The sequence below is a fragment of the Apteryx mantelli genome, chromosome 5 (genome assembly GCF_036417845.1).
Source record: "Apteryx mantelli isolate bAptMan1 chromosome 5, bAptMan1.hap1, whole genome shotgun sequence".
NCBI classification, from domain to species: Eukaryota; Metazoa; Chordata; class Aves; order Apterygiformes; family Apterygidae; genus Apteryx; species Apteryx mantelli.
This window is the reverse complement of record NC_089982.1, coordinates 62,158,536-62,408,615: the sequence shown is the minus strand read 5'-3', so window position 1 is coordinate 62,408,615 and position 250,080 is coordinate 62,158,536. Positions and strand designations below refer to the sequence as shown.

Sequence of the window (250,080 nt, the reverse complement as noted above, 5' to 3'; positions counted from 1 at the left end):
CTGTTTCTGTGTTCAAAGGGTTGTAACACTTCCAGTGGATAATTAATAGAAAACCTATCTATGGTGGACAATTCTGTGAACAACTGCCATATTTACACTTGGATTTTATTTCATGCAGTCCTTCTGTCTTCCTTCCCACTACCTCTTCCATTTTCTGATGTTGGTATGTTTATATTAGTCTGTCTGGGCAAATGGATATACCTGTGAGTACCCCAAATAATGATGGTGGTGGGGGGGGTGTTTTTGCTATGGTCAATGCATCTTCCGTTCTTTGACAATTAAAATTTTACCACATGTTTAACAGTGATGTTGACATTGCATTAGCCAAGCAGTCTAAGCTTCCAGTTTTGGTGCCTCGGCGCTGGCTGACGTGGCAGGAGCCTGTGAGCCATCCAACAGCCAACAGTCCAGAAGGATTCTAAACAGTTTGTAAGTCTTACATGAAATGAGAAATGGAAATTATGGCTTATTGTTTTTCTGGGGAGCTTCTGTCAGCTGAAAAGAAGTCATTATGTTAGATTTTAGCTGATTACCTTTAGGTCTTCAAAGTATAGGCAACATAGGCAAAACTCAATCTCTGCTGAGTCACTTCCAAGTCACAGAGGAAAAGAGGCATTTTGTATTTGAAAGACTCTCTTCTGTCCACCACCACCCTGCAAACTTAGTTAATTTCCAGTACGATTCCCACAGCATTCTGCATACACATGCCGTAAGATGTTTGCATATGTGTTTGTATGTAAGCCCATTCTTACCAGCCGTATGTATGTTGATACTTGGTTTTACTATCAGCTTCAACATGGGCATCAGGTTCATGTAAGAATAAGCTTTGGACTAAAAGAATTATAGGGGCTGCGTGAAATTAGCTTGTCTAGGGTCCGATAAACTAGATTTTACTATAATGAATAGACAATAAAATGAAGATATTTCAGGTATCTTCAGAAGTGTGATGGCTGTCAGTTAACACTAGACAGAATTTTAACTTCAACATAAATTATTTCCTTACTGAGAAATGGGAACAACACAGAAAAAGGCTCCATCTTTATGGCAGAAATCAAAGGTGATCCAAAAATGTTACACTGGTCCTTTTTTTAGTATGCAAAATTGTTAATGGGAGATGTGGGACAGCTGATATGCTTCATAGTGTTCCATTAATTTTTTTATATAAGATGTTTTTCATTTTTGAGAGTGGAGAGAGATAAAATTTTTCAGTGGTGTAGAAAATAAATCTGAGTAACTGTGTTAGTTTTAATGGATTTTTTTTTTTTCAGTGGTTGCTGGCCTATTCTCTACAGTTATAAGTTTATTTTTCATAAAATAGACAATAATTTAAGAAACTCTCCTAAATCATGCTGTGATAGAGTAGCACTTTCATAAACTAGTGCTCAGAATTAGGTGAACTTTCTTTATGAAATACTTGGGGAGGAGAGAGGGGCTTTACCTTTTTTAAGAATTTTGGTGACTTGTGCAAATTTTTCCTAAAGATTTGTTCCCACAGAAATATGCTGTTTGCCCTATTTATATTTCTGCAGTGATGCTACTGATATTATTTTTATGACTGGTTATGGAAGGATTTTATAACAGCTATGGTGATATAAGTTTTATGAAATAAGAGATATGACAACCTGCAATATTATACTAAAACTTAAAATTGCTCAGAAGCCCTGGAACTCAAAACACTAATTCAGAAGTAGTCATGATGTGGAGTATTGTAGATGTGACTAAACTCTAAGTAGTGATGACTCTCTATAATCTGTCTAGGTTATTATAGAAAAAGTAAGCTGTGCTGCAAACATACTATGCTGCTTTATGCTCCTTGTCTGGCCTGTCCTACAGCATGTTGTGGCAAAGCACTGCATCTTTGCCCCTGTCAGTGGGTTACATGGTTACATCTTACCTCTTTGGAGCTGTGATGTTCTCTCTATAACCCCATGCTGTATTATCTTTATTATTTGTAACAGAGTAGCACCTTTAGATTACAACTGTAGGAGAGTGCCCTTCTTGGGAAAGGGAAGAAGCAGGGCTCAATTTGCTTTTTAAATAAAATAACATGAAAAATTGAAAAAAGTGAAGAAATATGAATACTATTAATCATGAAATGCTTTTGTGGGAACATTTAAAAACAATTATACCAACTTCCATCAGCTTTTCAAATTTCAGAATTTCTCATGACCGGAGATTTGTTTTCCTGATAACAGATTACATAGTTCTTATCTACAAAACCACTTTTTCCACTGAAATGTATGCTTTCCTGAGATCATTTTAAAAAATAACTCTAAATGTAATGACAAGGTTTAAACTTGATGCTAAGATTCTTCTATTGACTCATTTAAAATATGAAATGAAATAAAGTTTTACTCAGCGAAGGTAAATAGTTCTGAGGCCAAGCCCCATTCTAGTCTGGTATGCATTTTGGCTCTAAACTATCTTTTTTGGTATAGATTTCCCCCCAAGCTTTTGTTCTGTGACCAAACTTGTGACATGCTAAAACTGTGCCCTAAAGAATGCACAGATGTAAACATATGCTCTTGGCTGAGTAGAATAGAGGAAGTCCTCAGTGAAAAGCATCCTGAGACACAATAAACAGAAATGAGTACATCAGATCTACTAATATTTAAACTCCTAGATGAAAATGAAATATCAGAGGGAAAGCCTCGCCTCAGTATCAGGATCTGCTTTGAGGTACTGTATTTCACATAGCAACTATTTTTTAAATATATTGACTTCAAGAGATAACTGGCAGCAGAATAGATTGGAGGAAGCAGATCTCTAAGGAAGAAGTGGCTGATGAGAAGAAAAACTGTGGCTTAGTCATGCTGTATTTAGAACAGCTGCTACTATCCAGTGTGTAATTATCTGTTAATACGTATTTTTGAGGAACTTTGATTGTACAAGAATAAACAAGGTTTGCCCTTAAATGCATTTCTAGCTACTTGATGATTCAGAACTGAGGCCCAAAAGTATTTAGCCAGACTGAATAGCCTATAGAACAAGGACTCTTCCCATCTCTTTGGGCCTTTGGAAAGGCACATGTATCTCAAAAGATAGGCATCCTTTTCTGTCTAGGTGGCTGGCAAATACTTTTTCTGTTTTTCAAAGAAGCATGTTAATCCAACTGTTCTGCTTCTAAAGAAACAATCATCTAAGCCATTCTTCCTCCTTCCAAGGAAATTATTAATCTTTCTTTTTTCCTCTACCTGTGACCATAGCCCATTTTCTTTCTCTTCTACCCCACAAGACTGTGGAAATCTGTAGGGCAGTGCATGGGACATCTCCTACTGTAATATCATTTCCTTCGCCAGGAAAAGTTTTAGTTTTTTGTTTGTTTGTTTGTTTTGTTTTGTTTTGTTTTCTGAGTAACCTACTGGCAATAGAAGCAAAATACCACTTTTAACAGACCCAATACACAGGATTCTCTCTTCTGTCTTCAGGGAACAACGCTGTCCTTCAGTAGGAAATCTTTTGTCCTTTATTGTCTCCTCATTAAAGTAAAATTTAATTCAGAGCTCTAGACAAGCTAGTTTCAGACAGTCCCTATAATTCTCTTAACTGGATAAAAGAGACTGGAAGCACTAACTAACTGAAACCTGCATACGTAAAAGTAATGTGGCACTAGCAGCATAAATTCCTCAGCAGTTAAGAGAGGTATCCAGCTTTCACCAAACCAACCTGGACCCAAACAGTGGAATCATATTTTTATCACTTTCAAGTAGAAAATGCTATTTTATTATGGCATATTGCTTAGAAATCAGACTTCAATTGAAAATTGTTGATGGTTAACACACTAGATAATTAATGGCAGAAGAGAAAATTAGTAGACCACAAATCATCTAAAAACAGTTATCCAGGTCTCAAACTCAAGTGAGCAGCAGGTGGTTTCAGGTTTTATTTCAAGCTGCTGTACCTTGATGCTTCTCCTCCCTCAGCTCCCTCTCTTTTCCAAGAAGGGAGTTCCTATCTCATGAGGTCAAAATAGATATACTTTTTCCTCTATAATAAAGATTTTTGGCTTGTGGTGTCTTTTGAATGCTAATGAATATTGAATATGCAGGTAGAATGAAAAACTTCTTCCTCTATTCACTTTCATGATGAGCCTAAAAGCCACTTAGAAATGAGTTTAAAACACAGCAGAACAAGTGAAAGGAATAGCATAGTGTGGACAAGAGTAAAGAGAACATAGCAGGCTTGAAAACACATTCTCTGTATATAGCAATATATTATTTTACAGAAGTTATTCATTTTATGGAACACCTAAAGCTGCCTGAGTGGGTGTTTGCCCCAAACAGCTTTGGGGCAACTAAGGAGTAGCACTAAGAAGGAACGCTAACTCTAAGGAGGAATATGACTATCAGCCAGATTAAATAGTAACTAGAGATTTACCAAGAGTCTTTACCAAGAGTCTTTTCTATTAGACCTAAACTAGGTCTAATAGAAATTGATTGTAGGAGTTTCCCTGTTCTTCCTCTTAATTTCCAGTCTCAACTAATTGTTTCAACTATTTTTGAGCTGTTTAAATTAGTTATTTTACCATGTGCTGAAGAGAGCAGAAGGTGTGATTTCAGGGAACCTAACTAAACTGAGTACTTCTAGAAATGCAATCAAGCAACTGATTTTGTAAATGAGACAAAGGAAAGCATCCCACATAAAAAAAAAAAAAATACAATGCAGATGAAGAGACCTGTGCCTGTTATAGGAAGAAAGCACAACTGGAATGAATGGAAGCTACAAAATGGGTGGCCACAAGCAGATGCTTAGGGTAGAAGATAAGAGAAGCAAAAGCATACTCCTGCTGACTACTCACACAGCCACAAAAAATTTGCACCCTTATACACCCCCTGCAGTAACCCTCCACCAACATCAAACACCTGTGTGCAAATGTATGCAGTAATACACCGTTTACTATCCGGTGTATGGATGAAAAGGCACTTCTCTAAAAAGTGAGGAATGGCAATGCTTATTCATTTTTACATATATCTTTATTGATCTGAAGAGAATATGTAATAGTAAATCAATTTTTCTTATGACTCAAAAAGATAAAGTTTGAGAGAAATACTTTAACTTCCTTCCCTTTCTTTGCTTTTCCTTTTTCACCATCCCATTCTCCACACTCTGCATTTTATTCTCATCTTTAAGTGAAAATAATTGAAAATTAAGAAGCAAATAGTTGAATCAATATTTTCTAAATTATCTCTGTAATATCTAAAACCTAAAACATTATTTACAGAGAGATGTCTGCATAAATCTCCTTTGCCAATCTTTTTTTTTTGGTTGTCTGTAAAATAAGTATCAACAAAAATCCCTTTCAGTACCAATTACATGAAAAGTATTTTTCCACTAGACAGTGAGGCTTATCTAAAAGCATGCTAAATTAGCAAAGGTATGTAAAAGCCTCTTTCCTTTACCATGACTTCTTACTCCTTCCATTGAACTAGTTCTGGCACTTGCTCAATCAGTCAGTGAGCTAACTCAGCTCGTTAAACCAGTGGAAAACTTCAGTTCTTTCTCTTTTGTCTGTTCTTCCTCCTGGCTTCTTGAGCAGGTCATCAAGGGTTCAGATGCTGGTCAGAGCTGGTAAGTGGAGAGAGCTGTACCTGGGAGCAGCAGTGGGCTTGGCGGGAAAGAAGCTGCACATCCCCTTGCACAGATGGAGAACGCTCACCTTCTGAAGTGCAGAAAGCAAAGTATTTTGGCTTGGAAAAAAATGGAAAAAAATTCTTATGATTTTTATTTCTCACTTTTGCCACAAATATTAATCAGCTTTCCTGTTAAGATACCAAGGCTGAAACTTTTTTTTTTTTTGAATACTTACAAAAAAGACCAGTGATTTGTAATACTTGAAAGTTTAAAAAGAAAGTTAAGAAAATACTTTGAAAAGACACATCTCTATTTAAAAAGATTGCAAAGCTAGTTTTGTAAGATCTGAAATATCCCAATTTTTTAATGTTAGATTGCTGTTTGTAAAACTTCTAACGCTGTTTAAATTTGCTTCAATATTTGCTAAAATTAGTAGAAGTTCCTCACACAATGTAGGGAGAGGAGAGGAAGTAGAGGATATATGTTTTTAAAAAAACACCAGAAATTTGTGAGCCATATATTTTGAGATGTGCTAAGAAAATTGCAGCTACTGTATGATTTAAAATTTGTAGAGTGGAGAACTGAGTGCCTTGTATCTGTGCGCATATTTATTTGCTTTGTTTTTAAAGCATGAGTTGAATGTTGTGCTTAATCATTTTAAGTAAGAATTTAGAATAGTGTATTCAGAAAATCTTTTTGCTGGCAGTTTATCTGGCATGTGACTGAGTTCACATCCTGCTGCTTCATCAAGAAAAAGTTGTGAGTGACTGTCTGCACCTGCACGGCATACTTGCCAGCTTCGCTGGTTTGAGTAGATATGTATCTGTTATATATGACATTCAATCTTCCAGCTCACTTCATACTTACCTATCTTTTATAAGACAAATGATTACTTTAAAGCATGTTTTTAATTAGAAAAACATTATCTCATCTTATTGACACTGAATTGCTTGAGAATTCTTTAATGGTGGTTTTGTTTGTTCCAGCAAATATTTACATCCATAAAGGAAATGGTACAGTTTCCTCCACAATAATATTGTATTACAACACAAAGGCAATACGTACAGTAAAATAACAAACTGTAGAGTGCTATAATAACAGGTTTCAGAATGTAGTGTTAAAACTTCATCATTTAATATAGTCCTTTCATCAGCTGGCACCTACGTGGTCATCTACATGGTCACTACATCGGGCCCTTTCATATCGAGGGACTGAATGTGCTGTAGAGCCACCAAGCCATCATGGACAGTACCCTGACAACCTCTCACTGTCCTTACAGTGAGGTGTGTCCATCTCTGCTGACCACAGCAGTGGCAATAAAAGCCTCCTCAGGTACTCCAGGCCTGGGTTATCTGAGGCTTGTTTAAAGCAGAGGCTTTAAATTTGTGTTCATAAGAGTAAACTATGTATTACTTAACTTATTTTTAGTGTTATTTAATGCTGTGATTCTGTCTGAACTACTCTCTACCCTAGTAACTGCCTTCTCACTTTGATAAAACTTGCCCATTTTTTCAGATACATCCACTAAATGAAAAGTTAATGCTGCTTAAGACCCAGGTAGCTTTTCGAAGGATAAATCTGCTCGTAACAGTACTAGACATGGAAATACACTGTTGCAGAATTGATGACACTGCAAATCAGAAGGCCAATCTCCAAATAATTTCTAAAACAGTGAAGACATCAAGCCAAATAACTAATGAGATATTTGCACTTACTGACCAAGCACATGACACCAGTAAAATCTATTAATACAGGAATGGTTACAGAAGCAAACTGTTTTAAGAGGTTGCAATATTAATTCCTTTCAACAATTTGGTCACAGAAGGTAGAATACAAAACAAAAACCCTAGGCCCATATTAAGTTTCAAAATGTTTATTAAAGCCTATTACTATATAATATTTTACTTACCAGTTTTCCGTATATTAATACTAGGACTTCAAAAAATAAAATTTAGTTGAATACAACTTTAACTCAAAAATTTACACAAAAAGATAAGGGAAAGACAGTAGTTTTCCAGATGAATGAAGCTCCCATTATGCTCTCAGTATTCTTTTCCATTCCTTGATAACAGAACATGGAAACAGGAATATTGCAGCAAAGCAAGGAACAGTGCTGCTATTTTTATTTAAAACTAGTCAGTGACATCTGCTTTTGGTTGCACAGTCCTAGAGACAAGCGAGGAAACTGCTGCATGAAAAGTACAGGAAGAGTAGCACTAAATTATCAACCAATTACTATCTGACAGAAATGCTTTTCTTTGACAAAGCTGGACACTCTTAATGCAGTTGTATCTCAATCATTATAGCAATAGAAATTATTTCAGTAGTTATTTCTGCTATGGCCAAGAGAGGGCATCCTTTCCTATGAAATCATGACATAAAGGCTAAAATAAAAAAGCTTTTGAAGAACCTAGTTAAATTTTGTAACGTTTCTGTTGTATTTTAACAAAACCTTTTTGAAATGTAAAAATCAAACTTGCTGTATATGCAAATTTATCCCAACTGGCATCTGCTAAGTGTGTGCAATGAGGATACTGAATGTTCTTGCAACATGCTCCTTTGTGATGTATGTTCAAGGTAAATAAAAAGATCTTTATAAATGTTAAATTACAATTACTTGTGGAACAACACAAATAAAACTAAGCAATTCAGAGAAATTAAACCAAAACCAAAACACTCATTATCTTCATAGTTTGTGTTTTCTCCAAAAAGTTGCTCCCAAACACTACCATTGGAACAGAATGACTAACACTCTAGCCAGTATGTTTTCTTTGCTCCAAATTAACCTTCTTTTTACCATTCTATTCACAATCTGCATTTCTTACTCATGGCACCATCTTGAGTCTCCAGCCACAACAGATAATGCACATACTTCCTTCACCACATTTCTTGTGTGCCTATAACTAAATATATTGAATGACCTAGCTCTTATAATACTGGTATGAAAGTAGCAGAAGCAGTATTTTTGTGTAACTGGAGTTCAATCTCCCAGTTCTTGGAGTTTTTGTTCATTTTAAGACCTGCCATTCAAATTTCTCAGTATACCCTTTTATTTAGTGCTTTTATGGTTTCAATAAGATATACCATTATATCCTCCGCTAAGCATAAATGATTTGCATTAGTAACAGTCTACCACTTTTAAGTCAGTTACTTAACTGTAGATTTATTGTTAAAAAGCAAGGTAAGAAGGGCATTTGGTGTTATCTTCTTCTTAGAGCAGCTTTCTCTGTCCCAAATGCAAAGCTACTATCTTTCCATAGTTTAGATACTGTTTCCTCCATCAATGGGACATCAGTGTATTTTTTTGGATGTGAGCTTGCTTTTGCTGGATGTAAAACAAATATTTCAACTTTAGTGGTGTTAACTATGGAGTAGCTGTATATTATTAAAGCACACTATGCCATTTTCTTAAAGCAGCCACCCTTCCCCCTTGATATGGCTGTGGTGTCTCTCAGTCATGTATTTACAAGCCTGAGCATTCAATGGGAACTGCTGCAGGTTCAGCACTTTTGAAAAACAGCTTTTCTAGAAGTCTAAAGTTGGATTTAGAAACTTAACATTTTGTGAAACTTGTCTATAATCCCCAGAACATATAGTTGTTTAGTCAGATAAATATCCAGCGTATTTATGCTGCAAGTTTAGCTTTTTTCATTTTCACTCTGCATAACTAATACTAGTTAAGGAGACCTTTCTATAACATAGGGAAAGAGAATCATCAGAATCACTCTCAACCCCATTTCTGTAAAACATAGCACAGTGTTGCTCAAATCAAGTTACAGGCTTAGAATGTGTACTTAGGAGTCCAGGAAGTCTCCCAACTAGGGAACGATGTTTAATTGCAATTACAGCATAACTGGAGGACATATATAAAAATATTGTACACTACTCTTCTTTCACAAAGGAATTGGGTCAAAATAATCTGTGAGTATAGTAAATAATTCTGTGAAACTGTAACATCCAGTATTTCTTTTTTGTCACAATAGAATTTGAATCATTTGCTTAGAGAACGAGTTCAAGATCATGTATATATTAGTGTAACTGACTAATTTTATTTTTCACTTTAACTTGCATTCCTGGGCTTTAAAAGTGAAGCAACCTCTAGGGCAAGGGCAGAAGTCCAAAATACACTTGAAAAGAACTGGCATTAGTTCTAACTCTGTACTATCTGTTGGACAAACACAACCAAGTTCGTCCTTGAACTTGGAAACTGGGTGCTGTCTAGAACGTGCCACAAAAGCACATTTTAGTAATTCAGCTGCCACAGGATCCCAAATCTGCCTGCCTGCCAGAGGTCAGGAGTTTATGCCAAACTGTGGAAATTAGAAAAGACTTTCAATTATGAACAAGAGGCTTACAATAAACAATGGTGAAAAAATTTCCAAGAAGAAACATAAAAGAACCTGAGACACATCCTTGGGTTAGCTGGTAGACTGCAGAAGTGGAGAACAATGCTAAAAATCAAGCCAGGAATGCAGTCTGCACTACATCCTCCTTCTCTTCGCCTGCTTCCCCCTCCCCTCCATGGAGTCAGGAGAACACTGCTTTTTTTAAGACCACCTTTTATTGAGAGGGTTAGATGCAGTCTTTGAAACCTGCAGTGTATGCCACAGCTTCCCAAGCAATCACTGACACAGAATCCAAGATTTCTTCTTCCCTTACCCCCCACTGGTATTTCCAGCTAGCAAATAAAATGAAAACTTTAAATACCTTTAAATTGTTTAGACTGCACAAAGTAGTAAAGCTGAGACATTTGGACACTGTAAGCTCTAAGAACCTATAGACAAGTTTAAATTGTTAGCAGCAATATCCTATAATAGTTAGCACTTTTCTTTATTTCTTTGGGTGCCACAAATATTAAATTGCTCTGTCCCAGCTGGGAATAAATGGAGAATGGTTATGCACTCAAAGCACATTGAAAATAGGGCAACCGGGTAGAAGAGTATCAGTGTAATATCTGCATATATAACATAAAATTATCACTGATTGTGATATCCACTTTATGTTAATGTTCTACAAATTTTCTGCTCAGCTATACCACAGTAATGCAAAGTCACCAATGAAAAAAATAGATTCCTTGCGAGAACATACAACATCTCACCTATGCTTGGAGACAATTAGATTTTTTATTCTTTATTGATAACAGATAACTGGTAATCTCTCATGTTGTTTCAGTCTGTGCCAGAGAGTATCCTATGTCAAAAGGTTCTCTGTGAAGTGTCTTTTTACTATGCCTATGAAACTTGTAGTATAACATAGTTAAGGAATGGCCAGATAGGCAACATCTTGAACAGTTTCAGATTTTTGTTAGCTTGGTCAGATACTCATCAGCTTACACCAACTTCCTTAATAAATATGCCTTTTCTGTCACAGTGCAGCCTCTTCTATTACCTGCAGAATGAGAAGTGATATTTATTTACTTGTGCTAATAATTAGTGCTAAATTATGTGATGCATTGAAAATATAAGATGTTGCTGGCACTTGCAACTTGCCAATGCTGTCTGTATCTCACATGTTAACTGAAAAACTGGATCTGACAAATTGGTGTGTGGGCACTGACAAAAAGGGAGAAAATATGTTTCCATCTAACCATGCTGTGTTTGCAATACCGTTATTCCTATGTCTGTCTGGCTGTGTGTGACAGCAAGTGCAAAGCTTTATTTAAACCTTGCTAAGCACCCACTAGCAAAAGACAAAACAACTATCTACCAATGTTCCATGCTTGTTTCTCTTCTTCCTATTTTCTTCCTCACATTTCCTTCCAAGTGGTGGCATGATGTTCAGTGTGAAGCTATGCCTAAGAAACACCTCATGAAGTTCAAAGAATAACCTCCCTTACAGCTTACAGCAAAATGATAACCAAAAAATATATTGCATATCTATATTGGATGAACCTCTTTCATCAGCCAGAAAAATAGCATCAATAGTATTGTTTATCAAAATCACATGTTTATTGACAATTGCAGAAATCACACGCTGTTTTGACTTGGGAATGATCTCGTCTGTGACCTTGGCCTGAGTTTAAATTTAAACTTTTCAAATTTCTTCCAGGATTTCTCTTTTGTTGTAGTTATATTGCTCTCACAGAGCAATCTGTAGTAGTTACATCTGCTGTACCTGCAAAAGACCTGGGGGCTTAAAAGTTTCCCAAAAGGTTGCAAACTGATTTCTCATCTTCTGACCAATAAATAAGACTGTCTCTACAGACTGCTTTGCTATTACAGTTTGCTGTTTTGCACTTTTCTTTGTCTTCTAAAAAAACCCCAAAACACTGTTATGAAGAGCAAATGTCATTCAGTGTCACAGAACCTGGGCAGTATGACATGATCCATAGTTGTCCTGCATCGTGGCTGACTTGGGGTCATGGGTGATTTTGGAGCTTTACAGCTATTCCGTGTTTTTCTGAGTTTCAGAAAGCAGGCATGTTCATGGACTGCCATTCTCTGAGAAGAAGTTACATGTTATTGAAACACCATGCAGGACAGATTGGTTCACCTGTCTGGCTCTCTAAAAGTTGGACCAAGTCTTTAAAAAAGTGGTAAAGGAACACTATATAAAATTCTAAACTTGCCCCAAAATACTGATCATCACCACTCTGATCACTTTACTCATTTTTCTTCATGATAGAATCTGTCTTCCTACCTACAATTTAAATGAAGTAGTCTACTTCTGTGGTGTTATGGATAAAGAAAAAAACAGTTAACAATTAAGCGAGTGCCATTTAGTTCATAAGTGTGCAGCTGCAATCATAGCGAGTCTGAGTTAAAATTTCATTACTCATTTGAAGTTTTTGGCTTCAGTAAGTGTAAGCAAAGAGGTATGCTTTGCTCTAAGTATTCCATAAAGTATTCCACTCTGAAACTCTGGCATTAATTTGAATTTAGTAACAGTTCCACGGTTCTGAAAATGGTTCATGTAAAATTAGCTACAGTATTTGAAGTTCCCCAAAAGAGTATAAAGTCAGTAAATTGACTGGGGTCTTTTGTTCTTTCATTTTGCTAACTTCGATTGGTTTAGGTAGCAATTGGAGAAGATAAAGGAAAAAAGACACCATCCATTTTTCCATCAGTGGTTAAAGAAATATAACTTTTCTGCAATAACCTAATAACTCAGTGTTCATGTGAAATGCTGTAGGGTTTCTAATTCTTTCTTGGAAATTTTCTTTCAGGGAAAAGTCACTAAAACGGATGTAATTCTAAGATTATCTGATATTTTGAAATTATTTGGATTGCATTAATTGCATGAAAATAGCGTTAATCACAGGAGCAACTGCAGACAGCAGTTGGCTCTTGCTCTTACTTTTTCAGCATCTTTTAGTTCCATTAGATCATAAAATTGTTAGAACTGTGACACTTTGCAAGTTGAGTAGTTTTGGGCACTCTGTTCAAAGCAATCCCAGAAGATATTACAGGATTTCCTCAGTGATGAAGCTGAATCTACCCTGTGTGATGAATCCTACTGGCCTTTTTCCTCCATGTTCCAGAAGAAAATCTGATTTATAGTCAATCTGAGGCAATTAGGAGGAAGAGGAGCTGTTCTGAGGATCTGCTGAAGTCTGCCACTGCTTTTTCAGTTAAAGTCGATTGCGATACTTTGTCAGAGAGGTTTGCAAAGTCAAAGTCAAAGGTTATTATCTTTCTGCACTTACGCAAATGCTGTTTTTATCTGTGGTTAGTTCTCTTCTACCTTTTGAGAAGCACAGCAGAAATTCAGTGACATTTCCACATGGACAGCCACTTCCTCATTTGCCTCATCCTTTAAACATGGGACAAAGGGGATGCTCAAAGCATTCCCATCAAAACACTGGTGGAAAGTGGCTGAATAGCTGTATCCCTAGTGAGAGTTCAAACCCAGCACTTCACAGTATTGGCAAGCTACTCTGGTAGCTCCACAGTGCCTGCTGCTCCTCCTACATACTTTGACAATGACTGTGCCTTGCTCAGGACCTTCCGTGCATCTGTGATACATCCTCTGCACATGTACCGTGCCCTTCTGCCTGCCCTGGGATTTTCCCCTTATGTTGACCTGTACTGCAGAATGTCCTCTTGAGCCAGAGGCAGGGAAACCCTGATCACTCCTTACAGCTCTCCCTGGAATTATTTGGTACCTGGTCTAGCTCTGATCCAGACAGAGGTTGAGAAAATCTAGGGAAAAGCTCCTGAACAGTGAGTGCCCTGCCCCCAAAACTCCAGACAGATCATACTGCTATCTCTCTTAGTACTTTGGGAAGCTGATGCCAGCTACCTCGTTATGCAAGAAAGAGTTCAGTGTACTCTGGGCTATACTTCTGCGCAAAAAGTTGGAAGAAATCAAACTGACCAAATGGGTTTACCACAGCACCTTCAGAGGATTCCAGCCATGACTCAAATTAAATTATAGGAACTGTTTATTCGCAGCAATTGCAAAGACTCTATGCTATAACCTATAGTTGTTCAATTAATGCATTAATAGCTATTCTTTATTACCGGCAAGAAGAACACTGCCAGTTTTCCTGAGTGAAAATCAGTTAACAACTTTCTATTTTTTCAGTTGAGGGTGGGTCTGGGTCCAGGCAAAATAGGTTACTCTGGGTTGAAGAATACTTGCAAAGGATGATAGGAATATCCAGGACTTGTGAACCAGTATCAGCACCAAGAGAAGGGCCAGAAAGATACAAAGACCTGCAGAGTCGCTGCTGAAGCATTATTAATAAACTGCTAGAGGAGAGAAAAATGATTCCTAAAGCAGCCAAACAAAGTATTTTGCGGCTTTCCTTACTTCTGGGTTCCACCGGTCTTTCAGCTCAGAATTTTTCCAAAAGGGCATTTTAACTCTGTTACTTTCATTGATCAATAGTGCAGAAGGATATTCATTAATGCCTTTGCAAATAAAATGTGGCAATTCTCTTGTTCACAAGCATTCTGGTAACATATTAATGAACTTTGAAAGGTTGCAAATATCTGTGCAACTCATTATTTCAATGAAAATTTACCCAAGTAGTCTTCATTATTTTCCTAATCAGCCATCCATTCCAGTGATACCTAATTTAGTGTATACACAATAATACACAGAAGTAATACATGTTTTAGCTGACAAACAATGAGCCAGACCAAACAACTGTAAACTGTGGTTTGCTCACTCATTGTTTGGCAAAACTTGAAAGGATGCTGTTTATAGAAAACTTATTCACAAATAAACAAAAAGCATGCTTTAACATGAATAACATTCACAGTAATGAACAAGCTCTCTTCCTGAATGTGATTTTAATCCTCCTATAGGGGGAATGGAGTTAGCAGGCTTCTCCCAGCACCGAACAGGAATTATCGAGGAAGGCTCGGAAGGGGGTTTGATGTGAAATACTGCTGCTTGTTCTCTCAGAATTAATCCAAATAGAGCACTGCAACTGCGACTTTCATTAAGAACTTCCTGTGGTTGACTGGTTAGCCAAAAAAAGAGAAATAGAAGGCATATTAAGTTCCAAAGTTGGAGATTAAACAGTAAAAGAAATCAGTTAACTGTTGATTCACTGAAATATTCACCCTTGCACTCCTCTGTGCTTACACAGGATGCCAGCTTGTTCCACAGTGTATGGGATGGGGCAATGGAGGAGAAAAGCCAGAAACAGAATTTCTGCAGGCTCTTTCCCTGTTTGCTTCCAGGTGAATGTGACATTATTTGCTCACGTTTTTATTTAAGGGAAGATTTGGCCACATTGGTGTTAAGATATCAAAAAATACTTTGGACACGGATAGTAATTTTCCTTGCGTCCTTGATTGGGTCCTTTCAGTGCTATCACATTAAAGAAATATTAAATAAGAATACCACGTATGCATTTAATGCTTAAAGTGTAAGTAGGTGCCTTTGCGTCTATATTTTGCCTACAATCTTTATCCCCGATCGGGGTTACTCAGAGATCATCGCTCATTTCCATTGACTCTGCAAAGACGCCTCGGCAGCCCTACTGAAACGCCCGTGAGAGGCTGCACGTTCAAGAGCGGCACTGCTTTTCCCGCTCAGACGGCGGTGCTGAGAAGAAGGCGGTCGGCTGGCAGGCGGCGCCCCAGCGCCCAGCGCCCCGCGGCTCCCCCGCCCGCCGGGGCGGAGGCGGAGGCGGAGGCGGGGCGCCCGGGCCGGCCCCGGCCGCGGCGGGCGGGGCGGCGCGCTGCGGAAGAGGGAAGGAGCGGGGCGGCGGCGGCGGGAAGTGGCCGGGCGCCGGCATGGCAGCGCGCAGCTCGGCGGGGGACGCGGCGCTAAGCCGCGCGGCCGCCCAGTGGCTACTTTGGGACAAGGTGAGGCGCGGCGGCCGGCGGCGGCGCGCTGGGGGGCGGCCGGGCCCGGGGCGCCCTCGCGCCCTGCCGCGCCCAGGGGCGGCGGCCGGAGCCCTGAAGCGCGGGCGCGGCGGGTGCCGGCGCTCCCCGGCGGGAAGGCGCCGCTCGGCCCCGTGCCGGTCGCTGAGGGTGGCACGGGGTGGGGGTGGGGCAAGGTGGGGCCCCTGTCAGCCTGCGGCGAGACGGGTGCGCGGCGCCGGGCGGCGCGGCCGTTGCGGCCGTTGGCGCGCTCTGCTCGGAGCCCTCCGCCGGGGAGGTGCCGCTGCCATCACCCCAAGCCCTGCCTCCTTCGTGCGCTCGCTGCCTGTGCCCTGCCTCATGCCCCTTCCCTCTGCTATTTCTTCTACTTTGGCCTCGGGGTTCAGCGGCAGCAGCCCCCTCTTTAATTTAGGAAACATTCTAGATGGCTTCTGTGGATCGTGACTGGTTCTTTGTATCTAGTTTTCAGATGTATTGAATTAAAACAAAAAGGAGGTTGTATTGTTCCAAACCTCTTCTGTTGCAGGAGAAATTCATAAAATATTTAAGGCAGCGCAGTGCCGTGTTGTGCATCTCTGAGGAGTATTACAAACCTCTGGCTACCACCATGTTTTTGTTAGCGAAAATGCGTTTCTGGAAAGACCTGTGGGTCTTTCATCTCATCTTACACCAGCCAGCTTCGATATTGGTCTCATTAATGTGTATGCAGAAGTAAAAACACCTTCTTATTTCTATATTCCATGTTTCTAAAGGTCCTTTTTGCCACAGTGCTGTTCTGGAAATGCCTATGCAAGTGCTTCCCACTGCAGCTCCCGTATCTTTAGTAAGATGCAGGCCTGTGTGCTCTGTAGGTGGTTTGCGTTTTTGTCCCTATGCATGAAACGGCTTAGTTTGCCACCGTTAGAATGCATTTTGGACAAGTGGTCACAATCAGATCACTTTAAATGGCTGCCCTGTGTTCATCATTGTACACATCTGAGTGTTGTGCCACATGCGTATTTGGGAAGTGGTCTTCCACTTGTGTTTTTTTTTTTTCCTATTAATTACACATTCTAAAGGATGTAATCAGAAATATCTCAAATTTGTTGTGATTCCTCGTGAAAGACCAGTTGACTGGTTATCTGATCAGTTAGTCAGTTTTGTTTTAATTATCATGCAATGCCAAACCAGCTTCTCTTTCAGAAATGCTAGCATATTACATCAAATCGCGGTAAGCTTTTGTGTAAACTTTTTCAATTAAATTACAATTTTGAGAAAACAAGGTCTGGTTTGAAAGGGCCCATTATTTCCATAAAATAACTTTCTTTGATTAATGTTAATTATATTCTTATCTTCTGTTTAATCATTTCATTTTTTAATTGTTTATTCCAATTATTTTGTGAGAACCTCTTGAAAGCTAATGCAGCATCCCTTTTTATTTTTTTAAGGTTAGCTCTTTACTAACAATTGCATCTTTGCAGTAATATTTGACTGGTGTGCAATACCTCATTGCTGATTGTGCAAAATAGTGATGCATTTTCATTTCTCAGGAAACTCCTGCAGTGTTTGCCTTGAGTAACCTCCTAAGCCCATATAACCCTTGTCCATTTACTCTGATTTAAAAAAAAAAAAAGTTGCTTTTTAATATGAAGAGATAGGTTAATATTTAATGATGATAAGTTGCATGTTCCTTACAAAATAAAAGTTTGCAAGAGCAAGCCCTTATGCATGAAAACAGTCATACTGACTTCACTGGAATTTGTAATGTAGACAACAATTACTGTGCGTTTTACCAAGCTGTTTCTGTCACTGTATTCGTTACATAAGTGTCATATTTTTCATTCTTTCGGTTATCAAACATAAAAGTAGGGATAGAAGGTAGATTCTGCTTTTATTAAAAATAAAACCTGTTTAGCCAATAGCTATTCCTCTACTTTAAAACTTTGTGGGGACTTTTGCACTGATGAAACATTAACAATAATTCTGGAAACAATAATTCAACAATAATTCTGGAACAATAATTCTGGAAAAATCCTTCTGCTAGATTAAACAGACTTGGGCCTGACTTTAACCATTATTTTTTATAGTGTTGTGGGTATTTAATTGTACTATTTTTATTGTATGAACTTTCATAGTACTCCTATTAAAATCAACTTTGATAACTTATTAGTGAGATTCTGACATTATTGTAATGCAAATTTTTAAAAAAAAGCACTTTTTTTTTCTTTAGCAAATGGGCAGAATTAAATTAAGCCTTTTACAAGGAAGTGTCAGTTGCAACAACTCTTACACTGTTCAATTGGAATTAAACTGGAAATCAGTAATTCAGAGTTATGTAATCACAGTACCCAGAATTTTTTTTTTTTTTTAGGAGAAAAAGAAATATGGGCAATATATGTATCTTTTTCCCTGTTGTGAGTCCAGCTTATTCACAGAGTAATGTTGACTTCCTAATTACTGTGTTATATAGTTTGCTCATTAGCAAAGGCTCTTTAGCTTTCTGAGTATTTTTTTAAACATGCCTGTTATTCAGTGACGGGTGCACAGGCCAATAATAGGGTAGGTGCCTACAAATTATGAATGCAGTGTGATGTTCAAGAAAAACATATTCTGTTGGTAGGTAATCCAAACTACGTGGTCCCAGTTTGATGCGCAGAACACTTGTATCTTTGTATGCAGATTTGCTCCCATGACTACTATTAGGCAAATTCTTCAGCATTTTCTGGAGCTGCAGAAAATCTTTTTACCTAGGATTATATGCCTTCCTTTGTTGTAAGCATACTTCCGTTGTCCAAGAAATAAAGGCTGTGATTTTTATGAAGTCATTTGGTTGACCAGAAATCAAAGCTTATAGCCATTTGAAAATAATAATCTTTGTATTCCGGTGTGAAGTATGTGCAATTATGACATGATTAACCTGTGGAATATGTTACTTCATTGCATAACACTGTTGCCTAGTGACTTGAGTGTGCCACCTGCCCTTTTGGCTCAGCAAGTTACAAGGAATCACACGAATGTAAAAACTTCAAATCCCGTATTATTAAAACTGAGATATTGGGGCATACAGGGCTTTATTAATTCCTAAGTTTGGAAAGAGTTAATAACAGTTGTATTATGTGAGTCATATTCCAAGGAAAGGAGAACAACTTAGAAAAGAACACCCTCATCAATCATAAGCATCCTGATGAGACCCTTTACATCACTCCTCTGCAAAGTCATTTTATTTAAGAATTTAGCTGTAGTTGTTAAGCTTTCATCCTGAAAGCCTTTATCCTGATTAAATATTTTTACAACAAGTATTACTTGCAAATATACCACAAACTGTCGTCATCTTTATCTTCTGACTAGTCTGGTTTTGCTTAGGCTTGCATTAGCCAGCCTTTAAGTTCTTGGGACAAGAGTGTGTGTGTGTGTGTGTGTGTGTATGTATATATATGTATTTTTTAAGATCTACTGACATTACTAGAGAAGTAATAAACAGTTCATAATAATCTGCCTAAATTGCTTTCTGATATGTTTTCTGTAGTTCTTGTGTTCTGATGACAAACATTCTCTGAACGTCTGGGTATGGGTGGTTGTTGTTGTTGTTAACAAAAAAATTAGAATCCAAATTTTAGAAATCTTGTCACTTGCCAAACTCTGGTATATATACTGCTGTCAAGGCAGCATGTTCACTTAAGGTGATAAATCTGAAATAAGTAATAGTTGAAATTTCACATCTTTCACAAGTCAGGGCAGAGACAGCAAAAAGTTCTAGAGTTCTTGAAGTGATATGCTATGTTTTTATCCTGAACTAATCCAGGAGAAGAAATGGGGAAGAATGTCAGTTCTATTAAGAAGCTTAAAGGTATTTAAAAAAAAAAAAATCAGATTCTCTAGAAAAAGCTTTTCATCTACAGAATCCAAAAACTTCTGCAATAGTGAAGCAGCTGGTTGCTGAAGGAAATGCAGGAGTACTACAGAAATATTTTGGCTCGCGGATGGAGTTTGGCACAGCAGGGCTCAGAGCTGCCATGGGAGCAGGAATTTCTCACATGAATGACCTGACCATTATCCAGACAACCCAGGTATTGTGTTCATCTTTTTATCTCATTTAACTGGTCCCTTCTATGACTGGAAAGGACTAACTTATGACAAGTAAATGGGCATTCAATGGAAGATTAAATGTTTAGCTATTTATCCAATTTTGGTTTTCAGAAATCACTTAAATAATAGTAGAGTTAGCAGAGTACTGATCACTGGAAATGTGCAGAGAAAAGCTCTAAAGCCAATAAATTATCTTCCATATCTGATATGCAATTGGACTTGTACACAGCTACAGTTAAGCTCAAGTGGATCAGTTAGTCCTGTTGTAACAACTACAAAAAATGAAAGGTAGACAGTGTTAGGCTAAACTTTACATGTTCTAAGCTTCAGTTTGCATAAATGCAATGAATATATTTATACACATATATATGTGTTAAAGTAGATCTACTTTGTTAAAAAAAAAAAAAAAATCACTGCAGCCTGGACTACTGATGTGTCTTGTCCTAAACAGGTGTTATGATTAAAGATCACAAGAGCCAATATTTCAGTTTTTGAATGTTATTACTTTTTCAGTTCTCATATGAGGAAGCAAACAACTGAATCATTTCTCAAAATCTGCAATTCAGACTAATCGTATTAACTCTTTCTTTCTGGAGTTGGTTCTGATTTTTGGAAAAGTATGTAAATACTGTCAGACTTCACTAAATTGATTTGAAGGTTTTTGCTATTTCTTGGTGTTTATTGGCCCTAGACAAGTTGAACCCAAATCCGGGTCAGTGCTTTGTGTACTTGTTTCGCTGAGAAATCATCTTACTGCAAGGATATGTTAAATATTGAGATTGGGTTAATGAAGTTGCTTTGTTATTTTCTTCAGGGATTTTGCAGATACCTTGAAAAGAATTTCAGTGACCTGAAAAAGAGAGGAGTTGTGATTGGTTTTGATGCTCGTGCCCATCCTTCAAGTGGAGGTAGTAGTAAAAGGTACTTTTCAGGTATTACATATTTTGTAGATGTCTTACATAATTCATCAGTTTTAAAAGTTGCTTCAGCAGGACTTTGCCTTTCTGTAGAGCATATTAAGATAAGGGATTTACAGTATTTTTATATTCTGTCAGTGCCAAAGTAGTTCTTATAGTTGTGCTTTGTCTGTTGGGAATAGGAAGGGAACATGTTTAAATTGAGTCCGTATAATAATTTGGACTGGGGTTTTTTTTGTGTTTTTTGTTTTTTGTTTTTGTTTCCTCCGAGTGAGGAACAAATAAGCTGTGAGTTCTAGGCAACTAATTAGTGAGAAAATGAATATATTTCCAAAGAATATTTTCTTGTTGTTTAGGTTTGCAAGACTTGCTGCTAATACTTTCATCAGTCAGGGAGTTCCAGTTTACCTGTTCTCTGATATAACACCAACTCCTTTTGTGGTAGGTTTCTATTATATCTTTTTTTATATATGCACAAATGCTGTCAGATATTAAAAATTAATACTTCTACTAAGAAAAACTAAGTAAACCACTTCTGATGTTTAAGCTCTAACTGCAGTTATTTATGCTTATTTAGCTATATTTATCTTACAACATCTACAGCACTAAAAGGAAGAAGCCTATTACAATGTCTGTGACAGTGGGGCGTGTTTCCATGTTTCATTCATGCTTTCAGGCTTATTTCTTGTATATGGCATCTCATAGTTTTCTGATTGTTGTGGAGAAGTGATGGGAGCTCTTTTGGGACTTTTTGAAGCCCTTGTATTAACTTGTTCACTTCAGCTGTGTTCCTGTAGCTTGAACTCAGCTTAGTCCTTGATGCTTTACCATGTAAAGAACCAGTGTGCATTTAACCTCCAATTTTAGATAAGTTTTAGTTAAAACATACTTTGAACTGAATTGGTCATACAGAAGATGTTCAAGCATAAAAATGAGCGAGTCTGAAACTTATATTTTTTGTTCTTGTGCTTTTTATTTTTTGGGTGGGAGGGGAAGTATTCATTCAAAGCAGTCTTTTCAAAAAAACAGGTTGTTAAAAGTGCGGTGGCAGTTAACACTGTTATAGAATGTGTCTGCATTTACACCGTCAGATCACTAGATGTCAGTGTGCTGGAGCAGTAAAGAAAAAAAGTTTACCCTCAAAGCAAGTTTGTCCTCTGTGATTCTAGTTACTCCAGTGACTGCTGTAGACATGGAACTTAATGGAATGGATAGCCTTCTTGTACTGATACAAATTTTGGTAGATTTAGGATCAAACACTTCATAGGGCAGCTCAAAACAGTGTTGCAAGAACTACAGTTGATTGTCTTCACTTTAAATAGCCGGGCCAAAACTCAAGAACTGGACCTCTGGTCACCAATAATGCTTAGTTTTTAACTTACTCCTGTTTTGGACTAATTTATAATAGCTGTCTCCAAAACAATACTCCATCATGGTTCAGAAGAGAGTTTGCTGCAAGGACTGCTCTTAAAAGACAGCATAGATGACACTGCTCCAGTTTTAATTCTCTCTGCCCTGTGCAGACTTCTTTCAGTTCCTTTAACAGTCTTTACCACCATAAAAACCTGAAGTATCTCAAGACATTCTGCAGTATGCAAGACATTTTCAGTTTCGTTCTATAAAAGCACTAGTGGTCCACGAAGCATCTGAAACAACACTAAGAATATTTAAACTAGAAGAATGCACAAAAATAACAGCTACGTGTGCGCCACATGGGTGCCACTTGCTCCTAGAGAAGCAAGTACTATTTAGTTTCTGCTTTAGGGAGTCAGTCTGTAGGAATGATTTCCTCGCCTTCTTTTTATTTAGCAGTGTATAACTATTGCATGTGAATGAGAATAAAGCTTCTTATCATATTTTGCACAATTCAGATAACTTTCTGTCGTTACAGCCATACACAGTAACTCATCTGAAGCTTTGTGCTGGAATTATGGTTACTGCTTCCCATAACCCAAAACAAGATAATGGTTACAAGGTATTCCTATATGATATATTTTCTATTTATATGTATTTTTTTTTTTCATGTAGAGACATTATCACATACTATTGTATATAGTTCCAATCATGTTACAGAACAAAAGAATTGTTAGTTTATTCTTGAGATCTCTTTTTAGGCATATATATTTAGAACCTGGTAGCTTGTTATACTGGTAATAACATTGATTAATATCTTAGATCCAAAAAGGAGGAAGATAATTAATACCAGTGCATGTTTTGGAACACTTTAACATATTAACTCATCTGTTTTCAAAAAGCTATTAATAGTTAGATTCATTTTTTTTAAAAAAATCTCTTTACAGTTGCAAACGCAGAAAATTAAAAAATGTGTGGAACCTAATGACTTGCTTGTACAAAACACTTTGAATAAATTCCATTAAATTCCTGGAATCTCCTTTCCTTTTTCTAAATGATGCTATTGATCAGTGTGACTTTTTTCCTATGTTGCAAGAAACAAATGGCACAGAAAGCCATAGTTTGGGGTGCTTCAGGGTTTTTTTTTTTTTTTCTGTTTTTGTTGGGGGGGGGGGTGTTTTTAATGGAAAGCAGATGAGCTGCCAGCCTGCCAATCAACATAGCTGGGCTATTCATATAGAGACTGTTTCCAAAATACAAAAATGGAGATTAGGAGATTTTTCTTAATAGAAAAGAAAGGTATTCACAGGGATCATTTTTTGCTCTCTCTACCTTCAGAACTTTTTGTCTTACTGTTTAAAAAAGTAATTGTTAAAACATCCAAGTGTGTGGAAAAGCTATCAAGATCAATACATGAAAAAATAAAAAATAAAACAATTTAATCAACTTCAGTTTTTGTTTAATTTATTGATCTGTTATTTGGTTACATATTGTTTATTTGAACTTAGATGCTGTTAGGAGGCTTTTTTAAATTTGTGGTCTGTAGATTTGTGTTTTGTACATCAGTAGGAGAAAGCATGCGAGCAGCTGTCAAAATTTAAAACATACTAAATACACCTATTCCCAGAGATAAAAGCAATCAATATAAAGCAGAATAGCACAGTAATGAATACCTTAAAACTTAGTTGAATTTGTGCTTGCTGTTGTGGCAACATTGCTGCTTTACACAACTGCAAGCTTTTTGTACCTTTCTCCTTAAGGATTTTTTGTGGTAAGCGGGTTTTATTCTTACTAAAAACAATCTTAAAAGGCAAAAAGTATATATAATATTGTATCTGAAAATCTAGAGAAGCATTTGTCATATATCATGGGAAACATCAATTCTAAGGCTATCAGGCAGACTGATACTTGTCTCTCAGTAAATGAGCTGAGTCTTGTTTTGTTTTTCATTATGGACTTTGATTATGGGTGCGAGAAGAAACACTGAGAATACTAACAGAGGAATACTGTGGGTATATTTTAGCTATATTTACTACAATCCACCATCAAATTTAATAGATCTTAGCCAACAAAAAATAACAAAGCTATCTGTATAATACTGATGACCAAAATAATCTCTTATCCTGTATATCACTTAGGTTTACTGGGAGAATGGTGCTCAGATTATTTCCCCTCATGACAAAGGAATTTCTGAGGCCATTGAGGAGAATCAAGAGCCATGGCCTCAAGCTTGGGATGACAAACTTGACAGCAGCCTGCTACTTCATGATCCATATGCCACTATCAGTAAGGACTATTTCAAAGACATACAGAAACACTGCTTTCACAGGTAACTGGTGCTAACTCTGTTAAGAATATGGGGATTTCCATTTAGTTCTAGATATGTTTAGAATATGTCATGGTGGCTTAAATTGATGCAAGTCAGGGCAGCCATGTTCCTGCCATATTTTCCAATTCTGTCTGTGCCCTGTTGTCACCTTTTGTGGTAGTACTGGCAGCTATGTGACCATGCAGTAAGTCAGTTCATAAAGCTAGTCCAGAAGAAATCTAACCCAGCAAAATAAAATCATTTTTTTGTTAAATCATCTCCCTGTATTAGCGTGACCATGCATCAATCAGTTGCCACAGCAAGACTGGGTGTATCTTGTGCAGCTGGGGGTGAGCTGTGAATGTGACTTTCCCAAATTAATGTTGTAGAATCATATCTTTAAAATGAGTTTTAAAATGATAAGATGAGCTAGGCTGTTAAGCCAATCCTGAAAAGAGGAGCTCTTGCTCTGTCATTCTGGTTTTGGGTGTCTGCCTGGTACTCTTGGCAGCCTTGCACAAGCTGATTCCTATCACTTACTCAGCAAAATCTTACTCAACAAATTAAAGTGGATGTTTCTCTTCACAATTAGCAAGTAGAGTCAGCTCATGGATTAGATGAGCAGCAACCTGTTGGATCTGCTCATTTAACCCAAAATTTTAACCACCAGTAACCATGTTCTTACTATTTTGCTAAAAACTTTGAAGTCAATATTACTAGAAGGCCAGGATTATGAGAGAAATGATGCTGCTTTTCCAGAATATGAGTTTAAAGTCTTTTTAGGAGTCTGAATGCCTTTATGTCTCTATTTTTACATTTTTCTAATAATGTCTCTCACAAAAATGAATATATTTAAGGCTTGGTGTTGTAGCTTCACTGTGTTCCATCTTTGAGTTGGTTTAAATGCCAAAGTCAGGGATGAAGAGTCTTACCAGTCAGTTGCATGTTTCTCCACTTACCTTCTTTGGAGTCTATAGAGTGGAGTCTTTAGAGATCTGTCTTATCTAACATCCAAATGTAAACCATTTGAATATATAGAGTGATTTATAGAGCTAAGAGATGAGGCTAAAACCTATTTTTAAGCTACTAGTTTTAAAACCTGTCTTCCTTATTTTCATAGCTTTAACAATATGGTAGAATACTGAGTCATATCTGTTTCTGAAAGAGTGAAATTGTATATAGAATATTCTGCAAAATTAAATTTCCTATTAATCTGCTTGATTTCAGGAATATAAACAAGGAAACAAAGCTGAAATTTGTTCATACTTCTGTGCATGGCGTAGGTCATAAATTTGTGCAGTTGGCCTTCAAGGCATTTGACCTTTGCCCTCCTTTTGCTGTTCTGGAGCAGAAGGATCCTGATCCAGAATTTCCCACAGTGAAGTATCCAAATCCTGAAGAAGGCAAGGGTGTTCTGGTAAATAAATAAAAAAATATATTTTTAATAGTTGTAATCTCTGTCAAAGTGTTTCCATTCTGCTAACAGTCATGGCTATAAATATTGATCAGGAGTGTATTTTATTTCTCTTTTCATGCCCTTATAATTATTGAAGAGTTAGCTGTTATTCTTTCATTAAAATTTATAACTCTCTATGAACCAGTCAGGTAATAATTAGCTATAATTTAAAACTGTACTTTGTTCTGCTCTCTAATAGAACGCGCAGCATCTGTTCATAGAATGAAGTGGGTTTGGGGAGGGGGTTCTTGTTTTTATTTTAAGATAGTACATCTTCGCAGTCATTTCTGAAACGTTTTAACAAATTACATCTAAAATATGGGGACTAAATTGTTTTGAAACAACAAGGAAAAAAACCCTAACAAGTACAATCACTTATTGTTGAAGGATCCTCTTGAATCTAACTAGCTTTTAAATCAGGCTGCAAAAATAGAATGATGTAGGTAAAATTAAATATCCTGAGTCTGTGTACTCTGCTGCCAGGTTTATATCCTGTGAATTGCTTAAATATAAATGAAGTTATATTTAGAGAGACATAATGATTTTGTGTATTCAAGATGAAATAGAGAAAGTTATTTGAAGTCTATAAGGAAAATAAAAACATTATTTAGGTGAATTAATGCTCTTCTGGTGTTGATTACCATGTTTGCAGACACTATCTTTTGCTTTGGCTGAGAAGGATGGGGCAAAAATCATTTTGGCAAATGATCCCGATGCTGATCGACTTGCAGTGGCAGAGAAACAAGAAGGGTATGATAACAACAAACTAAAACCCATGAATATTGGACTTGAAGGCCAGACTAATTTGGGGAAACTCTTGTTACCTATGTTGCATAGGAAGATAAAACAAGCAGTCACAGTAGGGTTTTGGGGGGTGTTTTTTGTTTTTTTTAGGGGGAGGGGACTAAAAGTACATAGACATGTGAGAGGACAGTACAAAGCACGCCATGGGAGGCAGTAATTTTAAAAACTAATTAATTTTATACAACGCACAGAAGCCTGAATAAGTATTTGACATTTGCTGCACTTAAGGTATGCACAGAAATATGTGAATTGTTATGATTGTGCTATAGCTTTCTAAAGGTAGATTTTCAGACAGAATTTTTCCACAGAAGACTGAAAAACATTCTTTCATACTGTGTTTATTAAAGAATAACTTATGAATATTCTACAGAGCCTTTATAGTTTCATGATGACTTCAGGATCAGGGAAAATCACTGTTCGTTAATATCAACCCCTTATTTCTCAAATACTGTTACAGACTAAATACTGTACTAAAGGAGGCAGGATAATTATTAGCTGATTTAGGCCTATCTCTCTCCTTCTCTTGCCAACTTCTATACAGAGTATTATGTACCTGCAGTTCATGTTGAATTTTGTCAGTGTTCACTACTTCTCAGTATAGCCATTTCCAGTTCTCTGCTTTTAAGTAAAAAGTGCATAGCTGATCCTTTTTAATTATGTATACCCTATCAAAGAATGGGATAATAGAAGGTAAACTTTCTGGAACAGGGACTTTTCATATTTGTCATATGCTTATACATGGAATGTGTGACCTGTAGGTCTGACTCAGTATTGTCATCCCCTTACTTCATGCTCCCTAATATCATGCGCCTTTACAAATCACTTGTATTTCTGGATAGTGTTATATTTGACTGAAAATAAGCTGAAGTACTGCACTTGACACCACTATTTGCAGATATGATGCTTCCTTTTCATCTAGCTTGAAAAAACAGAAACTAATCTGAACAGTTGTAAGCTATAAATCTTTAATAAAAGTAAACTTTAGGCTTTCAGTTCACACAGCAGAATAAATATTTGCTGCTGAGCCATGAGCAGAAATAGTGTAAATGAATTTTCTCATCATGAGAGCCAACAGAGAGATACAAAATTATGGCAACTGTCCTTGGTACCCATACCATGAAACGGGCACTTGCTACATGTCCTCAGTCGTTGCTGATATTTGAGTCTAAATCAGCTGTGCAAATTCTAAAACCCCAGTAAAAACAAGACAGCACAAGTCTCCTTTTTGCTCACCAAAGAACCTGATTTGGTCTTGTAGGAGCTTCAAAGATAATGGGGTGGGGCGGGGGGGGGATCTTTTAACTCTTTATCCTCATTGCCTGAACTAAGGAGGCTTTTCTGCCTGTAGAAGAGGAATGGTCTAATTGTCCCTCTCTCTGCTCTGCCTTTGAAGACTGACAGTATTAGCTGGAATATCCTTGTCTGAATATTTTGGCGTGTGCCAACCTGAGCCACAGTTATTTTAGCAAAACCTTATGTTCTGAAGATCTAAACCAGATAACTTTAATCAAGATCAGAATTTATTGTCTACTAGCACACCAACAAATAGAAAAGCATAAGAAAATACAGTCCTGCATTAATTAGAAATGTGATGTTAGCCGATCAGAAAAATGTTCCATATGGCAAAAAGATTGGCATAGAGGCAAAATGGTGTTCGTATTCTTCTATCTAATTGTTTAGCCAGCCTTAGTCCTCCCCTAGCTTTAGGTTCTATGTCCTCCTCTGTAACTTCTGCTGAAGCTATTTGTATACTAATCAGAATATTAATATAGGCTTCTACAGTATCTGTACTTCTTCTTTGACAGAAACTCCTGCTAGAGCACACTCTCTCAGCTAAATTGTTGCTGTGCATTACTTTGTGCCTGTTGGCATCAATAAATGCAGGAGACTGAGTCTGCTTCCCTTTCACAACAGGTACTGTTTCTGTAGGTCTTGATTTTTGTCAGTTTAGCAGTGTCTTTGTTCCCTTTCACGACTGGGTTTTTGAGCAATTTTGACATCACTTTCCCCTCAGTTTTCCTTGTTCTATCAATAGATTGGAACTTCAGTCAATTTTTATATTTCTCTCTGAGACTTTTCCTATCTTCCTCAATGACCCATTGATGTATTTGTGATTAGATAGAAAGTATTTGTCTCAACCAAGTAAAAAAAAATTCATCATTGAGAATTGTATTTCCTTATCTCAGTGTTCATCTTAAACATTTGTTTTATAATTTGTAGCTGCTGTGTGGGTGTGTTTTTTTTGTTTTTTGGTTTTTTTTTTAATATGTTGGAAATACTACTGTTCCGTCTTCAGATAAACTCATAAGTTGGTAAGTATGATGGAGGAGGAGGGTAACCACTTCAAAATTCTTTGGGTGAGGGAATTCTTTGTTCATAATAAAACACGTGATATCTTGTTACTCTTATTTGTAATTCAAATACATTGGCTTTATTTGTTAGCTTTCTTGTATGTAAGATTAATTGAATTTTTTTTTCAGTATTATCGTTTGAATTTGTATATATATACAATTTTTTTTCTTACCAGTGGTGAATGGAAAGTGTTTTCTGGAAATGAGCTGGGAGCTCTTTTAGGCTGGTGGATCTTCACTTGTTGGAAAAATCAAAATCAGAATGCTTGTGCCATTAAAGATGTCTACATGTTATCCAGTACTGTTTCTTCCAAAATCCTGAGAGCAATTGCATTGAAGGAGGGTTTTCACTTTGAAGTAAGTTGCATGTTATTCCATGTTCATTTCTTTGCTTCTCTGTACAGTGTCTTACATGTTTCTAAAATATTTGCTCCCCTCCCCCTCTTCTTTCTCCTCCCACACATTGCTTTAGGAAACATTGACAGGTTTTAAGTGGATGGGGAACCGTGCCAAACAGCTTATGGATCAGGGGAAGGCTGTTCTATTTGCATTTGAAGAGGCTATAGGTAAGAAGAAAAAATATTTTTTTTTTTTCTGGTATCCTATAAAATAATGAAAGTAGGACAACTGCAGAAAGGGTCCCTTCCAACACAGTAGATGCATTTGTAATTCATATAATACATTTGGCCGATTGATATTACTAGCTTTCTTTAATCCTGTGTATCTGTTTAGCACTAAGTATGGTGATGTGAGCTTAGTGTATATATATCTTCAACAGCATTGTCAAATAGACAGGCTGCAGATTCTGCACACACTGAGGTTTTTTATTTGTTTGCTTTTTTAACAAAAAGTACTTTTAGATTTTGAGTTGAGTATGTGTAGCTGACACTTTTAAACTAAGCTTAAAAGTGAATTAAAAAGAAAACTCTTCCCCCAAACAAACCATACTTGTAAACTGAAAAGATGCGCGTAAAAGCTACGAATAAGTGAGAAGGAAATTGTAAAGCTATGGTGCTACTTCCTGAGTATCTCAGTACTTGAAAAAACAGTGGAAAAAATGACTGTTTCATGGATCGTTATCAGTGCTGCCATGTGTTGTCATGTGATGGTAATCACATTTGAGACAAAGTGCTGTATTTAGGTTTTCCTATCTTTCATGACCGTTCCAGAAGTACTCAGGAATGTGTCCCTGAGATGACATAAATCTGTATCTATGCTGTAAATCCATTAAATATGTTGTTTCTTAAAGTATTGAAATTAACAATATTGATCAGAAGATAATATTTTTCCAAATCCCAAACTATATTGAAAATATTTTTGGTTTAATTCTAAAATGTCTGTGGTATGAAAATACATATTTCCCCTTCTAGAGATGTTAGCTTGGTTAGCTTTTTTCCTGTGTATTGTCTAGTTTCCTCAAACAAACTTCTGCTCGTATACTTTTGTTTGTTTAGGGTATATGTGCTGTCCTGCTGTTCTGGACAAAGATGGTGTCAGTGCTGCTGTCATAACTGCAGAGATGGCTAGCTTTCTGGCAACCAGGAATTTGTCTTTGTCTCAGCAGCTGAAAGCTGTCTATGATGAGTGAGTTTGATTGTAATTGTCTGATTGTTAGATTTTCTTCATTCCACATACTGTGGTTAATAAGACTCAGTAGCAACCTATAGTATATGAAGAAATAAAGTGGGGGAGTCTGTTAATAGGAATCTTCTAGAAAGCTGAGGTGTCTCATGGGCATGAATATATCTGAGCTGATTTTGTGTAATTTTAAGGTATTTTCCAAAAATAAATATTTGTTACTGCTTTCCTGTCAATTAATGAGATTTCAAGCCATTTTTGTTGTTGATCTGGAGGGGGTTTTTTCCCCCTTACTGAGAAGTTGTACTCTTGACCTCAACTCTGTCTGCCTCTTGCACAGAAGATTGTTATTTTGGCCAGCAGTATCCCTGAACCCTAGTTATCATAGTGCCTCTTGCTGCATAAACATACTGGACATGCAAAAACATAATGGCAGAATAGCCCCAAGTAACTGACATATTTATGCTACCCATAAAAGCAAGCTTGCTTCTGTCCTGCATGTTGGGCTACTTCTCATTAATTTAATTTTAGCTGTCTCTAAAGTCAGACTTTTTACTGTATTATTCTGTCTTTCTTTTTTTGATGGATAGTATATGTTGGCTGGTTTCTCTTTCTGCTCTTGAATATCAAGATTTGAGCTGATGGAGCAGAACTGATGTGACTGGGCATAACTATTGGCTGCATACAGCTGGGTGTCCTCATGAGAGTTTTTTAATATGAGGCACTACTATTTTTTTTCCCCCTTGTCTGAGAGATGTTTAATGTCTTCACAGACCTGAAGAAATCAATAGCCAAAATGGCTACTGGGTTTCATGTTGGGGGGGAAGGCAAGGTTGTTTGGTTTGGTGGGTTTTTTCTTTGTTTTGAAGAAGCAGGCAGCACAATCTGGTAGATGTTCTCCCTCCACCTTTCCTGTCTGGTAGAGTCACTAACAAGGGAATGGCAGAACCTGCAAAAGACTTGTGGAAAACTCTTCCAGCCTTGGTGTTTACCTCCTGTTTAACCAATCCTCACATGTCTTATTTGCATGCAGCAACTTGCTTGTTCCTTCAATTGTTTAAGAAGGAATCAAGCAGCAAAGGTGTGCTAAAACATAATGCATAAACAAATTGTGGAATTTATTGCCACAGACTGTCGTATGTGGCAGAAGTTCGCATGGGTTCAGGACACAGGAAGACAAATGTGTTGCCCTCCAATCAGACATCTTATGTTCTCTTCCTATGGTGGTTAAATTCCTTAAACGTATTAATGACATGCACACACACGTTTTAAAAATAAACTTTTTTAATCCTTGAAAAATAAAAATCTCTACAGACACTTCAGGGTGTATAAAATAGAGCAGTTAAGGTGCTGAGGCCTTTTAAAACATAAGGGAGAAAATTTATGCTACAGTTGGGTGATCATGAGTATACATTCTTGCTCTTAAAGATGTATATTGCGTTTGGTGTACACCTGTAATAAGAAGATTGCTGCTGCTTCTTCATTATTATTGTGTCTTGACAGATACGGCTTCCATATTACCAAAGCTTCATATTTCATCTGCCATGATCCTAAAATTATTGAACAGCTTTTTGAGAACCTTAGAAACTATGATGGAAAAAACACTTACCCAAAATTCTGTGGCAGATTTAAGATTTCTGGAATAAGGGATCTAACTACTGGATATGACAGCAGCCAGCCAGATCGAAAGGCTGTAAGTAGGTTTTTTTTATAATGTATGCAATCATAATGTATGCATGTGCACATATCTATAAAAATACAGAGAAACACTGTAAAACACATTACATCCAATGCAGGGTCTTAAAATGAGTGAGATTTGGGATGCTTGTTTTGTCTTGGTGGGGAGAATCAAGGTTGATTTGTTCAAGATGGCAGCCTGTAAAGAGAGGTAAGGATGATTGTGCAGTTTACTACAGTTTCCACAGATTTTTCTATCTTGTTTTGGCAAAGCAATCTTGCATTATTTTGTTGTAAGTGTAAAGCTAAGCTGTCCGCTGAGATGTGGCTTTGGATTCTTTAGTCTGTGTTTCTTTTTCTTCATGGGGAGGCCTATCACAGAGCTTTTTCTGTTTGCAATCAAAATGTTGACTAGACTTGATGAGCTATTTAGTAGTAATGAACAACCAGATTCCAGACTGAGGGTAAGACTGTCATTTGCCTTATTGTGGTCGGAAGACCACAGTGATGAAGAAAAGAGAAAAAAAACTTACTTTTAACTGATGTATCAGTTATGTGATGTCACATCATGGGTTGCATCTCAAATCATTACATGTAGTCTCTTTTCAAACTTCTTAAAAGTTATTCTTTCTGTTTCTAGATACTTCCCACTAGTAAAAGTAGCCAAATGATAACATTTACTTTTGCTAATGGAGGAGTGGCCACTATGAGAACCAGTGGGACAGAACCAAAAATCAAATACTACTCTGAACTTTGTGCACCTCCTGGAAACAGGTATTGTCACTTGGATTGAGGGTTGTCTAATATGGTTGTGTTGTGTTTTTTATTATTATTATTATTAATAATATTATTGTTTCCGTGAGTCAGAGAGCTCTCCGTCATCAAATAATTTTAGTATAACCATTTTATTCTTTTGCAAATGAATAAGTATCAAGCTTAACTTTGCAAAATTTATTGAATCATTCTTATTGGCACTGAAATGTCTCTAAATTTGTTTTTACCTTCAGTGAGAACAGAATGCCTTTTTTGATAGTGCCTTAAATGCAAGTGGATATTTTCCATTATATTTATAATATAGTTGCTTCAAACTTATAGTACTATATGTAAGGTGTTCTAATATATTATATACCCTTACTACATTTAGTCATTGTATCCTTGATTGATAGCCTTGGAAATAATTTAGTCTGGAAGATGAGCAACTATTAATTGCTGTAATGGTTATAATGCTTTCTTATAGATGTAAATTAACCTGAAAATACATTACAAGTGTAAAAGTTACTAATTTATTATACTGATTATTAATGCAATAGAGCTTCTGAATTCAAACTGGCTATTCATGTATTTTAAATTATATTGTGGAGGTATGTTTGTCCATGGTCTTAAGTGCCTCCATGCACATCAGTGGAAAGTAAACATCAATGCATTATCACAAGAGGTTTTAAGAAATCAAGCATATTACTTTTGGCATTAATAGAAAATGTTTGCCTAAAACTAGACATCAGATTTAGAACTGCCCTTAGACTGAAAATGTACATTTTTAGCTTCTCCATTGTGACACTTTTTTCATATTTATGTGGATTTTGTTTCTTAGTGATGTTGAGCAGCTGAAGAAGGAATTAGATGAATTGATCAACGCTCTTGAAAAACAATTCTTTCAACCAGAAAAAAACAATCTTCAAAGAAAGACAGAGTAAAATAACAAAATGGCTAGCTTAACTGCATTTGTTTTTGCAGCATTAGAAGTGCATTATTTAAGTTGTAAGGGTTTTTAGGACCAAACATCTGAGAATTCAGACTAAAAAGTACTTACGCTTTTATTAAAATGTATTCTGCATACTCTTGGGTCCAGTATCTTATTTTGGAAGGGAAGTACCTTTATTCTTAAAGGAACAACAACAACAAAAAAATCAATCTATGAACTAAAAGTTGTCTGCAAATGTATTTCAGTCAACACTTGCTTTAATTAAATACTGTAAGTAATATCCTATTTTTTGAAATGCAGCCTGTTTTTTATGCAGTCTGATAAGATTATGAAATTTTATCTAGGTTTAGGGGGTTTTTTTAAGGCAAGAACTTCTGTTAACAAGGAGCACTGGAAGCCTATGATGAAACTTTGCCAAACTTGAGGTAAATGTTTCAATATAGTGATTTTTTTTTTTTATTGGGGATTCTAGTCCAAGTAAGCAAGAAATTCACAATGAATTTGCTGGGGAGCTTCTGTTTGCCTTGGGAATATGCATCATATTGCGTGTTGGAGATGGTAAGTGTACTAAACAGCTTTTCCTTAGAAGTTCTAAGCACACTTTAATACCATGAACATCTTAAGACAGAATGTGTATGTACAGCCCTTTTCTGTTACTTCATTGAACTAAGCATAATTAGGTCAATGTATACCTCAAAATCTCAGAGCCTATCTTACTGTATGCTACCGTGACTTGGTGTGTAACTGCATGTCTAATTTAGAGTAGAAGTTTACATTTCATTGCATGCTGTCATCTGCACTTGTAGAGCAGGTATGGGTTATCTGGAAGTTACTAGTTGACTTTAAATACAGGTTTTTCTGTGTCTTCAGTAGTTGTTTTGGATATTAGTGTAGCTCTAACAGCCCCAGTGCTTCTTGGGTAAAGAAACACCTTTGCCAGAATTACTTATAGTATCCCATGGAAGATGACTTGTTGTCAGGCCAAGCATAGATCAAACTTAGTAAATTTTTCATAAGGGAACAAATTTGCCATTCAACATCCACTAAATACTGTCTCACCTTTTTAGTTAAGACAGTCAGCAAAGACTATCTGATACCAGTTTTTACCTTATGGACTTCAGAGTTGTTATCAGAGGATTCAAGGGAAGGAATAGTCCACATACTCTTTAGCTGTCACTTCAGTTTCTCCCTGCACTAGAGTCAAAGGCAGCATCTGAATCATTTGTCTTGAGGTTTGTCTGTGTGGCATAGAAAACTAACTTCAAAAGAAGATAGTTAGAAGGGTATTGAGGAAATTGAGTATGCTATTAGTCAAATCCTGGTCCTTTGAAATAGAAGGTCAGGGAGATGGTAAGATTATTAGTCTATGCAGAAAGTGCTTGTTCTCTTATTCCATTTTTTCTGTTTCTTTTATACTAAACTAAAGATGGGACACATTTTCATTGGTATGTTTCTTTGGCGCCTTGTGTAATGCGGTCCATATTCCTGAATAGGACCCTAGGTACTACTGAATGTAGTAATAGCTGTAAAGGAAATCTTGATACTGATTTCAGTGCAATCAGCTTTATCACATTGCATGAAATTTTCTGCACATATCAACTATCACTGTCCCTTCCTTCCAAAAATAAAATCTAAGCACAAATCTTACAAAAACAAATTGAAAAAAACTGCCAGAACCCCTCCTCTCAAAAACACATGGGAGCTGATGCTGTGTTTTCAAAAGATAAATATACTTCTGATGCCATGTAGTATATATGGCACCATATATACTATACGTACCATATAGTATATATTTTACAATGAGTAATCTACACTGAAGGTGGATGTGATTTTTGATGTTGGACATAAGACAGGTATTTCAGACTCTTTTTGTGCGTGTTAAGTATGCTAAAACAAAGCATATTTGGCATGTTATAAGTCTGAACTGATTCTTGAAAACAAAGGAATACTTTTAAAACTTCAGGCCTGAATTCAGCATGTTCAAGATGCTGGATCACCAGTCCACTTCCACCTGAGCTTGAGGCAGAGCAGTCTATTAGCTTTTCTACTTGTTTTGTTAATGAAATACGAAGGCAGCGTTAGTAGTCTTACAAAATGATTTTGGTTTTTGTCATCTTATTTTGTCCCTGGGAGTACATTGAGAATGTTCCAGTCCAGCACAAGGCTCATCATCTAGGACTGAAATCACTCCTGATTTCAAGGCAGTCCATAAGAAGGAGGCATGAGAAATAGGATATCTTTTGTTAAGAAATTAAAATAACAATACAACTAAGTGCCCTTCCCTGGAATTTGATGTAGTCCAAACCTGAATTACTTATCAATAGTGATGTTCCATTTCCTTTGCTTTATCAGCATTTGTGATGCTGGGTTTCCTGCTGCCTGAGATCTAGAGTAATAGATGTGAGGTACAGGCCTGAGACCATAGTAGGAAATGGAGCTGACAAATTGTAGAAAATGCATGCAGTCAAGTCTCTAAAGTTTCTGTGAGAAGATTCTATATGGCAAGAGCTGAGAAGAGAAATAAAGCAGGAACCTGAGCTACTGCTCCCTAACCCTGCTATTATATAGATTCCTCTCTTCTTTCCCTGACCCTCAACACATGAGGTCCTACTTTCCTTTGTTTATGAGGATGGAAGATGGAGGCCTGAAGGGAATGAGATAAGGGGGAAGAAGATCAAAGAAGATTATGGAGATTGCACCATATATTACTCCTGTACACAAGCTGGAAAACAAGGCAGGAGGGAAATTGCTCCCATGTGCTACTGCTCCATCTTTCTTTACACATGGGTTTAAAAGAAAAGGGCAGAAGGATGAAGAACAAAATGTAAGATCAGGACACCAGATTCTCCTAATTTGTCCTTAACTTGTTCCCCTTGCCTTTCCAGGTAAGAGCCTTTTTATGTTGAGCATCCTCTGTAGAAGAAATGCCTTTTTTTTTTTTTTTTTTTTTTCATAAAGCTTGGAGGGAAGTGGAATCTGGTTTGATAATTGTAAGTTATGACTTGCATTCACAGCCATAGTTAACATACTTTTTATAAATGCAAAACTTCAAATCTGTCTGTATTATATTCTTAAATGTCAGGCGCTCTGTCCTCAGTTTTTTTCAGTGCACCTCGAAGACAGCACTAGGTATGCAGCTGGGTACTGGGAAAGCAACTACTACTTTTCTCATGAAAAGAGCAAGACATTTCTCAACACCATGATGGGAGAGTGTAACATTCATGTTCAGCTATGAATTGTTTCAGCCTGCAACCAAATGTGATTGCCTCTTTAAGGAGTACAGCTTCTTATGTGGTGATCCTAGGATTTTTGGCTTCCAGGTAGCCATCCACCACTTTCTGGTACTAGCCTGTCACTCCTGTCTGGGACATTGTCTACTGAATGTCAGTGACTTTCTCTGGCCCAATTTCAGGTTAAAGGAGAGGAGGAGGAGACACAGGTGCATAGCCCCTGGAACAGAATAGAGTCCTATTTCAAGATCCTGGCTATACAAGAAGAGGAAGGATGAAGGCTGGGCCTACACTTGTTTTTCAGTCTTGTTTTAGAATCTAACATGTGTCTCATGACTTAACCACAGAATACCCTTGCAAAACAAGGTTTCCTGCACTGCATTGCACCCTGGGCTCCTAAGCAAAATGACTTAGCACAAGCTACCAACCCAAACTGCTTGCTGCCTGATAAGATCACATCAGTCAGTGCTCCCAAGACTGACTTGTTTGTGGTTTCCAGCCTCTGCATGACCATCATGAATTGAGGATCAGGATTAAGACAGACTATCCAGCAGCAGCACCTTTGTCAGAAGACAGGTTTTGAGGGGACATACCGTGTGTGTGAGCTGTGCCTAATCTTCCAGCGTGCTGAAGACAGAAGCTTCTTGAAAATATAATGCTGAAGCAGGAGCTGTAGTACACATGATAAACGCTAAAATACTCAGCAGCATAAATAGGCAGAGAACAAGTGGTGCTACAAAGTTGTGATGTACGGTGTATGTGAATGCATCCTCTAGCTGTGTGTCAGTCCTGCCCCAGTTGTACTTGATCTAAACTGCTGTGTGGACGGATGCACTGCAGTTGGCCCAGCCAGCCATGCTGATCGGCTGGTGGGATCCCCAGGTTCGTGGGGCCCTGAGCTGGAGAGTGCAGACAGAGGGGCAGTTCAACAGGAGGCAGACTGGGGCAATGCCTTCAGTCTGGGCAGTAGTGAGCTCTCCCCAAGGCAGGGGAGGATTTGTGGACTGTAGGAACCTGTGGCTCTAGGCTTCTTTTTGTTTTCATTTGTAGGGTGGGAAGTTTTGCATTCCTTTTGTTGTGGAGTGTGGTAATGGACACTGTACTGAATTCACGGGCAAGGTTTGAAGTTGGTAGGGTTACAGTTTCTGATTTTTGTTTTCTGCATATATCTGAACATCTCCACAGCCTAGAGAGGCACACTTACTGTACAACTGTCTGTACATGCCAAGCCTGGATCTGGATTTTGCTAATGTTTCGAGAAGAGCCATCTGTATTCAACCTTGGCCAGAGTCTGTCAAGGTGCCTCTCTTGAGGGATGCTAAGGAAGTCCAGATGACCTGGTCTGTCTCTCAGCTTTCTGTGACAGACTGGGCTTCTACTGAGCTGACCCCATTACTTATTGGTGATCTACATGACAAGATTCCAGCTAACTACATTAATTACTATTCTGTTTGCTTCTGTCCTGCCCGGAAATCTTCTAGGGATTTCATCTACCATAGAAGCAAATAGTCCCTTGTAGTGCTGGGATGCTTAGGACGGATGGATGGCTGCCTGGCTGGTTCTGCTTCTGGACAAACGTTTTCATATACAAGGATAAAAATGTTTGTATGCACTTTGCAGTAGGTAAATATTTGTACTGAGTAGCAGTAGATCTTCTTTATAAAGAACACTTTCTGTTGAAAAATGCATTAATCTAGCATTTCTCCCATTCCTATTTCTAAATCAAGGTGCAAACAGCCAAGCCAGGTGCCAGATGCAACAAACTTGCAGTCTCCTACAGATAACTGTGTGGTTGAAATACAATGCAAGATAGGTGAGGTGCCCGTTGTGGTGGCTTATCTATAGCAGTAGACACAGAAGAAAAACAAATCAGCAGTATGAGTATGCTGCGTTATTGCACACCTACTTTGTGATGGTAGAGGTTGCCATGGTCTGTCTGCTTTGCCACCAGGTTACACAAGCCTGGCATGACCAGTTTTGAGGACAGCAGTCACCTACTTTCTGGGCTGATGTAAGGGTTTGGAAACAGATTCTTTGCAGCTGGAGCCATCTGCTGCCACTGTGACAGGCTGGGTGCTGCTGAGTACTCTGTGCTTAGAAAACAGCAAGTTCCCACTAGCTTGTAATGCTGGTGAGGAAAAAAAACGTCTAAACCAGGGTAGGCCTGATCTCATTGGCGTCCAGGATTCAGCAACATGACTGCACTGGCCTGTTACACAGATGTTATACTGGAATTACATGACAGGGAACCTGGAACATGTCTGGTCAATTGTACCAGTTATGGGTTCTGCTACCATGCTGATAATGGAGCTGTGATGCTGTTGCAGCGATCCTGCCCCCTTTGTCACTGTCTCCATCGTTCTTCTTCAGGGAACATCCTCCTCCCTCTCTCATCCTCCCTGTAACTGATCCCCCAAACTGGTTACCTCTATGTACCAGCACTATGAGACTATGACTGATTTTTCACCAGGATGTAGAACCCCATTTTTAGGTTATGTTGAAGGTTTTATGGAGTAGGTGAATACAGTCAAGGGCAAGTTAAGAAGGGCTTTTACAGACATGCCAGAAAGGCCTGTGAGGTATTGTATGGTGCAGGCAGAGGGGATGCACCTGGAGAGCTCTGTAAGTGTGTTTAAAAACTGGCAGCAGGGCCAGCAAAGAGCTTACTGAGAAGACCTCAAGATGGCTTGGATACCATCAGAAACAGTGTAGATATGGTCAAGAAAGTGGTTGAATAGGAGAGAACTCATCATTCTGTCTTCCTAAGGACAAGGAATCTGCTTACTCCATTCCTTGCTGTCTTCCAAACAGAAATTCCCAATGTTACAGAGGGAGAAAACAAAAACTGGTTTACCAAGTTGATTTAACAAGTAGGACAAGCTACAGCATTACTAGTTGAAACTTACTGTTTCCCGTGTCTTTGCTAACTATGTCTTGCATCAGAGAAAGGGGATCTAGAATTAAAATGAAGAACTGAAACACGAGTACTAAAAGTGTACCAAAGAGAGGGGTTAGCACACAGTCCAACTGATCTTATGAAGCCAGAACTCTTTTGCAGCTTCCTCCATCAAAATGTTAAGTAAGAGAACAAAGCCAAATTCAGGTAATACTGAGATTATTAGTTTCAGGACAAACATAAAAACAGACAAATGCAATTTGCGAGTAACCAACCTTGAACTTGAAGCAGAGGCCCTTAGGTTTTCTCCAGAAATGGCAACTGCCAAGACTAAAATAAAGAATGTTTGCAGTCTGGACTGAAGCCGATTCTGAGGAAATTCCTGGCTACTTTTAGAGAAAGCAGCATCCCTAAGTTACCAAAACTCATGTAAAATGAGTCTAGTTTTTACAACAGATGAACACTCATAATTCAAATGGAAGTTGTAAACATCTGGTTCCCCCAGGAAATCATACCCACAGAGGCTGGGGGGAAAATGCCTTTAGACTGAGGAGAAATCAGCATAGTTTTAAAACTTTCCCATAAAAATGAAAGCCTAGAAATGTGTTAAGACTAGACTAATGGACATCACTTTAAGATTATTAGTTTGTTTACTAATTGTGAGTAAAATCCACTCCTAGTTATTTCATTAAATTTTATGAAACAGTTTGGCTGGAAGAAAGCAACTATATTTCACCTTTCTTACAAACTGTGTGCTTAGTACACAGCATGTATGAAAAATACAATACTTGTATTTGAGTTGTGGAGGGATTTATCTGAGACTTTTGCTGTATAACAAATTATACAGGAACAACTGAAATTCACTATAAAACAATATGAAAATCATTGCTTATATTATATTTTAAATATTCTACAAGTATGTGTTCACCAACAAAATTGTTCCCTGCCCCTTAATCTGCCCATAAGTATAAAAGTAAGTGGAAGGTAATCTTCATTAAATAAACTAAATTGCTTTCTGTGCTTTCCTTCACAGTTTCTTTACACTATAAAAGCACACAGATTCACCCAGGAAAGTATTTCTGCTCAACTTCCAAACGGAAGCAAACATTTTTACTTTGTATAGTGATTGCCAGATAACTGAAATTAGATCATGCACCATCAGAACACTGTGCCTAACAGGATGAGTCTATTAAACTATCCAACCACATCCTAACATCCATTTAAATAAAATGTAATATAAATGATGGCATAGCAACAGCAGCTTCCAAACAAAAGGAAAAGCTTAAAAATACACGATCACTAGTATGTCATTTTCAAATGTATTTACGGGAATGAAGGGGAGGGAGACACAATCGTGAGATCTGAAATGTGCAAAAATGCAGAGGCAGCAGGCAGGTTCCATAATAGGAGCTTAGCTCTTTTCTAATTCTTTACCCCTATCAGCAATAACAGAAAGCCTCTTGTCTATGAAGATAATCACTAACTACTTTTGCTGTCATACATTCTTACAGAATATGAAATAGGCAAACATATGCTATGATAACAGCATTGTTCAAGTTTTGTTTATGGAATGCCTGGAACTATATATGAATAGCATGTGGAGATGCAATGTCATTGGATAAGAATGTAGCACTTTACCCAGAGCTCATTTAAGTCAAAGGACTTCAAAACAGTTTGCATCATGCCCTTAAGTACTGAACAGATTTACGCGAAACAAATCACAAATAAACATTTAGACTGTTTTATTTAATATCAGTAAAAATCGATCATTATGAGCAGCCTAGAGGGAAAGTGTAGATGCCTATAATGAAATTTAAACAAAATTTAGGTGCCCATGTTCAAAATCATAATCCAAAATACTAGTACTTGACTGCTACCTAACTATGGAGGAACTTCAACTCTGAAAGTAACTTGGGTGAAAACTTAAAACTTCCCATTTGGTTAGCGATGCTTTTCAAAGAATGAGTCTACAGTCACAGCTGCCCAAAATTCCCCTCCTGCCCCTGGCCAAATGCACTTAGCTGAAATTTCACTGAACTGCCTGGTTCCAGTGTACAACCCTACACTGACTGACAGCTCGTGAGTAGGTGTTTCTCCTCCTTGGCTTACAAGAGGGACTCCATTACTTAGATGTTCTCAGAGCATGCCTCATGCAAGCCTGTATGTTCAAGTTCTGTACAAAACACAGTGGGGTTTTTGTTTGTTTGTTTTAAGTGCATCTGGACAAAGAGATAATGGTGAAACTGGTGTTCTGGCATAGATCATTGTTGCTAGATGTGGGAAGACCTGCTTCAAATTCCTCCTCAATCTGAAGAAGTTCATGGTGATATGAACCTGGTAATATTGTGGTGATATGTTCTAGTACTAGCTACCCCTTCATCTCTCCATTTTAAAGCCGTGTTTCTGTGAAGAAAAAAAACCCAGGGATTTACTGTTCCAGAAAACTGAACAGAATTAGTAAGTCTGGTGTTCAGGGCTTTTACTTAAATGAAGATATGGGGATTCTGCTTTTGTACATTACATAAACACTTCTTAGGGACTGGACCATACTACTCCCTCATTGTTTTCTTCCTGTTTTCACACATGAAACTTGGATTTATTTTTTTCCTACATAAGGAACAGTTTCAGCAGGAAATACGGAGAAGGAATGCTGTCCAATGTACTCTCAAGGCTGATGATTAGGGAACTGGGAGGTAGGTTGAACATGCTCGAGTAGAAAGCAAACTGGTCTTTCTGCATCCTGGATAAATAAATGTATCACACTTAAACAAGAGAGTGATCCTTTTTCTTTAAATACAATATGCGAGTACCTCACTTCAGGAAAGAAATGTGGAACAATGACTTGTGAGGATGGAGGACCACATCATGCAGCCCTGGGAAAGGTGCTGAACCCCCAAAGAGAAGTGTGGCTTTATACACAACCATATTTTCTACATTTCCATGTCAGAAGCTGTGTCATGAGCTTTTGTCTGTTTTAACCCCCTTCAGAGGCCCCCCCTCTTGCATCACATTACCATCTTTACCATGTAGATAAATCATACTGCAAACTGAGAAGATGGAAATGACAAAATATAAATAAACATTAAAATATCTTTTTACTGCAAGGACAGAACATGAAGCTATCTACTGCATGGGTATTCAGAAGCACTCCTTTGTCCCATATTAACTTTTTTTTTTCATGTTATCACTGGTAACACCAAAGTATACATACAGTTACATATACAAGTTAGTTCTTCTCACATCTAAACACGATCTCACCTGATACAGCTTTAAACTCTTTCTTGTGCATAGATTCTAACCCCCTTTGCCAGCAATTTGCTTTCTGTAGTAGCAGTGCTTAATACCACTAAAATCAACGGTCAGTTAGATGTACACTGCTGAACATGGTGGAATTTGGTTCAGATGCTTACTGTGACCTCTGCATTTCTCCACTTTATCTTGTTAGTAATACATTGTTTTTATTACAACATTTTCATCTGTTGTTGAGCTGGTGACAGAATCAAACTAATACCTTTTAAATTCATTGGCAGATCTGGTATTTTTATTACTTGGACTTTTTAATTAGTTTTAATAAAAATACAAAATATTCTAAAATAAAATTATCACAAAAAGTTGCAAACATTATACTAAATTTTCTTTTTTTTTTTTTTTGCTGAGACACTCAGATGCTGTATTTTTACTACAATTTACCAATAAACGTTATAGGAGATTGGCTGGATTAAACCGATAATGAGTCCCTGTTCCTGAATAGATTTTCAAGCTGTTTGCTAAATATAAATACTTCAGTTTTGTTTTGTCTCCTATTAACTGTAAGAAAGTATTTTAGGCCTACTTGAATGAAAGAGGGGAAGTTGTTCAAAATCAAAACAAATGGAACTATTAAACCGATGTAAGAGTAGTTCTTATCCAAGACATTTCACTTTATTTATAAAATATTGTATCAGAACACGATTAACTTGACAAAAACTCTGCTAGTCAAAGAACTAAAACATATAAATTAGAGATAATAGGAAAAATAACAGAAGGCCCCATTGATGAGTTTAAGTACAGTCCAATTCCTTTTCCCAGCCATCCAAGAGGAGAGGGAAAAGAGGATGTGTAGGTGTGATGCTCCAGTATTGACTTCTGGTGTTGTCCAGTGGTGGTGATTTTCCAAGCAACAAGAAATAGTCTTGTAGGATCTTTATCAGTCTCACTGTCACATTTTGAAAAAAAAAAACAGTGAAGCTGTAAAAAAATCTTCCTAAAATCAACGTTCAGTAATTTGGGAATGCACGAGCCTCAGCCAAAGTGCTGGAGCTGCCAGATTGGGAATAACAGTTCACTGTTTTTCATAACATGATTACTAGAGGCAGCACATAAAATGCTCAGGCATCAGGCTTAAAACAAACAAAATGAGCTGCTGGTCTCGTATTATAAGGTTGGGTGATATCTGGAGTGAGAGTGTTGTCATTAGCCATGATAGTTTGGAGAAGTAAGAAAGGCAAGGTTTGCAGAGAGGTGGGATTTCTTTTACTGCAGCAAAGGATGCTATTGAAGAATGAAAGGCGCTCAATGCCTACTCTCATGTTTGAAGGAAAAGCAGCAAACTAATAAGTACAGATTAGGAACAATTGCTCTGAGGGAACTACTGATCTTTCATCCTTATCATTTTACATGTCAACAATCCTATAAAAATACACTTAGCAAGCAAAGAGTCATGTAGATACAACCACCATACACTTTGTGAGTGTGGTTATGTGCTTAGACACCAAAGTTTGTTTGTTTTTTTTCCATTTGGGGAAGCATACTTGTATTTGACAGTCTACTAGATTATTTTCCTCACAGCATAGTGCACGTGCAGCAGCAGAACAAATTTATTTGGAAAAGCTTTGATTCTACAAATGTGCATAGATTAAAAGTAAGTAAATCAGTGGTATCACTGCCAAGACTTGAAATGAATGGTGTGCAAAAGCAGTTTGCAGAACTGGGATGTAGGCTGCCTTGATCATCTGGAAAGAGCACTTGCAGAGGAGTATAACTAATTCTCCAGATCCATGCATTTCTTGGCCTCTCTGCCAATACAATGACCAGCTAGCGCCAAATCTTACAGTTGTTTTACATATATGCAGGTATGAATGAACGATGTGGCTTCTTGCACAGGGAATAAGTGGAATGCAGGCACTAAATTTTTTGGAGAAGAACGCGAGCCTTCGGAAGACTCTGCCCCAACCTCGGCGCAGGCCCAAACCCCACCAGGGGCTCGCCCGCTTCCACATTGCTGGCGTAGGGCTAGTTCAAGCTTTGTGAGCAAGTTTCCCCTTAAAATGCTGCTTTTCCTACTTTCCGTGCTCACAGCTTCTGCCGTCGTCTGCCTGTCATTATGACATGACGTTATTAGAGCAACGCGATGGCAATGAAATGACACCTCTTCTCTTTCGAGAAACGAGCCGCTGGGCAGGCGCACCGCTGCGTGCCACGGCAACGCTCCTCAGGAGGGGCGAGCCGCTCCGCAGGCGCCCTCGGTCGCGACATGGGGGCCGCCTGTCGCCGCGGGCCGCTGGGCCCGGGCGGCCGCACGGACACACAGACAGACACCCCCCCCCCCCGGTAGACCCGCACTGCGGCCCCGCCACTCGGCGCTTGCCCGTTTCGGCCGCCTCTGCCGCCTGCCCCCCCTCCCCCCCCCGGCCCGCCCGGGGCCGCCGCGGCCGCCGCCTGTTGCTATTTTTACGGCGCAGGCGGCGGCGCTGGGTACGGTGCCCGCGGCGCCGCGGGAGGGGTGCTGCGGCGGGCGGCAGCCCCTCGGCGCGGGGCTGGGCCGGGCCGAGCCGGGCCGGGCCTTCCCGCCCCTCCCGCGGCGCCGACCGGACCGGACCGGACCGGACCGGAGCGGCGGCAAGTAGGGGCGGGCGGGGGCCGCAGTCCCCGCGCCCCTCTGGTGCCGGGCGGCGCGGGCAGCCCGCCCCGCCCGCGCGGACAGCAGCAGGGCGGAGGGAGCCCATCCGCCCGCCCCCGCGGCGCGGCGCGGCGCCCGTCAGAGGGCTCCCGCCCGCCGCCCTCAGCGGGCGCTCGGCAGCGACGCCCGCCGCCCCGCCCCGCCGCCCGGCCCCGGGCGCTTCCTCGCAGCCGGCGTCCCGCGTGGTGAGTCGCCCGCGGCGCGGGGCGGCCGGGAGGCGCCGGGCCGGGCCGCTGCGGCCGGCGCGGAGCGGCGCGGCGGGAGCGGCGCGGCGCAGCGCTGCGCTGCGCTGCGGCGGCGCCGCTTTTTTGGAGGGGGTGGGAGGAGGAAGGAGGAAGCGCGGTTTTCGCTGCGAGGAAGTGGAGCCGCTCGGAGGGGTAACTAGCCGCCCCGCCGCCGCGCCGCGAGTGACAGATGCGGGCCGAGCTGCCGGGCCGCGCTGCCTGCCGGGGCCGCCGGCGCAGCAGCCCCCGCCCGCTCCGCGGGGCGGCTCCGCTCGCGCGCAGCCCGCGCGGGCGCAGGTAGGCGCCTCGGGGGACCGCGGGCGCGCGGGCAGCGGCGTCCCCCTGAGGTTGCGCGCTTGTCCCGGGCGCTCGCTGCGCGCTGTACCGTGGCCGTGCGGGGGCCGGCGGCGGCGGCGGCGGCAGCGCCCCGGTGGCGGCAGCGGCGCTGCCGGCGCCCGCGGTCCTGAGGTCGGGCGCGCTGTGTGGGTGGCCCGCAGCCTTCCCCGTCCCTGCGAAAGACTTGCTGAACTGAATCGAGCATGGACGCGCCACAGTCTCTTTATTCCGTAATTTTCTCATTCTTTCCTGCATCTCCCTCATCCGTCAATGTAACGTCACCAGGTGTAACCCTTCCAGGACCGCCACCTCCTCCTCCTCCGAGCAGCACACTAACTTTTCCCATAAAGGTAAAACCAGCCTTTCCTAACGCAGCGCACGCTTGGAATTAATTTTAAAATCCCCCCAGGTCAGCACAATATTTTCATGGCCCCTTGAATGCACATATTAAACTAAAAAGGGGGTGATCTCTTGAAAATGTGTTCCGGAGAGGTATGACACAAATGTAGTTATTTATAGGGCGGTTTTACAAAGATTGAGACCTTGTGTGCCGTGTTGTGTTTGGGAGCGAGGCTAATATGGCAGATCTACCCTAGGAGCCTTCAGTAGTGCAGATGGCAGGATTTGTGTCTGCAGTTAAGCCTGGAGATTGAATGGAACATTATGGGTCAAAATTAATAAAATGTACATCTCCTGAATCACAAATGCCTCTGATCTGATGGACATGCTTATGCCATTAACACTTGTAAATGATGAAGTAGAAAATCACCACTGCTTGATTTATAGAAATGCTGAAAGTCATAAGTAATATACAAAAATACTGTTGTGAGAAATACTTGCAGGTGAGAAAAATGACAAGTCAGAAGGAATATGCGACGCATTCAGTGATTTGTTGGTGACTTGGCATTTTTTTTCACTTTATAATTTGGTTAACTGAAAAGTTGGATGCAAGTATTTTGGCTGTGGATATGTAATTGATAAAATGGAATTACATTCAGGATGTAATTTGCCTAGCAAGCTTGCTTTTATGAACTTTTCTTATTATTTTTATTGTGCTGCACTGGTAGGGCAGCCTAATATTTTGTTTGCATAAGTATAAGGCTGACCCAGAAGTATCAATGCTCTATCCTCAATCATCAGATTATTAATTTCTGTGGACTGTAGGAAGAAAATAGGAACAGATGTCCAGGGCAGGAATAGTGAACTATTTTCTTCATTTGCTAGTTGTTTATGAACTTGTTGTTGTGTATAACACAGCCAAGAATATATTGCCATGTTGCTGGCATCTTTTTTTATTAATACTACATTATTTTTAATCTATTTGAGGAGTAAAATGGATGCTGTCTGTACTGGTAAATATTTTAAGTGTGATTACTACCACAAAACTAAAGGATTTGCTCAAAGTACAAGGTCGAACATTATTCAGGGTCAAGTCCAAAGCTTCTGAAGGTACTGAAAAGACTCCATGAAAAGTCAGGATTTAATGAAAGTGCAGGAAAAAAGAGAGGAAAGTAATAGTAATTTCTGAGGAGTGTGGACTTCTGCACTTTCACATGGTGCTACCCACAACAGCCATAGTTTCAGAAGGAAGCAACAGATAATAAGTTGCTATGAGATAAAAAGAACAACCTTGCAACAAAAGAGCACCTCATGATTCCAAGTGCCAGATGGAACTGAGTTAGAACTATTTGAAAATTTAAAGCATCCGGTAGCATGATATCTAAATAGTCTTATTTAGTTACACAAAACATTGTTTGAAGCCTGCAAGCAAAAAGATAAAGCTTGCAACTAGCTGCCCTACAGAACAGCCTAATGGATGCTGTGTTGTGATACCAGAGAAGAGAGTGATTTTATGTGTATTTTGGAAACATGAAAGGACCTCTTCACAGCAGCGACCATATCATGACATATCTCATACATATTCTCATTTGTGTTCTGTATATCCTGTAAGGTGAATAAAGAAATCTGTCGGCATGGGTGAAGACAATTTAAATCTCAGTCGGGGATCAGACTGAGAGGGAGAGGAGTGGTATTTAGTTCTGGCCTGCATTCTGAATTCTGGCTGCAGGCCAGGGCTCTCCTCGTAATCTTCCGGTACTGTGATATTTCTGCTAAAATAATCAGCAGTGAAGTGCAGTCGGTACCAATGCCTGTGCTCCATTTGTCAGGAAGGCTCAGTGCTAATGCCGTGTGGAGAAGATCTAAACAAATTTGCACTCTTTAAGACCAGCTGTTCTTCACAGGACCTTGCTATACTGTTGGAAGTTTTGCTTACTTTCTTGGAGGAGAAAAAGAAAACAGACTTGCGAATAAAAGAACTGTGTCAGCAGCCTGACATGGAGTAACTGTGTAATTGTCTCCCAGATGAACTGCTAAGGTTTAGGAAGTTGGGGTCTCTCTGTCCAACAACTCACAGGCCAAACTCCTTATTTAATCTTTGAGGTGCTGAAGCTCTGACTGCTTCGTTGCTTGACACATCTCCTAACCTCATCAGTTTTCCCAGCACTCCAACTCCAATGTTTCCCCACCAGGGGAAGAGCTGGAGGAGAGTGAAAGGTTGCTTTTATCAATTAGCAATGGTTAGGATCACAAAAAATTATGTTTTGAACAAGAGTCTGAGACTTCTGGATGCATCTTTGGATTGAATTTAGTCCAGTCCAGAAGAAACGGGGGATAAAGACTCTTCCCCACTGTTGCAGCTGCTGCTTTTTTTGAATCATATGGGTTCTGTTGCTTTAGAACAGTCTCTCCTCTGTCTTGGTCTTTTTTTCTGTATTGGCCTGAGTCCATCCCAAATCTCTCTGGCCTTCCCCCAGCTGCCAGAACCTAATTTCCAGTACCCCACCCTCCCAAGGTAATCATACAGTCTATTCTCCGTACCCCAAAAGAATCTCCTGCCTAAACGCAAAGCTGACCTGGCTCCATCTGACCGAACTACAGCCCAGACCCGATGCTTTGTCCTTGTAATGAAGTCTTTGCTCTCTTGCAAGGAGGTGAGTTTTGAGAAATGTTGTCTTATGTTATCCACAGCTACTTGGACAAGCACCTGTGTCCTTCCTGCCATCACACTAACTTCTCTCCGAAAGCATCCCTTTTAGTTTCCAGTGTCATAAAAAGATGAGGCTACAACCTAATTTGGGTGAATGAGAGCCTGATATTTTTCTTTTAAACACAGTATCAGATTTTGCTAGACCAGGACTACCAGCGTTGTGTTTGCATGCTGACTAAACCTGCTCCCATTTTGTGAGAAGTGGTTGGGTTGGTCATGGTGAAGGAGAAGCTGAGAACAAAGAGCACGTGTGTTCCCATGTGTATATTTCACATTAGCAAGTAAGTCTGGTGTCTCCTAGGATAGAAGGTGGGCTTAGATTTATTAATATGGCTTTGTAGGGTTTATTAAGCATAATCCTGTGATACCTGGCTTGTGATAGCCTAGAAGTGTTGCTGGGCAGGCAGTTTTGAGTCAAGCATACGGTATACAAAATCTGTTCCATTATTCTGCTCTTCTTATTCATGTCAATTTACTGCAATGTCAGTGAAATAAGAATCAGATCATTGTCCTTGTTTAGAAACATTTATAATTAAGATCTAAATCTCATGAACAGTGACAAGTGTGGAGACTAGGGAAGATATATGCGTTATTTTGTGTAAATATCATATGTGCCACAGTTTGCCTGGCTGTTGTTATGCTGATGAAGCAAATACAGCTAAATCAAAGCAAGCTAAACAATGGCAACATTAAGATAGAGTTAGGAGAATATTAAGATTTCTCACAGAGACAACAGTCAGGCTGCTAGCTGGGGAGTGCTGCTGTATGCATACACCATATGCTCTTCTCAGCCCTCAGTGTGAGGGGAAAGGAGATACTAAACTTTAGAAGATGCCGATGGAGGAGAAAAAAAGGAGGCTATCCCAGTAATGTCGTTGAGCGCTGCGAGAGACGCGAGAAGAAACAGAGACGTTCGGTGTGTGTGTGCTGAGCAAAGCCTGGCAGTCTTCTCCCAGCCCGGAGTAGCTGGGCTGAATGGCACTTCTTACAGCTGTCAGGGGAGGACTGCGGGGTAGCTGGAGGGAAATGAGTGGAGAGCTTTGTTTTATACCTTTGCTATTTTCTTTGGGATTAAAGGTCAAATAAGCATTCACTTAGAAGAAGCTGCTTGTGAGTTAATCAGAGACGTGGGAGAAGAGGAAACTTTCCTGAGCCTATTGTATTAATATGGCTGGTAAACAGGGGTGCTGCACCTGCAGCTCCAGGTCTCACAGGGATGAACTGTGTGGTAGCAACCAGAGATGGGTGAAGGTGCCGCAACTCCATGTGGCAGTCAGGGCAGACTGAGAGGGGCCCAAAGCACAGCTGCTCTTTAATCGTAATGTGCACTTGATTTTATGTGTAGGAATAGGCCTCTTCATCTTAACAGAACTATTCTTAGATCTAAATTAAGCATGCATATAAATACTTAATGGTCTTGAAGTAAAACTTAGTCTTTGGTGTAAACTTAAAGCACATCAACTTCAGTAATACAAAATTGGTATAATTTGGGGGGAGTTGCATGAAAATTAAGGTAAGGACAATATTTGGAGGAAATAATGAATGCCTGGGGAAGAAGAGACAGAAAAGTAGTAACGTGGATTAGATGTGGAAATGTTCTGATACTGCTAAACTTGTGCTCTGAGAATCTGCACTTCTAGTCCCTGATATTGTTAGAAAAAAACAGCATTCTAACTTCTAGTTAACTGTTTTGATTTGGTATTACAAACTGTTATTCTTTAGAAATAACAAATGCAGACACCGGAGCATTTATGTTGTTGACTTTGCAAGGTGTTTATTTTTTAAAAAGAGATGAATGCCGAGAAGCTTTGCATTTATATTAAATACATTCCAGCAGTACAGTGTTTGCTGAAATATGACAGAGCATTACCCTTTTTTTTTTCTTTTTTTTAAATACTGTTTAGTTCTTAGAGTTAGCACTCAGAATAATGTATTATATTCTGTTGTGATATTTATTCATATTTGAGGCTGCAAGTGCTTTGTAGGTCTGGGATAAAAGTGTGGTGGATGAACATTGATACTCCAAATGAAATTTTTCTCTTCCTTGACAAGTTGACTTAAATGAGGACAACTCTGTTGCATGTTCACATGCATTTTATTTAATCACATTTAAAAAACAATTCTGAAAAAACAAAACTGAAAACTGTGGTTTGAACAAAGAGTATGTGGCTCATAGGTCATAATCTGTCTAGTGGCATAGTCCTGATTTCAACTGAGAATGGAGTTTTCTTACGCTTGTTATCCTGAGACTGTGATGTTTGCTACTAAATAATGAGAACACTGTAACATATTACCTCAATTTTCATGCTTTTTGGACCACACACCGTTATAGTCATGAATGAATCCAATCTTTCCTGCAAGTTGCTGAGCTATATTTCCTTGTTATGGTTGAGGAGAAAAAAATCATAATAGTGTGTCAAAGAGGAAGAGACAATTTTGGTTCCTGATGGAAGCAAAACTATAATCATGTTACAGCATTCTGTTTGATAAGGTGTGAAAATGCTTCGTGAGCCTGCTATCCCATACTATGCAATGTATTTGTAGTCATTGTATGAAAGGAGATGCTTGTTTTCTTGCTTGTTTGTGAAACAAAAAGACAGATTTTAAAAACATTTTAGTATAATTAAACTGAGGCATAAAAATTCTGTGTTTACATGACTCTCCCTCCCACCCCCCCACAGACACATGCACATGGATTTACAAAAAGGCTAGAACACTGTGAACACTTTTTAAAAAGTTGTCCTACGTATCTAGACTGTTACTTATTTTATGATACTTTCTTCAAAACCTGCACTATCGGATTCTCTGACTAAATTCGGCATCTGTGGAACCAGTAATGTAGCCACAGAGTTCATCTGTCATAAGACGCAAAAAACTCCACGAAAGTAAATCTACCCAAACGTCTGGTTCCTAGAGCTCTCAAGTTCTTACAGTTTACAAAACTACTGCAGAACCATTTTTTCCCATTTGGTTATTTGCAGATTAGTTGCAGTTTAAACATTTGTTTAGTTTAAAATATATCTCCAGCTTGAAATTTTCTCCAAAAAGTTTTTTTATCCTAAATTTTAAAAATTTGCATTCATTTTCAACATAGTGCAGCACCATTAGAAACTCAGCTTGAAAATATTTTTAGAAGGACAAATGAAGGACAAAGTTTAATGAAAACTCATGAGAAAAATACTGCTACTTTTTGATCAGTTTTGTAGATGAAAAAAGTCAAGAAATACTGTTGTCACAGTAAACCTGCCATTTACTAAACTGTTTGTTCAAATATAATTAAAATTCATATAACTAAAATGTATACAATTAAAAGGAGTTTTTGAGACTGCACATGTTGTTTTTAATAGGTCTTTCATGGGAAAGTTTCATAAGGTTGAGGGTAAACTAGTGTCATGATACTAAAAGTAGGCAATTATAGGCCTGTCAGCTTCTCTTCAGTCTTGCACAAAATAATGCAACAGCTGAAACCAGACTCAATTAATGAAGAAGTAAAACACAATAATATAACAAATGCCCGTCTGTATGTTTTTATAGACTCTAGGTTTTGCAGAACTAAATTGATAGATAAATGCAGCTGTTTGATTTTGTCACTAAAATTATTAATATGTAATAATAGTAGTAGTACATGCTGGGTATAACAGGGTATTATTAGGTATTTAACTTGGTTCCATATGATATTTTAAGAAAAGAAAATGATACAGTATCAACATGGCAAACATTAAATATTCCTGGCTGGCTGACAGGCCTCAGAATACAATCATAAATAATGAATCATCATCTGTTTGTTTTTTTTTTAGTGGGATCTTGTAAGGATTGTTGCTTATCTGTGCTGACAGGTTTATCAGTGATTAGTTAGTTCCCTGTTGTTAGCTTTTTCAGATGACATAAAGATCTCTGAGGTGTAATTTAATGAAAAAGTTTGATTGGTAACAGCAGATGATTGCTTGGCAAACTATACACAACTCAATGACTCCGTATTAGTGGCCAAATTTAAAATCATCCACCCTATGAACACGAAAGGTAAGCCATTTTTTCTGAATGTGGAACTGTTTCAGCAAGCACTGACTTCAAATGTCCTGGAGGTTATAATAGCTAACCTGAGTTTTTTCTGTGGTAATAAGATTGAAGTAGCTACATGCGTGCAAACAGGAACAGACTAGAAAGAAGGTGCATTTTTGAGTGTAATTAATCATTAGATGATTAAACAAGGGTTGTAAGAGCAACTTTTAAATCTGGACTGACATTTTTCCAAGCAATGTGTTTTAGTGCTATTATGATCATCGGACCTGAAATAGTAAGATCCAGTGTAGGGAAAACATGTATTTAGGTAGATTATGGTAGATGATCAGAATCTTCTGATCTTCTGATATTAATCTATTAAATATTTTTATTGTTGACCATTCATTTTTAATAGGAAATCTAAGCAGTTGTTGCAGCCCTTACATAACTATTTTTTTTCCTTTCAGAATTCCTCCATTCCTTAATTAAAGGAACTGGCCAAATATCATCATTCCATGGACCTGAAATATCGGTGAATTATTCTAGCTTCCCTTCAGGGTTGTAAAATGGAGCCAATAACATTCAAAGTTAAAAAATATCCCGCATCTAGTGATCTCTCAGTGAATTTCAGTCTGCAGCTTGTTGGTTCTCTGCCAGTGCATTCTCTAACCACCATGTCAATGCTGCCTTGGGTTGTGGCAGAGATCCGGCGGCTCAGTGTGGAGTCTGCCAAAGAAGAACCCAGTGCCAGCCAAATCCGGCTTTATGTTTCACCAGCAAGTCTGCGCTGTGAACCAGACACAGGGAAAAACCAGCAATGGGATCCTTTGATTTGTTCAAGTTTGTTTGAGTACAAGCCACAGCATGTCCACAAGTTGATTCACAACAGCCATGATCCAAGCTACTTTGCTTGTCTGATAAAGGATGGAGCAGCAGATCAGCAAAGTGTCTGCTATGTTTTCAAAGCTGATGATCAGACAAAAGTAAGTAAAAAGAAAAACCACAAGCAACCAACCCTCAGAATTATACTTACGAATTTGTTCTTCTTTTATTATCAAGTTTTTTACAGCGTGTGATGGGAATGTGGAGAAGTCAGCATTAGCTCTTTTAAAATGGAGTTACTTCTGTGCTGTTTGAAACTTCAGTGTAAGATCGTAAGGTGGTATTTACAGTTAAAGACTGGATCTCTCTAAAACTCACCAAAAGGTTTCACTTCACTTAATGTCAACAGGTGTATTGAATTTGAACTACTCAATATGTGAAGTGAAAGGTGTGTAAATCTCTTGCAGGATCAGAGCCTGCATTTCAATGGGTTAGAAAATACTTTAGTTAGGGTTACGGGCTGAAATCTTGGCCCTCTTTAAGTCAGTGAGGGTTTTTCTGTTGATGTCACTAGGGCTAGGATTTCACCCTTTAGTCACTGTGAACTTTATCTAATCCTAAAGTCAGACCTCTCAAATTTCTGTTTTCCTGAGCGGAGACCTATGTGACTGGGAAAAAGAGGTGCCTTCTTCCTCAGGAGGTGGAGGGATGAGGTGGAGTCTTGCTGTGCAGTGCACCTCTGGCCCCCAGAAACTGGGGAAACCTCATCCTGCCTCTTCAGTCCACAGAGCCTGGCACATGGTGTCAGAGAGCAGACGAGAGGTGACAGCACAGAGCTGCAAACCCGATGTGCAGGCTGGCCGCTGGGGGTTGTGAGACAGGGCTCGGCTGGGCGAGTCTCACGCTGTGGGTGACATTTGGCTCAGTCTGCGTTTCGCACGAGTAACTTTTGGCCTTGGTGGAAAGGTTGCAGCATTAAAAATAGTCTGTTTCTTCTTCTCTTGTCTGAGAGCAATGTGAGACAAGGAGTCTGATGAGTGAGTAAGGTGAGCAAAATTTGGCACAAGGCTGAATGATAGGTTGATAATCTGCTGTGGGCAGAGCAGTGGCATGTCCTGCACCACGTGAGTGTAGACTCTAGTTATGTCAGAAAAGAGCATGTTGCTAGATGCTTCTTGCTCGACTCATAGGAGAAGTCCTGCTGAGGCACCTTGGAGGTATTACGTAGTGCATGTGGGATTTATGCCTTCCCACCCAATAGCAAAACATTGTACAGTTCCAGATCTGTGGTCTCTGGCTTAGAGCTCAAAACATATGGAAAAAGCTTTAGTTAAATCCCCCTAGATAAAAAGGCAGTTCAGTAAATAGAAGGCAAATATGTTGTAAATCATAAGCATTCAAGTAAGAGATCCTGTCAAGTTAAAATGTAGAATACCAAATTTATGTATGTAAGGAAGTAGAAATAAGGAATAGATGTTTTAGGACTTGGCATTGAATAGAAGCTGTTAAATGCATTTTGCATTTCACTTATGTGCTTCATTTTGTGGCTTGTGATTTTACAGGATTATGGTTAGTAAGCAACACTGATCACCTGCAATACATTTTCTTTTGCTACAGCAGATTGAGAAGCAAGTACTTTTTCCACGTTTGATCACATTTTAGACCTGTTTGAAATGAAAGAGAGCAAAATAAGTGTCTAGTTAAATTTTCAGCTGTGTCTACATGTTTTTGTATAGAACACAATTTCTGGGTGCCTATTTTAACTGTCTAGCCCCAGATCCACACAGCTATCTGTCCTTTCGAAAACTACTCTCCCCCTCAACAGGAAATTGAATTCTAGTAATTTAACTTGCCTTGATTGCAAGGCTGTTTCTCTTGACTGTTCTGCAAGCTAGGTTCCTAAGTAGGAGGGAGACATCTAACCAGCATTTGTGGACCTGTATTCTAACAGCAGGATGCTGGAAATGCCAAAATCTCCAAAAGTCAAGCCTGGGGCAATTTACTGAAATTTGGTGTCATTTCTGAATAATCTACCTTTTAAGTAAGTTACTTATGCTTTACAGGGTTTTGTTATTCTGCCCTGAGTACTTTTATGTAAATCCAATTAGCTAATTAGTGTTTGTGAATTTATGAAGGGGAGAGAACCGGTTACATGTCTTGCAGATACCCAGCTTGGAAGCTTAGGAGTGTACTGGATTTTTTTTGTTATAAACTGAGGGAACTGTTTGTTAAAAGTGACTGAGTTGGGATGAAGAATTTAGCACCAGGTTGCTGCAGCTTATATTCACCTTCAGAAGAAACAAATCTTAGAAATCAGACTTTTGCAGCCTGTGTGACTCAGCAGACTGTGCTGTCCTTCTTGCTCCTAAGGACTTCTTTTCAGGGTCTGCAACATCTGTTCTGAAGAATCAAGAGCAGTCTTCCAGACTGAACTGCATTGTCAGGGTTACTTTCCCCTCTGTTGAGCTCCTGGTAGACAAAAAATGTTTATCATATTTTTTTCCATTAGCTTTGGCTATGTAAAAGAGCCACTGTAGTCCAGGTAGGTTTAGTCACAGAGTTTAGGTGCTGATAACAACTCTTTACCCAGTGATCTTCAACTGTCCTACTTTTGTGATAATTGCACTTCATTTATTTTTATTAAAAAAAAGCAGGTTACTGTTTATAATATATTGCAAACTACAAGAGCTGCAGTTCTTTGTGTTTTCATAGCTAAATCTGTGGTAGGGCTATATTTGATACAGAGTTCTCAGATTAGCTCAGATCTAACTGAGGATTTGAAGTAGAAGAAGGTAATTTTGCTTTTGAAAGTAAGTTCTGAGTGTATCTCCACATTAGGATAAGTAGAATGAAAGAGAGCAGAAGGATGTCTATGGGAGAAGTAGGCTAGGAAGATTAATATATTAAGAGGAAATCAGGTAAGTGGAAAACTGGACACTGAAGGCCTTTGAGGAGGATAACAAGAAACTTGAACTTGTTGCAGACAGAGAAATAGCAGTGGAGGTGGTAGAAGGTACAGAAAACCATGAAATAGTCAAACTTCTAGCATCAGCATTGTAGAGAGACTGGAGTTCATTAACTGTAGTTGTATTCCTTTATATACACATACTGAGCCTGAACATATACTCGATTACTGAGAGATTCTCTGTATAGTAAGAAAGCATTTTGTTAATGGGAGACAATTTTTTTGCTGGGTAATTTTTAGCTAAAATCTAGGATTGGTGGGTGTGGGGGGATGTATGTGATGTTTTTTCTGGATAGGAACACAGGATTGTCAGGTTCATTGTTATTCCGTTACCAACGTGTCCTCTTTAGAGAAGACATCAGTAGGCAACTAATCAATGCTAAAAAATGTCAGGATTCTTTGCTAGGAATTCTTTGTGCTGCTCCTTTAGAAGTGAAAGAACGGGCAGTGCCCTGTTATGATATTTGTCTTCACTCTGTAGGATCTTGTATAATTATTTCCATTGCATCATCATGGCAGTATATGGCTCACTTTCCCTGCTGGGCTGTATCAGTAAGTAGGGAAGGATGGAGGAAGCATTCCTGGCAAACTGCTGCTTGGCCCCGTACTTGAAGACAAGCACATGCACATAGAGATCATTCCACTCCAGTTAGTACTAGAAGGAATTTTGAGGGGTTTGCACTGCCTAGGGACAGCATCTCTCATGGATTAGAGTTCTCCTTTCTAAGCAGATCCGTCATCTATGGGACTTGGAGCCTTCCTTCCTTCCTTATCGATAATCCCAGTAAGTTTCCACTTGTCAGAGATAGTGCAGTTTCTTATCCCTTCTCTCCCATTCTGTGGGGATTCTGATGTGGTTTCATGATTGAGAAATTTCTGCCTGATGATGGAGCTGAAGTGTTAATGCATATTCTTTGTGGGTGCTCAAGAGTGGAGCTGGATTAAAATATATTGCCTGGGGGAGCTGGCAAAGACTACTAGCAGGTCATAGATAGGGACTGTGCATGCCATGTTGAGTGGTAGGAAGCTGCAGCCTTGCTGAACAGCTTGGCTGGAGCACTCGGGTGCTATACAAGTGTAATGGCTTGAACGCAAACATACTCATTACCAGCCTGTGTTATGGAAAATCAGGCTCGCCGGCCTCCATAACAGGGTCCGACCCTAGGTTCCTGCTGAGGCAGAAGTTCGAAGTCAGATTGAAGAAAAATAAAATTTAATGACATACGTGTGGTAATTACAGCTCGAGCTGGGTGCCTCCGAAGAGGGACCCCGAACAAAGAAATCCCTGGGCAATTATACCCTTACAATCTAAATTCCCCACCCCTTAAGCGATAGTTTGGACCAATAGTAATAGTTAGGTCTCGGTTCTTCCCCTTCTTCCTTGGGCCCCTTTATTGTCTCTAGGCAGGCCGCTGCTTATCTTCAAGGTTGGCTACTCCTGCTGTCCGTGTAACTTCTTTATCCCTCCAGCTTGAACCGGCTCTGGGGCCCCCTTTTACTTATCTAAGTAAAAGTTCACAGCAAGTTCACAGCCTGAGGCCTAAGGCTTCAGCAAATTTAGCTACTAATGCTAAGCAAGTTATGCTAAGCAATTAATTCTAGACAGCTTCAGTTCAATATTCTCTAACAGCCTGCATGTCTTCCCAGTAACCTCCGGTGTGAAATTTAAGTTTGACAGACATGTGATGATGTTGGCATCATGGCTGTTGAAAACTATTTACATTAAAAAACTTTTGTGCTTTTTATTGTCCTACTCTTTGAATGTGGTGGTTTGAAAGATACAGTGTTTGGAACTGTGGGTGAAGCGTGCGATTCCCTTAGTAAACTCATTCTCCACAAACACAGCTCCACTTTCTTGCTATATGACCCCTTGCTTAATTGACTCTGAGGAATGAAAGAGAAAGATAAGGAGAAGCTAACAGAATATTGTGGCAGGATACCAGTCTCCCAAAAGTTACAAAGTTAGCCAAAGCATTCCTGAAATTCAGTTAGAAAAGTAATTCTGTGCCCCATTATGTTGATCCTTCTTTGGTGCATCAAATGATTTGTTTTACTTAGCTATGTTTATTCCTATCTGATGGTTGGTTGGGCTGGCAAATGGAGTACTGGTGACTGTAATTTATCTGATAATACCCTGGGCCAGTTTAGATGTAAGGCAAGCTAGGCTTGTTCTGTCCTTTCTTACATTTTTATATTTATTTTAAATAAAGAATAACAGCTCTAACATTAATGGTTTCATAGAAATCTGAGAGATGACTCAAGAAGTGAAGGGCTAACCTATATTACAAATATGTACTCTGGTTTGAATTTACTGACAAGGCTGACGTCACGAATTGCAGTTGATAATACAGGGTGAAAGTTGGCAGATGACACTGTCACCTTTATCTAGTGAAGCAGATGCTCAAAACGTTTGGAAGTTTTTCTTTTTCCTTCTGTGATACGAACTGGAGGTTTATAAGATTTGAGAGAGATTATTAAAACTTGAGCCAGATGTCTTGTAAGAAGTATTTATGTAAGATTATCAGTGACTTATGCAGAGCTAGGATATGAAGAAATATAAGATGTTCAGTTTGGATTTTAAAAGGGTTAAGGTCAGTTCTTATTTTTTTCAGAAGTTTGGACACGAATTATCATAACAACCTGTAATATATACTTGTGTTTATCAGAATTGTTAACACTATAATGGGAAAACATTGGACAGAACTATTCCTTCCTATTTTGTAGAGAAATACTGCTCCTGATTTGAGCAGGATCATAGATGCACAAGACATGCACAAGTCTGCTTGATTCTTCCAAATCTTCACTCTGAAGGGTCAGACAGCAGGGACAGCCCTTGGCCCAGGAGTTGGGCTTACATCAACTGCAGGAATGTCAGCGTGAGAGGGGCAATGTCTGTGCAGTAGTGGCCGACAGAGACTCCTGCCTGGGACCTGAGACTGCTCTTTAAGTGCGTGGCACTCATCCCATCAGTTTCAGTGGTGCCAAATCTATCCCATAGTAGGTGCAGATAGGCCACATCTCCTTATACTGAGGCACTTTTAAAAATGTAACATTTGCCCTATTGTTGTGTTATTTGGTTACACAAGTGATCTCTCCTTTTGTCAGAGGTCTTTATTTTTTGTCACACCAATTGCATTAGCAGTCACTTTACCAAACTACCTTTTAAATAACCTTCACCTACTTTTATGAGTTACAATAGTTTATGCACTTAAGTAGATCATGCTGTATTACCTGGAATGCAGTACACTTTGTTATGTGGTTTGTGATCTGATTATGTACTGCAGAAGCTGGTTTCAGATAATTGAGACTTATGTTCTCTGTGAGGCTGCACAGAGCTGAAGTTGTGAGTGAACTTCACATTATTCATCTATAAAAGGAATAGCAAAAGCCCAGTGAACTCCAAAGCAGTTGTTGTGAGGCTTAGCTTCATGACTGAGTATTCTTACACAACTTATTTTTGTACTGGACTCTAAAGTATGGCCTCACTAAGTATCCTTTTGTTAAAAGGACCACTTCCCTTTATTAAAGGAATTCAGGGAAGGTAACTGTAAAAATAGAGGTGATCTTTTTCTACTTTGAGTTATTGCTTGATGAGCCTAGGAAGATTAAAACTTGACTTTTTTTCTTTAAGCATAAAACTCCACAGAAGCAAAATGGAGTAGCTGGATTTACTTCAGTGCAGCTGAGAGCTGCATTTGACTGTATTTGCTCCCTCCTGTTCAGATGTGTCTGTTTTTTTGATGAAATTTTCTTAATTGCAAACCACTACTGCTGTTTTTTTGATTTAGGAAGCATCTCCCCATCTCCCCAATGCTAACTGGAGAAATTCATGTAAGAAAAAAGGGAGAAGGCAAAAAAAAACCCAAACAGATGAAGGATCAAATACATATTTGTGCGCATATATAGTACAGTATATAAAGTAGATCAAACTTTATCTCTGTAAGTCTTAATAGAGTATCCTATGTAATGCAAACAGCCAGCTATGCTTTAGCCACTGTCACAGAGTAAACAGGGTCTACACTGATCCTGAGCCTGCAGCATAACTGTGACTGCACCAGCTCTGTGCTTGAAATCTGTTCTGAGGATTTGTGTATGTCAGTTCCCTTTTGTTTTAGGAGGCTTTGGCAGCCAATGACCCTGTTCCTAGCAGCATTTATCCCAAGCCTTTATGAGGTTCTTGTAGCTACTTCTGCTACAGAATGACTATTAAGAACTCTTAACATTACCTCCAGAGTATAATATTCTGTATCCAGTGACATTGTTTTAGGACTTTTCAATTTAAATAATATTGACAGTAACTGTATGTTACTTAATCTGTTATGCACACCTCATTTTAGAGCCAAAGGTCATGCCAAGATTATTCATTTTTCATTTACTTTTTTTGTTGTGGATTATAGCAGAAATACAGAATAGTGGAACTGAAGTTAAAAAATAATTAACAGATTTGTGATGACTTCTCTTTTGACTACTAACCATTACTTTAGTCTTACAAGGTCTGATGCTGGTGGTTTATGAAGTTCAGTACAAGTAATGGGATTGATAGGCCTTAATATTCAAGCATCTTCCAGTGTTGCAGTATAGTTTTCTTCAGAAATTTCTGTTTCACATATAGAGAAACTATTGTCTCCATCTTACAGACTGGGAAATGGAGTACAAAGAGATTGAGACCACAAAAGAATTTAGGTACCAGTGTCTGACAGTGCAGCATTCAGAACCCATGCCTAATCTCGCAGGACATCTCACGCTTGCACTTACATTTTTCATCAGTAAAAGTCCCTAGATGTGTGCAATTAATGTGCATGCCCAGAACTAATTCTGTCTTGGAAGGATCAAGTGGTTCTATGCCTATCTTCCCTCTGCTGGGCAAAGACTCCTAAATCTCCTGTGACTGATCTGATGACACTGAGCACAGAATAGCCATGTAACCTAGTGACTGGAGCATTTGTGTGGGAAGAGGCAGATCTAGCCTGCCCAGGGAAGCTAAAACTCTCCTGCTACCTTGTCAGAGGAGACTGCCCTGACTTCCATGCTTGGATTGTGCTGAGGGGCATCACATGTCCTTCCTGTTTAGAGGCAAAACCCAATAGTGTTGGAGATTGAAAACATGTACCTAGAATAGTCACTCAGAAGAAGGGAGTCTTATATTCTAGCCTGTTCTCCTCAGGAGCACGTATGAAAATTACAGTAGCACTGAGAATTTGAGCTTGATTTTCTGAATTGCAGACAATGTCCTAAAGATTCCTTTTTTATCTCTCTTTGGAAGGCAATAGTGAGCTACTGCAACACGAGCAGAATGTTCCCAGCCAGCTCTGCTTTTGTTGCTTTTTTCCCCATTATTAGAATTGTCTACAGGCTTTGGGGGACTTCCCTGCAGAATTTTTCCCCTTAGGTGCACAGGTTTCTGTGCCGTTCCCCATACCTCTGGGCATGAAAATGTTTGTGTTGCTTGTGCTGAAAATCTCAGTGAGGCTTTCCACACACTCCAGCATGTTCAGTGTACTTGGGCCATAACATTATAGGCAGAGTGGCTGAAAAAAGCCTTTGTCTTAAGAACTATAGTGTTTAAGAAGATATTTATGAGTTCTTAAGTGTTGAAATGATAATTGCACTGTTGGGCAGTGAAATGCAATCATGTATGGCATTGGAATATGGAAGCAAATGACTACAGGAGGAGACCGAGTATATGTTCCATATGCTTTGCTAAAGCTCTTCCATACTGTTTGAAGATTTCTTGTTCTATGAATTCTGTGTGCAATGATTAAGGTGGAACAGGAGGGAAGATGATGATAGGAAGGGAGAGAGCAAGGGAGTATATCAGACCAGATGTATCTTGCCTTTTTTCAAGCTCTCATAAGTCTTAATTTAAGCATAGGGATATAGAATTGGTGCATAGGATTCAAAGAGGCCACTTGTGTCATCAGATTAAGTGCCTGCTTTTGCGGGCAACCATGTTAAAACAGTTTATTTGGAATAACTCTATGAATTACAGTGAGTATTTGGGCAGTGGGCCAGATTCTTCCTCTGCCTTGAATCATTTGCTCCATTCCATGTATGCAAAGACCATAAGCCTTTATGCACGGAATATGCATGCTTGACAGGTAAATTAAGTGGTGTACAATATATACCATATGCGTAACATGTCACTTCTGTGTTGCCTTCTTGAAACCTCTACCTTGTGATTCTACTCCTGTGGAAAGATCCTTAGGGCCTGTCAATATGTGCTCACATTTTAAAGTCCTGAGGTATAAATTACCTTTTTTTCCCTTAGATCTTCTATGAAGCACAGCTTAACTGGTCTGATTCTCTACATATCTCCAAAGAGAAGCTTGGTCTCTCAGTTGCAGTTCCATAACCTCTTAACCTAGTCTGAGTCCAGGTTTTGGTGGTCCTGTACTCCCCTGGTTGCTGACTCGCACATTCCCACCTTCTCCCTTACCCTTGTCTTATGCTGTGGTATCACTCAGTGAGCCAGTTCAGGGAAATGTAAATATTCCAAAAGGAAAACATGATATGCTTTCAATCAATTTAACATCCTGAACCCGACCACAGTACAATTGAGAGCACCTGTCAGTGTCAGGGAGAAGCAAGGCCACACTGCTTGGAGTAGGGAGAAGATGGGACTTCAAACCCCTAATATGGTCAGTCTTAAACTGCAATGGAGTTACAGTTCAAGAGTAAAGTCTAATGACACAGTGAGGAAATCCAATAGCTATCCTCTGTCAAAAGAGGCAGTTCTGTTATTCTTTCTTTTCTCTTCTGATCTATCCCTTGACATATATTCTCAGTGTTCCTCACGTGCTGGCACTGAGGTTTGTCCAGCTCTGTGCTGAGCTGCTTTAGGGGCTAAACTAGCTGAAAAAAACAACACTGTAAAAAAAGTTTCTTTCTGCTCTGAACCAGCTCAGTGGTTGATCACCTTAGGTGCTTTGTCAAATTCAAAGTTGACGCAAACTTGGAATCTAAAATGAAGAAAGTAAATGCATAAAGTAAGTTATTTGGGACAGTTTGTTCTTGATACTTCCACAGGCAGATGGCTGGAAATAGAGCAGAGCACCTACTCCAAAGGGGTTGGGCTGTGTAGCAGGAACCCTGATGCTGTTTATTTGTATAGTGAAATGGATCTACAAAGTAGGACTGTGCGTGTGGAGGTGTACTGGTAGACTTGCAGACTTACTTGGTCTCTGTACAGGTAACCTAAAGCCACTTATGCCTTGGAAGAGTCACAGGCTTTAAATCTACCTTCCTGGCATGTGTGGGAGGAAATCACTGTGTAGCTGCCCAGTGAGTCCAACGATGGAGTAGCCTTGCTCTGAAAAGGCATAAACAGCATGGGGAGAATCTGGCTGCTGGTAAACATCTTCTCGCAGCCTTTTCTCCGCTGCTGTTACAGGTGTGATGATCGGAATGCAGACCTTTTAGTCCATTTCCATAATTTACACATCATTGCCTTAAAGTTACTAGTAAACCTGTCTCTGAAGGGTTGAATGTGTTGTGAAAGACTCGTATGACAACCTCTTTGTTTTTGTGGCTTTAATCTCACTAATTTTCTGGTACTAATCCTGTTTATTGCCTTTTCTCAGCTGGACTCAGTTTTTTTGCTTTGCTGAACAGTGCCCTCACCAGGAAGTAAGTTAACCCTCTGTGACCAACTTCTAAAACCTTGCCAGAGTTTTGGTGATGTTGCTGTCTTCAAATTTGATTGAAATGCTTAAAGTAGCTTAGTGTGGAAGATGAATGTGGAAAATTTTACAGTTTTTTGGGATCCACACAGTTCTCAAAAAGTGAAATATAGGTCTCCAGGAGAGAGGCTATATCTATCTGTGTTTTACCTCAGCACTAAGCATGTTAGGTTCCCCAGCTTCACAACGGTACCACTAACAGCATACGTCAGCAGCAGAGTTACTCAGCTCCCCTTACTGTAGGGTAGCAAGTCTGACTTCTGCAAAGACATTGGATGCAGTATGGGTGAAAGGAAGTGCATGTAGCTGTCTCCTAGTCTCCTTGCAGCCTCAGCCAGCGGAAAATTCTGGGCAAACAAAAAAAGAAGAGAGAGGAGGGAAAAAAAAGTATGAGTTGTGTCTGGGCAAAAGTTCTGAGTGACAAAGAGTATGTCTCCAGAAACCTAGGTTGCATCTGCACAAATACAGAATTAGCAGTTCATAAAATACTGTTTGATTGACTTCAACACTTCTTATTAAGCTGAATGTATAATACTGTTAAAGAGGAATAATTAATGTTAAAGGAAGTCCATTGTGTTTTCTGCAGTTACCCTTTGCTGTGGCTTAGTAAAGTTAATTTAAGACTAGAGGACATTTGGAAGAATGCTGCCCTATTGAACTCCAAACACAAGTCATAAAATCTAATCTGGTTTTAGTAAACAGTTTTTATTTTTCATTTAATTGATGATCTTAAGGATGTTAAAGTATGTACAGCTGTGATGTTTTAAAATTATTTTTGTGGATATAGTGCAGTGATAGTTATATGTAATTTAAAGTAGAAAGGAGTATATTTTAGAGGGAAAAAATAACTGCCTTGGCTAAGGACAGTTTTCATAAAAATCAGTCTCATGTCTAATACAGTGTTAGTTTTCATAGCACATAGTACAGTAACATATTAAGAACAATGCAATTTAGTTGGTGAAAAATAGCATTTAAAGCATTTACAATCTGTTTTAAACATGTGGGAAGATAGTATTGATCAAATATATGAAAAAGCAAAGGCCGTATCAGTCATGTAGGTCAGTAAAAACAATCTGTCCAGACAGACTCAAGAGTGGTTCTTGCATGAATCAGATTGTAGGACTGGGTCCTATATCAGTAATTTTTTTCCCCTCAAGTCTAGTAAAAATAAAACCTTTCTATTTTCTCAGTTACACTAATTTCTCTGAAAAACTTGAGTTTTTAGCTCTCTTGGAGATACTTTAACATATACATAGAATTAATGTTCAGGCAATTATATTTTCTTTTCTTCAGATTTAAAATGGCCTTAATGGGCAAATTAGAGCCTTACACATTAAAACATGAAGATACCAATTAATAAATAATAATAATGTGTAAATCACTTTCCTGAAATAGCTCCTATGTTCCATGCAATTGGCTTTTCATTTAGTTTTGCCTGCATCGGGCTGATATTTATGCTGTGCCCTCAAGGTCGTCAGATGGGGACTCTCTGATTGTACTGGAACAGAAACCCAAAGCAGAGGAGACATATATAATTGCTGTATTTACTTTAGCAGCACAATCTCCCATCCTGTTATATGTCAAAGTGAATAACAGTAACAAATCACTATCGTAAAGTCAGTGCTTTCCCTTGCCTGTTGTAGCTGTGGTTGTTCTATATTGCTGTTTTTTTACCCTCTCTGTGGACATCAAGTTATGGAAAGGGCTGTGGGAAATATTTTCCTAAAGAATGATTTGTGTGACTGGACAAATATGGGCTTAAATGGATATGTGTAGCTGCCCTAAAGGTTGACTATCAAGGATCTGATATAAGGATTGAGTGGATAGTGCCAGTTTATACTTGGTTTGTCCTTTGTATGAAACTACTGATTGATGTGTGTTGCTCTTTTCTTTCCCACCCTCCCCCCTGCTTTTCCCAGTGTGACAGTTACTGAGATTTATAGCTGGTCATGCTGACTTTTACTAAACACCGTCTCTGCATGTAACTGAATGCTCTCAGTTTCCAAATTTCTTGTTTCAGCCTTTAAAAAAAACCCCCGCTAGTTTCACACATGCATAATGAGCAGAATGTGGTTAAAAATTGTATTCCTCTTAATCATGATGTACTACAATTTGTTAAGCTGCTTTGTTGCTTATATGCTGTGTTCATAATTGTAATGTAATGAACTTTCACAGGAAGATAGAATAAAAGATGAAATTCATAATTTGGTTAATATGAAATTTCTGTAGTTCTGTCACATTCAGCACAACAGTAAAAAATAAGCTTGTAGCTAATATCTGGTGGTGTATTTTGCATCTAAACCTGAGGCTGATTAAAACAGACATGTTTCTCTGAGAGCCTAAAAAGTAAACTGTTTATAAATCTTACTTCTGAGGCTTTGATCCTGAGAACATATATGCGCTTTTAAGTTCAGGCTAGTTCCATTAAAGGCATCAGAAATACTTGCAAAAGTGAAGTTGAGCATACTTGTAGACACTTGCTTGGTTAGCATTTAAAATATCAAATATATTACTCTGCTTGTAGTTTTTATCTTCAGATATGTTTCCAGTGAAGCCTTTGACTTCCAAAGCTAAGTTTTTCATAGAGGGTAAAAGGTATCCAATTTCTGTAACTAATTCCTTCAGAATGATTTTTTTTTTTTTTAATGAAACAGAAGCCCTTTTAAAATGAGATAAAAAGAAAAAGAATAACTATAATGTGTTAGCATATTCAGGATGATTAACATGGTTGATTCAACACTGTTACTAGGAAAAACAGCTCAGATTTATTTCTTTAATTGAAAATGCAAGTGAAAGTACAACATATGCCTAAGAAGCAATAATATACTAAAATCTTAAGAAGAGCAAAGCTCTATTCATCGCTTTTATTTCACTGCTGACTGCTGAAATCCAGTTCTAATGTGCTTCTGCCAGTGCAAATAGCATTGGTCCCTGCAGAGATCTCTAACTGAAACTGAACTCAGAGGCATTTCTAGAAGCTGTGTCAAGAAGTCAGGGTCTCTTTAGTTTGCCCTTCAGTCCAACTGCTATGACACTTGCAATTTTCTGGTCTAGCGCATATTTCGAAATGGCCCAATAGCGGGTAATGATCTACTCAAATGCGGCGCTCTGATTTCCAGAGCAGGACTGAGATTTAAGAGAGGAAGCAATTGATTCTGTGGACCACTGTACAGCATTTCTGCTAGTAAAATTTCCTTATGTAACCAGCTCCATAGAACTTCTCTAACTGCAGGAAGTAAACTTTGCTGTTCTTGAGAGGTATTAGACATTGAACTGGGTAATGCTTTTTTTCCCCACCTTCTTCACAACAGTTTGCAGATTCAGCATGGCCTAAGATGAAGTGTTTAAGTGCCACTTAGTGGCTGTCCAGAGCAAATGTAAGATACTGCGATATCTGTGACAGTTTTCGCCTGGACTTCTATTGCTTTCCACCAACAGGGGAATTCCTTGCCTTAGAGTTACCAAAGGCTTGATCTAAGACTGTCTGGTATCAATCCAAATGCTCTGGTGGGCTTTAGATAAGAATTTCAGTACCATGAATCCCAATTTACTTTTTTTTCAAAATTGTCCTTTTGAAGTTCTGTTTGGGTTCTGCTCATGTTCTGTTTGGCAATAAATACTTGTAAAACGATTGTAATAAGTCGATATTTTGCTTTGTGGTGAACTCGCACAGGAAGCCAAAAGTAGGTAAGCGCTATCTCTAGAACCAAAATGCTAGTGTTCCTGGAGTTGCTAAGGAAATATAGTTTATTCTTGAGCATTAACATGGACAAAACAAGATGGGCTTAACTGGGATGTTTGGCATCAGATGGCATTCTGGGATGTCTCAGTTCCCCTCAGCAGGATATCTGATAGGTGTGAGAACGTATTAGCTCTCAGTCATGATACAATATGCTTGTATCTGGATACCTGGTTCTAAGCACCAAAGTTTCTTTTCTCGAAATTTGCAGGGCTTCAGAGTATTATTTACATGTATGTTTATTAACTGTCCATAGTGAACTAGTTACACCCAGAGGAGAACAAACATCGGAGTGAGTGCACTGCACTCACGGATTGCGTGCAGCCTGCCTTCCAGCTGGAAGGCGCCCTTCAGTGGGACCTCTACGGGTAGTTTTTGTACTGCAGAAGATGTATTTGAAGTTCTTATTTAAAATGAAGGGGGTGTTTTTTGTTTTCTTTTTTTTTCCTCTCTGTAGAAGCTTTTCAGTTTTGTTGTTTTACTAGAATATCCATATGTGGTGGATTGCAAGCCAGGGTTGCAAGAGTCAGAAAAGTTCCCAGGATCCTCAAGTAAACAAAACATAGGTTTCTGATTTATAGGTACATTTCTTGTTTAAGTTACAGAATACAGACCAGAAAGGTCTCAAGATAAATCCCTTCACACAACTTGAGTCTGTGGACATCCAACAAGCCATGTAAAAACTGCAAATATGACAGATTTTCCTTATCCAAATACCCTCCTTGTTCTGACTTTCATGCATGCATGCACGAGCATCTCAGTCTATTCAAAAAGTCTTGATCCCAGCTTGAAACAGCTCTGCTGCACCTGAATTTGGTTTCCAGGAGGCAATCTCAGCTGGAGTTCAGTCCACAATGAGAGAATGTAATTTTCTCTCTCTCTTTTTTTTTCTTTTTTTTTTTCAAGCTCTTGCTGTTTGGTTGTACGTTACAGCTTTTTGCATGTTAAAAACAAACTGGGGAAATTATTAAAGCTAGTGTACATTTTACTCATAAACCTATTCTGACTGAAACCAACAAGGGTCCAAGGATTTATGACATTCCGAGGTATAATACCCTTCTCGGCTAACTTCTGAGATTCACTTATACTAATTTGAGTCTTTGTGCCTGTGAGCACATTAAAATGTGTGTTCAAACTCATGAGGTTTCAGTGGTATCTGAACTTCTCCGTGTTCCAAATTAAGTTGTGTTGCTTTCCTGCTCCAGTGCCTCCATGGCAGGCAGATGTGGGTCTTGTTTTAAATGTAGGATATGATTGTTTGAGTGAAGAGTTTTGTTGTGTGCAGGTTTTTCTGGAATGCCAGAATTCCCTGTTGGTACTGAGAAATACCCAGGTGGGAAGAAATGGCGGAATCAGCCCTTAATTATTTGATTGTAACTTGATGTATGTATTTATTTCAGTAGTGTGGCACATGGGAAATAATATTCTAGGCTTTCTTCATGAAAGCATGTGTTCAGGAAGACATTTCTTGAATTTTACCTATTCCGGAAGTCTTGTAACACTCATGTATGTGAAATGACACATCTATCCTGGCATTCTCAGTCCTAAGAAATGGTTAAAGAAACCTGTGCTGAATGAATCCGTGTTGTCTGTGTGGCTTCATGGCTGCAGGACCGCTGATTCAGCTTGTTAAGCGTTCCATTGTTTTAGCGAGGAGCGGAAGTGCAGTCAGCACATGTGGCAGAAACATGCCCTGTGTCTTACAGTAATATATCCTGAGCCCTTTGAAGTGATTCAGCTCTATCAAAACCACAAAAGATCAAGAGGACAAATCCTGTTGCTATATTTTAAAAGTCTCTGTATTGTGTGTTATATTTCACAAGTATTTTCCAGTGTATTTTTAGAAGTCAGACAGAATTTGTTTAAAATAACAAGATGTATGTAGAGTATTGTCTGCTCTGAAGCCAGGAACTGCAAACTTCTGAAAGAAAAACTAACTGAGATGTGGGAAAACGGTGTTGTCAGATTGGTAGAGCAGCTCTTGGTTTTAAAGATGTTTTGCTGCAGTCTTTTGTTATCAAAAGACAGTATGTCTTAGCCAAAGACATACAAAAGCACAAGAAAAAAGAGTCCATGCTGTTGCCTAAGATACACTTCTGATGTATCTTAACCTCTGAGTAGAGCAGAGGAAGGAGAGAGATGAGAAACAGTAAGTGTAACATCTTTTAGGGAACATTGCTGATTCAATTTTCCACTCTCAAGATACTTGAGAAGGAATAAAATCAACAGTGCAACATAAAAGTTATAGATAATTTAATAAAAAGGCAGATTGACATGTATCATGCAAAATTATTGTATGTACAGATTATGATGTTAGTAAGCTTCCAGTGGTATTCTGAATGGCACATTACACAGGAAATGTCCAGGGAAGCGCTGTGCTGCAGCTTGGAATCAAATGGAAAGGCCGGCGATGGGAAGGAGGTGCGGCACGTGGGCCGGGCCGCGCTGCTGAGCACGCTTCTTAACTGGTGGCAACGGCCACTGGAGTTCTCCAGAGTCTGCTGCAGTTCTCGCGCTGCGGGTCGTCTGCAAGCACTGGAACAGGGAGGCTTATGATATGAGGGCAACACTGCAGAAATTAAAATTTCTTCAGCTTGATTCTGGAAAAGAACAAGAAAATACGGTATTTGTTTTTTCTTTTTGTTACCTACCTTTAAGATACAGAAAGGATATAGTAGAAACTTAATCTGTGATATTAGTGGGGGCAGGACTGGATCCTTTACAAATGAATAGCTTTTACATCTGCATGCTCATCATAGGTATGTTGCAATAGCAGTGTTGCATTGTAGGTGAGTTTTGGAACCTAGACCTGCTGAGATGTAAACCTGAATTGTTAGTTTTTACTCTTTTTTTCCCAACAAAGCTAAGAATATTATGGTTTTATGAGGGGAAAAAATGGGTAAAGCTAAAGTTCTGTTCAAACTGTTGATTTTTCCCATTTACTATGAAATGGATCTTGCTTTAGAATATCTGGACTAAAGTAAAATTATGGTAGAATTTGTGTACTGTCTATGGGGGTTGTTACTGAATTCACAATTATGAGAAATTAATGTGTTTTTTGCATACATCAGTGCTGTTAGATTTATAAAGTTATGCTGTAGAAAACTGAGAAGACAGGCTACTTTTCATGGTACTCCATACTGTGGAGCTGTGGATGCTTTCCTAGTCTCCTACTGTTGTAACTAAAGTTCACAAAATAATATATGCTTAGGGCAGTGGGACTATTTTCAAGTTTATAGTTAATCATGTGAAAATAGAGCCAGGTTCTTACTCCATAAAACTACATGTACAAAATTGTTTATTTTATATTATTCATTACTAGAGTGTTATAGTAGGATAAAGTGCATGTGGGCATCTTAACTGATGTGAAGGCCCATATAATGGAAATAGGCAATTGTAATAATATACTATTCATGGCACATGGGGAATAGATAAATTTTATAATTATATTTTGATTTTAACCAGTCAGATGAGATATAGTCTGGTTTTCCTCCACGTTTTCTAGACTGCTTTTGTTGCTTCACTTATCCATTACTGGTAGTAATGGAAGTAGAAGTGCTTAGTATTTTAACTTTTTTCCAGCACGAGATAGTGCTTCTCCTCAAAGGAAATGAGACATATTTTCAAAGAAAGTATCTTTCTTCCTAGCTAAGTAACTTGGTTTACCCACATAAATTTCAAGATCAAGGAAGACTTCATTTATAAACCTTAATTAATTGTGGTCCAGAATGCCCTTCCTAAAATCTGGGAGGTTTTCTCCTACTTGAGGGAGCCCTTGGTGCCTGCCTGGGGGAGCCCAAAGGGGAGAGGGGCGCTGGGGAGGGAGGGGGCACGGGAAAGCGAGAGCAGGAAGCCGGGGTGAGAGGAATGTGGCTCTGTCACTGCACTTTCCCCAGTGCCAGACAATATTATCTGCATTCTTCACGTCCCGTTGTCAGAGGGATTTTAAAAATAAACAGTCTGGCATCATATTTCATTGTTTATCCAGTGGTGTCAGGGCGGGGGGCTACTGCCCCACTGGCACAGTGGTGTCCTCTTGAGGTGGTGGCTGTGGCTGCACCCACCTGGCTCCCGGTCCCATTTTGAGAGCTCCAAAAGCTCGGTGATTTGTCCCTCAGCTTGGTCACACTGAAGGGGCCAAGAAATCTAGGGAGAAAAACAGGAGATTTCCAATTGTTTCAGCAGCTGCTGAGACCTGATGAACTCAAGTGTTCAACCTGCATCTTGCTCACTGCACCCAGGGAGCATCTGTCCCCGTTTTTTAGCTCTGTTCCCTGCTGCTGTAGCCTGCCAGCTTCCTCCACCTGTGCTCCACTCTTCCTGCCCCAGTTTCATGGCTGCCAGAAACCCCTCTATCACACACCAGAATAAATGCTTGGACCCTCTGACATCTCTTCACAGCAATTTCCTGCTATGCAGTTTCCTCTGTTGCTCACTCGCCACATTGTCCATGTGGTTTTCTTGTCCCCAACCTCACAAACGCTCTCTTCACCAGTCTGCCTGGACTTATCTGCAAATTCAGGCTGTGGTTTTATGCCCGTTTATATGAGATATGATCACAATTGGATCACTCAGTTGTGTACGTTTGATTGAGGTCAGATGCGGACATATGATCATGCTTCAGCTGAATTAGTCAAAACCCATGGCAAAGCTCCTGACAGCTTTATGTTTTTTTGCTGTCTGCGGGAAGACGGAAGATGTACAATCCAGCATAAAGCTTGCCAATCCAAAGTTTATTCATCAGTGTTTTTAAAACATTGAAATGGCAGAGTAAGCTCAGACCAATAAGCATTTTGTGTCATATGGTCTCAATGTTTATGAACTGGTTTATGAACTAGGACTCTAAAGCTAGATTGGGTTTATTGTTGAACCATAGCCTTGGTTTTCTCTCTTTTCTTCCTCTGTATGTTGCCTTTCTTCTGTACCTGAAGATCTTGGATACTTTTGGTATGTCTCATGTTTCTTGGTCAGATATCATATATATAAAAGTGTCCCCTTTTCAGCTTTTCCTCCTCTAGCCAGCTTCAGGTACAAAGGGTAAAGCTACTTTTCTCTGGTTTTAGGTTCTGTGTAACATTTATCCTCAGGGGAAGAGTGGGTCCCTTATGGGATGAGGAGCCCTTGGCAGTATTTGCACCAGTCCTTGTTTGATGAAGGACTTCCTCCAACTCTTCCCTCTCTGAACTTTCTGAATCAAATGCTAAGAACTGATCCTAAGAGCTGATCCGTTCCACTCAAGATACCTAAATGGTCAGCCCAGCCTTTGCTGTCCCCAGAACTGCCTGCCACAAGGCCTAGGAAAAACAATCAGTTTATTCTAGATGGGCCTTTCTTAAAAAAAAAAAAAAAAAAAAAAACCTCTCAACCCTACTTTTTTTGCCCAAAACAGGCCCATCAGGAAGAATCTTACCAACTAGGAAAGCTACACAAGCTTCACGATGCATGTTATCATCTCTCTCATGACCTCACTCCAGTTGATCTTTCCTTCCCTGGGGGCCAGCACTTGCCCAAGGAGGGCTTCGCTCTGCTGTCCGCAGCACAGAGCAACCCTGGGGTGTTTGCATTTCTCTCCTACAAGGTGTGGGGTCACCTGTCCCTCACAAATCCCTCCCTCCAAGATCCCAAATGATAACTCTGTTCTGCTCTGATACTCTGTTGGGGAGAGGACACATGCGACTGTTTGAGAAGAGGAAAGTTAACCTCCCACCAACCCCTTTCATTCCTAAGCAGGCAATGCCAGGAAATGCTAATGTCACTTGAATCAGGGCATTTTAGCAGTTACAAATTTCATAGCTGAGAAGATAATCATATAAGGGAGCTAAAGCTGCAGCAATAATTAGAAAGGCTGTGTGAAAGCCTTCCATTGCTAAAGTCCATGCCCCATGCTCTGGTGAGGAGTCATTCTCTTCTGCCTGTCTGCTGCAAGGGGAGTGAATTGCATATTATCTCTGGGCACTGGCCCAAGGTCTTGCCTTTTTCATGTTGGCTACTGGTTAGCAGATAGCTGCAACACTGTAGTCTACACTTTTCACCTCACTAACAGTACAAAAGAAGATTAAACCCGAAACTTTGTCATTTCTGTTTCTGCTGAATATCTGAAAACCATCAAGAAGTTCTGCCACTTTCTTCAGTGAGAGCTGAAGCTGTTGTCTTTAGCCTGTATGTGCAGCCCAGGCCAGCGGCCCCACTGTTTGCACTTGGGTAAGGGGGACAGCGACTGCTGCCAGTGCTTAGCTGGCTGGTCTTACCATTTCCTCTCTTCAGCGGGCTGAGGCACATCTTGTTCGGTAAGGTAGTTTGGGTTTATGATTAATCTTTTATTTTATCATGTTTTGAGAAAAATGAGTTTGTTTACACTGTGGTCAAAAAGAATAACAAAACTCACTCTTTTCTTCACCATAGTGAAGCCAGCTAGTCAAGCTTGATCATGTCTTTGGATAGGTTGAAACCCAGAGGAAAGTCTGTTGTCTTCACTGCTCTTTCCCTTCAGTGGATCCAGATGAATCCCTTGTCTCATCTTGCATCGTATACGGGTGGCATAAAAGTCTGGGGGTTCTGTAAACAGAGACCTTTGTTTTGATATCTTTTCGTCTAGCTATATATAAGAACCAAATTATTATTACATTTTGAATTCATGTGACAAGCAGTACTCTCACAGTAGTTACTTCTCCATCCTTTTTCTCTGATAAAGGAAAAACTGTTTTGCCCGCTACTTGGCATGGGAAAAGGTGAGACAAGACTTAAGAAAAAGCTAACAAAGAGTTAAAAATAAGTAAGGAAGGATAACAATTATGGGGTGTTTGTAAACAAAGGCCAACTAATGAATACTGGTAAATATTGGCAGGCATGTTCTTTGCTCATATTTATTCAGCTGAATTTACTAAGGCCTTCATGTGTAGGACACACTCTAACAGGAGTAGAAGAAGAGAGAAGCAGAACTTGTAACTTGAATGTGGGCAATGGGGATGATTCATAGAAAGAATAGCTGCAGAGACATGGTTAAATCGAATTCAGAGGAAGAAGCTTCAAAATGAAAGGGAGTCTGCTGTAAAACCACCACCAGAGTTACCACAAAAGCAGCAGAGAGGCCAGGTCCAGGTGATAATGCTGGGGCTAGTAGTCTTAGTGCAACTCCTTGTGAGACTTCATTGAGTCACCACCTACTGTGAAGACTCTAAAAATATTTACAGCCATTAAATGGCTGAAATCAGAAAGCTGAAATCAGAGGAGAATGAGTTAAAAAACTCCTCTTCTGAGTGAAAAGGTTGACTGTAGTCTCCTTTCTTCTTAATATGTTCTTACAAATGCTTTCTTTGAATGCAGAGAGCTTTGTATGAGAAGAAATAATGGGGGGATTTGTGTTTGTGTAAATTTGTGAAAGACAGCTGTAAAACTGAAAGAATGTTTTTCTGAGTATATAAGCTTTAAGTTGTGGCTTTGAAGTATTTTAATTGCTACTATTTAAAAAACAGCCACAAATATCTTGCTAACATTTTCCATGATAACATGGAACAGTTCACAGGAATGAGGATTTTGTTTTGTTTTTTAAATATCATAAGCTTAGATAATAGGGTGTGAAGTGCTACTTATTGTTTATGCAATACAAATGTCATTGCTTGGCCCAGAATTTTTCCATTTACCTAAAATGGATATATACTACTTTTGGAGAGGCATTATTTGCTCAAGCCAAACTTAAAATAGAAAAATATAGAGGTTCCATTTTTAGAAAGTTGAACATCCTGAAAAATGAATGCAGTTATTGTTCCTACTACATTACTGAAACAATCTTTTTTGGAAGGTGAGCAAAACGATGACATTTTCATTTATGCTGAAGAATTTCACATATTATCAAACATTTTTTTATCTGAACACTCAAGCCTAGCTGCCAGCTGTTTCTCAAATACCAGTGAATGTACCTGCTCCTTCCTACTTCAAGGCTGGCAAACACCATCTCTATTTTACAGATTAACTAAAGCAGAGAAAGTGGCTAAGTAGCTTGCCAGAAAACAAGTTACCAGCAGGGGTTGGAAGTCATTCCCTGTTACTCTTAACTCCTATTTCAGTGTCTTCTCCACAAGACCACTCTCCCTCCCAGTACTATAGCCTGCAGAAGGTTTCAGAGGGCATATAAAATCATGCAAGTTGTTTGCTTGTATGCAGCAGTTTAGAAGCTGAAGTAGAGCAAAGTGACGCTCTGGGAATAGTTCTCTTGAGTCAGCTCCAGTCGGGGCTGGCAGCCAGGTCTTTTCACTGACAGCAGGGTTTGATGGCAACCCAGAGGATATGTGTATTGTTAGTTTAACACTGAGGAAGGGTGCTGGGCGGGAAGGGGGAGCTGGAAAAACTCTCATGGAGGCAGATCTCCTCAGAGAAAGTGGCAGAAATAATTATTTAGAAATAATGTTCACATTCCGTGTTAGAAAAATGTAACTCTAATGCTACCGCCAAATAGTAGATATACTGTACAATGCCAAGCAGCACACAATTACCCTCAGTTGCTGTATTAAATAAAAGTAGACCAAGTTATATACTTTAAATAGTAAGTACTTCTAGTGTTCTTGTAAGGTGCCTAATTTAAAGCTCTGAGAACAGATGTCCTTTATTCATGTATGTGTTCTGTGGTAGCAGTGAAAATTTCTCCCCTCTGTCATGCCAATAAACCCTTAGAGACCACCACCAGAGTGAGTGTCGGTCATATTTGGTCATTTATTGGGCTTATGGCTAAGAAAGCCCATTCAATCAAATTGCCAACAGCCAGTATCATAATGAAAGAGTAAGCCTTGTTATCCTTGTTATTCACCTCTAATTTAAACTGTAAAACTATTAGAATAATGGATCTCTATTCTCCTTTTATGAAAATATGAAATGTATTTGTTAGGGTTTTAATCCCAGAAACTGTAGCATAGGTTGTATACTTGATTTAATGCCTGCTCCAGACAGGCTTTGGGCTCTCCAAGCATGAGCAGGTCACCATAAGTAAATGGCACATTGATTTATTAGCTCATACTGGGCAGTATTTTGTGGCAAATATTGCAAATGTTTCCTGGCAAATGTTGCTTTGGGAGAGAAATCTTCATAATTTCAAATTCCTGCATCTGATTTCTTCCCCTGATGACCTATGTGTCTTTCAGCAAGCCACCTAAACTAGTCAAGACTTACATTACTTTTACAGATGGGTAAACTATTACTTAGATGGAAGACTCAGATAGAAAATGCTAACAGCCAGTGGAAGCAGATTTCCTGGTTCCCACCACCCCCAGCTCAGCGAGGCCAAGGAGCCGCAGTGCCAGGAGGGGGGGTATGCGCTGGCACGCGTGCCACCAGGTCACTTCTTCCACGATCGGTTACCTCCATTCTCAGAAAATCAGCAATATGTTGTTCACAACAGAAACATCACAGCTTCATTATTATTTAGTTTTGTGTGTTCTAGCCTCGTTTTATGATTCAATCTTAATATTTTGTGTAGGTTTTCGGATTTGTTATTTTCTGATTTGTTAATCTGCTGTTCCTCAGGGGAAAGTGGATTGAAAGGCCATGCTTAGTATAGCAAATGCCGCAGGCGCAAGCTTTGAAGAACTGCTTTTGTGTTCGCAGGAGCTGTGCTGTCCTGTCGGCCGCTGTGGCCCCTTACCACACACGAGGACTCTGAAGGTAGCAAATGCAGCCTTAGCAGTAATTACTGGTTTTCTACAGTCTGCCTTAGAAACATTACTTACGGTTACTTATGGTTCAGGTTGAGTGTAATCATTTAAAAATACTGGGTACAGCTGATCAAATTCTTGTTGCTTTTTTTGGTTGTTTGGGCCGTATTCTGGTCAACAGTGAAGTGGATTAGATCCAGTAGGAAAGAGAAATGCAGTCATCTTGCTCGCTGATTATTAGGATTGTCGGCTTGTCCTCATCCTCCCACCTAAGAGATAGGAGGCTCCTCTCAGGGCTCATGACCTCTCTGCCTAATTCTGCGCTGCTGAAGCGGCATGCCAGGTGTGTGGGAGTAAGGAGCGGTGCTCTCGGCCGCTCTCATGCACTTTGTGTAAACTAAGAACGGAGCTGCAGAACCGTGTGCTCTGGAGCAGGGCAGGAGTGCCTGTATCTGCCTGAATCTGCCCCTCTTCTGCCTCAGTGAACTGTTAGGTTGGCTCTGCTTCTCACCAGCCCATATGCTGAAGTTTCATGCTTTTCCTCCAATGAATGTTTAATAACTTGGACAAGTGGACTCCTGTCAGCTTTAAATCAGGGGATTATTCCATCAGCCCTAAGCATGCAAGTGCTCTGTGGTCAGAACACTGTCCTAGTGGGTTGGTTGTCTGTGGACAAGTAAAGACCTGAATCTGGCACGTCAGCATCTAACTTTGAGCTGTTGAATTGTATTGGGAAGAGGTGCAGAACAAACCCCTGTTCTTTCCCGTTATGATTTTGCAAATCTAGCTCTTAGTTTTCTTTCTTTGAGGTAACAGAAGATAAAGGGCTTTTTTGTTTTGGGCCAAATGGAATATTTCCCATGAAGTCCAAGCCTTTTTTCCTACTTCCTTGCCCTTCCTCCAAACTGAGAAAGCCGTTGTTTGCATGCATCTCTGCAGGCAGCTGAGGGGGGTGTGTGTGTTCATAGCAGTCTACCAGGAGTGAAAACAGCAATTAAAACACTTCCTGTCTGGATGGCAGGTAACATTCCCTGACTGCCAGAACTTTGCATACTAGTGCCTTGAACTGTGTTTTTTAAATTCTGTTCTCTGACAGCTTATTTCTTTAGGTAGAGATGCTAGTATGTGATGCTAAATAGCATTTAACTTACAAATAGCAAAGCTTAACTGGAAATTTAACATATCACGGTGGTCTTAAATAGAACATTATTGGCTTTTTTTTTTTTTTTTAACTTTAAGCATTACTGGGACGCTGGAACATTTCCAGAAAGTCACATGGGCCGCGTGGTTCCCCCCCTCCCCCCACCCGGTCGCTGCGGGTGCTGTGTGTTACTCTGAAATGACTTACAAGCGCAGCGGCCGGCAGTGGGGAAGCCGCTTGTCCTTTGCGCTCTTCGGCACGGTGCTGCAGGGCTGTCGGGGCCGGGGCGCCGCCGGCCCTTCCGCCCGCCCGTGCGCGGCTCCGTGGCGCGCCCGGCTCGCGGCTGCTGCCGGCGCGGGGGAGGTGCCGCCCCGCCCCGCCCCCCCGCGCTGCTGCCCCGCCGCCGGCTGCCCGGGGCGCCCTCGCCTTCCTGCGGCGGCGGCGGCGGCGGCGAGCGCGGAGCCGGGGCTGGGCCTGGGCCGGGCCGGGCGCCGCGGCGGCTCTCCCAGGATGTCGCCGCTGTTCAGCTGGGTGGCCAAGGTAGGGCAGCCCCCGCCCGCTTTCCTCTGCCCCTTCCAGGCGAAGGAGGGCGCAGGAGGGAGCCGGCGCTCTCGCCGCGCTCGCAGGCAAGTCCTGCGGGCGGGGAGCCCCGTTGCGTTGTGCGGCTGGGCAGAGCGCGGGGCAGCTCGTGTGAAAGCGAGGAATGAAGGAGGACGCGTGTAACCCGGGGCCGGGGCCGCGGCCGGGGAGGAGCCCGGCAGCTGCAGCCCGCGCTGGAGGCCCTGTCGCCGCGGCGGTGCCGAGAGGGACGCGCAGTTGTGGCCGCGCGGTAGGTGCGGTCTCGGTGCCTGCTGCCGCGTAACGCTCCTGGCGCTCCGGGAAGTGTGCAGCAGCACTCCCGCTGTCTGCTTGGGGCTGTTCTCCTGCTGGGTCGGGGTTTGGTTTCATTTGGTCATATTCAGAAGTTATGAAGAGCTGTAGTTTAACTTTTAATATGGGACTTCTTTGCCTAAATATGACTTAATGTATGTATCAGGCACTGAGTTTTGCATCTCTGTGTCTAGGACTGCAGTAGTATCTTCCACTGTAGCTGTGAAACTGTACATATGCATGCAAAGCAGCAGAGATGGTTCAAAAATCTGGAATATGGTTCTGAGATGATGTTACACATTTTTTTTCAAATTAACAGTAATTCTCAATTTAAAATGACACATATAAAACAGAAGAGGACAAGTAGATGGAATGGAGCTATATGATAGGCAAGAATTAGGGCTTCCTTTAGGGAATTGGCTGAAAAAAATAAGAATGTAACTTGAAGTTAAGCAAGCAGGCAGTCTAGTCTGCTAGGTAGACCTGTAACACCTCGTTCGCCCATCTGTTTTGGCAGGTGTAAGTGGCCAGTTGTGTAATCATTGTATGCACCCCTCTCCCAGAACGGGTAACCTACCCTGGGAAGGGGGTAAAGGGGAAACACTCAGTGTGTGACTTTACCTTCATTGAGATCCTCAGGTAGAAAGATTTGCTTTCTGTTCTGTCTTAAAAGGAGTCTGCTTGGTTTTAACTATGCCCTGAAAAACAGAGGTTTATCCTTTCTTCTTCCCACCTGGCTTTTTCCTCCGTTGAAGTGGTTACCTGGTGGGGCACTTGTTTAAAAAGTAGTTCCCTCTCCTGTTATCACCATGGTTCTGCGTATCCGTTTTCCACCTGTGCTGTTCAGCCTGACTTTCTGTGTTATCCTAGGGAATGATAGGGGCTGATTTCCATGCCAACTGCTGCAAACATACCGATCTCATATACAGGTGGCTGTTGTGGAAAACGAGCGATTCTGTTGAGTAACCCATGTCACTGAAGGGCAGCCCGTCTACCCTGCTGGTTGTGAGCTTGTCAGCCAGACAAAGCCGCTAGTCAGAAAGAAGTTAGTCTTGGAAGAGGGACAAGGCAGAACTTGTAGTGTGGAGACTTGGCAACTTCTCTAGAGAAAGTAACAGAAGCTCTTGCAGAAACACACACTTTTAACTTTGTTTTTGGAAGTGTTTTCTGGGGTTTCAAAAATAACTGTTACAATGCTGTTTTATTCTTTTTAATGGCAAAGGTTTATTCTTCTAATGGCAATTAATCAGCAGTGCTAATTTGAGAGAGAAAGCCAAGCAGTTTGTTTAGAAATATAAGATGAGGCTTATTAAAAGAGAAGGGTTTCCTGCCTGCCAAAATCTGATCAGTAAAAATGTAGGAAATACTGCTGTATGCTTTCAACACAAATGTAAGCCGTTCCAGTTTTTATAAGATGGTGGTCCATTCCCAAATAGGGAATGACCGCAGGGCGCGGGAGGAGGAAGCTGCCCCCCTCCATATAGGGCTGTGCCCCGACGTCTGGTACTGAAACATGAGTTACCTCCACCCAGTAACACAAGTGCTCAGTGGCACTGTGCAAGTCCCCAGGCCTCTAAGTGCTTGCAAGTGAAGTAATTTACTCCTGTGCACTGTAAAATTGGACCCTAGTGTTTATATTAACGTTACCTTTGAATATGTCTTCATTACAGGCTTTTATGTGGTATTTTGCCCAGCTTGTCTCCCATCTACATGCAGAATCGATCCTTGGTGATGCGTTTGGTAGTGCTGCTGGTGCCCGTTTCGGGGCCATTCTGGGTGCGAGGAGAAAGCCCGCGCTGAGTCTTCCTTGGGCTGGTGTTGCCAGCGTTGGCGGCATGGATGCTGGCTACACCGCTTGGATGATGACTCGGTGGATAATGAATGTTTTTCTTAAGTACTGACTTATTTTAGTCTATCAAAATTATTTAATTAAAAAAAGAATAGTTGTACCTGTTTTTCCTGCATGGTTTTATAAAAAATCAGACAACTGACTTCAGGGAAAATCCTTGCCTAAACACCTTAACACACAGTTTGTTGAAAGTGGAAACTAACTTTGGACAGTTTTAGGTAGGCACTGCAGCTGCTTTTGTAGCTATAGAAATAATATGTTAATTTTTAAGGTGTATTCAGTTTAGTTCATTGCAATAACTGTTATTCAAAGTAAATAAATCATTTTGGAGCCAAAATGTTTACCAATTTATGGTGTACTTGCATACCATTAATTCATTAATTGGAGATAATAGTCTTTTGATACTTTTAAAATGCATTTTACCTGTATATCCATTGTATTTAATACTGCTTTAGATTAGGTAAAAAAGAACTTTACAGTGCTAGTTGTCTACAATTCTGATTTTTTTCCTAGCTTCTATTCAGAAGCAGCTTGACACAAATCACAATTAAAGAATTGATTATTGAAGGAATAAAGTAAGAAACAGTTCTTAGCATAATGAAATGTAGAAATTGAGAATCTGAGTAAATATATCCTCAGATTCTCAGCCACTTAAGCAATTTATCCACAGTGTGTCTTTCTAGTTAGCAAAAAGGAATATCAGATATAATATAAAAACTGTGTTTAGCTTCAATTCATTTTGTCTAAAGGTTATAAACTAACAAGAAACCAGTAAAGAAAATAACTGAGGTAAAATGTAAAGCAAGATTGTATGATTTCAATCAAGGTTTCTTGTACAGTGATTTTGGTGATATCCTGGCCCTGGCTGGCTAGTCCTCCTCTGCCTTCTGCAGTCCCATCCACTTCCAGCCTGCAGGAAGGCAGGATTCCCGCCGGTCCCAGGGAGGGAACCGGGAGCTGCAGGTTTCTTGCTGCAGCCTGAAGAACCTCAGAGAACGGGCCACCAGCCCCCACAGGAGAGAGTACGGCCCTCCTAGGGTAGATTTGCAGTGTAACTGGTCCCAGCTGGGTCGCTAATCTGGGAGCTCAGACCAAGAAGCTGATCGTTTGGATTTCTCCTGTTCTGAAGAGTGGATTTTGGAGTAGATTTGCAGTAGATGCTCTGAAATTGCCAGTGGCAAAGTAAGAAGTATAACTTTTCAGTGATTGCTGAGGCAGAATTGCCTATGAGCTCTGTTCAGTTGGGAAGCTCACAAGGCATTCAAAAAAAAAGAAAAGTTCCTATACCACTCAGTGCAGTAAGGCTCAGTTACTTGGCTTCTGCCTTTAAACATTACTTAAATACTAATTATAGTAAGAGTGGAAATGTCACTTATTTTTTTTCTGGAGTTCTAATATGATTTAGTGCTCTCAGTAGAATTGGTCTGGCTGATGTTTTGCCATTATTTCTATTGTTTCCTGGATAATAAGAGGGCCTAATAGACCTCTGAGGGAGAATGCTTAGGGGCCACAATCTGCTTCTTTGTTTAGGCCAGAAACTACAAATTAAAGTGCTTTGCCTTCTGGAAGAGAATGAGAAGGAACGAGAGACTGAAAATCAGACAGCCCAAGAAATTCCGCCTCCCCCCCCCCCCCCTTTTTTCCCCTTTTAAATAGTGTTTTGAAAGGCCCATCTTGTCTTTTTTCCATGTCTGTTTTAGGATAGACCATACTCATTTATGCGGACGTTTTGTTACAACTGTACAGACTTCCCTCTTTCGCTTGTTCCCCACTGCCTGCAGCAAAGTTGAGCTTCTTTGGGCATCTTTAACCCCTTGGTGAATGACGTGCATTTTAGCCAAATAAATCAGGAAGACCACAGATGCTGTCATTTTAAATTATCTAAAGCCCAATAAACTTGTACTTCTAAGATGATAAATTGTTTGCAGAGGTGAATAAACGGTGGTGGTGTCCTATGGTGTACAGCCTGTGTTTGCGCTAGTGCGTTTCTCCCCGTAATCCTGTTGCTAAATAAATTTAAATACTTGGATACTGTAGCAAGAACCAGAGAATTAGCTGAGAAATAGTGTCAGGGAAGAACAAGGAATAACTGGGGGGAAAAGGCTCCGATACTGCGGTTCCACTTGTGGAAGACATCTCCTCGAAGCCGTTAGCGCTGCGGGTAGGGCTGGAGGGGCAGAAGCCTCGCGTGTCTCCCGGGCAGGCTGCCTGCAGCGCAGCAAAGAGAAACCCGGGCGCCTGCAGGACCCCCATTTTGGGACCCGCGTTCCAGCGATGCCCCTCTCGGAGAATACTAGGTTGCTATTCAGTGGTTTTCTCCAGGTTGGCTTTTGTTTGGGGAAAAATGTTGTTGCCGATTGACAGTTTAGGGTTAAGTGTAGATTGCTGAACACGCTGGACGTTTTAAGCACATAGTTTTCTGTATGCCAGTCACTCGCCAGCTTCCCCCGCAGGGGTCTCAACGATGACTGAGGAATATGCGCTCAGCATTTGAAATGAAGTCAGTTCTGGGGTGAGACTGCTCTGTTACTCAGCAGTTATGTTCTCTTCAGAGCTGTTTGCTTTTATTCCTAGTCCTTCCATTTCTTTCTATGAACGCAAGGCCTGAATTACACCCTCTCTGCTTCGATGTCCCCGATTACATAGGAGAAGTGCAGAATACAGTCAGTCTCACAGAGCTTTTATGTGGCTGTAGAGAGGTAATATGTCAGTGCCCTTTGCATTTCTGCAGTCCATTAAGAGTGCTTAATAAGTGGTAAGTTGTTTCTATAGTGAAATTCCTGGGCATGTAAATTGCAGTTTACGAAGCCTTTCCTTTTGAATCATTTATGCCTCTCGGAATTAATTTCTTATGAGCACCTGCTTTCAGATTCATGTCGACCTTCAAATTTAATAGTAAGTCAAGTCTGAGTAGGTATCTGAGCTGGCTGTTTTATGCAGGTCCTGCCCTCTACAAGTCAAAACTTCGAGGCTCCAGTTTACTTTCCTTAGCTGAAAAGCTCTCTGGAAATTGGTGTTATTAACTGGCTTCATGTGGTAATCATGTTTTGGGCCAAACCAATAACAAAAATATTAGATCCTGCAGGAGCAGGAAAAATTCCCTGTTCCGTCAGAGATGGTACAACTAAGCTTGTATTTTATATATACATACATATATATATTGCACTGCAGTTTAACTTTATTTGCTCTACATTTAATGATCTGAAATACTACTTCACATTATAGCCTGGAAGCTTTTCTGTTTCTGTTTTTCTGTCTTTTTTGGACAATGGAACAGTCTTTTATGTGCAACAGAGGTGTCTCTGAGAACACAAAAGCAGCAATTTGGCTCTGGATTCCCTGAATAAAAATGTCTTTAAGGGAAATGTCAGGCAAAGTAGTAGTACCACTTTCTTCACAGGTCAGCTCACAGGGCTGCAAGACGATTCCAATTTTTTATTTCCCATCCTCCTGCAAATACAGAAGCAGCAGCAGCATTTCTGAGAAGCCTCTACCTTAAGGGCATGTTGGCACGTTTTTTCTATGCCAGCCAATAAATACTCATGTTTTTAAAATCAAATGCTTAAAAAAACTTCTTGGAGTTGAAGGAGCTGAGACTGTGTATGTAATATGGACATTACCTAGTGGCTTACCAAGTAAATCTTTGATAGAAACACTATCAGAGTGTTAACTGAATTACAGCCTGACTATAAATATATTCTTTTGAATTAAAAACCTTTACAGCTTAAGTGTTAAAACTGAAATACTAATGGATGGCAATGACTTCTTATTGAGAGAGGAAAAAAAATCGCAACCTCTGTTTTATTGGTATTTTACATAACAGTAAAGATATACAGAATATGCCAAGAGATGTGCCCAAAGAGAAGCTTTTTTACTAATATGAATGGGGGGCCTGGCAACAGAAAGGAAGAGCTGGGAAGACCTGCAGCTGCAACTCGGAGAATAGAAGCTGAGGCAAGGAAAGACATTAAACTCTGTGTATTGGTTTTAGCATCAAGTTATTTGTACTCAATATAGTATATGAATTGGTTTTGGTTGTTCTTAGTTTTTCACAGAATCACTGAATCACTGAGGTTGGAAGGGACCTCTGGAGATCATCTAGTCCAACCCCCCTGCTCAAGCAGGGTCACCTAGAGCACGTTGCACAGGATTGCATCCAGGCGCGTTTTGAATATCTCCAGAGAAGGAGACTCCACCACCTCTCTGGGCAACCTGTTCCAGTGCTCTGTCACCCTCACAGTGAAAAAGTTTTTCCTCATGTTCAGATGGAAGTGTCTGTGTTTCAGTTTGTGCCCATTGCCTCGCGTCCTGTCGCTCGGCACCACTGAAAAGAGTCTGGTCCCATCCTCTCGACACCCTCCCTTCAGATACTTGTACACATTGATAAGATCTCCTCTCAGCCTTCTCTTCTCCAAGCTAAACAGGCCCAGCTCTCTCAGCCTTTCCTCATAAGAGAGATGCTCCAGTCCCCTAATCATCTTTGTAGCCCTTCGCTGGACTTGCTCCAGTAGTGCCACATCCCTCTTGTACTGGGGAGCCCAGAACTGGACGCAGTACTCCAGATGTGGCCTCACCAGGGCTGAGTAGAGGGGGAGAATCACCTCCCTCGACCTGCTGGCAGCACTCTTCCTGATGCACCCCAGGACACCATTGGCCTTCTTGGCCACAAGGACACATTGCTGCCTCATGCTTAACTTGGTGTCCACCAGCACTCCCAGGTCCTTCTCCGCAGAGCTGCTCTCCAGCAGGTCAACCCCCAACCTGTACTGGTGCATGGGGTTATTCCTCCCCAGGTGCAGGACCCTGCACTTGCCTTTGTTGAACTTCATGAGGTTCCTCTCCGCCCACCTCTCCAGCCTGTCCAAGTGTCTTTGAATGGCAGCACAGCCCTCTGGTGTATCAGCCACTCCTCCCAGTTTGGTATCGTCAGCAAACTTGCTGAGGGTGCACTCTGTGCCTTCATCCAGGTCACTGATGAAGAAGTTGAACAAGACTGGACCCAGGACTGACCCCTGGGGGACACCGCTAGCTACAGGCCTCCAACTAGACTCTGTGCCACTGATCACAACTCTCTGAGCTCTGCCATTCAGCCAGTTCTCAATCCACCTCCCTGTCCACTCATCTAACCCACACTTCCTGAGCTTGTCTATGAGGATGCTATGGGAGACAGTGTCGAAAGCCTTGCTGAAGTCTAGGTAGACAACATCCACTGCTCTCCCCTCATCTACCCAGCCAGTCATTCCATCATAGAAGGCTATCAGATTGGTTAGGCATGATTTCCCCTTGGTGAAGCCATGCTGACTACTCCTGATCACCTTCTTTTCCTCCACGTGCTTGGAGATGGCTTCCAGGATGAGCTGCTCCATCACCTTTCCAGGGATGGAGGTGAGGCTGACTGGCCTGTAGTTCCCTGGGTCCTCCTTCTTGCCCTTTTTGAAGACTGGGGTGACATTGGCTTTCTTCCAGTCTTCAGGCACCTCTCCTGTTCTCCATGACCTTTCAAAGATGATGGAGAGTGACCTAGCAATAACGTCCGCCAGCTCCCTCAGCACTCGTGGGTGCATCCCATCAGGGCCCATGGATTTGTGGGTGTCAAGTTTGCTTAAATGATCTCTAACCCACTCCTCCTCCACCAAGGGAAAGTCTTCCTCTCTCCAGACTTTCTCTCTTGCCTCCAGGGTCTGGGGTTCCTGAGGGCTGGCCTGAGCAGTAAAGACTGAAGCAAAGAAGGCATTCAGTAACTCTGCCTTCTCTGCATCCTTTGTCACCAGGGCACCCACCCCATTCAGCAAAGGGCCCACATTTTCCCTAGTCTTCCTCTTGCTGCTGATGTATTTGAAGAAGCCCTTCTTGCTGTCCTTGACATGCCTTGCCAGATTTAATTCCAAACGGGCCTTAGCCTTCCTCGTCGCATCCCTGCATACTCTGACAACGTTCCTATATTCCTCCCAAGTGGCCTGTCCCCCTTTCCACTTTCTGTAGACTTCCTTCTTCTGGTTGAGTTTTGCCAGGAGCTCCTTGCTCATCCATGCAGGTCTCCTGCCTCCTTTGCTTGACTTCCTACTCATAGGGATGCACCGCTCTTGAGCCTGGAGGAGGTGATGTTTGAATATTAACCAGCTCTCTTGAACACCCCTTCCTTCTAGGGCCCTCACCCATGGGATTCCTCCAAGTAGGTCCCTGAAGAGGCCAAAGTTTGCTCTCCTGAAGTCTAGGGTTGCGATCCTACTTGGTGCCCTGCTGCCTCCTCGCAGGATCCTGAACTCCACCATCTCATGGTCACTGCAGCCAAGGCAGCGCCTGACCTTCACATCTTCCACCAGTCCTTCTTTGTTTGTTAGTACGAGGTCCAGCAGCACACCTCTCCTTGTTGGCTCCTCCACCACCTGTGTCAAGAAGTTGTCACCAATGCTCTGCAGGAACCTCCAGGACTGTTTGTGCCTAGCTGTGTTGTCTTTCCAGCAGATAATTTAGATAGATTTTAATAGATTTTAATAGATTTTTTTAAATAGATTTTAATAGATTTAATCATGTTATGGTAACAATTCTGAATTAACATGTAACTGTAACATTTTAATAGGAGAGTTTTAAAGTAAAATCCTTCTGAGAAACGTGGTTTGATTTTATTAGAAGCAAGGAGGAGGTTGAGGTATCTTTACCATGTAAAGGCGGAATAGAACGTAACACCTGAGTTTCTACTACCTCTTTTCATGTGCCTGCAAGTTCCTGAAAGGGCAAAGCAATGTTCCTGGATGAGCTGCCCAGGTGTGCAAAAGCTACAGCTTGGAGCCTGGGTAAATCACTTACAGGCTGCCCCTATATTAGCAAGTAGTGTGCGTGCAGTAGGAGCAGATTGTTGAAGTGCAAGTGTTGGTGCTGGGGACCTGACACGTAACTGGTTCAGGAAAGGGGGGTTTATTTTGGAATGTCCCTAGTCTGATCCCGTGGACTGAATGCCTGTTTGTAGCGAAACGCATCAAATAGACTCCTGGAACACATCCTCCAGTTTAGCTCTGTCTAAAGGGACTCCAGTTCGGGCATTTTGAGATGGCTCCACACCACAATCCACTGCAGAATAAATGGGTTGGGAGGGTACCTTCAAAAGCACATTCCTGATCCAAATTAAAATACTGAAGTAGTCACACTTGTGTAATACTTGAGAATCCTGTTAGAGAAGCTGGACACACAGCATACATACAGCTTTCTGGTAGCTGGCACTGAGGTGAGGGGTGGGGACCTTCAGAGGATTTTTCTTTTATCGGGACTTTGACATTTCCACTACTGTTTAATGTGATTTTTCAGGCCTTAAGAGCTTGTTCTCAGTTTTGTTTTTGTTTGGGGAGGAGTTGTTCAGCTTTCCTTTTAGAAAAGTCAGGAAGGTGAGATCTGTTCCTTCTAGAAGAAGACTTGGGGTGTGATAGAAAGGGATGGTGTATTGGGGTTTCTGAGGGTATGTGCATGCCACGCGCAGACGAGGTCAGACTGTTGGAAGCAGCAGAGGCTGTGGCAGTGTGCGCTGCGGGGCTTAACCAGCCTGACCTGTGCTGCTGCGCCAGCGCCACGGCGCTGCCACATGGGGTCGGGGGCACAGCGTCGCAGTGCTGCTGTGCCCAGCCTCACGCCTCCTTGTTGCTGAACGGTGCCTTCCTACTTCCCCACCTTCAGTCCTGCGCTCCTGCACTCTCCCTGGTGCTTGTTTCTGTCGTCGCCGTAAGCCAGCTGTCGCAAAAGGAGTGATGCACTTCACTCGTGAGAGGGAAGCAGCACTGTTTATTGCAGTAAGACCGCGACTTAACAAAGGTCAGTTGTAAATAAGAACGATTTAACAAGGTTCGATTGGCAAGGTTCACTCAGTTATTTACCGCGTGAAGGACAGGGTCAGATGCACGCGCAACGGAGACCCTCCTGTTGAGTCAGGAGGTTCAGACTGGACCCCCTTGCTTTCCACACTCCTTCGGAGAGGAGCCTAGGTGTGGCTGGATCCAGTCCTAGTCCCAGACTTGGTCAACAGTTTATGTCTAAAGGAGTATGTGCAAAGGGAACCCTCCCATTGAGTCACGAGGTTCAAACTGGACCCCCTTGCTTTCTAAACTCCTCCTTGGAGGAGCCTAGGTGCAGCTGGATCCAGTCCTAGTCTCAGACTTGGTCAACAGTTTATGTCTAAGGAATTATGTGAGCAATTAGAGATATAACTTAGAAAAGTTTCACAAAGTTCGCAAAAGTTCAGCATGCTATTAATCACTTACTGAGGATCTGTTGCGAGTAAGGAATCTCTCAGCCTCGAGGAGTCCTTGAGAGGCCTTGAGAGGCATCCCTGCTCAAGGGGAGGTTCTGCAGTGCAGCCCACTGCCGTGCAGGAGAGCTCAAGGGGCTCTGGGCTGCCCCCTATTTATGGGGGGGAGATGATTGACTCATAGTCATATTTGCATGCTAGATGGGCCTTAGCTGGCACATGCTCAACTAGCCCCTGCATACGTGCTGTTTACAGGGAGGTCAGGTTGAGGGGGAGAGAGCATGTCAGTGGGGGGGGGGGGGGGGGGGGGGGAAGGAGCACACCGTCACATCAGCTCAGGGGCTCCAAGGTGGGATTTCACAGATGTGCAGATCTAACGGTGAGCTGCTGCACCAAGAGGCCGGCTGCTTCTGCTCCCCATGTCCCATGGTCTCTCTTGCACTGGTCCCAAATTCTCATCTGACTTCACTGGGAGCAAATTAATCCAGCGAGCCCTTTTGCCCCCTTCCAGAGTCTAGAGTGTTTTTCTGCTAGTTTGTCTTCCTGTGGTCAGTCAAATACCCGAGCTGGCTGGCACTGGCAAAGCAACAGGAGCTCATGACAGCAGCTTGTGGTGGGAGCAGGATTTTTGCTTTCGGCAGCTGTGAGCTATTACATCAGCTTAGCTGTATTGCAAATTTGCACCCTGATGTAGCTTAGCTAGCTATATACATTGTTGTATTTTGCTATGTGAGGTTAAATAAACCATGCCACCATCAAGCCTGATTTGAAAAAAAAATACACGTTTTATTTAGTCACTGTAATATTTTGATATATAAAGGATTTCTGTGAGATAGTGATGGATAGAAAGAAGTCTAACTGAAGCACTGTGAAGAGACAGTAAAAGCATGAATGTCCTTCCATTCTCAGTGCAGTGCACATGTAAGCACGCATGTTGATGGTCACCTTACAAAAAAATCTTACATTAATCTTGGTGAAGTACCTGGAAGTTCTTCCTTACCCCAGAGTTGTTGGCTTTGAACGTGTGTATGCTTTTCTTTGTGCCTTTACCACATCATCACTGTAATTAAAAACGTGTATTTTTTTCCAGGGGGAATCTCTGATATGCACTAACCAAACAGGATTTTCAGGTACAGATATCCTCCAAAACTGCTGGTTTGTGGAGAAGAGACTACATGTGCATAGTTACACAGACACACTCCCAGATATGGAAAATGGCAAAGCTGAGCAAAACTGAACAGTCCCTTTCTTTTTTGGTCAAACTTTTTCGGGGTTTTGTGTGTTTATTCCAAGGAGCTCTGTAACCAAATATCTTATTTTTATTAGATCTTAACAGTTGCCTCTCTACATTTACTGGACCATTGGTCTGCTGTTCAAGTTCCAGTGAGGGAAGCTCACTGGAACTGTTGTCATGGAAATTTGGATGGCTAGCACTTCTTTCTAAATGTTTCTTGCTGTTTTTGTTTCTTTGGAGCTTTTTATAACTTCCAATCTCCTCCAATGCAAACCATGGAAAAGGGGATTTGTAGAAGTGCTCTGGAGTTTTAGACAATTATGTACAAGAGGTCTGTCTTTAAAACTGTATTGGTAGTTACCCAGACTTTGACCCAAAAATACGTGCTGGAATTTCAGATTTTGGATAAATCTCGTTGAAATATAATCTGTAGGATTTAGCATTGTGTGGAAGTCATTGACATTTCTATTTGACATATCACTATCAGAGGCTGACTTTTATTGACTTCAAAATTCAGAAATGCTTTCTTTTGTACAAAAACTTAGTTTACAGTTCTATCCCTATATTTTGTTCATAACGTACAGAATCATATACACAATTACTTCCTGTAGGCTGTTATGCTTTTGTATACTCAAAGTTTGGTATTTTTAAAGACTTGATAATGCTTTCCCACATATTTAAAAGAAACAACCCAAAAGAGCCCAGTCCATTTGTATATTAGGTGTGGCTAAAATACTGGCAGTCCCTAGTGCTGACATCATTCTTTGGGGAAAGAAAACTGTGCACTAAAAGGAGTTTTTCCTTGGACTCTTTTCTTCCTTCTTTTCTTTTCTTACTCCTTCAGCTGGTCTATTTGTGTGTCCTTTTAGAGTATTGTCTTTGTATCCCCCTCCAGCTTTTTGTGGGCATCCTGTAAGTTTTCTGTTTTTATACATATTCTTATATATCTGGGCAATTTTACTTGCTCCCACAACTTTCCCTATGTTCTTGCATATAAATTCTGTGTCAGTCTTGCAGTCTTTTTCTGGTTAGCCATTCTGTGACTAAGTCGATCAGTTACTGCAAGGTAAGTTGCAGTGTGAAATTGCAGCTATTACTTGTCTTGTATTGTCCTGTGTGATTTCATACATCGAAAATGAAGGATCTGAGAAAATGCAACTGCTTGTTTACACTAGGGAAGAACATGCCCACAAACAGCTGGGGTGGAGTGGTAGCTAATCCATAAAAGTTCACACTTGCAATTGTTATGTGTCCATACTCCTAAGATAAGACTTTTTCTGTCTTTCTACACAGAGGTAAATACAGATTTCTACACAGATAAATTTCTGTGCCCATAAAACTGTAATTATCTGTCTGTTGCTATCTTGCATCTCAGTTACTGCAGAAATGCTTTTCCTTGTCTTCACCTATAGTCTTTCTTGCTGATACCCATTGAGAATACTACAGTAATTCTCCTAGCCAGCTGTTCCCCATCTCCTTTCATTCCTTGACTGGTTCCCTGTTCTTTATCACATTACATCAACGAAAACTGTGTCTTTGCTTTCACGGCTCTCCGCAGTTTACCTTCACTCTGACATCTCTTGCTTAGTATTGGAAAGCTGACACCCATATACAGTTGGCTAACATGCTAGTCTCTACTGTCTATTTGTTAGTATTTCCAAAAAAACTTTTTGTTTTCTTCCATGTTGCTCATCACATTCAGGTGGAGGAGTTCTCCATAGGCAACCACAAAATTAATTCATGATTATGATTCCAATTTTCTACCATGGTTTCTTCTACTGCCTGTTACACTAACCAATTTTTTCTCATAAAGAATTCCCTTATCTGTGTATATGAATCCTTTTACTCTGACTGGTCTTATGTCTGGATAGTAGAACCACTATTTTATTCTTTGTTGTGTGCAATGCATAGCAGCGTAGGAGGAGATCTGCAGCTGGTTCTCATAGATGCTTCAGTATGCAGAAAAGAATAATTTTACAGTGAGTGAAAGAGTGCTGCAGGATTTGACTATCAATATATTTCAGGGCCTGGGGAGGAATAGAAAAGAGGAAAAGTTACGCTTTAGCAGTGGAGATCCTAGTCTATTTTTCTCTTTATAAAGTTTTATCTAGAGCCCAAAGTTTTAATGTCAAGGACAAGGCTTTTAAAAGTGACCTCAAGTTTGGTCATCCAATTCAAGGCACTCAACACCTATATTTGTTAGAAATGTTGAATACTCACTGCTCTGTTTTGGGTTTCATGGGTAAGGCAATACTTAAATACAACACTTAGGAAGTACTGTGGAGTTCAGAATTCAAGATGTGATTATCAGAGGAGTCTAATGTAGTGAGCTGTACAGCTCAGCTGAATTTCCATGTTCACTAGTTGTCTACCTGATTTACCCCACACTAGCATTCTTAACTTGGGAGGAGAGGGGAGTGAAACCCTAAAAAGAGAACAGATTCTGTTTTTTTTTCTGCGTCTCTTTATAACTTATGGCTGAATGAAGTATGAAGTAGATCAAAGTTGATATCTATTATGTGATAATGTAAATAAGTGGTGGGAGTTCCAGAAATGCTCGTGATCATGGCCAACGTGTATTATTGGAAGCTTTTGTTTACACTCTTTTATCAGTATCTTTTTTTATTGGTCACAGTTCTCTGTACACTACACTATCATGTAGTCACTTCATTTGGAAAGGCACAGTGGTTAGGTCTGTTTGGTGATTTTTAATTTCTTTTCTATCAGTCCAGCTAGCTTGCTCTGACTGTACTGATATGAGAACATTCTTACTATTTCAGCTAGTATCTTGAGAATATCTTCCATTTTCAGATAAATCAGTATGGCTTTGTGCCTTTTTTCTGCTGTGGTATTTTTTCTGCATTGCTTTTCCACATAGAAGGAAGAAGAATTTTGAGACCGAGACTCAGATTAATAAATTTCCCTGAATTTCTTCTCTTGCTGTTCATTGGTTGTGTCATTTGTATTTCCACACTCCTGTTAGGCATCGTGTAGGACTGGGTACTGGGTGCTGTCATTATGGCAGTCCTTTAAATGAACCAGACGATGCAGGTAAACAATCTGACTACAGTTTTAGAAGACTGTTGATAACACTGTAGTATGCCTAATGGAGAAAGAAGAGAAGAATGAATTTCAGCTCTTACTCTTCATTTACTAGGGCTTTCCTTGTTTAAGCACTGCTTCTAAACTCAATTAGCAGTGCTCTGTCAGCCAAGTAATGATGCCGAGCTGTGATGACCAACAGAAAGCTGTGGGCATAGGCTGCAGATATAGAGATCTGTCATATTAGGTCTGTAGTGAATTTTGTACAGGACGTCAACATGAGAAATGTTCTCAGCAGGAAGAAACATGTTGACATCTTCATAATCTGGAAGCATTGCTCTAAGGTCTGTTCTGGCTTCTTGTTCATAGGTATTTCCAGGGTGGCACCTTGGTTTGGCTCTGGGGTGAGTTTTAGGAGTGAGGCCTTAGCTCCATTCATCTTGATGGTGCCTTTTATCTGTGTTTTGACAACTCTTCTCCAGATAGGACTGAATACACAGCTTTATCTAAAAAGGGCAGTGACATCTGGGTTTTGTGTTAGGACATACAAATGCACTATTGACTGGCAACAAAGGGAGCATGCTAGGCTGCCCTATTACCGTTAAAATGGAGAGGGGAGAGCTAGTGAAGATGCCAACATTTAAATGGAGAATGAGATCTGGTTAAGATGCCTGAAAGCACAGACGGGTGGTGTTAGGTGTGAAGTAGTGCTATGTGGGATGGTATCAGAGGACTGCCAAAAATAGGTTAGTCTATAACCCTGCTTTGCAGTTGATGCATTCCTACAACCCATGATGGCATTTACAGTGGAATGCTTTCTTGCAGACAGTCTGTACTTGAAAGGCACGTTTTCTATACTGATCATCTTCCTTTGAACACATTGTTAAGTAACTTTCAGATATCTAGTGTCGCATCCGTTTTTCCTTTCTCTTCAATCTTCTAGCACGATTATGAACTTAGTGCAGACATAACAGGTCCCTTACGATGACTGTCAAAGGCACCTGATGCAAGGATTTATGGAATGAGAGCTCTGCAAGCATAGCTTTTCCAAACTCTTTTTTTCCCCAAGATTTTTGTCAAATCTGAATTTGAGAGAAAGAACAGAACATGGAAAAGTTGAGCTCTTCACCTACTTTTAAAACTTTAAGATAGCTGTACCTTTTAACAGAAGGGAAACAGAGTCTTATTTGTTTATCATCAGCAGGAATTGGAAGAACCTACTTTTTAGGCCAATGATCCTTGACTCTTTGGGAAAAAAAGAGCAAACTCTCCTAAGGTGATATGGCTATACCTTAATGGTGTGGATCTTGAGTAAATGTATTTATTCTTTCCTTTGCTACCCCATATCATCCCATTAATAGCTTTCAGTAAATGCAGAATGTCTTTAGGAAAGCAATGTGTTTTGTACTGTCCTTGATAACATAGTTTAGCAACTAATTTCAAGAGAGTTAGAACCATGACCTATATCTTTTTGTGGCTAAACATCTTCACAAAAAGCTGAATAGTTTTCATTCAAATTACGTAGTAAATGTTTTAGACTAAATAGTCCTGGTGAATCATGGGAGATCAGTAAGCTTTCTGTAATTCACTCATTTAAAAATTCAGAATGTGGTTAACTTTGTAGGATGTTAAGACTTTCCCTATATACTCCTTACATAAGGGTCTTGCTAGTAGTTGAGGGCTACTTTAAGTGTACTGTTTGTATTGTTCTTCCTCCTCTTCCATTATATCGAATGCACCCCATACATCAGGAATGCCTAGTAAAAATTGGTAGCATTGAACAGTTCTTTCAGTTCTATAAAAAAAAAATCTAGATATTCCTAAGAAGACCATTTCACGTAGGAAACAAAACCTGACAAACTCTGTCTTACTTCATTTTTTATGTTCAGATGAAGTTAATTTTCATAAACAAGTTATTTTGGGTGATTTACAATATATTTTAGAAAATTTGAATACTGATAACTAGTATCAGTTACTGATACTGATTTCACAGAAGTATGTAGTTAATTGACAAGCTTGAATAATGTTGCTAGCCTCTGTTCAGAGATCACTAACGTCCCAGGAGAAGCTGTCACTAGAAGGCATGTCTTGTGGAGGGGGAGAGGAGGAGAGAAGTCCTAAGAGTTGAGAAACCTTTTGTTTTACATCTGAAAAGGACTAAAATCGGTGAACTCCATTCTGACTGCTTTTCTTAAGTGGAAGTAAGTCAAGAGAGTTTCCAAGAAGGTTTTACCTTTGTGAAATAGTCTGCTCTTTGTTCATGGGATGATTCATCACTACTTTCCAGTCCTGTCCTTCTGTGAATTGACCTGGGGGAATTGAAATCTATTATTAAATGCCAAAGCAGCAAGTATTTGCTTACCCAAGAGCAAATCAATTCACCAGTTTTTCATAAAGTCGGGCAGAAGGTCTTGAAGAAGCTAATCGGGTTATGCACTCCAGTTCCCTTGGAAACTTTAAAAGTTTAATGTTTGAGGAAGGGTCTTCCTATAAAAAACATACAATCTCCCCCAGCACTTCTAGGGAGAAGGATCATGGAGCTGTGTCTTCCTTTGGCAAGTCTTACCATATTCTTGGATTGAGAGATGGTGTTTTACTCTATTGCAGGTAGAGTTAACTTACGCATTGTGTGAATCAAAAGCGTTCATAGGATTTCCTCCCCCCCACCCTTTAGGTGAAAACTGAAATAAATAGGGGGTAGGCCTTTGACACACGTTTTGATCTGCTGTCTAAAAAAGTTATGCCAGAAATAACTTAATCTGTAACTAGGACACATACCACAACTGGAGTTCTCTTCCCTTCTCATTTGTAGTTGGATGTTCCTAAATAGGACAGAACAATTTGGGGCTTTCTGTTGTTTGAAAAGCAGCTCTATTCACTGCTAGCCCCCATTTTGCCAGTTATACGTATTTTGTAAAGTGTGATAAAAGGCTGGGAGCAAAGGAGACTGGGAGAGATCCTGTCTTCTCTTGTACAATTGGAATTGAATCTGACAAATATCTTTATTTTTCCTAAAAATGTTTTTAGTAACTCATTTCCTCTTTTAAATCCTGCTGTTGCCATTCAGTTAAAAACAAAACACACCAAACAAGCCTCTCCTGAAAGCTTTCAAATGTCTGTGCTGTCTCTCTGTAACTATCTAAGAATAGGATTCCTCCTGTTCCCTCACCCCCAACCCCCAACTCTGCCTCAGGCCCATCTCAGCCCTGGGAAGGGAGCTGTATGCAACTCCAAAAGCCCCCAAAAGCGTTTAATCTCTGTTTGTAATCAGTGAGCTCAGATGTTTCCAGCAATTACTTTACAACAGTTACTGCCTCCTTGTTAGATAGTCACCTTATAAATGTGAGCCAGGAATCCTTTAAGAATGACCGATAATTGCTTATGTCTTCAGTTGCCATTTTCATTTGTGAAATTGTGTGAACAGAAAACTTTTGAACCAGAAGTGAAGGAGGTGACACCATGAGGATGTTAATCTGTTATTTAAAATATCTGTTGATTTGTTCTATTTCACATTTGTCACTGAAAAGTTGTGGCACTGAATGGAGGGGCTGATGAAGCTGTACAACTTGAAAAGGAATTGTTTGTATTGGAAGGACAAAAAGGGCCTGGGGAAGAATGAGTAAATGAATACCATATGATAAATCATCCAGGTATAGAGTATACTAATAGGCTTCCCAAGAGCAGATTTTGTAGAAATAGCCCCTTCAAAGCCAATCAGGTGCTACAGCCTTTGGTGCTGCACCAAAAGCCTATGGAAGCATTCCGTTACCTGCAGGATGTTTCGATTCATGCTTTTTCAGGAAAGGGGGGGCGGTGTGCAAAAGTAAGCATTTTGGGACATGATGGTATATTTGTCACACATAGCCAATTTTTGTAAAGTGTTTCAGGCTTAAAGGAAGGTATGTCTTGAGATTATGTAAAAGAAAACCTTAAAGTATATCAGCAAATGATGCATTTCTCTAGGGGAGGAAACACCACCACAGAATAAAGTAGTCCAACTTCACTAGAACACTGAGTACAGTTTTGTTCTATTTCTGAGCTTGTTTACAATAATCTATAAACAGACATTGCTTTTTAGAAAGGAGAAAGAACCTTTTTGTGCCTATTTCAATTTCGTGGAGTGTTCTCCACTCACATGACTGTGCCAGAAGGGTAACCTTGCCCTCTGTCTAAGCAGTTGTAAAGAAAGTTCTCGAGCTGAGAGTTGTGTGTAATACTAAAAGGACTGTGATACTGTGAAAGCAGTACACACTCAGTGTATCAGTCTGCATCACTTAGCAATTTTGTGAAGGCAGCTCTTGACATATATGGGAAATATAGTCACCTTTATGACTTTTTACGGTAACGCGTGCATTGTAGGAGTACCTGTTGGCTAGGTGGAACTTCACTCTTCAGTTAGTGCCGACTATTTTGGTGTCACTATGGGGTACACCAATGTCGCTTGTTCACCATCATCCAAGTCAACTGCATTTAAACAAATGACTCCCTTCTGCCCTATATAGAATATCCTTACTTTGAATTCTAATACACTCTTGTTCATCAGCTTCTTACATACATCTCTGCAAACTGAGTCTGCTCCATCACTCTTGCTGACCCAATTCTCTGTGTAATACCTGTTCAAACCTAAATAAGGGAACAACTGCACCAGCAAGTAGACATATATACAATCACTTTTTCTTCCATAGTTCTATGCTGATATTATTCAACCACTGATCTTTGCCATCTCAAGGATGAAAAGGCATCTCTGTATTCCTTTCACATATTAGGTACATATTAGGTATTGTAGAGAGAAATGATGCTGCCAAATAGTATATACTGCTTTTATTATGTTCCCTTGTGCTTGGAACCTGGGCAGTTAACGTTGACTTTTGGTGGCAATAGAGGGCTATGAGATGGATCAAGGTGCATGGATGGTAAAGCTGCTGAAAAAGGCACAGGTAATAGTTGTTAATAAGTTGAACAACATGATACAGTACAGCAGCAAAGTTTTGTGCTGTATACGTTAAAAAAAAAAAAAGCCTTAAGTCGCAGAGCAAGGATGAACAATCTCTCCATGCACCTGCCAATCTTAAGTACTTAGAGAACCTTTAATAAGAAACTTTGTCTCTAACTGTGATGAATTCATTGGGTACAGAAAAACAGAACAAACTGAAGGGACCTTATAAAAGATTATAATCACTGAGGAAATGGAGAAACTATAAACTTTCTGCCTCTCTAAATTAAATCTTGGTTTAAAAGTACCATGTGGGAGGAATAAAAGTCAGCAAATAGTAGAGAAAGAAGACTAATAATTAAAATACTCCAAAGAACTGTTGATTAGGAATCAAGGAGTGAAAATTAAGAAAACAAGGATTTAAGTTAATCACTGGAAAATGTTAGTGAGGCATAAGAAGCTGTAGAACAGTCTCCAAGCAAGCAAATAGAAGAAAAGCCTGCTATGAAGACACTTAAGACCGGAATATAAAAGGTCATTCACTGAAATGAAAATGAATTTGAAAAGCTTGTTATTCTTTCCTACCTTGAATTTATACTAATATACAGTTATAAGGAAATTCTGTCATTTTAAAAGGTGTTTTTTTGTTGTTTTTCTTTACTTTAGTGAGAGATTAAAGATCTTGGTTTTGTGCTGTGTGTTTTGGGTTTGTTCTTTGCTGAAACTGATAGGCAGGACTTCTCACGAAGGCAATCTGTCGCTTGTGTGTTAACATTCTTTTTCTGGAAGATGTAGATTTTCCATTAGGAAGAAGAGGTTGCCCAGAGAGCTTTGGGATCCCCACCCTTGGGGATACTCAGAACTCGGCTGGATGTGATCCTAAACGTCTGATCTAACATTGATCTCATTTGAATCTAACTTGAAAGTTTGCCCTGCATTATGTGGGAGGTTGCACCAGATGACCTTCAGAGGTCCCTTCCAAATTAATTTTTTTTGTGATGCTAAGAGAAGTAACAGTGCAGAAAATCAAACTCAGTCTCTCAATTATTAAAAAAAAAAAACTCAGAGAATATAAATTAAAATATTTTAGATCTAAAAATGCCAAACTTCAAATTCATTGAATGGAGAAAACTATTCAAGAATGTAGTTGACAAATATCAAACTCCTAAAATCCAAGATTTTATGCAGTCTTTTAAAAATGTAAATAAATAAAATACATTGCGATACCATCTTTGCATATATGCTACATATGTCTCAAAAACGATTTTCCTTTCTTCTGTTTCATTACTTTTACAAAATATCCCATGGTATGAATACTGTATTGGTCACAAATATTGCTGTATGTCCTGATACAACTAGATGGCTTCTGCAGAAATCTTTAGCTGCAGGACCCTATTTTTGCTGTAGCTGCACCCCCTAGCAAAGTAGAAAAGAAAGGTATTAGTAGCAAATGATAATTTAGACTTCTTGGCATACTTTTTTGAGTCTTCTATGGAGAGAACAAAAGGCAAGTAGATACTCTCGAAATAATTCCAATGATGTGTGCTCTAATACTTGCATAGGCAGGCAAACCTCACCTAATCAAAACGCTTGTTTCAAGAGCTTTGTGAAAGGGTGGTAAAGCTCTATTCCAGCCAGTGTTTTCCTGGTGTGTTATCTTCTGAGTTTTGACTCAAGATCTTATCCTAAAGATGTTCAGTCTCCAAGAGTTTACATAGTCTATAGTATAAGATCAGCTCCTGACAACACAGATCTTTTATGTTAAATGAAACCACTTACTCACAAAAATACTTAAGCTTGTGCTTGACCTTATGAAGGGACTAGTACCTGTCTAGTTATGAAGACTGCCTAGGATCTAAAATGATCCAGCTTTTTTTTCTTTTTATGTGTGTCCTAGCCATCTCAGTTGATGTGTTAGCAGTTCCCCTTTTGTAGCACACTCTGCTCTTCTACTTTCTCTAATACTGTGTATTAGAGAAACAGGGAATCTTTTTTTAGTCTAGTCTTGTTTACCAAAAGGCAGCTGTTGCATTCAGCTGTTACTGGTCTTTCTTCATTAAAATAGTTTCTCGCTCTTTCTCAGATCCACTGACAGGCTAAAAACATCTGACATCTTACTGTGTGCTTGTATGTAAACTTACAGGGTGACTTTTAGTTGCAGGAGAGAAAAAATGCAAGTGCAGCTTCTCTTTCTCTGAGGGGAGAGCCTACCATGGGAAGAGCCGATTCTTCTTCTCCAAACAAAATCAGCAAACCTGTGCATGCTTAAAGATGATTGCCTTTTCTCATGATTTGGTGCAGGATGCAAAAGTTGTAATTGTCAGCCTAGTAACAGACAAACACGCATTAGGAAGTTTTAGGTGTTGGTTTGCCTTTTGCTTGATTATCCAAGAATCAAGTCACAAGAATACTCAGCATTTTAATTTTATGCTTTGTTTATATATGTAACTGTATGCATGTTTCTGTTAAATGGACATTCTAGTCATAGCAGAAATAGCACAGTGTATGTAAAAAATCACAGCGGTCCAATGTTAGCTTTAATGGTTATAGGTATCTGTTTTGCTGTATCTAATTCAGACGCTCAAAATGCAAGAAATTTTCCTAATAAGCTTTGATTGTATCTTCTGTTCGCTGCTCTGCTTTGTCCAATGTGAGTTGGTAGGGATCTTACATGAGAAGGCAATGTTCTGTGTTTGGTAAAGGTTCATCTTTGCTTACACTGTTGTTCTATACTTAGTTTTGTCGTTTAGGGAAATAATTTTAGGTCACTGGCAGTTATTTGTCTGATTATAGAAGTAATCTCTCTCCACTAATTACATATTTATACTGTGAAACAAGCCAGAGAACACTTAAGAATAGAAGTATTCTAGAAAACAAAATTTGTGCAGAGAAAGAAATTGTGCATGTATGTAACAGGCATCCCTCAACGTCTTATGTGAGTATAGGTTAGTGGACTCATATGCTTGGTGTTGGTATCTAAATCACAGAAAAGCTGAGGTTGGAAGAGACCTCTGGTGATCATGTAATCCAACCCCCTGATCAAAGCAGGGTCACATAGAGCAGGTTGCTCAGGGCCATGTCCAGTTGTGTTTTGAATATCTCCAAGGATGAAGACTCCACAGCCTCTCTGGGCAACCTGTTCCAGTGTTCTCCCACCCTTGCGATAATTTTTTTCCTTATATTCGGGTGGAATTTTTTGTGTTACAGTTTGTGCCCATAGCGTCTTGTCCTTTCACAGCACACCACTGAGAGGAGTCCAGCTCTGTTGTCTTTACCCCCTCCCGTCAGATATTTGTAAACTTTGATAAGATCCCCCCTCATTTTTTTTTTCTCCAGGCTGAACAATCCCAGCTCTCTCAGACTCTCCTCATATGAGAGATGCTCCAATTCCTTGATCATCTTTGTGGCTGATCATCTTCAGTCTGTCCATGTCTCTCTTGTACTGGGGAGCCCAGAAGTGGACACAGCACTCCCGATGAGGTCTCACCAGGGCTGAGTAGAGGGGAAAAATTACCTCCCTCGACCTGTTGACAACGTTCTTCCTAATGCACCCCAGGATACCATTGGCCTTCTTGGCCACAAGGACACATTGCTGCCTCATGCTTAACTTGGTGTCCACCAGCACTCCCAGGTCCTTCTCCGCAGAGCTGCTTTCCAGCAGGTCAACCCCCAACCTGTACTGGTGCATGGGGTTATTCCTCCCCAGGTGCAGGACCCTGCACTTGCCTTTGTTGAACTTCATGAGGTTCCTCTCCGCCCACCTCTCCAGCCTGTCCAGGTCTCTCTGAATGGCAGCACAGCCTTCTGATGTATCAGCCACTCCTCCCATTTTGGTATCATCAGCAAACTTGCTGAGGGTGCGCTGTATCCCCTCATACAGGTCATTAATGAAGATGTTAATCGTTATTGGCTCCAGTATCAACCCCTGGGGTATACCACTAGTGACTGGTCTCCAGCTGGACTTCATGCTGCTGATCCTAATCCTTTGAGCCTGGCCTCACTTAAGTGAGTTTTCAGCCCCCCCTCACAGTCCATTTATCTTGTCCATAGTTCATCAGTTTGTCTATGAAGATGTTATGGGAGACAATGTCAAAATCAATGCTGACTACTCCCAATTACCTTCTTGTCCTTCATATGGTTGGAAATTTCTTCCAGGAGGATATGCTCCATCACCTTCCCAGGGATTGGGATGAGGTTGACCTGCCTGTAGTTCCCCAGATCTTTCTTGCCTGTCTTGAAGATGGGAGCAACACTTGCTTTCTTTTCAGTTCTTGGGAACCTCCCCTGATTGTCAAGACCTTTCAAAGATAATCAAGAGTAGCATCGCAGAGCCAGCTCCCTCAGCACTCGTGGGTGCATCCCATCAGGTCCTATGGACTTGTGTATGTTCAAGTTGTTTAAATGGTTGCTAACCTGTTACTCTTCCACTGAGGGTCCTTCCTTGCTCTGGGCTTTCCCACTGGTCTTGGAGACCTGGGATTCCTGAAGGCAAGTCTTTTCCGTAAAGTCTGAGGCAAAGGAGGTATTGGGCACCATGGTTTTTTCCATATCCTTTGTCATCGGGTCCCTTGCCCCATTCAGCAGCAGGCCTGCGTTTTCCCTAGTCTCCCTTTTGCTGCTGATATGACTGTAGAAGCCCTTTTTGTTGCCCTTAATGTCCCTTGCCAGATTCAGCTCCAGGAAGGCTATGGTTTCCTAAACCCATCCTTGAACAGTGTCTCTACTTGGGCAGAGTCTCTGTATTCCTCCTGGGGAACTTGTCCCTGCTTCCACCTCTTGCATGCTTCCTTTTTATGTCTCGGTTTTGTCAGGAGTTTCTTGTTCATCCGTGCAGGCCTCCTGCCATCTTCGCTTTATTTCCTTTGCCTGGGGATGGACCATTCTCGATCTTGGAAGAGGTGATCCTTGAAAATCAACCATCTCTCCTAGACCATTCTTCTATGCAGGACCGTATCCCAAGGGATTCTTCCAAAGAGAGCCCTCCCTGAACAGTCCAAAGTCTACTCTCCTGAAGTGCAAGGTTGTGATCATGCTGTCTACTTTGTTCCCTCCTTTCAGGATCGTCAACTCCACCATGTCATGGTTACTGCAGCTAAGGTTGCTTCCAGCCTTCGCATCCTTGACCAAGTTCTTCCTTGTTTGTAAGTATCAGGTCCAGTAGGGTGTCTCTCCACATCGGCTCCTCAGTCACTTATGTAAGTTATCTGGAGTGCACTCCAGAAACCTCCTGCATCGCTTGGGCCCTGCTGTGTTGCCTTTCCAGTAGATATCAGGGTCGTTAAAGTCCCCCATGAGGACCAGGGCCTGCGAATGTGAGACTTCTTCCAGTAGTCTGATGAAGGCTTCATCTACTTCTTCTTGATCAGGTGACCTGTAGCAGACACCCACCACAGTGTTGCCCACGTTGGTCTGCCCTCTAATCCCTACATGTAAGCTCTCAGCTGGCTCACTGTCTGTCCTGAGGCAGAACTCCATATATTCCCACTGCTCTCACATACAGGGGCACATCTGTCCTCGCGTCCCAGCGTGTCCTTCCTAAAGAGCCTGTTTCCATCCTTTGCAGCACACCTGCAAACAGAGTAAGTCTGAAACCTTGTTAGTGTAGAGGTTCTTTACAGAGAGTGAGATAGGAATGCAAAGATATACTGAGAACTCAAAGCTTGAAATTAAATTTTAAATTAAAAACATTAATATGAGTGTCTACAGAGAGGCACTTCAGAGAGATGATAATGACTAGGTAATCTGAGCTAACTCTCACAATAGACAGGCCTTTAATACTAACTGCCAAACTGCTGCTCTTAGTTCATCTTTTCCACATCTGTTTTTACAAAGATGAAAAAGCAAATCAAGCAAGATGTATTTTGATCTTTAAATTCCTTGAGCTGTGGCAGCAACATGCGGCCCCCCTGGGGAGCGTCACTGTTGCCACTGTGATGGCTGCAGGTTTGCATGGCTGCCACAGACTGCACAAGACCATCGTTAGAGATGAGTGAAGTTTTGAGTAGAATGTCTAAAATAGGATTCTTAAAAATCTTCAAGAATTGAGCCACCATGCCATCATGCAGCTTCAAGTTCAGTTGGAGTATGGGACATATTTCTAACTCTGTCTGGCTCAGTGAAAAGAGATGCAACAGTGATTCACTTCGGAGGTACGTGGATGCCATTGGAATTTGCACAGCAGGTATATCTGTTGTCTCCCACCACTAAACTCAGGCTTGTACCGTGAAAATGGAGGCTAGGAAGTAGTCTCTCTCCACGTGTAGAAATTCTTCGAGCCCATATATTGTCCCTGTTGTAAGAATTGGCAACCATTTTGTCTTATTTTATTAACAAGTTTTATTCTTCCCGTCCCTGTTACTACATACAGGCTTAGATTTACTCTTTGCAAAAACTCTGAACAGCATTAACTTAATCCAGTAACAACTTGGCCCTTGCTGCTTGTTAATATAAATTGAAGAGCCAGAAAACTTGAATCAGTTTAAATCTTAATTGCTGGAGTTTTGCAAGAGATAGGTTTACTATTAGCCTTGATGGCATGCTGCTTAATCTGGCAAAATTTCAGCTGTAGTCAATAAGTATTTACCAGGATGCTTTATTTTAATAATTCAAAATAACTGTAATGTGTTTAATTTACACATTTCACAGATTATTTTTTAAACTAATGCTTACTTAATTGTCATGTATTCAGCACCCGACTCCATTTGCTGAGGGAGCCAGTGTTAGAGGAAGCACTGAAGCTTGTGCATTCTTGGTTTCTAGATACTTGCATAAAAGGACTGAAATGGTACAGGAAGATGAAAAGAGCATAAAACTTGATCAAGCCAAGGACAGTTCCAGGAAAAAAAAAAAGTGGCATCTTGTCTTTACTATATTAACTAAAAGAGATTAGCATTTAACATATGTACTGGTCACGGAAAAGTGAGGCAGTGATTTGCTGCTTCTGCTAGAGCATTACTGCATCAATTGCCTAATCAGAGGTAATAAGATCATATTAATAGATTGGAAAATTTTGGGGGGTTTATAAGCAGGAACAGAGGAGTCAGTGTATTTTCCATGAGTGCCACACAAAAGCCAGCTGTTATAAATGACATAATTCAAGGCTTAGTATATGTTAAATAAATAAATAAATAAACCCTCCCCTCTTTTTCATCAGCAGGCCCACTAGGTCTCTATACACATGAAGTTTATTAACTACTGTGAAGTAATTCCGAGTTCTCAGAGTGATTCTCAGTTTCTTTGTCTAACTACAGTCTGTATAGTCCAGCCACTACTGAACAGCAATTTTGTCAATGTCCAGGATGTTTGATAACAAAGGAACATTAAAGAAATCAAATTCAATAACAGTGTATTTGTGATGGATCCCAAATATCTAGTCGGCTTTACCCCAACTACAACCCTTGCAGTATCAGCACTGCTGCAAATTCTCCTTATAACAACAGTGCCAATTGTATGGAGGGAACTTATCCCTAGCTGAGATTGTGGAATGCTTTGCTTGGGTAACTACTGACATTCCTTGCTTTGATAACATTAGCATTTTCCAGGAAATACCTCATTCCTTTGCTATCACCACTGCAGCCTCAGCAAAAACACTGATGGTATTGCAGATCTCTGGGAGTATTCTGGGTAACCTAAAAGTAAAATTGCCTGTGGCTGGTTGTCCAAACATTCCCACAAGAGTAAAACACGTTTATTAGAAAATACTAAAGCAGATGCAGCTTGATATATAGATATAAAACTTTATTATTGTCTGTCATCCTAGTATGTTATGTGGCTAAAAATAGGGTCTTTGAAGGAGTATCAGCATCTGATTTTTCTCCCCCCCCCTTTTTTTTGTTCCCCTCCTGTGTTTTCCCATGCAAAGTGGGTGGATTCCAGTCTGAGTTAACAGATATAGGTTAATAAGCAGAAGACAGTGTTGGGCAAACTAGCCTCAATTTTTCAGAACCTTTAACCCCTGACTGGAGGCTTTTGTAAAAAGGTTATAGGTGGTGGAGAGGAGGTGAACCTGGGATTTGCTGTTTAGCAAATGCATATTATTTGAGGTAATAAAGGTTCATATTATATACCCTTATGTTCTTCTTATACAGGATAAGAAGTTAGGCACAAAGCCGTCAAAACCCAAGGCTTTCTGGCTAGTTAGTGACATAGCCGAGCTCAGACTTCGGAAGTCATGACCCCAGCTTTTTTAACTTTTCCCTATTGTCTTTACTGTATGATTTAACTGATGATTCATGCATCATGCTCTAGGGTGAAGTAATGTTTCCTGAGTCATTTTATTTATTTATTTTTTTAATCTGTTACTTGTTTATTTTTTTAAAATCCTCTAGTTCTAAATATATGTTTGGTTCCTTGTCTATACAAAGAATCATACTAAGATCTTCATGACCTGTCAAAGTAAAATCATTCAGTTTTTACTCTTCCACTTTTAGTCTCTTAATGCCTTTGCTGTTTCCTGTGTTGGTTTATGTGCGTAATTGTATTGTGCTGAAGCTATTAGAAAACCGTAGAAATATCTGAAAAAGACAGAGGTTGTGTGTCCAAAGCATTCATTAACTTTAGGGATGCCTTTTTTTGTAGGGAAGATGGCTCTTCTGGGTAGCTATTTAAACCAAATATTTGCAGAGTAAACTATTGATTCTTAACAAAGGAAATTTGTTTTGTCTGGAAACCCACATACTTAGGATGTCTTTTCCTCAAAGTCATTCTGGGGATTTAAAAAATCGGCAGAGTTATCAGTTGTCATAAATTGTGGCCCTGCATTTATTGTTCTGGCAGCAGCACATCCTGCAGAAGAACCATAATGTTTTAGACTAATCCGAGCAGAGTGATGTACCGAGGATTGGCCACACAGCAGCCTTGCAGATAGCATATGCATATTTTGTACCCACGTTATAATAAGATCAGACACTGTGGTCATTTAGTGTTACTTAAACCTAGCAGCCATCTGATATATTTTATTATGCTGAGAATTATGACATCCGTGGACTGTAGCAGACTGCTCTCTCATACGGAGGCCCTGAAAATGATAGTATATACTTAAGTAATACTATTTGAGAGTGTCATCTAGGACTGCAGAAATGAACCTCTAAGAGTTATAATTTCTTTTAAAAAGCACAGCTACTTACAGTAAAAAAATGCTAAACTGACATAACAGCATAATATGCTATTTTAGAGGTGAAAGCAGATTTACAAGGGACTCAGTAATCTACATGACACAAATGCTTGAGTAAGAGAAGGGAGGGAAAAAAATAACAGAGATTAAATAACTTTCCAAATTAATTCGTTCGTCACTTCTCTAATCCTGTCTGAAGTATTTTTTTTTTCTTTAGATTCTGAATTTGTCATGTTATATGGGTTCCGATTCTTTTAGGTGCGGATGTTTTACTGAAAACATATGTTATTACAAGAAGGAAGCTCTTTTGACAGTGTGCTGATGGTGATGAACTCCTGACAGGAAAATAAAGCATCAGTTCATCCAGTCAGGGTTTATCTCTCACAATGTATCTGTTCCAGAAATATAATATACCTTCAGCTGGTCTTTCAGAAAAGAAAGAAACCCACATTAGCCACTCACCTCAGTGTCGCAACTTCTTTGTCAGAAAGAGCCCGATATTAATGTGTATTTGTTTCCCTTTTTCCCTTGTAGGTGCCTGAGATTATAAGCTCCATTCGACAGGCTGGAAAAATAGCTCGTCAAGGAGAGTTTCAGAATAATCTCTCCGACGTTGAAGATCCATTTGCCAAAAAGTTTGAGGTGCTTTTCTGTGGACGGGTGACAGTAGCGCATAAAAATGCACCCCCAGCACTCATAGATGAATGCATCGAGAAATTTAATCATGCAAGTGGTACAAAAAAATCAGACTTCAACTCATTGTCCCAACAACATGAAACTACCAATAACTCAGGAGGCTTCTCTTTCAGCGACAAATTTCGGTCTGTCTTCCACCCCTTGGTCAGTGAAGAGGAGGAAAAAAGGCCAATTAGGAAATCCTTTTCTCAGCCTGGGCTTCGTTCTTTTGCTTTTAAGAAGGATATGCAGGAGGGAAACCCTAGGAGTAACAGCTTTGTCAGGTCTTTTGAGGAAGATGCAATTTCGCTGAACCTAAAAAGTCAACTTATCTATGGACACAGTGTTGTGCAGCCAACAGACATTGCAGAAAACCGAACAATGTTGTTTACGGTAAAGCAAGATTTCAGCTATTGGTGACATTTTCACATCTCTGAGTTCTGAATGGCAAACACCAAAGCAGACGTCCTGATAGATGGCAGTTACTTCTTTAATAACTTAATTGCATATACTGGATCTTAACTTAAACATAAACTCATATATTTCTGTATAAAGCATTACCAGTCAGTGTAAACTGTATTACATAGTCAAAATAAGTTTACATTAAATAGTTTAAATCAGCACTATGGGAAACATTGGGCTTCAAAAGACAGCTTTTAGAATGCTACAGCAAGTTAGTAAGGAGTAGTTATACAATTACAAAATGGTATGTATAATTACGCTAACTAGTAACAGCAGAAATAAATTTCCAGGTGAATGAGATTACCAGTAACAAAGAGCAGAAGGATCAAACCATGACGGTGGGCTAGTAGACTTTTCTTATGTCCCACAATAAGCAGCATAATTTATGAAGGTGTTCCTGCTGCCAATGTGTCTGTGTAATGATTGAATAGAGCAGTAGCTTCCAGGGCTACCCCATACACCTGTCCTTGCCTTTGCGGTGCTAGCCATACCCTTGCTTCGATAGCTGAGCAGCAAAAGTATCTTTCAAGACCTTAGAAAAAAAGTAGCGTTTGTTTTATTTGCTCTTTTTAAAATCCTTATTATAGATAATGTATAGTCATAAGATACATGAATATGTGATATAAACATAATTCAGGAATGAAGCTGACATTATGATACCTGGCTATCATAAGCTCCTCTCTGAGATGTCAGCTGCTGTTGTGGCTGGGAGTTTCTAAGGGAGGTAGCAAAGAGTGGAAGGGATGCAGTCATAGGGTTTTTTTTTTTCGGAGGGGAGAAAGAGAAGTGCTGCTTTAACAGGAATTGCCAAAGTATTATGTCTGTAAAAAGTAATATGCAGAAGGAGGTGTGGTTAGCTATACCTGTTTTAAAACCTTTGTTTAGTCTTGGCGGGCTGGAGTTGGAAAGAGAAGTGGAATAAGGTGGAGAGAAATGTTTCTGCTCCAGTAAAAACAATTCCATCTTTACCTTCTTCCCCTGAGCAGGTATTTCACATTGAAAATATAAAGGCCATTTATAAATTCAATAAGGCATCATTTTTAAACAAATACTAATTCAATTATTAATTAATGGCACACATTTTAGAGATGGGGAGATTATGGATGGACATACTTAAGTCCAGATCCTCCTACTCTATTGTGTACATTTTTAACTTTTATTAAACAGATGAAGCAGCTCTCAAAAGAGGCTTGCAGCTTAAACCCTTGTTTACAGAGCTAGCAAGTGACTTAAACCTCTTTGTTCTTCCCGCTTGAATATAAAGTCACAGTTACCGGCTGATGGGCACATTTTCCAAATTGTGAGGTTTTGCTGATCCGGCTTTCTATCTCTGGTTACTTTTTGCCTGGAAATACGTTGTTTAAGATGCAGAACTGTATTCTTTTAGTCTAAATTAAGCTGGATGCAAGGAAGTGAAATGACCATGGTTAGTGACTCTGGTATCCCCAAGCTAGTGGCTTGTCATGGAGCTGAGTTTGGTTGGCCAGCCCCAGTATCCCTCAGTTCCTGGGTTACGATATGCGTTCAGTGTGCACAGCATTTCATCTTTGCACATCAGTTTGTGTATGGCTACATGTGAAATGCTTCAAAGTAATTTGATGTCCAGAGGAAAAAACCTGTTTATATTTACTCAGTTAAAGGTCCTATTTGTATATTCCCCAGGGTTGTAGCAGAGGTTGGGGTATGAAGTGTGAAAAATGTTAAGACATGTTATCTGCCAACTCTCCTGACCTGGTTCAGATGGTCCTGATTTTTGTGTCCCATCCTGAAGAACTGCCCCTAGCCAATTTCTTAGTTGTGTGTCGGGGGGGGGGGGGGGGGAGGGTTGGGTTTTTTTTCTCCCCTCTTTGCTCAGCTGGCTTCAAATGATCTCTTTTGCTCTTGAACCAAATGTAAAAGCAGTTATGTGGGGCTGAGCTAAGAATGAGCCTCTTGCCGCAGGAAAAGGAAGGCAGAGAGCAGTAAAAGCTGCTGTGTAGGTTTGGAAAAGAGTGGCCCCCTCATAAACAGCGGAGAGGTCAGCCCCGGGGACAATCGAAGGAAACCAGCAGGGAGCAGGGGAAAATTGCTTTGGCTGGTAGAAGTGGAAAATGAATGAGCAGAACTATTTTTAGAAAAAAGGGGAGGCACATCCCTCTATCCATTTCCACTGTTTCTCCTCCTCCCCCCTTCAGAAGTTACAGGTATCTTGGTGCTACTGATATTTTTATATATGTCTTTTGGGATGTGGTGTGTTGATGAAGCTTCAGGAGGTTTGTCTAAATCATGTTTGCATATGGCTCCAAATTCTACCCATTTCCCCTAAATCTGACTTAATTCAAGAACTGCCTAGCAAACTTTTCTGATGTGCTAAGAACTTGGAGGAATTTAAACATTAATCTGTTAAAATGTTACAAAGATGTTGCCAGAAGTTGAAAAATCTAAAACAGTAATTTCACCTTAAAAATAGTCATTGTCCATCAAAAATTCTCATCAGCTCTTGGTTTGCTGCTGTACAAATAGCCTACAGTTAAAATTAAATTAAGGAATATACTCCCATAACCTCATTTTTATATATGTGCATCTTTAAAAAAAATCAAAACCAAACCCTGAAAAAATTTAGATAGAGGCTCATGCTTGGTTTTAAATTGCAGGAAAACTTCATTACCTAGCATTTGGGAATCTGGTATGTGCCAAGCCTGCAGAAAATAACAAAAAAACATGTACATATATTTTTCTCAATGTGAAATGTTTTACTTGTAGTATAGTATCACTCTCATCTAATTAAACACTGTTCTCAGTCTTTTGTCTCAAACACATAACTAAATCTCAGTTCAGTAATGTGCAGTGCTCTGAATGCCAATCCAAAGTTGTTTAAGTATTCTCTCTTTCTCAACTGCTAATGCACTCATTGGTTCAAAAATATAGGTAGCAAAAAGTTTGAGATTATTTTTGTCCAGGAAACATTTTTAGCAAGATAGAAGTAAGTGTGATGTTACTTGTTATCATCTGGTTATTTATTTTGCTTTTTTTAGATTGGCCAGTCTGAAGTTTACCTTATCAGTCCTGACACAAAAAAAGTAGCAATTGAAAAAAGCTTTAAAGAAATATCCTTTTGTTCTCAGGTAAGATGGCAGTGTGTTCATTTTTTAAGTATTCTCGACTTGTGAATGCTCGTGTACTCCTCTCTCCTAGCATTTCAGATGGATTCTCACTCAGGCAGTGTCAGTAATTGCTACTGACAGATTGCTAGTTAATAATTTTGTAAGAGCATCATTCTTTCTTCATACTTCTCATTGTAATTTCTCAGATGAAGACCCACTTCTTCGTGTGGTGAATGAATAATATGAACTAGGAGCACCCTGATCAGTTCTGTGTCTAAAGTTCAGCAGGCATGATTCGCAGTTACGCAAATCTGAGATTCTCTGAGCCATATCAGGGTATTTTTCAGTGAGTGATAATGAAATGAAATAAACAACATGTAAGAGTTCTCTGAAAAACACTTCAAAAATAGGTTTTTTTTCAGGAGCATAAATTGCATGTCTGTAAAAGAAGACCTCTGCAATGCAGAGGTAATGTGTGTGATAGATGCACCGAGGGGAAGTTTATTTCAGAGCCTCCTCTCCCACTGTCAGCCCCTACTTCTTATCCCACATAATTTGCTTTGCTATCCCCCCATCCCATGCTTCTAATTTCTGTGGCTCTGACTTTGATTTTAAATGCTTTGTGCAAGGGTGCAGTTTATCTAAGGACTTATTTTCAAGTAGTGATAATCTGAAAGAGATGCAATTTGCACGTGTAAAAATATGGTCATTGTATTGCATAGATTACAGAAATATATATTTCACACTCAGTTACCTCAGTGGGTCAGCAGTGGGAGATGGCAGAATAGTAGCTGTCACATCAAGAGCATGTGACAGTTCAGGCAATTGCAGTATTTTGAGAATCACAGAGAAGGGAGGGTGTTTGTTGTACTAGAGCTGATCCTCTCTGTGTACCAGTACCATAAAGGTTGTCAGATCTGTTATGGGGAACTTGCTGGTAGGTTATTTTCTCCCTAAGACTCTTCCTTCACAGTAATCCTGCCATTCTGGGAGAGCAGACAGAAGCAGGCCCAGTCATGCAAGTATGGTGGGTGCTTCTGAGGTGGCATTGCTTTCCGCTCCTGTCGCCCCAGGACAAACAGCTACACTAACTGCACAATGTTTGCAGGGCTAAAATAGCTGTTCATAAAGGCATTTTATAGACCAGTTGCTTTTGTTATCTAACCAGTGCTATGACATATGGATTTGTCCTGCACTTGCAATTTTCTGTCCTGCATGACGTTATTTATATTTAGTTTGTCTGTGTACCAGATTTGATTCAATTTAAGTGAAGGGGGGTAAACTGAATTTAATTCATTGAACTAAGAGAGATTCCTTAGAAAACACTGAATTCCTTTTAGACCTGTTGTGGATCATTTAGATCATTAAATCTCTGAGAAATTGACCTGAATTCAAATTATATAAATTAACTTAAATTTATTGAGGAATGAACATCTCCACTAGTTTAACTAAAAATTCACCTTCAATTAAACCAGAGCAATGCTCATTTGTACTGTAGGTCTTAGTTCAGACTAAGATCTAGTACACTAAGATGTGAGTTTTGCCACTCTTTCTTGCACTAAGAACTATTTTGCACTTAGCTTGCTGGCATAGTGAAGTACTACTCAGTGCTTCAGAGATGCTGGTCTTAATGATATTTGGGGCAAAACTGAGAGCTTATAATAGGTTAATTTACCCTTTTTAAAACATAAGGATTACAATTTGCTATTCTTTCCTTCTAGCTTAATATTTTTGAGGTATAGCTTTGTGGTTTTTTTAATTTGAGGATAACTTTCATCATTACGCACACATTTACCTATTCTGAAAAATTCAGAGTAAATGTTTGTATGATATCAGATCAAGAGCTTTGAAGAGAACTTGTTGATCACAGGAGAATCTTTATCCTCATTTTCCCTTAGGCCATTTCCTCAGGCAGGAGCTAGTTAGGCAGACTCTGTGACTTGCCCTAAAGGTCAGTGCTTCGCTTGTATGTCTCAAAGCAGTCAAAGGAGTGAGGTTCTGATTGAATTCTCCCCTCATGTCTGAGAAATGCTTTGCTGGGCAGATGTATGTCAGTTGGGCGAAGAGTGGTATGAGGGTACAGAAGGCTTTTCTCCCCAAGGATGCGAATTTCAGAAGACTCTACAGAACAATTTTATGGACTCATCTTGATCATACAAGAATTCTCATAGTTAGTTTTTCTGGAGACATTGGAGTTAAAATATAAGGGAGACCAGAATCAGGACTTTTTCAGAATGCCCAATCCATCAGTGTGATATTACAATGGTAGACAGAAGTATGTGGTCCTGGGTCAGTGTCCAAACTTTGACAGCTAAGAGCATTTGGCAGCTCCTGGGTCCAAATTCCCATGCTGGTACAGTGCAGATCCATGGGCACTCTCCACTGTTGCAGCCAGCTTTTCAGGAGAAGAAAGGAGGACAGTGAAGGCAGGGGAGAGGCACAGCACGCTCTGAACGTGTCTCTGTCAGTGATGGGGAAAGGTTCTGCAGGTCGCATGAGCCTGTTCCTGCTTAACCATGTACCCACCTCCTAAAATGCTTAGTCTGGACATCGCTGAAGCTAAAGTTTGGGAGCTGAGGACTTTACATCATTTGAATGGTCTCCTAATCTGTTTGTTCTCATGGTATTTTAGTGCCTGATGTTTGTCTGTGTAAAAAGGCATTTATTTTCTATATGCAGTTGTCACACTCTGAAAAGCTGGGTATCTCCACATGTGCTAAGTGATTCTCCTTTATGCAGCTGGCAGGCTCTGAAGGTTTACCATAAGTATTTAGAACAGTAAGAAAATGTTGTTCAGATTGCTTAAGAATATCTGATGCTCTTTTCTTGGGCCACCTGGCCATTTTGTTTTATAGAAGTGTTCACATTTCATATTTTTATTTTCTTGATGATAAAATGAGAAAGAGAATACTCAGTGATTCTTGATATCTTAACAAGGAAAAGCAAACAAAAAAGTCCTGCTTGCCATGTCCAGGTTGTTTAAATTTCAGTGAAATTTCTGATTGTGACTTTTTGATTTGAGAGTCCATTGCCTCTTTCTACCTGACTTTAGTATTCTTGTGCCATGACATAAAAGTATGTGCAATGTAAAAGTGATTGGAAGATACTAAAAGGATGCCGAGTACAAATGAATTTGTATAAATAAGTTCTAGCACTGTGCATGTAATTCATCAGAATAAGTTCTTACAAAGACTTGTTCACCGAGACATGTACTGGGAGCACCTAACTCTACTCATTCAAAAGTCTTTTTTCATAAAAGAAAGTTTTCTCAGGAGTCCAACAACTTTCTGAGCATTTTATCAGGACCTACTGTTTATCTACTGTTGCAAGTATATTATTTCCTAATAGGATCTATACTAATACTCTTCTTTATTTCCCCCAACACAGGGTTCCATTTTCCCTTTAGAAAAAACTTAGCGTTTTAGCAATGACTGTTCAGCAGATCAATGTTGCCAGTAATACGTTATTTCCTCTTCTGTTGACTCAGTAGGCCTTACAAGAAACTTAATATTCACAAGCTCTTGAGCAGTCTGCCATGTTTTCTTCTGTTTACTCTGGGAGAAGTTGTGTTATGATACTAGATATTATATATGAATAAAAAATGCTCTCTGAAATTTATTGCAGCCGCAGAAATCTAGAACTATTGTATAATCATGTGTAGTATGAAGTAAGGACCAGACTGAATTCTATCTTTCTGGTAAATTTTTGAAGTTTGTGTCTAGTAACTGCAGAAACGTAGTCAATTTGAACCAGCAGTTTAGTGGTAATCAGTTTGATATTTTGTATGAAGATAGGAAGGTGTGACTTTTCTCCAATTCTAAGCCTTCTTCTCTACTCTTTGGTCTTTCTCTGACTGTGCATTCCCTTTAGGAGATATAAATATTTCCATTAATAATATTTAAGTAATATATAGAACCACTTTCATTTTTTAATTAGCCAAACTTTTCTTTAAGTACCCAGAAAATTTTGTTTATTCATTTTTCGCTATTGTTTTGATTTCTTCTTACAATTAAAAACCTCTGTGTGACAGTTTAAGCAAAGGAGAAAACAGAAAGAAGAGCTTTCTCTCCAAGCCATTTCCAATACTGAATAAAATACATACTGAATAGTATTTCTTCATCCCTGTGTTCTACAATAGATCTGTTTTAGGTAACTTATAAAAAAAAGTACCTCTGACTTAAAGGAAATATAAAAGATTTATGAAATACTACATTCTGTAACTGAATAGATCTTAAATGGCCAGATGACTTCAATGTAGCTGTAACACAGCAGATGTATCTGTGATGCTGTTGAACCTGCAATGGTTTTCTTGTGAACATTACATGTACAAAACATTTAATGTAAGTACGACTGCTTTATTACTATTGTTTTTGTGCTAGGGAATTAGACATGTGGATCACTTTGGGTTCATCTGCAGAGAGTCTTCAGAAAATGGAGGCTTCCACTTCGTTTGCTACGTGTTTCAGTGTACAGATGAAGCACTGGTAAGAGAAAGAAATGAAAGCCCTAATCTCTTCTATTGCTCATTGCTCTGTGTCTTTTGCTGGTTGTCTTCAAATCCTGCTCCACTCAGAAATGTAATTATCTCGAAAATGCAATTAAGATTGCAGACTGCTAAGGAACTTTCAATTTTTTTTTTAAGGCAGAAGTTAAAATTGCCCTTCAAATCCAGTAAAACTTCCTTTCCTTGCAAAAACAAAGTTAGACTATGTGCCTCTTATCTGGAAGAATTTTTATGGTAGTGCCATATGTCTGTTCTTCAGAAAATCAGGACCACACTACTGTGCAGTAGGTCAGGTCAGTGCCCCACAACTGTAGTAAGCTTTTTTTACCATAGATAAGACAAGGTTTCTAGATAGAAGTAATATCTATTATTAGACTGTAATAATAAAATTGGTTGCTCTGGAAGAGACATGGCTTCAGCCAATGAGTTTTGTCTTGTTTGTGTGTTTGCGCACAGCAACAGCTCTTCTTTTTTACCATAAACATATTCCCAAACAAATTACAGTATCATTCTAGAATAAGACCGGTTGTGTTTGTGTTGAGAGAAGCAGAAGCTCTGTGGAGGAGAAGTGAAGTTCTCTTCTTGCTGCACTCCATTCTTTTCAGGTTGATGAAATCATGATGACATTGAAACAGGCTTTCACTGTAGCTGCAGTGCAACAGACTTCCAAGACACAGCCTCAGCTCTGTGAAGGATGTCCTCTGCAAAGCTTGCATAAACTTTGTGAAAAGATAGAAGGTGAGGATTAAAGAATTTTTCTGATCAAATATGTTTTCCAACAATTTTATTTGGGGATAATTTTACTTTTAAAACTCTGTGGGAATGAATGCTAAAAAAAATTGCATATTAATTTGGGTAGGAAGGACGAATGAATGCCAATCTTTATTTAGAGGACTGCAATATTAAGCTATCTGTCAGGTAATAATTTTCAAACAAAAGCTTAGCTTCCTTCTTGTGTTTTCAGTTGATTTTTAAAAACTAATTAAGAGTCTAAATATTATGGAATTGATGCTAGCTTGGCTCTCTTGGCTATATAAACACAGATAAGGAACTTCTCAAGAATATATGCTGCAATAGCTATGAACTGCTGTCCTTTTGAACCCGGTTAGACAATGGCATTATACTACCACTAAATGCGAGCCAAACGGTTTTTAATATGTTTGTTTGTGTTGCTGACCTATACTCCTGTATGAAAATGTGATAGTTACAATTTGTAGTTGTTGCCCCCAAAACAAGGTCAAGACATAAAGACTATTTGCTTTTGTGCAAATTTCACTGCTAGGTTTTGTTCATTTAAGGAAGGTCTGGGATGAATAAAGGGCGACAACAGCTTGTCGGATCAGACTACAGTAGTTTGTTGGACTACAACCTATCTGGTATTACTCTGAAGAAACTGGAGAACTTCCAAAACTATATTTTACACTATTTTGGCCTCAACTAGCTATAATTTTTGAGAAAAATTTTGAAGGCAAATGAATCTTAATGACATTAATTGTGCTGTGTGCTTCTGGAGGAGAAATGCCATGATCAGAAGCTGAAGTACAAAACACCGTTGATGGCTTGCTGCTTTTCACAGAAAGCATAAAAAAGAAATTTAATCCAGGACGAGAACAAAAAAAAATAATCTGAATGAGAGAGTAGTCTGCTTTAGACTCCCAATAAATGTTAAAAAAAGGCAAAGCAAAAACTTTGCTAAAATGTAATAAATACTCTGTTCTGCAAAGAGGCCAAGGCATAAAAGTAGGAGAAAAATCGATCTGAAGTATATTTATATAACTCCATAATCAAAACGCAGTGAGTACTGCATAAAACACCGACAGAGCAGTCAGTAGTAGATTGAGGGTTTATTTTATCATGTGTGATAACGGAATCTTCTCGATCAGCTAAGGAGTATAATCCTGGTCTGTGCTCAGCAAATCTCCTCATCACAAAGCATTCATGTCCCTTATTTTAAAGACATGAGTAAAAGTTCATTTATTCAAAGATTTAAATTAACGTAAGTTCTTTCTAAAGCCCTGTTCTGAAATCAGTGCAAGGGGTCAGCTACACTGGTGAACTTCAGCGTATTTATATGATGAACTTATTCTGACAAATTTGACCCTGTGATTTGTTCGTTTTTGTTCCTCTCTTAATAGGGCTACATCCTTCTAAGACTAAACTAGAACTGCAGAAGCATCTAACAACACTAAATAGCCAGGAACAGGCCTTAGTTTTTGAAGAGGTTAAGGTAAGTTTTCTGTTTCCCACAAAGCTTTTAAGCAATTGATAGTTTTTGCTAAAATTAGTGTGAAGCACCATAATTATTTTCATTTTTTTGTGATTTATTCACTTGCATTTTAATAGTCCATTAATCACCCTATGCTTTATGCATCATTTTTGTTTTAGAGCTGTTAAAAACTCATCTTTTGATAAAATTGGCTTATTTTACTTTTTTTTTTCCTAAGACTATTTGTTTACCATTACATTGTTGACTATTAACTGAGGAAAATTGCATGCAAACAAATTTTTGTGGGTGAAGGTAGTAACTTTTACCCTGAGAATGTTCAGTTGTTACTTTGGCCAAAGCAAATTACTATAATATTTCCAAATCAGAAAGTTTCATGCTAAAAATTTAACCTGAATCTTAACACTTGAGTTTGTCAAACTAACTAAGAAGTTTAACTTTCTGTCTTCTGAATGAAATGCAGATTAGCATGGAGGAAAGCGCAGCTAGATTTGAAAGAGAGGATGAATGTTGTAGGAAATGCCATTGGGCTTGGCATAGAAAGATTAGGAAATTTCAGAGTCTTTTTTAATGTTTCCTTCCTGTTTCGAGTTATTTCAGTTTCTTTCTTTGCGTGTTTCCATGTGACAGTTTATCATCCAACACGAAATTTGGAAATTATTCTATGGGAGTGGTTCCATGAGCTAATTTCTGAGGATATAGCAGCTAACTGGCATTATTGCCTTTTTAGTATTCTGTACGCAGTTTAATGGTCTAAAGCTTCTAATAGTCACAGGAAACGTGACTCACTTCTGGTGAGAGTCTGCAAATGTTTAACTTGATAAAACCAAGGGTAAAGTATGTTTCTCCTGCTTATGTTTTTCAGTTGGTTTTTGAGTTGGGATGCCTGAAGCTTATAGTCGTTGTGTTCTTTACAGCTTAGTATGTTGTAATAATGATTTGTGGGTTTAGATAACTATTTTTCTAAGAATATTTTTATTAATCCAGGGTGCTCCCCCAGCAATAGCTACTTCATACTGTATCCTATGGATTACATCAGTAGGATTAAAAACAACATATACTTTTCAAAAGATCTCTGTGATTAAATTCTATAATGAGTTGCGTTTTAAACTATTTTCTCTTGTAGTAATCCAAATCTCAATAGAATACTGCAGAGACAAGTATATTTACCTGGTACTTTTTTGTGCATCAGCTTTTAAAATAACAATGTTATTTCCAAAAAATGAAGTTTCCTGTAAGAAAGATAGGCAGTGGAAGGGTCGTGTGCTTCTTGGTGACTGAAAGGGATTACTTCGTGTGTGCTGCAAACACAGAACTGTACTTGTATTTATGCCAAAAACAAATTGATATAATATATTTTAAAGTCTTTATCTGTTTGTGGCTATTTATGCCTTGGTTAGCTGGCCTTAGTTTTTCCTTTGAACAAGGCTCACTCTCATGGTAATTCTGTCATTCGTGAGGGGGCTTCGGGGCTTCCCTGCCCATGTGGCTGCTTTGCTCGAGCCACTGGCGTCCTCTAGTGGATGGATGGGGCAACATGGACTAAGTTAAACTTCATCTCGCACTAGCTGCATATTGATAGCGACAAAATGAAAAGGGTGAAGTATTTGCAAACTGTTACATGAATGGTGCAATTACTACGCTTGTGCGTTTTTTTTCTTAAAGAAATTAAGACCAAGAAATGATCAAAAAGAGAATGAGCTGGTTATCTCTGTTTTGAGAAACATGTATGAAGAAAAACAGAGGGACCATGTTCACATTGGAGAAGCAAAGCAGGTAAGTAATCACTCAGTTTCTGTTCGTGTAAGGGGCAGTCAGGAGAAATTTCCTGTTCAATTTTTTAATCTTTCCAAAAGTAAATTTCCATCACTGGCGTTTTGGAACTTTAAGCTGTCAGCAGTGGTGAAAGCTGGTTTTGCTTGAAATTTATAGGCTATTGTCAGGTGCAAAAATAGACATATGTCATATGTTTTGAAGTACTTGGTACAGACTGTTTTCAGGCCTAGGAGTTGTAATTAGGTGAACCACTAATTTGGTTGTTTCTTTCTTCTCACTACAGTGGAAATTCAACACATCTCAGGGAATATATAAAAAAACTTGTATTTCCTCTCAGCTAATCTGTGGCACTTGCCCTGTCTGCCTCTGTGTGAGTTGGTGCCCTGCCAAAGCACTGGACTTGTTTCTTGGTAAAGACTGTTGCATTTATTCAAAAGCTGGAAGTTATTTTTTGCACACAGACCACTGAAGCGGCCTGAAGGAGAAGTGGCTGAGAAGCACATTGCTGCAGAAAGAGCAGCATTTCATGCATTTCCAAAGGCCTGACCTACTTTGTCCTTTATCATGTTGTTGAGGAATAGGTACAGTAGAAGAGGTGACAGGGTGTAGGGCTGATGCTGTTTAACTGGCTATGTTTATTCAGCACCATTAAGATTTTCAAAGGTGATTAATGATTTTGGATGTCTTAGTTTGTGACTGACTAACTTGAGACACCTTGAGGAGGCCTCTATTTCAAAAAGGGGTCAACACCCATTCTCTGAAAGCTTGCACTTCAGATCATTTGATGCTTTCCAAAATCTTGACTGACTCCCACCACCACTGGTTGATAAATTCACTGTAATGCCTTCTATTGTCTATTTATGATATAAACTGGTAAATGAATGTATGGAGAGTGATTAGACCCCTGAAGAAACTGGGGAAATAGCAGCCACTCTTCATTTACTATGGGTTTATTTTTTTAATCTCTTTTTTATGACTTACTGATTAATTTCTGACCTCTGAGAAAGCAGGAAGAAAACTTTGCACATTTTGTTTTCTGATTTTTGTCTTAGGCATCTCATCAGAAATATGTGGATTTAGGGGAAAAAGCAGTGTCGTTTGGGCAGGACAGGAAGAAACTTTGCCTGAGGTTGTTTTTTCATCATATCTGAAATTTTTTCATTTGGACTAATGCCAACTATCAAACAGTTGTCAGTCATGAATGGCTTGGAAGTAGGCGTATATGAAACAGGACAATATATCTCTGGTGTGATTTGAATACTGCTGGGGCCTGCTGCAGTCTGTTTGCTCAACTCCTGGAACCTTAATTGGTTAATCTGATACTTGCAGAGATGCCAGGGCTCTAGGAACAGAGTTGTTTCGCCCTCAGTCCATCGTTTGTCTAAGCATAGCGTTTTGTATTTACTCTGATCGTTTATCTCCAGAGCTGTGTAATAGCAGATACCTTTGAACTTGTGCTCTGGCAGTATGTTTGTCTTGAAAATTAACTCATGATATCCTGGTATCTTTGTTTCTTTCTTTTCTGCGTAGATATTCATTTTCATGCTTGACTCCACCTTTTTTTAATTAATATTTAAATGGAAAATACAGAAGTATCTCATTTTGTCATACTGGAAATAGAATGCTTTAAAATTATATACCGCCTCATTTGGTGATGATGTGCTAGTGTCTGAGAGCTATTTTTCTGTCTGTGTACTAATAGCATGTGGTAATAGTTACAAAGGACAGGCATTCAAGTCTCTGAACTAGGGCTGGGTAGAGAGGACTATGATGCCTGGAGGCCTCAAGCTGAAGCCCCCCAAAATAACACTGAGAACTGTGCTCTGGTTTCTCCTGGGAGCATTAGGTTTGAGTGATAATACTTGCATTACAGTATCATTTCTGTATTTGCTACAGTAATGTTCACAAGCTCTAAAAATGGGCTGAAATATTTATTTAAAAAGCACATCTCTCTAATGACTTTTGACTTTAAAGTGGCGGTGTTCCTACTGGTGAAATATGTAGAGGAGTTGCATTATTATAGATCTTCCTAGCCTTCAGAAAGCCCCATTTTATAGTGAATGGAGACACTGAGGGTTCTTATTAACTATGGACTTCATCTAGTTTGATTAATATTAGGACTGAAGAAAAATAAATCTCATCAGAAATCTCCAATCTGTTACACTTGTGTTTAGAATTTATAAAATTGCGCTTTAACCTTGAAGAAAATTTGTCAACGGAGCCATAAATCTCTATTGAAATAGCAGTTCTTCTGAAGCATGCTGTACTCTACTTAACAAACAGGATTTGAATAGATTTCCTGATCTTATTTTAGAGTATTTTGGTAAACTTCAATATAAGTATCAGTAGAGAAAAAGGCATGAGAAGTCAAGTACTCCAGGAGAAAGCACTGATTTATGTTACAGGAAGTCTTTGGACTGTTCATTGAGATTTTGCTCCCTACTGTTGTCACATTTACATTTTTAAAAACTTACAGACTTTACAACCCCCTGCTGAGAATGCTGGAAATGAGGTGCCCAGCAGTACTCCAAGGTTCAGATTAGATATGTTAAAGAACAAAGCAAAAAGATCTCTGACAGAATCATTTGAAAATATTTTATCACGTGTAAGTATCTTCATGTTTGTTGTCTCTGAACATAATTCCATTGTTTTATTTATTTGAATGATAGATATATCATATCTACAGCTTTCCAGGCTGTAGCTAAGTGGTTATTAAAGGTAGAATGATTAAAAATACTTGCGTGTATGTGCTATAAGAAGACAAAACAAAGCATGGCTTTGGTAAAGAAAATACCAAGGTCCTAGAAGAAGTGAACTAATTTCTAGGTGAAGAAGTAGTTTATATAGGCTTTTCGAAAAATGAGTATGAAGTTGAGCATGAGAACTTTCTGAAGAATAACCATGGTTTTAGTTCCCTTTTGGTTCAAAAAAGTAACAATAATTGTTCATTTTATATAGAAGGAAATAATTTGAGAACTGACTAAGGATTCTGAATAAGATAGTATTTAATACTGATACAGGAGAACTGATAGATAATAAGGCATCAGAGTTCTTAAATGCAAGAGATCATTTGAACACAAGGAGTGTAAAGAACTTCAAAAGGCACTAATGTTATCCAGGCATTTGGGCAATATCACATCAAGTAAAATTTATTGTGAACAGTATCTGGCAATACCGATTGGTGGGAACAACTCCTGTGTGGTAATGGTCTCCAAGTAAACACACTGGGAAAAGGTATACTTTTCACAAATAGATGGCTGAAAATACCTGTTAAGTATACAGCAATCATTAAGAAAACAAATCAGATGTCAGGTTAAGCACTACTTAAACCTACAGAATGCCTTCTCTTTGAATATTCTTCGCTTTGCACCTCATTTCAAAACAGATACAGGGCAAAGCAGAAGGGGTTCGGGAAAAGGACTGAGGAAGATAATTAGAGACTTGGAAAGACTTCTGTCTGACATTGGATTAAAAAATTAGAACTTTTTTTTAGGGAGAAGATAAACAAGACTTGATACGTGGTAGAAAACCAAGCTACAAATACTAAAGAAGATAAATTGGGCATTCTCATTTCTCGTAGTCAAAAAGATAAACTGAAGCAAAATCTAGTGTTTATTGGCAAAACATTTTTTAATATAGATTCAGCTTGTACTGCTAAAACTAGGCTTTTAAAATTTCTTTCACCCCTAACCTGTTCCCATGGAACAAGTGATAATGGCAAAAGCACATTTTCAGTTATAATTATGCATATAGCTAGGATTTTTAGCTTCATATCTCCCTCATTGCATCCTGAACAGCATTTATAGAGTTCACCCCCATGAAATCCTGATGTGGATGTGTTTGGGATGTGAAACATACCATTAGTGTAATTACACTAACAGTAATAATGGTTACTGTCCTAGTATTTGCCAGTTTGTCCAGACTTTTGTAAACCGTGCTTATATGAGCACAGTTGTATATAATTTGCATTTTCACTGTCATAGCTGTGTTGATGAAAATTCTTCATTTTGATCAGATCTGAGACAAAACAGTTTGCCTGGAGTTCAGAGAAGAATATTCACTGTTGTGAATAATACCAATTTATTAAATTGTACCTGGAATAACAGTTCAAAGAGAACATAAGCCTTTACTTCAGAACATAAAGTAATGTTACTGTTTAAGGTTAAGAAGATACTAGTTCCATAGGCATGTAAGCATGTAAGAATCCTTCAGGAGGTTTCTTGAAATTTCTCTAAATTATATAACAACATCAGAGATTAAGAGATTATGCAAAAATATTTGGTTATGTTTTCTGATTCGTAGGCATTGAAATGGTAGTCACCAGAAGTGATGTTTTGCTGTGCATTAAATTGATATGGTTTTCAGTCCTTTGTAATAGACAGCCTTTTCCTCTTTTTATAGCTTGATAACAAGTACTTAGTGTGAAAATTTCCTGTTTGGACCACAGAAGGTAGTTGAACAATAGTTACAGTGCAATGCATGCAACATGTAATTGTGTACTTACCGTAGAAAGCGTGTGTGTGTGTGTGTATTTCCACATAAAAGAGTTAGGCTATGATGCGTCCAAAAGCTCATGTGTCCACAGACACGCACAAAATTGCCAGTGAGAGTTCACTAATTGCATAAGATCCTTTAATACGTCAGTGACTATCCTGAATGAAGCTGCTTAATTAAAGGGAATTAAATTTTATACTGAGCTTGGAAGTTACAGATTCTGATTACATAAAGCAAATCTTTTTTATTTTTATTTTATGGTATGCCAGAGAATTTCTGTATTGTAATCTAATTGTTGGTGTGCTTTATTTCTATAGGGCAGTAAAGCCAGAGGTCCACTAGATAGTTCTGGTAGTGTGGATTTGGAGAGCTCCATGTCCAGTACGTTAAGCAGCATAAATAAAGTAAGTAAAGCCTGTAGTGAAGGTATATATTAAGAAGCTTCAGTTAATATTCCCTAAAACAACTAGTTAGATGTGAAATGCAGTTACCAACTGATCATATAACTGTTCTTTGTTTGAACGTTTTGTATTTTGTTTTATTTTTTGAGTAGGCAACCTAACTGATTGTGTGTGAAAAGAAATAGACTACAGAACAACCAAACAGAATGTTAAGAGCAGTATGACAGAGTAGGGGGTAGGTATGTGCCTTTTTTCTTACCGGTAAGAATCCTGCTGCCGCTTGCAGGGTGCTCTTTATTCCAGTGCAGAGTCCCTCTGAAGCTGATGGGGCTGCATCCATTGTAGGCAGCATCGTCAGTCAGCCTCTACCTTTCCCCTTTTGTTTTTTTCTATCTTGAAGCTATTTTGCAAGTTTTTAGAATTTGTAAGTTTGTTACCCAGATCATTTTTCACGGGTATAATATGTTAAGATGTCTTTGAATACTCTGAGGAACAACTTGAACAAAGTAATTTTCCCTGCTTACTAATAGCAGAGATTCAGATTAAGAAATAGCAGTCACATGTCAGTAAAATGGTAACATGTAAGGAGCTGTTACCTGCGAGTTTCTACCAGATTTCCATACTTTGTGACAAGGTAGGATTCATATTAAATCTAAGTTTCTGTTCTCCAGAAGTTTCAAGTTGCCTTTAGGCCTTTCAGTCTATTTCCTGTGCTATAAAAGAGAATGGTGCATTTGGGGTTCCATTTGAATTAGAAATGTATTATACTGTATAGAAATATGTATGTAGTATGTATATTTCTGGTTGTTTATATCTATCTATATATTTGAAGTAAAATATGATATAATTAACATCATCTAAATCTTGCAACAATGTTAAGCAAAACTACTGTAATAGTTTCCATGCTGATGATCCTGATCTGCTCATCGTAATGTGACAGCACTGAAAGTACATGCCATGAATGCAGGATTACATTCATAAGAACTACAAAACTGAACCAAAAATGGAATGTTTTCCCCCTTTTGCATGGTTAGAAAGCTGTTAGTCTGAATAAAGCAATATAAACAACAAACAGCACAGAGGAGAAAGATGGTCTTCCTCCTTGGATGTAGCCTAGCACTCTGCAGACTTGGATACAGCTATTAATTCTGTGCCATTTGCTCTAACATTAAGTCACCTAGTGGACTCCTGACTTCAGGTAATGAAGAGTCTACCCTTTCAGCTCATGTTTTTTAAAGAATGGCCAACTTTGCAAGGCGTGCATGAAGTGAGGAAAAAAGAGAAGTTCATAGTTTTGGACTGGCACAGGCAGAAGATCAAAGTCCTTCACTCAAGTTCTCAGACTAGAGATTTAGAATTTATAAAATAAAATCTTACAATGTTATATGGGATGCTAAACATCCAGTACTCTGAAATGCTTCCTTTTTCATTGTTGTCACCACCCAAACCTGCCCAATCTGTTAATTTCTCATTTCTTCTGAGTTGTCCTAAACATACTATAAAATACAATTATTTTTGAAATTATTGTTTTTGTATTTTTTTTGTATTCTGTACAATGGAGACTTTGTGATTTGTTGATGTACTTGATTAACAACAAAACTGTAAGATACCAACGCTTCTGTATTTGAGATATCATGATAAAAATGTCCATGTTTGTAGCAGGTCTCTTTGGAGTGTGTGATGTGGAACTGCAACCTCAAAAATTGATTTTTATCACCACGTATTGATAACCATATTTTTTGCATTGCTAGGAACCACCTCTGTGTGTAAAAGAGAGAGAGAGGCTTCCTACCCTTCCTACAGAAAACTCTGTCAAGACCAGTGGCTCAGCGGGTGATCTCTCCAGTGACCAGGATAGTTTTCCAATTGAGCAGGCTGTTAAATTACCTCAGCAAAGCTTTCGACGGCGAGCAAACACCCTGAGCCATTTGCCAACGGAAAGCCAGGAATCTCTGGAGCCTGTTGAGAAGTTGCCATCTGTTTCGCAGAGGAAGCTTATGAGGTATCACTCTGTGAGCACAGAGACTCCTCACATGAGAAAGTAAGACTTACTAAAAGCAGGATATGATTTGGTTTGTTGAGGACATATTTGGGGATGATAACTGCATACCAGGTATGTCCTCTTAGTGAATAACAAATGCATCATAGCAGCATGATTCTTTTTGAGGTTTGTAGGTATCCTATTTAAAAATGCATTTAGCCCTGTGTGTCCCACAGGGGAGATAAAACATGAAACATGCAGTTCCACAATAAACATTACAAAAATAAGTGTAAGCACAATGTAAGATTGCTCCTGAGGAGTTAGATTATATTTTTGAAAGTGATACTCAGTGATTTTTGTTGTTTTGATCTGCGAGCAGTATAATAAATTTTACTTTTATGTACTCTGTTTATGGAGAGAAGTCCTGTAGCATTTGTGATGAAAACTTTATGATTTGGTGAATTTGTCTGTGAAATATTTAAGATTAGACTTTGAATAACATACAAAACTGACTTAAATTACCTAATTTTTGACAGAGGCGAGACTCCTGTCCAGGTTGTAAATGAACCTTTGTAGGTTTTACTCACGAAAACAAGCTACTGACTGGCTTCATGCAAATATTCTTCAAGCTGTCCTCCTTTACAAGTGTGCCTCTACATCTCTAAAATCTCCTCTTAACTTTATGGCAGTTTTCTTCCCTCCCTCTGTCTGGCTTTTTCCAATTATTGTGAAAACATTTCTCTCTGTGGACTTCTGTTTTACTGCCCAAACTGCTCGTTTACACAAGTTAGACAGTAGAAAATCTGTATATGTTCCAGCTCATTTTCCCCTGCAGGAGGCAGGGCAGTAAAAGAACATGCCTAAAATAGGTGATGACAATGAAGAAAGAGAATTTTAATATTAAAAATAAAACATAACCGGGGATGCCTTTTTGTCCCTTCTTTGAACCTTTTTGATTCTTAAATACTAGAATGCGTTTGTAGTGCAACTTAGAGCTCATGTCTTGTTGGTGTGCTGCCCTCGTGAGGGTTGTGCTGACAGTTGTGGCTGCTTGTTCAATCAGTTCTTATTTTAATATAGAAGTGCAACTGAAAGTTAAATATAGCTATTGCTGTTTGAGTTAGATCATGTAACTTTCAGTAAGACTTGAATGTGCTTGCACCCTCACATAACTCGACCCAAAAAGAAATCAGTTACTCATCTCTCACGGTTAAAGTACAGAATTGGGGGAAATGGAAAACTTTAAAGAAAATTCTACTTAAAGTTTTCAAAAATCACCTCAAGGATTGGCTCTGAACAAGTCATGAATGAGTGTTTTGAACAGCTTACCCCAATCCATAAGTTGTTTCCAAACTGTAAAGAGATTCAGTTCTTCAAAAGGTGTAACATCTCACCAAGGAGAAGCACATATAGGGGGTGTCATTGATGTTACTTTGGAGTTTAAATTTAGTCATACGCTGAAATGCCTTGCTGAAGCTTCTAAGTATATATTTGGGACTTTTCTGGTTGGATTACAATGTTCAGCCTCTCACAGAGCCTTAACTGAGAAAAACATAGGGAATAGTTCATTTGTACTGGCCAGGTCACTTTCAAGCAATTTCACTTCTCTCTCTCTCTCTCTCTCTCTTTCCCCCCACCCCCCTCTTCTGTTTCCGTGTTTTGTTCTTTCTGTTACCTCAACTCCATCCGTCTGGTTGGAATCCCTCTATACGGCTTGAACACATCTGTCGGCGAATCTAAAAGTTCTTCTGGTCAACTTGCACCTTCTTCTACTCTAGCTCGTCTTAATCCCTCAGCCTCTTCACCCAACTTTTTTAAATATCTAAGGCATAATGCAAGTGGAGAACAAAGTGGGCATTTTAACCAAAAGAGGTGAGCTAGCTGCTGTCTGTGGTTTGGGGTAGGGTTTGTTTTACTGTGTCATAAATATGAAGCTCTGCAGTGTAAATAATAATTTAAGGTGGTAGATTTGAGGGGGAGAGGGGGATATCTTAACTCCTCTGCTACTGACTGTAGCACTGCATCATGGCATAATTTTTTGCTTTATTGAAATGAAATTCTTTCAGACGTGACTTATTTGGGGATGAGTTGCTTTTGTTATGCAGCAGACAGCAGCACTGATTAAACTGTGCCAGGGATTTAGTTGCCAAGAACCTGTGATCCAGCTTTGTCTGTCTCTCCTGAATCAATCGCTTCTGTTCTCTTTTGTTCACAGTAACACAGAAGCATATTCATTTATTTTTTTGTGCTTGATGTTAAAGGCAAATTAACAACATATGTGGAGAAAGAAATAGCTGGATAGTGGGGAGCAGATTCAAAAAGCAGCTCCTGTGTTTCTCTTGGTTACCTTTACCAATATCAGATGCTATTTTTCTGTTACTTGTGTTTCTTGGAATGAAAATACATATAGAGAAAATTGAGAAAAGGACATTAACCCTTCATTTCCCTGAAAGTTTGAAAGTGAGCTCCCTAAAATTCTTAACCATGAAACCCTTCAAGTTGTATTTGCCAAAAATATTAACCGGCATCTTTCTTAATTTGGCTTCACCTTGAATGTATAGTATAGCTTGGGGACGGGGGGGAAATATGAATCTACAATGTCCTCTGTACTCATCATTTTAATAACACTTACCTAGTTCTGAACACCATACTAATGTCCCCTTATTTGAATCCCGAAGGTTAAATTCTCAGAAGTAGATTCTTTCAAAGTAAATTTTGTACTAGATTCTGCACTTACAGTAGCAAGTTCTTCCCTTTCCCTATCATTAAAGGGTATACTATATCGAACCTCTAAGCAACAGGACTTAAAAATTAAGTTGATAGGGATATCAAATAAGTTAATGAGTTTAAATCAATAAAATCAAACTGTCCAGGTTATTGTAATTCTTTAAGCAAAATTACCCTGTAATTGTAATTGAATTGCAATCCTATTGTAAGTGAAACCTGTTTACAGGGCACACCATGCTACAGCTTTTTGTTCCTTATGCTCGTTACTAGCTATGAAAGAACGACTTCACTTCATGCTAGTGATCATCCCAAAGTATTCACCCCATCCCTGCTCACATTTTCTTTAGCAGGCAGTGCTATATGCAATCCAGATACGTCATTATGGTTTATCAGTTCTTTTTATAACATAGTTCATAAGGAGTAAGTTCTCCTACCTGCATGTTTTTGTGTACTTTTCTGAGATGTATCTTCTAGCATCATCAGCCAAGTAACTTTCTAGATTTTCACTCCATACAGAAAATTTAATTGAGTAGTTCTTATTTCCTTGTGTTAACCTTATTCTGAGTGTGCTGGGAGCTCATTACTTAAAAGAAAGAACAGAACCAGGAATTATGTTGGCCAGAAGAATGTTAATGAAATTTGATTAGGGCTTCTGTCTGTTGCATAAATAGAGCAACAATCTCAAATAATCAGTCAGAAAACTCAGCTGTTCTCTTAAAACCTCCAAGCTTGTCTGAATAAAACCTTGTTAATGCTTTACAAAATGCTGTTTGAGCACTTGCCAGCACAGTGATTATCAAAGTGTCAACTTTTCTTACCCTTTTTTCCCAGAACTTAGTCAGTAGTTGAAACTCATATTTAAGTAGATGTTCAATGATAAAGTTGGCATCAGTTCTTACTAGATTAAAGGAATTTGCTTGAAATATGCACTAGAAATCTTTGAGTATAGCAAAGATTAATAAATTTACTGGAAATAAATTTATTTATATTGGAACATTTTAGTTGGCCCAAATACATATTTCAAAGTAGCACATTGTTACTAGCTTCAGTTTTGATTTTGGTTTCCTTGGTATTGATGCCTTCAAGAGTTAGCTGCTTTTTGTTTGAAACTTACCGTATATATTATTTTTATTCTGTGCATTTATACTTCATCATTCTAAACTACACTTTTCCCAACTGCACTCTCAGCATCTCCTACCGTACTGCCTTAAGGAAAAAGCTTCATTCTTCCTCTTCTGTGCCAAATTTCTTAAAATTTCTGGCTCCTGTAGATGAAAATAACACCTCTGACTTTAGGAGCACAACAAGGTAGGGTTCTTTCCTTAAGTCTCAAGGTAAAAGTGTACTATTCAAAGGTCTCTTTGTTTGAAATGTTCCGAATGCTTTTTGCACTTGTGAAACACGATTTGTGCAACAGTTCACTTGCATGTATTTTGCATGTGATTGCTGTGAAAAGGATGGAGCTGTCCCAGACTTTTCTCCTAGAAAGATTGCAGAAATCATTTATTTTGGTGTTGTGATTATGCAGCTTTTATCTGTGTACTTCTGTGATTACTCCTGCCAAAGGACTTTGTTAGAGGTTTTCAATTTATAGAATCTATGGTTCATCCTAAACAATGCCTGGGTCCTCCAGTGGAAGGAGAGAATGATTCCTGGCTTGTAAACTGCTACTCCCGGTTGCTGCCAGAGCTAAAGTTCATTTATCCTTTTCAGCTTGACCAAAGACTCATGAAACCCCTTAGCAGAGGGTTGGAATGAAGCAGTGAATTGAACTATTTATAGATGTAACAGGTGAAAGTTATTAGTGGGATTTTTAATAGGACGACAGCATTGCTGTTCATTATTTTATTTAATATTTTGACAAAAAAACTCTGTGTATAGTCCGTGGATTATATCGAAGGAGTAGCATCCAAGGCTTCTGGATTGTTGCTTATTTCAGACTTTGACATGGGAACACAGATGTTAAAAGATTTGCTCCAAGTTTGTATCTCCGAAGGAGTATACTACATATGTAGTTCACAGAAGACTGGAAGTTTACTTTATGTTTATAAAGCTCCTTCATGTCTGCTGATAAAAGGCATCAACAGCATTTTGTGTTTCTCCTATGAATAATTGCTAGATTTTGTGGAAGGCAGTTAAATAGCAGAATGGTAAAAGTACCTTAGTGTGTTTGTGTAAGTGTCTTTAATTCATTGTGCGTTTGATGCATTGCTGCAAAAAAAGCTGAAAATTAACTAAAACTTTAGACTGCACGGAGCTGTCAGCCCCTGCTGATGAACCTGAGTGATGTGTGCAGCCTTGTATAAGCCTGCTGCCAAGGAGCAAGTTTCACCCACCGAACACTTAGAGCTTGACCCAGCATGTGCACAGCACACTGCAATCCTTAGTTGATGGTTCTTGTTTTCATATTCACTGTAGACAATGTGTCACTGTAACTAGCAGATTCAGGTAACCTACTCATAAGCCCCATTCTGTATTCCACAATTTTAGTGACTACGAATCCAAACACAGCCAGCAGGCTGTTGGTGCTGACAGCCCTGTAAGGACTCGGCGGCATTCATGGAGACAGCAGATATTCCTGCGAGTGGCAACCCCTCAGAAAGCATGTGATTCTCCCAGTCGATACGATGGTAAAGTCTTTGTTTGCTTACTCCCATAAATGTTGCTAATGGATGTGACCTCAGAAATGTGGGTTGCTTTGCCTAACGAGTGGGCACATTTGCCAGGTGTTCTATTTGTATTGTCTTTGCAGTTTGCCACCTGCTTTTGGGTCATACCAAGCTCATCAGCTGTTGAGTCTTTATTTTTCAGCTTCATATGTAACATAGTTCTGATTGTGTTAACTTAACTAGCAAAGGAATGATTTTCATACATGCTGTTTAATGATTTCTGGGGGAGAAAAAAAAATTCATCACCGAGTATTGGTCTGAAGAAGGTGATGCTTCTATTTGATCTTCCATGCTGGAACATAGAACTAAGGCCTCCTAGAAAAATCTAGGCCTAGCACAAGGAATTAAATTTCTTTTATGATCTCAGTTGAGTTGTGTACACTTAATAGCGGACTGAAATTGGCCTCATATATGCTTCTTCAGTCTGTGATGCTTTGCCACTTAAGCCATGATTTCCTACCATTCCCTTATTTATTTACTGAATTTCTCTAGATCTAAAGAACCACAGACAAGGAAAATCACTGTATATGAGCATGTGGGTGCATCACTTCATGCGTTTCACCTTTTGCGAGCCAGACGGTACAATATACACTGAGACCAAAAATGACTCAGTGAACCCATCTACAGATAATGGTTTCTGGGTCACTAAAAATTGCATTTCAGAGCTTAAGCTCTCCAGGTTCTACTTTCTCACTGCTTTAAGGCCACAGTATAAAAAAGTAACAAGGAACAGGAGGAAATGGTATATTTAATGTAAATAATCTCAATATTTGAAGTGGTGGGGAAGCTGTCAGTTTTGATAGCTACAGAGACACTTTTCTTGCCTCTTAAAAGAGACATCCTTGGTTAACTGGATACTACGCATAACAAAAGCATTTCTAACATTAATGTATTGTTTCCAATGTAGCTGGATTTAATGTGGGATAAGCTGTATACGTGGTGGAGACCTCTGATATTTTGTGTGCTTCAAAACTAAGTGATCTTAAGAGCATGTCAGTGTATATATGTCAGTGTATATATACATGTCTGTGTAAACATAGATGTGAAACACTCTCCTTTGAAAGTGGCACACTTGAAGGGATATGGAGGGCTATTCAAGCTCAGCTGTACTGTGAAATGACTGTTTTTGCAAGTTTGACACAATTTTGTGACTGAAAATAGTCTTATTAGGTTTTGAAAGCCACAAAACTTCCCCCATATTAAATAGGAAAAAAAACCCTAAATTGCCCATCGAAGCTTTTTCTCTGAGATTTAGTAAGGCATAATAGCGGTGAGATACAATCTTAACAACCTACAGCTGGGTAAGCAGAATAGTTGGAGAAGTAAGTGTGGCCAGAATGGAAAACAGGAAGTGCTGTTAACAGGAGGAGCAGTTTAGAAGATCTGACCTTTTTCTCCACTCTTTGTTTTCTTTTTCTGTTTTTTTTCCAATGTACATATTCAGTTTATGAACAGAGGGAAGACATCAGAAGACTTCTCCCCCCACACACCCCCCCAGCAAGTTTTAGATTTTTCCATACAGATTTTTGTGCATCTCCTTCTGGAACATTTTGGGAAGCAAAGGATACTTACTCATGTTCAAGTCTGTAGTGTTCAAGAGACCTGCTGTATAGAGGATCTTACACTGGACTCACCACCATAGTTAACTTCTGTAATTCCAAAGAAAATGTACAAAGAAAATGCAATCCATCATCACCTTGTTGCTTTTTCTTTCATCTTCTCTCAGTGAGAAGCTGCATATGTGGTGGAGTTTCTTGATTTGATAAGAGGTTACATGTAGAGTTGCTTTTGCTCTATTTGTTTTTAAGGCTTCTTGCTCTTATTTTTTTAGACTGATTTCTTTTGGAAATAGAATTTATGCAAACAGCTGATATATGACCAAAAGACCAATTTCAACAAAGTTGAACAGACGGAGAAGGTTTTAAAGATACCATGTTTTGTTAAGTCCTGCAAAACTAGGCAGAAAGAGAGGGAAACAAGGGAGTGTTGATAAGTTTCCCTTTATAAATGGTGATCCCATTGGCCAGTTTCCTCCAGTAAAGTACAGTAGCTCACACACCACTCCAGGATACTCTACAGGAGAACCTTAAGAAAAAAAGCCTGGGCATTTTTTAATAAGTAAGTCAACCAAGAGATCCAGATCTCTGTGAGTCAGAGATGATAGAAAGTTTTACAAGCTTAGCATAGTCTGCTTTGCTAAACTTTATATTAATAATCCACCAGTATGCCTGAACTATATACTGCATTGACCCAGTGTGGGCAGGCACTGTCAACCAAATGAAACTGCTCTGTGGATGTAACTTCTTCAGGCTGTATTTAGTAAATATGCCCATGTAAAATGTCATGAGCAGCAGAGACATTTTTAAGCTCTATACAGACAGAAAGATGTAGATTCTGACATTTGTGAACCCATTTGTATCGGTAAGTGGTAAGCTGAATCTCAAGAGGCATTATGCTCACTGCCACTCCCTGTGTGGTTAACAGGGGGCAGGATATGATGACATATTTACAATAAATATAAAAAACCTAAACAACTGATACATAATTATGTAGAAATTTCAAATTTAATCTTACAAGGTACTGAGCTTGAGAGATGTCTGATATCCAAAGTCCCCACACGGAGCTGACTGCCCTGTGAGTTCCACTGACTTGCACCTCTGGACCCTGTACTTCTGTAGGAGGTATTAATAAGTATTTGTAAGAGTGCTCATTGAGTTAAACCTTCTCTTCCTTTAGCTCAGCTGGAGAGCAGTGATTGCTGGCTGTGCTTTGGTGGTGTCATTGTACGTGACAAAGTAGAGAGCACACTCTGTTTCCCAGACACCGTCATTTAAATATACCATTTGCCTTATACATGAAGGAAGGTGTTTATTTCTTTCTAGTTCAGGAGGAAAATGAAAACCAGCTCTAAATCAGTAGACCTAAGAAACTACTGCAAATAGACATCCTGGAATACTCTTGTAACAACCAAAGTAATGTTTTTATGTACATGAGGCATTGTGTTTTCTTGGTGCACTCGCCTCACCTGTGGGAGTGTGGCCAGATCGAGCTCGGCCATCAGGCAAGGGAGGAATCTCACCTGCCAAGAAAAGAGGCAATGTTCCCTGTGCCCTCCCCTCTCCCAGTCACCTCCAGCTTGCAGCATTGCTGCTTTCCCATTTGCCCAGCTCTTGCATGTAATGAAGAGTGTGCAGGATAAAAGGCATCACAAGACACAGCTGTGTTGTTTCCCCTGCCACCTTCACTAGGCAAGGGACTAGCAAAGGACTAGATCCTGTATGGTGGCCCATGTAGGAGAAGCATGGTGGAAGTTGCTGCCTCGCGGAGGGCAGCCTCTTATACCTGTCCGCCCATTGCGGGATCTCCAGTGAGCTTGAAAATGAGGCTGAGCTCCAGTCTGGGGATCTAGAAGGGGTTTTCTGTGTAGACAAAATGAGCTGGAGAGGTTTTTATTGCTTTCCGCCTGGCAGCTGGAATTTTAGGGGGCTGAAATATGTCACTTCTAATGTAGCAAGGTGCAATTTCAAATATCCAGGCTCATCTCATGGACTCCTTACACTCTTCCCTTCTTTGGCAGAAGGGTTTTGTACATCTGACTGGTTTGGTTTGCTTTTTTTGTTAGAATTAACACATTGTAAAAGTTATTCAGCTAGCCAACCATTCTTGGAAAAAAGGTCTAAAAAGGCTTTGGAAGATGAAAAAATGTTTTGACCCATTAGAAACATTCAATACTTCCAAAAGAAGTATTGTTTATGGAAATCTGTTGAATGAAGAGACCACATCACATGGGATAGGAGCAGTTTTGCTGCCGTAGGTGGTGTGAAGCACCAGAGGGCAGCGTTTCTTGCAGCGCCGGGCTGAGACAGGGCTCAGTTGTGTCCTGTTCAGTATTTTTCTTTTTTTGGGGGGGGGGTGGGGTGGGGGAGGAGGAGTAACTGTTGTATCCCTCAAGGTAGAGGGATGGAAAGAGTACACTTTACTGACATTGTTACCAAAAGAATCCACTGTATTTTGATCTGTTACAGTATAATATTTCTTTTGAAAGCTGAATAATCAGGTTTTTCATTAATCTCTGTTTCTAAACTTTTTCGGGGGGTCTGTTTTCTATATCTGAATACACAAAATTCACCCTGAATCTTGCACACAGTCTCTTAAAGCTTCTAAATAGTAAAAGTGTTTCTTCAGTTCTTTGATTTGTATCATAATGTCTCCTGGCCCTGCTTGCAACCCAATCTTCGTAGTTATATGGAGGCTGTCTATAACACCAGTCACAGTGCATCTGTGCAGGTGGATTAGGACTTTCTAGTTCTCTCTCTTTTCTGGTGAAAAGATGAAGAGAACAACTTGGTGATCATTTTAAACCAGCCGACATTTGGGCTCACTCAATAAAGGTGATTAGTTTTCAGTTGGATCAGTTTTCTCATCCCCCAGCAGTATTATGGGAGCACGAGAGCAGGCGCGAGGAGGAAGGCAGGAGCCCGTGTCTGGAAGCTAAGGGTGGGTGCTGTCACCCTTTTCAGGATCAGCATGGTGTGATCACAAAACTTCACCCTGCATTGCACTGCAGCGGTATACTTACATACTTTCATTCTGCATTTACAGATCTCTGCACGGTGTTTTTTCACTACAATTTTCACACAATGACTATTAGAATTGCTCATAGTGGGAAAACTGTTTTGCAGATTGTCAGAAACTCCTGGCAGAGTAAAGTCGAATGTTAGATTTAAGGGTGTGTGAGTATAGTTTTCTGAAATAAATGGTGGGAAAGTAATTTTGTTTGCAGTGGGCTTTTTTGCTGTGGGAGGTGTTAGCAGTAGCTAACATGATTTTTGACAGCTGCGTCTGTTTCAGGTTGGAACCTGAGTGATCTGTTTTGAGGGGGGTGCTGGGGTGTGTTTATATGTTGAATAGAAATTGTACTTTGCGGGAATGAGATATTTGGTATTGCATAGCAGTACTCAAGAACAAAAAATCTGGTGGAAAAAGGAACTTTAGCCAGAACAATTACATAGTATTTGAAAATTTGCCTTGCAGAAAAATTTTCTTTCAAAAAGTACAAGAAAGTTTCTCTATAAAGGGAAAAAACTTTATTCAAGTATTAAAACGAATTGGGTTTCAGTCTGTGGCAGACAGAGGTAGCAGACTGTTAAGTCATAACTGGTGAAGAGAAGGTTCTGTACAATTCTTGAGATTTGGAGAAATGGTTTTCTTAAAACCAGTTGTGGTTAACAACTATGTTTATTTGCTTTGTGGTGAGGGTTATGTCTCTTACATTATATATGCAAAACATTTTAAAAATCACTTTGTAATGATATTGCAAATACTGTAAGACTGTTGCATTAGCTCTCTACTTAGAATGTTCACATAATATAAACTATTTGTAATGTTTCCTCCAGCACTATTGTAATGGTTCTTTTTTGGCAAGAAAATGATTATTAACTAATAAGTAGTTTTATAAATGCTAAGATATCTACCCAGTTTATTAGAATTGATCAGTTAGTTCCGTCCCTTTCAGAACATACATATGTTCATAATCTTGATTTGCTGCATAGGAGCTGAGATGTAAACAGTACCATGCATGATGTGTGACAGCTTCTGTGCCCATTGAAATAACAGGACATAATTTCTGAAAGTTTGATAATACTAGTAAATGGGGTGAATTTAGAAGCAGTGATTACTTTTGAAGAAGATCCTTGAAAAAAAAATCAGATATTAAACATCTTTTAGTGTTGATTTTAACCAACTGTGCTGAAATACATGAATTTTCAAGAATTCCTTATTGAGCCATTCCCTTAAGTCATATATGAAACTAGAAGAACTTGTTGCTTCTTGTGATTCCATATACAAAGTTTTCTGGTAACAAAAGGCTTCCAGTCATTTTACTGTGTTTGATGATTGAGTCAAATATTCCAGACATCTGCATGAAGCAATATGAATAGTGTCTATATCCTTGGTTATAGAAGTTTGCAGTTCCTTATTCATTTTGTGCCATGTATGAAAGAAGATATTGCACTACCTCAATACAAGGTCTGGATAGAACAAAACTGGGAGGAGTGGCTGATACACCAGAGGGCTGTGCTGCCATTCAGAGAAACCTGGACAGGCTGGAGAGGTGGGCGGAGAGGAACCTCATGAAGTTCAACAAAGGCAAGTGCAGGGTCCTGCACCTGGGGAGGAATAACCCCATGCACCAGTACAGGTTGGGGGTTGACCTGCTGGAAAGCAGCTCTGCGGAGAAGGACCTGGGAGTGCTGGTGGACACCAAGTTAAGCATGAGGCAGCAATGTGCCCTTGTGGCCAAGAAGGCCAATGGTATCCTGGGCTGCATCAGGAAGACTGTTGCCAGCAGGTGGAGGGAGGTGATTCTCCCCCTCTGCTCAGCCCTGGTGAGGCCCCATCTGGAGTACTGCGTCCAGTTCTGGGCTCCCCAGTACAAGAGGGATGTGGCACTACTGGAGCAAGTCCAGCGAAGGGCTACAAAGATGATTAGGGGACTGGAGCATCTCTCTTATGAGGAAAGGCTGAGAGAGCTTGGCCTGTTTAGCCTGGAGAAGAGAAGGCTGAGAGGGGATCTTATCAATGTGTACAAGTATCTGAAGGGAGGCTGTCAAGAGGATGGGACCAGACTCTTTTCAGTGGTGCCCAGCGACAGGACGCGAGGCAATGGGCACAAACTGAAACACAGACAGTTCCATCTGAACATGAGGAAAAACTTCTTTCCTGTGAGGGTGACAGAGCCCCGGAACAGGTTGCCCAGAGAGGTTGTGGAGTCTCCTTCTCTGGAGATATTCAAAAGCTGCCTGGACGCAATCCTGTGCAACGTGCTCTAGGTGACCCTGCTTGAGCAGGGGTGTTGGACTAGATGATCTCCAGAGGTCCCTTCCAACCTCAACCATTCTGTGATTCTGTGAGAGTCCTTACCTTTGGGCATTTTAATCTTAAGTGGTTGTAAAGATTCTCTTCTTTGTTTGCTAAGCTGAAATTTTTTATGTTTAAAATGCAACAAAGAAAAACAGTCTAGTGCAAAAAAGCTTAATGGGAATTCTTCTATCCACATTCTCATTAAGTTATCTTGCCTGGCTTATTAACCCTGAAGAGACAATAAAACTGGAAAACAGCAGGCTTTTAGGCAAAACACCGTATTTACAGATTCATGTGTAAATAACTCGATAGTGGTGTTAGTAACACGTTAATAGTCTAACGTTACATTTGAACCTCTTCCTCTTTAACTTCCTATAAAAAGTAAAACAACCACTTCTGTTCTGTCTGCAGTGTTGCAGCTTCTAGTCAAAGATAAATCTTGTAATCTTGGTTTTGGTATTTGAGATTAGTTGGACTAAGTGCCTCTGAATTTTTTTTAATTTAGACTTTTAGGCGGGTTTGTAACTTCGGTTGGTTTTGACTTTCTGTATGTGTGGTTTCTCTTAATGACTTTCTTTTTTCTTGTTTTTGGAAAGCCTCATTTAATACCGAGATTGTTTGAATAGGAAACTACTAATAAATTGAAATTACTGTAGTCAGTTACTAATGAAGCTTCTTAAATAATAAGGTTTAAGGCAACAGTTTAACAACTCACCATTGGGATTCTGGAAGGTCCTCCAACAGGTCCTAGCAAATGGTCTGTGTTCATTGTAGCTTTTTCTGGAGTAAATGAAATGTCCTAGTTATACCACTGCAGTTGTTTACCCAAATAGTCAAATATTGCCTATTTTAATGAATATTGCAATCATCCACCAGCTTCTCATTTACAAACTTTCCTTAGTGTGGTCCTGGCAACAATATACTGTGACACTTTGTAATATTTTGTACCTTGTTTTGTGTGTCATCTTTGCATGTGATAGTTTTGTGTAATTCATTTGCTGATCCTTTTGGAGTGTAGGGACACTCACGTCTTAGAACTGAAACTCTGCCGCCTGAAGTTGGGTACAGATAAATGGGTCTGCTGCACAAATTCCACCTGTTACTCCTGGCCTGCTCTCAGCCTGTCCTTCCGTGGGCAGTAGGCAGTGGGAGCCTCAGAGCAGCGCTTCCAAGGTACTTACAGATGCATGAGTACATTTGTGCAGCACTTCCATCTACTTTACGAGCAGTTCCATCAATTGCTCATCACCTTGCAGGGCTCTTACAAGCCCAGGGTAGTGCTTTTTACTTCCCCAGTGAAGTACACCATCCTTCTTCAGGAATACTTAGTTTGGACCCACAGACTCCTAGAGGTGCATTGTGCAGAAAAAGAATTTTTATGGATCGTCCAAGTATGGACTTAAAATGCAAAATAACTTGTATGTTGACAAGATATAATAATAGTTATCAAGTCAACTTACCTAATCCTGAATCTGAAAAAGTATGCCTGCAAATAGAGTTTTCTTTGGAAACTGCAGTGAAGGGACTTTTCCTGCTCAATATGTTTGAAAGATTACAGGTCAAATATGGAATGGGAGTCAACAAAAGCTGACAAGATTGGCAGATAAACAGGGAAGCAAAGTCTTGCAATGTGCACTGAAGTATTTAAATCCTGCTTAAGTGCACTTATTAGTCTCATAAAAGTTTTGAAAGCTGCATGGTACTTAATTTTAACACATGGCAGTTTGATTCAGTGAAACGTGCATTCCCAGTTGTGTTCAGCTGAATTGCTCTACTGTTTATCTTTGCTTTCTCTGCTATCCTCCCAATCATTTATGCATAATAATGAAATACTTAGTTTCTTGTTTGTAATTTTTATACTCCTGTCAGTTCTGCATGTGGAAGCCAAACTGCATGTCCATCATTCACTCTGTTAAGTATTCGTGGACACGGATTAGTGCTGTCTTACCAAATTTTTGGGTTTTGACTTTGCTTTGAGGGATTACCTGCACATTTTGCTCCCCCCCTCCTTCACCAGCCAAACAGCTGATGCAACTGTGCAAACTTTAAACAAGCCATCTGGGCAGTTGAACAGGTTTGTTTTGGTTTCTATGCATCCTGCCGCATGCCAGCATGGTGATGGGAGGGAAGGCAGGTTACGCTTTATCAGAGTAGACTTTAGACTTTCTTTCAAATGTCCACAAATGATAAGAGGAAAGAAAGAAAAGATAGAAAAGGAGCTGCCATTTGGAAGGTAAAACCAAGTCTAGGACTCTTCCACGGAGGAATTAGAGGTAGGGTTGATAATCATAATCATTCAGCCTACCAAACTTTGTAACCTTTCTGTCATCTTTTTTTTTTCTTTCATACCCTTAACCATTGTGAGTTAAATTTCTTTTAGTGAAAGCTGATCTTATCAGGTTAGCCAGTAACAGAAAAGCAATTTTCATCCCAAGTGGAAGCAGGACCCTGCTCTTGAGTAATCAATACTCTGCAGTGATACAAGTGTTGCTTCAGCAAGTTTGATCATTGGAGGACTAAACCTGAATTACCCCTTCCAGTGAATTAGATGATGTTGGTCCCTGGAGACCAGTCCACAAAATATGAAATGAGGAAGTACAATGTGTAAGTTAAAAACAGAAAGATTTATAGTTCTTAGATAGGTTCATTCTTACTTTAGGAAAGCAATGTGTCTGTGTTTAATGCATTTCCTTGCATGTGTTTTGACAGCCTGTTTTTGAAAGTGGGTAGCCATAAGTTGTCTTTATAGGTGGTCTGATATTTTCTAACCAAAGTGTGTACCTGTGCGCACACGTGTACACACAAAACCCCAATATGTATCTGACTCTAGAAGAGATCGAGAAACCACTGATAGGGTGAGTAGGGTGAGAAGAGGAGGTTTGTTTTCCCCAAGATGTACATGCATCTTACATTGGGTGCTATAAGAATGTAAGAAGAAGCAAATAGACCATGGATAACGTACAGTGGATAAAGATGTTCCTAACTGGTCTGCTTTTGTAGCCATTCATTAACATCTGGTGACAGTTTTCATGAATTCCTTTTTCATAAGGCAGTGTTGATTTGTGTGTGTAATGCAGCCGTAGGGAAAATAACTTTCCTGGAAGAGGGTGGCTTTTTTTAAGTTCCAAATCTCTTAGAGCAAATTAATCAAACTCTGCTAGCATAAAACAATGTACAGAACATTGCTGACAGTGTAGTGTGTGTGTGTGCGTGCGTGCTGGGGGGGGCAATCAAATTAAAATAATTTCTCCTTTAATTCTCAATCCAAATCAAGTTGAGAATTAATCAAATGTGTGTTCCTTCTCTACCTGATGACATCTACCTGAAGCTCTTTTGTGGTTACAAGTCTTTGCTCAGGGAAGCCTTTCCATTCACCTGTAAAGAAAAAAAGTTAAAAAGAATGCCGCTTTTTTTTTTAAGGATCTAATACAATTTCTTCATTGTATTGACATTTTTAATAACTAGCAGTATTTCTGAATCCATCTCTGTCAGTGTTTCCTACTTCACTTTGTGACAAATGATGATTGCCGTTAAAGTGTCAAATACTTGCCGTTTGCCTCATTTGCCATTACGTGAAGTTCGTTATTCTCTGAAATGCTGTAGATACCTGGTGACTAATTACATCCAGAGTGCGAGTTTGTGAAGATTTAAATAGTGCCTGCTAGTTCAAGAGGTTGTCTTTATTTTTTTACAGTTTTTTAGCCCTTGAGTTTAACTGTGGTAACATGCAGATAAATATTGTGTGAGGAAACAGGTGGTATTTGGACCTACCCTATTTGATGCTTTGAGAGGAAAAGACTGACAGTGGCAGAACTTAGACAAGCAAAAGCGAACAGCTGTGAACATTTCCATTCGGATTTAGTTGACTGAGTTCACTTGTGCGAGTGCCTTTGAACAAACAAGGAAAGACTAGCTGTGCAGGAACCCAGTCGGTCAATATATAGTAGCTTTCTGAGCAGAATTTCAAGGGGTGCAAACCTTCCAATTTTGTTAGCTTGTAGAGAGGCAAGAGATAATTTTTATGTGTATGTTTCATTCATAATCTTTATTACAGTGTTAGCCAGTGATAAATGCAATGGACCACTGGGCTACTCCACAGAATCATTTTTTCAGGAGCGTCTCTTCTCTAGGAGCCAATGGAAATAGCCTGCACAGGTGTACTTGTCCTTGGCTGGGCAGTCTGGGGAATGGGTTTTGGTGTACTGCTTTTTAAAGCATTGTCTTGCATGTACAACTGGGCAGCTTGTCCCCTGGGGGGGCCCTTCACAGCTCTGTTCTGTTTGGCTCAAGGAGGAATACTGTTGAGATGGCTTTTCCTTTGGAATTTGGTAGGAAGAGATGGGTGGGTTTGATCATTCATTTTACATGTGGAGAAATGAGTAATTTTTTCTTCTAGAAACAGGTTGCATCAGAGATTATTGTGCCTTCAGAATAGCTGTATAAAATAACCATACATTAATTGATAGGTAAAAATGGTACTATTGGTGCATAGTTAAATTAAGTGATACCATAGGAATAAGGAAAACAAAACATAACTTACTGTTCCTAAAAAGAAAAAAAAAATTTCAGTTTGCATGAGATTTATTTGATGTTCACTTTCTTTTGTAATGTTTTCAGTCTTTTATATTACTTTGCATGCTTGACAAGAAGCACATTTTGTGTTAGACCAGCAGAAGCCTGAAAAAAGAAAAAAGCATAGCTTGTTATGACATAATTAAAAACTAAAAGTGAGAGCAAACATGTCTTAGGTGTTTGTCCCCCTTTCTGAATATTTACTTTAAGAACTGGTAATCATCCCATTGCATGTCCTTAGTTGGTGTTGTGTTTGTGCAGCTGAGGGTGTGTGTTTCCTTTGTCAAATGCAGTTTAGGTTTTTTGTTTTTTTTAACTGTGTGGGTGTTGTATTTGATTTGATATGCTATCTGAATCATGCCACATTTCAGCTGTAGTCATATTTCTGTAATTTCTCAAATTTGCCCATTCCTTTTTACTTTTCTCCTTCTGAAACTGTAACTAGCATGCTGTGACCTTGATGTATTGTAGAGTGTTTTTACCAGATTATAGGGAAAAAAATGGTTTGGGCTTTGGGCCATACTTTAGACTCTTGTTCAGAAAAGGTTTGTAAATCTGCTTGAATCTGATATTTGGGAAACCTTGCTTGGTTTGCTACTTCCTGAAAAATGAGCATGCGTGAGGGATGGGAAGCACTGGAGCGCTCCATGTCTGGTAGACCATCTCCTGTGGGCCCATTGCAGAGCAGCCTACAGGTACCCCGAGTACCAGGCTGTGGAGCAACGTGCAGTCACCTTGGCCTCTCCCTTTCTCACTGACCTCTAAACTGAGCATTGGTCAGCTAGATTTGAGAATGAGAATTAGGATTAGACCTGGACCCATCTCATTTGACCTTCACTGTTTCCAGGAGATCATCTGTAAGCATACTCTTTCCATAAAGCCTTTTTTGCTTTTACCCCAGCAAGTCACAAGGTCTTAATTCTCTGTACACTCCAAAGGTCTATTACCGCAGTTGCCAACACCTTCCCGGGGCTTGGCACACGAAAGGGAGCTGCTCTCCTGCAGCTCCCTCTGACCGTTCCTGAGACATCCAGGCAGGAAAGTATGAGACATTCTGGCCCCAGTTTGTTCCTGCTGCATCTATCCTTTGAGAAGTGAATGTATTTCAGCCTCGTTTACTGGTGGTTTGTCGGTTAATTGGGGGTACGGCAGGAAGGATGAGAATGCACTACACCTGTTTTCAAAGGGTGGGGAGGAAAGTGTGTTGTGTAGTGGTAGTGTCTAGCACTGATACAGGCCTCTCCATGGGCTGGGTACATTCACATATCTTATTTGAACAAATATAAGGAAATGGACACTAGCTCACTGTTTATTACTTAATAGACCGGAATTTTCAAGAGATGTGCTAGCCGTAAGTTTTAATCTCATGTGCAAAATTACTGAATATAGATTTGATTTTAGGCAAAATCAGCATAGGTTCTAATCCAGACAGAGCTCACTGCAGGATGACCCCTGTGTATATGTATATGTACAATTAAAATGTGTGTATGTGTGTATATATATGTAAACACACACACACATGTGTATGTATATGTAAACATATACACACTTGTGTGTATATATATAAACATGTATACATATATGTATGTGTGTATACATGTATATGTAACATATACACACATATGTAAACACACACACACATATAATATAATATATATATTTACATATATACACACACATACATATGCACACATAAAGGAATGTTATGGGTTTTGGATTTTTTAAATAACCTGTAATCCGAGGACACAGAAGAATGTCAGAGTTTCAGTATCAGAATCTAAGTTGACTTGGCCAAAGAGAAGATGTACCAGCAGGATTTTTAAATGACACAATGCTAAGAGACTCTGTGTATACAAGAGTATACAAGGTTAGGTATGTTCACAAGACAAGTGCTTGTCCAGTTAAGCATAAAATGACTAGGCCTGAATTTCAAAATAAAAACACTGGATAACTTAGTCCTGTTCTGAATGTATGAAACATGTAATCTTTTGGAAGAGATCTTGAAGAGCAATAGTAGCCTTCGTTTTGGTTTGAATATTCAAATTTTGCATGGAAGCATAAATATTTGAGTAATGTGTGTGTATGTGCTATAAAAACTACAAATATTCTCAGTAAACAAATGTACGCTCAAATGTGACTTAACACTGTTCTCATTGCCTATAGATGGACGTTAAGTTTGAAATGCACGTTAAATTTGAAAGCCTAGAGACCACTCAGGTGTTTGCACTAGGGAAATTTGGGTGGATACTTTGTTTTAGTTTTTAATATATGCAACTGTCAATTGATCTTAGAAGGTATGTCCCTTCATTTAACTAGTCATGAAATTTAAATGGTTGACAACAGCTTCTGTCTTTTAAAGATTACTCTGAGTTGGGAGAGCTTCCACCCAGATCTCCATTAGAACCAGTGTGTGAAGACGGCCCTTTTGGGCCAGTGAAAGAAGAAAGGAAACGAACATCTCGTGAGCTTCGTGAGCTGTGGAAGAAAGCCATTATTCAGCAGATACTGCTTCTCAGAATGGAGAAGGAAAATCAGAAGTTGCAAGGTTAGTAAAATTCTTGATTACACACTACTGCAATACAAGTTCAGTTTTTGGTTTGCTCTGTGGCCTTTGCAGTGGATAAGACCAAGTGTTGCTCTTTTAGAAACATACAGATAAGTAAGTTCAGTAGCATCTATGTCAGGTCTCCTTATTGTAGGTAATGATTTACAGGGATTTTTTGTTGGTGTTTGTTTTTTGTTTTTTTTTTGATTAGCACTTCACCTTGTGGTTTGTTTGCTTGATCTTAATTGTTACTCTTTTCGTTTTTCTGTGGCTGTTTTGTTGTTGTTGTTGTTTTTGTTTTTTTTAAGTCTGGTGCTTGGAAGTGCTGATAAGGAACTCAGCATTATCATTTTGAATGGAATTCTTTTTTTGCATTGTCATCCACAAGTCAGTGCTTAAGTATTGATCACTGCAATGGTCTGTTTAGCCAGTGCTGAGGTTGCACTGAAGTTCTTAAGAAGCTGGTTGTGGACTTCAGCCTATGGTTGCCTGCTGTAGTATACACACTGTGCGAGCAGGGTTTGTAGAGAGAAATAATGACTTAGATAAGGGGACAATAATGCAGTCACTACATTCTTTTAACATAGTACTAACTTTTTTTCTATGTAGGCAGATCAGAAAAGAATAGAAGGTGGTAGAATGGTAGAGCAGAAAATCTGAATGCTTTCTTCTAGAAAAATATTTCTCTTTACTTCGGCTTTATTTTTAAACCTTACACTTGTCATTAGCATTTCTAAATTTTCTCTACAAATGTTAACAAATCCAGTTTTATATTTCTAACTGGTATTTCTCTGAAAAGGACCTGCGTTTCTTCCTCTCCTCTCCTTTTTGTCAACATCTTATTTGCTCTGTATTTGCATCACTTTCATTTTCAAAAAAAGTTACCATATATTGCAAAATGTACATGGTTTTGACTGATATAAAGCTATATGGGCAGTCCTTTTAGTAGAAAAAAAAATCTTCTCTTTTACTAGTATTGGGGATCCTGCTTTTCTCCAAAGTAATTCATTCTACATCCAACAGTTAATGATAATTTTGTTATAATGGGTTTTTTCTTGGGATAGTGATTTCCTTTGGGATTGAAACCTTGAGTAATCACCATAGTCTCTGCAAGAAGCCTGAATTCAGTTGTCTTTGACATTCTTTGTTTTTTCTTCCAACTTCAGTTTGGGTGTTCCAGTCATATACACAGACATGTCTCCCTTTCTCTACTTCTTCTGGAGCATTGAATCCTTTTATAATATATGATTCAGATGAGGAAGATGATTAACTATTTTTAACTGACTTCTTTATGCATTTGGGCTGATCATCCTATTCTGTTCCTCCTGGTTTTGATTTCAAATATTAAGTTCAAGCCCACATCCTTGTGCATCACCTTCACCTTTTTCTTCAGCCTCTTTATTCTGACATGCGATGAGAAGGAGCTTGAGAAATGTGAAGTCACAGTAGTTCTTAACCAAAAGTTTTCTGTGGCCAAATGCATAGCCACAGCGAATGTCGTGGTGGCAGTTTTGACAAGTCAAAATGCACCTGACCAAGAATACACATTTTATTCTACAGAATTACAAGTGATTGCCTTTGCAAGTTGCTGCCTAAAGATATGAATGAGGAAAAGGACAGAAGTGTTTATCTGGCTGATGTTAGATGCTGAGGAAGAGAGGGGCCACCTGCATCCCTTAAGGGGTGGGTACCTGGTGTGAAAATGGCAATTCTTCTCTGCCTTTGTGTAAACTGCAGAAAGGGTTGCCTTCCAGGAAGGACTGTCTTCGAGGAAGAATAGCTGTGTAGAGATAGGGCCCAGGAGTGTGGAAAAGTCGGTATACCAAATGCGAAATCCTTTTTTAAGCTTGGGCTGAGCCTCTTGGCCAGAAGGAGGGAACCTCTCTCTTGGACATTGGATATGGCTTCCCAGAGTGCTTAGTCCAGCCTGTGGGCTACTTACTTAGCAATACAATTAGGTTACTTTTTATTCTGATGCCTGAATTCATGTAGTCAAGTTTCAGTAACAGTTCTAATTCCCAATAGTATTTTTTTTTCAGTTGGAGAGTTTAAAATGAGGAAGATGCAATCAAATACCATTTTACATTTCATATTTGTGATCAGAGCTCCTAAAATTTCTGCAGTCTCTTTTGAACTTTCCTTTTTCCCCTTTGAACTTTTCCTTTGACTATAAAAACAGACAAATGAATGATCACCTTTAAAGTAATTTTTTTACTTTGGCATTACTAAAATTATTACTGTATGCATAATAAATAGGTAACTGCATTATTTTTGTATTTTTGTTTGGTGCAGGGCTTCTGTGCACTAATTTTTCTAAGAGTTGGTAAAGTGAAAAATCCTGTTAAGAAAATCTTGCTTTTTTAAATCTTCAGATTTAAAAGTTATCTAACTGTAAGGTACTGCACTTAAACAGGCCATACACAATTATTATTACGTGGAATATCTTTAGAAAAAACACACAATTTAAACATTTAAAGTTTCAGAATTGTAGGCTTTGGTTTTAGGCATCTTGCAGGGTGACTTTTTGCATGATGAAGTCCTAAGTGAAATGAATCCATTTTATAAATATTAAACAATATTAACTGGTGCATTCATGATACCATTTCCTAGCTTCAGAAAACAATTTGCAGAACAGACGTCTGAAACTTGACTATGAAGAAATCACACCATGCTTAAAAGATGTAACTTTGATTTGGGAAAAAATGTTGAGTACACCTGGAAGGTCAAAGATTAAATTTGATGTGGAAAAAATACATTCTGCTGTTGGGCAAGGTAAGCATAGCTTGTTATTCTGAGATGTTGAAATACATGTAAATTATATTAGAAAAGGAAGAGGGTGATTTCTTAACCACTTCTTATAACCAGCTTCTTACTGGAGGTGTTCCTCAGCTTGCTAACTAAGCAAGTAAAAACATTTGTTATCTTCATGGTTATGCATATTCAAGTAACATTCCCTTTCAGAAGAAGTTAATGTACTTGCCATTCATTTTTGAATGAAACTTCTTACAGGAGAAGAGTGAAGAGTTGAAGCATTTCAATTGTTGCAACTTGATTTTTATAAATTAAAATTTATTTAAAAAGAAAGGACTGCATAGAGAACTGAAGAAACTGTCTACACTGTTATCTGGATATTCTCTGTTCTAGCCTGTTTAGTATATGTATATACAAACAGTATACATTGATATCTTCGTAAAACCACCTTTTTCTGAATACAGCAAAGCACGTTACTTACAAATACCCCTGACAGTCTTCCTCACAACTCTTGGGCTGTGACCAGCCCCTCTCTCCACTACATCAAAAGTAACGTAACCTAAGGGTGTTTTTTAAATGTTCTAAGACATTGGGTCATTGCTCAAAGTTACTTGTGCCATGGTTGGATCCAAAGTCCTCATGCTTGGTGCTGTATGTAGCAGATAGCAAAGATGGCCATTCCAAGGAGATTTTATAGTTTTATATAAAGCCTTCCAATGTGAGGGAGGTAGCAAGAATTCACAACTAGCAGATATTTAATATTTTAAATATTGAGCCTGCCATTACTTTATCATCCAAGTAAGTTACACTAAGTTGATGATTTATGATGATGAGGTGGGTCTAGATTTCTTAACGATACCAGATGACCCAAGCACAAATCTCTGCAGAGTAAGGAAAAACTTGTGGTAATGAGCTTTCTTGTTTTATGTAGATAGAGGGCTCTGTCCAGTCAGTATTTGAACATGAGAAAAAATTTGCTTTTGCTGATAGGCTGGTGATGCTGGCCTGCTTTGGAGTTCAAAATATAAGTTAAAAGACTTGGAGTAGTGCCAAAAGTCCTGCTTAATGAATTGCTAATAATAAACACAAGTAGCCAGTGGATAGGGGAGTCTTTCATAGCTCTTGATGTTATGAATAGCTCTCTGTAGAGACCAATTGTGGCAAACCAGAATTCTTAGAGTGAAGTGGTGTCAAATTTCCTATCTACAGAAATGAAAAATGCATTTAAATTGATTTTAGCAAATTCTAGTTTAGACAAAAAAACGTAAAAATAAGAATAAGCAAGGCAAATAAGCAAGAAAGGTAGGATTTAGTAGGCATTGGGGTTAAGTTAGGATAATAAATATATTGTATTGACCTATAATATACGTTATAATAGCTGTTTAAATATAATATATCTTTTATATAAGAAATATTAAACTAAACACTCTTATTACATGTGCAGTGCAGCATACACAGATGAACTTAATATGGGACCATTTCCCCTAAAAGGGCTTCAGTTCGTCTGTAGATTTGTAGCTACAAAATGTGCACTATTAGGCAAATTCTACCCTACATTGCACACTCAGCCTCACTGAAACTAATGGAATTTTAGAAATGTAACTGAAGACAAGAACCTGGGTCATTTGGTGGCTGAATCAGCATTTTTCCTCACTGTTTCGTGTTGGAGACTTTTCAGTAATCAAGTTTAAACTGCCCTAAGTAATTTGTAGAAACATTCTCTAAATACACTTGTGGTTTGGATTTAGATATCATACATTTCTGCTAACATTTGATTTTAAAGCAGTTGTCTGTAGATTATGATAGTCTAGTAAAAATAAGTATTAGAGATAAATTAATATGCTTTTGTGCTTATATAAGATAGTAAAATTGTCCGTGTAAGTTGTATGCTTGAGTTGATTTTTGTTTCTTTTATTATTGTAGTCATCCATATGTTAAATGCCAAAACATAGGTTAAATACCAAAGAAACGACCCCTCCAAAAACACTTTAAGCCATAAGTTTTGCTTCAAACTCTGATATCTGATTCCAGTACATTGTCGACTAGACAGAACACTTTGCCAAAAATTAGTGTATCAGTTTCTTGTGTAGCTGATTTAATATTGCTTGTCTGATGCTGAATGAAGTATGTGTGTAATAATAAACTTTTTGTTACTTCCAGAGTTTTGCATATAGATACAAATGAAGGCTCCCCAAACGTGTGAAATAATTAAGTAGCTTCATCCCTTTTTACAGAGAAGAAAATTCAAGCTTTAAAACACTTGTGCCAGTCATTCAGCAAGCCAATAGCAACAACGGAAATACACTACTGCCTGATTATCTGCCATTTGTGGTAGTCCCTGGATCATACCTCACTTGTACTTGTTTATGCTTCTGATACGGTGAATCCTAACTTGCTAAGATTTACTTCAACAGCAGTCACTGTGCTGTATTAGGGGAAAATATTGATTAGTTCTTTTGCAGTACTTTATTATGTATTTTGACATGGAAAAATGGGAGAAAAGCATAGAGCTTTTCAGAGAAAAGTATTACTCTTTTTGCTGTCCTCCTGTATTACACTTTTTGCTGCCCTGCTGAAACCTCCTGTAGCAGATGTGAAGCGCTAACCTTACACTTAGGCAGCTCACCCTGTTTCCACCTTAAATCTCTCCTGTTAAAATGCTCACATCTTTCATTGTTTGAAAAAGTATAAGCAGCGTGGTTTGATCTGCTTCTGTGGTACAAGAGATCCATATCTGCTAGATCTTTCACTTCCTCAAGCCTGTTGGCTTGGGTTGTAGCTGGACCCTTAGTGTGAGTGGGAATTACTATTTTAATGACTGTTTCTTCTCTCAGGCGTGCCACGTCACCACCGTGGAGAGATTTGGAAGTTTCTAGCGGAGCAATACCATCTTAAACATCAGTTTCCAAGCAAACAACAACCAAAGGACACCCCTTATAAAGAGCTCCTGAAACAATTAACTTCCCAGCAACATGCAATACTTATTGACCTAGGTAAGTAGAACAGTGTTCTGAAATTAAGACAAGAGCTTGATGATCTGTGGAAGAGAATTAAATAAAAGAAAGTAACTCATAAAAAAACCTCTCAGTTTAAGGTTATTGGTAAGAACAGTTACTTTGACACCATTAGGAAAATGCTGAATTTACATATCAAGCACAGAGGTCCTTTGCAACACATGATAATTAGAGGCTGCTAGGTGTTACTGTAATGCATCTATATTTCAGATATTGCCAGTAAATTCCATAGCCCAGAGGAATAGAAGTTGTCAAGAAAACAAGTAAATTTTTAAGTGCAGGTTGTTGAATAAGTGCCATTCATTTCTAATGCCTGATGCTCTCTTTTAAATATTTGAAAATAATGTAGATGTTGTGCCTTTTGCCTTTTTTTTTTTATGGGTAACTGGTATTCTTATCTTCATTAAAACAATTCTAAAAGAGGCCCCAAAGTTGCTTTTAAGGTATTTCTCAGCAGGGTTTTCACACTACCTAATTTTAAGCAGTAACTGGCCTTATTTCAGGGCTTTGAATTGGTCTGCAGAGGCACTTAGCTCTCCATTCAGCAAAGTGGAGAGATTCGGAACCAAGGCTCTTATCTTCGAAGTGTCTCCTAGGCAGACATCAGACAGGTCTTTTGCCTTCTCAAGTAGAGATTCTCTTTTCCCTCATGTTTATTATTCAGAGCTTGTAAGGATGTTTCAAATACCGGAAGGAAACACAAGAAAGGAAGTCTAGATGGAATGAAATGGTTGTTTTAGGGTGGGACCAGAGGAGATTGCTCCAGGTAAGAGCAGTCCTCACTCACCTCAAAAACCGTTAACCATTCCTTTTACTTTTCCTGTTTCTCTTCATTTGTCACTTAGTTCCCTTGTGTAAGATTCTTTCATTGGCTCTTACCCCTGCTAGACAGCAAAGACAGCCAAACCCAGGGATATTTAATAAGATCAAAAATCAGTGTTGTGTAGGATTTGGATCTGTGTTAAACATTGTTACTGGTTGCTGCTGATCCCAGACAGTGCTGTTAAGATCTGTATCAGTAATGGTGATCTCCATCTCAGCAGCTCCTCTGAGCCCTCAGAAAGGCCGTTTCCCTCTGGCTCCAGTTCTCCCTCTGTGCAGCATATTGCACATACTGTGCTCCTCAGCTGGGTGCCAGGCACAGGCTTTGATTGCTTTCTCTGGACTTTTCATGAGCCTGGCTTCAGGCTTCTGCTCACCTAAGTGTTGTTCTGTGGAATCTGTGGTGGGCATTGAAGCATTTCTAACATGACAGTAACTGTTTGGATATATGTGATTGCTGAGTCACACGTTCACATGTCTAACCTTTACCATGTAACAGTATTTGTGCTTGAAGATAAGTTTTCTGATGACTTTTGTCTCTAGGTAACACCCATACAATAAGAGGCAGCAATGGCTAGGTGGGAGGCCTTTTGGGGTAGGCACAGGTAGACCACGAGGGCAAGGGAGTACTGAAGTAAATTTCCCTTCGTATTAACAATGCAGGTATATAACACCTCACTGGTATACTGCTGAATTGCAAGTTTTTACACATAGTCCATAGATTATACTTAGGAATATACAGTCTTGGTATTTTTGTTTTGTTTTGTTTCTTAAGATACTACTTTCTCCTTTCTTAGAGGACGATTATTCAGCTTACGGTCTCAAAATCCAAAACCCAAGCTGGTCTCTTTTTCCAAGAGGATCCCTGCATGTGGGATAGTCCTTTGCTAACTCAATGTTCATCGTACTCTTCCATAATAAATGAAAAAATAAATCCCTTACTCCAGAGCATGACAGAACTTATATTTTAAAAGGCTTGTGTTCTGAGGTTGGTGGCTTGTGTCTAAGGAGTAAGAGCGGGGAAAGAGGGGATTTAAGAAGTCCATAATCATTAAGTTTGATTAGATGTATTTGTAATGAATAAACTGTTAATAGGGGAAGGTATTCACTGCAACTAATGGAATTGTCACCAATTCAGAATGTCATTTAATAGAATGATAAAAATTTGTATCATTTTTGTTTAATCTGAGTTATTAATATGTATTGTATGATTTTCACTTACATGATTTCTGTAAAGAAGTTGTGTATAGTTGTCCCATCATATTCCCATTTTTTCTAACTGTACTACAGTACACAAGTATTTTTCATTGCAAATGTAGAGGCTGTACACCTTTTCTTCCACAGGGAAGAACTGCCTGATGAGGGATGATCTATACCTAGAGCTGTTCAGGGGCACCTATTTCTGAATAACACAGTGTGCAGACAAGCTTCAGCAGGTACTGAAATGTGAGAAAAGTTGTCAAGTTTAGATGGTGACCCAAGCTCTATGGTCAATGAGAGTATTTTCTCCTTCTTTGGTTGGACTAGATGATCTCCAGAGGTCCCTTCCAACCTCAACCATTCTGTGAGCACAGCTAACAGAGGCAGCGAACAGACGCAGCAGTTTGCGCAGCAGTGTTTGGGCTCTGACTAGAACTTGAGGATCTTGTTGGAAGTTGTGGGCTTCCTGAGGACCCCCGAGGAACTAGCAGGTGATTGCTGTGAACAGGAAAGGGGAAGCTAGGCAAGGACAGCTGCAGGAGGCCTTGACTTCTCCTGGGAAAAGCTCATGGGAAAAGCTCTAGCTAGGAGTGGCTGCTGCTAACAAGCTCTCTTGGTTGCCCCGGCCAGAGGGAGTTGGGGCCTTTGATCCCAGTGGCCCTTGATTAGGGTGGTCAAGCACCCTGTGAGTCAGTGCTAGGGAGAGGCCTATATAAGAGCCAGGCCTAGAGCGCAGCTCCCAGAGCGCAGCGAACAGAGGCAGCGAACAGACGCAGCAGTTCGCGCAGAAGGGCGCGCAAAGGGACCTTCGTTTCTGTTCCCTGTGGTGTAGGTTTCCTCAAGTATGGACGGGACACACGGCACAGCGCGTTCCCCAGTGGCTGTTGGAGTTGCTGTGTCAGAGGCTGGTACCCAGACCGACCCTCTGCCAGTAGATGCAGCTCTACAGGTCTCAGGCTGCAGGGAGTGCTTGGGGCCTCTCCGGGAGGCCTGGGCTGGCAGCCAGCTCTCCTGCAGGAGGTGTGCTGCTGTTGGCGAGTTGTGTCGTCAGGTAAGGGAGTTACGGGAGGAGGTCAGTAGGCTGCGCAGCATCCGAGAAGCAGAGCAAGAGATAGACAGGGTATTCTCGGAGACTGTACAGCTCCAGGAGTCCCAAACCCCTGCAGCAGTGGAGTTGCCAGAGGGCTCTGTGCCGTGTGAAACGGTACATCATAACATCATAGAAGAAGACTGGAAACTGGTCACTGCTCGTGGGAGGAGAAAGGCTCCTACTCCTCCTGAAGACCTGAAGCTGAAGAACAGGTTTAGTGCCCTCCAGGATGAGGAGATGGGCATGGCTGCCAGGGAAGTACCTGGGACAACAGACCCTGTGCCCTGCCGGAACGCCCGGAAGAAGCGGTGGGTGATTGTTGTGGGGGACTCCCTGCTGCAGGGGACGGAGGCATCTATCTGCCGACCTGACCTCTTGTCTAGAGAGGTTTGTGGCCTGCCGGGGGCTCGTGTGAGAGATGTCATGCGAAGACTGCCTAGGCTCGTCCATTCTTCGGACTATTACCCACTGCTGCTCTTCCATGTGGGCGCCAATGACACCAAGGGCAAACTGGAGACCATCAAGCAGGATTTCAGAGCTCTGGGGATGGTGGTCAAGGGTCTGGGAGCCCAGGTCATCTTCTCCTCAATCCTGCCAGTGAGGGGGATGGATGAGAGGAGGAGGAGACGGACTTTCCAGGTTAACGACTGGCTGCGCCGCTGGTGTTGGCAACAGGGTTTTGGTTTCTACGACCATGGGACCCTGTTTGAAGATCAACAACTGATGGCGAGAGATGGGATCCACCTCACGAGGTGGGGCACGCGGGTCTTTGCCAACAGGTTGGCCAACCCGGTAAGGAGGGCTTTAAACTAGGAAGGACGGGGGAAGGGGAGAGTTATAGTGCCAGGGTAGCTGGCAAAAGACTGCTCAAGTCGGGATGCCTCCAACAGGTGAATGCAGCCAGGGAAGTGCGCATGGGATGTGGCTATGGAGGACCCTCTTTTACCCCTCCTGGGAAACCTGCATGCTCGATCACCTCCCTGAAATGCCTGTACACCAATGCACGCAGCATGGGGAACAAACAGGAAGAACTAGAGATATGTGTGCGGTCGCAGGGCCATGATCTCATTGCCATTACAGAGACATGGTGGGATAGCTCGCATGACTGGAGTGCTGTCATGGATGGCTACGTGCTTTTTAGGAAAGACAGGCCAGGAAAGCGAGGTGGTGGAGTTGCTCTTTATGTGAGAAAGCAACTGGAATGTATGGAGCTGTGCCTAGGGGTGGATGAAGAGCGAGTTGAGAGCTTATGGGTAAGGATCAAAGGGCAGGCTAGCATGGGTGACACTGTTGTGGGTGTTTACTACAGGCCACCTGATCAGGATGAGGAAGTCGATGAGGCCTTCTACAGACAGCTGGAAGTAGCCTCACGATCCCAGGCCCTGGTTCTCATGGGGGACTTCAACCACCCCGATATCTGCTGGAAAGACAACACAGCTAGGCACAAACAGTCCTGGAGGTTCCTGCAGAGCATTGGTGACAACTTCTTGACACAGGTGGTGGAGGAGCCAACAAGGAAAGGTGTGCTGCTGGACCTCGTACTAACAAACAAAGAAGGACTGGTGGAAGATGTGAAGGTCGGGGGCTGCCTTGGCTGCAGTGACCATGAGATGGTGGAGTTCAGGATCCTGCGAGGAGGCAGCAGGGCACCAAGTAGGATCGCAACCCTGGACTTCAGGAGAGCAAACTTTGGCCTCTTCAGGGACCTCCTTGGAGGAATCCCATGGGTGAGGGCCCTAGAAGGAAGGAGTGTTCAAGAGAGCTGGTTAATATTCAAACATCACTTCCTCCAGGCTCAAGAGCGGTGCATCCCTATGAGTAGGAAGTCAAGCAAAGGAGGCAGGAGACCTGCATGGATGAGCAAGGAGCTCCTGGCAAAACTCAACCAGAAGAAGGAAGTCTACAGAAAGTGGAAAGGGGGACAGGCCACTTGGGAGGAATATAGGAACGTTGTCAGAGTATGCAGGGATGCGACGAGGAAGGCTAAGGCCCGTTTGGAATTAAATCTGGCTAGAGATGTCAAGGACAGCAAGAAGGGCTTCTTCAAATACATCAGCAGCAAGAGGAAGACTAGGGAAAATGTGGGCCCTTTGCTGAATGGGGTGGGTGCCCTGGTGACAAAGGATGCAGAGAAGGCAGAGTTACTGAATGCCTTCTTTGCTTCAGTCTTTACTGCTCAGGCCAGCCCTCAGGAACCCCAGACCCTGGAGGCAAGAGAGAAAGTCTGGAGAGAGGAAGACTTTCCCTTGGTGGAGGAGGAGTGGGTTAGAGATCATTTAAGCAAACTTGACACCCACAAATCCATGGGCCCTGATGGGATGCACCCACGAGTGCTGAGGGAGCTGGCGGATGTCATTGCTAAGCCACTCTCCATCATCTTTGAAAGGTCATGGAGAACAGGAGAGGTGCCTGAGGACTGGAAGAAAGCCAATGTCACCCCAGTCTTCAAAAAGGGCAAGAAGGAGGACCCAGGGAACTACAGGCCAGTCAGCCTCACCTCCATCCCTGGAAAGGTGATGGAGCAGCTCATCCTGGAAGCCATCTCCAAGCACGTGGAGGAAAAGAAGGTGATCAGGAGTAGTCAGCATGGCTTCACCAAGGGGAAATCATGCCTAACCAATCTGATAGCCTTCTATGATGGAATGACTGGCTGGGTAGATGAGGGGAGAGCAGTGGATGTTGTCTACCTTGACTTCAGCAAGGCTTTCGACACTGTCTCCCATAGCATCCTCATAGACAAGCTCAGGAAGTGTGGGTTAGATGAGTGGACAGGGAGGTGGATTGAGAACTGGCTGAATGGCAGAGCTCAGAGAGTTGTGATCAGTGGCACAGAGTCTAGTTGGAGGCCTGTAGCTAGCGGTGTCCCCCAGGGGTCAGTCCTGAGTCCAGTCTTGTTCAACTTCTTCATCAATGACCTGGATGAAGGCACAGAGTGCACCCTCAGCAAGTTTGCTGACGATACCAAACTGGGAGGAGTGGCTGATACGCCAGAGGGCTGTGCTGCCATTCAGAGAGACTTGGACAGGCTGGAGAGGTGGGCGGAGAGGAACCTCATGAAGTTCAACAAAGGCAAGTGCAGGGTCCTGCACCTGGGGAGGAATAACCCCATGCACCAGTACAGGTTGGGGGTTGACCTGCTGGAAAGCAGCTCTGCGGAGAAGGACCTGGGAGTGCTGGTGGACACCAAGTTAAGCATGAGGCAGCAATGTGTCCTTGTGGCCAAGAAGGCCAATGGTATCCTGGGGTGCATCAGGAAGAGTGTTGCCAGCAGGTGGAGGGAGGTGATTCTCCCCCTCTACTCAGCCCTGGTGAGGCCCCATCTGGAGTACTGCATCCAGTTCTGGGCTCCCCAGTACAAGAGGGATGTGGCACTACTGGAGCAAGTCCAGCAAAGGGCTACAAAGATGATTAGGGGACTGGAGCATCTCTCTTATGAGGAAAGGCTGAGAGAGCTGGGCCTGTTTAGCTTGGAGAAAAGAAGGCTGAGAGGAGATCTTATCAACGTGTACAAGTATCTGAAGGGAGGGTGTCGAGAGGATGGAGCCAGACTCTTTTCAGTGGTGACGAGCGACAGGACGCGAGGCAATGGGCACAAACTGAAACACAGACAGTTCCATCTGAACATGAGGAAAAACTTTTTCACTGTGAGGGTGACAGAGCACTGGAACAGGTTGCCCAGAGAGGTGGTGGAGTCTCCTTCTCTGGAGATATTCAAAACGCGCCTGGATGCAATCCTGTGCAACGTGCTCTAGGTGACCCTGCTTGAGCAGGGGTGTTGGACTAGATGATCTCCAGAGGTCCCTTCCAACCTCAGCGATTCTGTGATTCTGTGATTCTTTCAGTTGGTGTTTTGCAACACGTGGTAAAGTAAATAAAATAAGTCAGAGTATCAAGGCAGTGCATGCAAAACGAGTCTTGTAGAGCAGGCAAAATTCTGCAGATCTGGTGTGTGTAAAGATAGGGAGGGCGACTGTCTGCGTTACCTTTGCTTTCCTCCGTTTGACAGGCCCGCCAGGTTTAGATTTAGCACTAAGGAAGTGTTTAACAATCCAAGGAGCCTTGATGCCAGCTGGGAATAGGTAGTTGCAATGTAAGTTGTTTCCCACCAGATTTTGTCACATCAACTTTAGGAATTCCTGTAGATTGCACAATCCTGAAAGCTATTTTTGTTTTAAGGAGAGACATTTATGTGTAATCATAGATCATTTGCTAGCAAGTACCTATCAGTCAAGCCAGCATATGTAGTATCAATACGCTTGGCAATGAACGTTGGGATTGTCATCCTGAAATGCCTTAGTAAGGGGTGAACAGTTTTGTGCTGGATTAGTGAGTTGAATCAGTTCAGAGAGCCCACTGAGCACCAGAGCTGGCGCAGGGGGATGGGATAACCCTTTTGGCAGCAGGAAGCAAAGTGTCTGAGTTTGGTGGCTTACGTAGCAGATTGGGGCTCGCTGGCTCAAGAAGCTGCTCGTGTTTCTGTATTGTTCCACACACAAACACTTTCCCATCTTAGCCATGTGCTCTGCTTGTAGAAACAAATGACTGCAAGTGTTGGCAAATCAGTAATTGTGTACAGCTGTTTTCACAAACAGTGTTATTGAGGGAGGTGTATTTGCTAGCTCATTAGCTCAGGGAAGGACTCAGGCCTATTTTTTCAGTAAGGTGAAAGTAGGAAGCTGAAGAGTTTAGTGATTCACGCTGAAATAGAGTAGTGATGTGCAGTAACAGACAGTGTAATTGCTAGAAGGCAGCCAGAAGGAATTTGCATGTTTTGACTTGTGTTTCTCCAGGCTATCAGAAGTGTTTATCTTAAATAGATCTTTAAGGATCTTTCTGAAAGCATGCACATCTCAGAAGTGGAATTGTGTAGGCTTGAGAGAAGAACCCATGTTCTTGCAATGTGTGGTTATAATATTTAAAAGCTTTCCCAAATTAAACTAAAGAGGTTGTGCTGACACAAAGTGTGAGCCAAATCTGTCACAGCATTGCTCACGCTTAGCTGAGTCAGTGCATCTTTAGTGTTGAATAGAGCTTCCTGAGAATCAGGGCAGTGGTGTGTATCTGGATGCACAGTAAGATACACCATCCACTTTCCTGGCCCAGGTCATTGTCACAGTGCTATTTCGTCTGTGCTGGCTAACATAGGGCAGGAACTGAACCGTGACTATCTCTTTTCTGCAACCAGCTCATGGTCTATTGCTTTTCCCCACGTTGCTTGGGTGAAAATGGCAGGCTGTGCTGGGAATTTATAACTGTTTATAACTGCCAGGAAGTTCTGCCTGAGCTGAACTGGTACAGAAGCAGTATCTGCCAATTAAGATGAGTGGGTTGCTGCGTGCTGCCCTACTGGAACCCCTAGCGTTTCTAGAACAGCAGTCCCCTCCTGCCGCACCGTGCTGGGAGTACACTCTCCTACACAGCAAGATGTTTGCCCGTGCCCTTCTGAAGCTGATGGCATCCTGAACTATGCTAATGCAAGTACTGCCAATAGTACTCGATGCCAGAGGATCACGGTCCAAAATAGAGATAATTTTATTGTATTTTTGCATTGAGAGCTAGAACCCTGTGTGGGCAAAGAACAAAGCCATGACTGCACAGAGGCTTTTTTGTTTATTTCCTTTTGTGGCTCCACCTGCAAATCCACTGCTGTCAGAGGGGATCTCAGGTCCTGAACACCAAGTTTAGGTTCAGTAAATGATTTCTTTTCTTGATAAGTGAGAGCAACCTGATGACTTGCTGATGGTACCAGTGTAGAAAACCACTGGGCTCATCATTAGGTGTTTGCTGAACACAGCAGAAAATTGTTTTATTGTTCTTCAGAAATAAAACAGTAAGTATTTACCCTCTCATTCAGGCTCTCTTGAGGTAGCACGGTTTGTTTCAGTCTCTTTTGAGCAGGGCCAGAGATTGTTTTTTCTTAAGTAAAAGCTAAAACTCTTACTTAAGCCATAACCAGGGCACTGAGAAAAAAATCAGCTTGTAAGTTTATGAGTTATTCCTCTTCTCCATTTACTGTTTTTTTTAGGACTCCTTTGCATTTTCATTCTAGCTCAGCTTATAACTTTTCTCCTGCAAAACTTGTATAAAAGGAACCTTGCAACATGAGTGAGGCAGTACAAGTCTACTTTTAGACTATATTGTAATAACTTGTAGTTCAGGCAGAGAAATCTTTGCAAAGGAATGCAAGCTCCCCTCTATTTTAGAAGCTAAAAGCATTGCTTTTGTAACATTCAGTTCTTTGACAGCCTGGTCGGGGCAGACCTGGTGGCAGCTGAAGGCTGGAGCCCTTGTGTGATGGACCAGGGCAGCTACCAGGATGCAGAAGGCCTCTGCCCCAGGCTTTGTCTTTTTGAAACAGGAGCTCTGCTGTTATCTGGCAGCACAGCAGCATTCCAGGAGCTAAAGGGTGGGGTGGTATTTAACAAGTGGGCAACTGAAAAACAAGCTCCACTTAATACTAGAACAAAAGAAGTATTCAAATTTCCTCTCAGTTCAGGTGTTTTGCAAGGGGAAATCTGATGGGGGAGGGCTTTTTTCCCTTGGATAGGAAAATGTTCCCTTTTTAAAACATTTTCTAAAAAATCTGTAAAAATGAAGCCTTTAATGCATCTGTTCCATATATATATGTATACGTATAGCTGCACAATTCTAGAAATATCGTATGTGAGCTCCAGAAAGAAAAGGCAAATTGTGTTTTAACTCACTGAGTAAATGCTGTGAGTCAAACTGGTTATGTAAGTTACATATTTGGACTGATTCATTTTAAGGACAAATTGATCCCAGCTCTATATTAAAGTTTACAGATAAGCCAGTCTGGGGTGGAGATCATCCCCTTGTTCTAGATCTAAAGAGTTAGGAATGCAATTGAGCCATTTCTATAGCTCTGCAATTAACACATGGTCTGAGATTGCGAGAGATGTGGGGAACAGATCCAGTAGCCCATTGCCACCCTGGGAAAGTTTTGCTCCCACAACTCACTCACACCTCCCTGAGCGACAAGGCAGAAAAACTAGCCCCACAAAAAGGAGTTTTCTGCCAAGTTAGTGAACTCAATCAACTCATGAAGGAGTCCAAACTTTATGGTGCAGAAAAGGAGGAGGGACCGAGGTGGGGAGAGAGGTAGGAAGGGACACAGTTACTGGAAAGAAAGACAAGAAGAAAACAGAAAGGGAACAAGCCCTGACCCAAAGAACTCATGTTCTGAGTCTTTATTTGGATCCTAATAGTTGTCCAAAAGCCAACACTTAGGAGAAGAGGACTGGGTGAGGCATGGAGCCACTGAGTCCGGCCTCTCACTATTTTGGGCAACCACAGCCTGTAAGCCTTTTAACAAACTGATCAAGGTCCAGTCTTAAGAACTAGTCACTCAGCTGATCCTAGCAGCAGACTTTCCCCATCTCGGAGCCTGTCTTCTCTGACAATTTCCAAATTAACTTTGTAACTAATGTAACAAAACCAATTACACTCTGTAGAGTGTAAGCACTTGTAGTTTTGTACTGTTAACTTTTTTACAGTCTTCATGAAGGTTGACTCAAAGAGAATCCACCTTTTGAAAAAAATGTTTAATAACAGTGCAAGAGTGCTTTTTGTTCATTTTTCAGTTTAAATTGCTAACCTCTGCTATTTTCACAGGACGCACATTTCCAACGCATCCATATTTCTCAGCACAGCTGGGAGCTGGACAACTGTCACTCTACAATATTTTGAAAGCCTATTCCCTCCTGGACCAGGAAGTAGGATATTGCCAGGGCCTTAGCTTTGTAGCAGGTGTTTTGCTACTTCATATGAGTGAAGAGGATGCTTTTAAAATGCTGAAGTTTCTCATGTTTGACATGGGCCTGAGAAAACAGTATCGTCCCGACATGACTATTTTACAGGTATGGGTTCTGTTTCTCTGATAACAGGATGCTAATGCTAAATAGTAATAATGCAGTACAGATAGTATTGTCAAAATGTGCACTTGAACTTAAATTCAGTACTCACAAATGAAGAAGGATAATCTGCAAAAAGAATACTTCATCTTAAATGCATTAGTTTCAAATAAAAAGAGGCTACTGGGGAAACTATGGAAACCATAAATAGCAAGAATTCTGCTGTTTGTTGTGTGAGGGTCAAGTGACCCTGCAAATGTACCTGTTGCAGGCTCCTGGGTCTCTGAAATGGCTCCTGAATACTTTTTTTTTTCTTCACAAAAGTCAGCCTGAACATCAATTGATAAGTATCTTGCACAGTTTCTAGTAAGAATATGAAGCATAGACTTTGCTACTCTGACTGTTAAAACCTATTTACCTTTAGTCTGTCTAATCCTCTTCCATGCAGATCCAGATGTATCAACTGTCTAGACTTCTTCATGACTACCATCGAGATCTCTACAACCACCTAGAGGAACATGAGATTGGCCCCAGTCTCTATGCTGCTCCCTGGTTTCTCACCATGTTTGCCTCCCAGTTTCCCCTTGGATTTGTGGCCAGAGTATTTGGTAATTCCTCATAAAACTTCCATCTGTTCTTTTAGAAATTTTATATTCAAAATCCTGCTACTAGGAATAGCATATCATCCAACCTGTTTCATACATATGGGAGAAGTGTTGAACATACTGTTGATGAGCAGAAGAAAAACAACAGAAGTCATCCTGTAGGAAGCTTAGCATTTGTGGTAAAATGGAAAGAGAGTGAAGGAGAGCAAGGGAGGGTTCTGAACTGTCCTGTCTTTTCGTCTTCATTGTTACCTTTTTCCACCCTTCAACTGTTCTTAGAAATGATGTAAAATTTTATGCCATGAAGGCATAATATTATGACAGTAGCACCTTAACACCTAGAGTTAGTTTTGAGCTGAAAAGAGATGCAACTAAAGCATCATCTGAGAAACACATCCATTTACTCCATTGTCATTGTCTCGAACATTGTCAGTGGAAAATGATTTTGAGGATTGTGTTTCTAAAACATGCACACACACACACACTTACAGTTTAATCATTCTCTTCAGAAACACTGGGCTTTTAAAATAGCGTTTGTTATCCTTGCATTTTTACCCTGAAGGATAATCTCTTCACTTTTGTGAAACTGGAAAATGATTGGTAACATATGACCTGTCGGTTCCAAAGTCACTTACTTTACCAAATTTTTTTTTTTTTGAATCTACAGAAGTCACATTCTCTGTCTCTCTCTGTCTCTCTTATTATTAAAATCCTATTAAGAATTTACCTCAATGCTATCTTCTGGATGTGTATTCCATAGATTTTTTTGGTGTTTGAGAAGAGACTTGTTTTTTTTCAGTTTTCTGTTTTTCAGTTTTACTCTGTGGTACTGGATCTTCCATTAATAGCATGATGAATTGGAGCTCTCTCCCTACTTCCTCTCTTCAAATAGAAAGCTATTTGCATTCTTCTTAATCATTCTTACCTAAGAGATTTAAAGAAACAATGATTTATTCAGGTATTAATATTGACAGTTTCCTAACTTCTAAAATTATAGTCTCATCTACCACAAGAACAAAAATATATATGTAGATTCCAAGAAGAGCTAACAAGAATCCAGTCCTGTTTCTGTTTAAGGTCATACCAAAAGTAGTGTTACAGGACATCATAGTGGTGAAGATGGTATATGCTAAGTAGAACTACAAGTCCTGTAATTAATGTCTTAACTCCAGGGAAAAGAGCATTTTTTTGAGGAACAGTGTAATGTTCTACACAGGTTAACTTCACACTGACAGGTATCTAACTGACAGTAATTATCTGCAGGAATTAAATGAAGTGCTGTATATGTGTCATATACGGAGTTTATAATCAGTTTTCTTTCAGTCATCCATAATCAGTTGTAGTATTGTACATGTTAATAATAGTCTTTGGACTTTTAACTCCACTGAGACATATGAGAAAGTGCTTTGTGTATCCAGTATATTTGGATTTCTGCCTTAATACACAGATTTGTATTTTGTCTGTCACTGGAAGATTGTAGAGCATTAAAAAGCAAAGGTTTTAGGTCAGAACAGAGAGCATAGATACATTCATGATCTCCACAGAACTCATTTTAGGTCAGGAACAGAAAAGCATGTGTGACTGAAGCCATCACCTCTGATCTCTGGCAAAATTTAACATGACCAACACTTGCAGTTTTTAATGTTTCAAAGTATGTGGTGATTTATTTAAAACAGTGTTTGCTGGAAGTATGTGATTAGATGAGAACATAGAATGTAATTCTTTTACATTCAAAAAGTAAATTTCACCCATGATAAAGACTCTGAAACACAAAAAAACAACCTCAAACCTAAAAAAAGGCTAGAGTTGTCGCTTTGTTAGGCTGCGGTTAGCAGTGCTAGAGTTGTCACTTTGTTAGGCTGTGGTTAGCAGTATGGCAGAAAATACTATGAGCCAAGCAGTTCTGACCCACCCGTTGATGCATTTTTGCAGAATGTGACATGTATATTTTCACTGCTCACTTGTTAGAACTTGAGAAGAAAAAATTTTGCCTTTTAATGTCCAGGTAACTTGTGTATAGGGTAATAAGACAAATAGAATGTGCTGCCATCTTCTAGCTCTGTTAGCCATGATATGTTTGAACCCTTGATGTTTTAAGCCCTACTACTATTTAATAATATAACTGCTGCAGAGTACCTCCTTTAGATTTCCACAGAGCTTACTGTTTTTCAAGTAGTTTTAAATTTTTATATCCAAGCAATATATAAAAGCAGTAGGCTATGAAGAGGTTAACCTAAAGACATTGTTGTGAGACAAATAGCAAAACTACATTTTACTTTTTAATTACCTGTCCAAACTTTCAGCACTTCTCCTTAGTAGAATCTAATAAAAGTATAGCATACAAAGATATGGTTTTGAATACCCCCTATTTACTTAGTAGTGGAGGAAACTTGGTAGAATAGTGTTCATTCTGTTCCGAGATTGTAGATAAAACTTGATTTTAAATCCTGTAGTCTGCCAGTCATGCTGACAGTAATTCGGGTGCCTTTACTGTACTGTTGTTGGCTGACAGCCCACTTTGAGCAGGCCTTGGGAGTGGATAACAAATGGGTCTTTGTTAAGTACTCTCTATTTTAAATGAGAGAAGGGTTTCAGACATATATTACCAGCTCAGCTCATACAGACATTCATTAACAACTTACAGGTCACCTTGAGTTAATCTACATGTTTGTATGGGGCAGGTGTTGAATCATAAATATGCATTATTCTCAGCTCTGTGTTTTCACTTTGTGTTTCCTACCTCTTCCTTAGCATTCCTTGTCTGAAAACGTAGCTTTCCCTATAAAGCATTTTCCTGTATTTTGGCAGTTTCAGTTGAGGTCGATGTCCACTCTGTTATCGCTTTCCTGCCTTTGAACTTCATGTTGAATCAGAGTTGAAACACTTTACACCACTTTTAGGATGAATGGTGGCAAGTGCAAGATTTATGGTTAGTTATTACTTGTGCTTTTCTTTCTCAGAGAGGGGGAGAGAGAGAAAGAAAGAGAGAAAGGAGTGAAATGAGTTACAGCTTCAACATTAAATACAAGAGATTGTAAGAAGAAATTTCAGTCTGATACAAACTTGAAAAGAGAGGTTATTTTTACTGAGAAAGGCAATTAGCCAGTGTTTTCCTTTTTTGCTCTCTCCTAGGCCCTTCTTTTTTGATCATTAACACATACTATCCATTTGGCATCATTGTGCTACTTTGTAAGTAATTGCAACTTCATTCACAGCTTCAATGACAGGGAAGGGAAAGAGAAAGAGAGAAGCCCTTTAAAAAATTAAAAATATATTTAGGAAAAAGAGATTACAACTACAGTATGTTCTCTTCCTTTTACACCTCCATCAGTACCTTTTTATATATGCTAAATACTTTTGCCCATAGTAAGTCCCTCAATAAAACCAGGAGTAGAGCCTGAGTTTTAGTAGCAGGAGAGTAAAAAATGCTGGTTTTGGTCAGATGGGTTTGTGAATGATATTCTTCCTGGCTGTTATCTATATCTCACCAAACAGCTTAAATTGATTATGTTAGTTAAGTGTACTATTCACACTTGAATTAATTAGTAATAATCCTGATCCTGCATGATTTCTAAAGCCATAAGGACAGTAAGAAAAGTACCTGTTCAGCAGAGCACCTCTAGCCTCTTGATCTACCCTATAAGAAGTTGTTATCCTTGGACATTTTGTTGTTTTAATATCCCTGACAAAGATGCACTTGCTTAATGTACTTTGTTTTTTATTTTCACAGATATGCTCTTTCTTCAAGGGTCAGAGGTGATATTTAAAGTGGCCTTAAGCCTTTTGGGAAGTCACAAGCCCTTGATTCTACAACATGAGAACCTAGAAACTATAGTTGATTTTATTAAAAGCACTCTCCCAAACTTGGGTTTGGTACAGATGGAAAAGACCATTAGTCAGGTATGAAATAATCTGAACATATGAGTAGTAGCTAAAGAAATGACACTTTTTAATAAGAGTTATTTGTTGATAGAAGAATCACAACAGATTGAAGTATATTGTGCTATTTCCAGCTGAGAAGAATTCTGTTTTTGCAGTTTTTAAAATGTTGAACTTTTTTGGAAGCATATGACTAGTATAGTGTACCTGTATTCTTACATGTTGGTTATGGTCACTTTATAGAGGCTTTAAAGAAAATTGCACTTTACTTTTTGAAGTATGCGTAATGGCAGTTATTGACAGCAATATTTTAGTCCATATGCACTACATGCCGTAAGGTAAGCAGCAAGGTGGGCTAAAAGCCTTCTGGACTTTCCTGTCTCCCAAGAATCTTCTTCTCTGAATGTGATTTCAGAAGCAAAAATTGACGTACAAGAGCCTCACAAATGCTGACTTTCTTTAACCAAATTAGAGGCCTCCCTACATTGACTTTGTCTATACCAACTTTTAAGGCGTTAGTTCAGTATGCTAGAACAGTACTTTTGCTCTTCCAGAAATGGTACATGGGCCATGTAGCCTTTTGCAATAGGCAGTGGTTCTTGATAGCAAGGCCTGGAAATCTTTGCAATGAATTTATAATCGTAGAGAGGTAAAATGATGTAATATTGCTAAGCTAAAAGGAGGCTCCAGAATTTACCTGTGGGATTTGAAAAAAATCACAGATCATTGCAGATAAGGGTTGTCTGTTTATAAACCCTGACTGTTATACTTGAAAAGATCCAGCTGTAACATCTAATTTGTGGCAGGCAAATAGAAGACTCTTTTTAGCCTGTTCTTCTGAAGGCTTCTTGTGACCCAAAACACTGGAGGGTGGACTGTGCTGACTTGCAAATGCCTGCCACTCACCCAGGACTGAAAAATCTGCAAAGCCTGTGGCTTGATAGAGAAAGCCAGCAGCAGCACGGTATGCTGCAGACTGCTTGTGCGGGGTTCCCATCTGTTCCAGTCAGCAAAGCTTCCAGGAGGCAGGCACCTGGTGCTTAGTATTGGCTGAAGGAGGGAGAATTAGAGAGCTTGTGGGGGAGGAAAGAGAAGAGGTTTGTAGGGGGTAAAGAGGAGCAGGTTATCTACCAGGCACAAAGCCCTGCATACACAGCTCCACAGAGACTTGCAGTGCTTAGGCAAGCTGCAGAAAGCCCCTGGCTTTGAGCAGAAGGAAGGAAAGATATTCTGATTTTAGGCGGCTCTGTCCAACTGCTCTAAACTCAAACTGGGCAGGTTGAAGTGAGTTGAAGGCAGAGCAGTTCCTCTGCTTTGATCAGGGCAGCCTTTGAAGGGAGCAGCTGTTTGACCAGCCCTGCAGTTTGTACATAGCTGCTGGGCTAATCCCCATGCTCCTCACCCCTCCTGTAGCCTGGCCTTTGGTTTACATGCTGTAACTTGCCTTCAGTTTGTTAGCTTTCAAGTTAAGCTTTTGATTTGTCTCATGTTCCCCCCTTTTAGATTTGGTACTCTGGTTATGACAGCAGGGATTTCCCTCCTTCTCAAGAGCACAGATGAGGCTAGAAATGGCAGAGGTCATGAGAGGAACTATCAACAATTTGCCTTACTGAATTGCACCATCTGTTTTTTTGAAATTATGACAGTGTATGTTCTCCAGAGATGCCTAGATCATATAGAACATGGAGTTATGTATCCGTTGCTAAAACTAAATTAAAATTGTGTTCTAGCCTTTCATGTTTAGGTGGTCAGTATGTGAACTCATGTTGCTGTACAACTACTCAAGAGAATTCTTTATAACATATGCAACAGGTATCTAAGATCTCTCCCTTGTTTCACAAATTTGATGTTTTCTTTAACTGCATCCAACAGTTAAAGCTTTGTAGATGAAACTAAATGAATAAAATGGAAAATAATTCTTGTTACTTCAACAGATATTTTTGACTTATTTCCAAGAGAAATATAGTACAAGAGGTTTAAAAATAAAGGCTAACCCATTAACTTTTATTCCCGAGCTATTTTTCAGATGTGTTTTTAAGTCAACCTGAGATTTGTTTTCCACTAGGTTCTGTGATTGGCATACTTGTCCTTTCCATTTAGCAGCTTCTTCAGTGCTTTCAAAGGAGATAACTTGTTCAAGGACCTTAGAGTTATGTTTCCTAGTGCTGAGTTTTCCTAGATAATTTGAAATCAGATGTTAGCTGAAACCAGAGAAGGGAAAAATACAATAGTAGTTCTTTCCTTTGGGTCTCTCTGTGTGCCTCAAGTTATTTATCTGTTTTTAAAATAGAAGGTTTTCTGAATATTCATGTATAAGATTGTGATTCATGTATAAGTTCTGTGATTCATAGCTAATGATAATAGGAATCTGCTTTGACATTACATAATGTTTCCATTAAGTCTATTGGAGTAAGGATAATTTTTTTGTTTTCTTTCAGTCTCTGGGAGTAAAGTAAAATCGTAAATAAATCTAACAGTGCTTACTGTTTTCATTTGAAGCTTTCACTCTGCTGTGCTACTAAAAAAGTCTTATACGTGTATATGTGGCACAGGGGCTTGGACTGCATTTTAGAAAAGTGACATCTAATTCTGGATACATCTAGGATAGTTTATGCCGATGTGTGCTGCATTAAATTGAAATCTTAAAACAACAAAACAAAACAAAAACCCAACTACCCAAACAAAAAAAACTTTGTGATTTTCCTGAAGTCAGACAGCAAATCAGTGGCAAAGTTTTAAATAGAATCCAGATCCAGTGCCCTAGATCCAGATCTCTGCTGCCTCAATCTTACCATCTCCAGAGTAGGAAACATAAATATGTCAAATTAAGTCCCTTTTTGTACACAGAAGATTAGATACCCCTGTCTACATCCACAGACTTAAAAACATTGATTGAGCTATGTTTTTGATCCGCACAGCACCTAATACTATTTTTATATGCAACAGGTGTTTGAAATGGATATTGCCAAGCAGTTGCAAGCTTATGAAGTTGAATACCATGTGCTTCAGGATGAGCTTATAGATTCATCTTTAAATGACAATCAGAGACTGGATAAATTAGAAAAGGCAAACAGTAGCTTGCGCAAACAGAACTTTGATCTCCTGGAAGAACTACAGGTACAATTTATGTTTCTTGATTATTAACATTGTAATTTATCCATCTTTTCAGAAGAGGCTATCCTACATTAAGACCTAAAAGAGATTGGTGTTTCATCCAATGACTTAAAGATTTGACACTTGCAGTTTTATTTAGTACCTTTCAAGTTTCAATGCAGAAGAAGTGCATAGAGAGGGGTGGATAGAACATATGCTTGCAGTTAGTGAGAAGTTTATTCATCAAATTGTCTTTCCTCTTGTAATTAAAATCATAACTGTAGATGATGGCTAAAAGAACACTAAGTGCTTTCTCAGCTTCATTTTTACACTTTCAGTCACTGCTTTATTACAGCAGAGACACTAGTCTATCACAAATGGAAAAGCTAACGCCAGTGTCACAAATGAGAGAGACATCATCTATGGAATACATTATCTGTAAAGACATAGTCCTTCTTACAACACTTTTTTTTGAAAAACTATTATCCAGCTTGCTTAGAAAATGCAAAATAATCACTAATGTATGCTCTGTGCATGTTCAGTCTGCAGCTGTCTCAATAACTAATTCTAAACTTGCCTTAAGGGGTAATAGACATTAGACAATTTTTTAGAGGCAGTACACCTGATCTCTGTAGGGGTTATTCTTTGCTAAACTGCTCAGGAAATAAGCTTTCTGGCTGCATTAGAACCGGACACTTTTAATAAAACTTTTGACCACACAGCTAGTTTGATGGAGAAAGGGACTTCAAGGGTAAGAAGTAGACAATGTGCTCTATTTGCAATTTCAAGCCTCTTGATCATTGTTGAAGAGCCTGAGAGTTACATAGACCTTGTAAGATAATAGATGAGGGAAAGGGTTCAGGTTTCTCAGCCATAGATCCTGTATCATGACTAAAGCCAGCTATCAGTGCAGACTTAGATTGCCTCTCTACCAGGAAAATTTGCTTAATCCGTAAATTCTGATCCTGTGAGGAAAAATTTACCCTGTTTCAGGTTCTAAGACCAGCCTTAGAGAAGTCAGAAGAGAAACTCCTTTGCAAAATATTTTCGCAAAGCTTCAGGCATGTGGGCAAGGAAATTGGTGGATGTAGTGTAGGGGAGAAGGATTTCCAGGATGAGATTCAGGATGAGATCTTCTATGAAGATACCCCATGTCAAGGGATCTTCTGCCCCTCCAGCCCCTAAATACTTTGCAGCCCTAAGCAGTTTTTTACAAAGCTCATATCCTTTTTAGAGCTGAACAGCTAGACACCTAACGCCATAGTGGGGACCTTGACTGCTACTGCACTGCTGTTTCTCTGTGTTAGAGAGGGGGCCTCAATAGTCCTGGTTTCCTATAAAGAATCTCAAAGGTGATCCTTTGCTGATGTGGAGAAAATGTATCACCCGACAACATGGTTCATGGTGTGTCAGTATTTTGGCCCCAAAGGCTGAACTTGTTAACCTGCCATAATTAAATGAAGGTCAGTGAGCTCACCAGGCAGTGAAATACTCCCCTGAAAGCCAAGACCATCCAGTGCTGTAGGCTTCAGACGTTATGCAGTGTTGAAACTTTCAAACAGTTCTCTGCTTTTGTCAGAATACCTCAGCTACAGATCTCATACCATGAATTTGAATGAACTGACACTTTGTTTCACCATGAAGCAGAATGTACATGTGTACAGCCTCTTAAACAAGAATGGAGAATACACAATAACTGGAATTTTTAAAGATGTGTTGTCCATTTGTATATTACACCAAATCACCTCCTTCCCCTTTGCCTCCAAGTCTGCATTTGTTGGACTCAGAGTTGACGCAGCACGCTAGGTTGTCTTTGCTTTGCAAAGCACCTGGAATTCAACAAATAAATCTGGTCACAACTAGCCTCCCAACTGTCCCATTCAGAAGCTTATCTTAACCTTCAGTTCACATCAAAAAAACTTGTCATTTTGCCTTAGGGACTCAGGAATTTCTGTACCCTAATGCCTACAGAATATAATTTTCTAGTAAATAAAATATTGTGTTAATACAAAAAATGTAATTAAAAGACTTCAGCCAATATACTTAGAAATTTAGTATGTAATTCATAGACTTAGTAACCTTCTAGTTTGATCTACTTCGCATTATAGTCTAAGTTCAACTATGAAACAAAGCAATCAAGTTGTGAGAGAGGGATTTCTTGTTACAAGCAGTGCCATAGCAGTAGGCTAAAGTACACAGGTCTAATAACCTTCATACTTGCATTTACCTTTGCAGTTTTCCATTATCTTGGAAAGTCTATTTTATATGTATTAACATATCTCAAAAAAGTCATTTAGACTGGTTCCAGTTCTTAATGAAAATTTTTTTCTCTCGTTCTTCTCCTTATGTTGCAGGTGGCTAATGGAAAGATCCAAAACCTGGAAGCCACAGTAGAGCTTCTGTTAACCAATGAAGGCAAATTGAAGCAGTCTATTCTCACTCTTGAGCAGGAGCGAGAAGCTTTACTGAACACAGTGGAAAAGATGCAGAAAAAGATTGGTGATACAGATGGGAAACCGCTACTTACTAGACAAGAACACATGGATGCTGACTGACAGCTGCAGTTGTAATGGAGCAGACAAGCTGAGCAAAAAACAAAGGGAAGAACTGGGTCTTTTTGTACTGATACCACAGAGATGTGACGTTGTCATCTTCATTGTTACAAGCCTTCCTGTAGCAAAGCAAGATATGGGCATGGTGACTGCCCAAATTGGAGAAACTGGTTCCTCGGGGAGAAGGCTCTTTCTTGTTAGTGTGTAGAAATGCTATGAACAGTAAGATGCCATATGATTATAATGAGCAGGAGAAACTTCTTTTTCAGTAAATAGCACGTGCGGTCATACACAATACACTGTAAAGCTGTCCTGAATTCTTCCATAAGTGCTTCTAAACCTAAGTGCTTTGTGTTCATTACGTATTTTGTGTTTTATACTTAGATCAACACCATGTTAAATAGCACATCCTTTAGAAGGTTGAGGGATTATGGCAGTGTGAGAGCCTTGATGGATGACTGCCTCACTGCAGCTATCCAGGAGTAGTATTTGCAAAGAGTTTTGTGATTGGACTCAAGATACTTCTGCCAGTGTAATTAATTCCCCTGCAGCTTTACTGGGTTCTGTTAATTGTGTTGTTTACGCCTCAGATAACTGCTTCCTGATGCTTGAAGGTGTCAAGCTGTTGGACTCCAGAGAGCTGGACTTCATCATATGTAACTATGCTTAACTGGGGAGTTGCCATCTGTCTTTATAAGTACCTTGTTCTAATACATTTTTGTTTAACATTCTTTGGTTTAGAGTATTGTTAGCTGGCATCATCTGATAAACATACTGTATAAAGTAACTGCATTATGCTCAGCAAAATGCACTGACGTTGGTTTGGTGAAACCTGTGACTCTTGCAACATCATCCAAGGATTTGTATTCAGACCCTTCAGGTATCATTTTATTTATTGCTAATCTGCTGTGTGATGTAAGACATCCTTTTGCTGGGAAATTAATGCCCCTGATCTTTTCCTTTCATTTGGTACTCTGTGCCCACCTATTCTCTGGGAAATATTCTTCAAGACTTTTTTCTGAAGTGGTGGGGGCATTTCAAGAGTTTGATGTTGTGCCAGATATGCTTAAATTGCTTTATAAAGGATTACAGTGCATCTTTTGAGTAAGATTACATATGTAAAACGATCTCACTTTCCTTAATACTATGATAGTTGTTTTCAGGACAGTTAAAGCACCACTGCTACAAGTGCAATAATGTCCATGGATATTCAATTTTTGGGGTTTGCTTCAGAATTAGACTAAATAGTGCCACAGTTTTGTTTAAACCCCAAGCACAGTGTTAATAGTGTTACTATGGTGGAGATTCACCCAGGAGATATGATTTCTTTTTTTCTTAAATTGTTATTTTTCTTACTTTTAAAATTTCAAAGCACAGTTTTTTCTCTGACTGACAATATAGAAAAGGTTTTGTTTTGCTTTTTCCTCTCTTCATGCAAATCCCTCTGACATCCTGGTTGTAGTTTAATAAGAGAACTGTAACTTTCATCTACTGTGCAGAGCAAATACCGCCATGTAGGCCAAAAAGAAAAAGAGAATTTACTCTTGAATTTCTTTGTTTGACTTCTATCATGTCTTAAATATGGCTGGTTCTTGCAAATCCACTCTGTATCCACTTAGTATTGAAATTCCAGATAATTATTATTAATCCATTTACTTCTTAGGCTTGTTTTTTATTTGGAAATCCATATTGAAGCTCATGCTTCATGTTTAAAACATTGTCGTAATGGACCTCATATTGTTAGAACACTCAGTAGTGTTGTATTTTGACACCTTAGTGCCATAATTCATACACTGACTTTTTAAACAAAAAGAGCAATAAAAATAATCTAAGCCTACATCTATGTATATACATTTTTTTATATTAAAAAAAAAAAAGCATAGCTGTTGGGGTGACAGTTCAGAACCTGATAAGATGAGACTTTCCCTGAAACTGCAGTATAATTCTGCAGTGGCTATTAATGAAAACTCTTAGACCTCAGACTCTCCTAAACATGCTTAGGATCCAGCTGTGGTCTTGGGACTTGCATCTGCAGATGTTGACTGAGGTGAAGTATGTTCTGCATGACTGCAGGAATGCATTCCTTCTTGTGATGTTTTGCTTCTCTCTGAGTGTAAGTGGAGGACTACCTCTAGTCCAAAGCCTTTTATCAAGAATTTGTATAATTCCAGAAGTAAATGCTTAGGCAGATGGGAACTAAAAAACCTTTTCTGAAAACATACAAATGTTGTTACTAAATAACCAACAACTTTATGCTTTCATGACCATATAGATGTAATTGTTTCATTGTACCAGGGAGCTGAATTTCCTGTGGGTAAACCTCTACATGTGCAAATTAATAAGATTTTGTTAAAGATGCAAATGCCAGGCAAAGTAAGGGACCATATAGTCCAGTAGTCCAGGATCTGAACATTAATGAAATAGCTGCTTTAAGACTTTCTACTGCCTAAACTGAAGCAGATATATGGTATGTTGCTTCAGTTTTTTCTTTTACCTTCCTATGCTGATTTTTTTGTCATTAGGCCTTTCCAGTACAAGGGGCCAAAGTAGAAGAGTGGAGGAAGGCATTATCACTTACCCAGTTCTTAACTTTTCAAAAGCCTGGGGCATTTTCCTTCAGAAATATGAGAAAGAAGTAACAGAGCTCAGAGCTACTCCCAGTACCTGCATCCTTCCCGAACTACGTTCTGTATCTGAGCATCCTTGAGGGTATGTAAAAATAGGTTTTCTGTTGTGTCTGAGTAACAGCAATGGTTACCACATACTGTCTTCCATGTGAACAGAAATTCCTGACTCAAAGCTGAATGTTCTAAAAACCTGCAAATCCATACACTGATCCTCAAAAGGAATCCCAAATGAACTGTTCCAGGAAAAATCCCATTTGAAATAGTCAGTACTTGCTCCATCTCACCACTTCTACAGATAGAAAATCCCTGGCAGGGATGCTTAGTTCTTGAAGAAAAGAAAAAACAGTGGGGACTAAAGGAAGGAGGGAGTTCATTTGTATGCACAATCTGGGCTTTAAAAGGTGCATCATAAAGGCAGCAAAGTGTATTGCATAAGGGTGCTAGTGAATCGCAGTGATGCGCTGGTCCAGAGAGGTTAACCTGAAATGTGGAAGGAACTAATGTTAGCATGTGCAGCAAGAAAATGTCAGCTCCTCCAAAAATAAGCTCTTAATAATAGCAATGAACAGCCCTTTGTAGCTGGAGGACCTGCTCTGATGTGTGTTGTCACCCAGTTCTGTTTTGGTTTTTTTTTGTTTTTTTTTTTTCCAGGCTAGGGGTATGGTAGCATGTATGAGTACTTGTGACTCCCTGTGCTTCTGGCTGTTTGATGTATTTTTATGTTTCATCCTATTGCCTGTTTCCAGAGGTCATTACTTAATACGGAACCTGAGAATGATAATGCAGTGCTTATTGCATGAGAAGGTCAAAACACTGTGTGGAAGTAGGCACATTATAGATCTTTCCTTGTTTAGAGTAAGAATTGAGTCACAAAGGAGTTCAATGACTTGCATCAAATCTTGTAGTATATCATTGCTTGCTGGGACTGAAATCAAGGTCTTCTAAGTTATGGTCATAAGCTCTCTTGTGGTTGTCTGAAAGATTGTTACTGGAGGTCTGTAACACGTACTCGACCCATAGTCCAGAGGATGCTGCGCTGGAACAGTGTGAAAGGGGGAAGTGCAAGCACTGGAACCTTTACCCTTTCCTGGCAACTATACCTCTCTACCAATGATAACTCTTATCAGTGCCACTAAAACATATCATCTCCTCACCAGATCTTGTGCAGGTGTCTAGCACCTCTGGCTTCTGCTTGGTACACTGGAGTGGGCGTACTGCCAGTAATCCTGAGTAGCAACAGAGTATTATCACATCACCAGCCAACCAGTATCCTTAGGATTTTTTTCTAATATAGTAATCTCTGATAAGAGTCACTGTTACTCAGGACAAAGTTCTGAAATTGCAACTAGTAGGACATCGAATGAAGGATAGTAATCTTCATGGAGCAAGGAGATGTCCTTAGTGATTTTCCTCCTCTGCAATCTTCCTAGAGCTTATGGTGGAGCAGGGAGCTGAACTCTTTTGAGTTCAAGGCCACTGTAATAGCTGCTGGAATTCCACCATAAGAAAAGAGTCTGGTATGACAACGTGGCACAACATACCACCACTTCTCAGCAAAGCAGCATGGGAGAGTGTCAGGGCCCTGAGCACATTCACTCCTCTCCTGGGGATTTAGCTGCCTGGGCTCAGGGCCACCTTAGATAATGCAGGCATCTGGCTTTGAGATGCTTCAGCTGGCCTTGGAGATATTCAGCAAAAAGCTGGAAAAGGCCTGAGCATGTGCTTCCCACCCCTCCACCCTCTTGGGAGCCGCATTGAAGCTGAGGCTCTTGCACTTGGTCCCTTCCTGAGCTGTGTTGCAGTCATGCTTGTGCCTAGCAACATACCCTGTTGATCCTGAGCCATGGACCTGGCTGCCTAGCTTGACCTCAGACCTGCTACAATCACTATGGACTTGCCTGGTGATCTGTCAGCTTATCCTGGTTACTGTCACTGGACCTGCTCTGCTTGTCCTCTTCAGGTACTGTGGGACAGCCCCCTTGTCAGTAAGGTACTGCCCTTGCCTGCCTGTCTTGCTGTCATCTTCAGCTCCTGGCTCGCTTTCACTTTCAGAGCAGCACCTGCCCTTGCCGCTCCCTGACATACAGCCCTTTAGTGTGGCTCAAGTTATTTTGTGCTGCTTCTCAGCCGACATGTCTATATTGCTTCTGATTTCAGTGCTAGGCTGGTCAGAGCTTGTTTGGGTGTCTCTGAATGCCACTGTACTGTACTGAGCAAACAAACCAGTTGTCTTAGAGCTTGCTTTGGTACCTCTAACACAATGGTCACACTGTGCCCTTATTAGTCCCCCATCTATTTCAAAATACTGTGATCATGTTCTTTTCCACTTCAAAGAGTGTGCCATATTTGCATACTATGTTGATGACACACAAAAAGTGCCTGAATTGAAAAGAATACATTTTGACTACAGCTGGATGCATGCCATGTTTGCATGAGGCCTGAGGCACCTCAGATCACTGTGCAGTATTTATACCATGTCACGCCCTGTGATGTGAATTAATTCTTTCTTTAACAGAGCTTTACTAGAGCAGGTACGTGGGAGAAAGAAGAAAGTTGGCAGCCAAGCTAACCAAGTGGAGTGCAACCCAGGCATTGCCTTTGGAAGGAACAAGTGTGGGTTACACCGCCTAAGTTTTACATAACCTAAAGTAGGGTGGATCCCTCGGCACTCATTTGCTCATGCAGCTGCCAGAAAGTGTTCCTTTCATCTAAACAAACCTGAGGCTGCAAGAATTCAGTACCTCAAAGTAGGCTTTTTCAGGATAACCCAAAGCAAATCAATGAGTACTTCATTATGTAGAAGACTCTACTTACTCCTTTGTGTAAGTGTTTCTCTTCTAGCTAGTTACACTGAATATTTCCAGTTTATTTGTAAAACTTTTGGGTTATAGATGAGAAGGGAAAAAAAAGGCAAAACATCTTATAGAGGGGTAGAGATCATTAAAATAGGATTTCTGGAAAAGTTTGAATTAGCCTTCCCCCTCACCCCCAATCTTTCTCATACAGTGTTTCAGAACCCCTAAGAGATTCTGGAAAACTTTACTGATATTTCTACAGGGTTGTATTTCACAAGTAGGAACTGCTGCTGCAGAAGGAGATGGAAGCAGGATTATGCTTTTGATTTGGAGTAAAATGACCTACAAAGACCTTCTGACAAGGCCTAGATTCAATTGGATGCCTAATTCTTTCTTTTATTTCCATTAACATTTTACAGTATACTGCTTGTCTAGAAAGGTGATACAAATGCAGTTTTCATCTTCCAGCTAAAAGCAGAAGACAAGATTACCTATTGTATCTGCCTGTTATTCTGTTACTAATGAGACAGCAAGTTTCCATTTCCTACTGGCTATTTGCAAGTCAAGCTAATCAAAACGGTTCTCAGGAAAAAAAAAATCTTCTTGCTACCACTTGACTCACCCTACTTCTCTTAAAGTGCTTGTTTTGACTGTTTAACTAGCATTTAGGAAGTCTTTCGTGTTTCCAGGTTCTGTTTTCTCAGATTTCATTTTCATAAGCTTTATAGGATGAGTGAATACCTATAAAACTCCCATATAGAGTCTTCTTTCTTCCATGTTTCCAGCATCTGATGTTTCTATTTAGGATGTTTTCTCCATAGACAGTGAAAGGTCTTGCAACGTAAAAGACCTGGAATTGCCAAGGCAGCAGCTGACCCAAAGAATGTTTCTTGCATGTATGACTTAAGAAGAGCTAGCAGTTGGAGAAGTTGACCCCTGATTGGGCTTTTGTGCTCATGAAGCCATAGCTACTGGATGGGATTAGGAGGACATGCATGTTTCCCCAGCTCACTTTTTGTATTTTTCTGTTAGGACATGTGATCACAAAAATCTGATCCCAAAACAAACTGAACAGAAATTGCAATGTGGTTACTGTCTTGTATTTAATGGCCTGCTGTACCCATAATGTCTGGTACTTTTGGTAAGGAATCTTGAGTGGTGATTTTAGCGCTTAAAGACAGGGGTAACAGACACATAAAGGAACAGCGAACCTTGCAATTGACAAAGTCGCACTCTGATGAACAGTATATAAGGAAGGAATAACTACAAAGCATTTGGAGTCCATTCTATACAGAAACTAATCAAAAAGGTGATTAATAAACATTGAGTTCCCTTTGAGAGAAGGCAATACTAAGATGCTCATTGAAAGTGAAAAGCGATGGACCAACAAGAAGAGAATATGTAGCGCCCACCATGATAACCTTTTTGAGACCTGAATGTCTGCAGTGGGATGCCTATCATATCATAAAGAGGTATGAGTGCAAATCCATTGAAATGAGGGAGGATATTAGTTTGAGCACAGTGAAGTAATCTGGATCAACTTCTGAAAATCTTCAGGGTTTTTTGCAGTCAGTGAAGTGAGTGCATGGAGGCAGACCTCAGCATAGTCAAGGTTTCTCAGATTAAGAAAATGTGCTATTCTTTTCAAACAGTGGAGAAGGTCAGCTAAGGCTTGCTTGCATAACCTAGCCCTTTGGTCATGAAAGGGTTTTTCCTGCTAGAATGGAAAATAAAGGAAGACTTTGTAATAGGAAACTACCTTCAGACAGCATCTGGCACATCTCTGAGACACAGTGACTTCTTCAGGGTGCTGAGAACAAACTTTGGTTTCAATAATATTTAGAAACCAAAACTGAGTAAATACTTAAGTAACCACTTCTAGCCATGGACACTATTACAATGTATAACCTCACTGGATCTGAAATGAAGATAACCAATGGTTCCGGGCGGCAAATGTAAGATCCCTGCCTGAAACTTTTTCTCATTGTTGGTACCAGTTAATCTCACTTGCCACCCACCTTACCTTTAACAACAAGAAAAAATTTACTCATGAAATTTGGATTTATTTTTGACAGGTAAATTCTGCAACCTTAGCTTTATTGTTTGGCATTAAGCTGCTAAACTACATCAGCAGAGCAGAAAGATTGCTTTAATGTACTGACTTTGCAGGAGGAAAATGAAAAGGATAGTGGGTCAGAAGAGAAGTGGGCATTTTATCCTACCTGTACAGTTCTATAATCTGCAGAAACTCTGGATGGCTCACTCAGCTCCTGCAGGATTTAAAGGGACTGCATGATGCAGCCATGTATAACTACTGACTTTTATATTATGGTATGCTAGTTTAGATGTGCTGGCTAGCATGAAAGATACCATGACAAGCCATTATTCATACTGTGGTAGCTGTCAAGTTCTGTATGTGAAAGGAAAAACATAGTCTGTGCTAGCCTAAATGAAGCATGTATAAATGGCATGTTCTATCCTCAGAACATCTTTAGGTATCCAGAATTATTAACATTTATTTTTTAAAAAATGCAACATTTTAGATTCTCTCATAATTTGTTCTAAGCATCTCAGTTCCAGAAAGGAGTACATTTTCACAAATGTTTACAAGATGTTACTAAATAGGCTCAGAATAGGGCAGCAATTGCTTAAAATTGTGGACAGATTCAGGAATATATATTTGGACATTTGAGTGGATCCATGCTAATTATTATTTGCTGAGTGACTGTCTGTGCCCCAAGTACGGTAAATTTTGTTTCCCCTTTTTTAAAAATTTATGCCTCAACAAAGGAAAAAAATACATTGTCAGCCTTTGCTTGAAAAAGAAGTAGGAAGTTCTATGGGTAAAGGAACATAAGCATATGTAAGAGAAGGAGGAAATGAGAGTTTAGAAGCAAAGAGCTGACAGCAGAGATATATCCAAACCCTTTGTGTGACCTCCAGAGAGATCCCGGCAAGCAACGTGCAATGTCTCACTGCTGTGTGGCCTACAAATTCCAGGAATATTTAATCACAGCAATGTGATTTCAGAGGAAAGGTCTCTCACTAACTACTTTATCTTGCAACCTAAAGATGGGATGTGCATGTAACAAAGACACAAGGCACATTGTCTACAAGCTCTGTTGTGTCGCTTAATCAGTTTGTCATGATGAAATGCCAATGAGTCAAGATGAAAAACTTAGACACTGAGGACTGAAGTACTTGCTTTAGAGAGTTTGGGGTCAGCAAGTCACCAGATCACCTGCTGTCACCTGCTCTTGTATGGACTCCAATCCTGTGCACTTTGCTGAAGCATATCTTCTGGAAAAACAACAGGTTATGATCCAGAAGGCATCAAGAGATGCCTTTCACTACCCTTTTCAGTGGTAGTTTGATCTAGGAGAGAACGTCAAACAAGAATGAAATGCTGAAAACTAGAGCCAACAGACATGCTTTATGATCGACCATTGGAATAAAGAGCTCTTGAAGATTTGACATTTTCTCCTCCATTATCCTGGTTACCAAGTATGGGTTCTACCCAGCAGTTGCTAGTACTGTCAGCAATTTCACCTCTATCAGGGAAAGCAAGGACATGGACAACAAGAAAGTTTTTATGCATGTCACAATCTTGCTTCTTCAATCAGTGATTGAAGGATGTCTGTTGGGCCACGTCCCATTCCTGATGCATGGTTTCAAATCCAGTTCCTGCTTTCAGTTCTTGACCCTTGGCCACTTCCTTGGGGCATGTCTTCACAATTTTCTACATGTAGATTCAAAAAGAGCCATCTGAGATATTCTGAACCTACCAAACAAAATGGTTGTATTCATTTGACGCAGAACCCAGACTTAATTGTTTTGCTTCCCAGACAAGTTTATTAGCTTGGGCTCAGTGCAGTACTGATGGTAGTTAAGTGACTCCCAGTTTGGAGTTGGTCTGTGCCCAGCAAGCCTGGAGTACAGCAGAAGCTCGCTTATGTCTGCCTACACCATTCCACGTAGACATAGTTTTAGTGTTATCGGGTCATCTTTAAGTCTACTCTTGACTAAGGTAAACTGAGTATGCAAAGCACTGTGAAGCATTTTTCCAGTCCTTAACCATTTATGAGGTGGGCTTCTGCACCATCTTCCATTTTCCATAACTGTTGGAAAGATGAGCACAGAAACTGCATGCAATGTTCTATTGCTAGTCCTTATTTTCCATACTTGTAGATGATGTTAGACCTTCTTGTCCTGGCATGCTCTGGGAGCTTACAGCATGTTTGCAGATGATGACGGTGACTCCTAAACCCTTTTCAGTCATGGCCATTTTTCATGATCCAGATGTCTATTCTGTAGCAATAGCACAGATGATTGTTTACTCCTAGTTGTATAAATTTTCATTTCACTACATTAGAACTTTTCATTTCCTCAAGCCTGCATCCCACTAAAACAATCAAGACCACCCAGAAATATTCCTGAGCCTGTGTCTTCTAAAAGATCATCTGGAGGTAAATCCTCCATGAATACATTTCTCATTCTCCCCCATGGAAGTCTACAAGATTCACTTTATGTTTCCAGTCTGGAAGTTTGTGCATCATGATCACCTACCTTCTACAGTTTCCAGTCCACTCTGTTACATGTGTAAGCAAGGCATGGGGCCGTGACCAGATCATTATTGAACTTTTTACTTGTAACAGACAAGTGATGCAATGGTTACCGACTGCATTAACTTACCAAGCTGTATGAACATTTAGCATATACAAAGGTTTTCATCAGCTGCTGAAATGGCCTAATTTTGCAGGGGGAAAAGTGGTTATGAGTCACATGAGAGGTCAGATAGAATTGTGAAAGATGGGCTGAACATTCCAGAAAAAAAAGGCCAAGGTCATTCACTTACTGTAACTCACTTGGCCATTTGTCTTGACCATTTTTTTACTGTAACAACAAAAAGGTGGCTTCTTCCTCTTCTCTGTAACCAACTTTTGCAAAAGGATGGTAAAGCTTTAGGCAGTTAGCCTGACTATGTAGCCATTGCCATTACTGGAGGAGGTTTGAAAATTAAACAGCTGTCATATCCAGACCTATCACAAAAATCAGACTGATTATAATATGGGTTTACACTAGGCAGATGATAGCTATGTTCTTAATGGCAAGTTTTGAGGACTTTCTGTCTCTCAGACTTAGCATATTCTGTCTATATAAGGAAAGAAACACCAACACAGGAAAGTATTACCTTGCTGTATTTTATCATGAAGGGAATATATTTGATTAAAAAAATAAAAAATAAAAAAATAAAACTTTTGGCAGAGCTTTAAATCTCTTTCTTTTTGTTGTTGTTTCATTTTACTCTTCCTTTGGTGCCTGATATTAAAGGATCCAAATTTGTTCCTGGGGGAATTTAATCACTTATTCCAACAGGAACAAGATGGTACCCTTATTATTTCTAACTCGGATAACATTCTGCCTCTGGGTAAGTTTTTTTTTTTGTTGCTGAGTTATTTTTTAATGTGTTTATTACCATTAGAGTTTAAGACCTAAGCCTATAATCTCCAAAGTAAAGCAGCAGTTGTGACCCTAAGCAAAGGAGGTGCTGCAATACTTGTATTCAGTATTATGCAAGCTGCTGAGTGCTGTGCTGTGCAGAATGCTTCCGGTCTCCTACGGAGAGGGACGTTGAGAAGATGCAGTTCTGGATGTTCCTAGGAGTTGTACAGAATAACCAGGAGCGATGGGGAGCTGGACCAGGTTCTTGGTATGGCTTTTCACACGTGCACACACTGCTCCAGCAGACATCTTATATACATGAATATCTACACTTACTATGGGTGGATTTAAAAGCATTTATCAACCTTGATTCTTCTGTCAAACTTGCTACTTTGGCATTTGAGCACTGTATAAACTTAGTGTCCCCAGAGGATGATGTGTTTTCCTTTCAGTTAACTTTTGCCTAAGTTAGAGGTTTTCAGGCCGTCGGGGAAGATACTGAAGAGCTAGCCTGGCTTCCTGCAGAGTGCAAAACTGTAAACTTATTTCAGCTACTTTGCTGAGGTAAATGTCACAATTGGAAAGAAAGCTTTGAAGGACAAGAGCAAGATATGGGAGACAAGTCAGTTTTTAAAAGAGTTACTACGCAGCCTGCAGCTTCTAGTTCTGTGCTTCACAGCTGAGGCCCCACTGAAATGTAGGCTGCTGCGCCAAATACAAGGGAAGCAACTGGTGTGACGTGTTAGAGAAACCTGATAACAAACTGAGCATCAGAGAGAAACTCTAGAAAGGGCAGGGTGGAGAGCAGGAAGTGAAACCCCCGTAGCCAGCATTACTATCCTCCTGCTGCTATTGGACTAATTATCGGCATCTGTCCTGCACACATGAAAACCCTGTATAGTGTTTGGTGTCAGGGACATCAAACCTCCTGCATATAAGGGGACGAACATTTGAAAAACAGCTGGTGGGTCCTAGTGAAGTTCCCAGGAGTAGTCATGTAGCTGAGTCTGCATTAAGATTTTTGTTTACAGCAAGCTGAAATATGAGGATTTTGTTTTGATTTGTATTGATCACATTCAGGTTCCAATTTTGACATAATTTGTATCTAGAGGATAATTGAATTTTTCTGCTATCTCTTTTCCAGGAATAGATTTAGCTACTTTATCAGAGTGAACAATGTTTCCTTTTGAAATCTTATGTATTTAAAACTACCTAGAAAATCCTGAATTGATTTCCTATATTTAGCGTAATTTTAATATTACTGATCTACAGTATCAATCAAAGACTTTTCTGTTCTTAAACTAAAATGGTCAATCAACCTTGGGCATTGATTTTCAAAATGAATATTTAATTTACTTCCTAATTCTGCATTTAAGCAATAGACCCACAAAGTGTGCATTTCTGTATTAAGGAATGGACTTTAGCAGTGAATTAACATGTCCACTAGATGGTAATGTTGTTTCAGATGATTTGTGTTGAATTATTGCTTCTCTGCCAACAACTGCTAAAGGAAGTTGAAGTCATGAGATTTATCCAGGAAATGATCTTAGGAATTCTGGATGATTTGGGGAAGAAAAAGTTTCAATTTATTAGAAAATCATTTTTGCTTTGAAAAAGTTTTGCTGAAAACTTATGCTGTAATTACTAGGATCATGGATGTCTTAGTTCATGAGAGAACTTCTGAAAAAACAATTAATTAATTTACAGAGAATGCAGAAGACAAGCAGAATGATCTCTGCCCTATGCTCTTATCCATTGCTCATCATTGTAGCTAGCTGAATGACTCAAAATCCTTTATTTGTTACTAGGCATAATTTTGCTGGGAAGTAGAGAATTACTCTTACCCCCTTTTATAAATGGGCAATGGAGACTTTTCTGCAGTGGTACTTAGCAGCTGTGTCTCACTGAGATCAAAGGAGTTGGCTCCTACCTAATCAGATGTGAAGCACAATAAGGATCTTTGTGAGTCATCTGAGTAGATGGACTAGGTCACACAGAAAATCAAAACTGGGAATCATCTTATTCCTGGGCTAGCACTCTAATCATGAGTTACTCACATGAAGTATATGTAAGGAAGAATGATAACAAAATATCTAGGCATTCCTATTTATGCTAGCTTAATGGGCATATTATCCTAGGTACAATTTCAGTCAAATAAGCCTTACTAGCCCCATCAGTGCAATCCTTGGGGTAGAATAGCAGCTGTTTCCTCTGTGCTCCTCTTCCCCCATCTCCTGGGTCTTAGTACGACTAGGCTGCCATATTCAGAAACCGTGTGAACCGCACGGCACCTGCAGTGCCGGGCGCCCGGAACGGGCCCTCCAGCCGGGCACACCTGCACCCGCAGCGCTCTGCTGGCGCTCTGCAAGGAACTGCTTTGCTGGGTGGCAATACTGGGGATTATCACTGTCATGAGGCTTCCAGTAATGTTAGTCCACTACAGCAAAAATCAGGTCAGGGAACAAATATCTCACTATTCACAGTAAATGTCGGCTGCAGAGTTGGAACCTGATTTGCCTTTACTTGCATTCATCAAAGCACAAACACCATGAAATGAAAAGGAAACACCATGAAATGATGCTCTGTAAGGAAAAATATAGTTCCTGTATGTGCTACAAATAAACAGCTACAGGATTATTCCTAAGCAATATCTCAGGCCAGTGGAACTCTGAAAAATATTTCAATACGTCTTTAAATAACACATAGCATTAAAGCTAAATACAGTTTCCACCTCGGACCCTGACTTAAGGTTTTCAGCTTCCAGACTAGGTGTTAGCATGAAATTCAGTGGACTTTTACATTAAACTGTATCTTAATATATTGACAGTTCTAAACTGCTGTATTAAAAACAGTAACCTAAAATTACATTAATTTGTTTCTTAGAGGTAATCCACAAATGTGACAAATTAAAAGCAGAATTATGCTATCTGCAAATGATAATGTGCTCTCTGCTAGCAGTGGCTGAACTGGCATCATCACTGAATTTACATTAGGTAAGATAGAAAAATACTTGACTGTTCTCAAAACTACAAGTTACACTACTTTCAAAACTGGATACTCTGATCATATGAGACTCAATTATATACTGTAAAGTTCATCTGTGCTAATTTTATTTTTAGTAATTAAATATTTAAAAAAGACCTTTCACCTTTTATTTTGGACAATGGAGTAAGAAAGATATCACAATAAAAATTTCAATACAGGTTTGTTTTAGAGTAATGATGCCTGATTTTGATAGTTCTCCAGTGTGATTCCATAAATTGCTGTTAAAGGATTATTCAAGCCTTGGCTATACGTGTGGTTATGGCTATAAATATGGTTATGTCATTTATAAGGAAGAGCACAATTTGGATTTAGAGAGGGAACTGTAATTCTTCTGCTTAAAGTTTGGCTTAGTTTCCCTATTCTGTACTCCTTGTATACTTCAGCCTGATGGAAAAATGGATAACTGCCTTTTTTTTTCTTTAAACCAAAGAAACGGAGGTTTAACTTGCTCTCAGAAGAAGTACTAATGTCATACTTACAGAAGTGTTTGTAGTCCCTTCTAAGGGCCATGTGCCTGTTGTCAATTTCTGTACCTCCAGCTTATCTACAGAGGTAAGGTTTATGATGTGTGGTGAAAATTTCAAGCAGAGCTAACATATCTGATGACCTTAACACATGTGATGACCTTTCAGGCTCAGATTCTGTTCATCTGTCCAGACAGGAAGCTGCAGAACTGCATAAAGTTTAGACATAATTGCTCTTATCAACTGCATAACACATCGATTACCCTGAATCCTGTTGTTGACCAACACACTAAAGACACCTTTTTTGTGGCTGTATCTATTTCCGTCCTAAATTGACTAGCAAGCATGCTCGCCAAAAGGATGCTCGCCTTAAAAGACAAATGTATTAATTCTAAAGATAGTAAACTATGATGTGCTTTCTTAATCAAAATTGCTACTGGCTCTGCTGGAGTATTGCTTCAGAAAGGAATAAGCGCAGGACTGAAGGTTAAAGAACTACTCCACCTGAGAAGAAGGATGTGTTCATCCTGGCTTTTCAGTCTTCTTTTACTACACTAAAACTTGGAGACTGCAGCATGTACTCTGGTGTTCTGTCACAAACAGCTGATAATTAACAAGAGAATAATTAACAAGAGAATTTACAATTGACATTATATTATTATGACCTTTAAGACCATTGTCTGGCTCTAGTTATGTGGAGAGTTAAGGTCTTCATGTTACAGATCATCTGAACACAGAAAGAGGCAAATGTTTCTCATGCTCTCTGTAGAGAACTTTTCGAAAAATCTCTGGGCAAATAATCTTCTGAAAACAAAACAAATTTCTGCTCGTCACCAGTGACACGCACTGAACTTGAATAACCTAGTAATCTGTGAAGCATGCTGAATTTTACATAATACAAGAGTCCGTCAGTCCGTCAGTAGGCAGAACAACACAATGCGCTTTTCACAGAGAAAATATGAAAGATACCTTGAAAACCTCTCTTTTTTTCTTGCTTTTTTTCCTAATTTGCAACTACTTTCCTACCTAGTTAAGAGACATCAGTAATTTCCAAAAGTGAGAACAATATTTGACAACAGTTTTTTGTTCTTTGCTCAGTTTGAGGGATAGAACCTGTTTCATGTCGCCTGTGCTTGGCACTGCTGTTAGGACACCAAACGAGTTCATAGATTCACACCATGCCTCCATGGGTAACTCTCGCCATTACCTAGACTTCATATCTAGCTAAGAAAAATATGGATCCATATGAGTAGGATTGTGTTAGAGCTGATTTTCACTGGGAAATGAATTTATGACTTAATAATGTAGTGCACAAAATATATCTGATTTGGTGATATTTTTCTTTTTACTGAGAAAAAGATCTAAATGATGTGGGTGTTTTTGTTTAAGTTGAAATGTATGAAATGTTTGTGTTGTATTTTACTTCTATTATTTCCATAATCTTAATATATTATGAAAAGTAATTTAATACTGGGTATTTTAATATAGCATTTTAAAAAAATCTTGTACAGAAAACTTTTCGCAATATCCACTTCTCATCCCAAATTAAGATTCCAGCAATTTTACAGTTCTCTGTTAGAAAAGAGCTAGCTGGAAAATGCTATTCAATTTCTCTGCTTTACTACAGAGTAGATCTCAAGTGCTTTGCAGAGGACATCACATTTTCTCCCCCTTTATAAGCAGAGAAACTGAAGCGTAATGAGTTTAAAAGGCCTGTTTAGGCCCACTCTGCAGAGCAGAGACAAAAGCGAGATGGGAGCTGAAGGGCTCTTAGCCCTATTCCAGCACCCCTAAACAGCACAGCCTTTCATGGGTATAAACTGTTAGTTAAAGCGCAGAGCACAGTTAATCAATGGCACTGAGCCAGGAGAGAGAAGTTGAACTGTAGTAGCAGAAAGTATTGAAAGTTATTAATGGTGTGGGGTTTCTTTAGTGCCAAGACATGAATAGGCAACAATTTGCATGCAGCTGGTAAATTGCTTTTGATAAAATTTTAGATGTCTCAACCATATGATCTAAATGGACGAACATGATTAATGTGTACCTTAACCTTTAGGAAGCAGAAATCCTTAGCTCTTTTTCCAGGAGTGTGCCCTAAAATCAAATGACCCCAGATCCGTATTGCTGACAGCTCTGCACTACAGTTGTTGCTTATTTTTAGCAAAAGGTGATTAACTTCCCTTGTTCGAATGAATATATTTCCTCAGAAAACAAGGGCCCTAAGGCTAATATTTTTACACAAGCAAAAAGAGAAATAACATGCGACCAGTGCAGGCAGCTTGTGACACAGAAATAGGGAAGATGTGTCTCCTGGAAGGGAGTGCAGGCCGCCTGCTGGGCCCGTGGCCAGCCCCGCGGAGCAGCAGGGCGCCTCGTGGTTGCGTTGTCTCGGGGCAGCGGTAGGCGAGCAGCCTCTGCGCCCTCTGCCAGCGATAAACACACGTTGTGCCGCCGCGAGGCCGGGCTCGTGCGCGCCGGTGCTGGGGGACTCGGTGCCTCGGCGCTCGCCCCCCTTTCCACAGTGTCGCCTCTGGCATGAGTGCGGCCGGCAGGCCGGGAGGAGGAGAGCAACGCTCCCTGTGCCGGATAGTGTCCCTGGAAGAAGGGTCCACATGTGATAGGTGCCGGGCACCACTGAAACATGACTTCAGTTGGGTAACTACTCGCCTCGATTACTCCCTGCTGTCGCTGCCTGCGTGTCCTGTGGGGCAACACCAGGCTGGATGTGTGCACAGCCAAGCCGAGCAGCCAGCAGGCCTTAATTCCTCCTTTCTGCGACTTTCCAGCCAGAGCAAAGTGCACGATGGGGTGGAGCAGGAAGCCCCTCTGGAGAAGGCAACCCGCTCAACTGAACGTGCTCCACCGCAGACACATACGGTGAGGTCCTGTGCTGCATCTCTGCAAGGGACCATGCAGAGTCCAGGGAGAGGATCAAACTAACCAAATTTCTTTGCACCCTCACAAGCTTGGACTGTTCATGGACAGGAAAAAGTACCCTGGCCTAAGTGGCCTTCAGGGTTGGCTTCCTGCCGGCAACCCACTTGGAGGACGTTGCAGCTGCGCTGCATTGCTGGCTACACCTAAGCCAGCATGGGGGTGTCTACTTAAGCTAAGCCGCCGTGTGAGATGCATCTCCAGCTTCAACAGCTTCCACGGGTTACCTGAGCAGCACAGCTGGCCAGCTGCAAGCCAACACGTTTCTATGAAAAATGCTGAAAATCGGTTCCCTCAGTTCCTATCCCCAGTGCACCCTTGCTTTGTCCAAGTGGGGCCTCTCTAACAGGCTGACCCCTACCTGCATGGCGTAACAGAGATGACCATGAGCTGAAGAGCTCGCCTATAGCATCTGTGTGCTGTGATAATGACCAGGACTGAGGAAAGAAAGCATGAAAAAATATGAAGGCGTTGTTTTTAGAAGGCAACAGAAAATCACCACTTGTACAGGTAAAAGCTGGGCTAATGAAGCAGGATAACAATACTGAAATAACTACAGGTGGATGGGGAAACCTCCTGCAGAAGACTTGAAAGTGGCTAAACTGCTTATATGATGTGCTGTAAGTTGGCTTTCTGATGTCATTAGCTACTAGTTAGAAGGGCTGCAAGTAAATACGAATGCTCATTAACAAAACACATTGAGTAAATTTGATGTCCAGAGATTTTTAAGGAAAAAGATGCTGATGAAGCATCAGGTACTCTTTCTCTGTTCTCCTTGAACCTAATATCCACAACAGGCAGGAAGCACTAGATCAAAACCAGGATTTCCTCCTAGTAAATTTTGAATTAATCAGTTTCCCTCCTTTAGCCTAATTATATTGTACTAGATGATCTCCTTTTTTGCTTTAAATTATGGCTGAAACGTTATATAAAAGAAAGAATAGAAAAAGAGAAAAACAAAACAAAACAAAGCAAAGCACACACCATTGCATTCTCTTTTGCATGCAGAACGGGTGCAGCTAGAAGTGGCGTGTGGATAGATTGTGTCTTAGGGCTGCGTACAAGTGTACCTGAGCTGTCCTTGCACTCCCTCACAGCAGCTGGTACACTATGAGTTTGGGTTATTTTCCATGCATACTTGCTTGTGCCTCCTAATGAAAATCAAGCCTAAAATCGTGTTTCTTCAGTTAGGTTTGCTTAATTTAGCCATTTTCAACCACCTGATCGCTTTGTGGATTTTACCTCGCTCTACTTTTCTGATTTTGCCAGGCTCTAGCTTTCTCTGTCCTTTTCTCTGCAAAGCTTCCTGTTCATCCAAATAAATCCTGTCTCCTGACAATCTTCCTCTTTCTATAGTATTTTAGTTGTAGGTGCTAGAAGGTTTTTCTTACTGAGAACTTGTAAAGTAAGTAGAACGTTTTTGCTCCTCTGTCTCCTTTACCTGTGGAGCACTGACCAACACAGCCTTTGGATTTAATCTCCCGGAGAAGTTTTTTTCTAGAAATGCTTGTTTGCATAAGGTGCTGCGAGTGAGGAAAAGGGAAAAAGGGTCTGAAACAGAAAAGACAGGTTTCTGGATGCATAAGCACAACACAGGACACCTCAAAATCTGCCACAGAAGGTACAATAGGGAGGGCAAGTTTCAGGAGGTTTGCCCTGTGAATTGGGCCACTGTGACCCACCGGCAGGTGTGGCTGGTGTTTATGGGAGCAGCATATTTTCTATTGGGAGCACCAGTAGAATGCAAATGCTAAAAAATTGGCAGGAAGGGTATGTTGGGGTCAAAGCCAAGAAATCACATCCGCCTTGGAGCTCTTAAAGCTGTGTGCTGTGGTCCAAGCATCAGGAAGCATCCCGGAGGGTCGGGCAGCCCTAGCAGCTCTGCATTGCTTCATTAGATAGGCGGTCACTTGGCAACACTGTGTGTCCTGCTTGTGCAGCAGTATGTTCCCTTCTTAGGTTTTGGGCAACGTGAGGGTCAGGGAGGAAGGGAGGCAGCGTTTGAAGGGAGGGAGGGTTGCTACTTGCCCTGAGCTGTGACAGGTACTGCAATCAGACTGTAAAAGGTCACAGTGTAGCTTCCTGGATATGTCATAGAAACAAGGCTGGCAAAGGGCTGAGGCACAGCATCAAAAGACCTTGAACCCTTGTGCAAATTTACCAGGGGATGTGGAAAAGTAAACAGAGGAACTCAGTGAGCGCTGCGGTGGCTAGAGCTACCTCTGAAGAAGTGCTGTTCTTCACTAGAGTTGGTCATGAATTTTACGACCAAATGCTTTTTACTAGAAATTGCCTGCTCTGATCAAACTCAGAATTTTTCACTGGGATGTGTATGTATTGAACAAATGTTTTTACTTTTTTCTTTTCCTTTTTCTTTTTTCTGTTTTACCCTTTATCTTTTTCTTTTAAGAGAGAGAGGGGGAGAGAGAGGGGAGTGCTCGTAAGGACAAAAAAACCTATTTGGCCATAACGGTCCTGCCTACAGCCAATAGTGGGGCGATTAGATGCCTCCTCTGGGATGAAGAAAGAGCCCGAGTTTGAATGCATGCTCTGCCAGCACCAGCTGGAAGGAACAATGCTCAGTCTTTTTTTTCCTGAGCGTTTTTCTCTGTTGGGGAGTGATAACAAATGTCTTTTACAGGGTTTTCTGTGAAAGCTCCTATGCTTGTTATAGAAAATAGTTGATTTTAGGGAAATAATTGTTTCATTTTTTATTAATAATTCCCCTCACATTGGGCCAGATAGAATAAATGGCTGACTTGACAGCCCAGTGAAAAAGGGCAATCAATACTGAACACCTCAACCATTAGGCTCTTGGCTGGTTGGGCATCTCTTGGTTTTTGCAAAGTCCTTCAAAAGGTCTTGGGCTCTTTCCAACTCAGAATAGGAAAGGCTGAAATTTTGGAGTTTCGTGAGATGAGGAAATTATTTTCCACCAGACATTATTCCTCAGAAAATGTGTCAGGAACCAGCCAAGGAAACTGGGAGAACAGCTAAGCCTTCATGTGTCAAGCTTATTTTTAGTGAGGTCAAGGAATGGCTGGGTTTAGTTCACATCAGGGCTTTTAATGCTATGCCTACCTTACTGTGTGAGCTTCATAGAGAGATAATTCCCTGAAGCATTTTCAGGCAGAAACTGTGATTCCAAAAACTGAGCTGAAGGATATTTCTCTTTGAGACTGGACTGGGAATCTTTGGTAACTGGAGATTTACAGCCTGGCTGTTTATAGCTGTGTCTGAGGTAAGATAACTGTACATCTAGTGAAAACATGTTTTAGCTGTGGTGTGATTAAAGGAAAAAAAATTTTGCATGAAAAAGTGTTTGTGCATACGTAAGTATAATTGCTGCTATGATAATAAAGGGGTTAAAATGATAGAACTGAGTCAGTCACTTTGGTTTCTAAGTGTTATTTTCACTCTGTTGCAACTAATTTACAGGCTAAGCTTCTTGAGGCAGGAACTGTCAATATGTCATGAGTGAAATCACTGGTAATTAAAGATCAGTGAATATTAGGAGATCTAGGAGCTGTATTTGGGAAAATTTGTGTTCTTATCTGTGCATTTTAAGAATTTAGTGGCGTATTTTGGTACATCATTACTCTGGAGATATTACCTTTTACTTTAATGTTTTGGTAGTTCCAGTCTCATATAAACTCAGGGGTGGGAAGTTTAACAAAAGTATTCTTTCAGATTTTTGATAATTCTGCTTACAATATCCAGAATTAGTTTCATTTCAGTTTAGCTTGAGTTTACTGTTACTTGTATTCAGATCAATTTACACTTTTTGAAATCGTAGGCAGTAAAACTTTGTTTATGACACAATTAATAATTCAGTATGTGCATTATTTATTTTGTACATTACATCAGTCTTTTTGGCTAAGGTGTTCCCTTTTTGGCAGCTGATACCTGCCTCTGAAAGTGAGTTTATAAATGTCAAGACTTCCAAATCTGTCTAGTTCCAATAGACTGCATGGTAAAAGATTATATTTGGTTCTGATGGATAATTTATTCCTGGACTGATAAGCTCTACGCATGGTGCAGTTACTCCGCAAGTTTCTTGACATGAAAGTTATGTGTATGCTCTATAGTTTCTTCTGATGGTTTAGTTAGCTCACCCCAATGTTACTAGCTATCTTTGCAGGCAGGTATGGAATGCAAAGATTTCTCTGACTCCTCCTCTGAGACCAGTTTGTAATGTAGGTTGCTAGGAGGGAAGTTTGGTTCCTCCGTAAAGTACAGAGGCTGAGAAAGATCAATTTTTTGGGTTGTGTGGAACAAAGTGAAAAATAGGAGTGATCTGCAGTGAATGTGAAGAGAGAAAAGAGGAGAGCAGAGTGAGGTCACTGCAGCATAGCATAAGAAAAAGCTGAAATGTGTCTTTGTTCCAGCAAGTCCATTGGGCATCTGCAGTCACTCAGAGTAGTAGTGCGATACGAACAACAGGAAGGATTGGTTTTTAATGACATTTATACTTGAGTTGCCATATATTCCTACCAGGTAACAGTTAACTAGCCAGTGCATCTCTGATGTACGGAGATAGCATCACTCTTGCAAGAATACATGCAAACCCTCTGTTTAACAGAGCTCCAGTTTCCCGTGTACTTCATGGAAACTGCTCTATGCAAAAACACACTACAGCAAGTCTCCTGCTAATATTACTTGTCCAGGAGACACTTAGGGCCTCTGAAATGATCCTCTATTCATCTATGTCTTTGAGTGCTGTTTGATGTCTTTCCAAATCAGACATATCTTCTTTAACAGAAACCTTTATGGTCTTCCTTTTTTTCTGTATTCCCTGTAGGCTTCACTCTAGGGCTTGCCTGCTAGGTCTGGTATCCGATTTCCTCAGACAGTGGATAATCCATTTCTACTTTCTTTAATAGTAGCTTTGAGGGGTCTCTCTTGTATTATACTGTGCTCTCATTTGTTATCCATCCAACTATCTATTAATGTCTAAAACATGGAGAGATATCAATGTTTAAAAGTATTTTCATCAGTTACTTTGTAGTCCCCAGTGTCTCTGACCAGTTCAGTAAAATTCCCTTTGCATTTGTGTTCAGAATTGAAGTCTATTTCTCTGCTAAACTTAATTTCTGCACCACTTTTGAAAGAGTAAAAGCTACTGGCTCTTCCCCAGTTCCAGCACAATTGCATCCTTTAATGTTATAGGAACAGCTCACAAAGTTTCCAGCTTAAATGAAGCTTTCTACTTTTGCAGTAGGTGAGCTTTGCTGCATTCACTATCCCATTTATCTTCATTGCCTTTATCCACTTCCTGCTTTATATGTTTCCCTGTCTCAGTTTCCTCCTCCGTCTTCTCAGTCACAGGCTAGACTATGATTCAGATAACTTCTGTAAAATCTGGGTCTTCCATGATTTTGAATGATATTCACTGTATCCCTGTCAATAGTATTACCCAGACTATAAATGGAAGAAATAGCAAAAGTGTTCAAAAACCTGCCTACTTCACATAGTCTGTACTTTGATGGTTTAGTTAGCTCACTCCTGAGATTCTGAGAAAAAGCTGCTTTCTCATCTACAGCACAAAAACATTTTCAGCTATTAACAAATTTTTCCAGAATCTCATATGTTCATGGAATTTTTAAATGGCCCCCAAAAAATGTTTTCTCAAGATTTATAAAATGTATGTACTGATTCAAGTGCCCCAGACAGTTCTATTACATGAGCCCCTAATGCAATCTTATAATACTTACACTATTTCTCTATGCTGAGTTTTAGCCTTAAAATTTCTAAATTAGGAGTACATTGATTGTCTCAGAATCTTCAGAAATATTCTTGACAAGAGTTTACAGAAGTAAGCTTTCTTCTTCAGTCATTCAATCAAGATACCTCCTTCCATGACGGGGGACATTTTTTGTCCTGTCAGATTTATGCCAAAAAGTTCATTTATGGCGGCAGTAGATACTGGACTTCCTGTGTTTAACAACTCAGCCAGAATTCCATCCATTCCATGGATTGCATATTCATTTTGCAAGACTGGAATGACTTTCCACAATCCAGTATGTTTTTAAAACCCAGACCAAAAGCAAGGCAAGAAAATGAGGAGATTTATATATTAGCACACAGAGTTGTTGATTTTTCAGTCTTTTGGGTTGGGATTTTTTTATCATGTAAATCTTTAACATGATCTGTGAGGAACATTTTGACCCTCAGAGATTCTCATCCTGCCAAAGCGTCTTGTCGTGCAGATATGACTTTCCTAGTCTTCAGCTGAAGGGAATAGAAGATGGGAATGCTCAGTAGCTGGCAGGAGTGAGCTCTTAATTTTTAGAGAACCTGACTGTCCCACAGAGCTGCTTGCCAGACAGCCAGTACCAGCTGTTGTGATGACAGCTTCTGGGGTGATGCTGGATGGGGTGGATCGTATACCTTGTCGAAATTTCTTTGTGATATTGAGTAAAAAGATGCCTTCTCATGTTTCAGTGTGTTGACTTTCTTATACCCCATCCATTCACTAATATGCCTCCCCAAATGTCCTTATTTTTGTGCTTTATTTCTTGGACAATTTCACTGATTAGCAGAGAAAACTAATTTAAGACTGACAGACTGAACATGCAGGCATTCCCAGGGGCCACTGGCTAAGTTAAACTATTCCAAGAACCTATGTAACTACTCTTATTTGTGTAAAGTCTAAAAGGTTTATGTATGTTTTTTCCATTAAGTGCTCCTCTCAGTACTGAGGTTCATACCTGGACAGGGTCTGAACCAGCATGAGAAAGTCTAGCTGAGGTGTTAGTCTTCCTAAGCCATGTCTCAGTGTGGATAACAGTATCCAGCTCTTCTTGGGACAAATATCAGGGCAGGCATTTCTCAGAAACATGGGACTATGTTTATAGAGGTGACAGCACCAGCGAGTCCCTTGTGGAGGCTAGATTTCACATCAGGTCACTACAGAGTTCAGCTAAAACTATGCTTGCTTTGTAGAGACACTTGCAGCATGGGACAGACTTGGATGTCCGTAGCCAGACCACAGGTCCTCCCTCACACTACATAAGGGAAAGGGAGGACAGTTGCGCTGGGTGTGGGATCTGGAATAACATCAAGGGAGGAGAGTGAGGATTCAGGTCAGGTGTTGGAGCAATGAAGGAAGCTGGTGAGGGTTCTCCAAGATATGAGAAAGAAGAGGGAAGGAGGGACAGGAGTTCCTTCCCTGGGCTGAGATGAATGTAGGGTGGAGCTGGTATATATCTTTATCTCAACAACTATTTCCATCCTGAACAGCCTTGGGTAGCTATAATGAAGAGATAATACATGGCTTTTATCTGCGCGCTGTGAGAAAGTACACAGAAACTTGCTGCTGGATCCAGCTATCCTTTCAGTCTTTTTACTTAGAAGAGAAGTGGATTGGCCCACTCTGGGGAAAACATTAAGGGGATGTTATTCTGGGTGGGGTACTCTGTGGAGAAAAGCTTTGCTCACTGTTTATGTTTAGTTAGGAACTATATCGCAATAGATTGCAATTATTGGTAAAAAATGGAATTCATTGATATGAAGTAACATAGATGAGTTTTCATCTTATTTTTTTTGAATGGTCAAGACCACAACTTCTCTAGAAGAATTTCTCCCTCAAGAATCTCCCAGGAAAAGTCTCCTTCCATTGGAAAAAGTATGACCAGGTGTTTAGGACCTTGTAAGGTGGTCATCTTCAGTCAGTATCAAGCTCCCCAGTGTATCTGCTCCTCAGCTTCATGTTTGCTTTGGTTCAGAGGCAAACCGAGATTTGCTAAACCTGAGGGAGCTGGGAGTAAGAGCTGGGGTAAGAAAGCTAAGTAGAGACCAGAAGGGAAGGCAACTGGGGGGTAGGGGGGGATTAACTGTGTTAATATTAAAAAAAAAAAATTACAATGAATAGATCAGCCAGGACATAACCATGCATTATTACTATAACTCTATATTTTTCTCACTGTAGCTCTTGCCTCAGTCCTTCCCCCTTAGGTTTCAGTATCTTTTATGCCACAGTGAGTGCATGTCTACACTGCAGCAGTAGATGTGATAACAGTTTGCACGGGCCTACCCATGCTAACTTGAAACAGGGCAGCCTGCAGCGTGGCTGGAGTAGTAGCTAATCCAGCACAGGCTGCCAAACTTGCCTGGGAGGCAGGTGAATATTGAGATGGATTTTGCAGCTGATGCTGATCTTGGTGTTGCTATATCCATACTGGTGTCAGTACTGATGGAATCATACGTGCACGGGTTTCCTGGTTCACTTCCTAGGAGGAAGCATGATTGAGTCTTAAAAGTGCTAAGGACTGGCCTAAGTTTGTATGTGCTGATGTCAGTGGGGGGTTTAGCGTTGCCTTGAAGGAGAGCAGATTTTCTGAAAATGCCATTTTTGTATTTACTTTGGTTTCTTGCATGAAATTAAGCATAAACTTGTTAAAAGGCTGATCGCTTGCCTGCACGTTCTTAGTGAGGTCTGACAGGTTGTGCTGACTCTATGCTGCAGGTAATACTGAAGCAAAAGTGTGCTGCTTACTTATTAGACAGGTGGGACACAGGGTGGAGTGAGAAGCTAGGATCTTTTTGACCCGATGAACCAGATCATCTGGATACATTTCAGCAGGGCATATCCATGCAGGTTACTGCGTAATCCTGAGGCAACTGCCTGAAGCCATACAGTTTATTATTCAGTTTCTGACCTGAGGTCAGATGCCTTGCAGTGAACTAATCCCTTTCAAACACACCCTCGCGTGATTAATTTGAACATCAGACTGGGTGAACTTGGTGAAGGAAGGTGGATGATAGCATTACAGTGATTGCATTTTCATTTGTTGGATGCAGTTTGCTTTATTTGAGTACCTTTTCTGCCATTGTAATTAGATTGCTCATTTTTTGGTTTTTGTTTTTTTAATCTTTATCATCTCCCAGAAAATGCTACAGCTTTTAGTTCTTTCATGATCATTTACAAAAAGCACAGGACCAGATTCTTATTTGGTTTATATAGGAAACCATTCCACTGAATATAAAGTCACTGTTCTGGTGTTAAATGAGCGGGAAAGAGAATAGAAACGAGCTAAAGTTTCCATTTCTACATATTTAAAGAGCGAAAATCCTATTTCCATAAAAACCAATGGCTAAACTTGCCCATGGACTTCAAAATGGCAAGGATTTAAGGCAAATTTAAATACACAGAATTTGACATTAGAAGACACTAGTTAGTTTGTGTTCTTGCAAGCTTTCCCCACAGTTCTCAGAAACTCCAATCAGTCTGCCTTTCTGTGCTGACCCAGGAGACTCGAGGCCCCCAGCTCTGTAGCTCTGCTTCGGCAATAATCCCGAGGAACGTGTTTTCCTTTGTTCAAGCTATAGTCTACTATCAGAGTGCCTAGCTTTTTAGAGCTTAGTGTCCTTTTGTGCTAGGCAATGTATACACATGGCGCTTGATCATCAGCCATCCAGTAACAGGCTGACAGCAGTGGCAAGACTGTCTGATGTTTGCTTTTCTAAGTAAAGCGATATGTTTCTTGCTGGTTAAGTTAATCACCTTTCATCATTCATACCATCTGACCTGCCACAGAATGGCTTGATCTGCTTCTTATTACTGAGCAGGAAGATGCCTGATTTTCATGAGTTCTTAAAGTCAAAAAGGACAGTGATGACACCTTCTGCATAACATAGACCATAGAATTTCTCCCAGTGATTTCTGCATTGTCTTAATAATCTCTGGGAAAAAAACCAAAATGCTTTCAGAAAGACATTCAGTCTTGATATCAAGAATTCAGATGATGGACAGTCCATCACAGCCCTTGTTGAGGTCCTCCAGTCGTTAATCACCTTCACAATTAAAAATCTGTACCTCATTTCCAGTTTTTTTCTACCTTCTACTTTTCTACCTTCAGCTTTGCACTACTGGATCTTACCATGCCTTTGTATGTTAGAGTTAATAACTAGTACTGTGAAAAGTGTTCTCTCCTCATGGATGCCCATATCATCTTTGACAGTCTCAGCTGGCTTAACTCCTCACTTTTCTGTAAGTCATATTTATCAGAGTTCAAAAAATGCTATGGTTCTTTTTTGGGGCCCTTTCCAGTACACTTTAAACAGAAAACTACTAGCTTTTGTTGCTTGACAAACATAAATAACATTATTTGGGGCCTCTCCAATTCTCTTCTTCAGAGAATTTTAATACAGAAGAGCCCCTTTAAGACAGCTAATTCCTGTATATGGAAGCTTAAATAATAGCTCTGCCTAATTATAGCTGTAGTTATGTTTTCCATTTATTTCCATGTCGGTCCTTCGTGTAAGCTTCTGCCATGCCTGCCATTTCTGAGCAATGAGCACATTGGGATTTCATATGACTCTACACTGAGAGAGGAAAGGTAGTTGTACCTCTCCCACTACCTTCCAGGTTTTGTATGTGCACAGAAAATGAGTTAATGATATCACTAGGAATAAGGAAGAGGGGAAAAGACAAGCTGAAAAAAGGAATTCTTCAGCCAAACAGCAGTATTTACTTTGGAGTCCTAACTTGACATTTAGCAAACTGCTTTATATAATAACGACCACTGGGATGCAATCCGTGAGCTGACAAATTTCAACTAGAAAAAAAACCTTGGTGACATGCTTTGTAATAGACATAGGAGCAACAGAATTGAGCCCTCTACGTCTAGTACCATTAGAGACTATCCTAGGCAGCCCACCTGGTCCTCAGCTGAGGATTTCTCATATGTTTATATCTCATGTCAGATTTCTCATGTGTCATATCTACCATGTGGATGTCTCAGATACCTCAGGACCTCTTAAATGGCCCTACATTCCTGTATGTGGACAATGGAGGCAAGCCCAGAGTCTGCTTACTATCAGGAACAATGTAACCAAAAGGGAGACATAGCACATGTGGTGTTCATGTGCTGCCCTTCTTGCTTTCTGAATTTAATGCAGTTTACAAAATATTACCTTGTTTGTGATTTTTTTTCATCCAGCAAGTCTGAATTGACTGACATGTCCCTATAGAGCCAGCATCACTCTCTTCTGGCCTATGCATGATTTACAAGGTATGATGATTTGCAGACTCTATTATATCATCAGAGAGTTGATTTGTATAACTTAGTTACAGCAAAGCTGCCTTCAAGTAAATTACTATTTACTATTACTATTAAAAAAAAAAAGGAAAATCTATTTACATGTTAGCTATGAGGGAGCATGGTAAAAATTTAAGTGAGTGCACATAAGAGTCACTGAAGAGCAAGCTAGGTCTCTGAACACGTGAATTAGAAGTGATTTTCTTCATCTTAGCATCACTGATCACTGTAAAGCACTGTGTAATAGAGACGGTAGGTTGATTGTTAAGTGTTAATTCATAAAATCATGTGCTTGGTAGTGTTATGTGGCACTGGACAGTGCATGTGGTGAGAAGTTCTTCATGTACATGCATGAGCTGGCACAAAGACTAGATTCAAGGGGCTTTGTGAGCATTTTGTAAGAAAAGAAAAGAGAGGAAAAAAATGAGAGACCACTAATATGTCCATTCTTGCCGTTTCAACTACACTTCCAGGCTGATCTTTTTATGGTTGCAGCCATGGGTAGAGTGACCCTTCAGAAAATGAGGCTGATAATCCAGCTGCTGCCTGTGGTATATTCCCAAGCTGTAGAAGTGCATCTTCAAAGCTCCAGAGCTCTGATTTTGGCTCAAACAACAACAGATGAATTTCTGAAGACCTTTAATTTCAATCAGAAATAGCAGTAACAAAACTCGTAAGGACTGCATAAACAAACAGGGCCAGTTTGCCAAACGCTTAAAACCTACCTCTAGAAATTACATCATTGGTTTAGACAGACTGCTGGAGAACCTGCCAATATCTTCATGTCTCATTAACATCAAAGTAAGATAGGAGGAGGACCCAGGGAACTACAGGCCAGTCAGCCTCACCTCCATCCCTGCAAAGGTGATGGAGCAGCTCATCCTGGAGGCCATCTCCAAGCATGTGGAGGACAAGAAGGTGGTCAGGAGTAGTCAGAATGGATTCACAAAGGGGAAATCATACTTACCAACTTGATAGCCTTCTATGATGGAATGACTGGCTGGGTAGATGAGGGGAGAGCAGTGGATGTTGTCTACCTTGACTTCAGCAAGGCTTTCGACACTGTCTCCCCTAACATCCTCATAGACAAGCTCAGGAAGTGTGGGTTAGATGAGTGGACGGTGAGGTGGATTGAGAACTGGCTGAATGGCAGAGCTCATGGGGTTGTGATCAGTGGCACAGAGTCTAGTTGGAGGCCTGTAGCTAGCGGTGTCCCCCAGGGGTCAGTCCTGGGTCCAGTCTTGTTCAACTTCTTCATCAATGACCTGGATGAAGGGACAGAGTACACCCTCAGCAAGTTTGCTGACGATACCAAACTGGGAGGAGTGGCTGATACACCAGAGGGCTGTGCTGCCATTCAGAGAGACCTGGACAGGCTGGAGAGGTGGGCGGAGAGGAACCTCATGAAGTTCAACAAAGGCAAGTGCAGGGTCCTGCACCTGGGGAGGAATAACCCCATGCACCAGTACAGGTTGGGGGTTGACCTGCTGGAAAGCAGCTCTGCGGAGAAGGACCTGGGAGTGCTGGTGGACACCAAGTTAAGCATGAGGCAGCAATGTGTCCTTGTGGCCAAGAAGGCCAATGGTATCCTGGGGTGCATCAGGAAGAGTGTTGCCAGCAGGTCGAGGGAGGTGATTCTCCCCCTCTACTCAGCCCTGGTGAGGCCCCATCTGGAGTACTGCATCCAGTTCTGGGCTCCCCAGTACAAGAGGGATGTGGCACTACTGGAGCAAGTCCAGCGAAGGGCTAAAAAGATGATTAGGGGACTGGAGCATCTCTCTTATGAGGAAAGGCTGAGAGAGCTTGGCCTGTTTAGCCTGGAGAAGAGAAGACTGAGGGGGAATCTTATTAATGTGTACAAGTATCTGAAGGGAGGGTGTCGAGAGGATGGAGCCAGACTCTTTTCAGTGGTGCCCAGTGACAGGACGCGAGGCAATGGGCACAAACTGAAACACAGACACTTCCATCTGAACATGTGGAAAAACTTTTTCACTGTGAGGGTGACAGAGCACTGGAACAGGTTGCCCAGAGAGGTGGTGGAGTCTCCTTCTCTGGAGATATTCAAAAGCCGCCTGGACGCGATCCTGTGCAACGTGCTCTAGGTGACCCTGCTTGAGCAGGGGTGTTGGACTAGATGATCTCCAAAGGTCCCTTCCAACCTCAGCGATTCTGTGATCTTCAGTTTCTGCTGTATCTGAAAGAGCCACCCCTCTGCCAGAGGCTTTGAGTTTTTAATTTGCAGCCCTATTGATACCCAGAAGGGTGGGACTGGGACAGATATTCCTCAGATGAAGCCTCAGCATATATGGCTGAACTTGTTCTTTGAGGAGCCCTGCAAGGCAGGCATAAAGAATGGGCTGATTCCTTTGTAAGTCAAAATGTGTGGCGTATCACTACTTCAAAATGATGAAAGACAGACTTTCAGAAACATGTGTAGAATAAATGGTGGGGATGAAACAAAACAGTCATTACAAAACTGGAGTTAAGCCTGATAAGGAGGAGGCCCGTAGCTTTTACCCACTGGGCTAACATTCCCCAGTTGCATCTTTCTACACCTTGACAAATTCCCTTCCACCAGCATCCACCAATTGACTCTATTCTCTCCTATTCTCAACCCAGTCAAGCTAATCCATGATCTTCCCAGCTCAAACCTCATCAAATACTCTTGCTTCCCTGCAATTCAGTCCACACTTGTTCGGCCCCTATCCATACAGTCAAGTAGTATAATCACAAGTAACATTACTCACTTACTTGTATTCTGATCCACTCAAAAAAAAAAATCAGAAAAATCAGTATTTAGAAGACACATGAGTGTACCTATTTGGCCAGGAAAAATATGTCAGAATGATAAGTCTCTTGGGGAAAATATCAGGATACCAAGAATTATTTTCAACAAAAACTTTAAATTCTTGGAGACAATACATGCCTGCACAATACAACGTTAGGACCAGCTGCCTGACCTGTTATCAGCATTTTTGTCAGTCATCACTGGTGTAGGCTACTGGACAACCAAAGATAAACTGGCTAAGGACCAAAGCTGAGAAAAAATGCTTACTAGTATCTTACCTACCACGAACTTGTTTACACAGTCAAACATATCATTATTTACTTGCTGGTCATTTAAGGATATGACATCGAAGAATTGCATTAGGATAAAAGGTTAGACTTCACTGGGGATTACGAAGAATTTCTGCCTTACCACAAATCAGTCAGGACTTTGTCTACACACTTATTTGATTTAGGCCGAGATTCATAGCACTTATAGCTGACATTTATTCATTACTGATTTTCTTAAGGGAAGTCTGAAATAGGAAAATTTAAAAAGTCATTAAGGACAACAAGTAGGCAGGGCTGATGTTTCATTAAAAAAAGGAATAAGAAATGGAGATATTTCACTTTCTGGAATATTGCAAGTAGTAATCCAGAACATGGTAATTTCAATGATAAGGATGTATTTAAGAAAATCTGCCATGAGTCAACAAAAGATCAAATTAATTATTAAACTGAGATCAAATAGTGTCTAAGTCACTTTGCTATTAGAGGGTTTGGAATTCTATAGATCATTTTATAGACTGTATATCAGGAAAGTTCTCATTTTACATTGTAAACAATATGGGTCACAACACTGGCACGCATGTGTTCTTGTCCAAATGACTATATTTTTTAGGAGAAATTTTTATTTAGAAATGAGAGATGGAGAGCTCACAGCATCTAAAGCCTTTTCTTGATTAATTGCCTTTACTGTTTAGAAGTTAATTTCTAGTCTGTATTTACTTCACCTCCACTCACAGCCTTTGAACTTCATCTTACCTTTGTCACACTGAACTCACTTTTGTTTCTGAAATACAAAGTCCTCTCTTTTGGATAGCTAGATCATGACAGTGGCCTAGTAGGCAGCTTGATAAACAGAGTCACAGGAGACCCAAGCTCTTTTTCAGCTCTGCCACTGGCTTGTCTTGAGCAAATAGCCCCTCTCTGACTCATTTAAGGATACAGATCTCAGTGAAGTGCAACCAAAGAGCATACTTATTAAAAGAATCACCACCGTTGCCAATTTTTTCTTTTAAACAGATTGACACATTGAGTAAATTTAAAACGTGTACTATAATATCTTAGTTAGCCTCTGGTCTCTCCTAACTTTCTCCAATGTCTTTTTTGAGCTCTGAGTATCAGCACTGAGTTGCTTGTTCCGGTAAGCCTTCACATTGCTGCTTAGTACAAAGACAGCATCATTTTGCTGCTTCTCTTAAGATGCCTATTTATATTATTATGTTGTCCCTTTTGGCAAGAGGGCCATGCTATATGTTTGCCTGTCAGCTGTGATGTCCTTTTCAGAGTCAATATTTCTAGGTGTGGAGCTCCTCACACATAAATATATCTACACTCCTTGATCCTAGATATACAGGACCTGACACTGGCAGTACTGAAACACAGTCTGTTTTTTTCACAGCTCACCAAGGGTGCCAGGGACTCTGAGTCAGTGTCCTATCCTCCTTTTTACTGGCCTCCCCCCAATCTTTGTGCCAGCTGTAAAGTTTATCAGTAATAATACAGTATGTCCTCAAAACCAAAATGAGTGACTGGCCAAGAGCTGATCCCTACAACTGAATGTAATCACTCCATGGGCATCCCCCAATTACCACTGCATTTTAGGCCCTTCTAATTCATGTCGTGAGCCCCCAGAAGGCTATTTAGGAATGGGTGAACTCATGGGGGTCCAACCGGCACCAAGTTTAGCCATCCCTTGAACTGCACTTTGGCAAAAGACAAGTTAGCTCTCGGCCTGCCTGGTGATATGATCCCAGCACCTCACGTGAGCGGGGCTTTCCAGGAGTCCTATTTGCTCTGGCAGATAGATAGGTTTACCACAGTGCTCAAGGTATGAAGATCAGCATGGGTCCCACACCTACTGCTATTAGGGGGAAAGGTTGAACAGCTTTCTCCTGAAAAGTCTAATGTGCATGACACAGGAACAGGAAAATTTTATCATATTCACTAGAACTAGGCACGGACAAATCAATTACCTGGTTTATCTCCAGGCAGCAGTGCCTCAGAGATATTTCTCCACCTGTCTGCGGTCTATACTGAAAGGAGAGACTCAGGAAAGTCCCCTCCATCCCGTCCCACTGCCACGAGGTTGAGTGACCCATGTGGGGTGCATGGGGACGCTGGCAGGAGGCTCCTGTGCCTGTGGGATGCCAGGTCCTGTGGGAAAGCAGCCAGCAGGAAGAAGGAAGTATGGCAGTGGCAAAGGCTGCCTGCCCCTGAGGAGGGCGCGTGAGGGAGGATCGCCGTAATACAGTCAGGTGCCGCAGATAAACATTTCCTTGCCTGAATAATTTATGCAAACAAACCTCTGAACCTCTCTGCTCTTAATCCTGCCCCATTCTTCAGCACTAAATTCTCCTTAACAGCTGGCTTCTCTTTAGGGAAAATAACCCTTCTGGGAGGAGCTGGGCTCCCTCCTGGGCTCTTATTTCTTCAGCTTGCTGAATTAAAATAATGTTATACCAATGATACCTGATTCTAGCAGTGTTCAGACCATAGGAGAGTAGTACACAATGAAGCTGTTTAAAAAAGGTTTCTTAAAAAAATTCAGATTACTTTTAATTATTTTAAAATCATGACTATTCACTAGAAGAACCCATTTTTGAGAGTGCTATCCATGTAGCTAGCTTTGGGATGTTTGAGGGTTTTATTTTATTTCAGTTAGGAAAGTCCATTAACGCTGAGTTCCTTTACCTAATGATACCATGTTTTAGAATTTTCTCGGTGAAAATAACCACTGTTAAGAACAACCCTTGGCAGTAGGACCCTTGGTCTATTTTGCAGGTTGCTGAAGCTTTGAGCTTCAAACTCTGCTTTGAGCAGGGGTTTGGACCAGAAGACTTCCAGAGGCCCCTTCTGACCTAAATTATGAAATGACTATAAGAAGGACTACTTTCTGCAGTGAGATGGATATTCTCCCTACTTGAGAACAGTAAATGAAGAGTTTAAGGCACCAACTTGTAACCATATAGCCCTGTAATACAGTATTGCCATTGCTAATAACAGGCCATAAGCTTTGTACTGAGTTTGCCAGGCCTCAGGACTGAGGCTTTTCAGGCTTGCTTTGTCTCAACTTTTCTTGACCTGCCTGTAGCTTTGTTTCACCTGGTTTAGCTGTGACAGCAACTTCTCTAATTGACCAGATTTCTATTGCTAATTTGTTAACTTTTGTTTATCCTTATGTGGTACAATCATAGTTTCATATAGATAGCAGTAACAAGCAGTTAGCCTATGCAGAATGAGATATTACAACTAACCCTACGATGCAGCGTAAAGAAATACAGGCCTGGTACAACAGTGGATGCCTTGGGAAGTTGAGACGCAGGGTGCAGCGTGGGGCACAGGTCGGCACTGGAGACCCCGCAGCTATAAACAACTCACCCATGGCTAGTTAAAGAAATGTAGACTCAGCATTGAACAAAACTGTTTGTAGGGATAACAGAGTGAATAAATATCTAACGTACATAAAGGGTAACATATATAGTAAATTTGAATGTAACATGTGGCTGTAGACCAATGAAGATAGAGAAAGGTGAAAAAGCATGTTATCAAACATATAAAATGACCCCAAGTGGATCCTAGAGAGAGGAAGAAGAAACCAACAGCATCAACATCATATTCCTCCCAGAGAAGGACTCCAGAGGCTGATGCCTTATGGTGTAATCCTTTCCAGCAGTATGAAGCCACTGACTTCAAAACCCAGAGGAGCAATGGAAGGGTGAGCATAACCCCAAGAAAAGGAATAGAAACTAAGAAGTGTGTGTGTTATAAACATTGAGACTTTTTCTGCATAGAAGTGTTCTAACTGCATTATAATTCTTTCTTTTTCTGTAATAATTAGATCTAGACTAATCATGATTCTTGAATTATAATGTTAAGATTTCCATTATATTAACAATAAATCCTTGGATTCACTTATGTATAATGTGTCCTTCCTCTTTGCCCATGAACAAGATTTTGAGGGTAAAGACTCACCAGTTCACCAATATATTAATTGCTTGGGTCCTTCAGAGGAATTTTCAAATTGCTGAAGATCAGCTCACTACAAAGTACCAGCAAAAGGCCTATGAATCACTTAAAAGCCTCCAAAATCTGTTAAAAAACAAGAGATACCTAGTAGATCTTGTGCTTGCTTCTTCTGACTAGGAACAAGTTTGACCACGAGTGAAAAACTCAGAAATTGAATTTTTATTTTTTTATAGTCTTTATTTGTTTGATAAATATGTATATTCCTGCATAGAAATTGATTAAGGGCAGTAGAAGCAAGGCATTGCAAATCACATTCATCACCGATAAATTCAAACCTCCAAAATAGTATTAATTATTCTTATTTGCTGTTGAAGTGATGGTGGAAATCAGGGCAGCTCTGTGCATAGTGGCTCCTAAGAGCTGGATCAGATTGTCAGACTTTGGGATGGGACATAGAAGCACAGAAAGGTGGCCCAAAGTAACACACAAGAAGACAACAGCAGAGCTTGACAACAACACAGAGAATATGTAATCCTGGCCTCCTGACCTCATGCCAAATGCCCTTTTTATTGGATGACAACAGATCCCCCCAAATCAAAGCTGATGCTTTATCAGGGCCTGCTACATCTATTGGGGTTGTGTAGGACATCCTTCTCAATCACCCCCTCTCCACGTTGCCCTGCGCCTCAGACTTTCCCTCCTCGTGGCTTTCTCTGTTGTCAGAGGTGAATGTGCTTTGGCAACATAACACTAGGGAGATTATTTCTCCCCTTGCGGAGTCGCTCAACAGCACAAAATGAACTCCAAATGAAAACAGAGCTCTTCTGCTGCAGGCACTATACAAAATCCCTGCTCAGAGTTACCTCTCAGTAACTGTCCGGTGTATCTCAGCACCTCTTGGCACAGGATGCCACTAAAAGGACGCTCTGCTGGTGGAACTGTACTCAGACTTTTATTTTGCAATATTTGGGTTATCACGTAATACTTTTACATACCCAGAATTGTGAAAACTGCATTCACGGTTTGATAGCACAGCCAGGATTCCTGCTCTGAGGAGTCTGGGGTATTAGGGGGGATGTGACAACAGGACTTGCAACATCTGACCACAGATAGGAATAAATATATAAATATAATGCTGCTTTCTCTTTATGACAGACAATGCATTTAGGCTTTGGTTGTTTTGTGGGAAAGTTGGTGAAGTTTGCTATTGTGTTAATACAATGAGATTAAACAATGGTAAAAAGCCATTAAGGATGCAAAAGCAAAGCTCCAAAGCTTTGCTTAGGAGATGCCTAATAAATTAGGAAATGCATGAATGTCTTTAATTCAGTCCCTTTGGCATACATTTTATGATACCACTTTTATTACCTGACAATAAACTTTTTCTAGAGGCTTTCCATTTCATTCAATGCACGGCTGATTCTTTTAGAAACTGCCATTGCTTGGTACTAACAGGGGCGGGGGGAGCAAAAGGCAGGATGTATGAGAGGATGTTGTCGGACAACACCTCCTGGCAAGGGGCAATTATTTCAGGTGTTGAAAGCAACATAGATGAGGCCTTAAAACCCAAACATCTCCAGACACAAAAAGAATGAAGGTTCTTCTTTTATACCACTTGCTAATACAGAAGATGAATTTTATGCCTGTAAAGTTCAAGGGAGGTAAATTTTTAAATTTGAAGACAAGCATTCATTTTACTAGATTTAAATTCATGCAATTAGCCATTGCTGGAACGAGGCATTAGTTCTCCATCTTGACTATAAATAAAGAAATTAATCCAAATCTTGTTCTGGCTTTGATCAATGATGTCCTTTGGCCTGATTTTGGTTTAGCAAACTGGTGGACCTACAAAACCCAAAACTTTTTGCACTAAAGCCACAAGAAAATGAAATTAGCTAAAATGAGCATGCAAGCACAGACAAACTGAGATACCTCGAGTTATTTTACCTCAAGTTGTGCAATCCCTGCACAACCAGTCCAGGTTTTTTATAATCATGTATTAAGAAGTTTTTTGTGTAATGATAGAGAAATAGTTCATTAAGTGCAGCAGTTATGGTTATTTACTTTCTGGGCTTTTGTTTCGGAGTCGGGGGTGAGGGGAAGGTTGACCTTGTTCACAGCAAAACAGGGCAACTTACTACACTTGATTTATAGCACTTGACTTTGCAGATGTGGGAAGCTTAGAGGCAGTCACCTGTAGCTTCATTAGCTAGTAGTGAAAAGTATCTAGCCTTTGTGAATTAAAAAAATATATCGCCCAGCTTTCGAAATACCCTTTTCAATAATTTCTTGGCTGAAATGTAAGAAGTTGAGATGGCTCATACACAACCACCCAAGGACTAAGTGAGTTGCACCAGTAATGTGTCCCTGAAGAAACTACAAAAACAGGAAAAGGAGTCAGCCAAGAGACAGATTTAAGAGAATGTTCACAAATTTCCCTGTTACCTTTGGGATTGTTTCCAAAATCTTAACCTAAGAAAGAAAAAGCTGTATTTGGCAAAATAAATTATCTGTACTGTACAATACATAATGTCTCAGGATGATTTGTGACATTTAGTATTACCGTATGTCAAGAACAGAACTGAGGGAATAATCCACAGAAACACAGCTGGTTGAAAATTGCTTCCAAGACCATTTCTAAATGCACAATGAAATCCCAAATTTTGCCCATTTTATAAGAACTGTAACATAAAAAAGTGTTTTCTTTCAAAAAAGAGCTATTTCAGAAGAGCAGTCTTCTAAAAATGTTCTGATTTGAAATTATTTGGCCGCTATCTTTTGATATTTTTAATAATTTGTTATTTTAATTTTGACATGGCTGTGACTAGAAGAAATCCATCCTATGATATGACTCTTTATCAGTAATTAAACTTACAGTGGACTTTCAGTCATAAATACTCAAGAAAAGTAAGTTTAATATTTTATTTCTGCCAAGTAGCCTATATATATGTATACACATGCATATATATATAGTACTTTCAAGTCATTTCTCACAGGTGACCTGATTTTACCTAATTAAAACTTGATCTACCAGGAAAGGAAAGGCATGTACATTAATCAAGAGAGTTCAGGCACACTTAAGCTTTTTCATGCTCAGCACTAGCTGTGGCGGGGGGGGGACACAATGCATACACAGTAATGGGGAAAAATAGCTTTTATCACCCTTTTTCCACTGTTTGTCACTTTTTAATGAGAATCAGTGCAGAGATATTTTTTTCTGTATTGGAAATTTGCTGCCAAAGAATTACTTTTTTTAATTCTCTCTTTAACCATCTGAAGTCTCTCTGTCTGAGATGAGTCCTGTCATGGTGTGTCCATGGAAATACCACCCCTGAGCAGCTCTGAAGAAGCAAGCTTAGTGCTTTTCATTTTATGAACAATCTTTTAGAGAACACTTCTGACGATACTCTGCAGTTTTTGCCTTACAACTAAAGGCTTTAAAAAGGCTTCACACTTCCATTTTAAAATAAAATATTTAAATTCCAGTTCCTTCTGTGCTTATCTGCCAAGATCTGAATTCTTGTAAGTGTAGGGGAGGACTCCCAGGCGCAGCAGAGCATTTCCTCTCAGGGCATTGCGTGCCAGGCATTTTGTCAGAAGGCTATTTTGGCAATATAGCTAGGATTGACGAAGAAAGATTTATGCCTCCTTCTTCCCACAGACTCGGGGGCAGGGCTCAGTCACCACCATCATTCTGATATGGAGTTCCTCAGAAAAGCAGAAGGAAATATTCTTTGTTAAAGAGTAATTTATCTTACAGCAGTTCTTTACCATAGGGCTAGGAGGAGAGGCACAAAGAAAGCCTTTGCTCTTTGCCCTTGAAGTAGTAAATAGTAGTAATTAAAAGTATCTGGGAGGGCCGTGCTGGCATCTTTTCCACAAATACCCTGAGATGTCCCCACATCTTCTCAGCCTAAGTTTCTCCCTCTGGAATTTCCCTATTTCTCCCAGTTCAGGGCCCTTCCTTGCTGTCACTGGCTGCAGCCCTCCTCCTGAGACAGCCCCTGGGTGAAGGCACATGTCCAGGCGGGATGCTGTTCCCACCCCGCTGCTGCCTGCCCCTGCCTGCGGGTTTCGGGGATAACACACCTTCCAGGGAGAGGGAAGGAAGTATGATTCCTGACTTGTGAGGTGCGCAGCTGGGTGCCAAGTGGGCGGGAAAGCTATGTTCAACACCTTAAGGAGTGAAGCACCATGTGTCTTCCCATCACGCTCACCCAAACCTACTTCTGGAAAGAACATCTCCTCCAGAGCCATTACGGTCGCTCTTGGCCCCTTTCTAAAGCAACTTCCTGCTGATCCCTGCAGATGATAGTGGTACCAACTTCACAATCAAGACATCTTTGGGCTAGTTTCTGTTATTCCTAATTCTGAGAAACTTTGATTAGCTCCAAGGAGAAGTGCTGTTTTATGGATTTAGAGTCATAATTATATATGTTTAAGTATTTACAAAGTTTCTGACTCCTTCTTAAACCTTCTAAAGGAGGTTAGAGGCTTATAATTGAGGTTTAAAAGGGAGAGGAGAAATCCACATAAAAATGCTCAGAAAAATCTTTCATCAGGACTTTATACTGAGGGCTCCTTAAAAAAAAAAATCTAAGACAAATAATGAATTTTCTAAAATGAATAATGAAATTTTCCCCTCAGAATATCTTGATTCATTCCTAACATTCTATGTTAAATAATATTCTTGAAGCTAGTCTAGGAATGGTTTCAGATTTACTTTAGAGTCTAAGTTATAGTAGAATAAACACTTAAGCATTTAAGTTTACTCAAACATGCATTAGCTGTCTCTATAAAGAGGAAGAAAAGGGGTGTTTTCTCTCTTGCCATGTTTGTCCGCCAGGGTATATCATTTCTCCTGGTACTTAATCAAAGAGGCTTCTTAATACTTTGGTGTTATGTTATGATTCCTCTATCAGAGGAGTGTTAGACAGAAGACTACAAAGGTGTCTCATTTCTCTTCTAACCATTTATTTTTTCGCAGGCAACCACAGTTTGCCTGACTACATGAATTGGGTGTCTTAAGGAGGCTCCATAGTGGCTATGGCTTAGTAGAATGACTTACGGTAGTGGCTCCACTTCTGCAACCTGGACAGCACCATGGAAGCTGGAGGAATTATGCCACAGCCTTTCCATGGGCTTGTCAGAGGAGTCTGCCAGGTCACATCACCCCCCCTTCCAGCTAACTTGGAAATGTTATGTCCAGTCTTGCTTTATGCAAGCCCACATTAGCTCTAGTGCTGCAAGTTGCAGTCCTTCTCAGTGGGAATCTTAATTTAGCTCTCAGAAGTGAGGAATACTTGTGCTCTCAAGCCAGTGATATTAAGGCATGTCTCAGAAACAGTATTCTTCTTAAGAAGGATATTCTCTAATATTAGGCTTTGAGATTTGCAAAGTGATAGCAATATAGCCCAAATGAACAATTAAAATTTGGCAGGCTACTTTTCACTTCCCATTTAGAATAACAAGAACTGTGTTAGAGTTTTATTTGATTAACATTTCACTATCTGTAGTGGTCAAAGGACTGTGTCTAAAAAATTAGCATTTTAGAAGCAGGTCTTTGATAGCCAGCAATAAAATTCTCATGCTCAGCCTGAAATCATTCCCATCTGCATTCTTTATTAGTTTATAATTTATGAAGTCTCATTAATGAACTTAAACAGATAGTAACCACACCTGAAGCTTCATGCTAATACAAAATAAAGCCTCCACATAACTAGGGTAATAGCTATTATTTTACTTCTTTACTCTGCCCCTCCTGCAATTAGTATGGTTCACAGTTCAAGAGGGAAAGAAAGACTTTTCACAAGATATTGCTTTAATCTTGTCTTGTGCTTTGTAGGTTCCTTCTGAGCAAACTAGGTTCTGACTCTTTCTCCACTGTGAATCTACCAATTAATGGCTACATCGTATAGTTCATATTCAGGAAAAGAATTGGTCACTTCAGATGGAGTTTAATCTGCTTAAGGACTTACATAGTGATTGTCCTGTGGTATCAAAAGAATTCAAAGAGCATGACTTGTAAATCAGGTACTTTTCCAACGTGTACAGTGCCACTGGGCGCAGTACTTGAGGAAATGACTGTTTATTGACATTCAGTACACTGCATAATTCAGAGAGCACAAGGGGCAAGAAAAGATTTTTGTAGTAGGAGCTGATTTGGGCTATTTTCCAACCCTGAGACTTTGCAGTATAGAACATCCTTTCATAAATATGACCTTTATAATATATTGTATTTAACCTACTAATGCGACAAGGAATGTTTTATTTGGGATATTGCAGTTTTAACAAAGACTAGTTAGTAAGTATCCATCATTTGTTACTTCTGATGGAATACTGTGTTTTAACAAATGAAACTTTTTCATAGAAAAATGTCTACAGAAAATTGTAGGCATTCCACAGAACACAGGTGGGGAGTGAACATTTTCCTTTTGGAATTACAGATCAGCTCGCCTCTGGGAATAATAACTGTTAAACCAAAGTAACTTGTTTACAAAGAAGCCAAGAGTTAAAGATGGTGATAACAGAGTTTTTAAAACACACTAAGCAGCATTTGCGGTGGAAGTGACAACAAGGGATCAGCCTGATGTGTCTAACAAGGTCCTCTTTCTGATGTAATCATTAATTAGCTAGAAAATGTGAATAGAATTTGAGGCATTAGAACCTAATGGAACTGTTTGCTGTTACTAGATTTTGGAGCAGAGAGATGAAAAGCAAAATGACTGTGAATGCCCCATTGTGGTAAATGTGTTTTTGTACAGGTTTTTCTGCATGGGTGTATCAGAAATGTATTATGTACATTTGTCTCAGAACTAAAAGATTGTGCAACACTACCTGTTGAAGACTCAAGTATCCCACAGCAATAGTTGCAAGAAAAAAATTTGCCCATTGTCTCAGTCTTGCACAGGAGGCAGCCGGAAAAATTTAAAAACCTGACCTTGAAGCCAAGATTCCAAAATATTGTGGCAACCTGAGAAAAACACATTTTAAAAAGTCATATTTTCAAAGCAGCTTGCAGAAGGTATGAAAGCAGATAATCACTCAGTGATTTGCAAGAACTTAGTGGCATCAGAGTAGACTGTAACTTACAACCTGTCCATTCTTCCATTGATAGAAGTGGCCATTTTTCTATTCTGATCTTAGTAAATCATATTGTGGAGAGCAGTATTTAAATAAATTTAATGGTTGACAAATCTCTCAGGTGAACAAAAAGAAAGCAAAATAATCCCACCATCACCTGATGCAATAGTGGTTTGCAAGAGAGTACCTGAAACTGAAGATGCAACAGTCATGTTTTTTAGATTTAAATGAACTGCAAATGCCATCTGAGAACATTTGGTATGTTCTTTCTAACACATTTAGGCCCTGGAGTTTTAGCAAAAAGTAATAACAACGTACCTGCATATCAGCTACCTACAACAGTGCATACAGTATGGTGAGACTGCAGAAGGTGAGTAGGAAAACGTATCTGAATCTGTCTCTGTGGGACTGCATCTGTCACTGGCACATTCTGGCGGTGAATGATACTGTACAAGAGACGATAGATGACAGGGATTTGTCTCATATGCTGACATTTTTACAAGCTATATAGCTATACTGTGCAGTTTCACAGAAATGCTATGAATAGTGGGAACATACTGCAGTGTTATGGATGAGTTTGAATCTTCTTGGGAACAGTCATGCAGTTAGTTCTGCTATGGAACAATTGCCTGGCTTTATTCAAGCACTTAATCAAACAAGATGTTGTTTATGACCAATAAACATTAATATGTGATACATGACTTGGTTTGACAAAGTTATCCCTTGAACTGTAAAACTGGCTTGCAGCATTATCAGAAATACTGAGTATTGCAGTTTATGCTAAACATCCCTGAATTTTTCTTGAAATAGCCCAAGAAGCTTTGAAAGAGTTAGTGTTTTTAGGTGTTGACCTGCAATTCCAGAATAAGGGGGAAAAATTATAATGAGGAGCTGTCTTTGATGCCTTTGAGAAAAGTTTAAGGAAAGCAAATCTCCCATCAAATAAAAGTTCTAGGAGAAGATGTGCATTGGGAATGAGAAAGATGAGGATTGCTTCACTGCTAAGGAAATATTAGCTCCTGTGAAGCATGGACTGCTAGTTCTCAGAAAACTGTTTCAAAGAGGAATTAATATTTAATGACAATAATTTTTGAATATTCACAACATTTCCATACAGAATTCCAAAAATTAGTTAGGCAGATGAATTATAAAGGCCATTTTAACTCAAACTTTTAAAGCATGCTGTCAAAACTCTCATTATCATAGCATCTGAGTGTGCCGTGGGTGACACTATCACACCAAGTAGATACGCCCCTGGTGTGCAGTGGACTTAATTTAGAAAGCTTATTGATCTACTTTTCCAGCTCTTCAAACCTCAGAAGTATATAAAATCAGGCTACTGAAGAGAAGACGCAGCACAAAGAGCACAGTCCGCACACCATCAGGCAGGAACACTGTAATGCCACTGGTCTTGAGTACCGATACAGCACATGTAAGCAATTCTGTAGTCACGAGACAGTATGGTTTGTTAGCCTAGTGTGTCAGACCATCTCTTTTTCCTGAGCGAGAGCATGCGCCTGACCGCTGTGGTCCGTGGCTCCACCACTGCGAGCTGCCGGGCCCCAGTGCACAGCTGTACCCTCTCGGCAGTGCTGCTAACGGAAGTCTGAGGAGCAGCGTGTCCAGCGAGTGGCAAGAAACTGCGAGAATAAACCATTGTGTGCTTTTGGACCTGCTAAAGTCAATAGCTATACAAGGACAATAACTACTAACTGAAACACATGATCTCTTCCAGCCTCCATAGAAAATCCTTCTGGTGAAAAAGAAAAGCCTTTTATGTTGCCAGCTCACCAAATAGCCATCTCGTTCAAATCATCAGCATCAGTCACCTAAATTCCTGCACTATTTTCCACACTTAAAAAGCACATGTGTTGACTGGCAGTAGCTGAAACATGCTAAAAGCCATCCAAGAAGCCTGAAAAGTGGCATCAGACCACATGAGCCTACTATAATCCACTAATCTTTTTGAATGCATTCTTTTATTTAGGCAGACTTCAGTTATTAGGTTTGACACATATATTACATATTACAAAACTGATTAATATTGTGTAGTTGGCTAATCCTCAATCTGAGGAAGGATTGGTTTTTGCACTCAAATAGAAAGGCTGTCAGCATAAGAACTAAAGCCCTTTGTTTCCAAGTGTGTGATGTACTTTGTCTCAACAGCATTATTACACACTTGATATACATGATAGGCCGATTTTCATACAGAAAAAAATGGGTATGCTGTGAGCACAAACCTGCATCACAGACAATGATCTCACTAGGAATGGGTTTGGTTCCCTGTGGAGCATTCATTTGTTTGCTTGGAACTACATGAGAGATCTGTTCTAAAAAGTAGGCATTTAAGCATTTCTGTAAAGGCAAACATAACTTTGTTAAGTCAGGAATAAAACAACAGGGGAAGTATTAATTAAGAGGAAGAAGTTTACTTTGATGCATTTATGCCCAAACAATAAAAAAGGAAAAAAATGTTAAAATCAGAAATAAGGATGCATTTTTAATGGAAATATTTACAAAAAACCCCACCACTTTTCTGTATTTTCACAAACTTGAAAAACACCATCAATCAGATCTTGCAGAAGTAATCAAGATTTTTTTTACAGGTTTCCAGACTATTATAAAATAGAGTACAATAAGATTACTGAAAGTTAGTTATTAACACTGGCTTTTTGGTGAACATCTCTTAACTATGCCCTTAAGTATATTCTTCTTTATAAACTGTCAGAATGCAGTTTCGCTATTTCTTCCAATGTCTGTGTTTTATTCACTGTTGTTTGAACAGAACTGAACTCATTATGTGTTAGTTACCAGGGCACAATGACCACACAGCAGGATTCTATTCCTTTTCTGATGTTTCTTTTTCAACCATGAATGAATGCTGAAAGTGCAGGAGGTACTGTTTCCCATCTGAATGGGGTCCTGGAAGGGATTTTGAGGGACCCATTCCATGTCAGTTATTTCAGAAGTGTAAATCTACAGCATCTGGAAATCAGGCCTTTTTCATTTGGATATTTAAATACGTATTTAGATGTTTAATTCTAGGTTACATACATTTGCCCTTGCTATATGGATGCACAGAAGTCACTGATAAAATCAAAGGATGCTAATTTAAAAATGTATATGTACCTTTATGTTTTTGTGACAAGCATTTAGTGGCCATGGCTGCAGGTCTCACACAAAACTGTGAAATTAATTAAGTCTAAATAAGTTATTATCCACGTAACGAGCTTGAATAACATTTTTATTTCTTCACTCATGTAACCTTTTTATTATCAGATTTCACAGAATCACAGAGTAATTGAGGTTGGAAGGGACCTCTGGAGATCATCTAGTCCAACCCCACTGCTCAAGCAGGCTGCCCAGGACCCTGTCCAGATGGGTTTTGAATACCTCCAAGGATAGAGACTCCACAGCCTCTCTGGCAATCTCTCCCAGTGCTGAACCACCCTCATAATAAAAAGCTTTTTCTTATGTTCAGAGGGAACTTTCTGTGTTTCAGTTTGTCCCCACTGCCCCTTGACCTGTCACTGGGAACCACTGAAAAGAGTCTGGCCCCATCCTCTCGACACCCTCCCTTCAGATACTTGTACACATTGATAAGATCTCCTCTCAGCCTTTTCTTCTCCAAGCTAAACAGGCCCAGCTCTCTCAGCCTTTCCTCATAAGAGAGATGCTCCAGTCCCCTAATCATCTTTGTGGCCCTTCGCTGGACTTGCTCCAGTAGTGCCACATCCCTCTTGTACTGGGGAGCCCAGAACTGGACGCAGTACTCCAGATGGGGCCTCACCAGGGCTGAGTAGAGGGGGAGAATCACCTCCCTCCACCTGCTGGCAACACTCTTCCTGATGCACCCCAGGACACCATTGGCCTTCTTGGCCACAAGGACACATTGCTGCCTCATGCTTAACTTGGTGTCCACCAGCACTCCCAGGTCCTTCTCCGCAGAGCTGCTTTCCAGCAGGTCAACCCCCAACCTGTACTGGTGCATGGGGTTATTCCTCCCCAGGTGCAGGACCCTGCACTTGCCTTTGTTGAACTTCATGAGGTTCCTCTCCGCCCACCTCTCCAGCCTGTCCAGGTCTCTCTGAATGGCAGCACAGCCCTCTGGTGTATCAGCCACTCCTCCCAGTTTGGTATCGTCAGCAAACTTCCTGAGGGTGCACTCTGTCCCTTCATCCAGGTCACTGATGAAGAAGTTGAACATGATTGGCCCCATTATTGACCGGTGGAGTATACCACTAGTTATTGGCTTCCAACTAGACTTCATGCCACTGATCACAACCCCATGAGCTCTGCCGTTCAGCCAGTTCTCAATCCACCTCCCTGTCCACTCATCTAACCCACACTTCCTGAGCTTGTCTATGAAGATGTTATGGGAGACAGTGTCGAAAGCCTTGCTGAAGTCAAGGTAGACAACATCCACTGCTCTCCCCTCATCTACCCAGCCAGTCATTCCATCATAGAAGGCTATCAAGTTGGTAAGTATGATTTCCCCTTTGTGAATCCATGCTGACTACTCCTGACCACCTTCTTGTCCTTCACGTGCCTGGAAATGATATTCGGGATGAGCTGCTCCATCACTTTCCCAGGGATTGAGGTGAGGCTGACAGGTCTGTAATTCCCTGCCTCCTCCTTCTTGCCCTTTTTGAAGATTGGATTGACATTTTCTTTGCTGTCTTCTAGTACTCAGGCACATCTCCCAGTTGCCATGATCTTTCAAAAGTGATTCAGAGTGGCCTTGCAATGACATTGGCCAGCTCCTTCAGCACTCATGGGGGCATCCTATCAAGGCTCATGAACTTGTGCATGTCCAGTTTGCTTAAGTGATCCCTAACCTCATCCTCCTCCACAAGTTTTCCTTTCTTTCTCCAGACTTTCTCCCTGGTCTCCAGGGCCTAGGATTCCTAAAAGCGGTCCTACCAGTAAAGACTGAGGTGAAGAAGACATTCAGAACCTCAGTCTTTTCTGTGTCCTTTGTCAGCAGGGTATCCACCCCCTTCATCTGCGGGCCCATGTTTTCTCTAGTCTTCCTTTTGCTACTGATGTACTTATAGAAGGCCTTCTTGTTGTCCTGACATCTCTTGCCAGATTAAACTCCAGACAAGCTTTGGCTTTCCTAGCCCTGACCCTGCATGCTTAGACTTCCCTATATTCCTCCCAGGTTACCTGTCCCTGCTTCCACCTTCTGTATTCTTACTTTTTATGTTTGAGTTTTGCAAGGAGCTCCTCGTTCATCCATGCAGGCTTCCTGCCACCTTTGCTCGAGTTCCTGTTCATTGGGATGGACCGTTCTTGAGCTTGGAGGAGGTGATCCTTGAATATCAACCAGCTTTCTTGGACCTCTCCTTCCTCTAGGATCCTATCTCGTGGGATTCTTCTGGGCAGATCCCTGAAGAGGCCAAAGTCTGCTCTCCTGAAGGACAGGGTTGTGATCCTGCTTTGTACCCTGCTTCTTCTCCTCTCAGGATCCTGAACTCCATCTCGTGGTCACTGCAGCCAAAGCTGCCCTTGACTTTCACATCCCCAACCAGCCCTTCCTTGTTCGTAAGTACAAGTTCCAGCAAAGCACTTCTCCTTATTGGCTCTTCTATCACTGATACTCTCCAGGAACCTCCTGGATTTCTTGTGCCCTGTGTGTTGTCCCTCCAGCAGATATCGGGCTGGTTAAAGTCCCCCATGAGGATTAGGTCCTGCTGACATGAGGCTACTTCTAGCTGTCTGTGGAAGGTCACATCTTCTTCCTAATCAGGTGGCCTATAGCAAACACCTACAACAATGCCACCCATTGGTCTGCACTTTAATCCCTACCCATAAGCTCTCAGCTGGCTCACTGTCCACCCCTAGGCAGAGCTCCATGCATTCCCACTGCTCTCTCACATAAAGGGCAGCTCCCCCTCCTCACCCTCCCAGCCTGTCTTTCCTGTTTCCATCTACTGCAGCTTTCCAGCTACGCAAGCTATCCCACCACATCTCCATGATCCCAATGAGATCATAGTCCTGCAACTACACACAGCTCTCTACTTCTTCCTTTTTATTCCCCTTGCAGCATGCATTAGTGTAAGTACAGACACTTCAGAGAGGCACCCAAGCATGCTGATTTCCCCCAACAGGGTGTGAGAGGGTCTTGTAGGCAGTTCTTTGCATACATGTAAATGCTTGAAGTGCCATCACTTAACCCTAGGGTCTTTGCTTATCAGCCCTGTCCATTGCTCCCTTGCACAGCTGCTGGTAACTCTCTCCCTCCCATATGGTTCCTAGTTTAAAGCCTTCCTTTGTTTTGTTCTTACACTCCATATATTAAAAGTCACTTGCTAAAATTTTGAACAAATGCGATCCATATTTAATTCTTTTTTGAATGCTATTCCTAGGATATTACAACACTTGTTCTCAGTAAATCAAACCTAGATAAGAACCACAGCAAACCTGGAGACATGCTGTGTTATCCAGATAATGAGATTTCAATAAAAGACACATAGGTGCTCTCTGTCCTGGATTCATGTGCATTTTCCTTCTAAAATGCAATTCTCATGGTAGGCAACAGTAGGATAACAGATAACCTCTGTGCAGCTGATCGGCACAAAGTTAATACTACAGTTTGACCATATTTTAAAAAATGTTTGCTTAGGACTTTCCATATGTATAGCTCTCATGCTTTGCTTTGCCCTGCAATGATTTCACATAGTGGGAATGTTACTTTGCACATATTATCCTATTATCATACCTCTTTCCAGGGTTTATTAGCTTGGGTGCAATACTGCATGAACATGGCACTGCCTTCAGACATGAGTTGGTTCATGCAGAGCCAATATGAAAATCTTCACTCCTTGGAGCTTTGTAAACTGTTCTCACGCATATTTTTCCATATAGGCCTTTGTACATTTTTATTAGTCTATGCCCACAAATACCATATTAGGACTTCACCTCAGGAGATTTTCCATCTATTTATTGTATATTAATCAGTATTATTAGTCAGTAACTTGTCTTGCATTGATACATGCCAGCATTTGTACATGGAAAAATGGAAATGATGATATTCATTCCCAAATAGGAGATGCATTATAAAGGTAATAAAAATGAAGAAAGTAATAGAAACAAACAGCTGGACTAGTGTTTCTTCTTTTATTTAAGAAAAACTGGCAGTGTTTTTATATTGACTGAAGCAGAGAGCTGAGAGAATGTGAAAGTTGTTTGACTGATGACATCAAAGACTGGAGATGTCTCTTTATTCAAATACTGCTTGGGCAGGGCTAGCATGAGATCCTCATCAGTTGACTATCTGCAGCAGTATCAAACTAACTTAATCACATTCCCTTAGTCCAAAGGTTGTCTGCCGCTAAAGATGCCAATTAGTATCAAATGTGATGTGTGGTTACTTATGGGTCCCTGAAATGGACTACAGAGATACAGATGTGGTGTGAAAAATGCCAGTTCCTGGTCAACCATTTCAACAGGACCCCTGTTGCAGACATTGCAATATGGCATTAGTGTCTCTGACAGGAAAGAAACTGTTACTCACCCACAAACATTACATCCAGTCAGAATATATTGCTGCCACTATGAAAGGTTGCTCTGTCTCCCCAGTTTAATGCAATTTGACAGCCAGCCCACAAGAGAGGAAGTACTCAGGCTGAGGTTGCAACAACCAGTAAAGCTGCAACAAATATTAAAAAAAAAAAAAAGCAAGCCTCATCCCTGTCTTTGACAGAAGGGTAGTCTGGGCTCTTTTGTGACCCTGATACAGAAGTGCCTGAAGACCTAGAATCCCTGATTCTAGTCACACTAAGGTATCATCTATAAGAATGATTAGCTTGTTGTTTGTTGTTTTATTGCAATCTCTTAGTGCAATGCACAGCACCCTACAGGCACAAATTACAGTCCTTGCTGTGGTCATAAAAACATTGCAATCAAATTTTCAAAGATGTTGGGCAAGTATCCAGTGTTAGCTCTACCTTTCTTTAAAAAGTGTCTCTCTCTCTCTCTCTCTCTCTCTCTCTCTCTCTCTCTCTCTCTCTCTACCAACTTGCCCTACCCCAATTTGATGTGACCTAAGCTCTCCCCACCCTGAATCACAGCACTAATTAAGAAAGTTTTTGGCTAATTACATTTCATACTGCCACTTAGGTTGACCTAATTTGTGCTTGGCAGGCTCAATAAGGAAAGTTAGTCAATGAAGAATAAAACACTGTGAGTTGCAGTAAACAACTCAGTGCAGGCAATATCTAGGCAATCTAAAATATACATATATATCTCTTCAAAGGTAGAAACACAAAACGGTGTTTCTTTGTTATTAATTTTATAAGCACTTTCTGCAGCAAAATTAAATGGTGTATATGTTGTAGCACAAATATTGTTTGGGAACTGTGCAGAAAACCGGTGAATCATTTCCTGTTGGCTGCATCGTTGCTTTACAGCTTGCACTGAGCAAGGGGAATTATGTTGCCCAAAACAACCTACAAAGCACATCTGGACACTGAGTTTTATTTGATCTCCCAGATCACTCTTGACCATGCAGGACTATATGCAGCAGTGTATGCACCACGCTGCATGCTTGTGCAGGCACACCGGCCAGTAAGCAGAGTGGAAGGAACCGGGCAGGAATAAAGGCTCCACGCAGCCTTGACCTTCCTACATATCTGCACAACGGGAGACGCCATTGCCTTGATGATAGAAATGACTTGTTGAAGCCCTATTTCCCTTCAGTGCTGCAGATTATAACCTGTCAAGGGAGAAAGGGGAGCCTTAAACTCCTTTCCTTGTTTATCTGGCATTTAGATTCCATTCTCAATTGAATTCTGCAGTTCTTACACCCACACAAAATGCCTGAAATCTAGCCAGAAATGAAAGAATTGCATTAGCAGGGCCTAAGTCTGAGCAAGAGTCATTACATGTGTGGCTGTGCTCTGTTATATGAATGCATAAAGATATTATCCCCTGAGTAGCTCACTGCTGACCCTTGCTGAAGTGCTACTTGATCTGTAACAAATAACATGAAGTCACAGAAATGCTGGTCAAAAGAGGCCTGTGAAGACCATTGAGTCCAGCCTCTCTCTGGCAGTGGGACTACTGCCACCACTAGATCAGGTCAGCTTTGTTTTTGTCTAGTCAAGCCTTGAAAATCTCCAAGAGCTGTGATTCCACAGGCTCTTGGGTAACGTCCTCCAGTGCTGCACCACCCTCCTTCTGAAAACCTTTCTTGTAATGTCCAATCTGAACATGCAGTGTGTGGCCATAGCCCTGTGTTATACCATCGGCCACTTCTGAGAGAAGTTTGGCTTTGTCATTTGCTTCTGACAGTGTCAAAATACTAAAGTCAATGCATGCTCCATCCACTACTCCCCTCTCATCAGCATAGGCAGTCACTTCATCACAGACTGCAGTCAGGTTGGTCCTTTCACACATGCTCTACAGGCTCCCATCACTTCAAAACCATTCCTGGTATTATTCAGGATATCAGTTTTCCCTTTTAGAGTGTATCAATCACCCATGTCCTTCATTTTCTTAACTTAGAAACAGCTGCCTGGTTGGGACATGAGTAGAAAGTCATTGAAAAGAGGGATAGTTAAGCAGACATAGGCTACTGATAAGCACTGGCTATCTTCTTTTCACTGAATAAAGCTTCAGATTTTCAGCCTTCAAGATATGTTTCAAATCCTGACTACTTGTTCATGTTATTTTCCTGTAGGAGCCCTAAACTTTTCTTCTCTCTCTTTTTTTTTTTTTTTTTTTTTTTTTTTTTTAGGAATAAGGACTATTTACTGCTTTTGCTAACAACTTGATAAAGTTATTTACACCTCTTTTTTGGGTACTAGCAGCAGAATTTTATGATGGGGGAATTTACTGAATTAGAGCAAATGAACTAAATGGCTATAATGCTTTACTCAAGTTAAATTCATCTTGCCAAAATATAGAGTTTACTTAATGATTTAATTAATGTTTTGGACATGCAGAATGTATACTTACATTATACAGCTGAATGTAAAAGCCAGGAAATACTCCTTACATGACTTCATCGTGCAGTTCATATATCACATAATAATAAAGCTGCTGAATGAGAACATTTGGCATATAGAAATTTACATCACAGAAGGGGCTTTTTTTAAATAACAAGTGTTTCTCTAATCTCTTCAGTCCCAAATGTCATCCTTATCCCTTCCACATTCTGTACATCTGATGTAAATCCTAGTCCAATGGTGGCTTACTTCCTACCTTCCTTCCATCCCTTCTGGTATCTGAAATCACGTATCTGAAATGACAACATCAAAAAATGAAATTTCAGGATCTGACAGGGTAATCAATCATATTTACCTAGGTTGTTTTAGTAAATAGACTTTCCTCAAACAAACCAACCTTGATATCAACAGAAGTAAATGAATTGTAAGTGGAAAGTCCGCTACGTGCTTTGTTTATGACCCATCCTCTAGGCTTTTGCCTAGAGAATCACTTTGATAATATGTCTGTATAGGTTCTGTCAAAGTCTGTGTTAGGCCACCCACCAAAAATTAACTGGCAGCTTTACACTGTTCTTCAGTCAGAGCTAGTTTAATCCAATTTTGGAGCTTTCTCCGCTCTGAGGGCCCAGTGAGCTGTCCTGCCCTATGTATGCTCTTTTTCCAACTCACAATATCATGAGGCAACAGCAGAAGCAAAGCTGGACACCAAACTTAACATGAGGAAAGAGAAGATTCCTCCAGTGCTGTAGTAACTGCACATCAAGCATTATGCTTTTACAATATGTTACATGGACACATGCAGGTTATCAGTAGGTATGTGAAACTTATTGGAACTAAAATGTTCTCGTGGTTTATCCCTGTTCAGCATCTCCACCACATATACAACCAACAACTCTTGTTCTGATCTAATAGTTACAGCTCACTAGCATTAAAACAGTAATGACATAAGAAGAAAGAGAAGCCAGAGAGACTGAACAGCAAATGGGAATTTCTGACAGTAAAGACTGGGTGTGTGAGAAAGAGCATGAGCAAGACAGAGTCTCTCTCGAAGTCTGAATGTACTAGCCTAGTTTTTCAAAGAGGCTTGGCTAATCGACTGCACTCATGCATCAACCCTACTCTTCCCTGTAATTCTGTCAGGTATAATAAAAGGAGAAACAAAACACTTTGGTAGCCCCAGTCACTGCTTTCAGATGGCTCTTGTTAGATTTCTACCCCAAAGCGTCAGACTCTCCATGACAGGACTCACCATTTTCCTCTCTTCTTTCCCTAAAGGAATAATGCCCTATTGTTATTCTGCTGTTGAACACATTCCAAGATGTTGTCAGGTGAGTGCACCGTGTTCCTCTTGCCAAAAACCCTCATTCCCCTGCACCATTTAGGATTCATTTTCAAGGCACAGACAATTGCTTTACCTAATACTTGTCAACATGCAGTCAGACAGAATTTGTTACCTGCAAAACTGCCTGCTCTGCAGCATCCTCTGATGTCTTTTTCCTCCTTTCAGCCTGTCCAGAAGGGATGGATGAGTTGGAAAGGAAAGCAATGTACAGTTTCAAGCTGTTGCTCTGGGAGCTGAGCTGGGAAGTGCTCAGGAGGTATCTGTGGCACAGGGAGCTCTGGACTCCCTCAGGGTGCCAGACCTGAATAACTCTGAGAGCCCTGCACCAAGTAGCCAGAGAACTAGTACTTGAGAGCCTCCAAATTTCCTTAGCGGTGGTGAGAAATATAAAGCCCTCTGTGAGACCCACTGAACAGTAGCTAGTGTTCAGCTAGCAGCTTGCAAGATATTTTAGACACACAGCCCAGTTTAAACAGCCACTCTGGCAGAGCTGTGACAGGTACTTCACCTGTCTCATCAGCCAGCCACTGACACCAGCAGAGAGGCTGAGACCCAGAGTTTACATCAGAGGAAAATGTGAATGTTCACTGTGCTAAAGTTCTAGGTCAACCTTACATCTGTGCAAACAAATAGAAAAAACTTGGTACTTTGCTTTTTTATTCTTGTTCTTGCATTATTTTTCTGTCACCTTAAACAAAGTCAGCTGGTTTGTGTCAATTCAAGTTTATTCAAAATAAACTGTAATGCCCTGCCTTTTGTAAAGCAGCATATGAAGGGGCCAGGAAGTCAATGCTGACCTGACACATCCGTACCAGTGGTAAGAAGTCAGTGGATCTATTCCTGGAGTACTATATTACTCAATTAAGGGCAGAAGGGCAGGGAACAAGGCCATGCAAAATCTGACTCAGTTACCTATAAATCAGCTTAATGGCCTGGAAGATATTTATTTACTGATATTTGGCTGCAATCAGTGAGAGAAGCAACACGAACAAGTGATTACAAGACTATTGGAGTCTCAGGAAAGGTGAAGGTTTGATGTTGATATTTTGCCACACAGGAACAAGCAGATTTGTTTTCAACAGCTTTTACTCCAGGTGATTAGATGGAGTGAGACAGGTTTGTTACTAGTAAGCCATTTATCTCTTTTCAAAAACAGTACACAACATCTATGTAATAACCGATCAGACACACCCTATAGGAGATACACCCTTCCTACTCTTGTAAAGTGGCAAAATCTACATTTTCATCTCAGACCAATAGCGTGAAGCATGCTGGATGCTCACAGCCAGCATCTTACCACATGTAAACCGAAGAAGCTTCTGTCTAGGCAGTGGAGCAATGCCAGCCATACTCTTTCAGATCAGATCTACAAGCCTTCGTACATGTGTCTGTCTGCCTATAGGAGCAGTCTGAAGTTATCTGCTTAAAGAAGTAGGCCTTCAAGACATACGTAGAAAACATATTGTATGAAAAAACTATCCTTATCAGGATTCATGAAACCAAGGATCTTTTACCAAGAGCAACTTTTACTCAGGCCTCCTGCATAACACAGGCCAGAAAATGTCCTCAGCAATTCCTCAGTTAAGCCCAAAGCGTTATACTTGCACCTGGTTTTACTTATCTAGACTTCAGATATCTACATTAATATCTACAATTACAATTTTATTTAATACCATGTCTTACAAGCAGATATAGACAGAAGGACTGTCAAATATAGGCTATTCTGTCTATAAAACAGCCTCCCATCCAGAAAATTGCCTTGCAGGCACTGTAAGCCTTTTAAAACGTGAAATAAAATTATTTTTTGAAATAATTAGCCCATTGACCTGCCCTTTCACTCAAATGCAACCAATGGACACAGTTCAAAAGAGCTGCTCTTCTTATTTTTTAATAATTAGGGGTTTGCCTGTTTAGCCAATTCAGAAATCTGAAGAGCTCTGGCTGTTTGTCCTGACAGATCTGCAGGAGGTTAGTCTGTTCCTGATTTCAGCACAGTTGTTATGTTCTCCTGTAGGTACTTCCTATACCAGTGCCTTAGGGTCCTCCGTTGATCTTTGTCTCCCTCTCTCCTGCCACAGGGTTGGTACCCCTCGGTTTCCCAGGACAAGTGCCACAGCTTATTGGAGACTCCCCAGCCCTGTGTTCCTTGAGTATAGATCCAGAGAGAGGGAGAAGCTAGTCTGGCAATGCTTTTCCACAAGTAAAATCCCTTTCCTTAGGGGAAAATGGTCCTATGTAACTGCCAGAAGATGCATGGCCCATGGAATAGCACAATAGCCAGGGAATCACAGAATCACAGAATTACAGAATCGCTGAGGTTGGAAGGGACCTCTGGAGATCATCTAGTCCAACACCCCTGCTCAAGCAGGGTCACCTAGAGCACGTTGCACAGGATCGCGTCCAGGCAGCTTTTGAATATCTCCAGAGAAGGAGACTCCACTACCTCTCTGGGCAACCTGTTCCAGTGCTCTGTCACCCTCACAGTGAAAAAGTTTTTCCTCATGTTCAGATGGAAGTGTCTGTGTTTCAGTTTGTGCCCGTTGCCTCGCGTCCTGTCGCTCATCACCACTGAAAAGAGTCTGGTCCCATCCTCTCGACACCCTCCCTTCAGATACTTGTACACATTGATAAGATCTCCTCTCAGCCTTCTCTTCTCCAAGCTAAACAGGCCCAGCTCTCTCAGCCTTTCCTCATAAGAGAGATGCTCCAGTCCCCTAATCATCTTTTTAGCCCTTCGCTGGACTTGCTCCAGTAGTGCCACATCCCTCTTGTACTGGGGAGCCCAGAACTGGACGCAGTACTCCAGATGGGGCCTCACCAGGGCTGAGTAGAGGGGGAGAATCACCTCCCTCCACCTGCTGGCAACACTCTTCCTGATGCACCCCAGGACACCATTGGCCTTCTTGGCCACAAGGACACATTGCTGCCTCATGCTTAACTTGGTGTCCACCAGCACTCCCAGGTCCTTCTCCGCAGAGCTGCTTTCCAGCAGGTCAACCCCCAACCTGTACTGGTGCATGGGGTTATTCCTCCCCAGGTGCAGGACCCTGCACTTGCCTTTGTTGAACTTCATGAGGTTCCTCTCCGCCCACCTCTCCAGCCTGTCCAGGTCTCTCTGAATGGCAGCACAGCCCTCTGGCATATCAGCCACTCCTCCCAGTTTGGTATCGTCAGCAAACTTCCTGAGGGTGCACTCTGTGCCTTCATCCAGGTCATTGAGGAAGAAGTTGAACAAGACTGGACCCAGGACTGACCCCTGGGGGACACCGCTAGCTACAGGCCTCCAACTAGACTCTGCACCACTGATCACAACCCCATGAGCTCTGCCATTCAGCCAGTTCTCAATCCACCTCACTGTCCACTCATCTAACCCACACTTCCTGAGCTTGTCTATGAGGATGCTATGGGAGACAGCGTCAAAAGCCTTGCTGAAGTCAAGGTAGACAACATCCACTGCTCTCCCCTCATCTACCCAGCCAGTCATTCCATCATAGAAGGCTATCAAGTTGGTAAGTATGATTTCCCCTTGGTGAATCCATTCTGACTACTCCTGACCACCTTCTTGTCCTCCACATGCTTGGAGATGGCCTCCAGGATGAGCTGCTCCATCACCTTTCCAGGGATGGAGGTGAGGCTGACTGGCCTGTAGTTCCCTGTGTCCTCCTTCTTGCCCTTTTTGAAGACTGGAGTGACATTGGCTTTCTTCCAGTCTTCAGGCACCTCTCCTGTTCTCCATGACCTTTCAAAGATGATGGAGAGTGGCTTAGCAATGACATCCGCCGGCTCCCTCAGCACTCGTGGGTGCATCCCATTAGGGCCCATGGATTTGTGGGTGTCAAGTTTGCTTAAATGATCTCTAAATGATCTACCTTACCTCTCCACCCAATTTTATGCTTGATTTGCACCCACTAACTAATAACAATTTATTAGAGGATCAGATTCTCTGCTACAAACCAGCAGGTTTTGCTGATGCAGCATCACAAAATAACGCGCATCAGCTAAGGATCTTGACAGGAACACTGCGTTGGTCTTAACATCTAAGAATTTTGAACAGAGGCAAACATAAGCAAAGCAGTATTGTGATGGTTCAGTAAATGCACTCAGTTTGATATTAGGAACATCCTACGCATACCTTTTTCAGAGTTCACGATCCATTTTGATTGCAAGGCTGGCCTTGAGTTCTTTGCTGCCCCTGGTTTACTGCAGACCATCAGGGACTGGCACTTCCCAAAGCACTATCATCCACTGGGACTTCTGCAAGGGGAATTATCACCAGATAGCCTGGCTGACTCTACCTCCAGTATTTCCAAGATTCAGTCATATATCTGATATTTGGAAAGGTCTATGATGAAAGAAGAAAGTGATGAAAATTGGATTATTTTGTCTTCACTACCCTGACATATCTGATAATCAAGCTTTTATCAGTCACCACTGCCAATGTATTTAAAATTCGAAAATATATATTATATGGCAGACCACTATGGTTTATTGGACACATATGTATTTTGATACATTTCACAAACCATCTATCATTTACCTGGCAGAACATAAGGACTAGAACATTAATCCCACTAAGTGGTAACTTGCAGATTGTTGATGTGACTTTGTGTCAGGTTGACAGTTGTTCACATGCACTAAACTCTGTTCTCCTACTAGAATACTGCACAGAAAATCACCTACCATAAAAATTTATGGAAAAAACAGAGTCAGAAAAGTATGAACCTTCTTTCTTGCCCAGAATATCAATCTGCAATTCTCTCTCCCCTCCAACAGTGGTCAGTGCCACTTTTGGCATTACTTTATATTTAAGATATTTTTTTTAATCAGATTTTAAAGCAGAGGAGGTGTCAACGAGATCACTGCTATGCCTAAGGAGTGACAGGGCAGAATCCACTGCATGTAAGTTAGACACACAATTTAGATAGAGGTATACCTGTTTCAAGCACCTAGCCAGGGTAACTGAGACCAGCCAATCCAGCAGTAGTAAGTACCAAAGTTCCTATTTAATCAAGAAAAAGAGGAGCTGATTCTGAAGATCTCCAGAGGGAGATCCTGTCCACCCAAGGCCAGTGTCTGCCTTCTTCCATGGATGATGTGCAGAGGGAATAGGCCCCTGCACTGAGGCCACAGTCAGCCTGTGAATGTGCTCTGGGCTTTCGAGCTTTTCGCTAGGACATAAGGGTGACAGCAGCATCTCCTTCCTTTCTCACAGCACTGCTGTCTGCAACACATGCCCAGAGAGCAGGAGGGACGTGGCACCTGTACAAATAAACTAACCATGCTGCAAACACTCCTGGTGTGCTGAGGCCAAGTGGCACCATGCTAACAAACTGTCCTGGCCTCCAAAGCAGGGTATGTGCGTGCACCCTGCCTTTGGTGGATAGCTCCCAGACCATCCTAAGCACCAAAGTGACCAGGGAAGATTCAGAGAGAGTGCTTTTTGCAAGGGCCAGACCTGTTCCAGTGAATGTGCTGACAGTTTGCCAGTGCAGACAACTGTACACTCGTGCATAGGAACATGCAGGAATTTGCCGGAATAGATACCGTCTTACACTTCTGGTCCTCATCTGACTGCGAGGAACTGAAATTTGCCTTCTCCTCTCTAAAGCGATGTCCTCAGTGTGAGGCTTGAAGGGGTAGTGTGAACAGGCCAGGGAACCCCTGCCCCTCCCCGTTGAAGCTTTGCCACCACCAGCCAGGAACGCAAGCACAAGGCCACCAGGAGAGCAGCAAGAGGGCATCTGCGAGGGCGAGAAGAGAGCCTGCAAACAGTGTTTGCAGGAAAGCCCGTGCATTTCCCTTTACATCAGCACTGGCTGGTAATCCAGAAGTCACCCTCGCAGCCAGACTGGAGCCTTAGACTTCCCCATCCCATCTTGGTTCTCCCTCTGCTTGGCTGGAGTCAGCTCCAGCCCCTGCACTCCCACATTTCGGGCTGCACAGACAAACAGCTTCTGAAGGAGATGCAGGGAATGGGCTCCCCCACAGTAATGTATCAGTCATTGAACGAGTACAAGTTTTTGGGCTTCTCTAGGGACTCACATGGTGCTTCAGCAGCTGTCCATCTAAACCAGGGTAATGAGAGCTGCAGGCACCCATGCTTGGAGCAGGCCACTCCACAAGGCATGCAGGGTGCAGGGTGCAGCTCAGACAGCACCAGAGCACAGCGCCATATAAGGCTAAGCAGTGCAGATTGCATCACTGCCAGGATTTCAGGCCTCTCAGTCCCAGTTAAGGCAGGATTTAGGTAGACTAGAGTTTAGCAGTTTGGGGTTTGGTCAAGCCAAAAACTGTTGCGAACAGAAAGGACATTTCAACAGGAGCATCCGGAGCCAGGGAGCACTCCTGTTAGCAGCTCCACAGGCCACCCCACCGCTCACACGGAGATGGTCAGGGTCACCTGCAGGTACCAGGATCTGCTTTCAGAACATAAGGGGGCCTGGAAGTGAGAGCACATGATCTGCAACATTGGAGCTGCGAGAGCTGTCAGGAGACAGGAGACGGCCGAGGGAACAGTGCCCTCCCTCTTTCTCTTTTCAGCTGGACCAGTGAAATGGAGTTCAGTGAAGCACGTTATTTCTTGTAAGTCACAGTAATACCGTTCAGAAACAGTCTTAATTCCAGTGGGAGATTTATACTTGCTTGGGATGCAAAAGCAAGTTTCTAGTCATAAACAGCAGCGCAGATAATACTGATAGTTTTACATTGTAAATCAAACTTTCTTCAGAACAACAGTGACTGTAAAGTTGATAAGGTTGAAATGACTAATTGAACTGTATTGCCTTTTTACAGACAAGGCACTGGTGCTACTTTTCAAAACAGTTCTTAAGAAGTGAACTTTAGTAAGTAAGCAAAAACCTTCAGTAAGTCTTATAAAATCAACCCTTCCCATAGCTTAATGATTCACAGTTGTATGAAATGAAAATCTGAAGTTGATGGCAGCTCTATAATTAGAAAGTACACTACATATAGACTATGAACTTTCTTTATGATGGGTATACCAGACAGCCATTTTCAAGAAGACTATGACTATCAAGTGTGAAGATAGCTTGACTTCTCATGGAAAATCCCATAAGCATGGAACTTTTTAAAATTGCATGTTTGCAAGATGCCTCTGGAGACATTTTGAATATTTTCATAGCCCATATGCAAGCGAGAGAATGTACAATAAGAACGTTGTGCCAAAGTTGCTCAGGGTAAGAATCTCATTTCTAATGTTTCCTTTTGGGACCAGCCCAATATTGTTACACTCCCAGCCTCCCACTACTGAATTCAAGAGCAGGAGAAGTAGCTCTGGGTTAAGGCTTGACTAGCTGGTAAAGGACAAAAGGCACATAATAACCCACACAAGCAGCTCGGAGAAAAAGCTAGAATATGACAGAATGGAGAGAAGTAAGGTAAATGACCTGGTTAGAGCATATAAGCCTTAATTAATATTTCTAAAACACTTTGATGTCCTTAGGGAGAGAGCACATAAGGTTCAAAATGACTAGTTAATAAGTGAAATTTTCAAAAGCATTTAAATAGTAAAGGAGTTTCAGAGAACTCCGCTAAGTTACATAGGTACCTTTGAAAATTCCCACTAAGATAAGAAATGTATGTTCCACTATTTGTTAAAAAGTCTTTCTTTTGCAATGATGCTACATTAGTTATACATATTTTGTAGTCATGTTTTTGTTCTCTGACTAACTGAAAGCATAGCCTCAGTGTGTCTGTATGTATGTTGTGCAATAGCAGACTCAGAATTTGCATTTTTTAGATTACCAGACAATAAAAAAAAAATAGAGATTGCACAGATATGCACCACCCTTCATTAGACGTAGTGATATTCTCTCCCACCCAGTCCTACCCAACCGAGACAATATTGCATATACGCCTCCAGACAATAAGACTACCACACCTTTTGCCTCTAATTAAAATTATTAAGTCAAGAAGGAAAAAAAATGCATTTTAGTCTGTGCTTGTTAGCCAAATGTCTTGATAAAACCGAACATGTTCTGCTGCTGCCCACCATCTGCTCTCATAAGTACTTCTTAAAAACACTGAACAGGAAAATAGATTTGTCATCACTGACTATTACCATTTTATACCGGCTCTGCCCTCACCTTTTTATTTATGCAGACCAATAAACATTCACAGAGTAGGATAAATTTTTCTCCCATTAAAACAACTTTGCATCCGACACAGATTTCAGGAGAAAAGATTCAAACTTAATACATGTAGAAAGCTGACAACGTAGAGCAATGAAGACATCTTTTACACAGTATTTAAATGGGGCAATCTTGTTTTTCCTCTCTCTCCCCATTCCTTATATATTCTTAATCCTTTCACTGTTAGACAAGTAGTCACAGAAGCACTACAACTCTGTGTCTTTGATGAAGACGTAACTTTTCAGAGGGCATCAAAATAGCTTGCATCTTCTCAACTTCCTTTGCTGCTGGGAATTAAAACAGCACCTGCAAGAAAATATGCCTTTTCCACTACTAAGTAAAAAACAGACGTAACTATAGCATCCAGTCCGCTCATGACTCCCAGTATATTGCACCTGATGCAATGAAGAAATCCCAGCTGATGCAATACAGCAGCCCAGCTGATGACAAATATGGATTGACAAGAATGTCATTGCTGCTCCTCGCACTGGCTCCCTGTTGAATTTTGTGTCAAGTCATCAGCCTAAGCCTGATGCTGGGCTACTTTGACTAACTTGCCACCTGTAGAAGCTTCATCTCAGGTACAACGTTATAGTCAATGAAGTTTGTAAGACAAGGGAAAATGGAGCCTTCCTGAGGCTGGTGCTGATCTCCAGAACCATTATTCTTCAATGCCTGAAAAACAGCTATATATCCTATTGCATTCAAGACAAAATGTAAGCTCTCTTTCCATAAATAACTACATATAATTCTTATTTTTTCTTACCACTTTTCTTTCTTCTCACAGACACTCCTCCCAACCAGTTCCCAATACAGAAGTGGGAATTAGTCCAGATATCTATAAAATGTGATCTCACAAGAGGGGTTAAGAAACAGTACCAGATGTCAATATTATCCCATCACAAGAAGGTCAAAAATGGCTCACACAGGTACTAAATTTCTTATGGTTTGTCTTCAGGCAGAACAGAGGCCACTCTTTGTTTGACCTTTTTTGGTTAGATAAACACTAAGTGTGAAGATTTCTGGAATACCAGGACTATTTTAAGAAAAAGCTGCTCAGTTGATACTAAATCAATTGCAGATGTGTTGCTGCTAATCCAGTCAAAGACCCACGGCATTGCAGGTCTCATGAGGCCAGGATGGCGCACGGAGCTGCGCAGCTCTGCATGGAGCAGTTGTACCCCCTCCTCAGGTCAGTGCAAAGCTCTGCTTGCTGCCAGAGAGGAAAAGAAGAGCAAGAATACAACTAAAAAATATCTAATATCACCTATAAGAAGGGTATGATTGATCCAAACTGAGAAAATACAAGGAGTTCAAAAAGAATAACAGCTATGTGTCTTGAAATTATAATATATATATCTAAAAGGATACCAGCCTAGACCATACATAGAAAAATGCCTTTTCCCGTCTTTTACAAATTAAACTCCACCATTTGCAAATGCTCTGCAGACATTTCTTAGGAATAGGTTTTCCTCTGTGATTTCTGGTACCATCTATTTCAGGTTAGACTGGAAATATTGTGAAAGAGCCTCTCGACTCTTTCACATACAAAGTTCTTTCAGGCTCCTGACTCCCTCACATTTAAATCCACAAACTTCTCCGGAACCTCAGATATGTATGAGACTGAGGATGTTATCTTGTAAGACCAAGAACTTTTGACTCGCTTCAAAAGTCAGAAAAGAAACTCTTTGCGTGGTTGCCAAGGCTTCTTTTATGCCAGCCGAGGCGAGAACAAAGAGAAAAGATGCGGATGAAAATAGACACTAGATTGTGACCCTGATTTGTTTCTGGTTTTTCTCCACACATTTGGTCAAAGGCTTGAGGGGTTTTTCTTTCCCTTCCTTGTTTTCAGTTGCATGCAAAGCACACACTAGGGTGAAGATTGTAAGCTATCCAACGTTTTCTGAAGACAAAGGAAAGGAATTACACTGACTGCAAATAGGCACTGGGTCGATCCATGGGATAATATGGCCTTTCTGGAAATACAAACACATAAAATGTTCCAAATGTAACTTCATATACTTCAGTTACCTCACACTATACCTTGTTATTGCAGCATAGGTGCATCTCAGATGTCGCTTAGAGTTAACAGTTTCTCCTGAAAATCTCAATAGATGCACAGAGAACTTTGTTTCAAATTTTTGAAAAAAAATTCACCTTCTAAATCTCTGGAGTTCTCCCATTTTTGCATCCTAGAACCACAAAGCAAGAAGCTGAAAATATAGAAAGAGAGTATAGAAAGAGATTGGACCTTGTTTCTCTTTACCTGTCTGAAACAGGTGGTACTTTCTGATGTCAATTTCTAAATCAGTTAAATTAATAAAGAATTTTTAGAAACATAAAGAATTTTTATTACATATCTTATACATATGCATGCACACATACATATTACAGGCATGCAGAGGACATGAGAGTTGGAATCACATAAAATATAAGCAGTACATTTTGTGCCAAATCCACTGCCCATTATTGTCAATGGTGTCTGGAAAAATATCTTAGATATGCTGGCACCTTCTAGCACAACTGCATAAGCTTCTAACACAACTGCAAAAACGGAGAGAGACACAAGCAGAACAACAATGATTCTGATCCATGTTAATTATTAAGGACCATAAATTGTCACTTGGACTCACAGGGATTTTAATAAAAACGTCCTTTAAAAAGAAACCATATTTTTGTAAAAAAAAAAAAACCAAACATAATCAGGTCAGAATTTTTTCAACTTCAATTTTTCCAAATGTTATGATGCCCTTTTTTTCCTCAGCCTCCATCAGACTATGGAGAGAAGAGCAGGGCAGATTTCCTGGCTGAAATCATGGGAACAAGCAGGCTACGTTAGCACAATGGCATACATTGCCTTAAGGAAATTTGAGGAGTAAGGCATTCAGTGAGAAAATAAACTTAGAGCAAAACAGAGCTTGATAACAAACTGGGAAAGACACAGTTTTTAATAAAGTCCAAATGAAAGAGTGTACCTCATTGCCTTCACAGGTATTCCAAGCCCTTTGGCCCAAGGTGTAGAATTTTTTGGAATGGCAGGGGTGAGTAAACAGAGAAAACATCAGGGAATATTTCACCAGGAATTCAGACTCTTTCAACACAACTGACTTAAAACTGATCACTTATCATAAAGATCATGCCACAGAAGTCCTCCTTGTTGTGTAGCAAATTACAAAACAAAGCCATAGTCTTCTTACTTAGTGACTTAAATTAGTAGATGAGTAAAAGAAGTGAAAATGCTCAGCAGGTCTTCTAGAGTCGAACGTCTAGCATCTACAATGAAATCCTTTATTTACATGTAGGCCCAAAAGACTTAAACAAATGCATAAGAAGGGAACATTTTTTGGAGATGTGTGTGGCTGATTATTTTTCTAGCCTGACGTGTCACCAGCAGTCTAGATGCGACCCTTAGAAGGAAAGAATGTGGCCTTACAGTATACATTTTTGTACATCTAGTTCCTTTATTAACAGCCTTTGTTTTCTCACACTGGTATTTGAATTGTATTTCACTTAATATGTTTCACAGGAAAACAACAAATGTGTGTTGGTACAGAAAGCTACACAGGTGACATTTTGATTCAGTAAAGAATAGTAGAAGAACCTGTGAAAATACCACATTAAAAACTGATTCTCTGAAACAAAGTGGGCTTAGCTTTGTTTGTATTGCCAAAAAACTATTTGCCTATCCTATATTTTATTCTCATTTTCCTGCAATAGTCTTGCTAGGAGGTTCTCCAGATAAGCAAGCGAGTGTGCTTAGCAAATCTGTTTGGGCTCCTAAGGATGTTTGCCAATAGGCTTCTGGTTAATCAGCATGAGTTTAAGCAGTCTGCAGGGAGGAGAGGGATAAGAATAAAACAGGACATTACATTCTTCTATCAAGATAGTAAAATACATCTCAAATCTCAACATAATAAACTTGTTACAAGCTGTTTATAGTCAGACTCTCATCTATGCCTAGCACACACTGGTAAATTACTGAATATTACCAAGAACAGAAAACCTATAGTATTGGCGGTGCTGGAGACTCTGGAGGTCTGTAGATCTCTAAAAAGATTGACGAGACAAAGTAAAAACTTTGTAATGAGTTAGGCCCAGGCCGTTTCTCTCTCTCTAAGGAAATAATGCTGTCCATCTTGTGATGGGAAAGGACGGCCCCAGCAAGTGGGATTTCACGAGAGACTCCCTCCTCCTCTTCCTGCAGGCATGGGAAAGGCCAGGCCCAGCAAACCGAATGGACCGATCCATCCACCAGATCTTGCTCAGTTAGCACCAGGCACTGCCATTCCCTAACAGCAGGGCTGGTGTTTCTAGGGAATCGCACAGGTCTGAGCAACAATGCAGAGCACCGCAAAGGCTAATTTAACATTATGAATGCCTTCAGCATAGTAAGTCAGGTAAGAGCATTTGTAATTTTGTGTTCTATTAATATTGGGTTGGGTTTCTTGGAGGAGTTATAAAGTTCTCGCTCAAGAAGAAAAATGCAGTTCTAGAGACTGCATCTTTAAGCGCTGAATCATCTCAGACAGAGTCTGAAGAAAAGATTGCTGTCAAGTGCTTGTAGGTATTGTTAGTCGGACCTGCTGTTGCTAACTGCTTAAGTACAGAGCAGCCACTGGACACCACAAGAAGCAAACCAATGCTGCATACCCTATAATCCTGTCTTTAATCTACAGTTGATAAATCCTGCAGAGAATTATTAAAGCAAACATTAGCAAGTTAACCCATGAAAGAGAGAGGCAGAAACAAACAGACAGAGGAACCTTAAGTTACGGATGGATTTGCACTCACGAAGACTGTATTATCTTGCTTTCATCTCCAGTCTGTAACTAGGTCTCAGCCATGCTTATGAAAGAGTTTTCACCTGGTCGTTTTTACATTCTACATAATCTCTGGTCCTTTGTGATTTTCACTTTGTTTTCTGTATCATACCAAATAAATTTTAGTCTTTTAAAGTATCAGAAACTGGTGATAAAGATCATTTGGGGGTGAGCATTTTCAGACACATGGCAGAGACTCTGACTTTTTACCTCCCAGTAAGGCTGAGGAGAGGAACTGCTTGAACACTGTGTAGTAGGCATGGTGCTGCTGAGACATGGAGCAGCTGGAAAACTCTGCAACAGCAGGGAGATTTGAGATAAACCAGCTTCTCTTTGGGAGTCCACAATGAGTATTTGGTAGAAGTGACAAAGTCCACTGTCTTGTTAGACCTCCCACCCTGAATTTCTTCCTCTCAAGGGGAGCTCCACTGTCTTTAAGGGAAAGATTTGCTTTAGGCTGCTGCTACTTTCACCAAGCCCCGAGCCCCCATTTAATGGAGGCACATTCCCAGGTATTTTCTTCTGGCTTCCAGACTCTTTTAAGGAATAAAGCTTAAGAGACAACAAGGAAAAGCCCATGCAGTCACCTTTCCATTATCCTGGTCAAATGGATGGAGGAAGAACATTCTGGATGGATAATAAAGAATTACTTTAACTGGGAAGTTGAATAGAACAGGATTAGACTAGTTTAACAGAAGGGGATTTTTAGCTCAAATATAGCACCATAGAAATGCACAAGCTGACAGGTTCAGTAGGAAACGAATGCTGCAGCTCTCCCCAGACCGGCGGCATGGTGCTGAGACACGCTAATGCGGCTGATTCTGAGTGGAACATATGACCCTCCACAGACCTATGCTGCCTTTGTGCAGAACCGCTTTTGTGTCTGCGAAGAGCCAAAATGAGTTTACTGGGGATCATTAGCTCAGCTCCAGGAAAGACCTTTCTGGACCTCATCCAGCACTACACAGAGCCAGCTCAGGCACTCCCAAAACCATGGTCCGTTTACCCACAAACCAGGTAACCCATTCAGAGGTAATGGAGCTGATTGGTCCCTTTCACACCACATTTGTTGAGGAATCTCTCCATGGATCATAAGGGACAACATATATCTCATCTGTTGCACCTTCACTCAGCAGGAGAAACTCCTTTTTTCACATTACAGCCCATGTGTTCCCTTTTTACAGACATGCATAGAAGAAACTAGGCACACAGCTGGTATACAGCTGCTACCTACAAAGGACCCACATCTCAGTGCAACAAAACTATCAATAAATGGTTTAGGCTGTATAAAGTGAGAACCTAATGAACAGATTCTCTTTCATCTGCATTCATTCCTGAGGATCTGCTTATATCTGGAGATAGTTATAGCGTTCAGGATTCTTTATAACGGTATACTATCTGTTTTAAGTCATATGCTTGTTTCAAGAAAAAATAGTAGCTGACCACTCTCAATATAATTCTTTACTCAGACAACTTTAGAGATCTAAATACAAACTGGGGAAATTGCATGGGGACACAGAATATAGAGGGAAATGCAGCGGATGTTATATAATTAGCTTATTAGAAGGCAGAACCCAACTGAACCAACAGCAGGACTCTGTGCTAGTTGACAAACTGCAGCATGTGGGAAGAGTCAGGCACCTCTGAACGGCAATTTAGAACAGTTCTGTGCTGGGCAGGGAGCTCCGTCACTGGAAAACAGTTGCAATGGGGGAATCTAAGTGCTGTCATCAGCTACCTATGGTGTGGTTATAGAGAAGGTGGAGCCAGGCTTTTCTCAGAGGTTTACAGTGAAGGGACAAAAGCAATGATCACAAGTCGCAGCAAAGGACTAGATACAAGGACAAAAATTTTCTCAGTGAGGGTGATCAAACACTGGAACAGGTTGCCCAGAGAGGTTGTGCAGTCTCTATCCTTGGAGATATACAAAAGCTGATTGAACATGGTCCTGGGAAACCTGCTCTAGTTGGTCCAGCTTTGAGTAGGAGGTTGGACTGGATGACATCCAGAAGTCATCCTAAATTTTCCCATATTTCTACGAAATCAAGCCCCTCTCCCGAGTTTGGGGTCCTGATCTAGGAATGTGGTTAGGGATATTCTTTTATGTCTTTTATTCTAGATCCACCAGTTCTCTCCTGAAGAAAAGTCCTGTAAAGTCCCTTTCCTCAAAAAGGAAAGAGATTGCTGTTTCTTTTAAATATCAGGGCAATGATGATGCAACTACCCAAGTCCTGTACAATATCCTGCTGGCTAAAGCCCTTGCCTGAGAAATAGAACAGCCATTCTCAGTGCTGTACTTAACCTGAGAGGATTCAAACCCATCTATTGCAGCCACCAAGAAATATGAATTCTTAAAAAAGGTGGGGGGACACAAAGGAGCCTAACTCTGTGGCTAAAGGTTATGGTATTCTAAGAACGGGCATCTTTACATCTGGTGCTGGACTGTATTTTACACAGACGCAGATGCAGAAGTGTCTGTGGAGCAGGGACTACTTCAAGCCTTACTCCCCTTCCAGCTCTGCTCTAATCACTATGCTTCAGTCATGCTGCCTCTTGCTGCTCTCCTTCTGGCCCTTTGAGTAATGGATAATTTATTCTGTCCAGACCCAGCTTCAACAACAAGCTCTGAGTTTCCTCTTCTCTCACACCTGGCCTACTTATTAGGCTGCTCTCTTGGGAAACATAAGCTTGAGCTTCTCCAGGCTGAGGAAGACCTAATATTGAGGTTTCCTGGGCAGGTACCCTAATCACTGCACTATTAACTAAAAAAATACATGGTAGTGCCATCATTATTACCTCCTCCATCATAATCAAGGTGTGATTTCAAAGAGCTTGGCCGCTCCTGAACTGTGCAGGGAGCCTGATGCCGTCCATGGGTGTTAGGTGTGCTCTGAGAACACCCAGTAGGTCAAGCCCCAGGAGACCGGGGCCGAGCGCTGCCAGCTTCCCCAGTCCAGGCAGTGCTCTCCGGCATCCTGGCAGGGAGCCATGCAGACTGAGGCACTTCTGGCCAAGCACTGAAGCAGAGTGGAAGGTACCCAGGGAACCTAGGGATCTCCCTTGTGAGTATAGACACTGCTGAGCTCAGGGAGCGGCTGAGCAGAGGTTTTCTGGATTGCTATTTTGAACACAGGCGCCTGCCTGATGTGCCCTTTTGAATCTCAGGCCCTGTGACATAACTAATTTACACATCTACAGCTTTTTTACACTTTTATGCTCACATTCAGTGCTCTGCTTTAAACAAGTTCTGGACATCACGCTGCCATCTCTCTAAATCCAGTTTCTCATCTCTCCTGCTAACCTTCCTTCCTACTATCCTTTCCATACCACAGTGGGGCCCTTCTGGCCAGGCCACCCGTGGACCTTTTTCAGTGGCCGTTTTCGCTGAGTCCATGTCCCCTAGTAGAGATGATCTGCATGTACACAGCAGGACAGATACTTCCCAGACATGCTTTTGTCGTGTGATCGGTCCTCCTGGAAAGACAGTCCTGGCCCCACGATTGCCAGAGCAGCCCATGCGGTGTGCAGCCTGCTTCAGAGGGACCCCCAGGGAAGGGATGAATCCTCCAAACAGATAGAAATAACCTGGGGTCTAGACCGACCAATAACCCAACAGCCTGTAACTCCTCCAGCCTCCAACCCCCAGACACTCTGTGAGCATTGCCTTTGCCATCTGTCTTACGCACTATGTGTTATGACTGGTTTTTACTGTCCCCAGACTTGCTCTGATTTGGCACTACTGCAATTCCATGACAAGACTAGCAGGGACCAAAAGTGCCACTTAAGTTGTTTGTGGCCATGTTTAAGTATTGAAATTTGATTTTTGCTTTTGTTCTTCAGAGATAAAAATGAATAAAAATAAAAAATAATATGAAAAAATAATTTTAAAAAAAGGCTTTCAAATAATTCCTCTGTCAAATCTGTATTAAGACATCTATTTGTGAACTAAACCTCTTGCTTTCCCACTTCGGAGACACAGACAGGTTGGGAGTAGGGCACTGGTTCTCCAGTACCCCCTGTCCAAGTTTATTTTGCACTGCCCACTTCCAAATGAGGTTTCCATCCTTGAACACTTGGATTCCAGCACAGCAGGAAGTGAGTCAGGATCTTTGTCTAGCAAATTACCTAATCACCATGCCACAGAGCATGAAACATGCCTACTTCTTTAATTACTTTGTCTGCCACTCTTTCTGACAAAACTGATATGTCTTTTGGAAATATTTTGACTTTAAAAAATCAGATTTAAGAGAAATTTAATTTAAACTGAAATCAATTGTAGTCTTTTCTTGCATTCTGAGTGTTCCAATCTCCTACCTTACCACTTTTCTCTTTCATTTTTCACTTTTTAAAATATCCTGAATCTTTGTGTGTGGGTCCTGCTTCTTCTCAATGATGAACTTTTCATGGTACAAAAAGTACTTCTTTTTACACTGTAGGTGGTATAAGATGCAATTAACTCCCTCATGGTAGTTTAAAGTAGTTATTATGGCCCTTATTAGCATCATCTTACGATAATGTGTTAATACTTTTTATGGATAGTCCTCACTAACTATTGAAGGCAAGGAGATGGCAATCCACTGTACTTTACTTCACCCAGTGAGACATCAACTAGAAGTTCCAAGAATGGAATGAAAACTAATTTTTCCTTCTTTCAAACTGCATAGTTTACATTAAGATGAAGCACACAGTTCAAGAAAATTGTGGGATGAAACTGAAGGGCTGAAATATCTCAGACAATGGAAAAAGCCTGCAATACAGGTATTGGAGAGGGTGACGTAGGGACTTCCAGACAGTGTTATCCAGAGAGAACACAGTATTAACAACGCTGGCACATGGCCAGAGGTAGTAAGCCTACTTATCCCACCACAGCTTCTTCTGAGCAACTCAAGCTTTTCTGAACCACACTCTTCAGTACTCAACAGTCTGGGTGGATTTACCATCTTAGGCTTAATTCCAGTGATGGCAGACTCAAGTGTGCCTGCTCCACAGCCCTGGTAATGGGAATGCAACAGAGGGTAGATGAGGTGGCTCCGCACAGAGTCAGCTTGAGCCTCACAAGGCTCAAAAAGGTAAAAGGTTTATTATTATCAGGGTGAAGATGATGGGGGGGAACTGGGAAAGTGAGGGGGAAGGAAAGGAGGCTCATTTAAAGGCAGTGAGCTCAGTTTGGCTGTGCTGTGTAATTTCATTCTCAACCTGTGCCACAGAAATACAGTAAAACTGCTCCCAGACCTGAGATGTCTCTGGAAGCAGCAGAGCAGCATCTGGGTGCTGCTATTCCCAAACCAGTAAATGCAGTTGATCCCAAGCTGGCTCTGCCAGCAATTTGCATCCAGTAAGATAGTTAGTTCACTGCCCCCAAAGCACTAACAGATAATAGGATGTTAACTAGCTTGGCAATTTATGTTGCACAGCTGGTGTTATAAATATCTGGCAGAAAAATGTCAGGATCAATTATCTATGGACTCCTTCTAAAAATTTAAAAAAACACAAGCTCAAGTTTCTTCCTAGAAACCCAGGGATCTAAATTATGTTTTCTGGGTGCTTATGATGGGCACTCTTTCTCCTCTCAAGTGACTTCATCTGGCTATCATAAAACACATATACACACATTGGTATAGATATGTACGTTGGTGCTCATAGCAGATTAGCAGGGGGTTTTCCTCTCGGCTTCACAAGGAGTCCACCCAGCTTTTTTCTGTACTCACAAACAGGTATGAACATTGAACTCTCCCTACTCCTTCAGTGACAGGCCACAGGGCTTGTTCTTGAAAGATAACCCTGTCATGGCAGTTGCTCACAAACCTTCCTCTCATACAATTCATCCCACAGTCATTACTTGTAGAAACACCTGTGCATAAATGTGGGCTCAGTCTTAATTGTGCTCCACGATAAAGCATCCTTCTGCCTCAAAACAATTCCATGCAGTTGGCCTGAGCAACATATGAATTTGAAGGAACTATGACATTCTTCTGAAAATATTATTGTCTGTCCCTTTCCTAATAGAGCCATAACCATCCCATAATCATTAAACTGTGCACAAAGCAGGAGACTGGGCAAGCCGATGCAGAGGATCCTGCAGTAGATGGGCTATCTGAAAATAGAGCTGCTAAAGTCTGCCTGATTCACTACTAAAATACTTGTAACTTCTTAGAACAAATACAGAAGGACAGAATAAGATGAAAGACTATCTTTTTCACTGTAATGTGCTCAGCAAAATCCTGACCATTCACAGTATGAATTCCAGTCAGATGATACCATTAAGTCTCTTCTGTGCCTACAACTTACTCTTGAAACTAGTTTATATCAAAACACACTAATACTCTCCCTTTAATCCTGAAACATTTTTCATTAAAGCCAATGGAAGCTTTTCCACTGATTTGACTCTATAAAATGCTTTCTGAAAAAATCCACACATAGTTATTACAGATACTTAATAGTTAAATATAGTATATGGTTACAGAAATATTTTATCTAGTTATGCAGTAATAACTGTGTAGTTATACAGTATAGTTAACTACAATATAGTTAAATAGCTATTATAGCCCATTTTAGCAGGTCAAGGAATATTAAATTTTCACTTGGAACAATTTAACATTTGCTAGTGAAAAAATATTTAAGAGCAGTGTGCTTCTCCTGTCCTAGCTACGGTCAGAAGTTAAGTGCAGGATGAGCAACTGGCTAAATAGCACTGATGTTAATACATGGGACTGAACCATTTTGCAGATCTTCTGGTCTGCCTTGGAGATAAAGCAAGGAGCCAAAGGTGTCTTGGTAATTCCATAATTACATCAATGCTGAGATGCATCTCTTGTTGCTATAACAGCACGGAAGAGATCTCCAGAGCGCATCCAGTTTAGCCCCTGCACCAGAGCAGAATCACAGAATCACAGAATCACAGAATCACTGAGGTTGGAAGGGACCTCTGGAGATCATCTAGTCCAACCCCCCCTGCTCAAGCAGGGTCACCTAGAGCACATTGCACAGGATTGCATCCAGGCGCATTTTGAATATCTCCAGAGAAGGAGACTCCACCACCTCTCGGGGCAACCTGTTCCAGTGCTCTGTCACCCTCACAGTGAAAAAGTTTTTCCTCATGTTAAGATGGAAGTGTCTGTGTTTCAGTTTGTGCCCATTGCCTCGCGTCCTGTCGCTCGTCACCACTGAAAAGAGTCTGGCCCCATCCTCTCGACACCCTCCCTTCAGATACTTGTACACACATCCGTCCATGTGTGACAGATGTTGGTCTAATCTGTTCTTACAAACCTCCAGTGAAGGAGATTTGCAACATAACCTGCCTAGTGCTTATCCCCTGGATAGGTTTTTTTTTATATATAATTTAAATCTTCTTTTCTGCAAATTAGACTCTTGTTTTATATCCTTCCCAGTGGGCATGTTAAACATTTAATTATTCACTGTCCTCTTTAAAACAACTTTTAAGGAATACCAGTGTTCTTCTTCTTCACAGCATACTATGCTGATTTACGCTAGCTGAGCAGCTGGTCTATGATTTTAAAAGGGCAGTTCTACAAGCACCAGACATTTCATGGGACTGATGATGGGAAAACAAGATTTATGCTTTTATGTTCAAGTGTTTCATGATCCTAACGCACTCACCTTTGATAGCGATGATAAGTCACAGTAAGTTTGTAACTCTGATGGTGACCAGTAGGAACCAGCTGTTTGAGGATGGACTGCACCGGCTAACAACAGAGAGAAAGGTGGGTACTGCATTCTCAAAAAACACACTGGATCATTCTGTCATCCAGTTCTCAGCATTGCTCCCACTAGCACTGTTAAATTCAGTTTAAAATGAAGGAGAGAGAAAACGAATTAGTACTTTGTTTCCTCCTAAACTTGCATTCAGCAGCAAGTTGTTGAAATGTTTCAGCATCACATAGCAGGATTTTTATTTCCAGGCAAGATGTTAACTGACAATTCCAATGCTTTCAAGAATTGTCTTGTTTGTTTCTTATGGATGCCTGGTGCACTACTTTCCTATGAATGGACCTTCTGTAGGAAATTCTTGCAACCATTCCGGTTTGGCATGGAAAGTGACTGCTCTAGAATATGAGACAATGAAAAAAAATTCCCACTCAGTATCAGCTTGGAAATCAATACTCCTAGGAATTCTATTCACAGAGAAAACAACTCAGCAGCAACTGATATCTTCTTCTTAATGGCTTGGAGATTTATCTTGAACTCATTACCTGAAATAACTCAGGACTGGATGACCTAGATACATGACTGAAAGTTGTGTGACCCACTTTACAATCCATCACGCTTCATTGCTATTGACATGTTTTGGTATGTATGGGATGTAATGGTAATGTTTCTGGACCACATAGGGAAGGGGAAGACGGGAAAAACTAGGGGAAGAGCAGAAATAAAAATAAACACAAAATAGTATCAATGCAAGTTCCTTTTGATATGCTCAGAATTTCAGAGGAAGAAACAAACTGTGCTGCTCTCTTCTAGTCTGGCACAGCTCGTCCTGAAGGTCGGTGAACACTCAAGG

At 40.3% G+C, this 250,080-nt stretch overlaps 2 protein-coding genes and 1 long non-coding RNA gene across 12 annotated transcripts; 2 read left to right on the top strand and 1 right to left on the bottom strand.

Annotated features, from left to right (window-relative positions):
- Positions 1-15,730: 15,730 nt before the first annotated feature.
- On the top strand, positions 15,731-34,199 carry PGM2 (phosphoglucomutase 2). Its single transcript, XM_067298150.1, has 14 exons — positions 15,731-15,836; positions 19,733-19,900; positions 20,734-20,840; positions 21,193-21,277; positions 22,728-22,811; positions 24,328-24,518; positions 25,725-25,914; positions 26,606-26,703; positions 29,285-29,465; positions 29,581-29,674; positions 30,563-30,692; positions 32,190-32,379; positions 33,004-33,137; positions 33,955-34,199. The coding sequence occupies exons 1-14, from the start codon at positions 15,765-15,767 to the stop codon at positions 34,055-34,057; spliced, it is 1,827 nt and encodes a 608-aa protein (XP_067154251.1). The 5' UTR covers positions 15,731-15,764; the 3' UTR covers positions 34,058-34,199.
- Positions 34,200-46,289: 12,090 nt separating this feature from the next.
- Positions 46,290-176,850, top strand: TBC1D1 (TBC1 domain family member 1). Of its 10 annotated transcripts, none has more exons than XM_013949504.2 (22): positions 46,767-47,039; positions 54,205-54,720; positions 109,532-110,065; positions 113,149-113,238; positions 117,597-117,701; positions 118,327-118,459; positions 119,857-119,948; positions 121,611-121,721; positions 124,198-124,326; positions 126,533-126,619; positions 128,368-128,657; positions 130,341-130,469; positions 132,513-132,632; positions 133,815-133,954; positions 147,786-147,971; positions 150,582-150,743; positions 153,557-153,715; positions 164,481-164,725; positions 165,168-165,327; positions 169,055-169,224; positions 172,150-172,320; positions 174,651-176,850. In XM_013949504.2, exons 2-22 carry the CDS (start codon positions 54,304-54,306, stop codon positions 174,849-174,851), a joined length of 3,831 nt encoding a protein of 1,276 aa, XP_013804958.1. In that variant the 5' UTR covers positions 46,767-47,039; positions 54,205-54,303; the 3' UTR covers positions 174,852-176,850. The 10 variants fall into 10 exon arrangements, with proteins under 10 accessions (XP_067154249.1, XP_013804958.1, XP_013804959.1 ...); XM_013949505.2 differs by lacking the exon at positions 46,767-47,039 and adding an exon at positions 49,746-49,828 and having other exon boundaries at positions 128,368-128,618; XM_013949503.2 differs by lacking the exon at positions 46,767-47,039 and adding an exon at positions 49,746-49,828.
- Positions 71,211-80,047, bottom strand: LOC106490156 (uncharacterized). The gene is made up of 4 exons (XR_001293555.2): positions 79,932-80,047; positions 75,328-75,497; positions 73,007-73,088; positions 71,211-71,542 (listed from the first exon to the last, which is right to left on the bottom strand). It is a non-coding gene; the product is annotated as an uncharacterized lncRNA (long non-coding RNA).
- Positions 176,851-250,080: the final 73,230 nt, after the last annotated feature.

What these genes read in the sequence shown, in the direction of transcription:
- PGM2 (XM_067298150.1), top strand. Translation starts at nt 15,765, where the DNA reads ATGGCAGCGCGCAGCTCGGCGGGGGACGCGGCGCTAAGCCGCGCGGCC. An exon ending in AACAAGATAATGGTTACAAG is followed by an intron (nt 22,812 to 24,327) that starts GTATTCCTATAT and finishes TATATCACTTAG; the next exon opens with GTTTACTGGGAGAATGGTGC. An exon ending in TGCATTTGAAGAGGCTATAG is followed by an intron (nt 29,675 to 30,562) that starts GTAAGAAGAAAA and finishes TTGTTTGTTTAG; the next exon opens with GGTATATGTGCTGTCCTGCT.
- TBC1D1 (XM_013949504.2), top strand. Translation starts at nt 54,304, where the DNA reads ATGGAGCCAATAACATTCAAAGTTAAAAAATATCCCGCATCTAGTGAT. An exon ending in AAATATCCTTTTGTTCTCAG is followed by an intron (nt 113,239 to 117,596) that starts GTAAGATGGCAG and finishes TTTTTGTGCTAG; the next exon opens with GGAATTAGACATGTGGATCA. An exon ending in TTGAAAATATTTTATCACGT is followed by an intron (nt 124,327 to 126,532) that starts GTAAGTATCTTC and finishes TTATTTCTATAG; the next exon opens with GGCAGTAAAGCCAGAGGTCC.